The sequence below is a fragment of the Ylistrum balloti genome, unplaced genomic scaffold, assembly GCF_031769215.1.
Source record: "Ylistrum balloti isolate Yb309-2 unplaced genomic scaffold, AGI_CSIRO_Ybal_v1 Utg369742, whole genome shotgun sequence".
Lineage (NCBI taxonomy): Eukaryota > Metazoa > Mollusca > Bivalvia > Pectinida > Pectinidae > Ylistrum > Ylistrum balloti.
The window spans coordinates 1,018,659-1,287,364 of record NW_026781951.1 but is presented as its reverse complement, the minus strand read 5'-3'; the positions used below and the strand labels follow the sequence as shown (position 1 = coordinate 1,287,364).

Here is a 268,706-nt window from a genome sequence, read left to right as displayed (position 1 = left end):
GCCTTACGACTCTTTAACATTCATAACCACATATAATTGATACGTAAGTAATACGAAATACAAAGACATTATATCATCATGTATAAAGCATAATTTTGTAGGTCGTATTTAGTAAGTTTAAATACTCTGTCATTATCGTGTACAAGATAGACAAATTAACGGGAGATGAACAGCTCGTGTGTAGTTACTTTATACAAGTGTACATTGACTTTAAACAGGAATAGGTAGACTACAATAGAATTATAAAGTGCAGCTCGAACAGGGCTTACATATGTAAAGTGATGTAGTCAGGGGATGGACGGCAACAATATATATATAATGTTGTAGTCAGGGGATGGACGGCAACAATATATATAGTGTGGTGTAGTCAGGGGATGGACGGCAACAATATATATAGTGTGGTGTAGTCAGGGGATGGACGGCAACAATACATAAAGTGTGGTGTGGTCAGGGGATGGACGGCAACAATACATATAGTATGGTGTAGTCAGGGGATGGACGGCAACAATACGTATAGTGTGGTGTAGTCAGGGGATGGACGGCAACAATATATATAGAGTGGTGTAGTCAGGGGATGGACGGTAACAATATGTATAGAGTGGTGTTGTCAGGGGATGGACGGTAACAATATATATAGAGTGGTGTAGTCAGGGGATGGACGGCAATAATATATATAGAGTGGTGTAGTCAGGGGATGGACGGCAACAATATATAATGTGATGTAGTCAGGGGATGGACGGCAACAATATATAGTGTGTTGTAGTCAGGGGATTGACGGCAACAATATATATAGTGTGTTGTAGTCAGGGGATGGACGGCAACAATACATATAGTGTGGTGTGGTCAGGGGATGGACGGCAACAATACGTAAAGTGTGGTGTAGTCAGGGGATGGACGGCAACAATATGTATAGTGTGGTGTAGTCAGGGGATGGACGGTAACAATATATAGTGGTGTAGTCAGGGGATGGACGGTAACAATATGTACAGAGTGGTGTAGACAGGGGATGGACGGTAACAATATGTATAGAGTGGTGTATTTAGGGGATGGACGGCAACAAGATATAGTGTGATGTAGTCAGGGGATGGACGGTAACAATATATATAATGTGGTGTAGTCAGGGGATGGACGGTAACAATATATATAGTGTGGTGTAGTCAGGGGATGGACGGCAACAATATATAGTGTGATGTAGTCAGGGATGGACGGCAACAATATATAGTGTGGAGTAGTCAGGGGATGGACGGCAATAATATATATAATGTTGTAGACAAACAAATACTCATGCAGTGCTAACCAAAGTGAAAATACAATAAGTTAAAGTTGGAATCTCAGTAGACTAATAAACTCGATTACAGACACTTTCCTAAGTTACAAATTTCTTTCCTGTTACGTACAGACAGCAGCTGGTCAAGTTGATATGAAGATAGGCGGTTCCAATGATACTTTTTAATGAACTTTTTATGAATATCTACATATAGTGGACAGATGAGAACAAAATGAAAGTTGTCTTCTACCTTGTTTCGATTACAAAACCGACATAACATATTCTGCCTTGGAATACCACGATAACGACCTTCTTCTATACATAACTGATGGGATGAAAGTCGTAATTTCGATATAAGTTTAAGATATTTATCTGGCATAGACTTTGTTAAATAAAATTGCTCTAATAAAATTATCTATCAAATGCTGCTGAGAACAACATAGAAATACATGTATATTATCAGCAAAATGAGTTAACCAGATGTTACCAATACCAGAGGACAACAATGGTTTCTTAACTTGACAACGCTAATTACAGTTTCTGTGGTTACATTCTTCAATTTCTTCTTAAATTGTCTTAAGGATAGAATTATCACTTTAATTAATTTCAACGAATGTTTCATTATTCGACATTTCTCGATGATATACATAGACAGGCATCCTAATAAAAGATAGCGTTTTTTTTACATTTAGGATTCCTTTTCAAAAATCAGCATGTATTTTTTCTAGTGTCCGTGGCATTAAAGCTCCTTGTTTCGCAACCAGAACAGGTGAAACATATTAAGCAATACACCAAGATAATTAAATCTGTCAACAATTTGTAACCATTAAAGTAGAATTTCTCATCAGCTCGTAATCTTCCGTCACTTAACAACAATTTTTGTTTTCTCCGTATTAACTGTCAGGTCTCAATTATCGCTTTATTGTTTTAAACCAGAGACAGATTCTGAGAAGAAAACAGTATCCTCTGTAAACATAAGGATAAACAAACAATTATCTCAACGATAAAGCGTCACAAAGTTCAATTTCAAGGTCATTTACATATATGGAGTAAAGGAAAGGAGATAACCCCGCCCCTTGCATCAAGCCTCGTGAGCATGTAAAGAAATCAGACAACTCAGATTTATACTTAACATAAGACTTTAAACATTCATATAAAGATTCATCTGATTCCACTGTAAAACATTTTCAAAAACAATTTATTTCTGTTAACAGTATCGAAGGCCTTACGATAGTCAATTAAACAGCAGTAAAGCTGACAGTTATTAGAAAAAAAATCCTAATTACACCATGTAAAGCAAAAATAACATTATTAGTTCTAAAACCAGGCTTAAACCCGCTTTGGGCATCGGTAACAATGTAGTACTTCTGAGACCATTCTAGAAGTCTATCATTTAAACCGGAAGTAAATAATTTAGATAAACAACTTACCAAATTGATTGATTTATAATTATATGTATCATTGGCATAACATCTTTTGAACAAAGGAAAAATAATACCCCTTGACCAGACTGAGGGGAAGACGCCCCTATCTAACAAAACATTAAGTAATTGTGACAGAATAGGAGCGAATGTCTCTTTATGTTTGACAAAAAATCGTTGAGAATGTTTTCGATGTCGGGAAATTGACCTAATTTGGCGCCTTTTAATACTGTCATTACTTCAGTAATTGTAGAGTCCACTTTGTCATATACCTGTAAATCATCGCAGTCTGGCAAATCTGATGACACATCAACTGAAGAATCACTGTCATCCTCACTATTTACTGCTTTGCAATGTTGAAAAAAAATCACCAATGTTCAGATGATTTCACGGACAATCCGATTTCTTTTTAAAAAAATTGGTAAAAAAGTTTTGGGTCTCTTCTACGTAACAAACTTATACGGTCACTTTCTGATCTTAAGTACTTATGTTTAACCAACCCTTCATGGTGTGTATCATTACGCTTGGATTCCACAAGACATAGCATTTGGCGGGACTTCTCTCGGAATTGAAGCCACTATAATGTTAAAAACCACCACGAGAAAACGATATAAAACGTTCTATTTTCCAATAGTATATTACAAAACTAAGACTTTCTGTTAATAACTAAAATTAAAAGTCACTGCAACCATTTCTCTAAAAAAAACAACCTGTCAAGAGTGACTTTGACCTTCACCAAAACCACCTGTTTACTTGGTCAACAGTGACTTTGACCTTCACAAAACCACCTGTTTACTTGGTCAACAGTGACTTTGACCTTCACAAAACCACCTGTTTACTTGGTCAACAGTGACTTTGACCTTCACAAAACCACCTGTTTACTTGGTCAACAGTGACTTTGACCTTCCCCAAAACAACCTGTTTACCTGGTCAACAGTGACTTTGACCTTCACAAAACCACCTGTTTACCTGGTCAACAGTGACTTTGACCTTCCCCAAAACCACCTGTTTACCTGGTCAACAGTGACTTTGACCTTCACAAAACCACCTGTTTACTTGGTCAACAGTGACTTTGACCTTCACAAAACCACCTGTTTACTTGGTCAACAGTGACTTTGACCTTCCCCAAAACAACCTGTTTACCTGGTCAACAGTGACTTTGACCTTCACAAAACCACCTGTTTACCTGGTCAACAGGGACTTTGACCTTCACAAAACCACCTGTTTACTTGGTCAACAGTGACTTTGACCTTCACAAAACCACCTGTTTACTTGGTCAACAGTGACTTTGACCTTCCCCAAAACAACCTGTTTACCTGGTCAACAGTGACTTTGACCTTCACAAAACCACTTGTTTACTTGGTCAACAGTGACTTTGACCTTCACAAAACCACCTGTTTACTTGGTCAACAGTGACTTTGACCTTCCCCAAAACAACCTGTTTACCTGGTCAACAGTGACTTTGACCTTCACAAAACCACCTGTTTACCTGGTCAACAGGGACTTTGACCTTCACAAAACCACCTGTTTACTTGGTCAACAGTGACTTTGACCTTCACAAAACCACCTGTTTACTTGGTCAACAGTGACTTTGACCTTCCCCAAAACAACCTGTTTACCTGGTCAACAGTGACTTTGACCTTCACAAAACCACCTGTTTACTTGGTCAACAGTGACTTTGACCTTCACAAAACCACCTGTTTACTTGGTCAACAGTGACTTTGTCAACAGTTTACCTGGTCAACAGTGACTTTGACCTTCACAAAACCACCTGTTTACCTGGTCAACAGTGACTTTGACCTTCACAAAACCACCTGTTTACCTGGTCAACAGTGACTTTGACCTTCACAAAACCACCTGTTTACTTGGTCAACAGTGACTTTGACCTTCCCCAAAACAACCTGTTTACCTGGTCAACAGTGACTTTGACCTTCACAAAACCACCTGTTTACCTGGTCAACAGTGACTTTGACCTTCACAAAACCACCTGTTTACCTGGTCAACGATGACTTCGACCTTCCCCAAAACCACCTGTTTACCTGGTCAACAGTGACTTTGACCTTCACAAAACAACCTGTTTACCTGGTCAACAGTGACTTTGACCCCCAAAACCACCTGTTTACCTGGTCAACAGCGACTTTGACCTTCCCCAAAACCACCTGTTTACCTGGTCAACAGTGAATTTGACCTTCACAAAACAACCTGTTTACCTGGTCAACACTGACTTTGACCCCCAAAACCACCTGTTTACCTGGTCAACAGTGACTTTGACCTTCCCCAAAACCACCTGTTTACCTGGTCAACAGTGACTTTGACCTTCCCCAAAACCACCTGTTTACCTGGTCAACGATGACTTTCACCTTCCCCAAAACCACCTGTTTACCTGGTCAACAGTGACTTTGACCTTCACAAAACCACCTGTTTACCTGGTCAACAGTGACTTTGACCTTCACAAAACAACCTGTTTACCTGGTCAACACTGACTTTGACCCCCACAACCACCTGTTTACCTGGTCAACAGTACCTTTGACCTTCATAAAACCACCTGTTTACCTGGTCAACAGTGACTTTGACCTTCACAAAACAACCTGTTTACCTGGTCAACACTGACTTTGACCCCCAAAACCACCTGTTTACCTGGTCAACAGTGACTTTGACCTTCACTAAACCACCTGTTTACCTGGTCAACAGTGACTTTGACTTTCCCAAACCATCTAACTTTGGTTTCTTTACCTGTTCGGTCCATGAGCCATCAATTTTCTGGTTATATAAATATCATATCAAGCATAGTCCTTTGTATAAAATTGACTTGAATATATAAATTTTCAAAGTGATATTCCCAATATCTTGGTCAATCTGTTTACTTTCTCCTCGTGTTTCCTAACCCTAATTGCTCTTGACAATAAATCGGCACAATGATCCCGCAATACCTAATGGCTGAAGTAAAAAATACTTTAAAGGTTGATGGTCTGATTTAATTGTAAATTGTGTTATATAAATAATAATCTTAGTTTTAAAGATTATGATATATGGCAAATACTTCTCTTTTACCGTAGATCTTCTTTGAGTATCACTTAATTTGTGTGACAGGAAATAAAACGATTTTTCCTGTGGATTAATCTCTGGAGACAAACAAGCATCTGTACGAAGGACATTATGTTTATGTCGGGACATACTAACAAACGTACGGAGCCCGTTAACTGACATGCTCCATACTTATTTTATTTCGTTTTTTCGAAATAATATTTCGTTAGAAGAATATTATTTCGAAAAAACGAAATAAAATAAGTATGGAGCATGTCAGTTAACGGGCTCCGTGCCGTACAAAGGCACTACTGTCAAAACTTTATCAAAAGTCCCTGGCAATCATTCGTCTGACATTTGAATTTTGCAAATTTATCAAGGGTTCGTTTGTGACTCTTCCTCCATCGAGCTAAAGAGCCGAGCAGATAGTATTTACCAAATGCAATACATTGGTACTTGCGGTTGTGTCGGTGTGTATCTAGTTTACAAAGCTTGCAAAATTTAAACAAATTGAAAAAATTGAAGCCTTGAATCTGGCAGTTTAAATTTAGCATCTTGTTAAACACTCGTGCTCGCTCTTAGCAGAGACGTATATATCACATATACGTCTCTGCTCTTAGGCAGTGCATAGCGCTATTTTATATTAATTTATCTGAGCCAGACAATGTTTTACGACATAGCCTGAAAACGTCATATCGGTTATGTTGCGACTATTACACCAGGATAATGTATGATATATATTTTCTTTGTCTTTGCATTCGAGAGATAACGAATAATGGTAGTATTAATTAGGAATGTCGTAAATTTAATCAACGTAAACAAAGCAGTCTACTTTTTGACAGTTCTTTACAACGATTGGTCGATTGTAGGCAGTGCATGTGCTTTCCGGATGTCAAACAGCTGACACACTTCCATCCATTTACCTTGTAATGGTCGTCTGCAAGTAGATAGAGCCGTTCTATGACCATTCAAAGTAGATTTCGACATGCCATTCAAACGTAAGCACCTTATCTTTTAATTTGCTCTGTTTGCACGTAACCAAACCAAGTATTAACCATTAATTCACCTTCTGATATCGTGAAAGGAGACTTGACTGTAACCATGACCCAATTTATTGGCATGGCGTGATTGTGAGAGGAACACAATTATTCCATTTTTTATTATTCAATTTGCATTCTTATATGCAAAACAGTAATGTACTTTTAAACATAATTTCTAGAAGGGTGCACATTACACATATGTGCCACACACACACACAAAATACACAGATATAGTAAATCACACGCACGCATACAGATAGTAGTGGTAAGTAGGGCAAAAGGGGGAGAGGGGGGGAGGGGGGATTGCAAGTCCCAGACTTCAAGTTACGTTTTGTGTATTATCATAACAGTAAAATTGATACACATAATTTTGTATAATTGCTTTTCTGAAGAAGAGCCATTCTTAATAATTGCTTAGCAAATCTATGCTATTTTGTAGGCCTTGTGATTAACTCATTTTTTAAGGGATTTTAGTTCAAAGAATGTTTTGACCATTTAATCTAGTTATGTTAAATTCAGTTTTAAGACATTTCATTTTAAACATGTATTATCTGCATCTTTAAAACAGAATTTTCTAAAAAATAAATTCCTGTTTAACAAATTCAATATGAATGTTGTGGCCAGCAAGTAGCTGTTTTAATTCTTTTATGTAGAAGTTAAAAATCTACGATGATCTCTATATTGGAACAAATTTAATTCTGTGCTATTGGTAGTTCTAAATGGACATGTATCAATTTATTCCCGTTGATTTTCCTGAATGTTAAAGATCCAAGATCATTTCTTTTGTGACATAGACTTAGTATCATGACTGAAGACTGTATACATATTAGGAGCCCCCTTTCTTTCCCTCAATATAGTTATCAAATTCAAAGATTATTAGATAAACAGGTAAACCTATTCAAAGAAATTATTTCTTTTTTACTATTTTTAAATTGTTTTACAGCATTTATTACACTATGAAATGTCAAAAAGGTTAGATCTAATACCATATCTGTGTTAAAATTCTAAAAAATTATAAAATGAACCATCTTCCTTAATAGGCTATTCATATCATTTTTATATTGTACGTAACATAGCTTGGAAAACAAAAGTGCAAAATTTAACAGTACATGGATACACCTAACCGTGAAATATGTTCGCTATAATGATCAATAACATATTACTGGTATTAACGTTGTATAAATTCTGTAGTTACAGAGGTAGAACGTTTCCTACCTTTGGTAATATTTACAATATACCAGTACCGTGATTGTAAGAATTGAAAATTTGTCAAAAACAGTCATAAAGCATTGTAGATTGATCAAGTTACATATTATTTTAAAGGAAGAAATCCTTGTGTATAGACTATGAAGTTAGCTCATTATAATGAACTTCTAATATCAATTAAATACTGTTTCCATGGTGATTGAGATAGGTATACAACTATTTAATAATCTATTGTATTGTGTGGTGATATTGACCATATGATTTCTGATGTGTTTGCCTCCTGAGAACTGATAACTTTTTGAACAGATAACAAGAAATGAGAATTATATCATTTTCACTAGTAATATGTTTTCCTACCCGTGTATTTATAAATACATGTATGCATGTAACTATCATACATTTGAAGAATTATTCCATTTTGTGGACCAACTACATTTATATTTGTGTTTTTGTAACATGTGAAAACAAAAACACTGTACTGTTTTTGTACCACTTAGTCAGGTAATGGGTTACCGGCAAATCTGACTATACATATATATTAGGGCAAATGCTGTAGGGCTCGACTTTTTACTCAAATAAATTCAAATAAATTCAAACATACCAAAAAATACTCAAATGCACCAAGAATTCTCTTAAATGCTCTCATTTTGTACCTTTTGTAACCGTTAGGTCTAATTATTTGTGGTGTTTGTGAAATTTTCTTTTTTTTTTTTAAATCAGGGACCTAAGGGGAATAACTCTCTGCTGTGCCATTATTGATTACATATATTATGGGTATATATATACTATAATGTCGATCCATCTTCTCATCAATTGAGCAACAATATGAAGTAATTGACACCGTAAGCAAAAGCAAGAATTAGGTGTAATTTTATGTTGCATGAAAATATGATCTGTCTTGCCTTGTCATCATAACGAAACTGCAAAATACACTAAATTCATATATTTTTTTATCTTACAGCTGCCGAAGCATAAAAACACAATTTAGCATGCAAGCTAGTGCCTTTGATATTTTGATGTCTTATTCAAATATGAATACACTGTATAATATCAAATGCAATTTATTCTCAAAGGTTGTTACATTTTTATCCCATTCAGATTACTCAATCCAAGTTATGAAAAAAAACTTTTTTTCTGATATTTTATATTTTTAGGTCATCTGGACCCGAAGGGTCCGATGACCTATAGTCATCATGCTTCGTCCGTCGTCGTGCGCCGTGCGCCGTCCGTAAACTTTTCATTCAAACGACTTCTTCTGAAATACTAGAAGGTCTAGGGGGCTAATACTTGGCACAGAGGATACTGGCATGGAGCTCTACCAAGTTTGTTCAAATGAATGACCTTGACCCACTTTAAAGGTCACAGGGGTCAAATATGTTAAAATCTTTAAACAACTTCTTCTCATTAACCAAAAGGCTCAGAGTGTAGATATTGGGCCTGTGACATGCTGGGATGAAGGACTACCAAGTTTGTTCAAATGAATTTGACCCACTTTAAAGGTCACAGGGGTCAAATATGTTAAAATCTTTAAACAACTTCTTCTCAATAACCAAAAGGCTCAGATTGCTGATATTATGCCTGTGGCATGCTGGGATGAAGGGCTATCAAGTTTGTTTAAATGAATGACCTTGAACAACTTTCAAGGTCACAGGGGTCAAATATGTCAAAATCTTTAAATAACTTCTTCTCAAATACTAGAAGGCCTTGGGGGCTAATACTTGGCCCATAGCATGCTGGCATGGAGCCCTACAAAGTTTGTTCAAATGAATGACCTTGGCCAACTTTCAAGGTCACAGGGGTCAAATATGTTAAAATATACAAAGGACTTCATCTCAATAAGCAAAAGTCTATGAGTGCCGATATTGGGTCTGTAGCATGCTGGGAGGAAAGGCTACCAAGTTTATTCAAATGAATGACCTCAACCCACTTTCAAGGTCACAGGGGTCAAATATGTTAAAATCTTTAAACAACTTCTTCTCATTAACCAAAAGGCTCAGTAGATATTGGGCCTGTGACATGCTGGGATAAAGGACTACCAAGTTTGTTCAAATGAATGACCTTGACCCACTTTAAAGGTCACAGGGGTTATGTTAAAATCTTTAAACAACTTCTTCTCAATAACCAAAAGGCTTAGATTGCTGATATTGTGCCTGTGGCATGCTGGGATGAAGGGCTATCAAGTTTGTTTAAATGAATGACCTTGAACAACTTTCAAGGTCACAGGGCTCAAATATGTCAAAATCTTTAAATAACTTCTTCTCAAATACTAGAAGGCCTAGGGGGCTAATACTTGGCCCATAGCATGCTGGCATGGAGCCCTACAAAGTTTGTTCAAATGAATGACCTTGGCCCACTTTCTAGGTCACAGGGGTCAAATATGTTAAAATATACAAAGGACTTCATCTCAATAAGCAAAAGTCTATGAGTGCCGATATTGGGTCTGTAGCATGCTGGGAGGAAAGGTTACCAAGTTTATTTAAATGAATGACCTTGAACAACTTTCAAGGTCGCAGAATATGTCAAAATCTTTAAATAACTTCTTCTCAAATACTAGAAGGCCTAGGGGGCTAATACTTGGCCCATAGCATGCTGGCATGGAGCCTACAAAGTTTGTTCAAATGAATGACCTTGGCCCACTTTCAAGGTCACAGGGGTCAAATATGTTAAAATATACAAAGGACTTCATCTCAATAAGCAAAAGTCTATGAGTGCCGATATTGGGTCTGTAGCATGCTGGGAGGAAAGGCTACCAAGTTTATTCAAATGAATGACCTCAACCCACTTTCAAGGTCACAGGGGTCAAATATGTTAAAATATACAAACGACTTCTTCTCAACAAGCAAAAGTCCATGAGTGCTGATATTGGGCCTGTAAGATGCTTGGAGGAGAGGCTACCAAGTTTGTTCAAATGAATTTTTCTAGGTTTGGCTTGCTTTTTGTCAGATGACCGTTAAGGCCCATGGGCCTCTTGTTTTTATTTCAACATGATTTCAAATTACTGATTCTGAAATTAATTTTCCAAGCCATTCAGGTTTTATAGTATTTTCTGGAAAAAAAAAGAGACAAAATAATTACAAAATAGATGCACACAAATGAATAAAATATTCATGAAATCTGTTTAGTGGGTATAGACATTCATACTTAGAATAACAATGTAACTATACTAGAGGTTTAATTGCAATAGTAATGTATTATAAATAAATCCTGTCAGTAAGTGATGACATTTTGTTTGTAACAGATTCTATGTTTGTACTTTGGACCCTCATATTGACGTCTACTGTAGCAGACAAAGTTGAAAAACTTGGTAATCAAGTGTGTTATGGTGATAATGATGATTTTGTTGCAGAATTACATGTTTGGCAATAAATTTGTTCTGTTATAATTTGATAGCTTTGTAAAGTTACTTATTTTTTGTGAAGGTCAGAAGTCCAACAACTTGGGATATATAAATATACTGTTCATTAATACCAAAGTGAAATTGACTGTCAGTTTTTTTTTTTTACCTGTGAGACATCTAGATTTATTCATTCCAACACTGACTGAATCACTGTAAATTGTATTATACTGTCTCATATACTACAATTTGGCATATTTATGATTATAGGCGAATGCAACACAGAACGTAAATAATGCAGGTATATCTACCAAGATTGTTTTTGTTTGACCATCGAATGTGTATTCATACACTTGACCAGATGGGTGTTTATAGCCTGATATACTCCCATCTGGTTTACGCAGATTTAAACGGAAAAACTGATGGTAGAACATGGTATTTACATAATCATGATCAGTTCCAGTCCTCTTCAAAGACCATTAGAAGCATTTCAGGTACCAAGCATAATAGAGGAGACTTCTGATCTGGAATTCACCAAGTGAGACTTGTCTGAAGTGCTAATCACAGATGAGTTCATATTTCACCTAAATAACAGTGACAGTTGTCTTGGGTTTTTGCCATCTGCAGGAAGAATGTTGTAGAGATGTTTTGTTGTTGTGTAAATAAGCGTCATTCATGTGGCTGAGAGAGCAGGATATAAATTGTGAGGCTAGATTTGTCTCCCTCTTTCCTTTCTTGGTAATAAATTCTGATTGACTGATAATCTGATAATATCATTATGAAGATAATGCATTCTAAAGAAAGATCTTGTACAAAATTTGAAAAAAAATGTTTTCTGTATAAAGTTAAAAATCAAAGACAAAATATCCATTATGCATGTATTTGTTCATTTAGCCATAAAGACATGTGCCCCATTCACTTCTTTGTTGTAGTTAATGTGCTCTAGCCATTTTGTTGGTCAGTAAGAAGTGGATCTCATTTTTGTGAATAAATTGCTCAAATTCTAATGCCATTGATTTGGAAATGGTTTTCTTCATATTTTGCGTTGAGTGTTGTTCACCTGTATTTCAGTTGTAAATAACATAAGCATGCGTTTTGTTTTCAGCGAAAGTAATTTTCACAAAAGTTTGCACAATTTCTACTACTGTTTATTTAGGAAAGATCAGTTTTGAACTTTCAAAGAAAAATACTAAATAAACTCAACAAGGCAAGTAATCAGACATACTGAGATTGTGCTTGTATTGGTTTCTCAATTCAGTCTTTATTTGTACTATATTTTAGATACGGATTTCTTGAAAAAAGAGATGACTGGAAGATACTCAAAAACTTATTTAATAATTATGATCATATTATTGCATTTCTGTAATTTTAGAGACAAGATGACAGCCTTTGTGTCGTGAGAAGACATGGCAACCATAGATGGAGTGGAGTCGGACTTTGAGGTCTTGGACTGTCGTGTCATTCCAGATGATGTGGATAATCTCACCCCACTGAGTCTGGCATGTAAACAAGGCAGTGTGGAAATGGTCAAGTTGTTAGTGAAAGATGGAGCAGATATAGGTGCCCCTGGAAATGATGGTAAGACAGCCCTGCATTACACTTGTGAAGGAGGGAACAGAATTATAGATGGAAATGATGATGAGAAGACAGACGATTTTTTAGAAATTCTACAATTTTTGCTTGACAGTGGTGCTAATGTAGATTGGAAAGACAATATGGGCCGGACACCTTTGTTCACGGCATGTGAAGCTGATGATATAGAAATGGTATCATTGTTAGTAAGACATAACTGTGATGTCAACATTCAAACTGTAGATGGTGATTGTCCAATCAGAGTTACATGTCGTAACGCTAAATTCTGGACCTATCGACCAGGTTCAAATAATCTCAGCCAAAACAACCCAAGTGAATTCCCACCGATACAGATCACAAAGGTAAATTATTACTTTAATGTGGAATTTGTGTGTGTATCTCTTATCTATTCAATTTATTGACTTTGTTGACACAGAGCTTGCATATATTTTAATCTATATATATATGAGATTTTGATGTGGTAATTTATTGAAATTATTAAGATTTAGTTTTTTTTTTCAAATCTATTTCTTTTTTTCTCATTGAAATGGTATGGCTAAACTGTATCCTTTATTGAAATTGGTAGTTTGGCATCAAACTGGTGCGATAATTTAGTGGCATATGTAGTATATTTTGGATTGATCATGTGATAATAAGTTAAAACCATTCCTCTTCAAAATTAGATATGTATATGAACAATTTAATGATCTCCACAGGTATTGCTACAGGCAAATGCTGACATATCTAAGGCAACGCTATTGCCAACAGCTGTGCAATACAAAGATGTAGGGCTAGTTCGAGAGCTGTTGGAACTCGGCATGGACATCAACATGTTGGATGATAATCAATGCACACCACTGGGTGCTGCCTGCTCCTCTGTCAACGTGCCATGTAACATTGTAAAACTTCTACTGGAGCATGGTGCTGATGTAAACAAAGGTGGTGGTTGGAGGAAACAGAAGCCTCTCATATTTGCTTATGTTCACAATTCTGTAGAAAAGATACGATTGCTTCTTTCATATGGGGCATCCCTTACTCCAGATGAAATGACAGAACTGGTATCTTTAAGCTTTTCCAAATCTATTCTTGAAAACCCAGAAGTGATCGGTCCATATAGCAAAGAGTTGATGTCCTGGCGCCTGTTGCTGGCTGCTGGCTTTCAGCCTTCAAGTCAAAGTGCACAACTGACGTACAAGATGCAGCAGCTTAATATCTGTAGTAGTTATGAAAAGATATCACCATGGATACAGAGCATGCTTTACCCACTGTATTCTTTGAAGGAGATCTGTCGCATCTCCATAAGAAATGGCATACCTGCCAGCATTGATGATAATATAAGGAAAATGACACTGCCTAAATCCTTGAAAGACTACCTTTTATTTAATGAATTTGCAACAGCAGAATCACAAACAAAGTAGGCCATCAATTCATGGCATATGTGAAAGTTTGTCATTTATGACTTATGTATTACATAGATATTAGGAGTCTTAGACAGTATGTTGCTGATCCAATAGTTAGTCACAGTTTTCCTGAAAATAATTAAATTTTAAAAAAAAATTTGATATTGAATCTATTTCAGAAAAAATGGATCTTTTTTATGTTCCTTTACATTGGGTTTTTTTTAGATTACCTGGTCTGAAGGCGTCTATCAACGTTTTACTAAAAATTACTATAGTTTTGAACAACTGAACAGATTTTGACCAAATTTAGTCAGAACCATCCTTGTGGAACGAGGAACCAAGTTTGCATAGATATTGATTGTCCAAATTTGGTCTGAATCATATTTAGGTGAAGGGGGAATCAATCTTGTATAAACATTAGGCCTCAGCTCCCTGGGGCGGTTGGACTAGCACCCAGTAAGGAAAAAAAGAGTAAATTTAAAAAAATCCTATTCCTCCTGTAGGAATGAATAGATATTCCCAAATTTGGTCTGAAGCATTCTTGGGTGAAGGAGAATCAATCTTGTATAGACAGAAGGTCTCGACCCCTGGGGAAGGTGGGATGGGGCCAAATAGGGGAAATAGAGTAAATAGTTTGAAAGCCAACCCCTCCAGTAGGAATGATTTGATTTCGCCTTAAGTTGACCTAAAGCATTCTTGTGTAAATGAATATTTTCGTAAATGATAGGTCTTTGACTCTGTGGACAGGAGGGGCAGGGCATATAGAGCAAATTCTTTAAATCATACTCTTCCGGTAGAAATGATTGGATTTTGCCCAAATTTGGTCTGAAGCATTCTTGGGTGAAAGGGTAATCAATTTGCATAGATAGTAGGTCTAGATCTCCATGCATGGAAGGGGCAGGACCTAATTTTGGATATTATTTAAAATCCTTTATCTTCTTTATGAATGCCTGGATTATGTCCCAATTTGGTTTGAGGCATGTTTGGGTGAAGGGGATTTATTGCGTATGCAGCCTGTCTTGGCTGCTGGGTGTGAGAGCAGCAATATTTTACCAAAATTTGATCTAAAGCATCCTTGGGTGAAGAAAACATTGTTTTGTATTAACTCTGCATCTGACCCCCTTTGGAGCAGAGAGGTGGGGTCTTTCAGTGGAAATAGATACAAGTCATTTGTGTTGTATATACTTTTTCTATAGTTTAAATCAGTAAACTAAATCAGGTGAGTGATACTGGCCTTATGGGCCTTTTGTGTTTATTACTACCCTAAGTATTATATCCATAGTAGTTGATGAAAAAATGGTGCTGTTCATTTCAGTTTGACTTTGAAGAAAATGCAGGAAAGACACTTTCCTCTAATTGATGAGCCTCTTGTGTGTTATTCATTTAGGTAGCCACCTACTACTACATGAGTGTACTTCAAAACCTCATCCCAAAATGGTCTTGGCTGTCCCTTCAGTGAAAAAAGCAGTCATGTAGAAAATATGTGTCCTTGAATGTGAAAAATCTCAATTATTGATATTCTAAACATCTTCTATATATTTTGTTGACTTCAAGTGATTCAAGGACTACATATTTTGTAGCTAGGACCTAGGACAAAAGTTTTATGAAAGGACAAAAGAAATGTGTTATTATTTAATGTTGAATTTATATGAAGTTTGAATATCCATCAGAGGCTTTGCTTGCTTGTATACTGCCAAAACACTTATGTTTTTATCATGCAATCAAAGCTAGTATGTTTACTATAAATGCTACAAGCATTAATTTGCAATATTGCATAAAAGAATCAAATATTAGTATTTGTAAATTTATAAATACTCTAATGATAGTATACCTAGTATATATTATTTCATTGTATTTAACTGAATGTGCTGTATTGTAGTGTTACATTTGTCTTTCCAAAAGACCCTTGTTAAATGTTTTATTTAGATACAATGTATAATATTGTACTGCTGAAGAATCAATTGAATATTGTATATTATTTGGCATACCATGATGCCAGTCTGTATGTCAATTTTTTATACAAATTGGTACTAGTCATGAATGACTAAGCAGATTTTGTGCTTATTTGGTCTTAAGCATTTATGGAAGGGGAATCAGTTTTGGGTCTCAGCCCCCTGGGAATGAGGAGGGGGGGGAAAGGGGGGGGGGAGGGAGGGGCGAGGCCCAGTAGGGGAAATAGAGCAAATTCTCCTGTAGGAATGATTGAATTTTGCCCAAATTTAGTCTGAAGCGTTGTTGGATAGGGTAATCAATTTTGTATAAAAATTGGATCTTGGTCTCCTGGGACAGGAGGGATGGGGTTCAATAGGGGAAATACAGCAAATTATTCAAAACCTACTCCTCCTGCAGGAATGATTGAGTTTTCCCCAAATTTGGTCTGAAGCATTCCTGGATGAAACGTAATGAAATTTGTATAAAATATGGGTCTTTGGGGCTTCCTGAGGTGGGAGAGGATGGACCCAATATTGGAAATAGGGCAAATTCTTTAAAATCCTACTTTTTCTGTAGGAATGATTTGGTTTGAAGTATGAATGGTTTGTCGGACACCATAAGGGTTGAGGATTTGTGGGTGTCAAGTAGAAAAAATGATATGTTTTGTGTTAATACACAAAAGGTTGTGCTTCATCCATCATTGTGTGTGATGTGTAAACTTTTTTTTAAAACCCTACTCCTCTTTCATACCTTGGTGGATTTTAGCAAAAATTGGTCTGATGCATCATTGGTGAGCGTAATCATTTGTAAAATTCAGAATTTTCATTTGACCTTTAGGGGTTTGAGGAATGAGGCCCCAAAGGGGGAGGTACATAAATAACTTTTAAACACTACTCCTTTCTGCCTTGTTGGATTCATGGGTTCCAACAAGCTTTGGCCTGATTCATCAGTTAGGGTAGGTTATTATTTTCTAAATTCAGATATCTGATTCAACCACTGGGGGTTGGGGAGCGGGGTCCCAAATGAGGGAGGTAGTTGAAATTTTGCTTCAAAACGCTATTCCTTTTTCATGCCTTATTGGATTTCTATAGACTTTGGTTTGATTAATCACTTAAGAATAGGAATTATTTTCTAAATTCAGAATTTGTTTGACCACTGGGCATTGAGGGATGGCCCCCAAAGGGGAAAGTTAACTGAAATTTTGTTTCAAAAACATTCTTCCTCTTTCATGATTAATTGATTTCTATAAGCTTTGACCTGAATTATCAGTTAGGGATGGAAATCATTTCTTCAATTCAGAAAGTTGATTCAACCCCTAGGGACCTGGGAGCTGGGCTTTGAATGAAAAAATTAGTTTGTTCTTTGATCCCTTCCCTCTCTTGCCCCCCCGCCCCCACCCCCCACTTCCCTCAGTTGTTGCCATGAGGCATAGTTTACCATAATCAATTGGTCAAAAGAAAGTCAGTCTACAAAATCAGTAATATTTATGCTTTGCCTAAAAAAAAAGAGTTTTCAGATTTTTTCAAATGCAGTATTATACATTTGTGATTCAATGTTTTGACTTACTTTATTTATGAATTATCAGAAGGGTTTAATTTAAATGATAATTAATACATTTGATATAAATTGGATGAACAACCAGTTTTGCTTCTTTTTCTTCCTACCCCAAGTGTTTTCTTTTGTTTATGAAATGCAGAAAAATATTACATTTTAAATGTATTTCACAATGAATTAGTGATATTAAGTGACACATTAACCTAGTTGGAATGTGTAACTTTACAATACATGCATGTGCCATAAAATAGATTTATCATAATCAGTACTGTACTAGAATACCTTACAAATCAGCCTTTCTCCATGGTCTGCATCATAAGAGAAGTCAATTGTCTGTATAGCCCTCCAGATAATCTATTCTAAAGTATCTCTAAATGGATCTTTCTCAAATTTCTCTTTGGTTTCTAGCTGTGTTTAGGTTATATATAAATTATACAGAAGTTAAAATTTCCTGATATTTTAAAAGGTTTTAGAAGTAAAATACTTTATTTCTATTCACCCCTTATTATTTAATTGAATAGGTTGAATAATATTCTGACTTTGAAAAGACAATTTTTAATGCTGAAAAATGTTACATGTTACCTCATAATTAATTCATTGTTTATTTCAGTTTAACAACAGCTTATTGAATTGACCTCGTAAAGTTCAAATGAGATCTTGGTGAGTGCCAAGACCCTGGGAGGTTCTCTTGTTTGTGATATTCGACAAATGTAGATTGAGAGTGAATGAGAGTGGTGAGTTTCCGAATTGAATGATGCACATTGTCTGAGTGCTTTTGATTGTATATTGTATAAAGTTTTGATTTGGCTAGTGCCATAATCTTTGCATCTTATTTTATTCCATCAATCCTACCGGTGTTTTTTAATTATACTTTGTGGCAAAGTGATTGAGTTTGTTTTTATTATGTGTAAAACCTGCATAGCTGTAGGTATGATTTATCTTCAAATACATAGAGTACTTGACTTTGATTTGAGCTGTAGCAGTTCTTGGTTAGTTGACTTGACTTTGATGTAGCAGGTCTGAGCTGGATGACTTAAAACTGTTGCAGTCCTGGGCATGATGACTAACTTTTCAGGTCATCTGACCCCAAGGGTCAAGATGGCCCATAGCCATCGTGTATCATCTGTCATTGTGCACCGTTTGCACTGTTTGCCATTCATAAACGTTTCCTTTAAAATACTACTCCTGCTTAACGCCTTGTTAGATTTCAACCAGATATGATCTGAAACATCATTGAGTGTGGGGGATCATTTCTTAAATTCAGAAATTTGGTTTGACCCCTCGGGACCTTGGGATGGGGCCCCAAAATGGTAGTTAGATAATGCTACTCTTCCTTAATGCTTGAATTGATTTTATTCAAATTTTATCTGTAACATCAGTACAGGTTGTCATATAATTCTTAAATTCAGAAATTTGACTCAGCCCATAGGGACTTGAGGGCAGGGCGTCAAAAAGGTAAATTGGGCAATATTTTGTTTGAAAGCGCTGCTCCAAAATAGGAAGAACAACAATATTTTGCTCCAAAACACTGCTCCTTCTTAATTCCTCTTTAAATTTCATCCACATTTAGCCTGAAACATTATCAGGGAGAGGCAGTGACATCAAATATGCATGAAGTGATCATGAGATTGTCCTGACCAAACCTTATTTTTTAGCTGTGGTCCCAAATCAACACAACTCATTTACAACAGATAGTCTGAACTACTTCTCAAGTCTCATTCCTAACAATGATAAAATACTTGTAGTTTGATTTGCTCAGTCATCTGATTCAATGGGTCAAGAAGTACTAATGTTTTCATGCCTCAACTGCCTTCCGCCATTTGTAAACTTTTCTTTCGAAATACTACTACTTAACATGAGGGTTGATTATAACCAAATTTGGTTTGAAATATCAGTTTGGGCGGGAGATAATTTCTTAAATTCAGAAAGTTGATTCGACCCGAGAGACTTGGGAATGGTCACTAAATGAGGAAGTTAGACAATTTTTTGCTTCAAAAGGCTCTTCCTTCTTAATGCCAGTGTAGATTTTTGGAGGTTGATTTGACCCCTAGAGACCTTGTACTGAGCTCAAAATGGTAAAATTAGTCTATAATTTTGCTTCAAATGCTACTCTCCCTTAAGGCTTCAATGGATTTAAACCAAACGTGGAATAAAACATCGTTGTGGGTGGAGAATAATTTCTATTCAGAAAGTTGATTTGACCAGTAAAGACTTTGGGGCGAACCTGGGTGATTTCAACCAAATTTGATCTGAAACATCCTTGCACATAAGTTATACATTCTTAATTCAAAAAGTTGATTCAAACCCAAATGGGAAAATTAGTCAATGATATTGCTTCAAAACGCTTCCCTCCCTTTAATGCTTGAAGGGATTTAGACCACATATCTGAAATATCATTCTAGGAATTTGTCAGATGACAATAAAGGGTCATGGCCCCCTTGTTTAGGAAAAGAAATTGATCATTTGTTATTTTTCAATCTGATCAAAACTTCAACTGGTTTTTATGAATATTACCTACAATTTATTAGTATCTGATACTTTTAAGGAATGTTCAAAATTTAAATTCATTAGATTCGTCAGACCACAAGCAAATTCTGTGGTTTGTCCATCCATTCGTTGATTGTCAAATGGTTCTCTTGTTCATATTATTGACCTTGACCTACGTTCAAGATTATAGGTGTCAAACATTAAAATGATAAAAAGACTCCTCAATAACCAAAAGATGCAGGGTGCTGATATTGCTAGGACGAAGGGTTGCAATGTTTGTTAAGATGAATGACCTTGACCCACTTTCAAGATCACAAGTATCAAACTCTTTACATGAAATCTTTTCAATAACCAAAAGGCCCAAAGAGCTGATATTTGATCTGTAACATGGTGGGGAGAAGGGCTACCAATTCTGTTCATATTACTGACCTTGACCAATTTACAATATCATTTTTGTTAAATATATTGAAATGTATAATTTACTTCTTGTCAATAACCGAAAAGTCCAAGGTGCTGATGTATGGTTTGTTGAAGGTCTGCAATGTTTGTTAAGATGAATGACTTGACCCACTTTCAAGCAAGTGTCATATGTGTTAAAATTTTAAACATCGTCTCAATAAACAAAAGGCCCAGGATCCTGATATTAAGCCTGTAACATGCAGGGATGAAGTTGCTACCAAGTTCGTTCATATTATTTGCCTTGACCAACTTTTAAGTTCATATTGTTGACATTGACCCACTTTTAAGGTCACAGGTGTCAAATATGTCAAAGACTTCTCATGAACTAAATTGACCTAGAGGCATGACATTTGGCTGATATATGTATGAATATATTCCAGATGAGCTCTTGCAGGCCCATTGAGCCTCTTGTCAAAAGTCATGTGTCAAATATGTTGAAATGTTTAATCGACATCTTAAAAACCAAAAGACCCAGACTGCTGATATTGAGAAACAATAGGCAAACTAACGAGTATTAAACACGCCCAGCTTCATATCACACCAATATGGTTTTCTCGATACGATGATTATGACGAGCGTAAAACGGATTCATTATTTCCATCAAACGGCCTCTTTTAAAACCCTGTGATGCGAGTTTGTCCGTGAGTTGACGAATTTTGCAGGAAATCATGATAATTGAAACAGGTCATTGGCTATCGAATTAACAGCGACATGTTAACGCCTAGGTTGGGGATATAGGGATTGTTGCTATGCAGAGAAATGGAAAAATCACAATAGGGAAATTGATATCATCACGCTTATTATACAGCTTGGTGTCCATGTTGGTTTCGTTGTAGGAAAAGATCGAGATTACTTGCTGGAATATCACAAAACAAACTGAGAGCAATAATTAGTACATAGAAATTCTTTAATTTGGTTTCCTGCAATATTTGAAATAAAGACAGGAACGTTACCCATTAGATATAAATAACCGCATTGTACTTTAACTAGGTCACCGACCTTGAAAATTTTGAAGTTGAGTGTTTTGTTTATTTAGTTATGATAAACAACTCCGCTTATCTTTCCTGTTTCCAAGTCACTATGTAGTGTTTAAAACATTTAACACAATGCATCGCGTATGCCTTAGTCATCAAGTTGACTGATGTCTATTTTATCTTATCAGGGAAACTCTTCGGATTTAAATCTGTTTGGTTGATTCCTTTTTAAAGTGTCGTGTGGAAGGGGTTACATGGTTCAAACCTGTTTTGTTTCTCATGCCTTGTACCTTGTGCAAAAGTTGTCGAAATAAAGTTTGTTAAATGACTGACACAATCATTTGATTGGTGATATATGTAAAATATCTTGGTCGAGTACATACAACGTGTGTCTCTTTTAAGTTTTTTATACGAGACTGATTAAACTTTCCAAATCATTCCAAATCACCAACCCTTTTGATCAGGGTGATTATTTAGATTTTTGTGGTCGTTAATTATTCAGATCTTTGCCTCCTTGATCTATGTTGTTTACCTCTCATTGTTAATTCAATTTTCAGGTGTTTGTTCACGATGTCACCATGTCAAGGATAGGTATCCTTTTAATTTTTTAAAGATCTTCTTTTAATTCTTTATATATAATTTTCCCTGATGTTGAGTTAGACATGTTAGATGTATAAAGTTGTATCATCATGCATGTTTTAACATCATTCATTAACAGTTACCTCATGGCGTAACTATGTTGCATCATTGTGCATAAGCATTTAAATGATTCATCTGATACAGCGACTGATATTTTGAATGGATGGGTGGAATCTTTACTTCCCAGTTTATTTGTATATGCACAAGTATTTCTAATAAAATGGGCTTTTGGTCGTAACTAGGAATTAGTTTACAAGCAGAGGATTTAGTTGTTTTCCATAATAGCGGACATGTCCTTTACGGTTGCGGGATGGGTGTGCAAGGTTTGATTTAAAGCTTAATCAACTTTCTATTTCTTATTTAATGCCGGTCATTCAAGTTATAATTGATACAAATCAAGGAGTATATAAAGTAAGCTAAAGTCAGGGTCTTTATTATTATCTTATAAAGCCCTTTTCGACACAGAGGCGGTTTCATTTCGTGAGAGACTTTGATAAAACGACACACTTGTAAAGAGACAGGCTATCTTGGACTTTGGACATTTTCAGAGTTGTAAGGTTAAGGTTAGTAAGGTCACTGTTAATATATTTATAGACCAATTGTTAAAATTCAAGAGGCTTCAAGTTTAAGGTGGGTTTGGTCACAGGTACCAGCCTCTTCTGTCAATACGCTCGTGCTAATAACAAGGTTTGTATCTCAATCGGCCTAGCGAAACGACCCATTTTCAGGAAACTTTTAATTTTCAGAAAACCGCGCTGGAATGGTCTGAATCGACAAATGAATATTGTTTTCTTTAATTTGGCATCTGATTCAGTTTACATGATACCTTTTAACTGTCGCCAGACTTCATCAAACATTGTTTAATTGTCAGAGTTCTGTTAGTCTGACACTCATCTTATGCCTACAAAACACCTTTACAGGACAAGCACGCGATTCAACTGACCGCCTGACCAGTCGGTTAATCTTATGAAGGCCATCATTTTGGCATGGATCGGTGTTCTAAATTTAACGAATTGATCAACGCCGAGTTTTCAAAAGTTTTGACAATCAGTTTCGGTTTTCATGAGTCAAAATGGCGGCCCCATGAAGATGGTGTACTGGGACTTTTAACTCTGAATTGTCATGTTTGAAAAGATAGGTTGTGGAATAGAAATTCGAACGGTTAAGCGATATCACAAGTTTTCTGCGGATTGAGTGACAAACCTTGTTATACGTATGAGTGTGTTGACAGACGAGACTAGTACCTAAAGTTTGATCAAACTTCATATCCTTTTAAAAGAGCAGAACAGCATGGACAAGTTTATGTTTAAGTGTTGTGGGGTCAAGGTCACAATAACTTCTTTTAAAAACTGCAGATATTTGACCGAGTTCGTTACCGTGCATAAATCTGTATCGCGCTGTATATATATGATATATTCCACGTATGTATATACATAAGACAATGCTCAGATATTAGTAAATTAATACAACATGCACCATATGTAGAAATGGATGTTGATTTGAAGGTTTCAGATTTGGATCACCTGTCATAATTGTACCCGAGTTTCCATGTACATTGCGATCCAGTTGATCATATCACGTTATAGACAATTTGCCACTACAATCATATCGAGATTTTCTAGCTGTCTATTCACTACAACTCCTAAACATATATTTTTAGAAAGTCGCGGCGATGTAATGGTTAGATATTTTCAGAATATATTGGCTAAACGATTTGGTGCCGTAGATCTTGAATTCAAGGCCCGGATGGGGCACGAAAAAATTGTATTCCATCGTTGACAATGTCTATATATATCATGTATAATTTCATCGTGACTATATAAGCGTTTCCAGTGGTACATATAATATTTACGTAGCAATTGTTAAGATGATTCAAGACAATCTTGGCGAAATATTGAGTCCAACAAGCATATTCGACATACCGTATATCATGTCGTTATGACGAAGTACATCATTAAACTCCCTTCAAAATGTTAAATGAGAACCTTTATTCGATATATGATATTTATACTACCGGCGTAGAACAGGAAAAAAAACTCACATGCGAGCTCTATGAAGCATGCGGAACTAGAATGGTACGACTGGCTATCCTTAAGTCTGTACAATTGCTTTCAGGTATTCAATTGAGAACGACAAACTGTCAATAGAAAATTGTAATCACTAATTTCAAAATATCTGGAGGAAATTGTGTAATATAATATGTATAAGCTTTACATTAAAATGACACCATAAGTACCTGAGTGTATACACATAGAAAAAAAAATTATAATTTTTTTAACCTACAGAAAGAAAAAAATAAACTAATTAAAAAACAAAATGTTCCTGTCTGTTGAAACAACAATTAGACACCAACATGTTAACTTAATCATTATCCAGACTCAAATAAATAAAAATAGGGCAAAATATGAAAAAAGAAAGATTTAAAACGAAGAAGACCAGATTATCAAGAAGAGTAAGCGTCTTGTGCTTCGTCGTCGAAACCCGCCATGTAAATATTGGTCAGTCCAAGTAAATAATTTCACGTTCTCAAATGAAAACAAACTATATTACAACGGAACCAACAGGCAAACTTACAAGTATCAAACACGTCCAGCTTCATATCGTACAACGGAACCAACAGGCAAACTTACGAGTATCAAACACGTCCGGCTTCATAGTAGGAAATTTCTCAATGTGATCACTATGATGACGTAAAACTTCCCATTCCCAATCAACCTACATCATTTGTAACCTAATATTATAAGTAACTAACTGCGACATGTGAACACTATAGGGGATGCAGTGGACTTAGCTGATTGAACTATATTAGACTTTTAAGCGGTATGTACTCCAATATACACAACAGCGCTCTTGCATTGGAAAACATTGTTTAGAAGTATTTTTTACATATGTAAAAGAACAATGGTACCTTCTTAAAACCTGCAAAAAGAAATGTATCTTTTTCTACTGGTTAATGATGTATGAAATGTATGTTAGAATTTTTGCTGTATCTAGTTAAAATCATTACAGCGAGAAAAAATAATGGCATATTTAAGCGTTCAAACCTAATTAGTCTTTATAGTAACATTTACAAACCATTGCAAACCTTCTTAGCCTTGATAGTAACGTTTACATACCATGACAAACCTTCTTAGCCTTCATAGTAACATTACATTTACAAACCATGGCAAACCATCTTAGTCTTTATAGTAACATTTACAAACCATGGCAAACCTTCTTAGCCTTGATAGTAACGTTTACATACCATGACAAACCTTCTTAGCCTTCATAGTAACATTACATTTACAAACCATGGCAAACCATCTTAGTCTTTATAGTAACATTTACAAACCATGGCAAACCTTCTTAGCCTTGATAGTAACGTTTACATACCATGACAAACCTTCTTAGCCTTCATAGTAACATTACATTTACAAAGCATGTCAAACCTTCTTAGCCTTCATAGTAACGTTTACAAACCATGGCAAATCTTCTTAACCTTGATAGTAACTTTTACAAACTAAGTCAAACCTTCTCTTAGCCTTCATAGTAATTTTGCCAAACCATGGCAAACCTCTTAGCCTTCATAGTAACATTTACAAACCAAGTCAAACTTTCTTAGCCTTCATTTATCAAAAGAATAAGATTGATGTTACAGAACTTGTGACACACATACCACTGATATACAGACGATTCATAGAGAGGGATTCCTTTCTCAAGTGGTGTACTTTTAATCTTCCTAAATCTCCCTTATAAATTGAGAGCGTCGATGCTTGTTTCTTTATCATGAATATGACAACCCAGCAATGCGATTCTAAGTTACTTTTCCTGTTGATTTTAGACCACAGTCGCAAACACTTATTACCAAAATAGAAGCTTATTTCCGTGGTCATCTCTTAATTACCCGATAATCTTTTCATTCTAAGATGAAGTTATAAAACTGTTCATTTTTGGTTCAGTATCAGTGATATATAGCACCATAATTGATAAACAATTTTTGATATTTTACACTGGACAAAATCATGCACTGTCGTTTTATTCAAGCAAAAATGACTGTAATAACGTTGTATCTATTCTAAAATTGCTTTCATGAATAAATGTCCGGTAAATATCATCCCTTTTCGACTTAGTAGAATATAGATTAAAAGATAAATAGTTGAATAAAATAATGACCATCACAAATTCGTTTTCATTTTCATCACACTTGCTGGAGAGAAAATATCGCGGAGAAGATCGAGGACTGCAGTTTTGCAGTTTTTTAAATTACAATATAAATAATCAAACTATTGCTTTTTTCCATGGTACCTCTTAACTGTTTCCCTTTAAATGTCCTTAAACAGACAATGGTTGTCTCATTTTTCAACTAGCGAAAAAGAAGACAGTGTTCTTCTCAGATTATACTCTGAGGGGGCCAAGATGGGTCAGTCCTGACGGTGTTATTGACAGATAAGGGATTCATTTACAGTCCCGCAGAAGAGTGGAGTGGCGCATCCTGTTGAGATATGGGCTATTTTATGAAGACTCTGCAGAAATGGCTTGCCAATCATCGCGTTACGCATTCCTCGGTAGCGTAGGGTGGCATTTAAATAATATGAGGCCATGTTTAATCTGGTCATCTGGAGGAAACACCTCACAGGTAGGTCGTTGGATTTTGATTTCTGGAGAAACAGTAAGTTTACTTAGTTGACGGTATTCATATTCGTTTAACCAGTTCAGCGAAAGAGGGTAACTGGAATACGATGTTTCAGAAATGTTGACACCGAATAATTAAAACATTTTCTATCCAGTTCTATGTAAAATATTTGATTTATGCTGAAAATATATGTATAAACATTACCAAAATCATGTTATGTATTCATTTCAGAAAATAATGTTTTGGGCCACATTTTTACCCCTTCTAGTGGGGTTAGCTGCAGCTAAAGAGTAAGCAACACATTTTGTATTTATTCATTATTGATCTTATTTTTTTCATTCAATACAATTCACCGATAATTTCTCTGTAGTCGATATATTTCACTGCTATTTTCAGTGCATTTTAAAGATAATTGGTTTGGTGTGAAAACCTTACTAATCATTTATATGATATACTGATCAATTCTCTGCAATCGATTAATTTTACTGACAATTCTCTGGTTTTAATACATTTGAGGGATCATTTCTCTTTTGTCAACAAATTTCACTGAAAAGTTTCTCTGTTGTCAATATATTTTATCGATTATTTCTCTGAAGTGTGTGTATATTTCACAGTTGATTTTTGCCGTCAATACCGTTCACTGATCAATTCTCTGCTGTCAATACCGTTCACTGATCAATTCTCTGCCGTCAATACCGTTCACTGATCAATTCTCTGCTGTCAATACCGTTCACTGATCAATTCTCTGCTGTCAATACCGTTCACTGATCAATTCTCTGCTGTCAATACCGTTCACTGATCAATTCTCTGCCGTCAATACCGTTCACTGATCAATTCTCTGCCGTCAATACCGTTCACTGATCAATTCTCTGCTGTCAATACCGTTCACTGATCAATTCTCTGCTGTCAATACCGTTCACTGATCAATTCTCTGCTGTCAATACCGTTCACTGATCAATTCTCTGCCGTCAATACCGTTCACTGATCAATTCTCTGCCGTCAATACCGTTCACTGATCAATTCTCTGCTGTCAATACCGTTCACTGATCAATTCTCTGCTGTCAATACCGTTCACTGATCAATTCTCTGCTGTCAATACCGTTCACTGATCAATTCTCTGCTGTCAATACCGTTCACTGATCAATTCTCTGCCGTCAATACCGTTCACTGATCAATTCTCTGCCGTCAATACCGTTCACTGATCAATTCTCTGCTGTCAATACCGTTCACTGATCAATTCTCTGCTGTCAATACCGTTCACTGATCAATTCTCTGCCGTCAATACCGTTCACTGATCAATTCTCTGCCGTCAATACCGTTCACTGATCAATTCTCTGCTGTCAATACCGTTCACTGATCAATTCTCTGCCGTCAATACCGTTCACTGATCAATTCTCTGCTGTCAATACCGTTCACTGATCAATTCTCTGCTGTCAATACCGTTCACTGATCAATTCTCTGCCGTCAATACCGTTCACTGATCAATTCTCTGCCGTCAATACCGTTCACTGATCAATTCTCTGCTGTCAATACCGTTCACTGATCAATTCTCTGCCGTCAATACCGTTCACTGATCAATTCTCTGCCGTCAATACCGTTCACTGATCAATTCTCTGCTGTCAATACCGTTCACTGATCAATTCTCTGCTGTCAATACCGTTCACTGATCAATTCTCTGCTGTCAATACCGTTCACTGATCAATTCTCTGCTGTTAGTAACTTTCATTGTTCATTTCACTATTCTTAATGCATTTTTATATTTATTTCCCTTTCTATCAATTAACTTTACTGTTGATTTCTGTGCAGTAAATATATTTCACTGATAATTTCTCTGTTGTCACTACATTTCTTTGTTGTTCATATATCTTTCCTGAAGATTTCACTGATCACTTTTCTTTTGCAAATACTTCTTTTCTCTATCATCAATGAATTTCACTGATCATTTCTCTGTAGTGAGTACATTTCACTGATCATTTCTCCGTAGTGAGTACATTTCACTGATCATTTCTCTGTAATGAGTACCTGTAAACGATAAACTTTCTGTTGTCAATACATTTCACTGCTAATTTCTCTGTAATGAATACATTTAAACGATAAACTTTCTGTTGTCAATACATTTCACTGCTAATTTCTCTGTAATGAGTACATTTCAACGATAAACTTTCTGTTGTCAATACATTTCATTGACCATTTCTCTGTAGTGAGTAAATTCCACTGATCATTTCTCCGTAGTAAATACATTTCACTTGTCATTTCTCTGTACTAATTTCATTTCAATAATAAAGTTTCAGCTGTCAATACATTTTACTAAGAATTTCTCAATTGTAAATACCTTTCTCTGTCGTCGGCACATTCCACTGGCAATTTCTGTGTTTTTGATACATTTCTCTGTCGTCGGCACATTCCACTGGCAATTTCTGTGTTTTTGATACATTTCTCTGTCGTCGGCACATTCCACTGGCAATTTCTGTGTTTTTGATACATTTCACTCACAGATCGGTTCTCTTTAGTAAATATATATGAGAGATCATATCTTTTCTATACATAGATTTTAATGATCAGTTGTAATGTTGTAGATACAGTTTCCTGATCATTTGTCTGCTGTCAAAACATTTTTTTCAAATTATTTCTCTGTCGTGTCATGATATTTCACTGATCATTTCTCAATTTTCAATATTTTTTACTTAACATTTTTCTGTTATCAAGATATTTCATTGTTCATGTCTCTGCTTTTGATTTAGCGGTTAGCGGTTATTTCTCGATTGCCAGTCCACTTTAGTTATTTCTCTGTTCCTAGTGAACCTCACTGATCATTCATTTGAAGGCAATTAATTTTACTGTTGTCAATACTATGTATAGACAATTTTCTATTGTCAATATTTTTCATTAATCATTTTTATGGTGAGTACATTCTACTGTTCATTTCTCTGTTTTCAGTACATTTAACTAATTATACTAGTATTTTTTCTGACGTCAATTCCTTTCACTGGTTCTCTGTTATCAATTCATTTTAATGATAATTGATCCGTTATCAATTCATTTTAATGATAATTGATCTGTTATCAATTCCTTTTAATGATAATTGATCTGTTATCAATTCATTTTAATGATAATTGATCTGTTATCAATTCATTTTAATGATAATTGATCTGTGATCAATTCATTTTCATGATAATTGATCTGTTATCAATTCATTTTAATGATAATTGATCTGTGATCAATTCATTTTCATGATAATTGATCTGTGATCAATTCATTTTAATGATAATTGATCTGTTATCAATTAATTTTAATGATAATTGATCTGTTATCAATTCATTTTAATGATAATTGATCTGTTATCAATTCATTTTAATGATAATTGATCTGTGATCAATTCATTTTCATGATAATTGATCTGTTATCAATTCATTTTAATGATAATTGATCTGTTATCAATTCATTTTAATGATAATTGATCTGTGATCAATTCATTTTCATGATAATTGATCTGTTATCAATTCATTTTAATGATAATTGATCTGTTATCAATTCATTTTAATGATAATTGATCTGTGATCAATTCATTTTCATGATAATTGATCTGTTATCAATTCATTTTAATGATAATTGATCTGTTATCAATTCATTTTAATGATAATTGATCTGTGATCAATTCATTTTCATGATAATTGATCTGTTATCAATTAATTTTAATGATTCCTCTGTTATAAGTATAATTTTGTTCATTTCTCTGCAGTAAACTTATTTCATTGATGGTTTTGTTCTGTTTCAAAACAGTTTACTTGTCATTTATCTGTTTTCAACACATCTTACTGTTTTATGTATCATTTCTTTTCTGTAAATTTATTTTTATGATGATTTCTATGCTGGTGAACCCTTTACTGATCTTTGTTGTCCATATATTCTATTGGATATTTCTCTGTTTTCATAACATTCTAATGTTCTTTTTTCTTTTGTCAATACATTTTCTTGATTATTTTTCTGTTGTCGAACATTTCTGGATCATTTTTCTGTTGTCAAAACAATTACTGATAATTTCTCTACTGTTCAGATAGTTTACTAATCATATCTTATTTTGGATATCAAGACGTTGAAATTAAATAAATAGGAATACTAGCCGTGTTCAGAACCGAAATAATATCATCACACCATAAAACAATGTATATAGTGACTTTATAGTATTTTAGGTATGTACTGTTGCACACGCTTATTTTATATATAAGGAAATAAATCAAACACATATTAAAATTAACAAGCAAACACTGAAATAATATAGAACAAATATATTCATCTTTCAGCACTTACGTTGTAATAGCACCTAAAGACGTCCGACCGGGTGTTCCTTTAAACATGAGCGTGAACATCCTCCACGCTACGGGTGACGTACTGGTCACAGCTAAACTCGAACATGTATCCACTGGATCTGTTGTAGCCTCTTCGTCCGCTTCATTCCAACAACGTAGGTAACAAATATATTTCTATGAATACAGGCCTGCATTTTAATCAATATCACACCAAATACACTTCATTTTACTTCACAGTGACGTGCCTTGATAAATTTTTGCATTTATCTCCACGTTGAGTGTTCATGTATAAGTGTGAAAACTATTATTAACAAAGCATACTATTAGTACATAACCATCCAAACAGAGATTCTGATTTTCGCCTGCAGTTCATTGTTGATTGAACGTTGTTAATTAATTGTGTCAGGCGTAACATGATTTCTTTTGCTTTGTGTTGAGCTTTATTCAACTTCAAGTACATAAGCTGTCATAACCAGACATGCAGTAAACTTGTGTCTACGTATGAACATAACGACATATATTTCGGATTATTTTACTTTGTTCACTTCTTATGCCATGTTAAAGCGTTTCGTTTAGTTATACATTGTGGTTAATTAAATAAATTTGTTGTTAGAATCATATTCTTCTCTGCATGGCCATCTGAACACGTACGTTTGCTTAATAATTTTATCCACACTGATGTATTGATGTCATTGCACTTTGTCGATAATAAGAATAACGATATATGTGAATCTGTACTGTTGTCCTTAATCGTTCGAGTGTTACAAACTTAAATTCTTAGTGGGGTATTTTTTGTTTTTGGTATTTTTGTTTTTTTTGTTTTTTGTTTTTTTTTTGGGGGGGGGGTTCAGAAGTATAACAATACGATCTTCGGAAATAGGTTTGTAACCATTAGAACAATATATACACAAACAAATGTGTGTTTTGGAGAAGCGAGGCCACTTGCAATTCTTAGTTTTGATAACGACAAAGACACATTTGTGATTTTGCACAATCCGCAATAATACCGAATCATTTCACTTTCATTTACATCGTACACATACTGCAACAATATAGAAATTTGATTACATTTCCAGATGTTCCTGGCACGCTGCAAATATCGGTAAGCATTAAAACCATTTAAATTTTTTTAAAAATACGAAAAATAATAAAATGCGAATTATTTTTTGTACCTGTCCATAATGTTGTACATGTCAGGTTAAGGTCAGGCAAAATACTAAGTCAGTCCATACGCTCGATGGTTTCTGCTTGAAGGACTCATTCGCAAGTCTAGCTCATGTGGTCAATCCCTTACATGTCAGTCCGACCATCAAAATTGATTCTTGCCAAAACAGTTCCGATCCCCTACCGAAACGGTTAGTTCAGTGACGCAGCAGTCAGCCAATCTCTCACCCACCCAGCGCCAAACACGCCGCCTGCCATCATGAAAGTGCACACAAAACCTGGACTCACCTGTAAAAGGAATAGGCCGCCACTGACTTAGTCGTCAATTCACATGATGAGCTGCCGAATGCTGCCGATCTATACGATGTTGGCGTGTGGAGGCGTACAGTGGGTCTGGAGCCCGTAATCCTGAGTTGTGAAGTTTATTCTTCCAGTTGCTTGACGGAAGTCGTTATTCAGCCTAATGGAACAATCCGATTTCGCAAACTAAGAGTCTTTAAATAATGTCAAACGTCAGGGTCTACCCGTGACGTTTCCAGTCATCGATTCCGTAATCGAAAGATGGCATTTCGTGACGCATTGAAGTGTGCAGTCACAGTTCCTTGTGATTATCCTGCTTGTAGCATCCAGACCGCATGGCCAGCCTCTGCAGCTGTCATGCGATGTCTTATGTTAACAAATGTTCAAAATAAGATGCAAAATGATAGGACATTCATAAGAAACATGAAATTTCTTGGTTGATTTGACTTTAAGTCCATACGGACTTTCAATAAAACCACAATTGACGATTTGATTATAACCCTGTGTTATATGATGACTTGCCGCACGCTTAATGAACGGTGCATGGGCAAATCGCTACAAAAAAGTTATTGCGCATACATTGGTTATAAAACAGTGGTCAAGGAGTGTCAAGCTTAACTTATTGCAATGGCAGAAAAGCATATATTTATGACCCTTAACATGCTGTGTGCATTGTATTTCATCTCGTGTCCTGGAAAATGAATATATTTACGATTGTGCAGTATACAAGTTTCCACCCCACTCGATAAAAAAGCTTTACATCTTCTGTTTCTGTAAATAGACGTCTATATCATTTGTCTTTTTCACTCTTTTGTACTTTGAATTTATAGGTTCCAGATACGATTAAAAGTGGGTCATATCAACTCACCGTCGAAGGTTCAAATGGTCTCCATTTCTCGGACAAAACAAACCTTCATTATGAAGCCAAGGGCATGTCCGTCTTTATACAGACAGATAAAGCTATGTACAAACCAGGACAAACAGGTCAGTATTCAGAAATTAATAAATTGTTACTGGGTCATCGAATATTTTTTTTTTTTTTTTAGAAATTCTTAACATTTTCCTAGAGAACATTAAATAGGCATCGGTTTGAAATAAGTCTATCCTTGGTGCCACATGCCATATTTTCTCCTGCAAAGCCTTTGAATTTGCTGATTTTCTGGCAGACTAATGCTGGCAAATAACAGTGAATTTTCTTTTTTCAGTTGATTACAATTTCACCGTCGTGAAATATCTATTTCTTGATATTTTTGCTCTCCATATATATTTTGCTTCAGTAGATTTAATGCTGTTTGCGTGTCCCCAATATTATTATCACTATTATTCATAGTTGTGACCTTGTCTTGTTCATAGTTTTGTCCATGTTTTGTTCATATTTTTGTCCATGTTTTGTTCATAGTTTTGTCCATGTCTTGTTCATAGTTTTGTCCATGTCTTGTTCATAGTTTTGTCCATGTCTTGTTCATATTTTTGTCCATGTCTTGTTCATAGTTTTATCCATGTTTTGTTCATAGTTTTGTCCATGGTTTGTTCATAGTTTTATCCATGTCTTGTTCATATTTTTATTCTTGTTTTGTTCTTGCTTTGTGCTTGTTTTGTTCATGTCCTTGTTTGTAAGATAAAACTAATTACTTATCATTTGCCTAAACTACACATAAAAGGCTTTCTACTAATCTTTTACACTTTTCTAAATTAGAGAGCCATGATATATAATTTAAATGAAAAGTGTGAAAGATTAGTAACTACCTCGTCTTCATTGTTTTTGCTAAGTTTCTGCTCTAGAAGATAGCACTAATCTAATATAGAGTCCTTGATTGCTTTATTTTTATATCTATTTTCATATTTAAGTCAATTTCCGAGGATTTGCAATATATCCCAACCTGACAGTTCACCTTGGACCTATGGACATTGAAATCTATGTAAGTTGTACCGTCAGAACACTATCTCTAACAATTTACAATCTTCAATCTACGACTGTCAATTCTGTCTGGTTTTCAATCAACAAAACCGACTCATCAATGCATTTTACATACATGCAATTGGATTCCATTTTTACAACGTCTCAAGTTTGAGTTCATTATTTGTAGAAATTGTTGAAGAAATTCCGCTAATGGTACTAGTTCTTTAATACCATATATATTCTAATAATAGGATGAGTATAATTGAAAACATATAATAGAAACATGCTACGTTTGTATCACATATAATGCACTTTTCCATGGCCTTTAGGATATATATACTTTATAGTAGGACATTGATTGTCTAACCACTTAGTAAGGTGTATAATGTTGATTATGATATTGATTTACCTAGGACCCCAACAGCAATAAGATCAAGCAATGGTTGAATGTTCAAGATTCTACCGGAGTAATTACTAATTACATGATAATGGATACCAAGCCGGTACTGGGAGACTGGAAAATACGGATCAAGACAAACGTAAGCCTACCGACAATTTAAAGTTATTCTATAACCATGTTCAAACTTAGTAATATCTAAAACATTGACCTGCGTTTTAGTAACAGAATTCTTGTGTATAAAGAATTTTTCTCTTTTTCATTCATCCATAACTAATCGTTATTTCTGAATAACACGTATCTCTTTTATATCTTTATGTTTAAAAATCGAGAATTAAATATGAATAAAATACGTACTACACACATTTTCAATATGCAACTGACATTTAAATGAAAATACGCTCATGTATTATGATTTTCAATCCAACTTGAAGATCAATCATTAGAGGTCGTCTCTTTACCAATGATATAATTTTACAGGGTGTGACTAAAGACAAGATGTTCACGGTCGCTGAGTATGGTAAGTTTTAACCGGTTGCATCTGTAATATTAAACGCTTTACAAATTTAAAAACAATGAAGCTGGAAGAAATTCGAGGAGAAAATACATTGGAGAACGACATATGTGTGTGTTGTTAAATAGGTAGACAAGTACATTTAGGTTAACTTTGAAAAGTTTTAGATATACTTTTCTTACGTTTAGCTATTCCTCTTTAATTTTTTTCAACCCACAGGGGTATTGTGCTTATCAAACAATAATCTTTACTCATGTTTTGCCAGACTTGAAAAGAATATGTATGCATAATTGGATATTTGTCTTTCAGTATTACCGAAATTTGAAGTGACCGTTGATTTGCCTTCGTACGGGTTGTCTACGGCAACAGAAATAAAAGGAACGGTGAAGGCAAAGTAAGTGACATAGTTAAATTTAAGTACCCTCAACAATTAAAGCTTTTGAATACGAGCATTGAATTAAGTATAGAATTTATCTATGTATCATGTATCTAAGGTAGGTAAAAAGGAATCATTTTCTGAAAGTCGACAAAAAATCACAAAAAAGTAGGGGAGGGGAATGTAATCTTTTTTGGTGTTTTTTTCTGTCAGAGTACATCAAAATTCTGGTAGTTTATATTCTTTCTCCTCTTGTGATGTTTACCTTTTTAGCTATACTTCGCTGAGATTCGTTATATATTATAAGTTACAAATGATATGTTATGATATGTCAGTACTTAGGGTTAATTTCAATTCCTGACTACAGATATACCTATGGAAAGCCAGTGAACGGAACTGTGACACTCAGTGCTCATGTTGACTTTTACCACTCAACATACTACCATTCTGCACCTGTCCCTTCCGTCAAACTATCCATGGATGTAAGTTGGTTCAGAATTAATGTAATTAGCGTGAATTGAATCTACTATATCTAATTATATCACTGATATACCTTTGATATAATTCTTTGTTTCTTTATAACAATATTTTAGCCAAAATAAACCATTTCCCCCAAAATTTTCACATTTTTATCAAATGCTTATAAAACCAAAGTCATTACCCGGGTTTTCAAAATAGGCCACAAAGACCGTGTGAAGCACTTCAATTTTCACTTTTAGATATAGCTGACGATATCTTGTCTTTAAACACAAAATTTATTGAAGATATTAGTTTATATACCCACCAGAATAGAAAATCAAGGTCACAATTAACACTTCTACATGAGCTGCTTACCTGTATATTTTCCTATAATGAGACCAACCGGGACATTCTCCCCGTTTAATTTCTCTATTGTGAATTTATATTTCTGGGTAACAACATTCCTGCCTCCCAAACGTATGATATTCATATGTCGCAGTTCATCGATATTCATTCTTTGTATACGACAGCATGATTCTCTTGCAAATTCATAACACAGGGATGGGAGAGGCTGATAGAGATTATAAAGAAGTTTCACAGTCAGCAGAATGATATCATTGGGAAATGTTTTTTTCATAAATTCATTGTTGTTTTACCTTGTTCTCATTTAAGGACCGTGGCATTACGTTTGGCTGACCACGGTTTATATAATTTTCCTTGTATTTTTTTTTCAGGAGTCTCCATGTAAATCTTCCTTGTGCTCATAGTTGCCATAGTTTCATTGTATTCGAGTTAAGATGACTTTGAGATGTCGGTTATTACTTTTTTGATTTACTGCTATACTTATATCTTTCAATTTTGTTTTCAACGTATGCCTTTGTATAACAGCTTCTATGATAGTGAAACTCCCTCAAATATAACAACCTCTATAATATTCTCATGAATTTTAAAATGTGCTTATTGCAGATCAACGGTGAAGCTAAGTTTACGCTACCTGTTTCGGGCCTGACCAGTACTTCCTACTATTCCTCACTGACCAACCATAAAGTCATTGTAGAGGCCAATGTTACAGAGAGTCTCACTCAAATTACTCTGAGTGGATCAACTGATATGTCCTTCTACTCTCATGCCGAGAAGATTGAGCTCCTTCCCTCTAACCCGACGACATTTAAGCCAGGTCTTCAGTACATCGCATATGTAAGTTTCCCTCAGCTTGGTTTTCCCTCACCTTTACTTATGTATAATATGCGTGTCCTTTGTCAAACATCCCTCTAGGACTCTAGGATAACTCGCTCATCCACCACAATTCACAAGCACATTTCTCCGCTTACTAGCAAATGAAAAATCCGTTATACTCTTAAGAAAAGCAGCCAATGAAAGCTCAAATTAAAGACCATTGCGAATGAAAGTAGTTTGGGTTGATCATCATTTGATATATATTAATGTCATCATGGAATAGCGCAATCGGTTCTGAAACGTAGATCCTTTTTATTTCGGCACCATATTTACTGTTCACAGAATTTTCCAACTCTTCCACTTTAATCGAGCTCGAGTGAAAGCTGTCCAATACAATCGGGATAGCATTAAGTGAACCTTGCTTTCGATGCTATACAGCGACAGCGTCACATTTAAACATTAATAGAAATCCTATCAAAATTTGTTTTAACGATCATATGTCATTCTTTAACGCCCTTCTACTACACCAATGTTAGTGTTATCAACACGTTTACTACATTGATATTTCATTTACCATAGCAATATCGGTTTTATGAAAACAACTACAAAAAAAACCAAACAAACAAACAAACAAACAAACAAACTGATTCAATCATTACTGTTATTCCATATATCAAATAGATATGTATTCCATATGATAAAGTACACGCGGAATCTTGTTAGCGTAAATGTCCATGTAATACAACATATCAGTAACGTTACAACCTCGGAGTAACAAGATGTGATGACATCTGACGGCCTTCTGACTAGCCGGTCAGTAATTGCTGAATGCCTTTTGATAACTTGTGAGGGTGGTCGGAAGGCACAGTGTGTTCATCGTTCAATCGGACGTGCACATATTCTAGGCTATCATGTTTTCTCCGAGTTACACTGCCATCTGGTCCATCAGCAAAAACATAAATCAATATAATTTGTTAAGCATTAGTTGTAAGATAGATAAAGTTCATAAAAATACTCTATTCTTGTCTTCGATTAGGTAAGCTTTCCATACATCCGGGTGCTTGTACCTGCCTTTCTTTCATCATCGTTTTCAATTCGATATTTATTTCTGTATTTTTTTAAATTTTCTCATTGTTTAAGGCTAAAGTTGTCCAACAAGATGACTCACCTCTGGAATCTGCCACGACATCGTCGCTGATTGTTCAAACGCGTGTTACAGCTAACCTACCGGAAACTACTACATTACCCTTTTACTACGGCCAACGTACAACGAGTTATCAACTTCACGATCAGAGTTTCACACTCACAGACACAGGGCTTGTCCAAGCGAAGATTGATATTCCACACAATGCAACCAGTATTTCCTTGACAGTATGCATTTCTGCTTATTAAACTAATTACTTAAAGCAACACTCTTTCTTTGGAGAATATTTCTACGTATCATAACAATGACAACCTAATCTTTAAAACTCTTTTGTAAAGATGTGAATTAATCGTTTGCTATCATATTATCAAATAGTTTACTGATCGTTATATTGTCGTGATAACATACAAGTTTTGAAAGTGAAATATATACTTAGTATGTCACATGAATCTCGTTTTTTGTACATCATGATAAAATATACTTTTTTTCTTTTCAGTTTAAATATGGTTCTATTTCAACATACAAAAGCGTGGAAAGAAGTTACTCGCCTTCAGACAGTTACATGCAGATATTCCTTGAGTCAAATAACCTTAGGGTGAGTCTAGTTAAGAAAATAATCAATTAATCTGTGGTTTATTTATCTATCGTTCTGGAATGGTTTTATGGTATCATGTTCATCGCTCTCAGGCTGGTACATGCTGTTTTGATAGAACATACGTTTTTCTCTTTCATTCTTTGCTATTGAAAACTTTCAAGCAATTTCAAGAAATATGTAAAGATGTCAACAAATTTTACTATTTCTCTGAATTTAATCCATTTAACTATGTGTTGACTTATCATATCATCAAATCGTTTTGTGTGTTTATACTTTGCAAGTTGTAAATAAAACTAACGTTACATGATGTTTTGAAGGCTGGTCATGACAGAGTTGTTGATTTCCGGGTAGTATCCACTTCAGCTATCGACAGATTAGTTTATCAGGTAAGATTTAAGTGTATGTAATCGTTTAAAAAGCAATATATTGTTATTAGGTATCACAGACGTGATAATTAAGAAATTACCGACTGCGATAAAGATGAAGCAATTCTGTAGTGTCTAGAGAACGTCTTGGGCACCATTTGCGGTCCAGATAATGCTTATTTTGCTTCAACACCTAGTTGACGCAAAGAAAGCTTTGTCGCTTTGCAAGTCTTTGGCAAGAGTGTCATGATCCATGACATACAAAATTTACGTAAGGTTGACCTTTTGATACGATCGTGAATTGTGAATTTCCCTGTCTTGCCAAATAAATTTTTCTCGAACTTGATGTGTAAGTTTCCCCCGTTCAATTTTGAGGATCCCAAAACTATCTGTTATGACATTCGTAGTTTGGTATCTCTATACATTGAGGGTTTATGAAAACTCTTTAGTTGTGTCCGTTTGATTTTGAGTCTGAATGAGAAAACAAAATGGCCGACAGGTGGCCATCATGGATTTTGACAATTTAAGTTTGTTTTCGCTTTTTCCTGAGAAGATCCGAAAAGATTGTGCGTGTAAAAATTTCCCTTGTCAACGCATAGGTCCTAGTTATGCCCATTTGCTTTTGAGACTAATAGGGAAAAAATTGGTGGCAAGCGGCTATTTTTTATTACGACTATGAAAAACTGTTATCATTATTTCTGTGGAAGTGCAAGATGTATGTTTTTCAAAATTTTATATGAAAATTTCCATCGGTCCCTAGTTGTGCCCCTTATGATTTTGGGACTGATAGGAAACACATAAGAAGTTTAACTTTCGTTTAATTACATTTTTTCTAAATGGCACTTAAAAAATTGTAATTGCACGCGACATTAAACTTATTCATTATCAAAGTTTATATCGCTTACTATTTACGGTAACTCTAACGAAAAATACCAGTCATTGTTGGACATGTCTGAAAGGAATAATCGATATTGTCTTCTAGCTTCTTCCTTCATTGTCCTCTTTTCACTATGCAAAGACAGCTCTTTTCACTATTCAAAGACAGCTCCTCATTAACTCCCTTTCTATTCTTAATGATTCTAGACCTCTAAATACGTGAAAATTTCATGAACTTGAAGGTTCTCATGTACTTGATGAGATTAAATCCGCTTTTACGTTACGAAATTTATTTTCGATAACAGACGTCTCTTTTATGGACCATATCCAAGATTGTAAAAGTAAATGGACAGTATAAGTCTCTATCCGCCTCCATTTAAAGGGACATTTGTCCTGAATTTTGAGACAATTATAAATTAGATTTGCATTCGTTTATGATATATGATGATTGTGTTTCTTATTTGATCTATCAATTTTTTTAATTCTAGATTCTAATGTTCCAGAATCAGTTTTACTAAATACCACGCTATGATTTACTGGTCATTTGATTGATGTATCTGTCTGTATACTTCTTCATGTCAATGCATGGAGAGGGATTTCAAAAGCTATGTTGCCCTTTTCCTTTTGTCATTAATAGCTTGAAAATTAAAGACATTCTGAAATAAAAATCCTATTTCTTTTGCTGATTGGAATAAGGTGCTGGGTCGAGGCAGTATTGCTCTATCGGGATCAATTGATGGAAACAACGCTACGGCATTCCCATTCCAAGTGCCATTGAATTCTAAGATGGCACCTAATGCGAGGATCGTTGCCTACTACGTCAGAGCAAATGGAGAAATCGTCACAGACAGTATTAGCTTTGATGTGTCTGGAACTTTTGAAAACGAGGTAAAAATCCAAATATCTAAATAACTTAAATAAGTCACAATATACTTGTATATGGCAAAATGATATACTTCGATAGAGATAAAAAAAAACGATACATCGTTTATTTTAATGCCTCCGCTAGGATTCGAACCCGGAAATCCTGCTTCACTAGTATAACGCATCATCATTAAAGTTGATTTTCAGTATTTTCCTGTTGAAAATACACCACCTTTTATTCCATGCGTTAATTTCATCAGGTCCTACCCGGTGTTTGCCTCATAGACACTGATATAGTTATATCACATCCGTTACCATAGTGACGTTTTGGATTCATATGCACTTAGCGTTAAGATTGTGTTACAACATTAATATCATCATCGAGTTTCAAAAAGCGCAACATCTAAATGACATTGATGTGATACAACTATGTTCTTAAGGGAACGTTTGAGTAATATTCCTAAGTCCCTACATTGGCACGAATGTTGGAGAGGTCATTATCTATTTCAATACCTCGCTAGGATTCGAATCTGAGTCTTCTAGTTTACTAGTCTAATTCTCAACCGATCAAGCCAAAGAGACGTTATCTCTCTAGCCGAGTGATAGATTGAAGCTAGTATTTACTAGAGTTACATGAATATCCAAAAAGCTTAAAACATTCAAAAGTATCCCAAAGAACAATGATTTTGATATTTATGCAACCAGGTCTTGAATACATGTACTTGCCCTTTTTTGGAATAATCAAATATAAATCGGTCTTATTTAAACTAAAGATTAAAACGGCGCTTTAAATTTCTTTCACTGATTAAGAGAATAAAATCTGAAAACTTGATAAGATATACATATACTCAGGAAAACAAAATTGTTTATCTTTAATGTAAAATGTTATACCAACTACGTAGTGTTTATGAATAAATGTCATTGTGACTGATATACAGAACAAAAATTCTGCATAATATAGTTTTTGGTTTATAGTATATGAACTTAAACAGCTTTCGAGTTGTCTTTAATAACTCATTAACAGCAATGCTTTATATACTCGTATTTAAAAAAAAATATGTGTGAAGGAAATGGTGTTTTCCTTAAATGTTTTCTCATCATTCAAACAGCGATATCTATTGTAGGTGTCTATCCGTTTCGACAAATCGAAAGCCCAGCCTGGTGAGGGTATCAACGTCGACGTCTCTGCGGACCCTAGTTCCATCGTTAATTTACTAGCTGTTGATCAGAGTGTGCTTCTCCTCAGGAGCGGAAATGACATCACCCCTGCTGAGGTAAATAGCAAGCATTTATCAAGTATTGGTGTTCTGACATATTAGTAAGTGTGCATTGAAATTAAAACATGCTAATAATCCACTCTAAGTTGTTACATTGTCGCCCATTTTCTTCTCTTTATAGAATGTAAGAAGAACTACGGATGTTTAACATCAATCAAAATGTCATTTTTTTTCTCGTTATATTGGCATTTTAGAACTACTTCAATGTTAAAATATGTCACCACATTAGAAATGTCTTTAAATGAGAAAATCCTATCAGTTAATGTAGAGTTGTTCAGTCTTGGAATATAACTATGATGTTGAAGATTATACACAAAATCTAGTAACTTCATTAAATTATCGAAAATCTGAGTTTGCTTACCAATATCTTAATTTCTTTAGATACCATGCATTTGTATTAGCATATATCCTTTTGCTTCAGTATTATCGTTCGTAAATGTATTATTCAGTGTGAAGGTGTGACAAGATGAATGAATTCTACTTAGATGTATTTATTTGTATATGAGAAGTTTACCTTTATGCCATTTATAGGTTGTTGATGAATTGAAGTCCTATGATACCATTGTACATTCAAACAATGGCGGTATTGGATTATTTGGAGGAGGTGGACCTATGCTCTTGGGCAGGAAGAAGCGGATGATATGGTGGCCTTTTACCACTTATTATGGTGGATCAGACGCACAACAGATATTTCAGGTTTTATTTGTTTAATATACTTCGTGGACTTACCTACAAGTACTCGAAATATAAGGAATCTCGTTTAAATTTTAACTTTTGTTTTGGTTATATAAATAAGTTTCAAATAATTAAATATGGATTCATTATATAAATAAGGATTTGAGAAATGTTTAACATGAAAAGTATGAATTTTTCGCGGTTCAACTACAGGAAGCTTTTCAATATGTTCATCGTTCCAATGGCAAGTGAAGGTCCCGGGTGGTATAAAATGATTGTTGTATATTTAGAAATAAACTCTCGTCCCATCGAAATGGTAAAAAGGGTGTTCAGAACTGCTTTTATGAGTCACGTAATGACTGAAGCTAACAGCCTTTCCCCTTAGCGTTGCATTTGATGCAGTATCAATCATTCTATGTATTCATGAACCGCAAATGTATTTCATCATGTAGCTTTTATCCTCCCTTTAATATCTACATCGTTTTGACTGTAGAATGCTGGAGTGAAGATCCTTACTGATGCTTTGGTATATCATCACGTGGTGCAACCGCAATACTGTGAGTACCATATGAGTCTATCATTATCTAAGCAAACATTGCTGAAAAAATGAAATAATAACCAAATTCATCTTAAATGTAATTAGAGTTTTAATTGGTTTTTTAATTGTATATAAAGATTTTCAAAATTCCTATTCAAATATGAACCAAACGAATCGGCTATTTTCTCGTGCCGAAGTGCCACAGTTCAGCCATCATGGATTCTTCGGTGGACTTGGAGGATTTGATGGCATGCATGCCTTAGCGGCTTCTTCAGTAGTTAGTGCCGGCAGCATTGGAATGGCAGCAGGAAGCGCTTCAGTCCCAGCAGTTGTTCAACCGCAACCACAAGCACCTCATGTAGATAACCACCCGTCACAGGATCTCAAAGAACCAGGACGTGTTCGCCTTGTTTTCCCAGAAACGTGGCTTTGGACTAACAAAATTGTCGGGTATATGGCCTACTTGTTCATACTCTCCTCCTACACATTTCTGATACTCTCCTACCTAATACATGTGATAGTAACACGCCCATTGCACGCTTCTACGTCATCCATTTTTCTCACTTTTGTGTTACCATTTGTCAGTGTAATAATGATTACACCACTTCGAAACTAACAATGCAGTATTTGTATTTCATAAAATCACTACATATGTCAAAAACATGACCACGTGATTGTCGGAGGTTTTCACGACATTTTTAACTATTAACGAATTATTACCTGAATGTACACAGCTGATGAAAAAGGTGGTGATTTCATCAATCAGCGGAAACATCAGGCGTAAACGGTCATCTACTAACGTGTAGATCAATGTGATCTGTGCTAAATGAATTAGACACATTGAATTGCAGTATATCTATCTGCTCCTACATCACCAGCCGCGTTAAGTGTATTTCTCTGCATACCATACGTCTAAAGAGCCAGCTGAATTGCAGTGTTCCACAGTTTTGGGTTAACGAGATTTATATAACGTGTCATCGACGAAGCAGTTCCGGAGCACATGGTCTTATTCTCTTTGTAATTTTTCAGGAAAAAATTTTCTTCATATGTTGTCCTAGTTTTACTGAATTTCAATTGTGGTTTTTTGACATGGCGAAAGGTCAAGAGACAAACAATCACATTCACTCTCAAAATATTTCCATCCGAAAAATACCATTGTTCAGTAGGTTTCTCGGTTGCTGTAATATTATGGTTATAAGTTACCTGTTCAACCGGACTCGTGAAAAGTGTGTTGTTTCGTTGTTTACTCCGACATTGAAACTTAAACAAGATTAGTTATTCCACTAAGCTCATTTATCTGTAATATATCTTTAGAGGATCTCCTTTTTTCCATTTATATAAGTATATAAATATGTTTTCTATTTAACCAAAGCTTTCCGAGATATTTATTTGAAGTGCACATGTTTGTCTCAACGACGATTGCTTCGATATGGGAAACCCACATCTGTGACGTCACAAGTTCAATGCTGTCTAAAACTGGACTATAGAAATATACCAGGAAGCTTTTATCGTGTGTTAAATATGCGAGTTTTTTTAGCTTCTTGTGTGATATATTCTGTTCACACTTTTGTAGGTTATATCTAAAGTGCTCTTTACAAATAGAATTGATTTTTATGATTTTTTGAGTAAACAAACGATGTACTGTATGCCGGTGTCAACACACACGCGGATGGTATCTAGGTTAATCTGCGTTTTCATAATTCACGAATTAGTTTTATTATTAATTTTTATTATCCAATTGGTCTCTAGAAATTGCGACGAGTCCTTATTGTATACAACACAAGCCGACAACCGATTACAAGTCAAATCAACGAATTTAATGTTATCATCAGATTTATACTCAAAACTATAAAACATTCATCTGCATTTTGACGTTGCTTATCATAGCTATGCTCATTTTGCCTATTCCTTCCGTGGTTGCTGCTACTGGTCAATGAACTTGTGCCATCATAGCCGATATGGTCTTATTCAACGCTAATCGGTAGTAGAAGGACAAGTGAAAATCATACACTTTACATGTTAGTATATGGGTTTTGGTCCAGCAGAATTGCAGTTTTCAAACTCATCGATTTTGGTTAAAAATAAGAACATATATATTTCTCACCTTCTAGCAATGTCAGTATCAATTGTAAGTATATTTATATTCAAAGTTGCATATTTACGTTCCTGAATATTGTGGTCCATTTTCTACAATCAATCTACTCGATAACCCATTTTGTACCCACTAATCTAATTTTCTATAAACCTATCGTCTCTTTTGGTTCATTTTCTTTTAATCAGTTTCCTCATAAACCTGTCTCCTCGAAAGGTCCATTTCCATATATCCGTCACCTCGTGAGGTCCTTTTTATCTCTTTAACCACACCTCGTGATGTCCATTTTATCTCTTTAATCACACCTCGTGATGTCCATTTTATCTCTTTAACCACACCTCGTGAGGTCCATTTTATAAATAGTCACACCTCTTGATGTCCATTTTTCTCTTTTATCACACCCGTTCCTTTTTATCTCTTTAACTACACCTCGTGATTCAATTTTATCTCTTTCCACACCTGAAGTCCAATTTCTCTTTAACCACACCTCGTGATGTCCATGTTATCTCTTTAATCACACCTGTGATGGCCATTTTATCTCTTTAAAACCGTTTTCTTTTGATGTCCATTTTATCTCTTTAACCACGTTCTGAGGTCCTTTTATAAATGAGGTCCATGCTTCTGTCCAAACCCACATCACTGAAAAGTATATCTCTTCATGAGGTCCAATTTCTGTCCACCCACATCACTGAAAAGTTCCATAGTCTCTTCATGGGTTCCACAAAACCGTTTTCTTTCCACCCACATCACTGAAAAGTACTAGTCTCTTCATGAGGTCCATGCTTCTGTCCACCCACATCACTGAAAAGTACTAGTCTCTTCATGAGGTCCATGCTTCTGTCCACCCACATCACTGAAAAGTACTAGTCTCTTCATGAGGTCCATGCTTCTGTCCACCCACATCACTGAAAAGTCCTAGTCTCTTCATGAGGTCCATGCTTCTGTCCACCCACATCACTGAAAAGTACTAGTCTCTTCATGGGGTCCATGCTTCTGTCCACCCCCATCACTGAATAGTTCGAGGTGATAAAACGTCTTTATAATACAATTTCATTAATTATGTAGTATTGTTGTGCTACTTGATATATTATGTTACTTTTATCTTGTTCTATCCTCTGAGGGTGAATCATTACGATGACCGCATGTTGTCTTGTTTCCGTTTGACACACAAATTATCTGAGAAGGTTTCATATTTTTCATTTTGTCGAATATGACTACAATTTTAGACCCCATGTTTCCTGACCCTCCTTTGGCTATCAATGGCCTAATGCCGCCAGTACCTGGACCGGCTATAGCGAGTAAACCCATGCCTGATATGGTAATGCCTGTGGCACCCATCGCCAATACTCCTGACAATGCTGCCCTGAAGGAAGTGGAAACTGTTCGTTCAAACTTCCCTGAGACTTGGCTTTGGCTGAACAAAACTGTTGGGTAAACAACGATACATTTTCTGTTGTGCATATTAATGTATAGACATAACGCAGTGCTACTATAGAAGCTTATTATGCTCCCCGAAACTTCTCAGGGGAACATATAGTCGTCGCCTCGTCCGTCCGTCCGCCCGGAGAATGACTTTGCCCATAATTACATATTGGCCATACGAAGGGGACGTGTAGTGTACCAAATTAAGGGCCCACGACCCCACAATTACAGTGTTACTGTTACAACATTGCTTTCTTTTAAGGTAGGATAATGCAACTTTATGTATATACTGATAATACGGAGACAGTGTGTAGTGTATCGATGATAGGGTCTGCAACCCCATTTTTTACAGAGTTATTTCCCTTTGATAAAATTTGTGTCCGGACCATTACTTTGCTTGCATTAAAACTAGGATATTGATCCATGATGTATACATTACGGTGCGGTGAAGCAAAGTCAAAGCCCATGACCCTCAGGGCAGAGTCATTGTCCTTTGATACAATTTTGTGTCATGGGCATAGCTTTGCTTGCATTAAACTGGAATAATGGAATGCATATTGGTCGTACAAGGAAAATCAACGGCATACCAGATTTAGAGCCTGTATCCCCTTATTACAGAATTATTGTCCTTTGTTCAAATTTTGTGTCCTATAAAGCCGTTTTCGGGGAGCATTCATTAGTTTCATTGATTATATTCATAGACGTTGTGATGCTGCTTGCCTAAAATAATATTATTGTACTAGTATTACTCTTGCAACCTCATTACTTTTCTACCTACAACCATAGTGAAAATAACCTAATAGCCCTGAAGTATACAGAGGTCCTTGTCACGATTACTACTCTCTTCGTACAACCATAGTGAAAATAACCTGATAGCCCTGAAGTACCTACAACCATAGTGAAAATAACCTAATAGCCCTGAAGTATACAGAGGTCCTTGTCACGATTACTACTCTCTTCGTACAACCATAGTGAAAATAACCTAATAGCCCTGAAGTATACAGAGGTCCTTGTCACGATTACTACTCTCTTCGTACAACCATAGTGAAAATAACCTGATAGCCCTGAAGTATACAGAGGTCCTTGTCACGTTTCCTACTCTCTTCCTACAACCATAGTGAAAATAACCTAATAGCCCTGAAGTATACAGAGGTCCTTGTCACGATTCCTACTCTCTACCTATGAAGACCTGATGACCAAGGAAATTCCTCTATCCATAATGTATTTATTTACCTCCCTTTCCTCTCAAGCGTAAAGTTCATGTTATAAAAATATCGTAAGCTATTCGTGAAAATTTGTATAGCTTAGAATGATGTGAATATACAGTTTTTGAATGCGAAACGAGGTCACATGACGTCAAAGTATTACTTCGGCGATAGCGATATTCTGTTTACCTATGACACTACCACACTGGTCACGACAATGTTCATTTACAAACGTTCAAAATTGTTTTCAAGTGAAACCAAACTTGGTATATTGTTTTTAAAATGTTGTATGGACGCGAAAAATAAAGCTTTTTTTCTTTCCTTTTGAATTGGTTTTGAAAGGGAAGCAACAAGCGCACACAGTTACATGCAGTTACGTGAAAAACCTTGTCGGTGATGATTCTAGATACTACCGTTACTTGTTATTTTAATAAGATTTTTTCATCGTATGAAATTTGTTGATAGCAAATATCATTGTGTCGCGGTATTCCACACACTTAGTATCAACACCTCGGAATCAACCTGATGACCAAATCCTAAGGAAAATTACTGGCTTTTATTTGTCATAGTAATTGAAGTGGTTGGTAAAAGGAAATCATGATATGTTTCTATCCAAACGAACACCTGGAGACAACGAAATTAAAAGAAGAATATTACTTACAGTGCTCTTAAGCCCTCATGTACAAATGTATGTAATTAATAACAGGTGTTAAATGGTTGTTTCTTTTTTAAACTGCTTATCACTATGAAAACAAAATGGGCCGTGTTAGAGGTCCAATGGTTTGACGTGTACAACAGCTTGCCCTACATGTGCACGCACACAAACTACGTGTATCTTCTGCAAATATTGTGACGAAGAGCAAGCTCCTGTCGTTTGATAGGAAGCTGCAGACGATCGGTAATTCAATGCTGTAACATATCCTTCGCATGTTCGATCGGGTTAAGGTCTGGCGAAAGACTAGGCCAGTCCATACGTCGGGTTAAGGTCTGGCGAAAGACTAGGCCAGTCCATACGTCGGGTTAAGGTCTGGCGAAAGACTAGGCCAGTCCATACGTCGGGTTAAGGTCTGGCGAAAGACTAGGCCAGTCCATACGTCATAGTTTCTGCTTGAAGGTATTCATATACAAGTCTGTGTCTATGTGGTCGACATTGTCGTCCATCGATACAAACTCAGGGGTCTTACAAATGGATGAAGGATTTCATCCCGGTACCGTAAACCTGTTGAACCTTCAATCACGTACAAGTCAGTCCGACCATCAAAACTGATCACTGCCCAACCATTACCGAGCCCCCAACCGAAACGGCCATGCGCAGTGACCCAGCAGCCAGCATAACTCTCACCCAATCCATGCCGAACACGCCTCCTGTCATCATGACAGTCCGAAGTCTGAATCATCAGATTGTGGCATTTGTATCGAGACATATATTGTTTGACATCATTTTTTTTTTTTTTTTTGGTTTTCAATCGGAGCTTTATTTCATTGATATAACTATTGGTAAAACAAATGTTTTCAGACTGAAATATCCCCTTCATTCAGTACTTGAATAAGTCAACATAAATGCGGTGAAACAGAAAATATTTCTGATCAAATACAATTTCCTAAAAAAAACTCTTTCTTATTGGATATGATCATGGTCATGTTTTCCAATCGTCAGCTTAACGGAATTATGGAAAGATATCACTGAGAAATCCACTGTCCTACAAAATGCATTTAAACCGGATAAAGGCTCTTCGGAATCGCCATTCTTGAAGCAATTCGAAACACCAAAGGAACCGTCTCTTCATTCATGGAAGTTGTACCATACACAAGGACGCTCTGATCGGGGGAACGAATACATCCATTTAAATGGGATTCCATTTGAAAGGGTGATTGTTACCTCATTAATCGACTACATTTAACTAAACTGGAGTCATACGGATCCAAATTTTTGGATAGCTGTAAGTTGCTCAAAGAATGGTTTAAACTTCATTTGATTCCAGACCCCGGATTCGGACCCGGAACCGGTGGCGGTTTTGCTGGTGCTGGAGGTGCTTTCCCACAGATGGCTGGAGGGGCATTGAATGGTATAGCTCCAGCTATGGGAGCCTCAGCTGGTGCTTTTGTGCCTAATGGTCCGTCGCCTGGTAGCATGGGAGGAACTTCCGTGTTGAAAGAGGTGGAGACGATTCGCTCCGATTTCCCAGAAACATGGCTATGGCTCAATAATACTGTCGGGTAAAGATTAACACTTATTAATTTGTATTATAGTGGTTCAGAGGGATGATGCTTTCTATTTTTCAAGACTACACTACCACCTTTGCTACATTTCCTCCTACGTTCGCTAATATGGCTGCTGGTGTATCTGTGAGTGGTTCGGTAGGAACCCCCACGCTGAAAGATGTGGAGATGATTCGCTCAAAGTTCCCGGAGACATGGCTTTGGCTCAATCAATCCATTGGGTAAAAGTTTTTTCCTTGGAAGCCATATGTTATATTAATGAGTGGAAAAACCGCATTTTCCTTAGTCTGTAGGTTGTAAGTAAGATATGTATAGAAACCACAGTAATGGGGCTTTTGTTAATGTGATTATATTGATAAATGCCTTATTGAAACCAAAGTGTAGTTAGCTTTAATACGTTTTTAAACAGACGTTTACCTTATTTGGCCGAGAGCTGCCTGTCTTGAGGGTGAAGGGAGCTTTTGATAATATGAAGAATGGTGTCTTTTTCATAAATATCATGAGAGATTCTCTGCAGAGAATATATTTAACAAAGGCTTGTTTAAGGACATTTAATGCTTTGCACATTTATGTAATTCTTAACGCTTTGCACATTTATGTACTTCATTATCTAGTAAGGACGGATAATGTCTGCTCCATGGACTTCCTAAATTTGTAGATGTAGTAGGGAATTATTAGTTGCTGTCAATCTACGGTAAATGGAGGTTCAAACTAGTAGAGAGAAATTTCTATACATTCGAGGGAGTTTCAGACTTTACTTAATAACAATAAGAAACTTATAGCACACTCCACTACAACATCTATACTCCATGTTTGACCTTGTGGATATAGCACACTCCACTACATTATCTATACTCCATGTTTGACCTTGTGGATAAGAAGACAAGATGAATTTTATCCTTTGATGTACATTGAATGATTCTCGAAGTCACATAACGGTATATTGTACTGACTTTGAAATAAGTGTCGATCCTGTGTTATCTTAAAAGAAGCGTAGCGGTCGCTAATTGGTCAGTTTTTTCCTCCAGAAACCTGCCCTAGAAACTTCACTTGTGCCTTCAGTTTTGCATTTAAATATTCAAGGGTTACAAAGAGGGAAAGTGATAGTAACCCATGGAGTGTCGTGGATGACTAGAAACCAATGAAATATTATTTTTGTTGCACTTAAGAGGCACTAGCAATAGATTTTAGGTAGGGATAGTAGAAGTCGGATCTGATCAAGATTTATAACGCTGAGTAAAAAACCATCCATTGTACAAATTATATTTATGTAAAGCTTACATCAATCAACAGAAAACGGAGAAACTAACATGTGATTGTTAGTTTTGACTAATAACTTGCTTGGATACATCTGATTGTTAGTTTTGACTAATAATTCGCTAAATTGGCGTTATAAGAACATACTATTAAGACACTTTGGTATTTGAAGCTCGATCAAGTATTTAAGTTGTATTTCAAACCATGTTGATTTTCTTCTCAATTGCAGCAAAAAAAGTCTGAGATTCATCTCATAAGTAATAGGCTTTATTTTAATAGCTGTATTTAAAGAAGTGATACTTGAATTCATTTTAGTAAAATTATTGAAACTTTACACCTGATCAACTACCGTATGGCAAGGCATCTATGGAAGAACGAGACACAGTGAGAGAAATATTGCTACTTTAGACGTTAAGTTGACCGCTTGAAATGCGGGTTGTTTAATAAATACTTAACTGAATACACGTATAAATCCTTCTAAAATTATATTTCCAGCTTTGTTTCAGTGAAACATCGTCATTTGCAACTGCGAAAGTTATAGTTTTTCTTCTGAGTGATTTCATCTCAGATAATCGAGTAAAGCCAAGTTTCACGCCCACCATCGATATCAGAAATTCGGTGTCACGCCCACCATCGATATCAGAAATTCGGTGTCACGCCCACCATCGATATCAGAAATTCGGTGCTGATGATGCCAATGTCATATAACATTTATAATATTCTTCACCCCTTTTTTATTGCACCATGACTAAGACAAGATATGTTAGGTTTTTATTTATTCAGAAATGTATGACCTTTTATTTGTTTCAACAATAAACAGAGGCGCAGGATTTATGAGGCATTGTTGACAGTAAGACGCATAGTAGACCGCTTCAAGAGACGTAATAGATTACACACATACACAAAGATCATAGCTCTATAGTACTGCCTTAATTGAACGGTTTATAAATCTACTTATGGAATTTCCGTTATTCTGTATGCTTATTGCACCTGGCGGCGACCTCTGTAACCGATGTTGGATTATGATGTTCACCCTAGCGTTTGTTTGCTATGTCATAATAGAGGACGTGCTGATTTCGATGCATGACACCATTCCGTAACCAGAATTATAATGAAGCAATTTAGAACTTTGATTTATTTCAAGACATGTTTCCTACGGCCGCTGGTTTGGCTCCGGGTATGATGGCAGGCGGCGCAGGAGGTGGTTTTGAAAGTATGGCTGGAATGGTCCCTTCCGGTTCCGGTTCTGGAATGGCTAATTCTGCGTCCGCTGGTGGTATGGGAGTGTCATCCATGCTGAAAGAGGTGGAGACAATTCGCTCCGATTTTCCAGAAACGTGGCTCTGGTTCAATGAAACTGTTGGGTAAAAGTTTATTTTTTGGAAACCTATGCCGCAGCGTTATTATATTGTAACCGTCAGTTGAAGAGATTTAAGTGATATAAATCATTTGATCTTTGAATATTCCATACATTTTTTTCAAAATAAAATTATGACAGGGACAAAAGGTGATGACACATATAGAACTGATCTGTCATCGAATAGAACAAAATAACTACCTATCGACTTAGTCACCGAAACATAAAAATTTCGCGATGGTTTTTGTATTGTCATACATCACCGTTAAAAATGTTTTGGAATCGAGGAAATATTTGATGATCGAACATTAACTTAATCGCGAAACGTTATAAACATGAACCGTAACAGGAACTTAAACACTGTGGAGTCGCGAAACGTATGAAAGTCATGGACTGGAATTTAAAAACCTATAGTCGTGAAACGTTTAAAGTCCTGGTTCAAGTCATGCACTATCATTGACACCAAACGGATTCAATTCACAAACCATAATTAACAGCAAGTTGTATTCAGATAATGCATGGTAAGAATGATAGTTTGCTGTTCTAGTTGGAAGGGAGGATTTTGTTTCTCACAGCTTTTTTCCAGCAGCACGTTTACTTTTTCTCCCTTATATTTAATTGCTTTCCTTCTGATTTCCTTCTTGCCTACCCTATGCATACCCTGCACTGCAACCTTCTTATCAATATTATTGTATAAACATAGTTTTTTCATATCAAATATAAGAATGATCTATTTAGGCTCTTGTCTTAAAAATGAATTTAACCTGATCTTTTTATATGGAATTCCAAAGCATTAACAAAGCGAATTCATTGATAATTTTTCTTAACCGCATAAAGTATTCAGTCAAACAAGTCTTCAAGTAATGATACCAATGTTTGGGTAATACATTGTATTTCTCCATTTTTGTGTATCTATAGACCTGACGGCCATGTCACTATCGCTGCCACAATTCCGGATACGATAACGTCATGGGTTGCTAGTGCTTTTGCTGTCAACACCAAGAGTGGCTTAGGAATCGCACCAACAAGTGCAAAGGCAAGTTCATTTCGAAACGTGCAAATTGAGTACTGGCGTATTGCTTTATATATGTATGTATATATATATATATGATGGTTCTCCCACATTATGTTCATTGTCGCAAACACCTACTTATGAGAGGAGACCCCGTTCCAAAGTAACCCAGACCGTTTATTAAGTACAAAAACAGCTAATTAAATCATTTCCAAGAAATATATTCAGTCACTGTAATTCTTATTGGAAGCTGTGATGAGAAAAAATATTTCTTGTGGTTATATTTCGGCATTCTAATAGTCGAACAAATTTTTAGGGATTAATATTTAGTTATATTCGTCTTGACATCATATTTAGCAGCCATGTGTATTGTCTTTACGTGAAATGGAAATATTGTAACACTGATATACAAAACTAGCACAGATGAAAAAATAATGGTAAATAAAAACAATGTTTTTGAAGTGTGGCTAGTTTTTAGTAAGCTTTGTGATACTGTGGTATTCTATAACGATATTATTATATCCTTTTCCGTATGATATTTTCCGTGATTAATGTGTATGGAATCATTTGCAGGTTGAAGCCTTCAGACCTTTCTTTGTGAGCCTTACATTACCTTACTCTGTTGTGAGAGGAGAGCAACTTGTGCTGCAGGCTAATGTCTTTAACTACATGACCATGGATATGGATGTTAGTATATCAGAGATGCCCTAGTATATCCCGAATTCCTAAACAAATTGTAAAATTTTCGCTGACAATAACATTACACAGTTTATAGACTCTGTGAGCGTTATAGCCATCACCCCTATCAGGTGTTGGTCAGTTTGTTGACGGGTTTTTCGTCTCCGTGACTTCTCCCGTCTCCTGGTATCGTCTCACTGACGAACGTTAGTGTTCTGTCAACTGTTGGTTGGTTGACAGGTTTTCCGTCTCCGTGACTCCTCCCGTCTCCGGGTATCGTCTCACCGACGAATGGAGACGAATGTGTTTAGAAATTGGTTCATGAAGTAATAGATGTAAGACAAGGAGAAAAAACAAAAAACAAAAATCGCAAATATGTTATAAAATGTCGTGTTTTAAATGACAACTTGGAATTATTTAATGCAGATATTATTACGCTTCTTTTCTGTTTGGAAGAAAAATCGTATCATCTTAAAGGTTTGATTTATCTCCCTTTGTTCATACTTTCTAAGTTTCTTGTGCACTAGTTACTTTGCGATAAGGACATAACTAACCAGATGCTAAATTATTTTCAATTATTAAATGGAAGATATCTGTGCATAGATGATCATACATATTTCAACTGATTTCAGACTAAGTTTGGAAACCGGAAGTTTGAAATTTTATTTCATTTTCAGTAGACCTACCACCAAGAACTTCCGAGATCGAGTTTCTGACAGGATTTATCAAACGGACGTTTGAAATACTTTTCATTTTTGGTAGACACTTATATATAGGATAACAATAAATTAATTGAAAGCTTGTGAAAAATTTGATACGAAACAACATTGGCTAGTATAGAGTTAGCTTTTCTGATAAATTCTGGTGGTTAACTTTAACCCTGTTCGTAAGCATGGACGAGAACACGATCACGAGTGTGCTAGACATATTGGTTGTTTTGTCAATGCTTAGAGCTAGTCCCAATCACGAAGCATATCATGAAGGACATGTTTAAATGCCTAGACAGCTAATAGGCCTATATGATATTTTTATATCGTTTCAAGAAATGAAACCTATTGTGCAGTCGTTGTTGATTTTATCTAGAAAATGAAGGAGTGATTGGTTTTTATTTTGACTTAGAAATGAACATGTTTATTTCTTTTTTATAATTTGATTTTGGATTTTGATGCAATAATTAATACATACAGATATAATTGGAAAGAGTCATAAACACCTCCGCTCCTAGGTGATATGGTTCGAATGAGGTCTTGAGCTTGTATTTTTCTTTTTCTTGTTTTCACCTCCATCATCATTACTGTTTCCGGTGAGGCTATAGTGACCTTTGATTCTAGCCAGACACTCCATCACTTAACTGAAGAGAAATCCCCACTAGCTCAGGCTAGAAAGGTGGCAATGATTACCCTCTACTTCTACAACTTCTAGTATCAGGGTGACTCATCAGTTTTAAACATACACTTTGTATTTGAGACCTATTAATGTGCAGTATTTAAACAAGATATGAGCTGATGAAAGGTTATAGGTCACTTTTGTTTGAGATGACTGAAATGAAGAAAAAAATGTTAAGTATGTGATTGATCGGTTACTAGCGAGTTATGATAACTGATCAGCCATATTGAAATCTCAACTCATTTTCATTTAATTTCAATGATACACGATCTTTTATTAAAGGTTGTTGTCACATTAGAAAAGAGCAATGACTTGGTGAATGTTGTATTCGATCAACAAGGCACAGAAACATATATCTCCCAGACAACAACAAAGACTGTACACGTAAGTAGTATACCTTACCTGTAACTTAACTGCCAAATATAACTAAACCCATCCAAATAGTTACCCCTTGTCTGCTCGTCCTACATTTACACCTAACAACTCATTCAATGCAAAAGTCTCCCACTTATATACTGTGTAATACACGTGCATAAATATAAATGGATTGACGAGAATTCAAATTTGGACTCTTGCCATAGATATGGACATGATCGAAAAATAAATTTTCAAGACTTTCTTATAATGATTATTTGAAATATCTTGTAGTCGGATATTAGTATTAGAATAATACAGCCTTCACTTACGACTTTTCGTGTAGTTTCCCTTGCAAGACTTATCGAATTATCATAAATGAAGAAGATGTTCCGTATAAATCGCTACAAATATATCATGATTTGGGAGAAAATTTGCACAAGTTTGATTTCTCTCAGGTGACAGCCGGTGGATCAAAGTCTGTATTTTTCCCTGTGGTCCCTTCTGGTCTTGGAACAGCAAGTATAAATGTCAAGGCACAGTCTACTCTGGCGGCCGACGCTGTTAGGCGACAGCTTCTTATTGAGGTAAGTGTCTGATGATCTAAAAATATCTACTCTGGCGGCCGACGCTGTTAGGCGACAGCTTCTTACTGAGGTACGTAGTCTGATGATCTAAAAATATCTACTCTGGCGGCCGACGCTGTTAGGCGACAGCTTCTTATTGAGGTAAGTGTCTGATGATCTAAAAATATCTACTCTGGCGGCCGACGCTGTTAGGCGACAGCTTCTTATTGAGGTAAGTGTCTGATGATCTAAAAATATCTACTCTGGCGGCCGACGCTGTTAGGCGACAGCTTCTGGCGGCCGACGCTGTTAGGCGACAGCTTGATTCTTGATCTAAAAATATCTACTCTGGCGGCCGACGCTGTTAGGCGACAGCTTCTTACTGAGGTAAGTAGTCTGATGATTTAAACTGGATTTATCGAGACAGTTCTCAGTAAAGGTTTAGGTTGGAAGAAAAGAAGGAACGTTTGTAAAGGAAAATTGATCGAATATGATAATTTATGTATTGAAAAGGGAATTTGGTTACATCCAATCAACTGGTACCATGTAAGTCAGGAATGTATGGTGACTTCATCATACCAATCATAAGGAACATTAGAACTGTTACAACATTCACGAGAGTCTGTGTATACCACAGCTTCAGAAAGTCAACATTAACGTGAGATTTTAGAACACGTATTTAGCCTGAGGAAATTAAAGATATCAAAATTCATTCGTTTGTTGAAATGCCTATTTCACATTACGAATGATAGAGTTTAAACCTGATTATTTCATAAAAGCATCATTTTCAAGGGCACCGTCCAGGACATAGAACATGTGGCACGTCTTGGTATTGTCCTGAACGAGTCAGGTTACTGTTATATACGTCTGAGTAAACACAGTAAAGATTTGTGTAGAATGACAAGAAATCTTCCAAAAATGAGGTTAATCTGTCAAGTGATTTTGTTTATGAATCTAGAAACTGTGTTTTTTGTAATGGATGTTGTGTACAACCCTATCTTTAGATGAGTATCTCTTTGATTAGCCTGAAGGTGTTCCAAAAGAGTACAACATACCGATGCTGGTTGACCTGAAACACAACACCCACTTTGCTGAGACAGTTGACGTCACACTACCAGCTGGAGTCGTAGCTGGTTCGCAGAGAGTACGAGTGTCTGCAATTGGTAAGATTGTTTTTCTAATTTTATCAGGAATATATAGCTTCAGTATGTAAAACTATACTCATATTATTAATAAATATATATTCTAATATGTACTTTTAAGGTGAATAATCAATATTTTTATTTAGGCGATTTAATGGGACCAACGGTTAATGGGCTGGACAAACTTTTGCGCATGCCCACCGGATGTGGAGAACAGACTATGTTGGGTTTCGCACCTGATGTATTTGTAACAAACTACCTCACTGATACGCACCAACTGACATCAAGCATTGAGGAGAAAGCGATCACTTTTATGGAGAAAGGTAGTGTTGTTTCTGTTCTAATTGCGCCATTGACATTAGGCATATCTATAATTCATACTGGCATTGTCGCGCTCTCAGATTAAAGGGAAAAAAGGAATTAGCGTTTCATTTAATGACGATATAATCAACCATTGATGTTTTAATAAAAATAATCCCACTTCTTGTGTGCAAATGTTATTGTTTCTCGGAATGTAGTTCGTCTATAGTATTTATAATTATATTGTTTTTTATATTTGGTGGAAATTGTTTTTTTTCTGCACTTTTATCTGCAAACATATGGATAACGAATAATTATTATTCTCCACATATTGCTTATTAGGTTAAATATGTTCAGGATGTACTCCGCTGATGTTTTGACCGGAAGTAAGACATAATTCAATTTAAAAAGAATTCCAACATAATATGTCTAATACACTTTGTTATCTAAAGTTTCTTTATCCAAATAGAACGTATTGAAAAGGTTAATATTAAATGATAGTCAACTAAAAGATTCAGGTAATTTTGGATCTTTTAGTTGCTATGCCTTTTTAAAGTTCGTTAAAACTAATGAAATTTAGCATTTGTTGCGTTGTTTTTTCCCTTAAAATCCAAACATCATACCCTTATCTTATAATAAAAGACAAACATTCATTTTTAAACGTGTTGCCGCGCAAATTACAGGGAATATCTGTTATTCAGAAAACAATAACATTAAGTAAAAATGACTTTCTGTTATACATGTTCTGGTGCCAATACTGGATAAAAGAAGTGCAGCAAATTTGTTTTTTTGCTTTTTTTTAAAATTAATTTTGTTTTTGTTTTTTGTTTTTGTTTGTTTCTTTTAGTCTACTTTCTAAGATCAAGCCTTTCAAATCATTGCCATCAGAAAAACGTTTAATAGTAGATTTTTTTTCTTCTTCTCAGAGTAGAACATCTTTAAAAGGATTCCGTATGTAATAAAAAAGTTTAAAATAGTTTTATGGGATTTGAACCCGTATTTAGGTTACACATTTTTTAACTTAGCCTGTATAAGATCCTACATACATGTTTGTAGGATACCAACGTGAACTGACTTTTCAACACAAGGATGGGTCGTTCAGCGCTTTTGGAGACAGTGACGCCTCTGGAAGCATGTGGCTAACTGCGTTTGTCATAAAGTCCTTCCACCAGGCGAAACGTCACATCTTCATCGACGATGACGTCTTAACCAGGCCCATCGACTGGATCATAAATCGTCAGACCGCCAATGGCTCTTTCCCAGAACCTGGTCGCATCATTCATAAGAATATGCAGGTATGTTTCTTTTTGTACCCAAAACCCATATGAAAAATCTATTTTCCATTCCAATCACAAATCCGTGCAGTATTATGGATTGTAAGGATACAAAATGTGTTTAACTGCGAAACGAAAAATCGGCATTTTTCTTAAACAGGAAACATTCACCATGCTGAAAATTTTAACATGGGAAGTAGTGAGTTTCGTTTCTTTGATATGTTTAATCGTATTTGATAATGGCACCGAGAAATAGAAACAGTATAATTATGTAGTTGAATCTTACATGCCAATTTATTTTCATGAAATACCCCCTATCTGCTTTTATATTTAGGGTGGATCAGCCTCAGGCGCGTCCCTGACAGCATTCGTCCTCATTGCCTTACTGGAAAATAGTGACTTGCCAGGTGTAAGTACTACCCAAAACTGAAATTTGATAAAATGTTCATGTTTTTTTTTTATCTAAATAAATATCAACTTAAAGTAATAATTGATTAAGGTCATAGATGTTGTCCAGATTCTTCCGAAGTACTCAGTAGTAATGTAACTTGTCCGTTGTGACACTACCTCTCAGAAATTTTTTTCGAAGATATATTTTTTGGAGTACTTTCATAAAAAGATCTACCATTATATATGCATCTTATTTTTTAAATCTAATACAGAGTGTGCACATGAGAATACAGTCGGCAGCCAGTAAAGCCCAGACATATCTAGAGGCAGAAATAGCCCACATGACAGATCCTTATGGCCTATCAATTTGCAGCTATGCTTTAACATTGGCGAAAAGTTCAGCATCTGCAACAGTTTTCCAAAAACTCATGACCTCTGCAATCACGAAAGGTTTGTTATGATTTCACTTTTCCTTCTATCAATAGTTGAGGGAATGATGTATGGATCTCTGCGAGATAACTACTTCTTTTCAAGACTATCGTGGAAACTAAAACTTGAAAAAAAAAAAAATGTGATCCGAAAATTATGTTGTCTACTTTTGACGACTCTGTTAGGTCAATGGTCACTAGAATGATATTGCCGAAAAGAATTAAGTACAATTACACAACGACCATTTCTTGTTCCATATGCAGTGCTCATTATCGCTGTAAAAAGAAATAGTTAATTGAATACATGTTATAGCTTATGGTGTTCCTATCGGGTAATTCTATTCCTTTCATATATCTGGGTATTTTTTATCGGGATCTCCAACGACATATTTAAAAAAAATCTTTCTCTTAAACTTCATTTTAGAACACATTCATTGCAAAATATTGATATTTTCACAGACGGTATGAGCCATTGGCATGAACCAGAATCAGCCGCAGCTCCTCATACTGGCAACTACTGGTCACCGCCCCATCAACAGTCCAAGCCCGTGGATATTGAGATGACGTCATATGGTCTGCTGGTTTTTGCTCAAAACAGTCAGTTTACAGAAGGACTTCAATTCATGAAATGGATTTCAAAGCAGAGAAACCCAAATGGTGGATTTTCGTCCACTCAGGTCAGTATTTAACTGTGGGGAGATGTAAAGATAAATCAAAATTGATCTACTGAGACACGTGAAGTAATTTTGGTTTTTAAAATGTTGTCAGATAATTTGTTCGTGATAACAATAGTGATAAAATCATTACATTCCTTATGTCCTAAATCTTTGAATTTTCTGTGTTATGCTCTTATCTAAAATGGACATACTGTTTAGTTGTTCATGAGACCAATGATTGTCCTGTAATTATCTAGTGTTACGCTTCCTTATTCGGTAACCAATGACATCTTCCTATATTTTTCAGGACACTGTGATAGCACTACAATCCCTCTCTGAATTCGCTCGTATTGGCTTTTCTGAACACTTCAACATGCACATCGGAATCACAGCCGGACAAGTTACACACACGTTCAATGTAACAAGACAGAACGCACTGGTTCTTCAATCCTTAGAAGTGAGTGGCTCCAGGTGTTTAGATGTATTCATCAATGTTGTTCACTTCGAACAGAGATAATAATATAAGTGTTGTTTTCTTTCTATACATATGATACCACGACGATAAACGAAGGTTATATCTATTGAACTTTAACTCGTTTTCATAACACTATGTATGCATTAAACATGATATATGCAATGTGTTTCCATTCATATGGGGTATGTGGAATTAGTATAAGGGTTACACCGGAATCGGCTTGTCTATCTGTACAAAACAAAATTGTATGGAAAACTCCTAAGCTTGTGAACAAATAACAAGGACACCAGACAGGAATGTTAGGGACAATGCGCAAATGTGCATGTAGGTAATCTTTAATATATAGTTTGCTTGCTATGTCAAGTCAATATACAAAGGTTTATGTGTAATAGCCAAAAATCCTCCGTCCCCAGGTCAGTTTATATGAAACTTGGTCAAAAGGTGTAATATATACGAGCATACAATTTGACATCTCATGTGTTTCCAGAACTTTAGTATGGAAACATATATTGTCCGATTATTCTGATTATGTAAGGGCTTTGAAGAATTGTTATTACAATGTTATTTTTTTCGATGTCCTTTGGTTGAGAGAGTAACCAAATAAGACATATGATTCTCCTACACTTGGGAACCAAATGCAATGAAATTAAGCAGAGATATTAAAGACCATATGTAGATGTGCATGCAAGTGTGTTGGATTTTCTTTTCGAAAATTTGGTTACCTTGGTAACTGGGTTACACTGTATCGCAATAAATATATATTTGTTTAATAAATTTTATAATACATGGCGAGGACAAGGGGTATGGCAAGGGATGGTACCTGTCTAAGGAAGTTTAAGGTCATAACTTAATGATGACGTCATAAGAACAGGACTAGCTAGAGTTAGAACATCAAGCATGCACTACATTCATATATAGATAAAAGCGACATCTGATTTATTCTGTTATTTCAGTATTGTTTAATCCTCGTTTATGTTAACAAGGGTATATATACGTTAAGTTTGTTTGTGCATGTGAAACACTTTAAGGGGGAAAAAAAATCTTTTCAGCTTCCATCAATACCAAGCCAAGTGACTGTAACCGGATCCGGAAGTGGAATGGGCTTAGTCGAGGTTAGTCGATTTTGTTTCTCTAGAGGAAATATAATCAAAGTACTTCACTTACTGAAACTTTAAACATATATATTTGTAACGTTAAATGTGAGATATATTCCATTACATGTAAAATAGTCAAACACTTTTATAAAGGATGAATACCAACGGCCAAATTTGAAATCTGTACGTAAATCTCAAACTGGATATTTTCATTAGTACCTAGTCTGTCAATTTTGTTAAGTTTTTACTGTAACAGTGACAGTATGCATGCATGACACGGTTTTGAAAGAAGGCAGCATTGTTTATAGCATACAACTGCCACCAGGTGTCACTGAGAATCCGTTGGAATATTTCCACCAATCAGAAAGCTAGGATCGTTAGTAATGGCTAGTTTCAAAAGCTGTGACAATAGGCTGAAATCTCAACTGCATTACGTTTAGCATACAAAATCAAATTAGCGTCGTTTATGTCAGTGTCGTGTTGACGTTAGCAATGCTACATGTAGGAAGTTTGTTTCAGGTGTCTGTTTTCTTCAACGTTGAGCAAGAGGTCGAAGCCCCATCGTTTGAGGTTGATGTAACTATCATCGAAGAATCACTCAACTCTCTAAAGGTCCGCTCCTGCACAAAGTAAGAACTGATCCTTACCAATCTAGTCCTTAGAAATATAACAGGTAATTAAATTTGTTTTAAATACAAAACAAAATTTCAAAATTGCACTAGATATAGATATGTCTGGATACATCTGATCATTGGTCACATGCATGCACTGCATCTTAAGTCTGTTTACTGTCTGTTTAATTTGACTATTGCCTGTACTAATATGACTTGCCTGACAAGGCCGACTTGTTCCGAATGGCCAGTTGGTACAGGTGAAATAATTACGCTACACTGTCTCGAATTCGATTGAATGGGGTTACAGATGGCTTAAGTCTGGAGCCAGTGGAATGGCCGTACAGGAACTTGGTGTTCCAACCGGTTTTGCCCCTGATGTGGAGAGCATCGAAAAACTCCCTACTCTAAAAAAGACCGAGACGGAAAATCGCAAAGTCATTCTGTATTTCGACGAGGTATGAAACATTTGGATTTTTTTCTAAACATGTATGGTACATATTGTTTAAATATACTTTCGTTGCATGATTCACCATAATCGCTATTATCTTGTAAAACGCAAGAATTCCGTTAAATGCAAATACTGAGTTATCATAGCAATGAAATACCTGGTCTATTGAGAAAACACTTGTATTGAAATAACGGATCAATATAGTTAAGAAAAACTTTATGCTCATTTTAAAGGCGTCTAGGTGAACCTGGTTAACAGACCATTTCGTCAAACTTTTACAATTTATTTTATGATGAAAGTGTTAAACATTCTAAATAACCAAATTCAACGATAAAATTTCCACTCCGGATTAGTAATAATAATGACACAACACAATGGCATAAATGTACAAGTGATATATGGGGCGTTTTCGACTCCAAAGTCGATAGACAGTCAGAATAATTTGCATTCAGTCCATGTAGGATTAGATATAGATGTAATAATACATTTTCGATGTTTACTGGTCGCTATTCTGATATGAAATAATATTTCTCTCTTGTAGATTACAACTTCTCCCCTGTGTGTGACTATGGACGCCATCAGGACGGACCAGGTCGCCAAGTCCAAGCCTGCTCCAATCAGAGTATATGACTACTATGAGCCAAGTAAGATATAACACCTGTAGAGGGTCATTTGTACAAACTTTAACAAAGAAAACCTACCTATACTGTAAAATTACATAGGTTTCAATGTCATCAACTTTCAACTGACCGCCCTGGTGTGATGTTTAAACATGCTGTAAGATATCGGGTTTTAGATTGATTTAATCAATATTATTATTACAATAAACATATTACATGTTCAGATGGTATACCGACAGTGTTGTATGTAATGTTTTTCTAACAATATGGTTACTGACTGGCCTTCTGCAACACGACTGATGTGCTGATTTGGTATTCAGTGTACCAAGTGGCATTCTGTAATTGTACTTGCATAAATCAATTCTTAAATCATCAAGAATTTGCTGTTATAAACGAAAAAAGAGGTATTTTTATTGAAAAACGATATAAATGAAAATGTGATTTAAATTATTTACAAAACAGGTAACCAGGTGACTAAGTTCTATGAATCAACAGTCCTGAAGAACTCTGGTGTATGTGATGTTTGTAAGGAATGTGGATGTCCAGTAAGTATATCCTAGTAACCATGTATCCGTGAAATAAAACTATTTCCCTGTCTCATAATTCAATTTTCTGATGTGAAATTAATTTCAAAACTACAATAAGCAATTAAGCTCAGCGTATGGATAAAAATGTGTTTACACAGGTTACAGCTCTCAATAAATGTATGTTCATGCTTTTGTGTATTTTTTTCGTGAATTATAATAAATGTACAACATCCAGTGGTAAGTCAGCATTGCCGACACTTACTTACATTGTAAGCGATATAATCTTTAGAAAAAAGACCACATTATGAAAATCGGCACAGTGCTATGATTAAGTTTATTGTAATTTTATTAGATTGACTACACAAGGTTATATAACATACACTCAATCCATGTTATTTACTTAGTATATGATTAGTATACATCAACAATAAACATATGTCATCAATAAGCACTTTAAGGCTGCAGTGTAGTTTAATCCCACTGTAATGTTGTGCTTTCTTGATTTCAAAATTGTATAACCGCTGAAAATGTGATGATTAGATATTGGACATGATAGTTTGAAAAATAAAATATAGACGATATCTCGAGTTTCCAGACACGTAGATCACACAACTAGCTTGATGAGGCTATACTACTTTCCGTTCGATTTTTTTTCGTTACTTCAGTATTATTCATTTGTCCATAAGATAATTACCCCAATTTTATCAATGGTTAAGCAATATGTGATTTTTTTGATATAGGAAACTGTTATTTTTTATTAACAGTATATGTGCGAATTTGCTGTACTATATTTTTATGGCTATTTTGCAGGGAAATCGTTAGATTGGAAGACCAGCTGAATCTGAACAGAAATTTTATATGATAAGTAGATATCGCTTTTATATTGTTTCTCCTGTAAATAAACTTACTTTTTGTTGAAATATTTTTTGTCTATTCATTGCACATCATTGGTATTTTTTGAAATCACGAACAATCGAGAACCACAAAATCATAAAAACTATTTGATCAGAAACAAACATGAAACACCTAGGAGAGAGAAACGCTTTGCAAATATATTGCTGGAGGAACACAAGACGATGTAGCAATATTGTTAATTAACGAGGGCGAGCTAACCACTCGCAATACGAAGAGTAAAGCATATTCTGTGATATATAAGAATGAAAAATGACTTAATGTTGTTCTGACGTCTGACAAAATCCTACGTAAACATTTTAATATAGATGAAATAATGTGAAATGTAAATATAATTCAGGTAACATGTTAGCAGTGTTGTGCCCTTGTACGTAACCAGAACAAGTAATAAAAGACGGATCTCGGAGGCCACAATCGTGTCTTATTTGGTCATGTTCCCTTTACCCCTTACTTTCCTCTTGAATCGAAAAAAAAATCCATTAATATTTCTTAAAAACGTTAATTACCTGTTAAAATCAAAGATGGCCGTCAGCCAGTCAATTTGCTCAAAACCTTTATATGAAGTTAAGAATTATTCTTCAAGTTCTTACATTAGAACCCTTAGCATCCCTGATAAGGCCCCAAGTGGACGAAATAGCTATACAGGTTACTTTCTAAGTTCTTTCTACTCTAATTTCATTTTAGGTCAACTGATCCAAAGGGTCAAAATGATCTGTTGCTATGATGCATGAAGAGATCGTGATATTGTCCTGATCAAATTTTATTAGAATAATAACAATGGAATCAATATTCCTATAGCTGGGATTGTGACGTCATGATAACACAGAAATTATCCATCTAACAAATAAATAACAATAACAAACTACTTGTAAAGCGGTAAGAATCCAACAATCCACCGGTTTGATGTTTCGATCAGTTTCATTAAGTACCACATACCACACACACCTTACGGAACCTCCGCATGAGAATTTGAGAAGGACTCAGCTCTTTTCACGAAATAGTGGTAACAAACATTATTTAGGAATGAACGGAGTGACGGACGAAAGTTGATTTAAACAACCCATCATCTGATAATTCACAAGGAGCAAGACATTTTTCATTCCGATTCAAATGCTACCATAAACTTGCATTGAGTATTCCATAACGTTGTATTTGTGTTGTAAGTTCATCAGCTATCAGTTTCTGTCTAATCAAATCGTGATATAGCTGTAATTACAGCATACATATATATATATACTGAAATACTGAATCAAGTGCGATATATAACAATATAAGATTACTTTAACATGTCAAAAAAGAAAATTTAAATTGTCATATTAACTATAAATTATTCAGAATAATATGTCTTAGCTGGTCCAGTTTATGTCGTGTAAATTCAGTAGAGAGTGACCGACGAAAAAGGATATGTAGTGGCCTAGATTTTGAACAAATAAAGTATCCTTAATATACACAAATTGTCTCTTAAAGTGCTTTGTCAATTAAACGATAAGATTCGAGTTTGAAACTGTTCGAATTCATGTGAAATATGGCGAAGTTAACGGTTTACTTCAGATTTCCATGTAATGTTCTGCCATACCTCTATTATCTAAGGCTTCAGCGTGCCCTTCTTTGAGTTTTCTCATAATGAATGCAAATATTGTTGCCCAGGCAATACTCGTCTCGTCTGTAAACTTGTCCTGTAGTTCCTCGTGCCACGTATACATCATTGCCTCGGTAAAAACGTCAAAGTACTCGTTCTTGAATCCAGTAAAGTTGATATGTTGCCGTCCGAGGCCGAGAAGAAGTGGCGTTAAAACCTCTTCTATATGGTCAATGTTGTCCACAGCCGCTCCTACAGCTTGCATGAATCTGGAGGCATGTCCCTTGAAATTTTGATCTCGTAGCAGGTCGTCCCCTTCCTTGTCCCTGCAAGGGAACAACTGTTTGACATTCGGATGAAGTTGAAATATTCGAAGAAAGACCTTTATTCCATGGCCTGTTATATTGTTACACATCTTTTTCCAAGTGTTTTTGATAATAGTCCGCTGTTTATCAGTGACAAATTTTGTTCCTGTATCTGAGCTACCAGGTTTGATTGCTACTCGTACGGAATGTGAACATCCCATGTTGGTTCTGGTCTCTTCAACCTGCAGTGATAATACAACTCACTCGGCAGTATATACTGTGTATTTTGACTTGAGATATTGTAAAAATACACACAGTTTGCTTGTATGTTATGAACATTTGTTAACGTATATGGTTTACCATCTAAGCAATATATTGATCACATTAAGACCAATCATTCAATAATTCTAAAACGTTTCTATTCATCAGAACTTGTCCCTTTTATCACCAGAAATGTGTCGCCAAACAAAATTCATTTGTTAAATGTCTTCATTGTTTAAAATCTTCAACCAATAAAACAATAAACTACCTACCTGTTAACCGTTCAGGACATAGGTCCGCACACAGAATGACACAAAACTCCTATAGTGATACACGCCACATCCGATCAATTACACAGCAGTGGTCTCTGGCATCTAATATCGAAGTCTTCTTTTATAAGGCTAATTACCTGAGCAACATGAACAAACTTAATGAAAGAATATTGATAAATCTGACTCACACGATCAAACTTTTAGTGTTATTATAAATGTGTGATCTAAGAGAACATTCTCTCACACTGTTATTATAAATGTGTGATTTAAGAGAACATTCTCTCACGCCGTTATTATAAATGTGTGATTTAAGAGAACATTCTCTCACGCCGTTATTATAAATGTGTGATTTAAGAGAACATTCTCTCACGCCGTTATTATAAATGTGTGATTTAAGAGAACATTCTCTCACGCTGTTATTATAAATGTGTGATCTAAGAGAGCATTCTCTCACACTGTTATTATAAATGTGTGATCTAAGAGAACATTCTCTCACGCCGTTATTATAAATGTGTGATCATTCTCTCACACTGTTATTATAAATGTGTGATCTAAGAGAACATTCTCTCACGCCGTTATTATAAATGTGTGATTTAAGAGAACATTCTCTCACACTGTTATTATAAATGTGTGATCTAAGAGAACATTCTCTCACACTGTTATTATAAATGTGTGATCTAAGAGAACATTCTCTAACGCTGTTATTATAAATGTGTGATATTAGAGAGCATTCTCTCACACTGTTATTGTAAATGTGTGATCTAAGAATACATTCTCTCACGCTGTTATTGTAAATGTGTGATCTAAGAGAACATTCTCTCACGCTGTTATTATAAATGTGTGATCCAAGAGAACATTCTCTCACGCTGTAAATGTTTACGTTAGTTTGACAAACAAAGCTAGAGGGATATATAGCTGTGATTACATATCCAACATTAAATACTATATTGACTACTCTGTGTAGCTTTAGGACTTATCAGTTCATGGCGAAATGAAATCGTCAACAAATAGATAAATGTACATATAATAAATGGACAAACCGTTATTCCAATATAAAGTTACAGATATGACGCCAATCTTTCTTTGTTGTCCTGTAAAACCATTTGGATGATTTCTGTCCGCCTATTAACTGTTTCTATAAAGTTGTTCTATTCCACTCACAGCAATTCCGTACCATTCACCGTGACTTTAAATTTGGGACTCTTTTCCTGACACTTTCCTTCGATCATTAAAACCATTTTGAAATACCTCGAACACATCAAAATATCTAGGCGAAATGATTTGAAGACGATTCTATTCAATGACTTGTCCTGGAGTGAAAGGTTCTACTCTGACTCACCTGCTGCTGTTGAAGAGCCCGTGTTTACTTCATTGTCCATTTGAATGGATCTTTGTTGCTTATTAGAGAATAATGGAACCCGTTGCAACACGTAGGTTAATTTTGATGTCTGGAAAGATTATTGAAATGCTCAATTGGTCTCCTTCGATGCTAACAATCTAGCGCGAGCGTGATGCCAGTGTTCAAGTGTCTATCGAAGCGGAATAGAATTGGCAAACACCAAGTGAAACATTGTTTCGTGTTAATTTTAAATCGCCTTTAAACTACTGTTGATCTGATGACTATTTCTTACAAAAGACCGATATTGACACGATATAAACCCCAACAGAATGTCAACGTAATCTGTCGTTTGGTGATGTTACCAAACAGCTGCATTGGGTCACATATAAGAATAGCTTACGTTCCACACATGACAAGTTCCACAAATGTCGGATTTTTTGTTTAATCGATATGCAGATGGTTGTTGGGAAATCCCTGGGCTTGTGAACATTATCCTAGAATTTTATGTTTAAAGACAGTGTCGACAGGGTTAATAATTCTCAAGTAAGTCTTGCCATATCAATTCTCTGAAAATTTCTATAAAAGTTTGATATATCGACTTTATATTGAAGTACTTTGCGTATTCTAAAATGTTTTAATCATCTCCTGTATCAGAAGATAAAAAAAATCTTAGATGACACTATGTTAAACATCAGGTGTTATAAATCCGAAATTATTGATCCAGAATACCACCGATTACTGTTTGTGTCGCAGCGTCTGTAGGAAACCATTAGCGAGTTATTACACATATTAGGAAAGTCACGGGATTAACATCGGAATGACATCTAAGTCATTAGTGTATGTCCGTTTGTTACGAAAACCACATGGAAACATTTTACAACAAATCTGGGATTACTTCCTATCAAGTCCAATTAATATCCTTTCAAGACACACTAGTCTAAAACGGAATTTTCGTCATCCCCACGACGTTTATCGACCGCGTGTTTTTATGTTTTGATTCGCGTTGACTTTGGTGGATCCATTAATCCAGATTAGTCATTAACGAGGTAGGGGTAAAACTGTACCTAACGAACATATCAACGTTCTAGAATAAGAGAGGCCAAATTGGCCTGCATCGCTCACCAGTTTGTTAATTGACATTGTGCGGTGTAATATTAAAAGGTGACTGAACAAGTTTCAACAACCTGTCAAGAATTGAAACAGTTTACCTCCTGATGTTGAAAGTTTAATGGTTGTGCAGTTGAAGCCATCATATCAGCATGTTGTTGGTGAAATTTCAAAATCTAAGTTTTTAGGTCCAGGTCATTCATTTGAACAAACTTGGTAGCACTTCATCCTAGCATGCAACAGGTCCAATATCAGTACTCTGGGCCTTTTGATTATTGATAACAAGTTTTTACAAGACCTTTAACACATTTGACCCCTGTGACCTTGAAAGTGGGTAAATAACATTCATTTGAACAAACTTGGTAGCACTTCATCCAGCATGCAACAGGTCCAATATCAGTACTCTGGGCCTTTCAGTTAATGGAAAGAAGTCGTTAGAAGATTTTCATACGTTTTACCGATTTGACCTTGAAAGTGGGTCAAGGTCATGTCATTCATTTGAACAAACTTGGTAGCCCTTTATCCCAACAAGCTACAGGCCTAATATCAGTACCCTGGGCCTTTTTGATTATTTGGTCCTTTCAAGATTTTAACACATTTGGCCCCTTGAAAGTTATTTCAATGAAAGGTAATTCATTTAAACAAAGTTGGTAGCCCTCCATTCCAGCATATTACAGGCCTGATATCAGTATCCTGGGTTGTTCAGTTATTGAGAAGCAGTTAACTGAAGTGGTAAGTTGATGCTAGACTGATAACAAATGCCTCACCACAGTATAATCTCACTTGGCTAGGTAAGCTAATTACTAATTAAATATTTGCATATGTTTTCTTAACATCATCAATTGTGACTGTCTTACTTCATGGTTTACACCTTTGGATGATTTAGATGAAATTGGGACAGAATCCTAGCATTCCTTGTCAAGAAGGAATTTAAACAATTTGCAGTATTTCTCCAATTGGGACCAACCACTTCCATCGAAGGAGCACTTTTATGCAAAATTGGTTCCCTCTGTCCCCAAGATTCTTCAGACCAAATTTGAACAGAATCCTTTTATTTCTAGGGAAGAAGAAGAATTTGCTCTCTTTCCCCTATTGAGCACCACCTGTCTCCAGCCCCAGGGTGCCAAGAGCCATTGTTTATACAAAATTAATTTCCCTTCACTTGGAGATGATTAAATCCTATTTGGACAGAATTCTAGCTTAGAAAATACATGTCAACATTATCAAAATTGAATAAGACCAGGTGTTGCAGAAGATGCTTCATCTATGACACCTGCCATGTAAACCTTCTCCAAGTTAAGTAATGTCACATCCTTACATGAGAACACAGTATACAACAACAGAACCAACAGGCAAACGGAAGAAGAAGGATTTTAAAGAATTTGCTCTATTCTCTATTCCCACCCAAGGGTGCCAAGACCAACCGTTTATACAAAAATGATTTTCCTTTCCCCTCAAATTCTTCATACGAAATTTTGACAGAACCTTGAAATTTCTAGGGAAGAATGATGTTATAAAATAAAATAAGGTTGTTGCTGACAAAATTTCGTCAAAACCTGCTCTGTCGTTTGAGTTTACAGACAGACAACAAATGCCAAGCCATGGCATAAATTCAATTGTCCTCAAGACCTAGCATTTATACATGATTCGTTTTTTGGGTCAATATCTACTCATTTGTTCAAGTTGACAGACAGATGACAAATACTATGCCATGACATAAGCTCACTGGTCCATCGGACCTTGTGAGCTATAAATCTTTCAAAATTTATCTGATATATTCATTACTCTATAAATATGTTTTCCTTCTTTAACTGATCGCTATATTTCTGTACAGATTCATTTTAACCATTTTAACTATTTGAAAAATTATTTTATTAACAATAAAGCAGTATACATAGCCAATATATATATGTGTGTGATAAATGGTACCATCTGTGAATCAAAATAGTATTTTATAAATATTAAATATATTTTAAATATTGATTTACAATTTGTTTATAAACTATTATAAACATGCATATCTTGGTCATAATATAGTTTTGTATGATATACAAACAAGGCAGGTGACAAGGCTTTAACAAGAATAGTAAATACATTATAAAATGTATTATATCACAATGTTTGGGACTTTTTCTTTTTTCACTCTTGTGCTGAATGAAATTAAATGTTAAATAATACACACAGCCAATATCTTTTCTTTTCAAAATTCACATCTGTTTGATAAGAATTTGAAACAACCTGATGAAATGTATTGAAAAAAAAAAAAAAAAAGATAGACATATCCTATCAAATATCTTTTCAACAACCTAGCACTAAAATATATCATGTGAACAGACTCAGCACATTAGTTACCAAAATGGTACAACAAATCACAACATGATGACTGCTGTAGTGTTTCTTCACAAGGAGTTAACTGGGTATTTAACAAACACAGCCTATTTCAGTGTTGTACCTTTATCTTGAGAGGTCACATGTACTTTAAAATTTGATTCTAATGGTAGTTAACACAATGTATAAAGACTACAACAACAAATAAGTATTCTAAATGCGTAATTTTAACTCTGAGTGACTAAATTAAAAAAAATCCTGCATTACACAGGTATTTGCTGACAAGTAAAACTTGATTTGATAAGACAACAGTTCACAACTTATTTGTTTCATAACATTGATCTATGCATTCCCAGCAGAAACACCTCTAGTGTGTAGGAAGATGTACCTCTTATGTCATAAAGTTGAAGGACAAATTCAGCTGTAATATATAGTTTTATACAGGGAAGTTTCAGCATTGACTGACATTATTTAGAAAACAACTTTGCTGAAATCACTTAACACTTCCCCTTTTATGGCCCTTCCGCCCCCTCCCCCCCCCCCCCCCCAACCCTTCCACCCCCAAATCCCTAAAGGTCAAATCAACTTTCTGAATTTAAGAAATGATTACCCACCCACAATGATGTTGTTACAGTGGCCTAGAAGTTAAACTGGGTGACTGGTCACAACTATGGTATACTTATGACACCCGAGTGTTACTGACCAATATCTGCAGTGTGGAAGGCAGATTTAGGATCCCGTTCTCATAATACTCTATTGACATTGAACTATTCAACTTATCCCAAAAAACATATAGTTCTATCCAAACTCAAACACAAAAAATGCAACTTTTTAAACAAATCAAAATTAGTGGGAAAAAACCACATTGTAGAATTGTGTCGGCTATATTTTATGATACTCATACAAATATCTCTGGATACAGGTTGGTTATTACTGTTTTGAGAATTGTATTTTAATATAACATGGACACAATATTACAGATATCAATTTTTTTTTCATATTTTGGGCTCAACAGTTTCTGAATGAAATAAAATTGTTTTGTAACAGAGATATTAACACACTATAACACATGTACTCAGATTCATAAAGTGTGTACCTGTGTCAAAAACCGTAATGTTAACAAAATAATTGAATGGATCAAGGTCTAATTGCTAAAAAAAAAAAAAAAAAAAAAAAAAAAAAACACCAATTCATCAGTAAAAATATACAAGAGGCCTTGCAGCCTTGACAGTCACCTGATATAAGTAATATTGAATAGAAAGTTTACAGGGTATACAGTAAGTAGCTTGCAAGTGTCAGAAAAATTAAATTATGATATTAATGATAGTAAAACTGAAGTAATATGATTTCAGCCCCTGTGGACACTCAGGGTCAATACTACATGTCACCAATGTGTCATCCTATAAAGTAATTCTATACATGTTTGAATTATTTCCAATAGAAAATACACAAATATAGGTTAAAAATAGGATTTTCCTATCATATAACTGTATTACATTAATGGTTAATAGGTTGAAGTATTACAAAAGTTAGTCTTTTTCCTAAAGATTTCTAATTTCGAGGCACTGTTGATAAGTGTATTCCCAGTGTGAAATGCTACAACACAGTAACGTACACTGAAAATGTATGTTAAATGTATCCATCAGTCGTGTCATTTACACATTTACTGTCATCAAATTTCACACAATTAAAGATTTAGATCAAAGTAGTGATTAACAGGTCATTCTTGTATGAATAATTTCAGATCAGACAAGGTTGTTCACATAACTATATGTGGTCTTGTCATGTTGTTACTTCCTTTTCAAAAAAAAAAAAAAAAAAAAAACAAAAAGGGAAACTCGAATTTCACTGTCTTAATCAACATGTGAAGAATAATCTATGTACAAAGGTTTAATTTCAAATAATTTTCATTGTATGTAAATATTGGAGAAACATATGGAGGCATATCTTCTTAGGTATATATAAATTATCACTGAAATAACACTGATATCACGCATCAAATGACCTTGTTTTCCATTCAAAATATACATATTCACCAGGCTTAGCCAATGTGGGCACGACTAGCTGTCATGGTTGTCTGTGTGTCACAATAGACAGAATACCACAGATTATATACATTATCACATCATTTTAGACTGAAATATGGATTTATGAAAAATCAAGACAAACAGCCTTTAAAGTGAATTGTAGGTTGTTTTCATTTATCATTTGAAGTGATTGGTGCAGGGTTGATTGTTACACCTGAACTCTTGCAAAAGAAGTGGAGACAAACTGAATCGGCCAAAAATTTGATTTCCCTTCATCCAGGGATAACTTTGACCGAAATGGTACTGAATCCAGCCATTCCTACAAAACAAGGATATTATTTCTCCTTTTGGGCCCCGCTCAAAATGATTCCTCCTCACTTCACTTCATTGTTTAAAATCTGCTCAGTCATTCATGAAAAGTTGCGATATACAGAAAAAGTTGACAGATGTCGGATGCCTCATTATCCCTATAGCTCACTTGGCTCTTCGGGCTGAGCTTATAACCGGGTCAAGAAATAAAACAGATATTAAGTAATTGGGCTATGAAAAACAGTAGATGTAAAACAACTGGGCCATGAAACACTGCAGATGTAAAGTAACCTGGCCATGAAATACTGCAGATGTAAAGTAACCTGGCCATGAAATACTGCAGATGTAAAACAACTGGGCCATGAAATACAGCTGAGGTAAAACAACTGGGCCATGAAATACAGCTGAGGTAAAACAACTGGGCCATGAAATACAGTAGATGTAAAGTAACTGGGCCATGAAACAATGTAGATGTAAAGTAACTAGGCCGTGAAATACAGCTGATGTAAAACAACTGGGCCATGAAATACAGTAGATGTAAAGTAACCTGGCCATCAAGTACTGCAGGTATAAAACAACTGGGCCATAAAATACAGCTGAGGTTAAACAACTGGGCCATGAAATACAGAAGATGTAAATAAACTGGACCATGAAATACAGTAGATGTAAAGTAACTAAGCCATGAAATACTGCTGATGTAAAGTAACTGGACCATGAAATACAGTAGATGTAAAACAACTGGGCCATGAAATACTGCAGATGTAAAGTAACTGGGCCATGAAATACAGAAGATGTAAAGTAACCTGGCCATCAAGTACTGCAGGTATAAAACAACTGGGCCATGACATACAGCTGATGTAAAGTAACTGGACCATGAAATACATCAGATGTAAAGTAACTGGGCCATGAAATACAGAAGATGTAAAGTAACCTGGCTGTGAAATACTGCAGGTGTAAAATAACTGGGCCATGAAATACTGCTGATGTAAAGTAACCTGCCTGTGAAATACATCAGATGTAAAGCTGATGTAAAGAGACAGGTCCATGTAAAGTAACTGGCAACCAGTGGATGGGAGTGACACTGAGAAAGCATCAGTCTGGAATTTCAGACTTTCGGTATTTATTCTGATTGCTTAAATGAATATTTCCCAGATCAGGTTTATCACATGGGTAAGCCATCATTCTGTAATTTGATGAACCAATGTCTCCAGCAGTAAGACTTAAATGTGTCTAAAACAAATTACATCCTTATACCACCATTGTTAGAAAACTATACTGTAAAAATTCTTGCATTTCCACAAATAAAGTTTAGTGAAAATAGTGAAAATAGTGAAGTGCACTTGATTAAGTGATTTTGTTGACAATATATTAGCAAAAATACAATCATTATTAAAATATCAAGACAAGAATAACTTACATTACATGTATTATAAAAAAAACACAGTATCAGACACACAAAAATCTTCAGATTTAAACAAACATTATCAAACTGTTCATGTCACAAGCAGAAAATCTGACTTTTAACATAAACAAAAGAAAGGCATCGTTTTGTAACTGAGCACAGTTTTAAATACCCTGATACTGGTGTAATTAGTTTAGTAGAGAGTGAGTTTGTCAATAATGAAAACATAAGGACAAACCTTTACCTACTAAATCAATCTTTACAGGGAGTGGGTTTATATAGGCTTTAGCCTGTTGCCCAAAACTGATTAAATCCCCTCCAAGTGAATCTTTGTGAAATGAAATGCTCTTAGCTTTAGAGAAAGTTAGTGCAGAAATACATTTTCTACGTCCTCTCATTTGACATCCCTGTAGATAGATGTTGGAGCAATGTTTTTTATGAGAGAGGTTTTACAGAAATATTTTTTATGAGATTTTATAAATAACTTGTCATGCGTAGTGAAATCTTAATGGTTTACTTAGTTGATCAATAATTAAAAATAAAACAAAGTGACAAGAAATATCACTTTTATTCTGCAATAAACCTGTCACTTATAGGATGGGCTTATTACAGGACAATGATATTCCTTGATTTTTCTATCAAACATTACGCATGGAAGGAATTATAATCAGCTGAGGGAAGGGTAGACAGAGCAATTAAATCCACATAACACCAACTTAGAACTGTGTTCTATTTATGTGTACATACAAATGTCAAATCTCAAACAGTTTCTGATCAATAATTGTTCAGTTGTTAGAAAAAGCAACAATAAATAAAGTGATATTGATGACAGATGTTGTAGAGCCATCATTTGGCAGACATTGTGTTTAAAATGCAACATGCAACCCTGAAAAAGATCAAACCACACTCATTTTGTCACAGTTAATCATATGTGTGTCATGTCTTTGACCTTCCTGTATGAAAATACAGTAAAAAGAATGGCTACAAAAAACATCACAAATTAAATGGATGACTATGCTGGGCAGATCATTCTTGTCTCATTCTGGCTCCACAAATGCCGCAGGAAAAATTCCACGATGACCAGCGATCTCTCCCCACCTCCAGTCTAAAGCTTCCGCAACATGTTCACCCAGGAGAACACGATCTCCAACCTAAAACAACGAACAAACGATACCAAACACCAGCAAACAGTGTAAAAACTTCATTTTTTTCAAACAAGTTTTACATCTGAAATTACAATATAGCAAAGCTATTATGACATCTAAACAAAAGAGTTAAGACTTATACTCAGTGGTCAAAACATACACTAGCTGCAGGTGATACGACTCTGCAGGTCATGAAGTGAAATCGCATAACATGTGTGTCTTGCCAATGGCGGTGACTGCAGGTCAATATGCAACTATACATACCTGTAGTTTAAGCTCATTGGATCCTTCTGCATCAAAGTCGTACATGGCTCTTCCATACTGTACAGGAAGTTTAACATCCGAAGGTGTTTCTGGCAGAGGGTAACCTTAAATCACAACAATTAACTCTGAACAAAATCTCAATGAATTTATACAAACTTCATTTTTTCTAAAAAAAGGTCACACATTAGATTTAACAAGAAAAATCACTTTCATATATGAAAACAATATACATGTATGTATATCTTCATGAGAATTATGTTCTTTCTTCAGCTATTAAAAGTTTAAATGACAATCAAAGGAAGACCATAGTTACCTGGAAGTTGCTGCACTTTCTCTACAAAATTGGATGGAAACATTCCTGTTTTGTTATTGATGGTTCCTCTACACCAATCTGGACCCAGATTTTCCAATATCAGTATTCTATCACCTTCAGAAAAACTCAACTCATCATCTCCTTCACCACTGAATGCATGAAGAGCAACACAGTAAGTGTCCAAGGGGAGATCACTCTCCTGTCCAGCCAGATTTTCATTTGTAGTATTTTGTGTTACAGTTTTCACTTCTGGGTGATATGGAGTCAGATCTTTCGGCACAGGATCAATAAAACTTGCTGGGAATTGTCCACATTGTTCTTGAACTTGCCCGTATAACCATTCCTCGTTCACAATGCCAATGACTTTCACCTTGTCACCAACCTTGGAAACATAAACATTTTCCTCATTCAATTCATCAAAGTCTTATAAAACTGATACCTTGTTAAGTTTCTGTTTTCCATTTATTCTGTAAAGGTATTGACATATAGTAAGTACAACCTTTATAATCCTTTATAAACATTTCAATGATCTGTTTAAATCTAACATATCAGAGTGGTCTATCATTTTTAATTACAGTTAATCATAATTCTTTCAAATAACTGGCCATGAAAGCTCAGTCAAAACAGCACAGAGTATTACCATCTCCAGTGAAGATCTTAAGGGTGTGGTTCAATGATCACTACTTGGAACATGTTTGCATTTCACAGGTGCAGATCTGATAAACCGAGACAGAGGTCATAACCAACAAATACCAGTCAGTTTCTCAGCTTCCTGAGAAACACTAACAACCACTGGTGGGGATTCTCAAACCACATCAAAGGATTCTTCACTTGAAGTTGCTGAAGTCACGGCTATGCTGACAGAGCCATTAAGGCCTATTGACACTTTGTTTTATCAAAGATATGAAAGAAAAAAAGTATACTTTTAAAGGAAGGTCTCCTGGATCAGATCCATCAAAGTTGTACATCACTATGGAAACTGGAAACTCTTCTGGTGATTGTGGTTTGGATTCTGCTGAGATAGGACTTGATAAATTTCCAGAAACTTCAGATATCTGTGGTGTTTCTTCGGTTTTCTTTAATGGAAGATCCTCTATAATTTCTACATACACCAATGGGAAAATCCCTGTACGTCCATTGATCTCTCCTTCAGCCCATTCATCACCTAATTTCTCCAGCAAACGAATATAATCTCCTTCTTCAAACTGGAGGTCCTTTTCTCCTTCACCATCAAAGTCAAACCTAGCACAACATCTGGGGCCTTGACCAATTAAATCAGGTTTCTTTAGCGATTGTGAATCCACTTTCTCGTAATTGTCATCTCCCCAAGCTTGAATAGGCTCAGCAGTTCTATCTGGGCCAATGGCAGGTGACTGAAACATTCAAGTTAAGTTTGTATAGCTTGTAAGTTTATCCAAACTAATTCATTTTCATAACTAAACTTTATGTATATTGGAGAGGCAAGCTATGACATGTTTGTGAAACACTATGCCCCTGGTTGCAACAAAATGCTGAAGTGGACATTAAAACTGCTGATTGCATGCACATTTTGTGAAACACTTATGTCTTACAAAGCATTAGTTAAGGCCAATGTTTTGATTTATCAAATATAAGTCAAAGGTCACTGTCAAGGTCACATGGCCAAAAATAACATTTTTGAACCACCAGCAAGATCTTGTCACAAAGAACACACATGCCAAATATGGTGCAATAGTTAGGGCCAATGTTAAAGAGCCAGACCAACTCCGTTATAGATATTTTTTTCATAGCTTATTGACTCAAAATGTTGTTGTATACTAATAGATAATATATAAATAAAGACTTGTACATAGTTTCGAACTTGAAATTGAAAGGGTACCGGAGATATTGGTGCCTGAATTATTCTCATTAATTAACACCAGGATATGAATATTGATGAGAAAAAGTCACGTGATACGTTCAGACGTGGTCAAAACCAAAGCAAAAATGGAGGAAGAGGTGAGTAGTACATCCATATGACATCGCTTGTAAAGAGATTTTTCTGATAAATGCAATCAATACTCTATATATCATGTACGGAAATCATCTAATGAAAGTATTGTTCACATCTTTCAATGCTTAGATATGACACAAAAATGTGCAGATTATGAGAAAAACTACAATTAATTGCAAAGAGGCCCTCAAATTGGGGCTACGATACGGTATCAAACATATAGAACATCGCAAAATGGATCTATCTTAAGTGAATATTTGATGATAAGAGTATTTATGAATATGATTTTAGAGTGATACTACACGAGAGAGTCAGACGGAGAGTGATACAGAGTATGAACCATTCATCTTCCTTCTTTTCGCCTCAGAGTCAGTCAAAACACGATTTCTTCCCCGCTTCCCTTGCACGCTTTCTGCCATGATTTATTTACAGTTCTTTGAATAATATCAGTCGAGGAGAGGGTCTGACTCTTTGAAATTTTTCAAATGTAGGTCAAAGGTCACGGTAAAGGTCACATGGTCAAAAATTTTGGTCTCATCACCACAAGGAACATACATGCCAAACATGAAAACCTTATCTCTCACGTTGCAATAGTTATGGGCAAGGTTAAAGTTGACAACAGACAAATAGATAGCACAAAAATATATGCCCCAATCTTTTGATTCAAGGTCATAAAAATGAGCCAAGACTTTAACCCTTCATAAATATACATTATATGTTTAACTAAGAAATTGAACAACAACTTAAGAAGTCTTCCCTCTTGGAAGAAGTGAGTGAAAAACACAATCCCTGCTGCCAAGGTTTTTATACTTATAGATCAATTTCACACAATATATTTGTCTACTGAAAGTTGCAACAGGCATGACACCTGTTAAATATACTAATAAATATCAGTAAATAAATAGATAAATGAATATGTACATGGATTAATAAATCAATATCTTTATATTGAAAGACACCTGAATTACACCTGATGATACAAACCTGGTCAGACAGAGGTATTACAATTTGTATAAACTCAGCTGGGAAAATGCCCTCTCGATTGCCAACTCTACCCTGTAGCCAGGACTCGTCCATGCGGCCTACCAATAGCACTGTATCTGCAGCCTGAAAAATTACATTTTTAATTGTTACTTAAGGAATGTGTCAGTGTACAGTGGACCCTTGATAATCCAGGCACCTTTGTACCCAGCCAAAATGTTTGAATTACAAGCATTTTTGGGATTATTGAGTTTAGTCAACTGGCCAATATTACCGCAGTTAACTCCTGTGAATACCTGACAGTATGGTCACAGAACATTAAGATAGTATCTAATGTGAAGACAGGTATTTATTTATGTCTTTCATTGTCTTGAGACCAGGTGGTGACCATGGATACACACCTGTGTCCAGGTGTGTCAAGGTGTTCACCAAGGTATATTTCTGACATGAAAGTGATGTCAGCACCTGCTGACATTGATATGTGTCTTCCAATTAACATGTAGGGCAGATATTGAAGAGTTCACGGGATAGATTTGTTACTTGTTCGTGTTTGTATCAAGAAGTTTCCATGAACATTTTTCACTAGTTTTATAATACCTGTACACAACACACTGTACAATCACTGCTGTAAAAACACTGATTATAAAACTAACATATTATATGAGACCCCCACTATCATCTGGCCGAATTGACGTCACAGATTTTGGGTGCTGAAGATTTCCAAAAGTTACCAGAGGAAGCTGAACTGTGGACAGGTAATCAAACTCATCTGTAGTTGAACAAACTTAGCTACAACTAAATTGGTGATGTCAAAATATAGACATCTACTAAATGTTGTTGCCGGTGACCTTTAAGGGATGATGATCATTATTAATCAAATTTCACTTCATGTTGCTATGATTCCTATCAATTATTAATTACATTTTTTCTTTATTTTTTTACCTTGTGCAAGTTTTACAATTAAATGATGTTATATCCTGGTTACTATCAACATACAAAGCATTAACAGAGCAACAGTTTATCTCTCATGATTCAGGATTTAACACCAAACGTTTACACACAACACTGAACCAATACTCAAAGGTAAACGTGTCAGGTGATGACCTGGAAGTGGTCACCATGACTACACACAGTGGTATACTGTACACCTCTGGGTGACTAAACACATGAAATTCGTGCCATGCTTTAACAAAAAATGTCCTGATTATGGTAGGAACAATACTATGAAAAGTCAATTCCGTTCCCAAAAAATATTTCTGTTCCCTAACATTTCTGTTCGGATTGTGAGTTTTCCTGTTTATCAACGTCTGAATTATCACGAGTTCACAGTACATTGAAATATTATAGGAAATTTAAAAACCATTTTTTGTTCTTGCATATGATTTAAGAATTTCTGAATTGTTTAGCAATATTAGGTGTAAGATCTGTTTTGTAGAAATAGAAGTTCTTATTACACAACCAGCAGCAGATTGAAGTGTTACATTTTGATAATGACACATCAACTTCACCAGACAAACGACCAATGTGAAGTTTACTAGATCTGATGTACTTGGTGTATGAGAAACTACACACGAGATGGTAAAGATTCAATTGATTTCTTAGGCTATTTCATAATTCTTTGTACACTTAAGTCAAAAATGTGATGAGATTATAAAAAGATTTTAGGAAAAAGTACACAGGATGGTAAAAATGTACTGTAGTTGATTTGGCTATAACTTATTTAAGACTTAGTCACAGATGAGCAAGAGTCTGTGGCCCTTCCTCGTCCCTGTTTAGTACTTGCCAAAGCAGCATATCCAGATGGCCTCCTTAATAGGACACCTAAAAATGTTGTTTTCCCAGTCAATGATATGATTTTGCTGTGTGCAATGATCTGTAAGTGCCGATTTATTGATCTGCGACTGAGAATACTTTTGCTCTCATCTGGTGAATTTTTTGCCTTCTTGTTTCGGACAGAATTGATCATCTGAGAAAGGTTTCATGGCTGTTCCATGCTCTTTCCAAATTTGTTGTTAATTTTCTAGATTGCCCAGTTATCAGGGTTTCCATATGTTTGCATGGCACTATGGATGTAACTTGATTCTTGTGTTTTGTCTTGAACCTCGTATTGACAATCGTTTGACATCTGTTGAGCAAAGTTTGTACAACTTCCAGTGTAAGGGGTGGTGTAATCAGAAGGTATTGTATGTCGTTTGCCTACATACAGATTCTTTAATTGTTACTTCATTCTTTTTTATTAGAAACGCATCCAGGAATAGCGCCATCAATTTCTTCGTCCCAGGTGAATCTGATGCTGTTGGTGGTATTTACAATGTTACCATCTCATCACACTATTTCTGACCTGAGAGTACATAGGAATATACTGGAAAAGATACTAGATTCCCTGTTGACAGTTCTAGTATACTAAGTACAGGTCATTTGTCTGATGAAGGTGACTGTCGATAAAAGGTCACACTCCGATCTTCCACTGGTTGTTTCACAAGAACTCATATTCTACAGACAAAGCCAACCTGGAGGAAATGTTCTGAAGTGATAGATATGTTTTATAACCATGAGCAGTTATTAAATTCTTATCAACTTATATCTATTTGGCAATAACACATACCTGGTGAAAGCCCACCCAGAAAAAGTATTTGTTTTTCTTTGGCTACTAACTTCAAGTTCACACACATGCATCTCTTACTCAAAGTCAGGTGATAAGCTTAGTACTGAACACAGAAAAATCCTATTAATTCTACAAAATAAAGCATTGCTTAACTACTCTTTTAGGGCCCCATCCTTAGATCCCTAGGGGTGGAATCGGCTATCTGAATTCAAGAAATGATTCCCCATCACCAGTGAATGCTTCTTACCAAATTTGGTTGAGATCTAATGAGGCATTAAGTAGGAGTAGTGTTTTATAAGAAATGTTTACTGACAGTCCATGATTACGGATGATGCACAATAGCAATAGGTGATCTTCACTCTTCAGGTCAGATGACCTAAAAACTGATATCATAAGCGTTTACAAATCAGCAATGTCAATTGGATTTCATGTCAGAGTCCTTTATTACGGTAATAGAAAATCTTTATCATTAATCAATATTCTAGATATCTTACTTTGAAAGAAAGATCCCCTTCATGCACTCCATCAAAATCATGCAGTGCTACCCCATGAGGCACCCCAGCCATGTAGTGGTACAGTGGATGGCCGGGAGTGGGGCGTGGTGGAAGGCTGGGTGGGGAGAACGGCTCTCCAGGGGCAAGTGGCTGTGGCATACCTAGAAATCAAATAAGTGTCATTATCAGTCTTCAAAATGCCAAGAGAAGTCACTGTGACAGAGCTACATCTGAAAATCACTTCAGGCTATATATGACACCTTTTAACAGATGTACATTAAAAAACATTAAAAAGTTTTTTGACCATATAAATAAAACTATTTCTAAACTAACATTTTGTGACTTTCTATATTAATTCTAAATTATGTTAAGTTAACAGATACATTGATTAACACACAATGAGGTATATCTACTATGATTTTGACTTATATACTGTAACTATGATGCTCAGAACTCACTTGTTTTTCTCATAGAGGCAGGTCTGGGTGGCTGTGGTTTTTCTGGTTTGTCGCCACCCCTGTTATCAAGATCAGAACATTGATGTATTTAATTTCATCAAAATTACACACAAAAACTGTATTTATTTTGAAAGCTTAAAAGTTTTGAATCAATATTATCTTGAATGAGAAATGGATTCCTGACTCAACATACCATGGAAAGAACAAGACATAGGTAGTCAAAATGATCTTCACTAATTGCTTTTAATGAAGAAATAACAAAAAACTTTATAAAGGAAACAATGAAGGTGTGTCAAGGTAATTCATTTTAACAAATTTGATTGCCCTTCATTCCAACATACTACAAGCCAAATATCAGCACTCTGGATCAGTTGGCTATTGAGTGCATGACTACAGATGACACGATGGGTATAGGTCATCCTGACCTGACCTTTCAGGTCTGATGACCTTATAACACAACTTTTCTTCCATGCAAAGTACATTTTGTATTTTTGTCATTCAGAAAAAAGGATGAACTTCAGAGTGATCTTCAACAAGACATAACTTTTGAATAAGTTTTTGATTGAGAAGGTCATTACCTGGAGTTTCCTATACTAGAAGATGCTGCTGGAGGAGGACGCGTTGGCGCCATGCTGGTAGGTGGTTTTCCTTCTCCTGTTTCCTTTACTGGAATTAATCAATTAATTGTTAATTGATATCTCAAAGTAATAATATCTCCATCCTTTTGTACACTTATTCTTTATCATAAAAAAAGAAACGGAACGTAAAGATTAGAGTTCTAAATTTTAATAAATGCGTCAATAGTTCTCACCAGCATCTAACGACAGATTAACATTTTCAATTCTAAGAAGCTGAAAGTTTCTTGCTTCCATGAGTTTTGAAGAAAGATAAATAGTTATGGTTTAGGATTTGTTTTTTGTTTTTATCTTTGTTTTATGTTTTTTTTTATGTTTTTTTGTGATTTAGGATACTGATTTAAATTGTCAGACACAAACTCTTTACTGCAGATAAATGTTATAGAAAATACTAGTAATATGTACATTCAAAATCATATTAAATTAGTACATTGGTATTGAACAATTAGTAAACGAAGGTCTTGAACATTTTGACAACATTGAATTTTATACACAGTTTGTAATTGAAAAAAGCATTGATCAATATTGAATTTTGACATAGATTGAAGGTTTTTAACCACGATTTTTTAATAATGACATATTTTTCAGTCTACAATGATGTATATAGTCTGTACTATCCCATCTCTCTTGCACACAGACGACTGCGAAAGCTGGTCCCGCCCCCTTTAGCTTAGTCTGGTGGATATGCATATTTTAAATGCGAAACAAGGTCATGTGATGTGAGAATCATATGAGAAGTGCTTGCCTTCTACATTACCGTTTACTGTCAGCTTTTCCCATATTGCCAATCAAAGCATGTATGTGATGTAGATAGTCATATGTTTATTGGTATATTTTAACTGCTGGGATTCAAATTTGTTTAATTAATTTGTCCAGGATATCCATAATAATTGGCTTGTTAACAACATGAACTGAGTACATGTGTAAATGTCTCTTTAACGCCTGTATAATCAAATCCCATATCACATATCAATAACTTATTTCATAATAGTAACAGCTGTTCTTACCAAGGTCATGTATTCAGAGATGTTGTAACATAGTGGTATAGCAAGACAGAACAGAATCATATGAGAAATGTTTTCTCTCTACACTACTGTTTACATATTTGACATGGTCAGTCAAAATAAGACTTTGACACCAAATGTGTGACTGGTCACCTCAAACTTCTCACATAACGAGTACTGGCACTAGTGCTATTTCAATTATTATATTACATTATTATCACATGAAAACTAAAATCGTGGCTGAAACCCAATACTATTGAATTTTGTATGTTGGTCTTGAACAATTGGTCAATAATGAATTGGACTTATTTTGATTGTTTCACAATACCAGTGTTTGTGTCAGATGAAGTGAGATCTGTCATACCCTTGACTGTCCCATCATAATCCACTGGTAATGTCTTCATCTCTCTTGGTTGAGGTGGAGGAGGTCGGCCAACAGGAGGCTTTGAAGCTATATAAATAACAAGAGGCCCATAGGGCATGTAGTGATCACCTAGATCTTAAAAGCCAAGCAATGGTATTAAAGCTCAGTCACTTAACCTCTTTGACAGGGCTAGACCCAGTGTCTTCCTCTTTTGATTTACAGTAAGTTAATTTGGTTATCGGATTGGTATCTCAGCTATGTCAAAAATATGACCCAGAAATAATGTTCCTTGAGGTGTGCCACACCCAAGGGTCAATTTATATATAATAAATGCCTTGATCTTTTGATGCAAAGCAATTCTATATATACTTATATGTTTATGGGGCGAGGATTTCGACTGTTTCAAAAGGGTGGACCCACACCCAAGGGCCAGTTCTTACATCATGAGTTTGTTTACTTTATATATATTGCTATGTATATGGTAAACCGGTTGAGATCTCAACAGTTTCAAAAACAGTATATATAAAGAGACTGAGTCCTTTGTATTTAGACCAGACCCCAGGACCAATTCTTACATCATGACTGTGTTTATGTCTTGACCCCCAACATTGCTATATATGGTTATGGGGTGGGGATCTCAACCGTTTCAAATGAGTACCAAGAGACCCTAGGAGAGAATTTGCTCTATTTCCCCTATTGGGCCCTGCCCGTCCTGCCCCAGGGGGTCAAGACCACCGTTTATACAAATTTGTTCCCCAAGCCCAAATGATGCTTCAGATAAAATTTGGTTAAAATTGACGTTGTCCTTATGAACACAAATGATTTATAGAAAAATTTGTGGGACAGACGTTAAACGTTGTTGTATGCCAATAAACAAAATATTATGAAGGATAAAATTTGGATAAAGAAGCAGTGTCGCTGTATCACTAACAACACTTAACATCATATATATCTATAGGTCAAACATATTCTAAATGTGATTGATAAACTGAACACCAGGCAAAGAATTGTATCAGTTATAATATAGTATTCCATAGTGCTTCATCACATATCAAGTGAGCTCATCAGTCAACATGAACAAAAACTATAAAACGTCTGTGACTTCCTCACTAACAACGATCCGCCATCCACAGCAATAAGTGTTGACAAAAAACCAGCACAGCCCAAACAAAGATAGAAACTTAGGTCCAACTGTTGATCCGAGCATAAAGTTGGATCCAAGTCTCCTTATAGTTGGTAAGAGATAAAATTGAGACAGGAGAGGACAGGAGAAGATGGAATGGACGTGAGTAAAACTATCCCCCCCACCACCACCCACCACCACCCACCACTTCTCCATCTTTATATATTGCTATCCATAAAGGAACTGACTAATGATACATTTGATGATTTTGATATCAATATTCCTAAATAAATTCTGTTAATAGATTTGTTAGTACATATATTACTGATGTTTTACAGCTTGTGATATGAACATTTCTATTTTATTCAAACCTTCAACTATTTTGTGATGAAGCATTAATTGAAATGTTCATAAGTATACTAAAGAATGTTTATATCCACATCTCCTCCTCCCCAACAATTAAATTCATCTGATAGCACTCCAGATGTGTACGTGAAGTACATTAAATGTATTAAGACTAACACACTGACCCATTTTACTTACATTCTGGTTTGGTCCTTGGTCTAGGGTCAAAACTTGTGGGTCTAGGAGGCAGGTGATCCCCCTGGGATGGTGACGAACAGTCAGAAATGTCCTCCTGGGAATCGAGATTGTACACGGCTGATTTAGGTCTTGAAGCAGGTGCAACAGGTCTACTTGGCTTTTTTCCATCAGAATCCTGATTTGTTTTTACACTTGGTGGAGGAGGTCGTCCAATGATCTTAGGGCGAGTAACTCCATCACTTTTTTTTTCCTCAGAGGTTACATTTGCTCGTGTTGCTGGTTTAGGTCTAAACTGGTCGACATTTATAACTTGATTGCTCTCTTCACCTTGAACATTACCTTGAAGACTAAAACCATCTGGAATTGATGCTATAGAAACAGGACGCTTCTTTGGGAGAGGTGGTGCTTTATTGCTTTTATTGACTAGACAATCATCAGCTGTTGATTTCACGCAATGTCTCCTCTCAACAACATTCAAACTCTCCTCTACTTTCTTATCTTCTTTCACAATGTCTAAATCCTCCTCCTCATCCCCGGTGGAGTTAAGGATGGATCGTTTGGGTTTAGGTGGTGCACGGATTATTGTTGGCCGTTTTGAAGCCTTTGTAGCCGGCATTACTGGTTTCAAACTTTCATCCGCTGTTTTTGTCACATTTATGTCCTGGTTTTGTTGTTGGTCGACCGGTAACTGTTCTGACGTATCAACAGGAGACACAACAGCTGATGTTGGTGTAGAGGATACTGATGAAGATGAGGTATGATTGATCTTGTTTGGTTTAGGGAGAACATTCGGTTTAGGTTTTGGAGTCAGTGGAGGGGGGGGTTTATTTCCAGCTGTTACAGACATACTGAAGTGAGTGTCTGTCTTAGTTTCAAACCGTTTCACACTATCAGCTATTGACATGGACTTAGGCCTCTCTCTGGCAGCTGGTTTAGGCCTCAACACAGGAGGTACACTTGATTTTTCGGAGTTCTCTGTATCTATGTTATCTCCCTTGATATTTTGTTCCTTAACACCAGATGTCGCTACTTTTGATCTTGGAGATTCCTCCTCCTTAGAATTAGGCACAGAAACTTTCTTCTGTGGTCGAATTATTGTAGGACGAAGTGGCTTTTTAAATTGTGTTTGAACTGTGACATTATCAGAAGTTATGTCCCCTTGTGAATTTGATAGTGATATTGGTTTTAATGGAACAATGGGTTCCTCCCTTTGTATTGTCTCATCAGATTTCATTGTTTGCTCCGGGTTTGATGAGAGTGTTTCATCAGATATTGATGATGAATTCCTCGCTGCCACCCTCGGGCGTGGTGAAGGAGGAGGGCCGTGAATGGAGCTGCTAGATGGAGGAGGAAGCCGACTAGGTATCTGTGGAGGAAGTCGAGGAGGTCTGCCACTTGGCGGGGATGAATCATCTTTTTTGTCGGTACGAGGAGGTACCTCTATCAGAAAACAAAAGATTATATAAATATCAGTATGAATATTCACATCAAATGTGTGAAAGTCGGCAATAAATGTTTTAAATTACAAAAATTAACCTATGTCTATTGCAGGAAAGTGGAAAGTCACATGGCTACCACTGTTTATATTATAAAACCAAGAAATATTTTACCTCTTGTTACACATGAATATGAAGTATAATGAGGTGATAAGACACATGGTACATATGACTGTGCAGTGTTCCTTCCACTGACCATGTCCAATATGAACATACACAACAGTGTTGAAGGCAGACACCTCATCAACAATCCTGTTTCTTTGTAATATCCTTTTTTTTCAAATCTTTTATTGTTTGAACTGAATGGTAGATATTGTTTTAGTTTTATGTAAACCTGAACCTTCAAAACTGTTGAAACAAGAGATCCACAAGCTGGTACATGATACGCCCATCATAGGTCAAATGAGTGTTTAGAAACAAGAAAGGCAAGGAAAATGATGTTTAATTTCTGATCAACACATAAAGGTCATTTACAGACAGTGATAGTTTGTATATTGGAGAGGGAAACTGGAGTAAACCAGTCAGCATCAATGGCATCAGATGGTTGTGAAAAATACTAAGGTTAATGTTTAAGTTTTCAGTTCCATTTTGTTAATAATACATTTTTCATATTTATTCAATGTGTTTAATGATATGGTACTAAACTTTTTTCTTTTTCACTTTTTGACATCTTTAAATATGCATTGTTAAGTCTGGCTTTAAAAACGAGTTTGAAGTTTGAAAGTAAGCACTGTGTGTTTAGGTGTGTCTTATTAGGTAAATAGAAGTCTACTATCACTGAAATAAAACTTTGACGTCACATAATCCTCGTTCCACCCTTAAAAAATGTACGAAAGCAAGGTTAAAAGGATAGAACTAGCTCCCACAGTCATCTGTGTGTCAAGAGAAATGGGATCTAACAGACTGCTTACATTAATGCACCTCTTTAGACTGATATTTGAAGTTATGATAAAATCATCACCAAAACCCTTTAAAGAAGCAGGTTTCTGACTTACTGAGTTTGTTTTGTTTTCAGGATATCTATTTCTGGTAAATTTTTTCTTTCCTCAAAAATAGAAAAAGCTTGCACCAGTTACAAATATCAATTTAATGGTAGCAGTGGTCTTACCTGTTGGTGGCTTTGATTGGTTAGAGCTTGTTGACGAGTTTGAATTATTTGACTGGTCTCGGAAGCCAACTTCGCTCATTGGTCTCGCACAAATGATGGTAATCTCTGGACGTCTACACAGTTACAGAGAATAGTTGATCAGATACAAAATAAAACAAATTTCAATAATTTATGTTATATATTGAATAAATGTAAAAACATTCTAGAAGCTTTTAAAAGTATTGAACTTCAAGAATTATTCTGTGAAATGAAACTATATTTACTCTTTGAGTCATACCACATACAAAACATACAAATAATTTGGCAGAGGTTTGATTTTTGACAATCAGATCTCAGAATCTTGGTCTTTTTCTGTGGAACTCATTGATATTTTGGAAAAAGAATTTTGGATTCACATAAAACATAATGCAACATACTACAAGTATTAGTTACATGTACGATTAAACTTGTTTAAATGTTCTTACAAACCTGTCTATCTAGGTCACTCAAACAATTAAAGAAGTATTACCATTACAGACAGATGGTCTCTATTCACAGGTCAATTATATACCATTAATTAACAAGAGGCCCAAAGGGCCTAAAAACGATATCTTTAACTACATTATACATATAGTGGAAATGTAAACTGCGCAAAAATTAACTGCTATCCCATACTAATGCTTCTATCCAAGTTTGAATTACGAGAAATTAAACTTGAAATTGAATACTCCTATATAAAATCTTCTATGAGCAGTAGAAGATCCTTGAATTTTCAGTTAATTTGACCCATTTTTGGCCCATAAGACACGTCCATCCATGAAGAGTATTTGAATCTACTTTTTACATTATTTTCTACACCTTTGGCCTACCCATCAGTCCCTGGGGGGGTCAGACGCCTGTGAACTTTGAAAAGAAAAAAGGTCAATCACATGAACAAAATTGATAACCGCTTCATCCTAGCATGCCACAGACCCAAGATGAATACCATAAGCCTTTTGGTTAATAAGATAGGGTTTTCCATAATAGGAGGCTGTCCTGCCGTGTATGTGCAGTCGTGTACGGAATATTATTACGGAACTGGATTGGTGTAGGCGGCCAAATGATTAAATTGGCCGGCGACCGGCTCTTATGGAAAACCCTGTAAGAAGAAGTTGTTTAAAGATTTTGACATATCTGACACATGTGACTATGGAAATGGTTAAGGTCAATAATATAAACACCTGTGGTAGCCCTTCATCTTCGTATGTTACAGGTCAAATATCAGCACTCATGGTCTTCAGGTTATGAAGAAGTCATTTAATGAGTTTGACATATTTGATACCTGTGACCTTGAAAGTAGGTTAAAGTCAATAATATGAACTTGGTAGCACTTCATCCCAGGATGCTACTGATCCAATATCTGCATTCTGTGCCTTTTGTTTATTGAAAACAAGTCATTTAAACATATTTACCACCTGTGAACTTGAAATTGGATAATGGTAATTCATTTTAACAAACTGGGTTGCACTTCATCCAAGAATGTTACAGGCACAATATCTGCACTATGGGCCTTTTGGTTATTGAGAGGAACTTGATAATGTAAACTGTTTACAGCGCAGGACGGACGGCGCCAGACAAAAGGTGATCACAATAGCTCACTTGAAACTTCGTCTCAGCTAAAAATTGAAATATGTGACCTTAATAGGGAGGAAATTCAACTTTTGTTGAAAAACAAACCTTTTTGTTGTTGTTTTATCACCAGATGTAGAGGCAGGCCTTGGTGGTATCTTCGTCTGATCCGATTTTAATCTGGAGCTATCCCCCCTCAAAGGCACAGGTTGTGAGCCAGGCAAAGTGGAGGCTAAAAAGACATTAATTATAATCATTAAATAATTTTACTTTAGATTCCTGGTATGTTTTGTATGATTGTCATCACATTACTGTCAGTGTCATTTTGAGGCAGGGCCTCCTTGTATCAGCTAGTGGAACACTGAGCAACTTATAGAAAGTCCATCACATGTCATTCAGGGCAACTGGGGTAAAGTAGTAATGTACCTAGCCCCAGAATCATCGCGAGTGTGCAATTCCATTGAATTATACGACCTATACCAGTCAAATGATGGAGAAGGCATTAGCCGCCGAACTTTAGTCGCCAGGTCGTTAGAATACTTTGGTTCGGATCTTCTCGTGCTGAGTGGCACCGGTGTTGCTAGTCTTCTTGTGTTTTGAGGTAAAGCATCAAGTTTGTTGAGGCTAGTGTCGAGCAGTGATGAAGATGAGGTTGAGATAGGACTGGACAAAATTGCCAATCAGATTGTCCATGACGTAAAAGAATCATTAGTTGATGATAAGAAGTGTCATGCCAAAGTCAATATGGACACTGCCCTTGACTGTGTCAGTGCCACTTTATTATTATTGCTGTTCAACTTTCCACAAAAACAAGATTTTCAGTAATGGCGACCTTCATCTGCATATTGTTTGGATTGCCCAAGGATGACAGAGTGGCATCATACAGATTTTGAAAGAGCACATACCAGTGATATAGAAACAGCAAAAAAACTTTGCGATGCATGCCTGATGGTATCTGCCACTGGCCTACAACATTTATACACAAATGATGCTGAAGAGATTGAAGGCTGATAAGGATGATGCCTAATTTATGACAATTGATGATGATGATGATGATGATGATGATGATGATGATGATGATGATGATGATGATGATGATGATGATGATGATGATGATGATGGCAAAGGTAACAGATAAAAATTGGAACTTCAATGAATGTGTGTGTACATATCTTGTCATGCCTAAAAAAATGTAAAAATCTGACAAAAAGTAGAGTAGTAAATAAAGTATTACCAGGTGGTTTAGATGGTGGCTTTGGAGGAACCCTACCCCCTGGGTCGGGGGGCTTTGGTGGTGCACTACCCCCAGGAATGGGTGGAGCAGATCGTGATGGAACCCTTGGGATAGAAGTTGAAGGTGCTCTGACCAAATCTAAATTAAACAAATGAAATGATTACATAATTGTCATATAACACCTGCCTTTCAAGGTAGCCATTTCCAATGTCTGTTTCATGATTACTGTCTACATTCTGAAATTTTGTTAGCCCTACTTAACTTTGATAGAAGCATGTGGAACTTGATTAATCTGATATTACTAAATATTTTTCATCTCAAATATAGTTCCAGCTGATTCTGTACAGAAATCTGAAACATTTTTTATGTATTAAAAGAATTTTACACAGTAATGATATAATATAACTGAATCTTTACAGGATGAACCTACAAGGTGATGAGTATCCAATAACACTGCCAAAAATCTGAGCAAGTTGTTCAATTTAAAAATATTTTGAAATAAAAGAAAATTACTTCTGATATTTGATGGCATCTTTCCCCTTCATTTCCACTGTTACAGTATCTATCAGGGTAATAGTATATATTGATACTTGAAATTTCCTTCGCTACTTACTATCAACTGCACAGAATGAAAAATCCTAGGGCTGACAAAATCGTACAGTTATGTGATTTAAGTGACTTAAATTCGAGAAAAATTCGGTTTTGGATCAAACTTGAAAGGTAGATATCACCACTTCATCATGTTACTTTTGTTTAAACGATAAGTGATCATTATGAGTCAACATCATACTATATTAATTATTTCTAGAACAAATCATGGAGTAAACATTAAAGAAATATCCTTCATTTGCAATGAAGTTTCCCTTACAACTCAAATATTTTAAAATAAATTTTGGAACTTTTTTATGCCTTGTACCCACTGTTACAGTACTTAAAAAATTGTAAACAAATATTTTTTTTTCTAATAATGCATTTGATGAGTCCAGAACATGTGGAGAGTAATAACAAAATGTCAGTAATGTTTTGCCATTGTAAAATATGTCTACCTGTGACTGAAGGTCTTTGAGGCACATCAGGTAACTGTTTTCTCGGCGGTGGTTTGAGGGAATGTTGAGGTGTTACTCCCCCTTCCGCCATCGTTGGCCTTTTTCTGACAAATACGTATGCTCGATTTAATTTGGAGTGATCTCCCCATAAGTCATCTACAGTTATCCCCCCTCGTCTTCTAGAACGGAAGTCATAGAAAATCAGCAAGTCAAGATGTGCTCGGGTAAGTGTCATAATTTGTTTTTCAAGCACTCACATGATATTTTGAGTGTCATTCAAGATTTTATTCAACGCACCAGTGTTTCAGAACTGACAGCAGTGTCTTAATTCTGTGTAATTGCTTTCCCGTTTTGCGTATGACAGTATGTCTTCAGAAAAAAATAAAAGGTTTTGCAGGAATACAGGGACATGTTTGATTCACAATACTACCCAATACTAAATAACTATTACCTGAAATCACTCAACCTTACTAAAGTTTTAACAAATATCGGTAACTAAATACATACTTACCTTTGGTAATGACATTTCAGCAATAAATGTGTTTTGGCGAAAAATCTTGCACAACAGGTCAATATTGTCGCTCTAAAATATGTATCTGTATCTGTATCGGTACGTTGTAGATCCCGTTTCCGGTTTTAATACAACGGATGAGAGAGTTAAGGATGCCCGAGGGCGCCCTTGAAAGCCTCCAATGTTGGGGCACATACTATTTTGTCATCCAGATGGTTCCAATCGATGACTGTTCTCACGAAGAAAGAGTTCCTGTACTGTTCACAGTTGTGTGTTGGTACTGTGTAGGGTTTTGAGTTGTTGGTGACCCTTTTTTCTACCATGTTTGCCGAGATGTAGCTGTCAAATTTTTTAGCTCTAACATTTCTCCTCGGCCTTTGTTTTGTAAGGTGATTTTCTGGGGGTATAGATGGTAGTAACCCCTCCACTACTTTATACATAAAGATCACTCTTTGTTGCGCGCGCCTTGTCTGAAGTGATGGAAGCTTCAGGTCCTCCAGCATCTGAGTGACACATCCCTCCTCCCTTGATCTATATTCATTATTTATGAATCTTGCCGCGAGTCTTTGCACTCTTTCAAGTTTATCAATTTCTTTTTGATTATAGGGGTCCCAAATGATAGCACCATATTCCCAGATTGAATGTACGAGGGAAATGTATGCTGTTTTTTTACATGTCTTTGGGCTGTGTTTAAGATTTCTTTTAAGGAAGCCAAGGGTTGAGCTGGCTTTTTTTGTGATGTTCATTATGTGTGTGTTCCATTTCAGGTCTTCCGAAATAGTTAGTCCCAGGTAGGGGTTAGTCTTTACTTGTTCTAAGATCTCGCCATTTAAGGTGTAGAATTTATGGCCCCTCTCTTTGATGTTCATGACGTAACATTTTTTGGTGTTGAATTTCATCCCCCACCTGTTTGCCCATTGCTCTAGGTTGTGTAGATCATCCTGTAGTAGCTGGTGGTCGCTATATTGGTTGATTTCTCTGTAAAGGAGGCAATCATCCGCGAATAATGTATTAAAATATCTCGGCAGTTGATAGGATGCAAAGCAATGTAAACCAAATATAAGGAAACATTCACAGCTCAGAACACATATCTAGTATAAGAGTAATAGTTTAATTCTAATTGTAAAAAGAAAATAAGTTAAAATTTGCTGGAATCCTGAAACCAATAGGAAAACTACCAGAACATCACGAGATGATTTTACACTTACAGAAAATTTGGAACAAGTATAGTACATGTATATTTAATGTATGTAAATATATTTTCTTTGTTTCTCAGATTGTAAAAATCATACTCAGTCATGTTTTGTATTGATATGTATAAATGTTGAGTGATAATGTGTAATCATAATGAATTGTGTTTGACTGAACTGTTACTGTATGAATAATGTAATTGTGTGTTGCTAATATTGTATAACAATTTCGATGTAAGCCAATTGGCAATCAAAAACTAACCAAAAATGATGATCTCATTATGTGAAGTATAAAATCTTTAATCACTTTCTGGCAAAATGTTGATTTTTGTAATTTTGACAGAAGTGTCAGGTAACTTTTTTTACAAATGATAACATGTGATAAAGACAAAACCCAGCTCCTTATTCATTTATTCACTTTCAACACCTCTATATACAAATAATTATGTTTAATATGTAAAGTTGATGGGTCAAGTACAATTATTGTTTATTGATTATGCTCACTGGAAATTTTCAGTTCAATATTTCTTAACTTGTACCTGAACATACATCTCAGAAAAGTTAAAAGCTGTTTCTTTTAAAGATGATCATGTCAGACTTTGAATAGTGTTTGTGAATTCTCATGCAATCAGCCAGGTCGACTGCTGTTTTGGGAAAAATGTCAATTTTAGATGATTTCCTGAACAAAAAAAAACAAAAAAAAAAAACTGCAAGATTTGCATATTATGTTAAATATTGAGTTTAATAGTTTTCATAGAACAATAGTTTCAGGTTATTGTATCAAGGTTGAATACTTTCTCAGTTAAGTTGTCGACAACTGATGTTATAAGCGAGATGGTGGCTATAATTACGTAGCTTTTGCAAAAATAGCTGAATTCACTGAGATTTCCTTACAAGAAGTTTGATTAAAATTATAGGAACACAACTCATTTAATTAACATATAAAAGACAAAATATATGATGGACTCACATGTAGTCAGTTCTACAGCAAAAGAAAAAAAGATGAACCATGGCATGTCCATTATCCATTATTGAAAAGGCAACAATTTGTTCATAAATTTTTCAAATCATTTAAAACGTCATGCAATGAGGTGACACAGAAATTTCCCATGGACAAATGGCAATTGCCTATCAATCTATTCTAAGTCTGTCATTATATGAAATGGGCATTCCCCAGGAGTGAACCGACAAATTACCCAAATGTACCCAAATTTTAATGCATGACAGACTTTTTGGTCTGGAGTGTGTACACCAAATGTTGAGTAGTTTGCTCATGTGTTGGTATGTTGAGCTGTTTTGTAGAATGATCTCCTACTTCAATTAGCATTTTGTTTTTGAGTTGCTTTCAAAAAAAAAAAAAATAAATAAACAGGTGCAGAACCCTTCGATATAATGGCTTGTGGAGAGCACTGCATCTTTAAGGTCCATCATTATTTTTTTCAAAAATTAAAGCTTATGTCAGTCAGTACTGTAAAAAGGCATTTAGATATAAAGTATTTTAGAAATGCATCACAAATTTTATCTTTCACCATAGCAACTGAAAGTATGGTATCATGTACTGTATAATAAGACATCATATCTATTTTCAGATTTTATACAAAGGATTTACGATCATCCAGTTTAGAGCCATCATGAGTTGGTCAGCAGACACCAGACTGCGGCCACAGCAAAGACTTGACACAAAATGGCTGAAAACAGACATTCAGGTAAAAGAATTTTTTGAGGATTTTTAGGGACTAATAATGGAATTTTTTCTAGATTGGTATTAACGTATTCATTTGTTTAATTTATAAAACTTGCATTTTATTCCTACATCAAACTTTGCTTCCCAGTTTGTCAGTTTTATAACAAACACACCAACCATGACCCTAAATTGAAAGGGACAAAAGTCCTAAGGTTTGTATATACGTATCTGTACTGCTATATGTTTTAAGTGCATATATTGAAACAAAGGAGCTCATTATTAACCTTCTGTCTATCAGTATTGTTGGTTTTGATGACATCAGACATAAAATCTGAGAATTGATTTGGCAATACCATGTACATATACTATACGTTTAAGCTCACCAGGACTGAAGGGCCAAATGAGCATACCCATCACCATTAATGCTGATTTTCAGTATTTTCGTGTTGTAAATACACTACCTTTTGCAGGCCTCATAGAAACTGACATAGTTGATACTTACCACACATGACGTCACAGTGACATTTTGGATTCATATGCACTAAGCGTTTAGTCATGTGACAGGAATTTGGAGCAAAATTAACAGTGATATTAAATTTTGAAAAGTGCAACCTCTAAATGACATTTGTGTGATAACAAATTTATATTGCTAGAAAGAGCATTGTATAAACCATTAAGGAAGTACTTTTCATCTGAATATTTTTCATGATTTAATTTTTAAAGGACCATCGCAGTAAGCGATGGGGCAGGTCGCAGCAATATTTGCATGAAGAATGTGGTATTTTGATGATTTACCATTGAAATTATTCAGGTGGACACTAGAATTGATTGGATTTATTCTGTCTGCTTGTGACACAAAAGTTTCCCTTTCCATATAACCTACAAGGTTGCATTTTTGAAATATCGGCATTGATGTAAATGTCGGTCAATATGAATGGGATTCTTTTGTGTTCGTTGTACACGTGTCTATGACAACGGCAGTAGTAACAAGCCAGAAAATGTATTCAATCACAGAAATCTTCCAAAATTTGTTTAAAAAAGGCACGGACTGCTGAATGAATAATAGAAATATGCTATAAATTCAACTATACAACAACAAAACTGATGTAAAGATACATTTAATTATTCTCGGAATACCCACAACCATAAACAGAAATTGACTGCATCAACAGAATCAAATTGTTGGGCTCTCGGATAGAAAATGACAAAACTTAAATGTGTTGTGATGATGAAAATCAAATACATACCACACACATGTATTTATATGATAGTATTATACAATGTTAACTGTGTATTTCATATCATAATGACGAAAACAAGATCTGAAAATAAGATCACATGTAGAAGTACAATGCATATGTACAGTACAATGATGGGGATTGACTGTCATAATGTCATATTTACCATTCTAAATTCATTAGTTACTGCTGTAGAGATTGTTATTTGTATCAACTCCATATATGGTCATATGATGTTGAGTTGCATTCCTTGATTATTGCATGTGTATGCCAATGTCAGGACTGACTTGAGGCAATAAATCCTACTGAGTATATATGTCTTACTATGAACAAAGTTTATACTGCCATGTATACACATATCAAATACATACATAGCTCCAGACAACAGGAACATATTTTCGCCAAAACACTGTTTTCAAAAAAAAAATTCTGTCACATTTGCATCTACACATTTACATTTAAGTTATTTGCAAATCAGATAAATGTTGTTTTAATTTGGTACATGACTAAATCCTGTATTGGACTTCCACTACATCTAAATCTGTGACTGAAGTGAAGTACATGTTTGACTTCCCACTAATTAGTAAGACATTTTATCAAACAAATTTAAACGGATTTGATGTTTGAATATATTTTTGACACATTGTTCTCAGAAAGATGTGTGTTTGAATCTTGTACTGAAGAGACCTAAATCTGGCACAGTTTTACTTAAATGTGAAAAATAAGAAAAAGACACAAATTTAAACGGATTTGATGTTTGAATATATTTTTGACACATTCTCAGAAAGATGTGTGTTTGAATCCTGTACTGAAGAGACCTAAATCTGGCACAGCTTTACTTAAATGTGAAAAATAAGAAACAGATGTGAAATGAAGAGTTAGTTATCATGTTAAAAAATTAATCTAGTAAATATTGGCAGGATTATTTTGTGTTCAAAACATCAAATTATGAAGAAAAAAAAATGTAAGTCATATCACAATACCATAGCCTACTTTTACACTGTGTCAGGTAACTGATGCAACCACTTTGATTATCACTGCTGACCACTTTGATTATCACTGCTGACCACATGATTATCATTGCTGACCACATGATTATCACTGCTGACCACTTTGATTATCACTACTGACCACCATGATTATCACTGCTGACCACATGATTCTCACTGCTGACCACATGATTATCACTGCTGACCACTTTGATTATCATTGCTGACCACTTGATTATCACTGCTGACCACTTTGATTATCACTGCTGACCATCACTATTGACCACCTTGATTATCACTGCTGACCACATGATTATCACTACTGACCACTTTGATTATCACTGCTGACCACATGATTCTCACTGCTGACCACATGATTATCACTGCTGACCACTTTGATTATCATTGCTGACCACATGATTATCATTGCTGACCACATGATTATCACTGCTGACCACTTTGATTATCACAGCTGACCACTTTGATTATCACTGCTGACCACATGATTATCACTGCTGACCACTTTGATTATCACTGCTGACCACATGATTATCACTGCTGACCACTTTGATTATCACTGCTGACCACTTTGATTATCACTGCTGACCACCTTGATTATCACTGCTGACCACTTTGATTATCACTGCTGACCACCTTGATTATCACTGCTGACCACTTTGATTATCACTGCTGACCACATGATTATCACTGCTGACCACTTTTATTATCACTGCTGACAACATGATTATCACTGCTGACCACTTTGATTATCACTGCTGACCACTTTGATTATCACTGCTGACCACATGATTATCACTGCTGACCACTTTGATTATCACTACTGACCACCTTGATTATCACTGCTGACCACTTTGATTATCACTGCTGACCACATGATTATCACTGCTGACCACTGATGATTATCACTGCTGACCACTTTGATTATCACTGCTATCACTGCTGACCACATGATTATAATTGCTGACCACATGATTATCACTGCTGACCACATGATTAGCACTGCTGACCACTTTGATTATCACTGCTATCACTGCTGACCACATGATTATCATTGCTGACCACATGATTATCACTGCTGACCACTTTGATTATCACTGCTGACCACTTTGATTATCACTGCTGACCACTTTGATTATCACTGCTGACCACATGATTATCACTGCTGACCACATGATTATCACTGCTGACCACTTTGATTATCACTGCTGACCACTGATTATCACTGCTGACCACATGATTATCACTGCTGATCACATGATTATCACTGCTGACCACTTTGATTATCATTGCTGAGCAGCACACCCAGGCAATCAAAAGACTGTTAAGTATTGAAGAAAAGGAAATTGATGGAGGAACCACACTTCCTAGAAATTTTTTAAATAGATGTGACAAATATGTTGGTTAATTGCAAACATTGAATATACAAAAGATCATATTCTATTATTCTAGTGAAAATTTCTGGTTAGGTAATAAATGGATATTTACAGGCTGTAGTACCAGGAATATATCAATCATGGACTTAAAATTCATTATTTTATGAAACTACAACACGGATGTGGGAAGGCGATCATGATGATTATAATTAGAACTTTCAGTGAGATACAGTGATTTACTTGATTGTTTTCTCTTGTTACAGGGCAAAAAGATGTAGCACTTTCTTTTTTTTGTTTTTTTGTTTTTATTTTTTTGGTTTTTCATATTTGTATGAATATATGAATATATATATAAAATGAGGACAACACTTTCCATCTGGTTTATCACATAGGTGTAGGTTTACAATAAAATGTGTAGATGAAGATACATGGTACTGATAAATGCTGTCTACAGAATTTGTACCTTGGCCATAAGTTACAAACCATTCATTTTAGAATGAAAATTCCAATCAAAACTAACTTATTTTTGATTTGTAAAAATAATAAAAGTGCTTGAGTGCCCTGTACTCTAACAACAACACAAGTTTGCTTCACCATCTAAGGCAGTGTTTGTACATATATCACTGGTACATCTATATGTGCTCTCTAAATGGACAAATGTTGACCGGTGGCAATGTTCTGGAATGGTTGAAGGTAGTGTGACATACAAGCAAGTAGCTATATGTTTTATGTAAGGTGTTCGGTTATTTCTTGGTTAATGCAGCATGTGATCCAAACCGGGCATGTTGACAAGCATCCTAGTTGTGGCAGACCTGGAAATATGACAGATAGGAAAGACTTCCACATAGACAGGCAAGGTGATATCTATTTACCACTGCCAACAAGCTTAGAAGACAGTGGAATGTCAGTATTGTGTTAGCTCATATATACAATGGGTATGTAATCACCAGACATGGGATATTAGGTCTTGTTGAATGGTCAGCTGTTCTGATGGAAGCCACTGCTCTGTCTGACAGATGGCAGCTGGTCAATGTAATGAGACCAGAAAATATGACATACCATCAGAATCACTTTCTGGGCACAACATCAATTTGTGGTGGTTGTGTTTGGGGAAGATTTTCTCTAAACTGTTAGCTTTGTTGCATGACCTTGATGCAGAAGTATCGTGATCAGATCCTTCAACCTTTAGTTGTTTCACATTTGGATGCCCATTCAGTGGCAGATTGGCCGATCCTTAAGGATGGCATTGTGAAACATGGCCTTCCTAGTAGAAGACTCTACGACGAGATTTTGCCTGTAATGTCTCTACACATACATGTACCCAAGTTAGCATGTTTTGGATTATATCAGACCTAGAGCTTGTTGATTAGTTAATCATCTTGATCAGGTGCCATGTTTTTTCTTGACTATAAGGCACACATTTTTTCCTCTTGAGTTAAGCGTGCAGTATATAAACTGGTACAGTATACATGGGGACGAAAACAAAAAATTGGCATGATGAAAAAAAAATAATAAAATGGGAAGTGTACCAGTACACCAGTATGAGATGGTATACTCCTATAACATAAGAGGCCACTGGTCAGCCATTTTATCATCTGTCATTATTGTGCCAACTGCGACTACACAGCACCTGTCATAAGTTTTGTACTGTGTAAAACCTACCATCATATCATTTAATATGAAACACGATATCTTCTGAATTTTGCTGTTACTTCAAAGCCACAGCGGAAGTTTGCATTAGCCTTTTGCATCCTGGGATCGATAGGTCATTGGGTTATAGGTCAAATTCTAGAATGATCGGTATGCTTGTTTTTGATATGAATGGCTTTGTGTAACTAACGAGAAGAAACGATATGGGACTTTAAGAATTAGGTCAGCATGCAAGGTATTTCGTTAATATTTTGCAGTACAGACACTTATGGAGAAATTGTTTTATGTACTGTCAGGCCCTATATCTGTGCATAGGCAATCTTTGAAGGCTCTAAAGTCGAACAAGTTCGGTATTTGCTGTTTAACAGTTTTTGAACTACATCAATAAAATAAACGATTATCTGTGTATAATTCATTTGCAAACGTTATTAAATGTTTTACTGATGATCTTGATAAATTGTCCTCCGTTGTCTGTTATATCAACAAACTTTGGTCAATGTAACGATTACCACTCTATAAGAACTGCCTTCCGTTATCTGTCACAGGTATATCACATGTCAACAATAGTGGTCACCATATTGTAAGGTCTGGTTTATGTTCCAGTGCAGCTTTTATGTGGATCAAACAGAAAAAATCTGTAATTATTAGCTCTGAGGCTTATATAATTTTTCAGGGGGAGCATTTAGTTTCCGCCGTGTCCATCCAGCCATCCTTTTGTATCCCCTGGAGTGGGAGGGGTGGAGTCCAATAGGGAAAATTGAAAAAATTATTTAAAAGTCTACTCCACCTACAGGAACGATAGAATGTTGTCAACATTTTGTCAGCATCATGTTTAGGTGAAGGAGAATCAATTTTGTGGAAACATTGGATCTCAGCCTCCTGGGGCTTGAGGGGCGGTTCCCAATAGGGGAAATTGAGCAAATTCTTCTAAATCCTGCTCCTCCTGTAGGAATGATTGGTTTTTCTCCAAATTTGATATGAATCATGTTTTGGTGAAGCGGAATCAGTTTTGTGTAAACACTGGTTGTCAGCCACCTAGGACAAGATGGATGAGGCCTGATAGGGAAATAGAGTAAATTATGTCTTACTCCTTGTGTAGGAATAATTGTATTTTGTCCAAATTTGGTCTGAAGGATGTTTGGGAAAAAGTGTAATTGATTTTGTATAAACAACAAGTCATGCCCTTCTATGGCAAGTGAGCAGGGCCCAATAGAAAATCAAAATCCTATTCCCCTTACAGGAATGACTGGTGTTACCCAAATTTGGTCTGTAGCATGTATGGGTGAACGGGAATCAATTTTGTATAAATGGTGGGTCTTGCCCCTGCTCCCCCCCCCCCTTTCCTCCCCAGGATAGGGGATTGTTATTGTTTTATATCTTTGAAACAGTTTTTGAGATCCCAATTCCATTGCCATATATAGCAATAATGGGCATCGAGAAATAAATACATCCTTGATGTAAGAACTGACCATTAGTTGTGACCCCACCCCTCTGGACTTAATTTCTGGGTATATCTTTGAAATAGTTGAAATCACAAGCATATAACCATGTATATAGAATTGCTTAGCATCAAGAGATAAACACATTCATGATGCAAGAATTGACCCTTGGGTGTGGCACACCTCTAGGACATTATTTCTGCTTAATATTTTGACATAGTTGAGATACCAACCCGATAACCATATAAACTCTTACTGGGAATCAAAAGAGAAAGACGGTAATGATATAAGAATTTACCTACTGGCCTTGCCCTATCAAAGATCTTAAGTGACTGCACTTTAATTTGGAAATATTTGAAATACCCAACATATAGGCTTGTATACCATTGCTTTGCTTTTTTAAGAACTAGCTGAGTGATACAGGCCTAATAAGCCTCTTGTAAGTAAAAGACTGTTTGAATGACGTTGATGACACTTCCTACTGTCATTTCACTGCAGTGATTAAAAGATAAGTGAAGTTACAATGACATAAGGTATTTGATTTTCAAAGTTATCTTATATTCAAGTTTATTCAATACACTAATTGATGAAAATGATTGTATGACTTGAATTTACATGTTGTTCAGCCATCTCCAAGTGTCTGCATTACTTTATAGGAAAACATATTGAAATAGTTCATGAAGTTTCTGAAAGAAATACGCCTCTTGTCAAAAATCATCCCCACTTGTCAAAAATCATCCCCACAGAATTAGGCCTCTTGTCAAAAATCATTCCCACAGAATTAGGCCTCTTGTCAAAAGTCATCCCCACAGAATTAGGCCTCTTGTTAAAAATCATCCCCACAGAAATACGCCTCTTGTCAAAAATCATCCCCACTTGTCAAAAATCATCCCCACAAAAATAGGCCTCTTGTCAAAAATCATCCCCACTTGTCAAAAATCATCCCCACTTGTCAAAAATCATCCCCACTTGTCAAAAATGATCCCCACAGAAATACGCCTCTTGTCAAAAATCATCCCCACAGAAATACGCCTCTTGTCAAAAGTCATCCCCACAGAAATAGGCCTCTTGTCAAAAATCATCCCCACAGAAATAGGCCTTTTATCAAAAGTCATCCCCACAGAAATATGCCTCTTGTCAAAAATCATCCCCACAGAAATAGGCCTCTAGTCAAAAATCATCCCCACAGAAATAGGCCTCTTGTCAAAAATCATCCCCACAGAAATAGGCCTCTTGTCAAAAATCATCCCCACAGAAATAGGCCTCTTGTCAAAAATCATCCCCACAGAAATACGCCTCTTGTCAAAAATCATCCCCACAGAAATAGGCTTCTTGTCAAAAGTCATCCTCACAGAAATTATCATTGGAAATCAATGGAAGTAGAATTATTGTTATTGGATATGAATGATCTTGAAAGTTGGTGCCCGAGTTTGCTTTTAAATATATTGCAAGATTTCAAAGGCAAATGATAAGTGTAGTTATTAGTCCAAATTGTTCTGATGATCTATCAGCCTTTTCTATCAGTCTGAAGTTGATGAGCGTCAGAACTCTAGCCATAATTAAGGTGAGGAAATAAACGACCTGGCGCCTGGATCAGAATTCAAATGATAATTGTAGAAAGAAATTGTAGTGTTTACATTATAAACATTTTCACTCCCCCACCCCTACTTTTTATAGGGCTGGAGTTTTGATGTTCATTGAAGCCAGATGAATATAAGAGTGTTGATAGAACTTTATGATCAGACTAATTTAGAATATGTAGCATGGAATGTATTGCCTGATACAAGGAAAATGAACTTCTTCAAATATTCTCAGAATGAAAGAGAACCTCTGTGTAGTAATGGTAAAGTTGAAACAATAGATTCTTCACTGAATACTTGATTATTTGTCTTCAGCATGTGAAGCTTGTTAAAGAAGGATTGTTGGGCTAAAGTCTCGTTAATAGAAACTTCTCTAGTCAAAATTGTACACAAAGGAAGATAATTATGATAATTTAGAGATTGTTGAATGGTGTAAACAAAGTTTGGTATTTGCCTCTGTGTTAACTTCTTTACAGAGTTGACGGTGGCCCAATAACATGTCTAAGATTGCCGGTGTGATGAAGATTTCTTAATCGAGATAACAACTATCATAGGATCACTTAACTTTTTCGTGTGAATGTGGGATCATTATCATTACAAGAGTAAAGATGGGGAAAAAAGAAAGGGATACTTACAAATAACCAAAGAAGCTTAGGTAATAAACAGGGCACCACAAGATCCCCTGGGATAGCTTATATTTTGAGTCAAGTAAGCTTTGGTGATACCCCATCTGTCATCTATCTGAAAACAGTTTTTGTTATCACTGTTTCTGGAGAAGTACTGGATGGATCTTTCTCAAATTTCAATAATAGGTCCCCAGTTGTGCCCATTTGATTTTGGGCAGATCAATGAAACAAAATGGCTGACAGGTAGCCATCTTGGATTTCACCTAATAAAGTTTGTTATCCCTATTTCTTAACTTAAGAAGAATTGAATGGATCACTCTCAAATTTCATATGTAGGTTTCCCTTTGTCCCTAGTTGTGCTTATTGAATGTTGAGACTAATCAGAAAAACAAAATGGTTGACAGGTGGCCATCATGGATTTTGACTTTAAAGTTTGTTATTTCAGTTTTTCTAGAACTGCAGCATATGTCTTGCTGAAATTTCATGTATAGGTTCCTCTTTGTCCCTCGTTTTGCTGCTGATCAGGAAAAAGGAAACGTTCAAAAGGATTTATTTTCCCTAGTAAAGTTTGTAACCTCTACTGACTGGATCATATGTAGGTTTCCTTTGGTCTCTTCTTGTTCCTGCTTGATTTGGAACTGACCAGAAGTAACAAAATGGCTTCCAGGCAACAATCTTCCATTTGACAGTTGAACATTATCATTTCTATTCCTGCAAAGGAATGCTCAGATTTTTTATCATTAAGAGCAAATACAGAAGAGAAGAGAAAACAAGGGAAAAGATCATTCAAACAGTTGTGGGCGCCAAGATCTCTCTGGGATCTCTTCATTATCTTGCTCCTGTCTCGTGCATTAATTAGATTTCACATGTGATCTAATTTTTTGTTTTGAAATTCCACAAGAAGGTGTAACTTAAAAGCGCTCAGAAATTTTATGAAACGTGATTTTTCTGTGTTATAATATTTTGATCTCAGCAGTGCACATGCTGTTTTTGGCTGCGCCAGAGCAAAGTCTTACAAAAGACACTTCACCACTGCACATGCACCTGGCTGTATGATTGAGTCAGATTTACCTCCTTCCAGCATCTAAGTATTGACTAGAAAAAAATTAATTGTAGTAAACATTAAGATATTTTCAGATTAATAATTTCACATAGGGCTGCAGTGGGATACTAGTGTGTTGACATCACTGTGTGAGATACTGGTGATGTGTTAACATCACTGTGTGAGATACTGGTGATGTGTTTACATCACTGTGTGAGATACTGGTGATGTGTTTACATCACTGAGTGAGATACTGGTGATGTGTTGACATCACTATGTGAGATACTGGTGATGTGTTGACATCACTGTGTGAGATACTAGTGATGTGTTTACATCACTGAGTGAGATACTGGTGATGTGTTGACATCACTTTGTAAGATACTGGTGATGTGTTTACATCACTGTGTAGTCACTGTGTAGATACTGGTGATGTGTTTACATCACTGTGTAGATACTGGTGATGTGTTGACATCACTGTGTAGTCACTGTGTAGATACTGGTGATGTGTCGACATCACTGTGTGAGATACTGGTAATGTGTTGACATCACTGTGTGAGATACTGGTGATGTGTTTACATCACTGTGTGAGATACTGTTGATGTGTTTACATCACTGTGTGAGATACTAGTGATGTGTTTACATCACTGTGTGAGATACTGCTGATATGTTTACATCACTGTGTGAGATACTGGTGATGTGTTTACATCACTGTGTGAGATACTGGTGATGTGTTGACATCACTTTGTAAGATACTGGTGATGTGTTTACATCACTGTGTAGTCACTGTGTAGATACTGGTGATGTGTTGACATCACTTTGTAAGATACTGGTGATGTGTTTACATCACTATGTAGTCACTGTGTAGATACTGGTGATGTGTTGACATCACTGTGTAGATACTGGTGATGTGTTTACATCACTGAATGAGATACTGGTGATGTGTTTACATCACTGTGTAGATACTGGTGATGTGTTTACATCACTGTGTAGATACTGGTGATGTGTTTACATCACTGTGTAGTCACTGTGTAGATACTGGTGATGTGTTGACATCACTGTGTAGATACTGGTGATGTGTTTACATCACTGAATGAGATACTGGTGATGTGTTTACATCACTGTGTAGATACTGGTGATGTGTTTACATCACTGTGTAGATACTGGTGATGTGTTTACATCACTGTGTAGTCACTGTGTAGATACTGGTGATGTGTTTACATCACTGTGTAGTCACTGTGTAGATACTGGTGATGTGTTTACATCACTGTGTAGATACTGGTGATGTGTTGACATCACTGTGTAGATACTGGTGATGTGTTTACATCACTGTGTAGATACTGGTGATGTGTTTACATCACTGTGTAGTCACTGTGTAGATACTGGTGATGTGTTTACATCACTGTGTAGATACTGGTGATGTGTTTACATCACTGTAGATACTGGTGATGTGTTTACATCACTGTGTAGTCACTGTGTAGATACTGGTGATGTGTTGACATCACTGAATGAGATACTGGTGATGTGTTTACATCACTGTGTGAGATACTGGTGATGTGTTTACATCACTGAATGAGATACTGGTGATGTGTTGACATCACTGTGTAGATACTGGTGATGTGTTTACATCACTGTGTAGATACTGGTGATGTGTTTACATCACTGAATGAGATACTGGTGATATGTTTACATCACTGTGTAGATACTGGTGATGTGTTTACATCACTGAATGAGATACTGGTGATGTGTTTACATCACTGTGTAGATACTGGTGATGTGTTTACATCACTGTGTAGATACTGGTGATGTGTTTACATCACTGTGTAGATACTGGTGATGTGTTTACATCACTGTGTAGATACTGGTGATGTGTTTACATCACTGTGTAGATACTGGTGATGTGTTTACATCACTGAATGAGATACTGGTGATGTGTTTACATCACTGTGTAGATACTGGTGATGTGTTTACATCACTGTGTAGATACTGTTGATGTGTTTACATCACTGAATGAGATACTGTTGATGTGTTTACATCACTGAATGAGATACTGGTGATGTGTTGACATCACTGTGTGAGATACTGGTGATGTGTTTACATCACTGAATGAGATACTGTTGATGTGTTTACATCACTGTGTGAGATACTGGTGATGTGTTTACATCACTGAATGAGATATTCTATTGAAGCCACCTCTAAATGCTATTTTATATTTTAGTGATAAACAATGTTGGGTTAGATTTAGTACCTTTGTGGTTTTTTAATCATATCATAATTTGAAAATTCAAAAATTTATTTGAAATTTCTTTCCTTTCAGATGAGATATATGAAAGTAATGCCTAAAGCTCCTTGAAATGATTTTACATCAGTCTTACATGTAGTTGAATGCCACATAAGTGTCCTTGGTGGCTCAGAGGCTAAGATATCTGACTGCCTTTATCACTAGCCCTACAGATCTTGGTATCAGGTTTGAAGCCTATATCAAGTAGTTGCCAGGTGCTGACCATGGGTCAGTGGTTTTTCTGTGGAACTCTCACTTTCCTCTACTAACCAATCTTGGCACATCCTTAATTGACCTTGGCTGTTAATAGGAAATAAAGCAACATTAAACCAAACCTGTAAGCTCCAATGCATGTTTGTATGTATACTCTGTCAGACTAGCAGAAAGCTCCTCAGTCTACTGTACCAGTGTGTGGCTGTTATCGCCTTCTGGTAGGTTGTAAGTAAGCCATGCTTGTTTACAAAAAAATGCTCATTTAGGTAAACTGCTTCATTCAGAACACACTGAGAATTAGGGATTCTAGCTGAGGGGGAGATTTTATGGCTGGGGGGTAAGTATAATAAAAATTTTGATGATGATTGTGAAATGTGACAAAGTCTAGGGTTTGGTTGAAGGAGGGAAAGGAGGAATCACTTTCACTAGACACAAAAAATCAGTTCTATACATAGACTGTAGACTAGATGAAGAAATGGTAAAAGTTGTAGGGATGAGAAGGGAAAGACTACATGCTGGGAGGGAGTGCGTGAATATTAGAGTATAATTAAACCCAGTTTATACACATAAATCAGTGTTAGGATACAATAACTGTACATATATATTCCTTAAAAGGAATATAGACAAAGATGGCCAATAGTTTTATAAATGGAAACTTTAAGTCAATCAGATGAGCTTCTTTTAGCATACAGATTGGATTGAGCGACGTGTATTCATTCATCATGTTAAGTTTCAGGAAGTGTTGAATTTGCCATCAAATCTGCACTATCACAGTTATAAGACCAGGGATCTCATTTGTCATGAAAAGAAAACTTAATCATAGATTAAAGAAATGTTAATTGTAAACATACCTTTGTTAGACTTCACTTACATTTGATAAAATAGTTTTAATGCACTTCTTGATTTTGGTGAATTTCAGGCAGCGTTTCAGCGCGATGGGCTCAGTCAGTTGTGGAATGAACTGGTAAAGGATGGAGAAATAGCTGCTAGTAATAATGATGGCCTGATCAACAGCGCTGGCGTCCTCGCAAGGAAAGGTAAGTGATAGGGGGGAAATGTTACCTATGTGGTCAACACAGGTGAATTGTTAGGTTTGTGTGTGGTTAACACAGGTGAATTGTCAGGTTTGTGTGTGGTCAACACAGGTGCATTGTCAGGATTGTGTGTGGTCAACACAGGTGAATTGTCAGGTTTGTGTGTGGTTAACACAGGTGAACTGTCAGGTTTGTGTGTGGTTAACACAGGTGAATTGTCAGATTTGTGTATGATTAACACAGGTGAATTGTCAGGTTTGTGTGTGGTTAACACAGGTGAACTGTCAGGTTTGTGTGTGGTTAACACAGGTGAATTGTCAGGTTTGTGTGTGGTTAACACAGGTGAACTGTCAGGTTGTGTGTGGTTAACACAGGTGAATTGTCAGGTGTGTGTATGATAAACACAGGTAAATTTTCAGGTTTGTGTATGATAAACACAGATGAAATATGAATAGTTAATTAGATAAGGTTTTACTGCTGATATACTGATCAGGGTGTATAGTCTTTGCCTGTAGCTTGTATGTTCTATACATTATTAATGTGAGCTGTAATACTGGGCAGAGTTTCATCAGTTTCAGCATGTGGCTGGTACATTTGCTGACCAATGGTCAGTTGAGTAGATCAATTACATTTGTGGACCCCTTGAATGAACCCCACTTTCTCTGTCTGTAGCCAAGGTAAATACCTTGTGGTTTCAGTAATGTTGATAATTAAGATACCAGTAGACATGAAAACAGACAGTCACACAATTCATGTGCTTCCTTTTCAAGACAATGAGTCATTATGAAACATATTGGTTATGAAAAAAATTGTTGAAATATTCACATTTATGCAATCAAGTATATATTTTTTTTTAATTTTTAATGTTTTAAATGCAGATTTTTAACTTTTTATTCAAAATGCTCTCTTGAAGAATCTTGATATTAGATGAATTGCATAGATGTTGATTTTAAAATTTCATGGTCTCAGGAATATTGATTTATAATTTAATTTCATTCAAAACAGTTTCTAATTAAGTTTGTTTTCTAAAAAGATTTAGTTGATTATAAAGAAATGTTTGAATATCTCATAGACTATTCCTATTTCTTACTGATGTCTGCAAGTTTGTCTACAAAGATGATTTTCAGTTCCTTGTTACTGCAATCTGTGATTATATTATATATCTGAATTCTTGAAATTAATTTTAAGTTATCATGGATCACAAAAATTTGACAAGTATGCAAATGTCTGTTATTTTTTCATTAATCATATTTAGTTACATCAGACCAGTCTTGTTATAAGACATTTGAAAAATATTGACCTTTTAACAAGTCTCCATTAAATTTGTCCAAGGAATGTCTATGATATAGTATATGATGATATCACTATACTAAACAGTATTTTTCTTTTGCCTCTTTAATTTATGACCTTTCATCTTTAATAAGATATAACAAAATTAAGCATGTCGAACAATTTTGCTGATTCATAACTTCATGGTCATCTGATTCTCACAAAGGTATCATATTCTGAAAGTGATGGTTTCTAGGTTATTAGGGTTAGTGTGTTAAATAACTATAGATAATATCTACTGCCTTGAAATCGAGCCTGGTATGAGTCAGAATCCTGATATGCCTCCTTTAATAAACATTGCTGCAAGTGGTAACCATCTCGCATAAACTATATTACAGAAAGTAAAACAGCATTACATTCTTGGCCCCAATAGAATTATGATGAATTAAAGCCCTACATTTTCACAGCTTATTCAGAGATTCAAAATTACTTACATAATATTTTATCTTTTGATGTCAGACATGAACTTTATATATAGATGTATAAACTTCACAAAAATTTTACCATAGTTGAAAAAAAAGAGTTCAAGAAATTTCACAAAGTTGTCTTCCGAATTTTGTTTCATTGTGTAATTTTCCTTACAGGCAGGGTTTAAAGAAATCCTGCATTCCTCAAAAACAAAGAGAAAAAAACAGATCAAATACAGAGTATGCAATCATTTTACCTCAACTAGATATTACAGAGATGGAAGATTCAAGTGATTGCTGAAATACCAGAACTATGATAGGATAACTAAGATTTAGTAGATAGCAATTTCTGGTAGTAGTATATACTGCTAATTATGTTGTCATGTTATTGAAAGCTTAAAGGTATCAAGGCATAGAGTTGGTCTCTTGTTCAGTTACATCACTATGTAAGATAAATGTTATTACTTTTGATTGCTTGTAATGTCCTGCCAATGAACAACTTCCCAGCAATTATTATCATTATATCTGTGTTTATAACCAGACAACAAAAGTCAGCAGCATTCTCGGTCACTTCTTTATTACTGTAAATGATATATATAAAGGACTTCGGAGGGGTATTTGGTGTAAAAGTAAAGGAGCTGGGTGGTATAATTAGTGTAAAATTAAAAAAGGACTTTGATGGTGTATTGGAATAAAAGTAAAAGAATTGAGTTGTATGTTTGGAATAAAAGTAACAGAACTGCATGGTATATTTAGTGTAAAAGTGACGGAACTGCATGGTATATTTAGTGTAAAAGTGACGGAACTGCATGGTATATTTAGTGTAAAAGTGACGGAAATGCATGGTATATTTAGTGTAAAAGTGACGGAACTGCATGGTATATTTAGTGTAAAAGTGACGGGACTGCATGGCATATTTAGTGTAAAAGTGACAGAACTGCATGGTATATTTAGTGTAAAAGTGACGGAACTGCATGGTATATTTAGTGTAAAAGTGACTGAAATGCATGGTATATTTAGTGTAAAAGTGACGGAACTGCATGGTATATTTAGTGTAAAAGTAAAGGAATTGGGTGATACATTTGGTACAAAAAGTTATAATTAGAATGCCAAACTACTGTATATATATACAGTAGGACTTGTATCAAGATTCAGATATATCATATGATTGATGCATGTATAAATTTTCAGATTCTGTTATAAATGGTTGAAATATATTTTGTTAAAAACATTGATAAATTAAATTTGAAAATGGTCACTGAAGCCAGAAATGTATTTGGTATGGATATTTATACAGAAATTATTTCCTCTGGTTTATGTTTTCACTTTAAAAATTATGTTTATAGAAATTTTATTTCTGTAGGTTACTCAACAATCTGTATATATGTAGAACCATTTTGAGATTTTTTTCGTTCCCTGCCTATAGGTGAGATTTTTTTCGTTCCCTGCCTATAGGTGAGATTTTTTTCATTCCCTGCCTATAGGTGTATTTTAATACCATGCAAATTTAAAAGAAATTTACTTTAACATTTTAAGTTTTATCTAAAATCTTGATATCTGACGTTATCCATGTTAAAATTTTCTGCTGATACACATCCTGTTTAATTAAGTTGTAGTAGATTATGCATTAAAATGAAAAAAAAGGTTTGGAGGACAAATTGATTGTAATGATCAAGAGGAGATTTAAAATTGCATACAATACCAACTCTTTTCTAAAAATAACTGTGAGGTGATGAGAAGATGAACTTCACTTTTAACTATGAAATAAAACTTATATTTAACTTCAGAGGAAAAAGACACTAATAATACCGAAAGGTATGATGACCTGGGACACCCAACTCCTACAAACCTGACTAAATATTATTTATTATAATTATTATTATTATGACATTCTTAACGGCCCGTCAACACATAAAAGGTAAAACACACAGCGATCCAACAAAACATGGAATGATACAGATCTGAATTATGAGATGATGTGATGGCTGATTATACAGTGATATATAATGTGTACCATAAATAATGTGTACCATTTCACCTAACTTTCCTGATGTGTTTTTTATCGGGTCGACGGTAGTTTAGTGGCTCTATATAACCGTTGATGATACCAAATTCACCTGAGAATAGCTGTGTGTGTTACCTGGTGCAGGCGTACAGTTGCTCTGATTTTATGAGATTGTGGTGCCACTTCATGGTATTGTCTAGAGGAAAGCCTTTGTACTTTCCAAAGTTTACGTCATACTGTCAGTGGTTATCAAGTCTGCAAGTAAGACTACAGACTTGGATACTCAGTGTTATAACAGGGCTCATATAGAGCTTTCTGTGCAATGCTGATTTTTCTGTGTTTGGTATATGTTGTCAGAATCTTTATCACAGAAATGATATTGTGAATTGTTCTGTGTACGCCTCCACAGCTTAGTTGGTCCATTAATAGATCATTCATAGTTTCTTCCTTCGGCCATCTTGATATTCTCAGATGGAAATGAGGATGTTGTTTCCATAAATAACACCGATAGTGGTTAAGTCAGAGGTTATGGGTTCAAACCAGAAATATTTTATATCTATCCACTAGTAAGTACAGAATATTTATCCCCTAATTAGTAAAGTTTATTTATCCCTTATCTACTACACTATAAAGTGGAACCTGCTTAATATCATATTTAGTTGTCAGGGGGAAATGTGATAATAAGCAGAATGTGACATTAACAGTTGACACATTTTTTGTTATTGTGATATTAAGTGTTGCCCAATTGAAAATAGATGACATTATCAGATATTAGGTTACTTAAAATGTATAGGAAAAATCTGTGTTTCAAGAAAATGTGATATTAATGGAAGAGTGACTTTTAGCAACGTGATATTAAGTGGTTTCTACTGTATTAATCCTTATATTTACAACCATAGTCAGTGGTGTATATCTCTTTGCTAATTAGTACTTTATATTTATTAAATATATTTGTACATTTTATTTATACCATAGGAAGTGAAATATATATTAATCCTCAAGTTAGTACAGTATACTTTTAAGTTAAGTTAATCTGATCTTAATCTCTTAATCTGTTAGTATAGTATATTTATTTCTTTAATGTTCAATATATTGATAAGTTTTCTGCCCATTTCATGTTCTCTCCCTTTCCCTACAGACAAAACCAAATGATAGTTAACTTCCTAGAATACTCCTATTTCTATTTTTGATTTTACAAAAACATGAAGCTATATAAGGTTTTGAAATTACATAATTAATTGATATGTGATTTTATTTAGGATCAATCCTATGGTCCAAATAGATCTGTTAAAGATAGAAATTTTACAAAAGGTGCTCTTTTAATTGGTGGTGATTGTGAATGAGATGGAACTCTCCTAATGATGTTCTCACATGTGTATCTGACGCCTTGCTGTGTCCTTGTCTGTCTGATAGCTATCTAAGGTGTAAGATTATGACGTCAGATTATCATGCTGAAAACGTTTTCCTCAGAACATTATGTTTCAGTCTGGTAAGCTTCTGTACGTTCATGAATGAAGAAAAAAAATTCTCATTTTCTGATATTTTTTGTTCTCTGTTCTTTTCAGGAAAACAAAATATATCTTGATTTAGATAGGAGCTGATTTAAGATATTTTTGTGTTGTTTTGACAACCTGCGGAGCGTTAATGGCTGTTCAATGTGTTGTGTTAGTTGCGTTCAGGTGTAGCAAGTCCGTAGAGTAGAGTGAAATAGGATGCTATCATAGATGACATGACGCAAGCAGCCAACTGATAGAATTGTCAGATTGGACCATAACACATAGTGGAGAATAACAACTGGGCTGGTTTAGTAAGATGTAGCAGGTATATTCTTAGTGTTTGAAGCTGGATCTTCTCCAGATTTCACACAGTATGAGTGAGAACTTGTACTGAACTGTTTGAGTGCCCCCTTGATTGTAACTATATAAGTCATTACTTCTTCACAAACACATCTCTGATACCAGTCTTAGGGCAGATCTTGACTAAAGCTTTATTCTGGCTATTGATATAAGTGTGTATCCTATATGATGACCAAGACAGATTAACTGTGATACCTAGATAACTGACTTAATGATATTTTCCTATCTATTCCTGTTCAATATGGTGGCAAAGAATTATTGTTTAAATTTCATAAGATTTTCAGCTTTTGAATTGTAAATTCTAGATAAAGTCCAGATTTTGCATGGTACCATGGTATTTTGGTTTATATGTACCATGCTGTATACTAGCCCAGAATTGGTTTTCCAGCCTCAGAAGGGATCTGCTTACCTCAGTAGATATCCTGACGATAGAAAGCTCATTGACCTGTCTTTGAGTGTTATACAGGTAAACCAAGTAATCTTCCACACATATGCCCTGATACTGTAAAGGCTCTGTATTTTATCATTTTCCAGGATAGAATATAATCACTAAAACAGTACTATGAATTGTGTTGACAAAGAAGTGTGAAGGGCCAAGTTAGGCCATGGTGCAGCATCCAGCATCAACTTTTTTCTTTAAACATATATATCAACATGATTAGCCTTTCAGTAATTTCAGTACTTTAATACACAGTATGACTACCAATGATATGATTCATCAACGTAATATAATCCTGTTTTGTTTTTAAAAAGAAAGGAAAAATAAACTTTATGACAGGTCTTCAGGTAAAATGAACTTTGATTTGTTGTCGTGCTCTCAGGCCATGATGTTACTATTTCTGGTGTAAACAATTCAAATTATCAGCTTTTCAAACACGTGAAAAAATTCCCCAACAGACAACAGTTTTCTCATCCTCAAGTATAGACCTTAAACTTAAAAATTCCCTAACAGACAACAGTTTTCTCATCCTCAAGTATAGACCTTAAACTTAAAAATTCCCTAACAGACAACAGTTTTCTCATCCTCAAGTATAGACCTTAAACTTAAAAATTCCCTAACAGACAACAGTTTTCTCATCCTCAAGTATAGACCTTAAACTTAAAAATTCCCTAACAGACAACAGTTTTCTCATCCTCAAGTATAGACCTTAAACTTAAAAATTCCCTAACAGACAACAGTTTTCTCATCCTCAAGTATAGACCTTAAACTTAAAAATTCCCCAACAGACAACAGTTTTCTCATCCTCAAGTATAGACCTTAAACTTAAAAATTCCCCAACAGACAACAGTTTTCTCATCATCAAGTATGTACCTTAAACTTAAAAATTCCCCAACAGACAACAGTTTTCTCATCATCAAGTATGTACCTTAAACTTAAAAATTCCCCAACAGACAACAGTTTTCTCATCATCAAGTATATACCTTAAACTTAAAAATTCCCTAACAGACAACAGTTTTCTCATCATCAAGTATATACCTTAAACTTAAAAATTCCCCAACAGACAACAGTTCTCTCATCATCAAGTATGTACCTTAAACTTAAAAATTCCCCAACAGACAACAGTTTTCTCATCATCAAGTATGTACCTTAAACTTAAAAATTCCCCAACAGACAACAGTTTTCTCATCATCAAGTATAGACCTTAAACTTAAAAATTCCCTAACAGACAACAGTTTTCTCATCATCAAGTATGTACCTTAAACTTAAAAATTTCCCAACAGACAACAGTTTTCTCATCATCAAGTATATACCTTAAACTTAAAAATTCCCTAACAGACAACAGTTTTCTCATCATCAAGTATATACCTTAAACTTAACAATTTCCTAACAGACAACAGTTTTCTCATCATCAAGTATATACCTTAAACTAAAAAATTCCCCAACAGACAACAGTTTTCTCATCATCAAGTATAGACCTTAAACTTAAAAATTCCCCAACAGACAACAGTTTTCTCATCATCAAGTATGTACCTTAAACTTAAAAATTCCCCAACAGACAACAGTTTTCTCATCATCAAGTATGTACCTTAAACTTAAAAATTCCCCAACAGACAACAGTTTTCTCATCATCAAGTATATACCTTAAACTTAAAAATTCCCCAACAGACAACAGTTTTCTCATCATCAAGTATGTACCTTAAACTTAAAAATTCCCCAACAGACAACAGTTTTCTCATCATCAAGTATGTACCTTAAACTTAAAAATTCCCCAACAGACAACAGTTTTCTCATCATCAAGTATGTACCTTAAACTTAAAAATTCCCCAACAGACAACAGTTTTCTCATCATCAAGTATGTACCTTAAACTTAAAAATTCCCCAACAGACAACAGTTTTCTCATCATCAAGTATGTACCTTAAACTTAAAAATTCCCCAACAGACAACAGTTTTCTCATCATCAAGTATATACCTTAAACTTAAAAATTCCCTAACAGACAACAGTTTTCTCATCATCAAGTATATACCTTAAACTTAAAAATTCCCTAACAGACAACAGTTTTCTCATCATCAAGTATGTACCTTAAACTTAAAAATTCCCCAACAGACAACAGTTTTCTCATCATCAAGTATGTACCTTAAACTTAAAAATTCCCCAACAGACAACAGTTCTCTCATCATCAAGTATGTACCTTAAACTTAGAAATTCCCCAACAGACAACAGTTTTCTCATCATCAAGTATGTACCTTAAACTTAAAAATTCCCCAACAGACAACAGTTCTCTCATCATCAAGTATAGACCTTAAACTTAAAAATTCCCCAACAGACAACAGTTTTCTCATCATCAAGTATGAACCTTAAACTTTCATCTGGAATGACCTGTATTTGTATACCTAGCAGTTTTCATAATAGATTTAAACATTTAGTAACATGAAATATGTTTGAGTAAGAATTTCAGAATCATGACCTGTTGTTACTTTATAATTTTTGATTTGGAAACTGAAAGTTAAAGCATTTGGTAAAGTGCTTGCTTATAGTGAGCTTTATAATTATTTATGTCACTTTTTTGGAAATTTATTTTAAAAAACAAACAAAACAATAAGCGATATTTGACATATCGAGAGTTTCCAGTCTTGTGTCCTTGTGAAGATAATATGTCATACACAGCTATTGTAGTTGTTTCCTAACATAGACTATCAACAGGAGAGAGAACCCACACTGACTGCCCTCAGCTTGTACACAAAGAAAAATAGAAAATCTGTCATATTTCTGGATAGCAGTCAAGTTACATTACAGGAAATTGAGAATGGCAGATTGATGACATAGCAATGCAAACCTGTTGATCAACACAGAATGTTGAAGTGCCATTTGATCACAATTAGGTCGTCAATGTCTGGTGTTATGGATGTGCATATGTCTGCTGGCCTATAAGTAGAGGCGAAACGCCAGCACCTTTTGTTTACATGTTGTTCACCGACAAAAAATACATAACAACTAAGTGTGCAAGTTAACCATGGATAATTTTAGATAATTATTAAAAGTGTTGATTTTTAGTAAGTTATCTGACTTTACGGTGAAATATTTTGTCCAATAGATTATAAATAAAATTGTGTTAAAAATCAATGCTTTTGTTCCTTCGACAAATCAAGATGAAATCAACATGTTATGATTTATAATGTTGATCAAAAGTGAGAGAAGGTGGTAAAACACATTACAACAAAATAGCTTAATTATCAATACACTATGTACCTATTGTACGCCCACCAATGTGTAGTACAGTGCCTACCTTAATACTAACCACATGTACAGTAGCTCAGCCTTGTAGTTCCGTAGGTATGTGCCAAAACAATTCCATTGACCTTATTGGTATGTACTGAAAACATGGCTAGTATATTTATCAGTTATACCACATGTAGCATGGAATAAGGCAATAGATTTTGCTTTTGTGCCTTTCAAAGTTATTGAAATTGCAAATTAAATTTGCACGTTTTTTCAGTCGTAAACTTAAGGTCTTGATTTCTGTGACTTTGGTTAAATTTTGACATTTATGTCTGTTAAGGACAGAATGTGGTAGACATATTCAACAATGTAATTGACTTTTCTGTGATTAACATGGTATTTGTAAACCCTGACATTGCACCTTGTGCTCTAAAACCTGTCTGTAAAACTTTCTCTTAAAGTTGTGCAGCATGATCCCATATACTGGTATCATGCTCTGTATGTCCCAACTAAAATGTACTTTCACTAACATTCACACAACACTGTTGAGCCTGCTATTACACAACCTACATCTGCATCAGATTGTAACACTCAATTACACTACCACCAGGTCAGCATAGTCAATCCTTATGTAGATTTTTCATGTTCAAGTCACATGGGCCTTACAACATCCTTGCTATATAGCAAATGTAGTAGAGATCATTTTTTATTTCTTTGCCTCCGCTAGGATTCCAACGTTGGACCTCTGACTTATAATCCCCCTCCTGGAAAACATATCCTCAAGTTTCCCGGGGTTACATCAATGCTGCTTTGTAACTATCCTGAGTCCCTACATAGTGCCAATGTATCTGAGGTCACTTTTTATTTCAATACCTTTGATAAGATTTGAATCTCCAGCCAACACAAGTCTTACAGTTATAAAGACAATCAGTTTCTGTAGCATAGAAGTATATTGTAGTTGTGTTTACCAAGGAAGCACCAACATGCACTTTCTCTGACTTTGATACAATGTTACTATGATCAACAGATCTAAGGTTTACGATATTTATATTGTTGATATAGGAAAGATTTTTAAGGTTCTGTGTGTCTTATAGCCATCACACAGATCAGCTGTTAGCTTGCTAGGCTATTTATAGCCTGTACAAAAAATTTACACCACAAAATGGCCCAACAGTACACATGTACCTCTGTGGAAAGAATGTAAAATATGTTTGGAAATAAGTTAATGAAGTAGTTGATGCTATTATTTTACAAATACATGTACACCATGTCTTAAACGACAACTTTTTGTCATGCAGTTATTACTACACCACTTTTCTGTTTGGGAGAAAAATGATATCATCTGCACTGTTTGATTTATCTCTCTTCGTCCATACATTCTAAGTTTCTTATACACTAGTTACTCTGCGATAAGGTCGTAACTAACCAGATGCTAAAACATTTTCAATTATTAAATGGAAGATATCTGTGCATAGATGATCATACATATTTTAACTGATTTCTGACAAAGTTTGGAAACTGGAAGTTTGAAATTTTATTTCATTTTCAGTATACCTACCACCACAGACCCTACCACCACAGACTTCCGAGATCAAGGTTCTGACAGGATTTATCAAACGGGCGTTATATATATATAATAACAAAAAATCAATTGTAATACGAAACAACATTAGCTAGTGTAGAGTAACTTTTTAAATGAACATTAATGTTTGTTTTTAAGAATCCAGAGTTAGCAGATGGTGTATATATTGGTCATACTAATTACAGTATAACAAATTGTTAAAATTTTATGTCTTTAGCTTAAATTTTCATTCATTTTTAACTAGGACAATGAAAGATAGTGTAAACATTGGTAAAATAAGAGGATATACAGTGAACCAGTGTACTCCTGAAGTCTGAAACACCAATATAGCATGGAAATATATTTCTGAAAGTTTTATATCCAGTTGTTTTCAGGGAGTATTGATCAGTTTCACCAATACTTTTGTTTTTTTTGTTGTAGGGGAAACTGGGAAGTATTATTGTGGTATGTGGGGCCTGACCTGCAGATGTTGCAATGGACACTGTGGCCCAGACAATGGATGTAACTGTACCCCTTGTCAACTACTGGACAAGGAAGAGGAAACTCGGCAACAGGAGGAAGCTCACCGACCCAAACCCTCCTCACCCCTCATAGAGTCCTGGACATGGGGACAACAGCCAGGTAATATCACTGACCCAAACCCTCCTTACCCCTCATAGAGTTATGGACATGGGGACAACAGCCAGGTAATATCACTGACCCAAACCCTCCTTACCCCTCATAGAGTTATGGACATGGGGACAACAGCCAGGTAATATCACTGACCCAAACCCTCCTCACCCCTCATAGAGTCATGGACATGGGGACAACAGCCAGGTAATATCACTGACCCAAACCCTCCTCACCCCTCATAGAGTCATGGACATGGGGACAACAGCCAGGTAATATCACCGACCCAAACCCTCCTCACTCACCCCTCATAGAGTCATGGACATGGGGACAACAGCCAGGTAATATCACTGACCCAAACCCTACTCACCCCTCATAGAGTCATGGACATGGGGACAACAGCCAGGTAATATCACTGACCCAAACCCTCCTCACCCCTCATAGAGTCATGGACATGGGGACAACAGCCAGGTTATATCACTGACCCAAACCCTCCTCACCCCTCATAGAGTCCTCAAAATGGGGACAACAGCCTGGTAATATCACTGACCCAAACCCTCCTCACCCCTCATAGAGTCATGGACATGGGGACAACAGCCAGGTAATATCACTGACCCAAACCCTCCTCACCCCTCATAGAGTCATGGACATGGGGACAACAGCCAGGTAATATCACCGACCCAAACCCTCCTCACCCCTCATAGAGTCATGGACATGGGGACAACAGCCAGGTAATATCACTGACCCAAACCCTCCTCACCCCTCATAGAGTCATGGACATGGGGACAACAGCCAGGTAATATCACTGACCCAAACCCTCCTCACCCCTCATAGAGTCATGGACATGGGGACAACAGCCAGGTTATATCACTGACCCAAACCCTCCTCACCCCTCATAGAGTCCTCAAAATGGGGACAACAGCCTGGTAATATCACTGACCCAAACCCTCCTCACCCCTCATAGAGTCATGGACATGGGGACAACAGCCAGGTAATATCACCGACCCAAACCCTCCTCACCCCTCATAGAGTCCTGGACATGGGGACAACAGCCAGGTAATATCACTGAACAAAACCCTCCTCACCCCCATAGAGTCATGGACATGGGGACAACAGAAAGGTAATATCACTGACCTCATCTCTACTCATCCTTGACCCTTATCAAAGGTCTCAGGGGTCAAATTTGTTAAAACCTTTGAAACATCTTCAGACTAATCAAAAGGCCTAGAAGTATATGATATGTCACTGATAGGTCACTGAAATGAAGCTTGACAAAATTGCTAATTAGAAATAGCCATGATACATATACAAGGTCACAGAGGTCAAATTGTCACCACCTGTGAAAGACAGATAAGTCAAAAGTCCCAAGAAACAGGATGTTTAGTGGAAAGATAAAGCCTGACAAATTTTGAGAAAAAGGGAGTGAGATTTACCTATAATCCAGGTCATAACTGTCACTGCTTAGAGTTGAGTATTAGAAGCTGTTTGCTGTTGATATTGGTTAAAATTGATTGTCAATGGTGTACATGTTAATGTATTTGTGATAAATGCTGATTCTATTTTTTATGAACATTGAATAACAGGTGAGCGATGCAGGCTTATCGACCTTCTTACTATGTACAATGTACTCTATAGATACTTATACTTGAAGAACATTTAATTTTGCTGTATTGGCAGTCAATAAAGATAGCTTGAAACTAAATAACTTTTTTTTCAGTGAATCAAAATATCAGAAAACACATGATGCTAGGCCATTATGGGTTCATAACAGTTGAGAGATAAACATAAAGCTGAGTATCCCTGAAATAGTTGTATTCCAGACAACTGCAGAATATTAACCCCGCAAAAACAACTAAAAATTACATCGCTATACATTTACAGATACAAACCAGCTATGGGAATGCCTGGCTTCTCAGCTTTATGAGCATCAGAAGCTTTGTACAGAAGCAGCATGCAGCTCCATGTCTGTGACACGCTTACAGCAACGCCTGGCGGTTATGGAGCGATACTTCATTGCATTGAGTCGCCAGTCACCAGCCGAAGGCCGCACTCCCACCAAAAAAAGCCAGGCAAACCAGACCAACCTCAGCAAACAGAAAAGGTATAGATATAATTAACCGTGGTAATGTATATGGTTTTGGATACTTTGATCCCAAGTCATCTTTACTTAAACTAGATCAGCATAGGTGTGGGTTACAGGAATTCGAGTGATAGATGAGGACACTTGCATGATTTTGTAATTCCTATATATGTAAGGGCTTTAGCTTTCTGCTGTAATTATTGCAGAATTCTGAAATCACAGCCACATGGAAATTAATTGCGTATATGTAGAAATAATGGTCGTAACATTTGACTGAGTTGGGCTTATAACATTGTGATATTGGAATGGAAGTTTTTATCAACCTTCTTTTCCTGAACAGTTAATCACATCTGAGAGACTTTTGACCAAGAAATCATAGATTACTATATACGGATTACTGGCATACTTGTAAAGGATTTGCAGTGATCACTCAAATATCACCTTTCTCCAAATATTAAACTTTTTTCAGAAGGAATATTAGCAAAAACTGTAAAAATAAGATTTAATTGATTGATTCATCACCTTCTTCCTTCTTACCCAACAAACCCTGCTGTGTTTGTAATCAAATGGCAAACATAAGTTGTCCTGATTCCATTTATTGAAACAAACTAAAAAAACTGTTTTCTAGTAAATATTTTGAGACGTATGTAATGATAGCTGCTCTTGGTTTAGTTTACGGTAAATTGATTTAAAAAAAAAAAAATCATTCTGTATACTTTATTTACTATACATATGTAGTAAATTTTCTATAATTCAGATTCATATTTACCATTTAAGTTCTCTTCCACAACATTAAACTAGAACAGAAATTTGTTTTATCAAATGGCAAAATATTTAAGAATGATTAGGTATGTGTGAGTATTTTTAGTTTTTTCAGTGAGATCCTTCCTTTACCTTTTCTTCCTTTCTTCCCCAGTTCTGTGAAGCCTGCAGAGAAAGCTACGTTGGGTCTGGCTCGTGTTGGGTCACGCGCTGCACTCAGTTTTGCTTTTGCATTTCTGCGGCGTGCATGGCGGTCAGGAGAGGATGCTGATTTGTGTAGTGAACTGCTACAGGAGTCGTTGGAAGCTCTTCAGTCCCTCCCAGAGGCCACGTTATTTGATGAAGGTTCAGTTTCATCTGTGTGGCTTGAGGTCGTAGAAAGGGCATCTAAGTTCCTACACTCTGTAGTGGCTGGGTAAGGTCCTACAGCAATCTTACTATTGTTAATCTTCTGCCTGGTACCATAAATATTTTCCAAAATTTAAATATCAGTAAGTGCCCTGAAAGGGTTTGGCCATGACTTTTTTAAATCCTGTAACATCATGATTAGGGATTTCAACAAATATTTGATTATTTGTTCTGTATGGCAATATTCAAATTAGAAAATGATGTTTAAATATTTGTTTTCATCATTGTAAGAATTGGACATTTAGATAAGAGCAAGTACAGATCAAACAATAGTTGGTTCCAAGATTCCTCTGGGATCTCTTGTTGAGTATGATTTGTTTTGTTTCCTTTGGAAGTATTTCAAACTTAGAATTTTGAGGTAAGTATGATGGGATGATAGTATGCACATATTGATCCTGGCTAAACCCAGGGGCTGATGGGTGAGGCCGAAACGGGTCAAACTGACTCAACTTTCAAATGAAATAATCCTCAGTGATGGGAAGCATCTTGAAGTACTTTACTAAAATTGTGAATTTCACTGCCCCAGGGTCTTTATGTCTTTAAGTAAGAGGGTGGGTCGGGGTTTGGAGACCAGCTTTAGTGGTCGTCTGTTATAAAAAAAAAGTTGGTTTCCAAAACACTTTAGATCAAGTTTAAAGGTACAGTTAAACCTGCTGTAAAGACAACTTGCATATAAACAGGAACCTGTCTATGTAGACCAATATAGTACAATTCATGTGAATTGGACTCAGGTTTACTGTAAATACATCATTGAATGAGAGAGGTTTAAAAACCTTAATGAGATAAGTTAGAATGAACCTAAGACATGTTTACATGATTCATCTTAATCTTTATGAAATACTGTGCTAGTGATAATTTCACGACATAGATTATTGGAATGCTTCATTTTGTATCCTGTTAACCCAAATTCCTTCCTTCATCAAATTGTTCATTGATCAGTACAACTGTTTGTCAGTAAACCTCAATACTATGTAATGATCACAAAGTAGACTAAAAGGATATATTCTCTTATAACTATCCTAAATTACTATATATAAAATATTTCTTAATCAAGAGGATTGATAAACTGATTTTTGTTACATTTGTCTTTCACAGTGACTTAAGTGGACCAACAAGCTCTAAAACACCAAGTAAAATTCCAGTTCAGGACCAACAAAGTGCATTATCTCTCTTGTTGGAACTCTCCATTCAAAGAGGCTCGTTAAGTCACATCCTTAGCTCGGTACTTCTCCTTCTGAATCTGTGGAACAACAGTCGACATGAGTTTGATAATCGTGTCAGCAGCAGCCTCCACAGTGCCCCACTTATTCCTTTCCTGAAGCGTTTCCAGAACATCCAAATGGTCAAGTCCCATCATTACGATGTCTCAAAATGGGAGGAGGTGGGTAAATTACGTGGATTCTTAAAATGTTTTAGATATTTGGCCTGTAGCATGTTTTTCAACAAGCAATATGTCCAGAGTAATGGCATTTGTACAGTGCATATATAAAGAATATGATCTCAATGGTTGCAGAAAATGTCTTGATGAACCAACCAATGTCTTCTGTTTAAGCTGTAGAGTAGTTGAGCAATTTATTTTAGACCTATTTGGCCTCTTTCATATATAGATGTTTATAGTCAGATAACCCTTCAGGCGTGTGGGCCTCTTGTTTGTATTACAGTCAGAAGTGTATACTATTTCCATGTGTAATTTGTATTACTGTCAGAAGTGTTAACTGTTGTTTAAACACCTATGTTTTGTATTACAGTCCGAGGTATATGCTGTAAGTCCTACAGACTGTTTCTTACATTACCTGTCCTATCCTGACAATACAGACACACCGGTGGACCTTAAACAGTCTGCTGTTGTCATCATGTCGCAGCTGGATCGATTCTGTAGCCCTTACCTACCGCCATCACATTCACAAAAAGTAGGTAGCGTCTGCAATCTCACTTAAATTGACCAAACTTTCAGGGGAGTTTTTGAATTATGTATCATATTAAACATATTTGTATTTTTAAATTAGACTTTTAATGCTCTGTAGGAAAAGTGAACTTGATGAAGTGTATTGTTACACTTGGTTAAATGTTCACAGTAAAGGCCAATATCTCCTAACCACTCAGTGCAGTGTTCACTGTAAATGTGGTATTTCTGATAACTTTACTTGGTACAATGTTAGCAGTAAAGTTTGATAATTCCTATAACAAGACTCAGTGCAGTGTTAACAGTAATGGGTGATATTTCTGATAACAAGACTCAGTGCAGTGTTAACAGTAATGGATGATATTTCTGATGATGTCAAGTAATGATGAAATGGAGTCCCAGTCCACTAAAGGTGCGGTCACGGTGGGGAGAAAAATGTACATAGGGACAGTACATGGTCTCCATGTTAGTGGCTGGAGTGTGTAGTCACACTAGAGAGTCGCCACAGAGGAGTGTGGGGTGGGCCAATTTTTTTATTCGCTCCATTCAAGGGTCCTACACTGGCTAACATGGTGGTAATTCTAAGAGGATGATTTGTAATGCATGTCATCTTTTATCTGAATGATTACATTACCAGAATATGTGTAGATATTTCAGAATACACAACTTTTTACACCATGTGAAGTTTCTATAGTGATGGACTTGACACACTGGTTAGATAGTGTGATAGAAATGCACTGGCCTTTCACATAGCAACTGGGATTCACTTCCATGGTTACATGGAAAGTCCATAAATCAACAGCCAAGCTGTGTGTTCTGCCAAGGTAACCCAAACCCTTCCATCCAAGCCAAAGAGAGATAAATATAACTTGATGTAATTTGTTGTGCTAGATCACTTTTAAGTGTTTGTACATTTCTCTGTTTTTACAGTCACACAGAAACAACCTCACACAAGAAGTTTATAGCTGGGGCTGGCAGGCATGGGCAACAGGGACGAGCAAGCAGGGGCCGCATCTCCTCGAGTTCTTCATGGATGTTGGAGGCATCATGCAAATCACTTGTGCTGAAAGATGTATACTAGTGCTGGCCAAAAATGGGAAATTATATACAATGTATTACAGTACAGAGTCACCGGTATGTCCTAGTGTTGAAACATATACCTCAACAGTTGCAGTATTTAACAATACTTAAGACATTATTGATGGGTTTGAAATGTGTATAGTTCCTTCTTTAAGTGATGTTTTTATTTGTCTTTAAACATTTCTTTGGTACATGTTATTTACAAGTGATTTACGCTGGTTACAAAAAACAATATTCACTCAACACACCTCATTTCAATAATGCTTGTTCCAAAACACAGGGGCTGCAGTTGGTGACTGGTTTTGGTGACAGAGAAGTAGTTAAGATTTCATCTCATCCTGATGGTAAACATTTTCTAGCCCTTTCAAGTGACGGTGAAGTATTCTCCTGGGGGAACGGAGATGGAGGTCGACTTGGACATGGGGACAACATGTATGTATTGTGTAAACATTGGTATCTCATATATACTTCTTACAGATGGCATTTCACGTTTACCCGCTGGACTTGAGATACAGGAACTTTCACATATTTTCTCTACACATCTGTGTCATTTACTTATTTACACTTCATTCAGAATTGGATATTAAAGGTCTGAAATATTTTTCTTCTTAATAATAATACTAGGTAGAATGAACAAATTAAGGCAAGAGATGAATTTTCTGTAAAGCTAATAGCTTGAGAATGCTTCGTACAGCTATCAAAACTTACATAGGAAAAGTGGAAATATAGTGTTTAGATTGTGATGTGTCCTACTGTCACCATGACAGTTGTGGTGCTAGCAATGATTTACCTTTATACTGTGTCTACCACTCATACACCTTTATGCCACAAAATGCCATCATGATGTAATTATTTGAGCAGAAATATTTCCCAATAATCAGAAACTGGTTTTGAGAAGGACATCTCATGTGATATTTTGCTGCTTTTGTGTTCAGATCTCGAGAGGAGCCGACATTGATCTCGGCTCTGTCAGGTAAACAAATCGTACAGATATCTTGTGGTAGCACATACAGTGCTGCCCGCACTGTCAACGGAGAGCTGTACACATGGGGTCGGGGTAACTACGGTCGATTAGGACATGGCAGCACAGATGACCAATGTCTTCCAGGACTTATCAAGACACTCAAGGGCCACCGTATTCTAGACATGGCTTGTGGCAGTGGGGATGCCCAGACCATCGCCGTCAGTGACACAGGTATATATATTGGATATATCATAGCCTCCTGGTCAAAGGACACAGGAAAAGTTAATAAGAATTCTGTTACTGAACATAAACCCTTTGATGAAATTATGCAGTTTATCATAAAGATATTTATTCCAATTTTTCCTTTCCTTTTTGTGAAGAATTATTATTAGAAAAAATGGAGAAGAAATTGTACCATTGAATGTTTTAGGAGCGGTATATTCCTGGGGCGATGGAGATTATGGAAAACTTGGACGTGGAGGTAACGATGGATGTAAAACACCCAAAGTCATAGAGAGGCTTATTGGACAGGATGTGCATCGTGTGTTCTGTGGAGCACAGTTCAGTCTTGCTCTCACTCGCTCTGGTGGAGTTTTCGCATGGTAAGATAAAATGAAACTATGTGAAGCAGACCTAAAACATGGAAATATCAAAATTTTCATATTGCATTAAAATCAGACTTGTTTAACAAGGTATTTGTGTTGGCTTGATTTAAATAATGTCAAGGATTTTATTTATGATTAGTCCCAGGAATGTGAAATGTTTGTAATAAACTGAATATTATCACAGCTATCATTTTAAAATTCTATGTTTATGACAGAATCTACTTATAATGCAGGGTTTAAAGACTTACAGAACTGTCCTTGATTCTTTTAGTAGTGGACAACCAGATTTTATGGTGGTTTGATAAAGAATGTCCAACTGTGTCACAACTGTCTTTTTAGAATCTTGAAACTTGTGTTTCAGGGGGAAAGGAGATAACCACAGACTGGGCCATGGGTCAGAGGATCATGTGCGTCATCCCAAACAGATTGAAGCGCTAGCTGGTAAAAAGGTGGTAGACATAGCCATTGGGTCTATGCACAGTGTAGCACTTACAGAAGATGGAGAAGTATATGGTTGGGGGCGCAATGAACATGGACAGATTGGAGATCCCTCGAACAACACAATTCCAGAACCCACTCTCCTCACTGGTGTAGATGGCAGAAACATCATTGGTGCTTCATGTGGCCCCTCCCAGGTACACAGAGCTGCTTTTGATCTTAATTAAGAAGTTAAGACTTGACAAGACTCTCTTAAGTAACAGTTTGTATTTTTTATGCTCCCTGAAAGAGAGCATATAGATTTGTCCGTCTGTCCATCCATCATAATATTGTCTGGAGCATAACACAAAAACTATAAGAGGTATCAACATGAAACTGCATAGGTAGATAGATCTCAACAAGGAGAAGGGCAATACTGAAAACCATCACTCTCTTTTGCATATTTTAGGAGTAAATGCCCTGTGTTATTTTTCATACTTAAATTTGAAATTAGCTGTCGCTTTGCTATGGATTATGTTGCAAGTTAACCCAAAATTCCTGGTAAATTTTGTACGGGAACATAACCCATCTCAGATGGCTCTTGTTATTGTGATACTCATCCCTCTATTTCCCTCAAATCATTATTGATAGAAGCTGAAATTGGTCATCATGTGTGTGTATCTGTATGTTAGATCCTGTTAAAGAAATACATATTGATAACACATTGAAAAAAGTCCCTTATACAGTCTTTCATTGATGATGATAAACTGTGTTATGTTTTAACAGACATTTTCTTGGTCATCTGGCGGTCAATGGACAGTAGGAAACAGAGTGCCCTTTATTGTGGATGTATGTAAAGGCACATTTGACCAACTGGAAGAACTGCTGTCTGAAGTATGTGAAGAAATGGACGGGCGGTCAGACTGGCCACCACCTCAGGACAAGGAATGCATCGCAGTGGCTTCACTCAACCTGCTTAATCTCCAGGTAATCTTTCTTCATTATCTACATGAAACACACAATGGACTTTTAACATCTGAGAAAAATGGCAGGATTTCAGTTTTTTCCAGATATAGAATCTGTTCCCAGAAGGCTTGAAAGTTGATATAAAACAGTTCCTGAAAAAAGATCAGTGTTGAATCATATAACAAAGCCTAATTGCATGTAATTTATTGCCATGAAATGATCCTGTTGAAATCATTGTTGAAATTTGAGACTGATAGTAATCAGTATTTCCATCCATTTTGTAATATGAAATGTTTACATTCTAAACCATCAGAAATCCATGTGAACTATCTGTGGAATTTTATTTTAGCTTCATGCTGCAATATCACAGTCAGAAAATATGGAGACTCTTGGCTTAGGATCTGGGAGCCCCCTGGTGACAAGTTTGAAACAGAGAGTTGTATCCCTTGCCAGTAATGTTGGTGTGCTCAACACAGTACAGATAGCTGCCCAGAATGCTCTCCAGAGTGGCTGGTCAATCCTTCTGCCCACAGCAGAGGAGAGAGCACGGGCTCTGTCATCCCTCCTCTCTAATGGTGGTAGGTAGCTTTAGGCCAACACTCTCTATAGAGTGACTCTCCGCTAATTCAAGGTCTTAACTTGCATTGGGGAAGGTCTTGGGAGCTTTCTAAAATTTATCTTTTTTTTTTTTAACTTCAATTTAGAAGTTTTTTTAACTTGCATTGTTAGCTGTAAGCATGTCTTGTGGCTGGAATTTGAGTTCTTGATCTTTGTGTGTTGAAAAAGGGTCATTATCAGGTATCCTTAATAACAAGGAATTATGGCCATTTTCTACTTTTGTCTGTTCACATAAGCAGTTTTCTGTTACAGCTGCTGGACATGATGTGGCTGTGATGAGTCCAGGGCAAAGGTTTATGACTGACCTCCTGGTCAGTTCTTTGATGGCTGATGGCGGACTCCAGTCTGCTCTCGATGCTGCAGTCAAAAAAGAAATGGTGGAAATAGAGGAGAAAAAAGTACATTTACTTGAAAATGTCAGATGTTTAAGCATGAGGCATTGCAAAAATATTTGCTTCTGTGATATTTCAAAAAATGATACTTTTTTTTGCCACAAATCCTGATACAGTTCCTATTCTGTTAAGGGAGGGCAGCATACAAATCATTCTGATGGTCATGGCATAGGCTTTTAGATGAAATAGCATTGATTTTTGATTCTTGGCAATGTATATGGATAGGCTAATTACCAGATGTTGACATATTGTTGGACAATGTGTAATGATACTGGAGTCAATAACTAAAATTTAGCTTGTAAAATTCTATAGAAAAAGAAGCAAATTAAAAATCTTTATCAGAACATATTGCGAGTATATATCCTGAAAAACATGCTCTACCTGATGGGATCTCAACAGCTTAATTTTAATGATGTGCTAAATGATGTATTCACTAGGAAAAGGAGAGAGAAAATGGAGATGCTGACTCTGACAAATCAGAAGAAACAAAAACAGAAGACATACAGACAGAAAGAGACACAGATGAATATGGAACCACTATCCCTCTGTTACAACTAATACAACAGTTGCTAAGGTAAACATTCTCTGTTACTGGTGACACAACATCTTACACAGTGTGTAAACATCACCAAATGACAGGTGCTACATCAGCCACTAAAAAGGTAAAACAGTCACCTAGTGACAGGAGATACAGCAACCAAGGTAAAAAAAATCACAATGTTAAAGGTGAAATATTTAACAAATCTAATGCCTTAATTTCAAGCGACAGCTGAGGTAAAGAAAATTACATCTAAAACTAATTTTTTGGAGATGGAACATATCTACAGAGAACAATATTGTGTAATGTGATATTTCACAACAATGGTCTTAACTTAGAAATATTAATCAGTTTAGCATGATGTATTTGTGATACATGATACATATATTTACAACTTAACGATTTTGAAGTAAACAATCATTTTTATCCATTCTAATAATTGATCATCCTACTAATATACTGCGCTCAAAATTTTAAAAACCAAAATCATTATTTTTGATAACTTTACCATTTTATGATATTGTTTGTTGAAAAATGTGTGTGTGCCTAAAACCTGACATGTCATGTGCCATTGTTGTGTTGAAAGACTGAGGAGATCTGGGGTATCTTACTTCATTGACTTTGTAATTTTGACACAGAAACTCGTCAACCCACTCACTATCTCAGTTACACAACCTGGACCGTGACAGTGGACTCAAGGTGGATGAATCCGACTCAAAAGAGGCATCACCTTCCCTAGACCTACTTCTTCAGGTTCAGCGCCTTCTTGTAGCTCGAATATTCCCCCGGGATATGGACAAACAGTCTTTCTCGATGGAGATTGGTACGGATATACATATGACTCATATTATATGTAAAGTTTCGTTTTGAGTTCATAAAAATATATTTATCATAGACTGTAATGTCTTACTCCAAATTTATCAAGTTGGGAGCTGTCTTGTTATCTATATTTCTGCTAAAGTGACGAGATTCAGACAGAGTTGTATCAGACATGGAGTTTATTGATAGTGATACAAAGTGTAGGCTTAGCTAACAAGCTTATTATTTGTGCTGTCACATGTTGTTATGGTTACAGAACTGGAAGCCCAGGGTACAGGACAGCTCCTTCGGAAGTATGTCCTATTGCTGTGCAGTCATGTATCAGATGTTTTACAAGTTGCGGTCAGTCTGTCCCATACCAGTCCCAAACACTTCTCCATTGTTTCCAAGGTCATACGCAAAGATGTCACAGGTATGTGAATCAACAAAGCCAGTTTTGACTAAACCCAGATACAATAAATGACATGATCAATCTCTACATAGAACGTAATAACATACAATAATTTCAGGAAAAGTTTACATTTTCCATTATAATTTCATTGTTAAAATTTTTTATTAAAGGTATTTTGTTGCCGGAAATGGTGACCTGCATGATCCTGCTACATCTAAAGAACCCATTAGTGATCTACCAATCACGATGTATCACGGTCCTCGAAGGCCTATTGGACCTGCTGAATCAGTACAACAAAGTGGCACCGGGTCTGGACCGTGACGACAAGGAAGATCTGGCCTGGCCCGGAGTGTGGAGTCAGTGTTTCTCTATATCAATGGGATGATTTTCTGTTTTCAAGGAAGACGAGAATTATAGGTCTTACAAGTCACAAATCAATAAGCTTTCTTAAGTTTTCAGGCATTACTAGAAAACTAGAATTATAGGTCTTTCGAGTCACAAATGAAAAGCTTCTCTCTTTACAACAATACTTGAACACTAGACACTAGGTTTATTCCAATAACATAAACTATATATGGTGTAACCATTCATTCATGGCACCATGAATGTAGTACAATTTCATCTTTGTGACAATTTTGTTATATGAAGCTTGAATCTTCTAATTAAAGATTATTATGAACGACAGGTTACACTCTGGAGAGGTACCTACAGAAGCCAACAGAAGATGTACAGTTGATCCGTAAACCTGATCTAGAGAACCACAACAAAGATGGTGGCCTGTGGATTGTCATCCATGGCAAGGTGTATGATGTTCATGACTTCAAGTCACAGGCCCCATGTGGCAGTGAAATACTTAGAGAGTATGCAGGTCTGTTCACCATAGCTGTTTTTTAGGGGAACATTTAGGTTTTATGAAATTTTTATTTCAATAAATCTTAGATTATTGATTTATGCAAATAGGTCAAAGGTCAAAAAGTGAAAGATTGACATTTGAATTGTTTTTTTATGACACTGGCAAATTAATTTGTGTAGATTGATAGATATTACTAGGTATTAGATATGTTACAGTTGTAGTGCAGACATTTTTGCTTTAAGAACAGATTTGATTAATATTGGTCAGGTCGAGATGCGACGTCAGCATTTGAGGCAGTTCATCATCCAGAGGATGCTCGGGAGATGATGCAGGGATTTTGTGTGGGACAGTATGTGGATGTGAGTAATTCTGTATATAATGATTTTAGCAATGTTAGTTCAGTAATCTAATATGTAGTCCTGAATGACTTGTCCTTTGACCTACAAATGCTATAGTGATTACAGGCAAGTAGGTCTTTTCCTGAGGATCAATCATTTAAAGAGATCACAGGTGAAACATTTCTCACATTATACACATCTACATTAATATACCTGTCAACAGAACAGGTTATCAAACCTGAAAACATTGTAAGGCCATTCCTCAATATTCCTTGCAAATCCTGACATATTCCAATCATTCTTATTCCTATATCATACATCATTTCTCTCCCTTACTGCAAAGTTTCTGGTAATTTTAGGACAGTTTTCAAAATGACCAGCAGTTTGCCTTGTTGCAGACTTGGTGTTACATTGTTGCAGTTTTGTTGTAGAACATGCTAAGCTTCCATCTGAAGCAGAAAATGTAGATTTATAACATGTGATAAAGCAGTATTCATACTTTCCTCACTTATGACTGCTGCGAGTCATCTCATACCAGGTTATGTGATAGATTTTGACATAAAAAAAATGGTGTATGTACTTAACATTTACAGCCAGAAAAGGACATAGTGCAGACAGCTGATACCAGCTCTGCCTCCTCTCCACTGATGGACATTGAGCGGGCTCTGGGCATACTTCTGGGCCTGCATGCTGCATACATGGCCTGTAGCACACCTCTGTCCCAGGAAGAACAAGAATACAATCACTGGCTTCAGTCCCAATTCTTCACAGGGGGCCTCCAGGTCCTCCAACCAAAGAACCGCTTTGAGGAAGAAAAGGGGGAGAGCAGAACTCCCTCCTGTAACACCACGCCAGGTGATACCACTTCTAAAAGTAAAAGCACATTAATAATTTCTTCATGTTTCATTGATAAGATTTAATGCTGTTAGATAGATTGTATCTAGATCTGTTTCATTTCAAAATTACTGTTTTGTACACTTATGATTTTTTTTCTGATATGTTCCTTGATTGACTTTAAACTTTAAATGTTTCCAACACATTTTATGAAAAAAGAAATGCTTGTCACCATGCAATGTAAATTTTTAAAATATAATCTTTATTATTCAAATCGCCCTACATCTGTGTTCCGTCTGTTTATCCGTCCATCCGTTGTCTGTCTGTCTGTAAAAAAATTTTCTTGAGAACAACAGGTGGCCATCTTGGATTTTGCCTAGTAAAGTTTGTTATCACTATTTCTTAAAAGTCACTGTTTTTTGTAAAGATGTCTATTTTGACAAAGATTGATATATTCCAACAAGAAAGTTTGGATAGCATTAAATCTTCTTCTAAAGGGTTACCTGTATCAACGCCTTGTAGATACATTGTACATACAAAAATATTTGAAAAATCTGTGAGTATTAAATATTTGAAACTAATTGCAAAACTGAGAATGTCAGCACATGACTTGGATAACAAAAGGGGGAGATACAGAAATATTGATAGAAATACTATGTGTATAATGTGATAATTGACATGTTGAAGACAAGTACCATTTGTGTTTGGCAGTTTTAGCACTGACCATGTCTGAATGTGGCAGTTTTAATACTGACCATGTCCGTATGTGTCTATTTATCCATTAGACCATTCCTTATAAACTGAATATGTTGGCTAGCTTGTGATTGAACTGTATATATCTTCAAACTGTTATATTATCTACAATGTGTCAGAGTTTCAATGTCTAGGCCTATTTTGCTAACATTATTAAAGTGTATTCAGGGTAAAATTTCTTGTTTTTAGTATTACCATTCCAGAGTATTATCAATGTAACTCCATTATCATCTTGTAACCCAGTCTGAATCTTTACAATCATACAATGGTGTCCTAATTTTCAGCTTGCTTACTGTTTATTGCACAGAGCAGTTTATCCACGAAATCAGGATATATTCCTTTCTAAATGACAAGTATGACATTTTATGTATGTATGCAGGTACGCCACCGACTTCAGAACCACAACACTTTCCTGATCAGGACAAAGAGAAACTGTTTGACCGCCAGGCCTCCCAGGCAGATGTGTCACGGCCTTTTCTCCAATCCGTCGCTGAAGGTCGTATGCAGGACCACTTTACAAAATCCTTCCTTGGTATCATGGAAAAGTATTTCAAACAGCATATGCTGCACATAGACTTTCATCAAGATCACCCTGTTGAGGAAGTGGGCAGGTAGGATCACAATAATGGCACTTGACAACTTGTGCATTGTGCATTCGTAAACAGTTTAACAATTTTGACTTCTCAAAAATCCCTGAACCTATTTCAATGAAATTTTGTACAAACCTAGACTAAGATGGACCAAAATAGTGAATTATATGTTGCCACCCCATAGGGGCCTGAGGGATGCGGCCAAAAGCAGTCAAATTGGCTCAAATTTCAAAAATTTTCTTCTCAACATCCAGATATGGTAGAATCAAATGCTCTTCACGGATTGAAGCATCTTAACGTGCTTTACCAAAATTGTGGATTTCATGGCCCAGTGTGTGGCACTTCCTTGTGGGGAGGACGTTTCCAGGACTTTATATAGGAAAAATAGATTTTTGAGCATAATTTGTTTAATTTCCATAAAAAAACATTTTAAACTTGGCTAGAACTATGAGCGAATGATAATGGCTTGGTGGCATGCACATATTGATCCTGACTGACCCCAGGGGCTGATTGGCGGGGCCAAAATGGGTCAAATTGACTCAGATTTCAAAACTCCTCTTCTCAACACCCAGATATTCAAATGTTCTTCATGGATGGTAGGTTGTAAGGTACTTTACCAAAATGGGTCTCACATTTCTTCCTGGGGAGGGGGTTAACTTTACTATTTTTGTAGAAAAACAACATTTTGAATGTTTATTTCCCACTAGAATTATTAGTATAGGATGACAAGTTTTGATGGTATGCATGTATTGGCACTGTCTTACTTTTATGTTGCAATTTCATTTTCATGGTATTTGAAAGCTATTTAACCTTCACATTCAATATTGGTTACTGTCATGGTCGCTAGGCCTCTTGTCAATTTGATATTTTTCTATATTTCACTGTAATAAAATACGGTTTGAATTGAGCTGGACAAGTGTTATGACTGCCTGTCTGTACACCCAGCTGGTGATGCTATGTTTCAGACTTCTGATTGCACTGTTACTGCGACATCATGACCTTGGACATGTAGCCCTTTCTCTTGTTGAGCACGGCCAAACAGAGCAGAGCAAAGACCCTCTCCCAAGGTCTATTGTGGAACTATTTAAAGTTGTTTCTCAGGCAAAGCGTCACCTCATCAAGGTAATAGCTCATCTCAAATGTGTTTTCAAATATGTTTATGTATGGCAAATGTAAATTTATTGTGGAGATTTCCGGAATGATTTTCAAATTTGACAAAAAAAAAAAAAAAAATAAGGAAATAGTGTTAAGTTAGCTGGTGAGATAACAGAACATTTTGTCTGAATATTTCAATTATTCATGATTCACATCATATTAGATCCCAATGTATTCATTTGTAAGGAGCCAATAGTAAGATATTTCTGTTTCTTAAAGGTCCATCAAGACCAAGCACGGTCTTATAAGGAAGTTTGTGCACCTGTCCTAGAACGATGTCACTTCCTGTTCAATGAACTTCGTCCTGCAGTAGGGAACGAAGTGAATGCTATCACACGTTCCCAGCTTTTGAAGAGTGTGCCTCGATGGAAGGAGGTGGTCAACAGAGTCATGACTGAGAAAAAGAAAACCAAAGGTAAATACCACTCATCTGTCTGTCGTGCTCATCTGATCTGAAGTCCCTGTAATATTGTGAGAGGACAACATTTCTTTGTCTCTTATTTCATATAGTTGCTGATTAATTGACAAAAACTAAATTATGTGTAAAATATTGACAATGATGGGGAGCTTCAACAATAAGTTGTATAACATGTCATTGTTAATGCTAAGTTTGGCATTATTTTAACATAGTTTGTCAGAAATAATGGTGATGAAAAAAGTAAAAAAGTCTTGTTTTTCTTAAGTCTGAGGAGATTTGATATAGTTGTGATATTAAAGGTGATTTTAAAAACTCAAGAACTTCTTTCATAATTCTTGATTTTTTTTAAAAAAAATGTATGATTTATTTTTTAAAACAGTCTAATCATGTTTATGTTGTCATATGTCAAAATTGTTGTTATGGTAAAATTCAATGAAATCACAACATACTAAACTAAGTATTTTCACTTAATTGAAAGTATGAAAATAAAAGAGGCCCTTAACTCTCTGATTATATATGGAACTCGTCTCCCAAATGTACATATAAAGGTAACATGCTTACAGTTACAACATTATTTTTTTATCTATCAGATCATAAAAAACAAGAACAGAAAATTTCATATGAAACAAATCAAAATCACATTTGTACACAATTTTTTTCCCAGGTCTGTCTGATGTTGTTGAGGAAACAGAGTCAGAGATAAAAGAGGCTAGTATTATGACAATGTCACTCTCCCAAACAGATGACATCACTGGGGCCACCGGAGGGGAGAACCCTACACAAACTAACGACCCTTCACAACTGGAGGAGAATACTGATGGTGGAGAGGTTAAAGTTTTCGCTAAGGGGACAGCCCCTCCGATTGTTACGGAAACTACTGCGTCAGATGTCACAGACAAAAAGGTTTTGTATTACAATTGTGTTTATGTTAATTGGCAAAAGATACACAGGCTCTTTCAGAAAGTCTCATATGAAATGAAAACAAATTTAGGATGACAAAATTGAGAGTAGGCAGTTGTTTTGTTGTGTTACTTTAATTTCATGGCATAATATCATTGGTTATCCTTTTGATATCATAATCAGTTTCTGAGTGGCACATCCAATGAACAATGCTCAATGGAATATTGCCATGGTGACATTATGCACAAAAATATTACAAGGGCAATTTCACTTGAAAACAGATTGATTATGTGATAAAATGCAATATTAAAAAAAATGATGTGATGAGGACATAAGTTTTACAATTGGTTACTATTGTGCTGCTATTGTCATACTTCCACCTGGTTGGTTCAACAATAGTAAGTTTACCCCAGAAATCAAATTTACTGTAATTTGCAACATTTTTTTCTCGGTACCCAAACATGGAATTGAATTTTTGTGTGTGATTTCTCTTACTTCAAATATGATAAGAATCCTTAGCATGGAATGGCAGTTACTGTTATACACAGATTACATTTGCATTACAATGTAGTTATAGTTATATTACTTTGTTTAAAACAAGATTATATCTGTGATATGTGCATCGTAACTCAGGGTACCATTCAGGCCTTTGGGCCTCTTGTTTGGTATAGGTTTCTGTGAAGGTCCCTTCAGTGGTCTACATCTCAGTCCAGTACTGTGCTATTATCCTGATAAGATGTTGGGGGTACTAACAATGACAAAATGAAGAAAATCTTCAAATCATTCATTTCATTTGATAACAGAATTGATTTGTTTCATTGTAACTCATTTCTTTTTAATTTTTGTATCAGTCTTATTTTCAAATGTAGTTTTGAGGTAAGATTTTGCAATTTGCATTTGTCAGGTATTGTGTGTCATATGTTCATAAACTTGGGCTTCTCATAAACCCCTGAACTGATTTCAATGAAATTTTGCAGTAAGCTTCCCTGGCCTAAGATGAACCAAAATAGTGAATTATACAGTCTTCATCATACAGTGACCTGAAGGGGTGGGGCCAAAAAGGGTCAAATTGACTCAGATTTCAAAACTCTTCTTCTCAACACCCAGATATGTTAGAATGAAACTCTTTGTGATTGGAAGGTGTATTTGCTGAAATTGTGAATTTTACGACCCCAGGGTCTCACATTTCTTCCTTGGGAGGAGGTAAACTTATAATTTTTATAGAAAAAATGAATTGTTAGGTCACCTGAGAACAAGTTTCAAGTGATCTATTTGTCCTGTGTCATCCGTAGTAAACAATTTACATATTTGACTTCTCCATAATCAAAAAGAGCAGGGTGCTGATATTGGGCCTTTGTTATGCTGCGATGAATGGCTACTTACTTTTTTTCTTGTGACTGACCTTGTCCCATTTTTAAGGTCACGTGGGTCAAATATGTTAAAATCTTCAAATGACTTCTTCTCAATGACGGAAAGGTCCAGACTGTTGATATTGGTTCTTTTAACATAATTGGATAATGGGTTACAAAGTATTCAAATGGCTTACTAACAAGGTCTCTGTGGGGTCAATTGAGTTGTGATCTTAAAATTTCTTCTTTCAACAAGCAATAGGTCTGGTGTCATGATCTTAGTGTTGTAGCATGGAATATGATTTCAAGTTTGCAGAAAATGTTTTTATGAACCAACAATATCTTCCGTGTAAGCTGTACATTAGTTAAGCACTTTAGGCCTATTTTTTCCACTTTCATATGTATGTATTTATGGTCAGATGACTTAAGATCCATGGGGCTCTTGTTTAAATGAACCTTCATAATTTTAAAGGTTGATTCCTGGAGTCATATCGTTGGTGCAGTGACAAGCTCACAGAAATTTAGCTGGCTACGTCAACGCCTTACCGGCAGTAAGATGGAGATGCCTCTTGTAAACAACATTATTGAGTTTGTCTTGTATGAACACCCAATTGACATTGAAAAACTCCGTAGATCGCTTCATTACCAGGTAAGTCTACCTGCCCATCTCTTTTTGCTACATAGCAGAAACTTGGCAATCATAATGTCCTTTGATTCAAACTCGTACAGATGTTGTTATATCAGAAATCATGAAGATCACTTATTTTCTTGACCAAAATTAATGAAGCTGATTGTTTGTTAATTACAGGTGGAGCGTGCCCAGCTGCGACTGAAGGGGATACAGAGTATGCTAGCTTTGGTACACAAAGATCACTTAATACCATCAGTTAAATATGCTGTACTGTGTGGATGGCAGGGGCTGCTCACAGTTGGCAAGATGGCCTGGTAGGTATCTACAAACTTTCTGAATTACAAGGACGTTTCTGTCTTAAAAATAGGTTCTCTTTAATGCATAAATGATTGTAGGTGATGACGTTTTCTGTTTATAACACTAAATCTATTGTTTACAGACTCTCTAGCAATATAATTGACTCCAACTTTGTTTTATAGGATCTTTTACTTTAAATCACTTCGTTTTTACCAAAACTTTTTTTGCAAAATGACCTTTGCTCATGAGAGCCACGTGACTATATCTGAAGTGATTTAGTCATGTGATACATGTTGTTTCCATACTGAATTGTATTTAGCTGAGTGCAGTCTGGTATGTACTAGACAAAAGAAACAAACATGCTTTTATCAACAACAGGGGGTGGAGTGTGAGGTGACTCCTAAAGATACAAATCAACAACATGTTGTGCCTACTTCTGACGTCTAAACATGCTTTTATATCTGAAGAGTAGAGTGAATTGTTTCCAAAGTGAGATGACAGAACTTCAAGAGGCCAGACTTATTGAGCATTCTGTTTCACTACTGTTTATTTTGTAATTTAATAAAATAGATATTTTGCATGCTATAAAGTATTATTGTTAACATTATAGCATCTTTCCAACTATTGTGGTACATGTCCTTGACTTCTGACCTCTGACTTTTGACCTATAGCTGTACATTTCAATGACACCATTTTGTGAAGATTTACAGTCATCCAACTTTGGTGTCGTTTAAAAGTGCAAAGTTCTAAAGATGTTTGAATTTGAAAGTGATATATTTCTAGCAGATTTGTTTGTGATATGATAAGGTATATATAAATTTAACAAAAGTGTAAGTTCGATGAAGTTAACAATGGAATAACAAAGATATCATCAAAAGATTCGGACAAATTTCTGGGAGATTTGAATCTGCGATTGGCTCTCCTAGCAGATTAATGCGATAATAAATACTACACAAAAAATAACTGATTTACAGTATATAAAAAGATTACCATTGAAGAATATTAGATGACAGTCAGTCTGATAGGTTGTAGTGTTTTATTGTCATTATTCTACATTCTAGTGAACCAGTCCCCCACTGTCTGTCCAATGTGAAGCTGATCCCTCCCTGTGACAGGATCCTCCTGGAGCTTGCTTTTTCTCACCTGTACAGATGGGCTATTAACGAGCTTCGTAATGGCATTATACAATCTGACATGATGTTTAAGGCTCGGGGCATCAATCCAGCTGTCCCAGGCACTGACTCAGGGAAGGTAGGCATAGTGTAATAATAGTGTTAGATAAGGAGGGTGAAAAAAAAAAAAAATCCTGTAACTTGCAATGCCATTGTCGAGATACACGTGCCACATTCAACAACGAACTGTTAAAGTTTCATCAGTCAGATTTTCAATCATTGTTACAGGATAAATAGAATACATGGTCAGTGTCTTATAATATAACCGTCGTTTTGGCTAAGGGCAGAAATACAAAATACAGCTTACATTTTAAGACACTGATCACGTATTCTCTATATAGATGGATAATGTTATGAAAAGTATCATTGGCATTTGACTTTTGTCTCTTTCAATTCCTCCAAGTCATTGTGAAACCTTTCATCTTATTCTGTATTACATGACTTCTTGTTGAAGGAGAGATTAACCCTGGGTGCTCTGCCTCACTCTCGTTTCCTCCTGGCTACCATGGGTATCCTGGTGTCAGAGCATCATTCCAACAGTCTCAGTCTACTCATGAACTCAGGTGTCTTAGGACTTACACAGACCCTGTTACGTCTAGCAGGTAGGAAACCTTGTTAATGGTTTTATCATTATAGACAACGGATTTGTACTTTGTTGAGATGACTTTGTTTTTTTGATTGAGCAACCTCAAAGTAAAGATATGTTGAGTGATATTTTGCTGTAAAGAAACAAACTTTGTTTCATGAAGGAGGAATGAATAGAATTAAAACTTAAGGAAAATTACACAAACTTTTCTTATTTTGATTTCATACATAAATAAAAATGTAGGAAAAGGCACTTTAAGATTCCTGATATAGGTACTATTAGCCATTCTGCCGAGAAGATTGTATTCTAAGGGAGATAACTTTCTACTATTGGAATGGTGATAGGTCCAGATCCAGAGCGAATGGCACAGGACAACTCCAGTTCAATATGTGCTGTCCTTGAGGAGCAGAAACACAAGAAACAGTCACAGCCTGTACCCATCTCAGGGCCAGAGTTGGCAGCTATGATGAAAATCGGGATGAGAGTTGTACGAGGTGTAGACTGGAAATGGGGAGACCAGGTATGGAAAATTATGGAAATTTATAAAGTAGAAAGTTGTAATCTTAATGTTTCTTGATTTTAAACTGGTAATTTTTAAGTGTAAATGTTTTTCAGAATAGTCTTCTGTTGTTCTGAATGATCAGAGATTAGCTTGTTTTATAGGATGGACCTCCTCCCAGTATGGGGCGTGTGATTGGTGAGCTAGGCGAAGATGGCTGGATACGGGTACAGTGGGACACTGGCAGTACTAACAGTTACAGGATGGGCAAGGAAGGCAAATATGACCTAAAGCTGGCGGAACCTCCAGAGATGCCAGATAATGATGAAGATGAGGAAGAAGAATTAGACGTTGGTCAGTATGCGGGAAAAAGTACTCTACTGTCTGTCAACCGAATGATGGTGAAACTTTGTGTTTATGATGTTTGTAAATTGATCTATGTGTTGTTAGTAGCTCTCCAGGTCTAAAAAGAGAAAACATCTGCAATATGTGTAAATTTTCAAATACAGAAGTAGTTGCAAATTAATTTGTTTGGAATTTGTCTTCATGATATCGTTAATTATGTGTATGAACATTTAGTTTTAGAGATAAAATGTTTTTCCTGCAGATTCAAACAAACCAGAAAGCAGACACCCGACTGCCTTGTTGAGGAGGTCAACGCTGCACCTGCTGCGGTCACTGGCGATATGCTGTGCCCTAAACTCTGAAAGTACCCAGAAGGAGGCTGTCACATCTCTGTGTGGATTGATGCGAAACATTGTGGATAGTGGCTGTAACTATGGCCTCAGTTAGTATTCCATTGTAAATCTAGCAATATCCCATAGAGCAATTGAGAGGATTCCATTGAAACAGGCAGAAAGTGTTTGGTATTGTCTGTAGTGAATTTACCAGGTAACACTGGATGATACAGAAAAGGGATAGGTATTGTCTGTAGTGAATTTACCAGGTAACACTGGGTGATACAGAAAAGTGATAGGTATTGTCTAGTGAATTTACCAGGTAACACTGGGTGATACAGAAAAGGGATAGGTATTGTCTGTAGTGAATTTACCAGGTAACACTGGGTGATACAGAAAAGTGATAGGTATTGTCTGTAGTGAATTTACCAGGTAACACTGGGTGATACAGAAAAGTGATAGGTATTGTCTGTAGTGAATTTACCAGGTAACACTGGGTGATACAGAAAAGTGATAGGTATTGTCTAGTGAATTTACCAGGTAACACTGGGTGATACAGAAAAGGGATAGGTATTGTCTGTAGTGAATTTACCAGGTAACACTGGGTGATACAGAAAAGTCATAGGTATTGTCTAGAGTGACTTTAACACTTGGGAAACAGACTGTTGATCTCAAGTGAATTTAACACAGGGAGAAACAGAAAAATGTTATGTGTTATCTGTGGTGAATTTAACACAGGGAGAAACAGAAAAATGTTACGTGTTATATGTAGTGACTTTAACACTAGGAGAAGCTAGTAGTAAGCATGAAAACACCTTTAGCAAATTATTCCTAGTATATCATAACCAAATATTATAAAGCATTCTTATGGTTTGTAGATGCCAACTCCGTGTCAGCCCAGGTAGCCTGTGAACAACATTACAGTTGGTGCACCTTAGGATTTATGCGAGCCATTGCCACTGGGACATCAATATGTCACGCTTTCAGCACCCAACGCTGGGTAGATCTTCTGCTGAAGATGTTAGAGGAAGATAACTCATTGCAGATGACGAAGAGTGTCACTAGACAAGTAAGCACATGCTTACAGCAGTATCAAGCAAAGTTTAACTGTTCTTTCGTTTGTTTTGAGCAGAAAAGAAGCAAAAATTGTACAGTTCATTACATGTCTTCAACTTCACAAGTCATGATATTTTGCCATAAGCAGATATGACTGACCTGACAATCTTTCAAGGTTGAAAGGGTGCAATGAAATATAGATAAAGCATCCTCTTTTAAATAACTACAAGAAATTTTCCTACATACAAATATTTGTTTTGATAGAGTAACTTTGCTGATCAAGTTCCTGAACAACAGCATTTGTTTGATTTCAGATCCTTACCCTGAAATTCTTGAGAGCGGTTCTGCCATCCTGGGATTTGTCAGTGAAAGAGTCTAGAGTGAAAGTTATTGTACATCAGTTGTTTGAGATGTTGGGACGAATCCTTATAACATGTGTCGCTGATCCAACACTACTACCTCAGAGTGAGTGACTAAGTCAACAATTCTTGGAGATTTTAACATTATAGTACAGAGAAATTATACATATGTTGTGTGTGAGGTCAGAACCCAACAGAAATAACAACCTGTATGAATTATTATACTTTTGTCGTGTGTGAGGTCAGAACCCAACAGAAATAACAACCTGTACAAAGAAGTTTAATAGAAGATTGTAAAGCTGTCAGTAGTAATGTCAGTAAAGGAAGTTACAGTGACACAAACTTGATGCCATTTGTACAAAAACATTTAATTTCTTTGTACCTATTGTAGATTTGACACCTTAAAAAGACGAAAGAGCCTTTCAACTGCGATATTGAAAGGCTAATATAATGATTTGTTAAATTATCTCATGTGTTGGTGAAGTGAATTTATTTACAATTTATTGTCATTGCAACAGTGGACACTCCCCGAAAAGGTCAGAAACAGCGGGCACCTGTGTCCTTAACTGCTTCTTACACCAGCACCATTGCAGAGGAGCTTGTTGCACTGCTCAGGAAACTACACACATGTGACTGTTGGAACAGACACATTAATGACTACATCATCTCACGCCTCTCCAATATTTCTGCTCTGATGGTGGACAGAATACAGCCTTCCAATGATGTACGCTAATGATCTAATCTTTCCTTAGTTTCTGTTTCATATTGTGTGATTAGTGATAAGATGTTTGATGATTTCCATTATGTTATTCTTTTCTCTGTTTATAAAACTCCTGTACTCCCCACAACACAGTCAGGTAGGGGTTGGAAGTATGCTGAAATCAGCTTGTCAGTCCATCCATCCATCTGTCCTTGCATGTCTGGAACATAATTTTGCCCACAATTCAGCAAGAATCATTGTATACATTGGTTATACTAAGATACACCCCCCCCCCCCCCCATTCAATTACAGAGTTATTTCCCTTACTTCAAATTTCGTGTCCAGAGCATATCTTTGCATGCATCAATTACTAGATAATGAAACTTGATCTATTGTTAATTCTAATGCAATGTGCAGTATACCTAATTCAGTGCCTGCAACTCCTTAATTACAGCATCATTATCCACTGAGCCTGTGTAATTTGTCTGATGTTACTAGGCCTTTACAGTAAAGAACATGGTTTTAGATAGGATAATCCTATGTTCATCAGGATGTTCTGTTTCAGGACCCATGTATGGTAACGTCACCAGATCCCCAGAGAGGTGTCATGGCTGCTCTAACTCTGATTGGTGGAATTGATAACAGGCCTCATCTGGGAGGACGGGTTTGTCATGATGTGTTCCACCAAGGCACAATTGCTCGCATCACACCCAAGGGAAAAATACATGTCCAGTTTGATGATGGCTTTCTCCGGGCCTGCAGACTTACAGAACTGTCTGCTGTTAGTTTTTATGATTTTAATTACTGTTCAGACTTGATATGACATGCTTCTTCTGATCTCGGACAAAGAAAACTGATAACTCAACTATTGAAATCATTAAACTTTTCTAAGGCTCGAAACAAGATATGTTGGTCATTATATTTATATAAATGTATCATTCATTGATTAATAAGATGGAAAAAAACTGCATTACTGAAGTTTAAATGATAGAAAGGGAGATAAGTGGTGTTAAATGTTATGTTTAAATGATAGAAAGGGAGATAAGTGGTGTTAAATGTTGCATTTAAATGATAGAAAGGGAGATAAGTGGTGTTAAATGTTGCATTTAAATGATAGAAAGGGAGATAAGTGGTGTTAAATGTTGCATTTAAATGATAGAAAGGGAGATAAGTGGTGTTAAATGTTACATTTAAATGATAGAAAGGGAGATAAGTGGTGTTAAATGTTGCATTTAAATGATAGAAAGGGAGATAAGTGGTGTTAAATGTTACATTTAAATGATAGAAAGGGAGAAAAGTGTGGATAAATGTTATGTATAAATGGTAGAAAGGGAGATAAGTGGTTTTAAATGTTACATTTTACAGTGCCCAAGTTTGGAGTTCTGTGTGGACAAGCTGACAATGAATGACCGTGTTTGTAGCATGTGGTCAGGTTTGATTAGTTTGGCCAGCACTGTGTCAAAGCCAGAGAAGGAGATGATAAAGGACCGTGCCCCGTTGGCTGCCAGTATGGCTAGTGTGGAGTCTGAACTCCTCTGTATGTATTAACACAGTATCTCTTATTGCTGTTATGTGTTAGCTTTTTATATAGGTATTCAACTTTTGTTATCAAATGTTTATTTAGTACAATTTTAAAGTACTTGAAAATGAGTTTGTGTGTCAGGGTACCATGGCCAAGCAAGCTATTTATAGAAAAATTGTGTCATCATTCATGCTCTGTCACCAAAACTTTAGAGTAAGTCAAGTGTAGTTATATATCAGAGGTCAAGAATGAGGTCACAGTACTGTCTGTAGATAGAGTTTGACCCAAGGTTTTATTGGAGGGTTGTAGGGTTGTATATATCAGAGGTCAAGGATGAGGTCACAGTACTTTTTGTAGGTATAGTTTGACCCAAAATTGTATGGGAGGGTTGTATATATCAGAGGTCAAGGATGAGGTCACATTGCTGTTTGTAGGTATAGTTTGACTCAAAGTTGTGTTGGAGGGTTGTTGATAGGAAATATGCGTATGGACTGTTGTGTATATGATAGGATTTCCATTGTTTACAATACTTTGTCTACTTGGTGCCTGGGTAAGTTTTGATATCCTAGAGTGTCCTCTGTTGTGTTGACGTTCTGAGAAAAGGACTCCTAGGAGTTCTATTTTCCGCTATTGTCAAGCAGAAATACCTTGGAGGTAAATTTATAGTACAGGAAACACTCAGGTCTGCTTCATTATTTCTGTGAAAACTCGACCTTTTTTTTGCGATCAGCTTTCAGTGAAACCATTTAAAAAAGAAAGATACTTTAACAATATCCTTTACTTTGATAGTTTTGAAGAAAATTCTTTCCATTCTACGCTTTTTTTCCTTTTAAACTTTATTGGATTTTGTACTTTATTACAGCGTCTGCCTCCTTTGATCTGTGTGATCTTCGGCGCCAGCAGCTGCGTCTCTGCCTCATCAAGGCTTGTCGTGTGCTGTTCAGTCGTCAAGAAAAGTTACGCCTCATTATGAGCCAGAGCTTGAACCAAGAGGCAGCACCTTCACCTGATCCAGAACTTTCTGGCAGCGACGATGAACTAGGTGATGGACCAGAGCCACCCTCTACTTTATTTCAGCAGCTGATGCTGAGCGCCACACAACCTTCACCATTAAAGGCTGTGTTTACACGAGAGGAGTTGGAGGTATGATGTTAGTCTTCATTCCTAATGGAAACATCAAATTTATAAATAAGTTGTTGAATACTTTTCTGCCAAAAACAGGGCAAAAGATTTTACATTTAGAGGGAAAGTCTTTTTTGTGTCATTTACAGAAAATGTCATCCCAGCTCTTATTGTATTATCAAGTTTAAATTTGTTTATTTTGTTTTAGTCTGTTTAAAAGAATAGAGAAAGGAACTTTTTATAATCTTTAACCTGAACAGACACAATAAATGGTTTCAGATCTTCAGTTTTCCATGTCGCTCACTTTAAATGTATATATTTTAAAAACGAACCTGGATGGGGGTTCTTGATGACTGTGTCCTTGTTTTGTTTTATTTACCTACAAGTATTAGGACTATGTAAGTAGTTTGAGGAATTCGGGGGTATTTGAGTAATCAAAGGTTGGTCATAGATTGTTGGGTACCGACCATCTGAATCCATGAATAACATATTCAACACAGAATTCTTTGATCAGTCAAATTTGAGATTACATATTAAGTTTGGATTTACTACTAACTTCAATTTGTCTCATATTTAATGAAGAGAAATGTATTTTGAACATGGCTGATTTTTACGTCAAACGAAACAAAAATTTCTCAGAAATGTCACGATAAAACAGTCAAATTACATATTAAATGACAGTACAGGTATGTAATCATACTATGACAATCCCGTTATTATAAACACAGGAGCGATCAGAACCATTACCCAGAAGTTTGATGCAGTTGTGACAGCGGACACTTGTTCAATGAATAGAGGGGGGAAATACTATAAACATAAAGAGGTGGAGGAAAAAATGTTTTCAAGGAATGCAGGGTATTGGGGAAATAATGTTTGAATGAATCTGAGGCTAAATAACTAGAACTATATAAGGACACAGTCATGAGGAAGTGGCCAGTTGGACAAATAGGGGGTATTCCAAGAATACTTGCAGGTTCAGATAAATGGGGATTTACTGTAGTATCTTTACTTTCTCTCCAGGCTGCCTCTCTCGCGGTATGTCAGTACTTAACAGCAGCTAGTTTACTGGATCAAGACGAGACTGACTCTTCAGACTCAGAGAGTGAACATGAAGCATCTGTTCCATACAAGACTCAGACATCTACCAACACCACCAGCAGCCGAACTACAAAGACCAAGAAAGCCAAGGCAACATCTCAACAGCCTCCTCCTACTGCTGTTGTCACACAAATTATGGAGATGGGGTTCCAGAGGAAACATGTGGAGATTGCGATTAAATCTATGGGTAGATATCAAGTGTTTGTATGGAGATGTGTTTGTATGGAGATTGCTATTAAATCTATGGGTAGATATGAAGTGTTTGTACATATGTCTAAGTGTTTCGTAAAAAATCATCGCATACATATTGAAACAGGTGTATGTGCTTAAGAGTACACTTTCTATAAGATCATTATCTAGCTGCAATCTCAGCAAGGTAGGCACAAAAATGATGTAAATGTCTCTTTGTCAGGTACATACTTGTGTCATGCTTCTTGTTCTGAGTCTTTTGTCCCTGTCCAATCTTCCAAACCAGAGAATTATGGTTGCTATGCTATTTATCCTTATGTTAATCACCATGAAATAGTAAAGCATTAGTTTTACATATGAATCAGAAACAGTTTGGAGCTTGTGGACTAACAAACAGAATCACACCTTAAACAAAAACATCTTTTCAGTGTTTCATATTCAAATCATGATATAGGAAATCCATGATTACTGAGTATCTCTGAAGAAATTCATCATTCTGTAGCATTACACACGTTCTGCTGTAAACAAGGGTACATGGGTAAACAAGGGTACATGGGTAAACAAGGGTACATGGGTAAACAAGGGTACATGGAGATGGGAACTGTGTTGTTTTTTCATTAATGTCTAAATCTTTAACCAAGTAAAATAATTATATCCTTGAAATATACATGTAGAGGATGTTGTAGCTGGAGGGTCACTGCAAGCCGAGGGAGACAGTCCCCGCCCAGAAGCACTAGTAAACTGGCTGATAGAACACCCTGAGATCAGCGCACTGGAGGAGTCAGACACAGAAAGCCTTTCCTCAGTTGACTCTTACCCTGAATCAGACTCCACCTCGGAGGACTTTGATGACCTAGAAGCCTATGATGGCAATTCTAGTCTAGGGGTGAGTGGTATTCTAATAGAATAGGGAAGCTGTACAATTTGATTGGACATCAGGTTCACTGATAGAATCTGTACTTACCATTAACACCTAGAACATGATATTTAGAGATCTTTTGTTTCAATTTAAATAGACAAATTTAATTATCACTTGAGAAGGACTGGATAGATATTCCATATAAAACTTTGGCTTTGTTTGGTCCCAAGTTTACATTAATTTTTTTCAAGTTTTTAATTTTGGGAATTATTTAATCAAGAAGTGGGCTGACAAGTCACCATCTTGGATTTTAGTAATGATGGATCAAAGTCATATGTAAGTTCCCTTTCGTCCAAAGTTGTGATAGATAAAGAAATGGGCTAGAAATTGGATGACAGGTGGCCATCTTGGATTTTGCCAATGAAAGATTGTTGTAGCTATTTCTTTAGAAGTACTTGATGGATTTTTCTCAAGTTTCATATTTAAGTTTTCTACGGTCCCTAGTTCTATTTCTTATGAGAAAGTTTAAAATTTCATGTAATTAAGAAGAAGAACAGAGGAAAGAATGGAAAAGAAGAGAAAAGATCCAACTTTGAAGAAACAAATGAAGACCAAACAGTTGTGGGCACCAAGATCCCTTTGGTTAGGCAAATTAAGTTGAGAAAATGAGATGTCAGCTGTACATTGGTAGCACCCAAAATCATTGACATGTTTGTTTCTTATTTACTTTTTTTCAGTAGTGGAAAGAATCTGTGTTTGCGGTATACTAGTGTATAACACTTAATTAGTTTAATTAACTTTAATTTATTCTTTGCTCTATAGTTGGCAGTATACTCAATTGAGTTATCAAATCTTTTGACAGATTTCAACAGAGCTTGGAGCAACTGGTACAGTACAGCCATATAAAAGACGAGCTGATTTCCTCAGCAATGATGAGTACGCTATGTATGTACAGGATAACATTCAGACAGGCATGTCTGTTAGATGTTGCCGCACATACGAAGAGGTACAGGAAGGAGACATCGGAAAGGTTGTCAAGGTCAGTCCTGTTCTTGTATCTGTAATGTATCTATTGTAACTTAAAGAAGTAGACAAGGTCAGTTTTGTATCTGTAATGTATCTATAACTTAGAGAAGTAGACAAGGTCAGTTTTGTATCTGTAATGTATCTATAACTTAGAGAAGTAGACAAGGTCAGTTTTGTATCTGTAATGTATCTATAACTTAGAGAAGTAGACAAGGTCAGTCTTGTATCTGTAATGTATCTATTGTAACTTAGAGAAGTAGACAAGGTCAGTCTTGTATCTGTAATGTATCTATTGTAACTTAGAGAAGTAGACAAGGTCAGTCTTGTATCTGTAATGTATCTATAACTTAGAGAAGTAGACAAGGTCAGTCTTGTATCTGTAATGTATCTATAACTTAGAGAAGTAGACAAGGTCAGTCTTGTATCTGTAATGTATCTATAACTTAGAGAAGTAGACAAGGTCAGTCTTGTATCTGTAATGTATCTATAACTTAGAGAAGTAGACAAGGTCAGTCTTGTATCTGTAATGTATCTATAACTTAGAGAAGTAGACAAAGTCAGTCCTGTTCTTGTATCTGTAATGTATCTATAACTTAGAGAAGTAGACAAGGTCAGTCCTGTTCTTGTATCTGTAATGTATCTATTGTAACTTAGAGAGGTAGACAAGGTCAGTCTTGTATCTGTAATGTATCTATAACTTAGAGAAGTAGACAAGGTCAGTCTTGTATCTGTAATGTATCTATAACTTAGAGAAGTAGACAAGGTCAGTCTTGTATCTGTAATGTATCTATAACTTAGAGAAGTAGACAAGGTCAGTCTTGTATCTGTAATGTATCATTAACTTACAGAATAGACAAGGTTAGTCCTGTTCTTGTATCTGTAATGTATCTATAACTTAGAGAAGTAGACAAGGTCAGTCTTGTATCTGTAATGTATCTATTGTAACTTAGAGAAGTAGACAAGGTCAGTCCTGTTCTTGTATCTGTAATGTATCTATTGTAACTTAGAGAAGTAGACAAGGTCAGTTCTTTTCTTGTATCTGATTTCATATGGAAATGTTGTTAAAGTCAGAATTTCTTGTATTTGGTGTAAAGTGGGAAGTTTGTCAAGGTCAGAACAATTCTAGTATCTGACATAATGTGGAGTGGTGGTCAAGGGTCAGAACTTTTCTTGTTTCTGGTTTAATATTGAAAGGAGGCCAAGGTCAACACTGTTCTCATGTCTGATATGTTGTGGAGAGGTTGTATCTGACATAATGTGGAGTGGTGGTCAAGGTCAGAAATTTTCTTGTATCTGGTATGACATGGCAACGTTGTCAAGGTCAGTACTATTCTAGTAAGGGTTTTAATTTTGAAAGGAGGCCAAGGTCAACACTATTCTCATGTCTGATATATTGTGGAGAGGTGGTCAAGGTCAGTACTATTCTTGTATCTGAAGTAATGTGGAAATGTGATAGAATTATTGATGAGGGTGTTTCCATTTGTTCTGTATGAAAACAGGTTTACACAGCATATCTGTTATAGAAATCTTGCATCAGAGATGGTTATAGGAATTATAGTGCCTTGTATCTCTCTGTCCACTCTTTGTTTATGGCAATCATCTCTAAATCTTAAAGTATAGAGTTATCGTCACACTAAGAATTATAATAAGAGCTTAACATGTTAATGTATGTCAGGAAATGTTAATGTATGTCAGGAAATGTTAATGTATGTCAGGACATGTTAATGTATGTCAGGACATGTTAATGTATGTCAGGACATGTTAATGTATGTCAGGAAATGTTAATGTATGTCAGGAAATGTTAATGTATGTCAGGACATGTTAATGTATGTCAGGAAATGTTAATGTATGTCAGGAAATGTTAATGTATGTCAGGAAATGAAACTGGTTATATCTTAGAAATAGATAGGATATATATACAGAGGGACCTTTACTGACCTGATGGTGTCCTTGTTTGATAAGATATATATATATATATACAGAGGGACCTTTACTGACCTGATGGTGTCCTTGTTTGATAAGATATATATATATATATACAGAGGGACCTTTACTGACCTGATGGTGTCCTTGTTTGATAAGATATATATATATATATATATATACAGAGGGACCTTTACTGACCTGATGGTGTCCTTGTTTGATAAGATATATATATATATATATACAGAGGGACCTTTACTGACCTGATGGTGTCCTTGTTTGATAAGATATATATATATATACAGAGGGACCTTTACTGACCTGATGGTGTCCTTGTTTGATAAGATATATATATATATCTACAGAGGGACCTTTACTGACCTGATGGTGTCCTTGTTTGATAAGATATATATATATATACAGAGGGACCTTTACTGACCTGATGGTGTCCTTGTTATAGATATATATATATATATATATATACAGTGGGACCTTTACTGACCTGATGGTGTCCTTGTTTATAAGATGTATATATATATATATATATATAAAGTACCTTTACTGACCTGATGGTGCCCTTGTTGATAAGATATATATATGTATATATTATATATATATATATATATATATATATATATATATATATATATACACAGAGGGACCTTTACTGACCTGATGGTGTCCTTGTTTGATAAGATATATATATATATACAGAGGGACCTTTACTGACCTGATGGTATCCTTGTTTGATAAGATGTATATATATATACAGATGGACCTTTACTGACCTGATGGTGTCCTTGTTTGATAAGATATATATATATATACAGAGGGAATGAAACTGGTTATATGTCCTTGTTTGATAAGATATATATACAGAGGGACCTTTACTGACCTGATGGTGTCCTTGTTTGATAAGATATATATATATATATAGAGGGACCTTTACTGACCTGATGGTATTTGATAAGATGTATATATATATATACAGAGGGACCTTTACTGACCTGATGGTGTCCTTGTTTGATAAGATATATATATATATACAGAGGGACCTTTACTGACCTGATGGTGTCCTTGTTTGATAAGATATATATATATATATATACAGAGGGACCTTTACTGACCTGATGGTGTCCTTGTTTGATAAGATATATATACAGAGGGACCTTTACTGACCTGATGGTGTCCTTGTTTGATAAGATATATATATATATACAGAGGGACCTTTACTGACCTGATGGTGTCCTTGTTTGATAAGATATATATATATATATATATATACAGAGGTACCATCTTATTTTATCTGTATGTTCTATATTACAGTTGGACAGAGATGGACTTCATGACCTTAACATCCAGGCTGATTGGCAGAGGAAAGAGGGAACCTACTGGGTTAGATACATCCATGTGGAACTGCTCGGACATCTAGGTCTGAGTGGTGGTAAGTCTCATGTGTAACACCTTGGACATTTTCATCTAATTGTTGGTATATCTGATTCATGTGTAACACCTTGGACAGTTACATCTAATTGTTGGTATATCTGATTCATGTGTAACACCTTGGACATTTACATCTAATTGTTGGTATATCTGATTCATGTGTAACACCTTGGACATTTACATCTAATTGTTGGTATATCTGATTCATGTGTAACACCTTGGACATTTACATCTAATTGTTGGTATATCTGATTCATGTGTAACACCTTGGACATCTTAGTGTAAGTACTGGTAATTCTTATTCATGTGGTAACCCTTTGACATCTAGGTCTGAGTACAGTCTGACTTTGAAAAGATAATATGAAAAGAAATTATCAGACTCTCATTTTATTTGTCTCTAAAGATTTTGAAAATTTCATTTCAAGAAACTATAATATTATTTTGTTTAGGTTCATCTCAACCTATCAAAGTTGGTGATAAAGTACGAGTGAAGCCAAGTGTGACCATGCCGACATACAAGTGGGGCTCTGTGACTCACCACAGTATTGGCACAGTGACAGGTAAGGCACCTATAATTTTTAATTAATTCTAGATGTTACAGGTATCAAAATTATGATCAGACAGATGCTTTGGATATCAATTTGCTCACTCTACATTGCAAATATTTGTTTGGTGTTTTGATCTGTTAATATAACATCATTATGTAAGGCACCGTCTATTCCTTATCTTTACCTTGATTACTAAACATCCACCTGTCTGCTTAAGTAGACATCACCAATATATATATCACAGTTCATATCAATATTACATGACAAGTTTCCACTTCACTTAATTTGGTTATGTTTTTACTGAGAAACACTTCTTAGCCAAATAGTTGGGGTTTAAAGTATGAAATAAAATGACATCTTTTAGCTGAAAACAAAACTTGAAGGCAGGTATTATTTGACATAAATTTGTTTCAGCATAATTGAAGATAAGGATAAGTACCCCAAAAGTGCATTCAACAGCAATTGAACCTGTTTTAACACAAATTCTAATTTGTCATTTCAACAGCCATCAATCCTAACGGCAGAGACTTGACAGTGGACTTTCCTCAGCAGGCTCATTGGACAGGCATCATTGATGAGATGGAGATCGTCCCCAGTACACACCCTGGGGTCAGGTAAGACACTAGACAGGCATCATTGATGAGATGGAGATCGTCCCCAGTACACACCCTGGGGTCAGGTAAGACACTAGACAGGCATCATTGATGAGATGGAGATTGTCCCCAGTACACACCCTGGGGTCAGGTAAGACACTAGACAGGTATCATTGATGAGATGGAGATTGTCCCCAGTACACACCCTGGGGTCAGGTAAGACACTAGACAGGCATCATTGATGAGATGGAGATTGTCCCCAGTACACACCCTGGGGTCAGGTAAGACACTAGACAGGCATCATTGATGAGATGGAGATTGTCCCCAGTACACACCCTGGGGTCAGGTAAGACACTAGACAGGCATCATTGATGAGATGGAGATCGTCCCCAGTACACACCCTGGGGTCAGGTAAGACACTAGACAGGCATCATTGATGAGATGGAGATTGTCCCCAGTACACACCCTGGGGTCAGGTAAGACACTAGACAGGTATCATTGATGAGATGGAGATCGTCCCCAGTACACACCCTGGGGTCAGGTAAGACACTAGACAGTTATCATTGATGAGATGGAGATCGTCCCTATTACACACCCTGGGGTCTTGAATGACATCCCAGATTTGAACAGTGAGATATATCATCATATGTTTTGTTGATGCTGATGTAAATATTTTTATGGTTATACTATATTTGACATTCAAAAGAAAGGTAATTACCAATTAAATCCCCATAATTTCTGATATTGATTAACTATTTTTAGCATTTTAATACTTCCCAAAGGGAGAGCATAAAGTCACTGCATTGTCTGTCCATTTGTCCATCCTTACATGCATCTGTCCGTCTGAGGGCATTTCCAGGCTATAACTTCAAGACTGTTCAATTCAACTTCCCAGAATGTGTTGTATATATTAAGTTTGTGCCCTATTTATGCCTTTTGCTATTGATGACAGTTCATTTTCATATTTTTTGTGTTACCATGAAAACAAATTAAAAAAAACAAAAAAGTGTTTACTTTCCTTTCCAAGCTACAATTTCAAAAATGGATCCATTCAATTAAAAAAAAACTTTCTGTGTATATATAAGGCTAGTGCCCTATTTTTGTCTTTTGCTTTTCAATGTACTCTTATTTTCTGAAACTGTTTCTCTTTGTGAACTTAGATTGAACTTTTTCTATTTTTATTTCTTTTCAAAATGTCATCAAATTCTACTGATTATGCTGGTAATAATTGTGTTTGGTACTTTGTTACTTACAGCTGTGATGAATGCCAGGTCTTCCCAATCGTGGGTCCCAGGTTCAAATGTAAACTGTGTGAAGATTTTGACTTTTGTGAAAATTGTTTTCGCTCAAAGAAACATCGTCATCCATTCAACAGAATTTCAGAACCAGGTAATTCTAACTGCTTGTTGTTTTGTGACATCATGCTTTGAATACCAAATGCCCAGAGTGCTGATATTCAGCCAGTAGCATGCTGGGATAAAGTGTTACCAATTTTGTTCATGTGATTGACATGTTTTCTGTTTAAAGGTCAAAAGGGCCAAATGTGTTTAAATCTTCAAATGACTTCTTCTCAATAAAAAAAAAGGCGGTTGATATTGGTTCTTTAATATAAGTGGGTGAAGGGCTACCGATTTGTTTAGATAATTGACCTTGACCTATATTCAAGATCTCTTGGTTAAGTGAGTTGAGATCTTAAAAGTTTCTTTTTCAGCAAGCAAAAGGTTAGACATTTGAGTAGCAGCATGTATAAAGAATATAATTTCAAGGTTTCACAAAATGTTTTATGAACTAACAATGTCATCTTTGTAAGCTGTAGAGTAGTTGAGCAATTTATTTTAGGCGTACCTGGTATTAAGCCTCTTTCCTATATAGGTCTTTATAGTCAGATGACCATTAAGGCTTTTTGCTCTTTGCTTTGTTGCTCAGTGAGTATAATAAACCATTGTCTAATTGGAAGTTTGGAATATAATTGATGGAGAGTTATTGAACATCATACCATGTACAATAGGATTTTCCATGAGAAGTAGTGTGGAATGGTCATCTACTCCTTATAAAAAATCTCCAGAATTTGGTATTCTTTACTTGGTGCTTACCTTTATAGCTGTCAATAAAATAGAAAGTATTTCTACTGCAACATGAAGATGACAGTGTCCAGCCAAAAAAGGACTTATCAATTAGTAATCATAGATATTGTAGATTTTATTAAATATATAATCATGGTAGCAGGTTTTGTATATGTATTTAATTCCTGATTATAGGAAGTGAGCCAGTACTTGTTGGTAAACCAGGAAAACACAAGAAAAAACTGTCTTTCCCATTGTCTGGCTCAATGATTGATGACTGGCACAGTTGTGTGAAGAGTTTGATGGTCTCTTCTCGAGAAAACCAGGCCCATCGTCTCATTGAAGGAAACAGTGGCTACTGGCAGAGTTCAGGTTCACAAGGGAAGGTTAGTATATTTTGTACACCCATACCTATTTATAGGTATCAGGAAATTTGGATATTTAACCAGTTTTAAGATCACTCATATCAAAAAGATTTTGAAATTTGTAATGTCTTAAAATATTTACAAAAATTTTAAATTATCATTGACAATTTCATAATCGTGATAATAACACCTTGCATTTGATGGCAAAGTTGGTAATTTCAAATGTTGATATTTAGCAGAATTATACTTGTACAATGAATGATAAAAAGGTTTTGTATTGATATTTGACTAGCACTGGATCCGTCTGGAGTTACAGCCAGACATCCTCATCCACCGCCTGTACATGAAGGTAGACCCTGCTGACTCTAGTTACATGCCGTCTGTGGTGGTTCTTAGCGCTGGTGACTCCATTAATACCATCAAGGAGAACATAAAGACAGTGACCATAGGTCCTACAGATACACTTGTCACCCTGCTGGAAAACATGAATGATGTGAGTGGTAGTTCCTGTACAGTAAACTATATAAGGCTTCTCTATCGGCGACTGATATATACTGACAATGACTATAACTAGAACTCAAGAAATAGCATGGAGGAACATTATAGTCTTTCACGATTATGTAACTACTTACAGCTTCACCTGGTACCTGATTTTCTGCTTTAGGATGTATATATGTTTGTGTACAGTATACCAATAACCCACGGAGCAGATTAAGTTAAAACTCACACCATAGCATAACTATAGTCTACACTTGATCAGATTTCGGTGGGAAGTTAAAAGTCAAAGGTCACCCTTGGCCACCTTGCAAATAAAAAAAAAACATGGTGTGCAAAATTTGGGGTGGGAGTATATGTATTTGAGCTCTAGTTCACTTCTGGTTTAATAAGCTCACCTATTCCATGAGTATGGTGACTAATATAGTCACTGTGCTCAATGTCATTTTAACAGTTACAGGTTTTTGATGTATAATTTCTGTTATATTCATGCTGTCCATAAAAAGCTCTTGCTGAAATTCTCTTTCAAACATTTTTTCTGCAGTATTTCCGATTTGTGGAAGTCTCAGTGAAGCAGTGCCGCAGTAGTGGAATAGACTGTAAGGTACACGGTCTGTCTGTTATTGGCCGTCTTCGAGCAGATGAAGATGACATGGCTGCCAGCTATACATTCCTTGCCTCCGACCGTGAAGATGAAGACGAGGACAAGACTGTAACTACTCCCATTAATAAACGCAGGTCAAAGGTTCCCAGCAGCAAGGAGATACAGACCCATGTTTTCTGCTGGGGACTCAATGATAAAGACCAGTTAGGAGGGCCGAAGGGATCTAAGGTAACAGGGCCTAGTTCATTGCTGGTATTGGAAAGATCAGGTTACAATTACAATTCAGGGTAAAACATTGGGGTGAGGTATTAGTTTCAGAAAACTCAGATGAACGAAACAGATATATGATGCAGTTTAATTCATTGGTTGGCTCTACTGTATCTTATCAAAGTTTTCATTAGAAGGTGCTATTCATTGGTGTGACTATTGTAAAATTATTTCAGGAAAATGAGAGGAATGGGGTAACAAATTTAGAGAAAGTATTCAAACAAAAGTATAGGGGGATAGGTTTGAAAATCTGTGGAACAAAGTTGAGGGAAAGTTTTATCACAACATCAGACAGAGTGGGAAAGAAAAAGATAAGTTCAGGGGACAAAGAAGGGGTCAGAGTCGGGGAAAAATTGGAGAGAGTAATCAGAATAAGGACATCTGTATGTCCAGAGTAATGACAGCAGACTAATACCATGATTCTAGGAAAGGGATTGACAGATGAAATGAGAAACGAGAATGCTTGTTGTATGCTAATAATGAAGACATGGCAGTCATCAGAGTTGTTTAATTTCAGATTAAACTTCCGTGTCTCAATGAAACTTTGTCTGCTTTGCGATGTGTACAAATTGCTGGCGGGTCCAAAAGTCTGTTCTGTGGTAAGTATCTCCTTAGTAGACAGCAACTATTGTAGCTTTTCAGGTTTGACACAAGTTCATCAAAAAAATTTCATCGGTAGTATTTTCTTGCCTCAGATCAGCATTTGAATCTCAATCAAATGAATTTGTAAAAGTTTGTTTGTTTCAGAAAATTCTGATAATTTCAGTTCGTTACATGTTTGTTGGATTTTGTGTGTTATAGTAACACAGGAAGGAAAGATGTTTGCCTGTGGTGAAGCTACTAATGGCCGCTTAGGTCTAGGAATTAGCTCAGGGACAATCTCCGTGCCACGTCAACTCACCTCCCTCAGTCAGTATGTCATCAAAAAAGTGGCAGTTCACTCAGGTAAATATCATTTAGCTGGCTGAATACATTACTGTCTGTAACAGTTACTATTTTATTCTTTTAGTCACTTTTCATTAGCATTGCTTTCATTTAACTTCTGTTGCTAAAAAATGCATATGGCAGGAATTCTTTGTCACAAGCTTCTTTGCCATGGTTTTATTTTAATCTTTTTAGGTCACCTGATACAAAGTCTCATAGTTACCTATTGTGATAGCCTTTTGTCCAACGTCATGTAGCGTCCAGCTTTTGCCATCCATCTGTAACCTTTTTTTTTTTCATTTTTGACTCCATCCTTTGTTAAACCCCTGAATCATTTTCAATGAAACTTTGCAAAATTGTAAATAATATTGTCCCTGCCCCCCAGGGGCCTGAGAACCTGGGCCAAAAAGGTTAAATTGGCTGAAATTTTAAAAATCTTCTCAATACCCAAATATGGTAAAATGAAATGCTCTTCATGGATGTAAGGGTCATGATATTTACCAAAATTTTTAATTTTATGACCCCAGGGTCTCCCATTTCCCTCTGGGGTGGAGGTAAAGTGTTCTATTGCTTATACAGGAAAATTATATTTTTGAGCATAATTTGTTTATATTCGATTGAAAATAGATCATACTTGATTAGCATTGTTAGTATAGGATGACATTTTGATGTTATGCACATATTGACCCCGCTGACCCCAAGGGACTGATGGGAAAGGCAAAAAAGGGTTATATTGACTGAAATTTCAAGCATCTTCACAATACCCAAATATGGTAATATAAAATACTCTGTCTGGGTGAAACCTGGGTTGTGTATGTATGATGACACCTGGGTTGTGTAGGTCTGGTGACACTTGAGTTGTGTATGTCTGGTGACACCTTGGTGATGTATGTCTGGGTGAAGCCTGGACTGTGTATGTCAGGGTGAAGCCTGGGTTGTGTATGTCTGGGTGACACCTGGGTTGTGTATGTCTGGTGACACCTGGGTTGTGTATGTCAGGATGAAGCCTGGACTGTGTATGTCTGGGTGACACCTGGGTTGTGTATGTGTGGGTGAAGCTTGGGTTGTGTATGTCTGGTGACACCTGGGTTGTGTATGTCTGGTGACACCTGGGTTGTGTATGTCTGGGGTGACACCGGGGTTGTGTGTGTCTGGGTGACACCTGGGTTGTGTATGTCTGGGTGAAGCCTGGGTTGTGTATGTCTGGGTGACACCTGGGTTTTGTATGTCTGGGTGAAGCCTGGGTTATGTATGTCTTGGTGACACCTGGGTGACACCTGGACTGTGTATGTCTGGGTGACACCTGGGTTGTATATGTCTGGGTGACACCTGGGTTGTATATGTCTGGACAGAACTCCAGTCACAGTGTGGAATAAGGGTGGCCTGTGTATGTCTGGGTGACACCTGGGTTGTGTATGTCTGGGTGAAGCCTGGGTTGTATATGTCTGGTGACACCTGGGTTGTGTATGTCTGGTGACACCTGGGTTGTGTATGTCTGGGGTGACACCTGGGTTGTGTGTGTCTAGGTGACACCTGGGTTGTGTATGTCTGGGTGACACCTGGGTTGTGTATGTCTGGGTGACACCTGGGTTTTGTATGTCTGGGTGAAGCCTGGGTTATGTATGTCTTGGTGACACCTGGGTGACACCTGGACTGTGTATGTCTGGGTGACACCTGGGTTGTATATGTCTGGGTGACACCTGGGTTGTATATGTCTGGGTGACACCTTGGTTGTGTATGTCAGGGTGAAGCCTGGACTGTGTATGTCTGGGTGACACCTGGGTTGTGTATGTCTGGGTGAAGCCTGGGTTGTATATGTCTGGTGACACCTGGGTTGTGTATGTCTGGTGACACCTGGGTTGTGTATGTCTGGGGTGACACCTGGGTTGTGTGTGTCTAGGTGACACCTGGGTTGTGTATGTCTGGGTGACACCTGGGTTGTGTATGTCTGGGTGAAGCTTGGGTTGTGTATGTCTGGGTGACACCTGGGTTTTGTATGTCTGGGTGAAGCCTGGGTTATGTATGTCTTGGTGACACCTGGGTGACACCTGGACTGTGTATGTCTTGGTGACACCTGGGTTGTATATGTCTGGGTGACACCTGGGTTGTATATGTCTAGGTGACACCTTGGTTTTGTATGTCTGGGTGACACCTGATTTTTGTATGTCTGGGTGACACCTGGGTTGTGTATGTCTGGGTGATGCCTGGGTCGTGTATCTCTGAGTGACACCTGGGTTGTGTATGTCAGGGGGACACCTGGGTTGTGTAAGTCTGGGTGACACCTGGGTTGTATATGTCAGGGTGACACCTGGTTCGTGTATGTCTGGGTGACATCTGGGTCGTGTATGTCTGGGTGACACCTGGGTTGTGTATGTCTGGGTGACACTTGGGTTGTGTATGTCTGGGTGACACCTGGGTTGTGTATGTCAGGGTGACACCTGGGTCGTGTATGTCTGGGTGACACCTGGGTTGTGTATGTCTGGGTGACACCTGGGTTGTGTATGTCAGGGTGACCCTGGGTCGTGTATGTCTGGGTGACATCTGGGTCGTGTATGTCTGGGTGACACCTGGGTTGTGTATGTCTTGGTGACACCTGGGTTGTGTATGTCTGGTGGCACCTGGGTTGTTTATGTCTGGGTGAAGTCTGAACTGTGTATGTCTGGGTGAAGCCGGGACTGTGTATGTCTGGGTGATGCCTGGACTGTGTATGTCTGGTGACACCTGGGTTGTGTATGTCTGGGTGAAGCCGGGACTGTGTATGTCTGGGTGAAGCCGGGACTGTGTATGTCTGGGTGAAGCCTGGACTGTGTATGTCAGGGTGACACATTGGTTGTACACCTTGGTTGTGTATGTCTGGGTAATGCCTAGACTGTGTATGTCTGAGTGACACCTGGGTTGTGTATGTCAGGGTGACACCTTGGTTGTGTATGTCTGGGTGAAGCCTGGACTGTATATGTCAGGGTGACACCTGGGTGGTGTATGTCTGGGTGAAGCCTGGACTGTGTATGTCTGGGTGAAGACTGGACTGTGTATGTCTGGGTGAAGACTGGGCTGTGTATACTGTAAAGGTTGTTATTTTTGGGAGACTGTTTTATTCACTTTTTTCACGGAATAGATGAAATCACAAAAATTGATTACTTGAAAATGAAAAAAGAATGTAAAATATCCAGTTCATTACTTCTAATAAATACCTTTAACTACAAACTTTTGGTAAAATGATGATAAATTTGAACGATTTTGAATAACCAACTTTGTTATTGTGTTTACAGTTAATCATGTTCATGTTTTTAGGAGGAAGACATTCCTTGGCTTTGACTACTGATGGCAAGGTGTTTTCCTGGGGAGAGGGGGATGATGGAAAATTAGGCCATTTCAGTCGCTGGTCAGTACTTATTTTTTTTTGTTTTTTGCCAAAGCAAAACTGGAAATAAAAAAAAAAATTTGAATTCCTTAAATGAGAACAAGGAACAATTCATATTTTTTTTTTCACTGTGATTCCCAATCCCTCTGAAATACAACTTATAGTATATTTTATGTTTGACCTGTGATATTTTCACACTGTAAACAGAATTTCCAGGATAGAGAACTTATAGATGAGAGTAATTGAAAGAGGAAGGAAAAAAAGGACATTAATATTAATGCATTTTATCAAGATTTTGTTTATCAAAAGTTTGACCTCTCCAAGCCATTGGATGTTATTTTATTGTCACATTTTCTGATTAGAAAACATTTTCAATGTTATGTGTGTAGGAATTGTGATAAACCTCGTCTGATAGAGGCCCTGAAGTCAAAGCGTGTGCGTGATATAGCATGTGGAAGTTCTCATAGCGCTGCCATTACCTCCAACGGTGACCTGTACACCTGGGGACTGGGGGAGTATGGACGACTCGGACATGGAGACAATACTACACAGCTCAAACCAAAACAGGTGAGTAACCCTGTCACATCCCATCAATTTGATAGAAGATCCAAATACATTATTCCAAGCCTGCAAAAATTGGACATTTTTCATTAATGAGGATGGTTTAACAAGCTTAAAAAAAGAAACCTTGATTGGGTGTTAAATTGATGTTTCTTACTAACAATTATTGTGAAAAATCTGAAAATTGAACAGAGGAAATGTTGATATGAAGTATTGAAGATGCGAGCCACACCAGAGACAAAGGTTAAGGAAACAAGACCTCCAACTTGTGAGTACACCTTTATGGTTCCAGGTAAAAGTCCTTGCCAGTCAGCGTGTCATGCAGGTAGCCTGTGGCAGTCGAGATGCACAGACATTAGCTTTAACTGATGAAGGTCTTGTGTACTCCTGGGGAGATGGTGACTTCGGAAAGCTTGGGCGAGGCGGTAGTGAAGGCTGCAATGTGCCACATGAGATTGACCGACTGCGTGGTCTAGGTGTATGTCAGATTGAGTGTGGAGCGCAGTTTTCCCTTGCTCTTACAAAGACTGGCCAGGTTTGGACTTGGTATGTATACAAGGAGTTCTGTGGGATATCCCATGAGAACACATGCATGGAAAGATATGACACGATATTGCAGTGTTTAGCACAGGTCCACCCTAATACTGTAAACTTGTATATATTTTAACAGTAATGTTATTTTAGCACTGTTTTGCAATAAAACAATTGTGGTCAATTATTATTTAAATATGATATAATGGCAGTGTCTTTATGCTGTTTATAAACTTATTATTGCAAATGTCAACTTTATTATTTATTTTCTTATTTGTCAGCAAGTGATTATGTGCCAAGATTTGACTTTGCAAAATTAAGTACATTCGCTAGCATGTTGTCTTTTTCACATAATGTTATTAAAAAAATTCAGAAAATAAAACTGGAGAATTAGTTGTTTCTGATAATCTAATCATGCTTATTAAGTGCTGTTAATTCATCATGAAATGCTTGAAATCCTGTAATCAGGGGAAAAGGAGACTACTTTCGACTGGGACATGGCAGTGATGCCCATGTAAGGAAGCCCCAGCTTGTTGAGGGACTGAAAGGGAAGAAGATAGTACATGTTGCAGTTGGAGCCCTCCATTGTTTAGCTGTAACTGACTCTGGACAGGTAAATTACATTTATATCACTGGACAGGTAAATTACATTTATATCACTGGACAGGTAAGTTACATTTATATCACTGGACAGGTAAGTTACATTTATATCACTGGACAGGTAAGTTACATTTATATCACTTGACAGGTAAGTTACATTTATATCACTTGACAGGTAAATTACATTTATATCACTGTTACATTCATATCACTGGACAGGTAAATTACATTTATATCACTGTTACATTCATATCACTGGACAGGTAAATTACATTTATATCACTGTTACATTTATATCACTGGACATGTTAATTACATTTATATCACTTGACAGGTAAATTACATTTATATCACTTGACAGGTAAATTACATTTATATCACTGTTACATTCATATCACTGGACAGGTAAATTACATTTATATCACTGTTACATTTATATCACTGGACATGTTAATTACATTTATATCACTTGACAGGTAAATTACATTTATATCACTGGACAGGTAAATTACATTTATATCACTGGACAGGTAAGTTACATTCATATCACTGGACAGGTAAGTTACATTCATATCACTGGACAGGTAAGTTACATTCATATCACTGGACAGGTAAGTTACATTTATATCACTGAACAGGTAAGTTACATTTATATCACTGAACAGGTATTTATTTACATCATAGTCAGCCAGGTTTCAGGTGAGGGCACATTTTTCACTGAATTAATTCAAATTTACATTTTAACCAGGGAAAATTGAACCTGCCTCTACATACCACTGTTCATGATTGTGAATGCTGATTTCATTCAAGTGTCAGGTTTAGTTATACCTGTTCTTGGGAAAAGGTTGTGCCAACTTAATTAATTAGAATTAAGAATTAATGTTTCTCCCAAATTTCAGAATTCTTATTTTACCTGATTCACCAATCTGATGTAGATTAGCCGATGGTAAATCTGGATGATTTTACACTTTTCTAATGACCTCTTTAATGATATTATGATCCAACTTGAAGGTTAATCTTATTTATATACAGGTGTATGCGTGGGGAGATAATGACCATGGCCAACAAGGAAACAGTACGACCACAGTTAACCGTAAGCCAGCCCTTGTCCATGGACTGGAGGGATATAAAATCACACGCGTGGCCTGTGGCTCCTCACACAGTATCTCCTGGGCAACAACTGATCTGTCAACCCCTACTTCACATGAACCTGTACTTTTTTCATCCTCCAGAGATCCTCTCGGAGCTTCGCTTCTTGGCAAGTTTAGCCTTTCACACTATCTCAACTTAATAATTGGTATGCCCTTGTTGTTTTATGGAGGGGCATGTAGCATCATCCATGTCCATCCCATCCTGTCCTAAATAATTGTCCACAATCTAGCAAATTCATTTCTGAACATTTGCAAAATTTTGCAGAAGTAAAGTATGATTTTACATTAAAATAACATTCTTTTGTAGCTGTTAACTTGTCATGCACAATTTCTGCGTCAGGTTTGTGGTGATTGATTTTCAGGAAATGGGCTTTGATCTACAATATCATAATCTTTGTTTAGTATCCCTGATTTAATTGGCAGTAATTCATTTGAACAAAGAAATCACACACAAATAAAAGAGGCTATTGTTTTACATACAGTTCCTTGAATGGGTTCTAGGTCAACATTGCTATTTATAGAAGTTTGTCAAACCAAATAACAAAATAATGAAATTGAAACATTGCATGTCTTCGTCTCTACCCATACGTGTTAAAAAGGCTCCTTGTTATAGTTACTGTCATACCCATAAGTATTGAGGACTGACTGCTTGATAAGATTCTATCACAGCCTCAATCAGTACTGGTATGATTACCATGGCGACCATGTTACTGTACAGACAATCACTGACCAAGGCTTGAGGACACTGTACTGATTACCATGGCAACCATGTTACTGTACAGACAATCACTGACCAAGGCTTGGGGACACTGTACTGATTACCATGGCGACCATGTTACTGTACAGACAATCACTGACCAAGGCTTGAGGACATTGTACTGATTACCATGGCAACCATGTTACTGTACAGACAATCACTGACCAAGGCTTGGGGACACTGTACTGATAACCATGGCGACCATGTTACTGTACAGACAATCACTGACCAAGGCTAGGTTACATTGTACTGATTACCATGGCGACCATGTTACTGTACAGACAATCACTGACCAAGCCTTGGAGACATTGTTCTAGTTCATATCTTACAAGAACATCATATTTGTTAACTGCAGACAGTTTGATTGAACTAGTAGAATGGTTGAATACATGTATATGAAAGATTTCTTTACACAGAAAAGTTGATTAATGTAAAATAATGTGAGTTTATTGGATGTGTTGGACAATGTCTGTGTTGTGTTAGCTGATTGGCCAATAGTACAATGTATTTACTCTCTGTATGAACAGGTATGAATGAGAGTGTCACAGATGATGCCCATTCTTCAGCACCTTCACCATCCACGCAGACCACTAAAGTGATTCGTCCTTCACTCGCCAAGATCATTCTATCACAAGAGACAGATCTCGCCAAACAACAGGCTCTTAACCATGTTCTGACAGCGCTACAGATCACTTATGCCAGGTAACTGTCCCAAACCATGTCAGTTAGTGCTTAATAACAATAAATAATTAATAGATACATTATGTATTTTACAACAATTACAAAACAAGCTATCAGCTTATATCAATCACTCTTGTGGGCCTGGATGGATTGGCCTTACTGGACAAGGAAACTGAAGAACCCAGGGAAAATCCATATGGTAAGGCAGGTGACCCATTCCTTTTCACATCCATTCCAGGAATCAACACTTGATGGCTAGTTGTAAGGCGAGTTGTCTAAAACAATAATAGTTTATTATTTTATGGAACTTCATATTCTCTCTATTTTGTTACAGGGACACAATTGTGAACTGTATGTATTCTGTGTGCTATTTACTGTCATTTGATGTTACAGGGACACAATTGTGAACTGTGTGTATTCTGTGTGCTATTTACTGTTATTTGATGTTACAGGGACACAATTGTGAACTGTGTGTATTCTGTGTGCTATTTACTGTCATTTGATGTTACAGGGACACAATTGTGAACTGTGTGTATTCTGTGTGCTATTTACTGTTATTTGATGTTACAGGGACACAATTGTGAATTGTGTGTATTCTGTGTGTATTCTGTGTGTATTCTGTGTGCTATTTACTGTCATTTGATGTTACAGGGACACAATTGTGAACTGTGTGTATTCTGTGTGCTATTTACTGTTATTTGATGTTACAGGGACACAATTGTGAACTGTGTGTATTCTGTGTGCTATTTACTGTTATTTGATGTTACAGGGACACAATTGTGAACTGTGTGTATTCTGTGTGCTATTTACTGTCATTTGATGTTACAGGGACACAATTGTGAACTGTGTGTATTCTGTGTGCTATTTACTGTTATTTGATGTTACAGGGACACAATTGTGAACTGTGTGTATTCTGTGTGCTATTTACTGTTATTTGATGTTACAGGGACACAATTGTGAACTGGTGTATTCTGTGTGTATTCTGTGTGCTATTTACTGTTATTTGATGTTACAGGGACACAATTGTGAACTGTATGTATTCTGTGTGCTATTTACTGTTATTTGATGTTACAGGGACACAATTGTGAACTGTGTGTATTCTGTGTGCTATTTACTGTCATTTGATGTTACAGGGACACAATTGTGAACTGTGTGTATTCTGTGTGCTATTTACTGTTATTTGATGTTACAGGGACACAATTGTGAACTGTGTGTATTCTGTGTGCTATTTACTGTTATTTGATGTTACAGGGACACAATTGTGAACTGTGTGTATTCTGTGTGCTATTTACTGTTATTTGATGTTACAGGGACACAATTGTGAACTGTGTGTATTCTGTGTGCTATTTACTGTTATTTGATGTTACAGGGACACAATTGTGAACTGTGTGTATTCTGTGTGCTATTTACTGTGTGTTATTTGAACTGTGCTATTTACTGTTATTTGATGTTACAGGGACACAATTGTGAACTGTGTGTATTCTGTGTGCTATTTACTGTCATTTGATGTTACAGGGACACAATTGTGAACTGTGTGTATTCTGTGTGCTATTTACTGTCATTTGATGTTACAGGGACACAATTGTGAACTGTGTGTATTCTGTGTGCTATTTACTGTTATTTGATGTGTGTACTGTGTGACACAATTGTGAACTGTGTGTATTCTGTGTGCTATTTACTGTTATTTGATGTAACAGGGACACAATTGTGATCTGTGTGTATTCTGTGTGCTATTTACTGTCATTTGATGTTACAGGGACACAATTGTGAACTGTGTGTATTCTGTGTGCTATTTACTGTTATTTGATGTTACAGGGACACAATTGTGAACTGTGTGTATTCTGTGTGCTATTTACTGTTATTTGATGTTACAGGGACACAATTGTGAACTGTGTGTATTCTGTGTGCTATTTACTGTTATTTGATGTTACAGGGACACAATTGTGAACTGTGTGTATTCTGTGTGCTATTTACTGTTATTTGATGTTACAGGGACACAATTGTGAACTGTGTGTATTCTGTGTGCTATTTACTGTTATTTGATGTTACAGGGACACAATTGTGAACTGTGTGTATTCTGTGTGCTATTTACTGTTATTTGATGTTACAGGGACACAATTGTGAACTGTGTGTATTCTGTGTGCTATTTACTGTTATTTGATGTTACAGGGACACAATTGTGAACTGTGTGTATTCTGTGTGCTATTTACTGTTATTTGATGTTACAGGGACACAATTGTGAACTGTTTAGCAAAAGAACAATTAGCCACACCTATGTCAACTGATCTAAAAATGTCCACCATGTCCACATCGATGACTGTGTCCACTCATCAACCAACAGATCTGACCAATGCACACCCATCTGAGAATTCCGAAGTTGTTGACCACACAGATATTGCTCTGTCCATTGTTGAGTCCACTCACTCTGATGTAAGTGGAGATTTCAGTAAATACAAATACTCTCAATTACTCTTCTTACAGACCATCGTTATAAGATTGTGGCAATGTTTATTTCACAACAAATACTCTTATTGTTATTTCTTAAGAAGGATATGGATTTTAATCTGATTACAAAAGTATCCCAGTGACTATACTTTTAAAGTTATATTGTCTCTCTCTAATTAGGTAGCCATTGGTTTTGTTCCTTTGACAGTTTTAGCTCTATTGAAGCTGAAATATCTGCCAGATTTTTGACCTTTTTGAGTCTGTTTTAATTAGATTTGATGGGGTTATACCATTACCTGATTTCATTATCATTCTATTGATAATCACTGTAAGAAAAAAAAAAGTTAGATTTTCAGATTAAAGATAAAGCCAGAAATAAGCTACAGTATCGTTGAAATTATTTACAACAATGTAATGTCATTGTTTCTTTACAACAGATCAATACTGAAATCCCATCTTTTCCGAGCATGCACAGCCTGGCAGCAAAGGTTTCACCTGCTACTAGTATTATGGCAGAAACATTCACTTCGACAGATCAGGTGACATCAACTATAGAGAAAGTTCCCACATCATTCCCACCAGGATTGGACGAGTTCACAAATCGTCTGACAGCAGATGATTGTCGTGTTCTTGTTGACCTACTTAAGTTATCGGTGGGGTCACGAGTCGGAACGAAAGGTCGGGAGACATTATCAGAGATTCTGACATGTTTGGGAAGGGCATATCCCACTGTAAGTATTCAGGATGGTTTTCAGACTTCTCACTAGAAATTTACAAAAAAAAAATTGTAATTTTTATGAAGATAATTAGCAATAAAAGTAAAGATTTGAAGTATTTCCTTTGAATGAAAATTATATGTAATCTGATGCTTGTTTTTTTGGTTTTTTTTCTCTTGTTTTACAGCTCTGTAAATACGAAAAACACTAAAAATTTAAATGTATTTTAATGTGAACCATTCGGTAATGCTATGTGTGATAACAGGTTTCGGAGATGTTACTGGAACTTTGTGTTACTGAGCTAGAGGATGTAGCTTCAGATAGAGAGACTGGCCGTGCCATGGCACAACCTGTTGTCCAGGAAAGTCCTCATCCCTACATAGACGACACCTCAATGACTGGCCATGTCAAAATACCAGGTAAAGCTGTAAACCTAGATCATTCTAACATTATCAACACTCATCTTCGTACTTGTCAACATTTTTTACTTTACAAGGGACAACTGCTTAAAAATTTCAACTTATCCCAAAAAATGCAATTCCTCTTTCTGACCAAATCAAACTTTGGACAAGATGCTGCCTTTTCTGATGGAATGTTTTAAATGTTGGCCTCAACTTATTGATATCAGGCTCATATGGAACAGCAATTTTTATTGGCTAAGAATCACACCAATATCTTCAACTCCTAGAGGAATCGAGGAAATGGCATCATTTCTGGTAGCAGCTTCACCGTTTTTGTCTACCTGGCTAAGTAATCCCGTATTTGTTAGAAGTGGAGTTATGCCATCCACACGTTTACTGTTTTATTTTAAAATTTTAATCATCTTATGCATAATCAGCACCGTGTTAAACATTTTGTGGAAGATACGAATATTAAGCAGTAAGGGTGAAATAATGTATGCATATGAATTAAGGTTTGTAAAGGTGTTATGTATGGTCGAGTATATATAGATAACTCTCTGATAGCATTGAAGTGATTTCACACTAGAGTCTACAGGCCATTGTATGTATGGGCTACAATTAATTGGAATATTAAAGACTCATTAATGACTTAATAAGGAAATATACTTAGTTGTACTCTCATATAGTTAGAAAATAAATTAAACCTATCCGACACTTGTCCATAGTCATTTCTAAATTTATATCAATCACAGTAGAGTAGCACTCCTGTGCGATAAACTATACATTACATGATGTAGACAGATGTGTGAAAGAAAATTTCACCCAATTTCCCTATCACATTGAACACAGTGCAGACATTTTGCACCCATTGCACATCATGTAACATTGTGATCTCATTACTGTAAAGTGCATTATTGCGTTTTCCCAGATTGTTTCGACATTTTGAGAAGAAATTAAACGTAACGTTTCTGTTAACAAATATTCAACCTGTCCGTCTATTGAAGCTTATGTATGTATCTCTAGGAGCTGAAGCACTTCGTGTGGAATTTGACCGTCGCTGTTCCACAGAACGTCGACATGACCCTCTGACAGTGATGGATGGGTCAAGCCGTGCTGTAGCAACAAGATCCGGTGAGGATATTGCTGAATGTGGTGTTGTGATAGCTTTCTCCTTGATTTTATTCACAATATTTATAGCTAATCTTATGTGTATTTGTTGAAAGACAAGACGGTATTCGTTTATTTTACTTCTCGTTGTTTATGTGACAGGACGAGAATGGTCTGATTGGTCTCAAGAACTAAGGATCATGGGCGATGAATTAAAATGGAAGTTCACCAGTGATGGTTCTGTGAATGGTTGGGGGTGGTGCTTCACGGTCTATCCCATCATGCCAGCTGCTGCACCAATGGACATGTTATCTGACCGTACAATCCTTTCAAGACCTTCCATTGACCTTGTGACCTGCCTGCTGGACTTGAACCTGCAGATGAGTCTGGACAAAGGCATAGTGGCGAGGTTGGCAGCAGCATTGGCTTCTTGTGCTCAGCTCAGCACATTAGGTATGAGTGTAGCTACTGTGTCATACATAAGTGTACCTAGTACAGCAGTTTGAAAACCAAATTTTTTAAGGTGACCTTGGTGTAAGTAATTGAAACCATGTGGATTGGTTTGATTACCTTTTAAAAGATAACAACAGAACACAGATTATGGAGTAACATCATCCTGCCTGAACAGATTCTCCCCAATTTTTTAAAAGTGGCCCAAATTTATCAATATAGACTTAGTGCAATGTTTTTCATTTTCACCAGAAATATTGAGCTGCTAAGACACAGTTTATTTATTGATTAAAAAAATTGTTCAATTGTAAGTTGATGACTGTTATAAGAGGTTACTTTCGTATTCAAATAATTTGAATAAATGTGATTGAAAGATTTGGAGTAGTTTAGATATAACAGTAGGTAATCTTTTTTAGGTGCTAGCCAGAGAATGTGGGCCCTTCAGAAACTACGCAAACTCATGGCTGCTAGTTTTGGTGACCAGTCCATCAACGTCAATGCACTACTGGCCAGTCCTAGTTTGGACAGCCCTGACCAGGAAGTTCCACGCCCTTTTACCATGGTAACTGATGATATCTTTACACAAGTCTTAACTATTTACTGTGATAAACCTTGTACATTTACAAAACATTCACTGTACTATCAACATGACAATATGATAGGAATTGGTGAAGCCAAAAGTCAGTTATGATATTCAGTTTGACTGAAAGAATAATGCTCATTTTAACTCTTTCCTTATGGCATGTTCCATGTGGGTTCCATACTGGATATACTTTTGTCTCTCCCCCAGCAAGTGGAACAAAAATGGCAGTGCCCATGTACATTTTTGGTGTGTTGTATTTTGTTACAATTATTTAACAGGTTAATGTCTAGACATGGCTTTATTAAGTGATAGAGTGTTCAGTTTTTAGCGGATTGTTGACGCTGTTCTTCATCTTTATCTAGACACATCACACTCCTCCATCTATCACATCAATCTGTTTTATAAGTGAGGATCTAGACACATCACACTCCTCCATCTATCACATCAATCTGTTTTATAAGTGAGGATCTAGACACATCACACTCCTCCATCTATCACATCAATCTGTTTTATAAGTGAGGATCTAGACACATCACACTCCTCCATCTATCACATCAATCTGTTTTATAAGTGAGGATCTAGACACATCACACTCCTCCATCTATCACATCAATCTGTTTTATAAGTGAGGATCTAGACACATCACACTCCTCCATCTATCATATCAATCTGTTTTATAAGTGAGGATCTAGACACATCACACTCCTCCATCTATCATGTGTTTATAAGTGAGGATCTAGACACATCACACTCCTCCATCTATCACATCAATCTGTTTTATAAGTGAGGATCTAGACACATCACACTCCTCCATCTATCATATCAATCTGTTTTATAAGTGAGGATCTAGACACATCACACTCCTCCATCTATCATATCAATCTGTTTTATAAGTGAGGATCTAGACACATCACACTCCTCCATCTATCACATCAATCTGTTTTATAAGTGAGGATCTAGACACATCACACTCCTCCATCTATCATATCAATCTGTTTTATAAGTGAGGATCTAGACACATCACACTCCTCCATCTATCATATCAATCTGTTTTATAAGTGAGGATCTAGACACATCACACTCCTCCATCTATCACATCAATCTGTTTTATAAGTGAGGATCTAGACACATCACACTCCTCCATCTATCACATCAATCTGTTTTATAAGTGAGGATCTAGACACATCACACTCCTCCATCTATCACATCAATCTGTTTTATAAGTGAGGATCTAGACACAACACACTCCTCCATCTATCACATCAATGTGTTTTAAAATCCACATCACACTGATTGACATGTTTTATTTCTATCAAACACTATGATCACATCAATGTTTTATAAGTGATTGAGTACACATATCACAATCTGTTTTATAAGTAGGTTCTAGACACATCACACTCCTCCATCTATCACATCAATCTGTATTAAACAGGACTGAACAATGGTATATGTTTGAGGTAACAAGAGTTAAATTTTGTTCATTTATTAAAGGATATTGTGATGTACCTATACACTTTACATAGCAATTGTTCTATCATCACCTGTTAATGAACACGCCTAGCCTAAAGTAAAGTACTTCCTGAAACCAAACTCTGTATATGTTACAGTCCTTGAGTGGATCATCTCTAGCATCTCTTGTAAAGGGTCTCCCAGAGGCTCTACAGCGCCAGTACGAGTACGAGGACCCTATCGTCCGCAGTGGTAAACATCTCATGCATAGTCCATTCTTTAAGGTAATTTACATTTTCATCACAGTATCCTGCAAATGTAAATATTTCTGAGGTTATCTTAAGTACGTTTCTGACTAAATATACTAATGGCAGTGCCTGTGTGTCACTGATACAGCATTTGTGAGTAAACAAATTCGTAGTAGTGCTAATTTGTTTGAAATTAATATTACGCTAAAATTTTGTTGCTCCAAATGTTTACTGTTACTTATGCATTATATATTTTGTCAAGGTGTCTTGCATTCATGGTGGTCAAGCATATTGTGGTGTTCACAATGGGCTGAATTTAAAGACTTAAAGGAAGTTGTAAATTCAGTTGTTTGCTAATCCTGTCCTATTTTTAACTTATAGGTGCTTGTGGCACTTGCCTGTGACTTGGGGCTGGACAATCTACAATGTTGTACAGAGGCTCACAAATGGGTATGGTTCCGTCGTTACTGTACTGCGGCCCGCGTGGCAGCAGCGATGGTGAAGAGGACGACCTTCCCACCTGTGTTTCTGGAGGAGGTCCGTAAAAAGATCAAAGATATATCTGGTGATGGCGAGGAATTCACAAAATCACATGAACAACATACTGTCTTTACACAGGATATGGATGAACAGCTGCTTCTATGGCTAAATAGGTATGTTTACATGAGAACTTTCTGAACAGGTATGTTGACATGAGAACTTTCTGAACAGGTATGTTGACATGAGAACTTTCCGAACAGGTATGTTTACATGAGAACTTTCTAAACAGGTATGTTGACATGAGAACTTTCTGAACAGGTATGTTTACATGAGAACTTTCTGAACAGGTATGTTGACATGAGAACTTTCTGAACAGGTATGTTGACATGAGAACTTTCTGAACAGGTATGTTTACATGAGAACTTTCTAAACAGGTATGTTGACATGAGAACTTTCTGAACAGGTATGTTTACATGAGAACTTTCTAAACAAGTATGTTGACATGAGAACTTTTTAAACAGGTATGTTGACATGAGAACTTTCTGAACAGGTATGTTGACATGAGAACTTTCTAAACAGGTATATTGACATGAGAACTTTCTAAACAGGTGTGTTGACATGAGAACTTTCTAAACAGGTATGTTGACATGAGAACTTTTTAAACAGGTTTGTTGACATGAGAACTTTCTTAACAGATATGTTGACATGAGAACTTTCTGAACAGATATGTTGACATGAGAACTTTCTAAACAAGTATGTTGAACTTTCTTAACAGTGAAACTTTCTCAGTGGTATAAATATATTGTTAAAGATATTTTGTATGTTTCAGTACATTATGAGATAATATTACATATTTTGTAAATCAAAACTATGTTATTTTACTAATAGCAGTAAGCATTCCTTTAGCTGAAACTTCACCTGACCAATAGGTCTTAAACAACACTAAAACGTGGCTTTACCAACAGGTCTTATACTAAACTGACACCTGATTCAACCAACACACGTCTAATACAACACTGAAACTTGACTTGACCAACACATCTAATACAGCACTGAGACTTGATTTGACCAACACATGTCTAATACAGCACTGAGACTTGACTTGACCAACATGTCTAATACAACACTGAGACTTGACTTGACCAACATGTCTAATACAACATTGAGACTTGATTTGACCAACACATGTCTAATACAACACTGAGACTTGACTTGACCAACACATGTTTTATACAACACCAAGACTTGATTTGACCAACACATGTCTAATACAACACTGAGACTTGATTTGACCAACACATGTCTAATACAACACTGAGACTTGATTTGACCAACACATGTCTAATACAACACTGAGATTTGACTTGACCAACACATGTCTAATACAACACTGAGATTTGACTTGACCAACACATGTCTAATACAACACTGAGACTTGATTTGACCAACACATGTCTAATACAACACTGAGACTTGATTTGACCAACACATGTCTAATACAACACTGAGATTTGACTTGACCAACACATGTCTAATACAACACTGAGACTTGACTTGACCAACACATGTTTTATACAACACCAAGACTTGATTTGACCAACACATGTCTAATACAACACTGAGACTTGATTTGACCAACACATGTCTAATACAGCACTGAGACTTGATTTGACCAACACATGTCTAATACAACACTGAGACTTGACTTGACCAACACATGTCTAATACAACACTGAGACTTGATTTGACCAACACATGTCTAATACAACACTGAGATTTGACTTGACCAACACATGTCTAATACAACACTGAGATTTGACTTGACCAACACATGTCTAATACAACACTGAGACTTGACTTGACCTACACATGTTTTATACAACACCAAGACTTGATTTGACCAACACATGTCTAATACAACACTGAGACTTGACTTGACCAACACATGTCTAATACAACACTGAGACTTGATTTGACCAACACATGTCTAATACAACACTGAGACTTGACTTGACCAACACATGTCTAATACAACACTGAGACTTGATTTGACCAACACATGTCTAATACAACACTGAGGCTTGATTTGACCAACACATGTCTAATACAACACTGAGACTTGACTTGACCAACATGTCTAATACAACATTGAGACTTGATTTGACCAACACATGTCAAATACAACACTGAGACTTGACTTGACCAACACTTGTCTAATACAACACTGAGACTTGACTTGACCAACACATGTTTTATACAACACCAAGACTTGATTTGACCATCACATGTCTAATACAACACTGAGAATTGACTTGACCAACACATGTTTTATACAACACTGAGACTTGACTTGACCTACACATGTTTTATACAACACTGAGACTTGACTTGACCTACACATGTCTAATACAACACTGAGAATTGACTTGACTAACATGTCTAATACAACACTGAGACTTGACTTGACCAACACATGTCTAATACAACACTGAGACTTGATTTGACCAACACATGTCTAATACAACACTGAGACTTGACTTGACCAACACATGTTTTATACAACACCAAGACTTGATTTGACCAACACATGTCTAATACAACACTGAGACTTGACTTGACCATCACATGTCTAATACAACACTAAGACTTGACTTGACCATCACATGTCTAATACAACACTGAGACTTGACTCGACCATCACATGTCTAATACAACACTAAGACTTGACTTGACCAACACTTGTCTAATACAACACTGAGACTTGACTCGACCATCACATGTCTAATACAACACTGAAACTTGACATGACCTACACATGTCTAATACAACACTGAGACTTGACTCGACCATCACATGTCTAATACAACACTGAAACTTGACATGACCTACACATGTCTAATACAACACTGAGACTTGACTTGACCATTACTTGTCTAATACAACACTGAGACTTGACTCTTTAGAGTTATTAGAAGTTCTTCATTGTTGAAATTAGTTAAAATTGATTGGGTGTGTCCACTTTGAATGCCAATGGTGTATATGTCAATTTATTTGTAATTTGAACACAGATTCTGTTTTTGATGAACATTGAATAACAGGTGAGTGATGTAGGCCATTTTAGCATCTTGTTTTTAACTCAGGAAACCAGAGGACTGGACGCTGTCTTGGGGAGGAAGTGGTCAGATTCTTGGCTGGGGTCACAACCACAGAGGTCAGCTGGGCGGTGTTGAGGGGGCAAAGGTCAAATTACCAATCAGCTGTGAATCTCTGGCTAATCTCAGGCCTGTACAATTAATTGGAGGAGAACAGACTTTGTTTGCCATTACAGCAGAAGGAAAGGTACAGTATTTTTTAACTGCTTCTACTGTTTTGTTATCAGATTGTAAAAATTTGAAATCATACTTTTTCTACAAGGCAAATTCTAATAAAATACAGTAAAACATGTTTATAATGAATCTCTGGGAGCCAAGAGAATCTGTTTGGTATATACATAGTTTGTTACACACTTGTAACAAATTTAGGAGAAATGATTCATTGTGAGAATATAAAGAAATAACTGGACTGACAACAACACTGTCCTCACATACTGAACAACACACAATAATATGTCTTGTAAAATATTCCAACCACCTAGTGTTAGATTCTAAGTCAGTGTCTCCAAGTTGTTTTGCGAATTAGTCAGATTTTGTCAATAAAATATGCCAGAATATTTTGCCTCATTTTTTTGCTCGCCTGGCCCTTTGGGTCTAGTGAGCTTTTGCCATGGTGCAGCATTCAGCGTTGGCCTGGTGTCAACTTTTTCTTTTAAATAACTTCTTCTCAATAACCAATGGACCAAATATTTTGATATTTGGTTGGTATGTTCCTAGGATGAAGCCCTACAAAGTTTGTGGAAAGAAATGACCTTGACACATATTCATTGATTTGTTGATGATTTGATACTTAGTTTTAACAGTAATGGCCTTTCTCTTACAAGATGAAAATGATGAAGCTATTTCCACACTAACTACAACTAAGATAGGTGGTTTTTTTATTATTTTATAAAAAAAGTTTAGTAACTCCAAACTCTTTATGCAATAGAATAGGTCTGTATAACAACAATTTAAAATTACCTGGACACAGGTATCAGTAGTTGTAAACATATGTATGACACACGCTACTGTCAGAGTGCTAGAGTCACCACTATGACACCAGCCTGAAGGCCACTACGTTATATGGTCACTAATTAACATGATATTTACTTGATTGGACCTAGAAGTTGCTCCGTTTTAGACATGAATTTGCTTTGTGATAATCTTTTTACTTTTTGAAATTTACGTACAAATGATAGGGCACTTGTGGGGGAATGAGCCATAAATGGTGTTTTCTTCAATTCTTAGGTCTTAAATGTTAGATATGATGTGGTTTGATGTTTTTACAATTCCAACACTTCTGTCAATGAATTTGAAATAAGAACATCAACATAGTTACTTTGTATGTTGCCATCAAAGTTTGTAAAATAATGTACATTGTTTCTCCAAAGGTGTATGCCACAGGATATGGAGCAGGTGGCCGCCTGGGAATCGGTGGCACAGATTCAGTCTCTAATCCTACACTGTTAGAGTCAATACAGCATGTGTTTATCAGGAAACTGGCCGTCAACTCAGGAGGCAAACATTGTCTAGCCCTGTCTGCTGAAGGGGAGGTGTACTCCTGGGGTGAAGGAGAGGATGGAAAGCTGGGGCATGGAAATAGAAGGTACAGAGTAATATCATTATACAATTAAAAACAAACTGGCTGAATAAGACACGGAAGTTACCTCTAATTTGGTTACTGTTCATTACATGATGTCTTAAAATAATCATAGTTGCCACCATGTCCATCAGTCTGTCTTTTTGTCTGTCCTTTTGTGTCCCAAGCATAACTATGCCCACTGTTAAGCAAGGATCACGTTACTTGATGTACATATTGGTCATACTGCCACCCCTTAATTACAGAATTTATTTCCCTTTGGTAAAATTTTGTGTCCAATATAGTCATTTTCTTGGAGCATTTATCAGTTTCACTGATTGTCTTTTGATTTATTATTATCAGTACTGCACCGGGAATGCATACCTAACCTGGATATACAAAAATCAGACTTACAGCTATGTATTAAGTGCATTCTAAAGGCTAATTTAGTGTACATGATGGAATATTATATTTTCTTAAGGTAGGAATTGGAAATATTATAATCTAAATCCTTCATAAAGCAAGTGGGATTCATATTTTTTTCACATTTCAATCTAGTACTTTCAAAAATGAAAATAAGAACAAAATATGAACCTGATGGTGGCAAAAAATATGCTTAATTCTTAAAAATCCTTTTTCGGCACAAGTGTTTCATAAAGTCTGTTGATCATGTTTTTATCAGACCTGTTTTCTTTGCCCTGCAGTCCATGTGACCGCCCACGTGTAATTGATTCTCTGCGAGGTAAGGAGGTGGTGGACATTGCAGCAGGTGGAGCCCACAGTGCTTGTATAACCTCCAGTGGGGAACTGTACACCTGGGGCAAAGGACGTTATGGACGTCTGGGCCATGGGGATAGTGAAGACCAGCCTCGCCCCAAACTGGCAAGTCCTACTAATACCCTGAGAAAATTAAATCTTTGTGGAGTTAATGGGACAGATAATGAAAGATGTTGAAGCTGTCGTGTTAAAACATCACCTTGTAATTGTTACAACTACTGTATTGTTAAATTTTGCACTGATGATATTTTGTGGTTGTCTGTTTTTGGGGCTAGTTCTCAAAAATTTAACTTTGGCTTCACTGCCTTTTGTTGTTTACATGACAGAATATGGATCGGTATACATATATATACAGATATATCAAATCTATATGGTGATGTTTTTCACTGTGAAATATTTACTACATGTTTAATCTTTAACGACTAAGAATTCAGTGAAATTTGATTCCATGCAAATATTTATCCCTTTACATTATTGTTCTCCAGTTAGATTGTCACCACCTGTTCAAGCAAATGTGTGTGATTTAATATACAAGTGAAACATTCAGTATTCCTTATATCAGTATACTCAGTCAGGTGAGATTCTTTGTCTGGTATGATTGACAGGTAGAGGCAATGAAAACTCACCGTGTCATAGATATGGCTTGTGGAAGTGGCGACGCCCAGACTCTCTGTATCACCGACGATGATAATGTATGGTCCTGGGGTGATGGCGACTATGGCAAGCTGGGTAATTAGACAATCAATTTCAATTGTAGTTATTAAATCAAAATGGTATTTATTCAGAAATTTTCATTTCTTTAAAAAAATCTAGGATTTGGTAATTATAAATTCTTTGCATTGATTGTAGGTATGTGTGTAGCTCTATAGATATGGCTTTCTCTATATTGATACAGTCATGCAATATATAGTGGCTTTCAAATGTTCCTTTATACACCTACAGGGCGTGGGGGAAGTGATGGTTGTAAGGTACCAATGAAGATTGACTCTCTACAGGGTCTGGGTGTGATGAAGGTTGAGTGTGGCTCGCAGTTCTCTGTAGCTCTCACCAAATCAGGGGCTGTGTATACATGGTATGTTATCACAATTTTGGCCGATTGTTCAGTGTGGGTATTACTTGACAATGAGATTATGCTGTTGTTTTAGTTCTCTGATAAATAACAAAAAGGTATTCACAAACATGGTCTTTGAAATATAACGTAAATTGAGATACTTAATAGCTATGAGAGAAGTACTGACTTTTTGTCACAGATACAAATCAATGTTAATTCGGTATACAAACACATTGTCATATTGAGCTATTACTCTAGCTATGTGTTGCTATAGCTGTTGTTCTGTGTGTCAGGGGCAAGGGAGACTATCACCGCCTCGGACATGGAACTGATGATCACGTACGTCGGCCTCGACGTGTGTCTGCACTACAGGGCAAAAAGGTCATCGATGTTGCGTGTGGCTCACTTCACTGTGTAGCGTGTACAGATGCAGGTATGGGCATGTGGGGATGATTTGTTTGTTTATATTTACATTCACAATGATTTTTTTTTCAGTTTTAACTTTTGTCTAATTGAATATTTTTATATTCTTATGTAAGCAATCCTACATGCAGGTGTTAGTACAAAATCTTGTATATCTCAGTACATGTGATTCCATCGATACAGGATAGGAGGTATATCTTTGTGAGTCCCAGCTCACTTTGTTTTTATTCTAAGTCATCAAAATACAAAATATTGTTATACATATCTGTACAGGTGTATACTGGGGAGACAAAGTCATCAAAATACAAAATATTGTTATACATATATGTACAGGTGTATACCTGGGGAGACAAAGTCATCAAAATACAAAATATTGTTATACATATCTGTACAGGTGAGGTGTATACCTGGGGAGACAAAGTCATCAAAATACAAAATATTGTTATACATATCTGTACAGGTGAGGTGTATACTGGGGAGACAAAGTCATCAAAATACAAAATATTGTTATACATATCTGTACAGGTGAGGTGTATACCTGGGGAGACAAAGTCATCAAAATACAAAATATTGTTATACATATCTGTACAGGTGAGGTGTATACCTGGGGAGACAAAGTCATCAAAATACAAAATATTGTTATACATATCTGTACAGGTGAGGTGTATACTGGGGAGACAAAGTCATCAAAATACAAAATATTGTTATACATATCTGTACAGGTGAGGTGTATACCTGGGGAGACAAAGTCATCAAAATACAAAATATTGTTATACATATCTGTACAGGTGAGGTGTATACCTGGGGAGACAAAGTCATCAAAATACAAAATATTGTTATACATATCTGTACAGGTGAGGTGTATACCTGGGGAGATAAAGTCATCAAAATACAAAATATTGTTATACATATCTGTACAGGTGAGGTGTATACTGGGGAGACAAAGTCATCAAAATACAAAATATTGTTATACATATCTGTACAGGTGTATACTGGGGAGACAAAGTCATCAAAATACAAAATATTGTTATACATATCTGTACAGGTGAGGTGTATACCTGGGGAGACAAAGTCATCAAAATACAAAATATTGTTATACATATCTGTACAGGTGTATACTGGGGAGACAAAGTCATCAAAATACAAAATATTGTTATACATATCTGTACAGGTGTATACCTGGGGAGACAAAGTCATCAAAATACAAAATATTGTTATACATATCTGTACAGGTGAGGTGTATACCTGGGGAGACAATGATGAAGGACAACTTGGGGATGGTACCACTAATGCTATACAGAGACCTCGCCTTGTAGCAGCTCTTCAGGGTAAGTATCAGTTTACTTGTATTATAAAATGGGCAGTACTTTGCAACTTCAAAACACAGGATCTTGGTATGGAGCACTTTTAAGATACAGTATGAGAAGGTCCTTCATTACAAAACAGGTTACTTTGTCCTCCATGTGATCTATTGATTATAATATGTTATAACCCATACAGAAAAAAGTACACAAAAGTATGTTTTAATGTACACAATAAGGTGTACACAATAAGGTGTACACAATAAGGTGTACTTTAATGTACACAATAAGATGTACACAATAAGGTGTACTTTAATGTACACAATAAGGTGTACACAATAAGGTGTACTTTAATGTACACAATAAGGTGTACACAATAAGGTGTACTTTAATGTACACAATAAGGTGTACACAATAAGGTGTACTTTAATGTACACAATAAGGTGTACACAATAAGGTGTACTTTAATGTACACAATAAGGTGTACACAATAAGGTGTACTTTAATGTACACAATAAGGTGTACACAATAAGGTGTACTTTAATGTACACAATAAGGTGTACACAATAAGGTGTACACAACTTATTGTGTACACAATAAGGTGTACTTTAATGTACACAATAAGGTGTACACAATAAGGTGTACTTTAATGTACACAATAAGGTGTACACAATAAGGTGTACTTTAATGTACACAATAAGGTGTACACAACTTATTGTGTACACAATAAGGTGTACTTTAATGTACACAATAAGGTGTACTTTAGTGTACTTTAATGTACACGATAAGGCATACTTTATGTTGTAAGTTTCCCACTGATGCCTTCATCAAAATTGTTCTGATGACAACTCGCCCTTGAGTCAAAACATGTAAACAACACTGTCATTAAATTCAGATCAAAACAAGAAGCTTCTGTGTTGGGGAGGGGGTGGGGGGTGGGGGTTGTTGGTTGATGTTAGACTGAGGAAGTCAAAATAAAACCATTACTCAGCTATTTATAGGAAATCACCCACAGACTTGAGAGCTTGGTGTTCATTTTCTTTTTTAGGAATATTTTCTAGATAATGCAGTGTGTTCAATTTTGTTAGAGCAGTTGTTAAGAGTAAATGTTAAAACCATAGTAACGCTAAAAGATATTACTACAAAGCACTGTACATGGCAGATAGTAACTCCTCCAAATAACATGCTTTGCTTGGTTTCTCAGGAAAGAAGATAAATCGTGTGGCTTGTGGCTCTGCCCACAGTCTGGCTTGGTCTACTAATAAACCGGTGAGTGCAGGGAAGTTACCATCAGCAGTTCCGATGGAGCATAACCTTCTTCAAAGTGTGCCAATATCGGCCCTGAGGAACCGCCTTGTCCTACTTCACCACTTTTCTGATCTCTTCTGTCCATCCATTCCAATGTTTGACCTACAGGATAGGAATATGTCGGAGACATCAGATGATAGTGTTCGTGGGCTGGACAGTCTGAGAGGTGTTATTGTGTCATCAGCAAAGGTAGGGTGTCCTAATGATATGGGGATATTTTCCTTGTGTCAATAACTAAAGCTTGTGAAGTCAATAGGTCACAGACAAGTCATGGTGACTGTGCCATGTCTGTATATAGTGACAATCATCAGTAGGTCACAGACAAGTCATGGTGACTGTGACATGTCTGTATGTAGTGACAATCATCAGTAGGTCACAGACAAGTCATGGTGACTGTGCCATGTCTGTATATAGTGACAATCATCAGTAGGTCACAGACAAGTCATGGTGACTGTGACATGTCTGTATGTAGTGACAATCATCAGTAGGTCACAGACAAGTCATGGTGACTGTGCCATGTCTGTATATAGTGACAATCATCAGTAGGTCACAGACAAGTCATGGTGACTGTGCCATGTCTGCATGTAGTGACAGTCATCAGTAGGTCACAGACAAGTCATGGTGACTGTGACATGTCTGTATGTAGTGACAATCATCAGTAGGTCACAGACAAGTCATGGTGACTGTGCCATGTCTGTATATAGTGACAATCATTAGCAGGTCACAGACAGGTCATGGTGACTGTGCCATGTCTGTATATAGTGACAATCATAAGTAGGTCACAGACAAGTCATGGTGACTGTGACATGTCTGTATATAGTGACAATCATCATGTTTTTGTAAGCTGAATTTGACAAGGCTAAATAGTGATTTATAGAGCTAATGCTATTGAGAAAAGAAAACAAATGAAAAAAACATACACTCAAGTTAAAGTTCCTTCTTCAATGTAGTGACAGTATCGCAGGCTTTAAACGATTTGATGGAAGAAGTATTATAACTGTATGTTAATTCTTAAATATGCTTCACTTAGCATAACCTTCTTATTTTATACAAATATGCAGAATTTAATTTCAATTTCAGGACAATTTTGTCACTGTCACATCTACGTATTCAAAATGATACATCGTTTGCAATGCTTAATTCCTTAATACCTATGATGCTTGTGGTTATCAGGAAACAGCCTTCAGAAAGGTGGTACAGGCTACAATGGTACGGGACAAACAACATGGGCCTGTGGTAGAACTCAACAGGATACAGGTGAGGATCACACCCTACTACAGGGCACAATGTGGTTGTAGAAACCTCAGAATATCCAGCAGTCATTATCCCCAGCAAATTAAATTTTATCATGAAATATCATAATGACTGAAACAATTATTTATTGAAAAAAAATCAGTCCTTATTGCAATGACGGATGAAATAAAAAATATCACAGTGTCTGTCCATCGTTCGCCCATCCATCAATTTTTTCCACAAAAGGCTACTAGTCATGAAAGATCTAGCGGAATTTGACCAATTTTTGTCAGGAGCATTCTTGGGGAAAGGGGAACAAATTTCATGTAAACAGTGGGTGTCGGCTCCCTACGGCCTGAGGGACAAGGGCTCAAATGGGGAAATACAGCAAGTTGCTTAACATCCTACTCCTGCTATAGGAATGATTGCATTTTGACCAAATGTGATCTGAAGCATTGCTAGGGAAGGGAAATTAATTTTGCATAAACGGTGGGTTTCAGCCCCTTGGGGCGGGAGGCGTGAGGCCCTATAAGGAAATAGAGCATATTCTTTAAAATCCTACTCCTCCTGTAGGAACGTGTTTACATAGGCCTATATATCCAAATATTTGTGATACTAACATGGATTCTATTTTTGATGAACATTGAATACCATAGGGCCCTTGTCCTCTCTTGAAATACACTTTGAAGATTTTTTAATTTTACTTCATTACAAATATTGGTTTATCTTAGACAAAAATATCACCTCTTCACTTGTTACCATTCTTGTGTAGGTTCAACAGGATGAAATACATCACAGATGAAGGCAGATTTAACAGATATGATAAAAAGTGTGTAATTTCAGGATTTGTGAGTTGCTCTAAGTCTGTCCTCTATCCACATTGTTTAGGTGAAACGGTCACGGAGTAAAGGTGGTCTGGCAGGACAAGATGGCATGAAAGCAGTGTTTGGTCAGATGAGTTGTAAGCTTGATGTGTTTGGTCAAGACAGCCTGATGCTGCCTCATCGTGTTTGGAAGGTCAAGTTTGTAGGTAAGGTCATGAGCTTGGAAGGTCAACAGGTAAGGTCACATGTCTATAGATTAAGTTTATAGTTAAGGTCATATGTCTGAAAGATCAGATTTGCCGGTAAGGCCATATCTCTGAAAGGTCAAGTTTGTAGGTAAGTTCACAGATGGCCAATGATCAAGTTTGTATATAAGTATAATAACCTGTTTCTGAGACAAAATATGAACACTTATTTTTTGCAACCTAACATCAGACATAAAAGTATATTTTTTCTTATTATTGCGATGTTTTTAAGAGCTATTGATGTGACAAGAAAATAATTTTATGACTTTCAACCCCTACTACTCTAGGTCTGTGTAATGAACATAAATCTACATCTGATGTAGTACTTTGTACATCTTTTCTCCATTGTCACTACTGTGGAACTTTTGTTCTTATCATCTGTTTGATGTTCTTTTTTACCTGGTTGACCTTTGTGACACGTCCAATCACTGTACAACATTTTCATCTCCATCTATCTAACAGCAGTTAGACCTCTATATTGTCATTTGACTCTTGTAATCTATTACAGGAGAAAGTGTGGATGACTGTGGAGGTGGTTATAGTGAATCAATAGCCGAGATGTGTGACGAGCTTCAGAATGGTTCTCTCCCCTTACTCATCATGACTCCTAACGGCCGAGATGAATCTGGAGCCAACAGAGACTGTCACCTTTTGAACCCTATGCTAAACACTGTGCAACATATGTCCATGTTCAGGTTTCTTGGTAAGTTACACTCACATTTAAACTTCAATGTGAAAATCTGTTTCTGACAGTAACTTGTTGGTGATTGCTGATAGCTGTTTATCAACTGTTGTTTTCTACATTAAAGGTGTTCTGTTCGGGATTGCCATCAGGAGTGGAAGTCCCCTCAGTCTAAATATAGCTGAGCCTGTCTGGAAGCAGCTGGCAGGGATGACCCTTACAATAGCTGATCTGACTGAAGTGGACAAGGACTTTGTGCCAGGTACATGATTAACTGTAATCTAATATTGACTAACTGTTCTTAAGGTGGTAGAGGATAGATGTATCCGTTATTTGATTATATCATTGGAAATGTATATGATGTTAAAAGTTTTAAGATGATCCTGATCTTTTCTGGATCGGGGAATCTGGTGAGGTGCTCTTTTTATTATTATTATTATTATTTTTTTTTTTTTTTTCAATTCAAGATGACCTACTGCTATCGTTTATTTCTTGTATTAGCGCGCCATGTACTGTCCACTGTTGATAAACTGTTCCATTAAAACGCTACTCCTGCTGAGCGCCTGTGCAGATTTCTTCCAAATTTGGATTGAAACATGATTGGGTGTGAGGAACCATTTCTTGAATTCAGAAAGTTCATTTGACCCCTAGGGAACTGGGGATGGGGCCCTCACAAGGACAGTTAGGCAATACTTAGGTTCAAAACGCTTATCTTCCTTATTACTGGAATGGATTTTAACCAATTGTCTGAAACATCATTAAGAGTCAGAAATCATGTCTTAAATTCAATTCCTAGGGACTTGAGGGCAGGGCTCTAAAAGGATTTGTTAAGGAAAAGAAAGAGATGATATGTTTTTATTTTTCAGCTTGGTCAAAACTTCAACATGGTAACCACAGTAGCCATTTTGTAACATGATTGCACAATTGTTTTTCATGAACAGAACTTACCATTTATGAGCTTCTGATACTTTTAAGGAATGTTTATATTTAAATTCATCAGATTTGTCAGACCACCATCTGTAAATTCTGTGGTTTGTCCATGCGTTTATTGATTATCAGATGATTGTTAAGGGCCATAGTCATCTTGTTTCTTGTTACGGTATTAATTACAGGTCTGATGTGTATAAAAGAGATGGATGATACGTCCCTTACTGCTGCGGAGATGCCGTTTAGTGTGCCGAGCTCCTCAGGCCAGGAAATCAATCTTAGCTCAAAATATGCACGAATCACACCAGAGAACAAAGCAGAGTTCATACGACTAGCCATTACCTACAGGTAGATATCATTATATATAAATGTTTTGTCTGACTTAAATACATAAGCATACTTTGTAAATTCTGTTAAGATTGCTGGCTGATGTTCTCATAATTCAAAGTCTAATTAAACCTTGTAATGAAGCCACAATTTCTGATTAGCATCATAAATTTACATGTCAGCCTTCACTTTCCTTTATTTCTTTATTGACTAATCATGCTATTTTGAACAAACAAATTTATATAGGTAACAGTGCATTAAATGTAAGGTATTTTGTGCTTGAGTGGAATTTCACCTGCAAATAGAAATAAGAAAAATTGATGATGTTTATTGAGATTTATAAGAAATATAAATAGGGTTATTATATTTTCTGAGAAAAACTTGACCCATGTTTTCTTTCAGACTTCATGAATTTGATGAGCCAGTGAAGTGGATACGAGAAGGCATGACAAAGGTGATTCCAGCAGCCCTACTTTCTCTGTTTACTGGACTGGAGTTGGAGACCATGGTAGGTGTATAAACATAGAACCTTGCTAGGAGCCCACAGTTATACAGTCTCTTTGTTCCGAAATTAAATTTGAGACCATACATATGATATTTTACTTGTTTAACTTTTTAGTCAATTTTGATTTTTAGACTCACTGATACCAGAGTATTTATACATGTACGTGTTGTCTGGCTACGGACAGTTTTCTGTGTTTAGTCATTAACTGTGTCACTTCAATACAAGACAGAAAGAGATGTATAATCTGTTGTTTTGTGTGTGTTAGCCCTGATAAATTTAATCTGTTGTTTGGTGTATGTTAGCCCTGATATATTTAATCTGTTGTTTGGTGTATGTTAGCCCTGATATATTTAATCTGTTGTTTTGTGTGTGTTAGCCCTGATATATTTAATCTGTTGTTTTGTGTTGGTAGGTGTGCGGCAGCCCTGATATATTTAATCTGTTGTTTTGTGTTGGTAGGTGTGCGGCAGCCCTGATATATTTAATCTGTTGTTTTGTGTGTGTTAGCCCTGATATATTTAATCTGTTGTTTGGTGTATGTTAGCCCTGATATATTTAATCTGTTGTTTTGTGTGTGTTAGCCCTGATAAATTTAATCTGTTGTTTTGTGTTGGTAGGTGTGCGGCAGCCCTGATATATTTAATCTGTTGTTTTGTGTTGGTAGGTGTGCGGCAGCCCTGATATTCCTCTGAACCTACTTAAATCTGTAGCCACATACAAAGGTATAGATGCCACAGCACCACTTGTACTCTGGTTCTGGGAAGTCATGGAGGATTTTACTAACACAGAGCGTTCACTGTTCCTTCGTTTCGTCTGGGGACGTACTCGTCTTCCTCGCACCATTGCAGATTTCCGAGGACGTGACTTTGTATTACAAGTAAGTGCTTACACTTTCCATTTCTCAACTATTTCCTCAATCTTCATCACGGTTTCTTTGAATTTAATGGTGTATTTGTCAAACAGCTAATATTTATAAAGTGACTGGTATGAATGAGTTATCTCCATGTGGTGATTTGTTGTAGGTTCTGGATAAGTACAGCCCCCCTGATCACTTCCTTCCAGAGAGTTACACTTGCTTCTTCCTTCTCAAAATGCCACGCTACTCTTGTAAAATTGTGTTACGGGAAAAACTGAAGTATGCCATCCACTTCTGTAAGTCAATTGATACAGATGACTATGCTCGTGTGGCACTGACGGGAGAACTCTTAGACGAAGACACTCCAGATGTTAGCGAGGATATGGAAGACCTGGAAAGTATGGACTCTGAAGGCGAGATCGCTGATTCCGATTGCAGTCTGTGATAAAAATTATCATTAGTTTTACATAATCAACCCAGTGATTCAAGAAAGATAACTCCTCTGAAAAGATTCTTGCTTTCATGTTTGGATCAAGAATCAGTAGAATATTTCAAAAATCAGATCACCACTAAATATTTCCGAGGAATTATCAGTGACAGATGAAAAACTCAGAGCTTCATTTCCATCAAAACACCAACTCCACCATGAAGTAGGAGAGATCTGTCACCGAGTATTCTTTAAGTTGGGGGAAAACTTTCCTGAGTGAAAATAGAGGATTTCATATATCATTGTTTATACTAGTCCACTGTTGTATATGTATACCAGAACTGAAGTGCTCATTAAGCATTGATAACATGGTTTTTTTGTTTTGTTTTTTTGATGAGTCGTCGCTGTTGTAGTGCTAATCCATACAATATAATGTACAGGTATACACTTTAGAAAAGGTCCCCCAAGATTGCCTACAAATCTTCTGTACATTGTTTAAGAAGAAAACTTATATTACCATATAAGGTATTGTGTTGAAACAGTATTAGGCCAAGCAAACAATTGTTTTGTTTCTAAATTTTGGTTCTCAAGAAATAGGTTTCATTTGGTAGGTAAGCTTCCTATTGTGAATTATACTTCTGGAAAGTGAGATTTGTTACAGGTATGGAAAGGAAACAGTTTGTATACTCCAAATTAAATCAGAGTCTATAATTAAATGATCATTTGTTTGCTCACACTGGTCGAAGGGAGACAACTCGAGTCCCATTAACTGGTATCATTTAATGATAGAGAAATGTTGTGATAAGTGTTCATATAAATGAAAGTACAATGTAATTTTTTTTTTTAAGTTTTAGAAATGATGACCTCGGTATAGTTTGGTTTTTTATTTCATTCATATTCATTTTAATATTTTTGACATTGTGAATTTTTCACGCTTTTACATAGACGACATCTTAATAATTCAATGTTATTATTATGAGTCCTTGCATTAAGTGTAATGAAATATTTTCATATGGAAATCGTTTTCAGGAAATATGTGAGGTCAGGTCCTGAGAAATTAAAAGTTTTCCATTGAAAACGATTTTTAAAATTGATTAGTATAAAGCAATCTAACAAGAATGACTATAAGTTTTCCATCTGTATGTTTTGTTTATAACTTGTCGTCTATCAATGCTCATTAAGAAATACCTAGTCCTTGATTAAAAATTGGTGATCATTTATACGTGTACTTACATTCCCCTGATTAACCTACCCCACACAATGACATTTGTCTGTCGACATCAGTACGCACACATTCCCCTTATTAACCTACCCCACACAATGACATTTGTCTGTCAATATCAGTACCCACACATTCCCCTTATTAATCTACCCCACACAATGACATTTGTCTGTCAACATCGGTACCCACACATTCCCCTTATTAACCTACCCCACACAATGACATTTGTCTGTCAACATCGGTACCCACACATTCCCCTTATTAACCTACCCCACACAATGACATTTGTCTGTCAATATCGGTACCCACACATTCCCCTTATTAACCTACCCCACACAATGACATTTGTCTGTCAATATCGGTACCCACACATTCCCCTTATTAACCTACCCCACACAATGACATTTGTCTGTCAATATCGGTACCAACACATTCCCCTTATTAACTTACCCCACACAATGACATTTGTCTGTCAATATCGGTACCCAAACATTCCCCTTATTAACCTACCCCACACAATGACATTTGTCTGTCAATATCGGTACCAACACATTCCCCTTATTAACTTACCCCACACAATGACATTTGTCTGTCAATATCGGTACCCAAACATTCCCCTTATTAACCTACCCCACACAATGACATTTGTCAGGACCGTGAATACCAATGTTAAAATCAATAATCATGGTAATGTTGACAGTAAACTGTTGAAGAGTATGTACAGTGGAATGGCTTTTTTATGTACAGTATCACCTGCATCAGATCGAAGATCATTTTAGTTAAATAAATTTATCTCCACATGCAGGAAATGAAAATTCAATTACAGATAATTTGATAAGTTTAGATATGACATGTTTGATTTTATCAACAAATATATCATTATGAACTATCATACTACAAGATGTTTATTTACAAAGCTGGTTAATTCTTACAATTGTAAATAATAAATCTTTAAGTTCACTTAAGTATTGCACCTGTAATATACAAATAAGGTCTTAAATGGCCAATTATATGGGTCGCCATAACTAGACTGCCCAGTTTTTTATCAGCAAATTGAAATTGTCCTTGTGGATTACCTATTGAATCTAAGAGTGTTAAATTATATACCGGTCACTTGATGATATTTTTGATATTAGGTGTGTAGATATAGGTATCGGCTTTACGATTGGTTGAAAGGAAACAGGTCTACACAGATCCGTTTATAATTATCACCTTAAACATTTCTGCAGTCGTTGTTGTGTTGATGTCAGACATGCAGTAAAACAACACCATTGTGGATATATCAGTTGTAAACAATGTGTCACGTTATCGCCCAATTTATAATTTACCTGATGAGTGCCAGCCATTTTGAAGGGTTTCCTGTTGTTTTTCAGGACTATTTATCAATAACGTTATATATTTCATTGTCAATATAAAGTTACATTGAATGTCATTCATTTCATTGCTGTGTACAAAGCTATGTGATAACGTAGGGCCCCTGCATTCTCAGTATCATGTTTACAGTCATTACAAGTCAAGACACACATACAGAGAAAGTTTCCTAAGATCAATCTCAGTATCATGTTTACAGTCATTACAAATCAAGACACACATGCAGAGAAAGTTTCCTAAAATTATTCTCAGTTTAAATAATAGCCATATCAATGTCTGTTATTAGGATCAGTGTTTGGTCCAACAATATTTATACACTTTTACATTCACTTCAACTGTAAAACGCACATGCTCTACATGTCTTGCTTTTATTTTTGTAAAACTTGAGTTCCTGGAACTAGCAATCATAAAGGAGTTTTAAACTTCGAGTGAAAGCTGAAAATTACTGATATTATCATTATGAGACTAGAGTTTCACACTTGTTGAGACATCAAGAAAATTACCCATCTTTGATGATATCACAATTTAAGTTTTTATTTAAATTTAAAACTGTGAAATGTTCCTGGAATCAAGATGTGTAAGGGTCCTTGTGATTGTGATTCAAACTCTGTGTGACTTCAAATTATATCATGATAAATTCAAACTACCGTATGAAATTTGAAGATTGGTATAATACCCATATTTGGAGATACATAATCTTCAAAACTGGTTTTAATGTGTTTAAACTGAAGTTTGGGTGTATAGAGATTAATACTGCCCATATTTAATTGAGTGTATAGATACAATGTGGCATAATGGTATATAAAGTATGCTGGAAAAATTCTAACAGACCGGTAATATAATATTGTCAGTGAGTATAGGTGATCATTTCATAATGTTATAAGAGATATGTGTTTGTGATAATTGTTGCTAATGTTGTATTTGGTTTGATTGTTTATACGACATGTTGCTGACATGTCGGTATGTGTCGATCAGGTGATCACATGTGTCGGTATGTGTCGATCTGGTGATCACGTGTGTCAATCTGGTGATCACATGTTTCGGTATGTGTCGATCTGGTGATCACATGTTTCGGTATGTGTCGATCTGGTGATCACATGTGTCGGTATGTGTCGATCTGGTGATCACATGTGTCGGTATGTGTCGAACTGGTGATCACATGTGTTGGTATGTGTCGATCTGGTGATCACGTGTGACGGTATGTGTCGATCTGGTGATCACGTGTGTCGGTATGTGTCGATCTGGTGATCACGTGTGTCAATCTGGTGATCACATGTTTCGGTATGTGTCGATCTGGTGATCACATGTTTCGGCATGTATCGATCTGGTGATCACGTGTCGGTATGTGTCGATCTGGTGATCACGTGTGTCGGTATGTGTCGATCTGGTGATCACGTGTGTCGGTATGTGTCGATCTGGTGATCACGTGTGTCAATCTGGTGATCACATGTTTCGGTATGTGTCGATCTGGTGATCACATGTGTCGATGTGTCGATCTGGTGATCACGTGTGTCGGTATGTGTCGATCTGGTGATCACGTGTGTCAATGGTGATCACATGTTTCGGTATGTGTCGTCTGGTGATCACATGTTTCGGCATGTGTCGATCTGGTGATCACATGTGTCGGTATGTGTCGATCTGGTGATCACATGTGTCGGTATGTGTCGAACTGGTGATCACATGTGTCGGTATGTGTCGATATGGTGATCACATGTGTCAGTAAAATTTAAACTCTTTTATGTTTCGCGTCATGAAAATAAGATAATACCACGTATTGTGGAAGAGGTTGTGGTAGTGTTTCTATGAGAATCTGTTAGTCTCAATGTCCTTGCCAAGTAAGTAAGATATATACAACAAGGACAGTATGGTCAAGGAAAGGTGACCATGCCACACTTTTTGGAGAAGTTTCATTTTGATACACATACTTAGGAGAAATATGTAAAATGCTTTATTGCTGGTTTCATTAATTAAATTGCACTTTTGACATTTTCTCTCTTCATCTCCAGTTATAAAATCTAGCTGAGAATCCAGCATATCCAGTACCTGTCCAAGGTAATAGCTAAAGTGTTTCAATGTAAACTGAAGTGGCCAATGTATTGGACAGTATATGTGTGTGTGCTACCGTGTCAATATTGTCTTTTTAAAGGCTTCAATTAAAAATTGTACAACAAACCATTGAATTGTAGGTTTTATTTTAGTAGTGTTTGGATAGTGATGAAAGGGATTAAAATCCATATCCTGGTTTGAAGAAACATTGATGGTTTGTAAATATTCTTACTAGATATCCTGCAGAAAGGACCAGTATGCTTGTATAGTACTACTCTGTTAAATTCAGAAGTTGATTTGACCAATAGGGAGCAGAGCCCCAGATGGGGAAGTTAGTCAATATTTTGCTTCAAAACGCTGCTACTTCTTTATGCATGGATAGATTTCAACCAAACTTGGTCTGAAACAACACTACAGGTGCATAATCATTTCTTAAATTCAGAAAGATTTTACAGAATTTGATAAGATTTTCCCCATTGGGCCCCATCCTTTGGCCCGAGGGGGCAGAGACCTTAGTTTTACATAAAATTGATTCCACTTTCACCACAGATATTTCAGACCAAATTTGATTGAAATCTACAAAGAAGAAATTGACATATTTCACCTATTTCGTAACGCAAAAACCCAGACCCATCATTTGACTCCTGTCCTAGGGGGCCTAGAGATCCAACTTTTATACAAAATTAATTCTCCTTCACCCAAAAATACAATTATCCATACAGGAAGAGAAGGATTTTAAAGAGTTTGTTCTTTTTCACTCATTGGACCTGCCCCTCTCGCACAGGGGGCTGAGATCAAAGTTATACAAATTTGATTCCCCTTCACCCAACAAAGAAGCATTCAGACCAAATTTGGGCAAAATCCAATAAATTCCTACAGGAAGAGTTGGATTTTAAAGAACTTGCTCTATTTCCCCTATTTAGGGGGGTCAAGACCCAGTGTTTATACAAAATTGATTACCAATATTGGTAATCATTTCTACAGGAGGAGTAGGATTTTAAAAAAATGTACCATTTCACCCACTGGGCACCATCCCTCCTGCCAAGAGGGGGCTGAAACCAACTAATTGTATAAAAATTATTTTTCTTGACAAGAATGCTTTAGACCAAATTTGATCAAAATGCAATTATTCCTACAGAAGGAGTAGGACTTAAAAGACTTTTTTGTTTCCTGTATTACACCAAACCCTAGTTATTTGTTCTTTAAAAATTTCTCTTCTCTGTTTTCGGTCTTAAATTAACAATACAAAATTTGAATATACCTTTGTAGAAATAGCTGTAATAATCTTCAACTTTCAAACCTCTCAACCGTTATTTTTTAGTTACAGCAAGTGACTGTGGGGAACCTTCATGTGGAATTTGAGAGATCCATCGAGTACTTCTCATGAAATGATCATAGCAAACTTTCTTGGTCAAAGTCCAAGATAGCTGCTTGTCTGCTGTCTTTTTTTTCTGATAAGTCCCAGCATCAAATGGGCACAAGGGACCGAATAGGACCTACATATGAAATTTGAGAAAAAAAACAAATCAGTACTTCTCAAGAAATAGCGATAACAAACTTTACTGGGCCAAATCCAAAATGGCTGCTTGTCAGCCATTTTCATTTCAGATCAGTCCCAAAAACAAGGGACCTACACATAAAACTTGAGAAAGAACAAACCAGTACTTCTCAAGAAATAGCAATAACAAACTTCACTGTAAAAATCCAAAATGGCTGCCTGTCAGGATAGTTCATAAGGATTATAGAACTACATTTTTATGGATGAATTTGTATCTGGAAAAAAAATTGACTAAATAGCCCTTTTAATATCACAGATCGTTTGATTCACAAGAAATCTATACCAAAACCCACTGAACTAAACGATTAATATATGAAACAGAATATCACAGGTACACAAGAGATCTATATCAAAATCCCTTCTTCAATCATATAGGCATGCACCATGGCAGTAAAGATCATGTAACAATTATGATACACACACACACACACACCCTTACACACACACTCACACGCACACTCACAATCACAAACACATCCTCACCCACACACACACACACACACACACATACATACACACACATATATATATGTATGTATGTATGTATGTATGTATGTATGTATGTATGTATGTATGTATGTAAGGGCCAGTTGCAATTCAAATCCACAAAAAGTTATATTTATTTGTCAGGCTTATCTCCCTTGGGCTTTTGACCTCTACGTTTATGCTGTCTAATCTTCGGTGTGTCTATAGAGTTCTTCACAGGTGATTTATTATAAACGACTACATTCTTATTTACAACAACAGGTGTCTTTGGTTCAATTTTGAACAGAAAGGGTATGTGAAGTCTATAGCCTCCCAGTACTATTATAGTGACCATGAGCATGAGGACTACTGCGAGAAACATCAAAGGCTGCCAATGAAGAGGAATTTCGTTGAAGAAAAGTTTTAGACTTCGTCCAGCACCTTCCAAAACAATTTCCATCGGGTAGATAATACACCTTGTAACTGTGGATGATAATACCTGAAGAAAGGAAACCATCTTGTTAACATATAGATATTTAAAATAAGAATATGATTGAATTTGAACTCAATGCTTATACACATTTAAACTCAAAGAATAATTTCGAGAATTTGATCAGGTTCATTAACATCTATTTATATTTGTACAGACTGACCAAATGTTAAACGTAAATTCAAAATTTCAACAAGAGAATAAAACAAAATTTTATATAGACGTCTCATCTTAATTATACGAAAATTATACTATTTCGCTTAAAAAACGCCTAGCAAAATGAATTGCTGACGATGACACTTAATGTGAAATCATTAAAAGGTAATATAATCACAGACTTGTGAGTTATATGGCACCTGAAATAAGCAAATGAATCATCTGAATTGTAAATAAAGGTATTTCTGTAATTATCAGTTGTTATCAGGAGGGAATCGCCACTGAAGAGTTTGCCTATCATCAATCACTTATCGCAATGCTTATTTTCTACAACACTATGATGTCAGTCACAGTATGCGATACATGCATGCAAGTTTATTTTCAACCGAAACATCCATACTTCATTTTCTTGATTGAAAATTTCCAGAACAGGAGAAAGTAGTTTACATGAAAGAGCAATGAACTACATTGGGGGCACTCACTCTCATGTGTAACATAATCGTTCCTTATGGCTATTAAATTCTTGGGGAATTTTACCCCCAATCTCCTAATAATAAATAGTCTTGTACAGATATGACTCAGCTTCTCTCATATCACTAAGGGCCTAACGGGACATATTCAGCTTCTCTGAGATAACTGAAGGCTCAGCTAGTACCAGAGTATCGTCTATTCGTCAACAGGATATTCTCAAGTTCACAAGTATGTTACAAAGCTTTTCTCTAATCATTGAGTGCCTAGCCAGACATACTCAGCTTCTCTCGTGTCTTTGAGGGCCTAGCTTGTGCTTGAGTCTAACCTATATTCATTTATCCCGGCTTTCCTATTTTCATCGGGAAGCTTCTTCAGTTTTATTAAAATTTTTAATTTCTAAAGTAAGATTGTAGTGTAGAGTGAGTAGCCCCTAATATGCCAAAACTATGTGTGTATTCTTTACATTAGTGGTAAATAAACTATGTACTGTACTCTGTTCCGTGCGTTAGTTGCATATAAACTACACATATATGGTTTATCAGTGGAAATAGTAAACATTCTGTGACCAACAAAGGTGCATTATTCATACAGATACACACGTAAATAGTAACAACATTATATACTCATTCATACAGATACACACGTAAATAGTAACAACGTTATATACTAATTCATACATATACACATGTAAATAGTAACAACATTATAATGTACCAACTACAGACTATAAAACGTGGGTCTCTCTGCATGCATACTCATTTAAACTTGTAAGTCTTCCAGTGCGATCAAAGTTTTCATATGGTTGCCTTATGTAGAATATATCTATCACTTATCACACATCTGTTTACAAATTTAACAGATTGGCAGCAAGTATATATATGTTACACTACAATACATTAGGGGCCAGTACAGGTTGCCTTGACATGACCAACTGAAAAATTGATATGTTAAAATGTCAATCGCACATAAATTTCTTACGATAGAGGTCATCCATTGACAGTTCAAAAACAAATTTAAAGACTAAACCCCTATTTGAAGTGAAAATTCATTAAAAGAATTTATTTTGAAGTTTCATATTCTTCAAATCTTACCTGTAAACTCTACAAGAGAAAGACAATTACCTCAAGTTTGTTACAGAAGTTAACATATATATTACCATGATTGGAGACACCTCCCACAAAGGATCCACCATCAACATTTTGTAGTATCTCTCACATGGGTTGGGTTGCCATGACAAAATGCTATACACCCAATTACGAAAACTCTGTAGTATAGACACTTGCTTTGGTATACACTCGTCAGGAACACCCTGTCAATTAAGTAAAACTGTGTTGTATAGACACTTACTGTGACATATACTCGTCAGGAACACCCTGTCAATTAAGTAAAACTTTGTAGTATAGACACTTGCTGTGACATAAACTCGTCAGGAACACCCTGTCAATTAAGTAAAACTCTGTAGTATAGACACTTACTGTGACATATACTCGTCAGGAACACCCTGTCAATTAAGTAAAACTTTGTAGTATAGACACTTGTTGTGACATACACTCATCAGGAACACCCTGTCAATTAAGTAAAACTCTGTAGTATAGACACTTGCTGTGACATATACTCGTCAGGAACACCCTGTCAATTAAGTAAAACTTTGTAGTATAGACACTTGCTGTGACATACACTCATCAGGAACACCCTGTCAATTAAGTAAAACTCTGTAGTATAGACACTTACTGTGACATACACTCGTCAGGAACACCCTGTCAATTAAGTAAAACTCTGTAGTATAGACACATGCTTTGGTATACACTTGTCTAGAACACCCTGTCAATTAAGTAAAATTCTGTAGTATAGACACTTACTGTGACATATACTTGTCAGGAACACCCTGTCAATTAAGTAAAATTCTGTAGTATAGACACTTACTGTGACATACACTCATCAGGAACACCCTGTCAATTAAGTAAAACTCTGTAGTATAGACACTTACTGTGACATACACTCGTCAGGAACACCCTGTCAATTAAGTAAAACTCTGTAGTATAGACACATGCTTTGGTATACACTTGTCTAGAACACCCTGTCAATTAAGTAAAATTCTGTAGTATAGACACTTACTGTGACATATACTTGTCAGGAACACCCTGTCAATTAAGTAAAATTCTGTAGTATAGACACTTACTGTGACATACACTCATCAGGAACACCCTGTCAATTAAGTAAAACTCTGTAGTATAGACACTTACTGTGACATACACTCGTCAGGAACACCCTGTCAATTAAGTAAAACTCTGTAGTATAGACACATGCTTTGGTATACACTTGTCTAGAACACCCTGTCAATTAAGTAAAATTCTGTAGTATAGACACTTACTGTGACATATACTTGTCAGGAACACCCTGTCAATTAAGTAAAATTGTGTAGTATAGACACTTACTGTGACATATACTTGTCTAGAACACCCTGTTCATTACGTATAACATGATGAGTCAATACCATTAAAATATGTAAATATATATATATAGCTACTTCAGCCGTTAGAGCCAGCTACTGTATATGTATGATACACATGTATCACACTTACAATTGGAGTGATCTTCTAGTATGGTATGTGATCCTGATGAACGGATTCTATAAATTGATATCATTGGGATCATATGAAAGAAAACAATGGTGAACTTACCACTTGCAGATTTGCCATTTTCTTGGCAATTTCTGTCTGATATAGACGAATAAACTCCCATGGCAGACTCCCCAGGAAAGCCAAAACCACCAAAATCCAAAATATGTTTCTATATGTCAATTTACAGAGATACGTGTAAATCCTAGATCTCTGCTGATCTGACCCGGACAGAGATCTAGTCCTGATGTCGTCCCTCTGTAATGTTGTCCGATAGTGAATATTGTTACTGAGGGCTGTATCGCAGTTTCCATTATTACGATCTGATAACTTTCTAGACATTACATAAGAGAATAGCATAAAACCAAGCAAGATTATTCCAGCCAATCCAGAAGTTATCTCCCTTGGTATAAGAGGACACAGCCAAGTGACAAAGAATATGTAAATTTCTTGTAAGTCCTCCTTCAACACTTGAAGCAGGTGACTGGAAAATGATTGTGGAATTTGAGTTGATTCCTCATTTTGTCCTGACAGTAACCAGCCAAAGGTGTTTGCAATTTTGGATGAATAGGTTGATGTGTGTTGCTCTCTGCTACTGCTGCTTCGCTCCAAAGCTGTAACTAAAAAGAAATTTGATATTAAAATATCTTGAGCCGATACAAACTACATGTATGTAAATACAGCTAAGAACAAAATTACAGATTTAGTATGTTGTATTAGAACAATTTAATAAGGTATACAAACACAGTGCATAGTCTTATCATATCTATCCTGCCATCAGCCCAGAATGGACCATCCATATGTGTTGCCATTCACTTTGTTGTAATAAGCCCATCCTTTAAATTTGAGTCAGATGCCTTGTGTTGAAAACGAGCCCATCCCCTGAGTGTGAGTCAGATGCTTTGTGTTGGTAGCAAACCTATCGTTGGAGTTTGAGTAAGAAGCATTGTGTTGGTAACAAGCTTATCACCTGAGTTTGAGTAAGAAGCATTGTGTTGGTTGGAAGCCCATCACCTGAGTTTGAGTCAGAAGCATTGTGTTGGTAACAAACCCATCACCTGAGTTTGAGTCAGAAGCATTGTGTTGGTAACAAGCTTATCACAGGAGTTTGAGTCAGAAGCATTGTGTTGGTTGGAAGCCCATCACCTGAGTTTGAGTCAGAAGCATTGTGTTGGTAACAAACCCATCACCTGAGTTTGAGTCAGAAGCATTGTGTTGGTAACAAGCTTATCACAGGAGTTTGAGTCAGAAGCATTGTGTTGGTTGGAAGCCCATCACCTGAGTTTGAGTCAGAAGCATTGTGTTGGTAACAAACCCATCACCTGAGTTTGAGTCAGAAGCATTGTGTTGGTTGGAAGCCCATCACCTGAGTTTGAGTCAGAAGCATTGTGTTGGTTGGAAGCCCATCACCTGAGTTTGAGTCAGAAGCATTGTGTTGGTAACAAACCCATCACCTGAGTTTGAGTCAGAAGCATTGTTTTGTTGATAAGCCCATCACCTGAGTTTGAGTCAGAAGCATTGTGTTGGTAACAAACCCATCACCTGAGTTTGAGTCAGAAGCATTGTGTTGGTAACAAGCTTATCACAGGAGTTTGAGTCAGAAGCATTGTGTTGGTTGGAAGCCCATCACCTGAGTTTGAGTCAGAAGCATTGTGTTGGTAACAAACCCATCACCTGAGTTTGAGTCAGAAGCATTGTGTTGGTAACAAACCCATCATCTGAGTTTGAGTCAGAAGCATTGTTTTGTTAATAAGCCCATCACCTGAGTTTGAGTCAGAAGCATTGTGTTGGTTGGAAGCCCATCACCTGAGTTTGAGTCAGAAGCATTGTGTTGGTTGGAAGCCCATCACCTGAGTTTGAGTCAGAAGCATTGTTTTGTTAATAAGCCCATCACCTGAGTTTGAGTCAGAAGCATTGTGTTGGTAACCTGAGCTTAAATTTTATAATAATTTATGTGGTAAAAACAATATATGCTAAGTCTATAGACACTGAAATAGTTCAGGAAGAAAGTATGGCCTTGAGGCCACATTAAATTAATTCAACAAGTAGGTATGGGCTTGAGGTTATAAACAATGAATTGATTGTTCGAGGAGGTATGGCCTTGAGTTGATAGACAATGAATTAATTCCGCAAGAAAATATGAGCTTGAGTCCACAATGAATTAGTACTGCAAGAAGATATGGGCTTGAGTTTATAAACAATGAATTAAATGTTCAAGATGGTAATGCCTTGAGTTGAGAGACATGAATTAATTCCGCAAGAACGAATGAGCGCGGGTCCACACTGGATTAATTCAGGTGTAGCAGATGATAAGATTATCAAAGATAGATTGAAGTTTTAAAAAGATTGAGAATTACTACATGGGTAGGATGGATTATGTTATATGCTATGTGTTTAGAAGGAGTATTGTGTTGATTCTATATATATATATAACTGGTTTATTTCAAATTGTCTAATCTACCCTATTTACTAGTACATACAATCTATCATATCCCGAAGTTTGAGCAAAAATAAGATCTTTATATGATGCCAGATGGGGTTTGGTCTTGTATTGCGTATAGTGGATCTAAATCAGTAGCTGGTGCAAGTATTTTTGTTTATTGTACATATTTAGGATTTCAAATTTATTTCTCAAATCAATATCTAATGTGTGTTTGGTTGTTTGCTGTGAACGGGTGAATTTTGATTTGTGTCTTTTTGTATATCCTTATGTTCTGTATGAGATAAACAGACGTGCTTTATCATCAAGGTTTATGTGTTATATACGTTTCTGGTTTGTCCCATCTACAGTTTGTGAGTCCATTTGCCACTGGCTAAGATCTCAAACTCGAATTAGATTGTGTATGCCACTATATGATAAGAAATTTGTAAGTTTAGATTTACCTGTTCTCGCTAAGAAATACAAAATAGTAGCGATCAAGATGATCAACACAAACACGCACGTATTTAGGTTCCATCGTTTTCTATTTTTGTCCGTGTTTCTAATTGCCGCCATTTTGTTTAAGTGATAAGCCCGAAACAGCTTTTGGTTTTATCGACATTTTGTAATAAAATTTAATTTTCTTTTATTACCAAGTACTATAACACAATTTTCTTCTATAATATATCTTTATTTGCGTATGTTATATAATTTAATTATATTGCTTTAAAAATATATAAAAAAATATTGATACCGGGAATATCAATTGTGAGGTCAAAGTGCAAAATCAAAAGCGAAAGTTGATCGTTACACACGATCATATGAAAGGTGAATACAAAAGTAAAGGTAAGTACACTAAGTTTCTTTTAAAGTTTATAAGTATTCATCAAGTCGATAACCTTGTCTTCATGTACACAAACAACAACGAATGTCATCGGAGACATGGCAGAGAATTTTAAGTCTAGAAACGCAAATATTGACCAGTTAGTATGACAGCGGTACATTATATTTCAGTAAACAGGTAACCTGCCATTGGGTCTGCTATTTACCTTGTATATCCGCTCACGTGGTCCAAGATGTGAGTCAATCACGTTATCACCACTGTCACTTGACGGGTCAGGAATAGGGCAGTTATATAGTGACAGTCTTGATTAAATAGGGATCAAATAGATATCTGGCACATAAACCTTCCAAAATGTCATGTACTTTGAAAACTGTCGCTGCTTAAAAAGTAGAGAAATATGATAAAACCAGGAAGTATCTTCGCACACGTTGTGCCTATCTGCTATCCCATGGGAAGAGAGAGTTTCCATGAGTCACACGGTTGACCTCTAACTGACAATGGTCCCTTCACAGGTGACAAGCTTCCAGTATAAACACCCAGTTAAACTCAGCCTGAGACACAATATTCCTCCCAACCTTAGGATGAAAGTCTTTATTCATAGGGAATGCAATACTATATAGAGATCTCCCGTATCTAGATCATGTTTCAAGTTCCAAATATGGCTCGCTAGACTACTGGTACACTGTATTAACTCTTCCAAAATGGGTGTATATTTCACATCAAATCTCCTGTCATTCAACTCCGTTGAAACAGATATGGGCAGGTCAAAGTGGACACACAACCTGGTAAAACACTCAGATGAAATCCCGTCCATGAATGGTTTTTCTGGGAGGATCTTACCAACAAAACAGCCAGTGGGCGTTGGTCACTGTTGCGTTGAGCAGTGAATCTGCGAACTTGAGGAGCTGTGCTACAACCTCTGTCATCCAGTACACCTGTTTTGGCATAGACCATCTAGCACCTTTCACCTTTCCTTGTAAAGTATGGAGCATCTGACTCAAACAGCCCCTCGAACAGCTTCCTTTCAGGGCTCAAATCCTGCTAATAATTCAGAAATACAGATTGTCAAAAGCATCCTACGCTGTTCACCGACATAGAAATCTTTATTAAAAAAATGAAGATAAATCTACAAGTCTCTGGACACAGCTTTCTTCACAACATGTAAAAGAAGCAGGTATGCTTCTGCTCCAGTGTCTCCAGACATCCTTATGCATTGGAGGACCAACACATGTCGGGGTCCCACCAGGGGCAAGATCTTCTCTAAAGTAACTAGTTGCTTGTGCCACTGACTCATCGGCACAGATTGATCAGGGCCAATCTCACCTGTCTGCTGGTAGGGTCACAAGTCTATCCATGGTCAGATAGGTCTCAAGGTCACAGAAAGACACACATGTTTCAGCAACAATGGCCTCCAACCCTCCACCCTCGTACCATCCAACACGGACCGGAATGCAGAATCCAGTCATAATTCCATGGCCTTCAGGGTCAAGTCTAAATGAAACTGGTCATCCAATGCTTAGGGTAGTGTCATCCAATACTCACGCTCAGTGGTAGGGATCCTGGCAACAATCGACAAGAGAGCCTTCCAGTAGAGGATAGCAGCTACCAAGTTCACTGGTTTCATTGAGTCCATTGATAACAGGATCAAGGAATAGAAATTTCTTCACCCTCTTGTCAACAGCAGCCATGTAAAACCCTCTTACACTATCACTGTGGGTGATTTAACATCATCCTCGTGTTGACTAAGATATGCCTGCATGGAAAGACCGATGGCCAAGAAGGAATCCTCTAAGTGAAGAGCAGGGTCCTTGAAAGGAATCTATGTAATGTCTTTGGTCTCTTGAATGATCTTGAATATGATGAACTTTCCCAGAAATTTTCTTAACAGCTGTCTGATTTCCTGTCCAAGGTATGGTAAACGGGTCTCGTCTGCTTGGAACATTGTGTTGAATTCTCTCAGGAATGACAGGATGAAACAAAGAGAAAGAAGACACATCAGTATTTCAGGGTTAGTGAGGAGGTCAGCACATCTCTTCACAGGTCCTGGTTTTTCCACATCTTCATGGGAGAGAAAGCAAGAATTTATAGCTGGCCAGTGAGGAAGGAGGTGATTCACAGTTCTATGAAACTAAGCCATCTGGTTACACAGTGTTTCAGGATCTTGGATGGTTCAATGTCAAGGAAGTCCACAAATTCTTCATTCTGCTTGGCAGTGTGATGAAAGTGGCAGAACACATCACTGAGTAAATCCTCCATTGGCACACAGCAGCCACAGTACACAGGTTGGCAAGATGTTAGACACATCCCAAGTCAAAAATACCAGGCTGGTGTTCACAGAGTTGTTGCAGCCAGTCATTGCGCTACAGTTATCAGACATGAAACTTGTGCAGTTTTTTCATGGTATGTTGTTTTCAACGACAACCTGGTTCAAGTGGTTAAAATGTTCTGTCCTGTTCCAATGTTGCAGACAGGCTTAGAATCTAGTGCTTGCTTTTGTCGTGAAATAGCACATGACCACAGCGAGACTCTTTTCTCCGTTGGTGTCATTGCTTTTGTTGCAACTTGGAGAAAATGGCTTCGCCTAATAGTTTTTAACAACATCCTCCTTCAAGGCAGATGCCAGTGACTTCTTCACAATATATGATCTTAGTCCATGACATCTACAATGGAATTTCTGAGCAATCTGGCTGTCAGGAAACACTGTACACTTAGCTACCTGTACTGAGGTTGCGTGGATGGACTTTGGAATTAGCTCTTTCCTCATGTGATGATTTGGTCAGATCAGCACATGCAGTAACCTCCTCACTGCTAAATGTTTTGTCAATGATAAAACAAAGTCATGGTAGTCATTTGGAAGAGTGCAAGTTAGCTACTGGTAAGGTGTTCGTAGACAATGGGAAGTGTGAACGAAACCCAAATATAATCTCATAATCTCAATCACTGAATGGATCATACACAGTCCCATCACTGTCCTCTATAGACAGGTTGTACTGTTATAGTTACCCATCACTGTCCTCTATAGACAGGTTGTACTGTTATAGTTATCACAGGATGGATCATACACAGTCCCATCACTGTCCTCTATAGACAGGTTGTACTGTTATAGTTATCACAGGATGGATCATACACAGTCCCATCACTGTCCTCTATAGACAGGTTGTACTGTTATAGTTATCACAGGATGGATCATACACAGTCCCATCACTGTCCTCTATAGACAGGTTGTACTGTTATAGTTATCACAGGATGGATCATACACAGTCCCATCACTGTCCTCTATAGACAGGTTGTACTGTTATAGTTATCACAGGATGGATCATACACAGTCCCATCACTGTCCTCTATAGACAGGTTGTACTGTTATAGTTATCACAGGATGGATCATACACAGTCCCATCACTGTCCTCTATAGACAGGTTGTACTGTTATAGTTATCAATGGATGGATCATACACAGTCCCATCACTGTCCTCAATAGACAGGTTGTACTGTTATAGTTATCACAGGATGGATCATACACAGTCCCATCACTGTCCTCTATAGACAGGTTGTACTGTTATAGTTATAACAGGATGGATCATACACAGTCCCATCACTGTCCTCTATAGACAGGTTGTATTGTTTAATAGTTATCACTGGATGGATCATACTCAGTCCCATCACTGTCCTCTATAGACAGGTTGTACTGTTATAGTTATCACAGGATGGATCATACACAGTCCCATCACTGTCCTCTATAGACAGGTTGTACTGTTATAGTTATAACAGGATTGATCATACACAGTCCCATCACTGTCCTCTATAGACAGGTTTGACTGTTATAGTTATCACAGGATGGATCATACACAGTCCCATCACTGTCCTCTATAGACAGGTTGTACTGTTATAGTTATCCATCACTGTCCTCTATAGACAGGTTGTACTGTTATAGATAACAAAAGATGAATCATACTCGGTCCCATCACTGTCCTCTATAGACAGGTTGTACTGTTATAGTTATAACAGGATGGATCATACACAGTCCTATCACTGTCCTCTATAGACAGGTTGTACTGTTATAGTTATAACAGGATGGATCATACACAGTCCCATCACTGTCCTCTATAGACAGGTTGTACTGTTATAGTTATCCATCACTGTCCTCTATAGACAGGTTTGACTGTTATAGTTATCACAGGATTGATCATACACAGTCCCATCACTGTCCTCTATAGACAGGTTGTACTGTTATAGTTATCACAGGATGGATCATACACAGTCCCATCACTGTCCTCTATAGACAGGTTGTTCTGTTATAGTTTTAACAGGATGGATCATACTCAGTCCCATCACTGTCCTCTATAGACAGGTTGTACTGTTATAGTTATCACAGGATTGATCATACACAGTCCCATCACTGTCCTCAATAGACAGGTTGTACTGTTATAGTTATCACAGGATGGATCATACTCAGTCCCATCACTGTCCTCAATAGACAGGTTGTACTGTTATAGTTATCACAGGATGGATCATACACAGTCCCATCACTGTCCTCTATAGACAGGTTGTACTGTTATAGTTATCACAGGATGGATCATACACAGTCCCATCACTGTCCTCTATAGACAGGTTGTACTGTTATAGTTATCACAGGATGGATCATACACAGTCCCATCACTGTCCTCTATAGACAGGTTGTACTGTTATTGTTATCACAGGATGGATCATACACAGTCCCATCACTGTCCTCTATAGACAGGTTGTACTGTTATAGTTATCACAGGATGGATCATACACAGTCCCATCACTGTCCTCTATAGACAGGTTGTACTGTTATAGTTATCACAGGATGGATCATACACAGTCCCATCACTGTCCTCTATAGACAGGTTGTACTGTTATAGTTATCACAGGATGGATCATACACAGTCCCATCACTGTCCTCTATAGACAGGTTGTACTGTTATAGTTATCACAGGATGGATCATACACAGTCCCATCACTGTCCTCTATAGACAGGTTGTACTGTTATAGTTATCACAGGATGGATCATACACAGTCCCATCACTGTCCTCTATAGACAGGTTGTACTGTTATAGTTATCACAGGATGGATCATACACAGTCCCATCACTGTCCTCTATAGACAGGTTGTACTGTTATAGTTATCACAGGATGGATCATACTCAGTCCCATCACTGTCCTCTATAGACAGGTTGTACTGTTATAGTTATCACAGGATGGATCATACTCAGTCCCATCACTGTCCTCTATAGACAGGTTGTACTGTTATAGTTATAACAGGATGGATCATACACAGTCCCATCACTGTCCTCTATAGACAGGTTGTACTGTTATAGTTATCACAGGATGGATCATACACAGTCCCATCACTGTCCTCTATAGACAGGTTGTACTGTTATAGTTATCACAGGATGGATCATACACAGTCCCATCACTGTCCTCTATAGACAGGTTGTACTGTTATAGTTATCACAGGATGGATCATACACAGTCCCATCACTGTCCTCTATAGACAGGTTGTACTGTTATAGTTATCACAGGATGGATCATACTCAGTCCCATCACTGTCCTCTATAGACAGGTTGTACTGTTATAGTTATCACAGGATGGATCATACACAGTCCCATCACTGTCCTCTATAGACAGGTTGTACTGTTATAGTTATCACAGGATGGATCATACACAGTCCCATCACTGTCCTCTATAGACAGGTTGTACTGTTATAGTTATAACAGGATGGATCATACACAGTCCCATCACTGTCCTCTATAGACAGGTTGTACTGTTATAGTTATCACAGGATGGATCATACTCAGTCCCATCACTGTCCTCTATAGACAGGTTGTACTGTTATAGTTATAACAGGATGGATCATACACAGTCCCATCACTGTCCTCTATAGACAGGTTGTACTGTTATAGTTATCACAGGATGGATCATACACAGTCCCATCACTGTCCTCTATAGACAGGTTGGATCTCTTGTTTTTGTTTTTATTTTATCAAGTTTACTGTTTGCTTTGCTGGAACAGATTAAGGTTGTTGATTTTCATGTGTAATTTTGTTGATGTCATTTTTCTTAAAGGATAGGAAATGTTTTCCTAGGCATACACAAAGTATTGATTGAGATCACGGAATGAGATCACTGTATTGGATCTAATGAGTTGATAAAAGTTTTTAGCTCACCAAAGATGTCAACTGTTTCTTTAGCTTAAACAATATTGTGTTCCCTAGTTAAGTATATATACTTCCTTAATTGGCAAATTCTTCACAATAATCAACATGCTCACTGTGAAGTTACACCAAATGACTAACTTTAAAGGTCATATGGGTTAAATGTATTCATATCTTTCCCACACCGAAAAGGTCTCTAGTTCTGTAATTGAATCAGGAGCACGCTTTTATGAAATTCTACCAAAAATGACCTTGAGATTGACCCACTCTCCAGATAAAGGAGTCAGCTATATTGTCCATCTTCAGGAAGTCTCAACAGTGAACTTCTTAAATAAGAGATTTATTGTAATTTTGAGCTGAACATCATAGCTGATTATACATAGATTCAGCTTGTATAGATGTAAAATGTTTTTTCTATTAAATCATCATGGAAACTGATACTTCGTGTGACTTCCAGTCTCACTAAAAATGATAAACACACACCATTAGTGAAGAATATTCCATGGTACAGAGATAAACTTCACAGGGAGATTTGACCTTGTGAAGCAACTTTGACACAACATTTACAATCTTATCTGTTTCTTAGAGTGTTTCCGATATGTCTTATGGTTTAAGACTTGTCAACTTTCCCAGTTGATAACAGAAATTAGTTATAAAAAGTGACAAGATTACTGTTGATCAACAGAGCCCTCTAGAACACTTGTTCTAACTTCCTTTTGTGAAATATTCTTTACGTTCATTTGCACATTCACACATTTTAAATACAAATTCTGAATATAGTGATATTGCAGAATGTGATGCTGTTGGTCAAACAAAACCATGTGTGATTATGTTGTACATTTCCCCTTACTATCCATAAGGAATTTTAAACTCCTAATTCTCCAAACATTTTGTTCAGAAAATTATAGGTTGCATCTCTTTCAGTATTGTACACTACAGTTTATTGTACCTACCATAGTATATCATAACTATTCTATTGATTCCAGTATGAACCCATATAATGTATTTCTTCACTTTGTAGATAGAATCAGGGTAGTGGTTTTTTTTTATGTTTTTCCAATACAGGTAAACACATTTTTGACTCCTTCATCCGATCAGTCCAAGGTCAACTTGTATCAACGTAGGTAGTGAACATGCTGCACCAGTGTGGAAGGAAATTAATCACTTGGGCAGTACACAAGCTTGGTTATATGAATAATACATGTATTTACTTAAGATATTTGTACCAGTGGACACTGGGGTGTGACTAGACATAATACATACTTTCTGATAAATGATTTAATCTGTGTGAAACACAGTACCCAACCTCTCTAACTGTACCTGTGTGCTGCAGTGTTCTCATTGATCAGGTAACTGTGTGTTATCTCATTGTTTATTTGATGGAAATTGTGTGTTTTCGTTTATTTGTAAAACATTTATTAAGTGAATACTGTATATATTTTTCTAAGAAATTTTGCTTATACATGACAATTTATTTCAGATGATCTAAACTTATAGACTAATTTATTTAAAAAAAAACTCTTTTTCTTCATTTCCTTGTTTAATTCTTATATGTATATAAGGCTACAATGCACAAGGTACAGAGATTTATATAAAATATTTGTGATATTTGAATCACCATCTTTCATATCACAACTTAAGATGGTTTTTCGTCCCTTATAAAGGGCCTTCAGTGTCCATCGGCCGAAGGGATTATCGATACCCTACATTTACACTACCACTCTCGATTTTAGTTTATAACTTTATATCTGTTTTATGTTCTATGTATGTGATGTAATTTGTGTAATATTTGTGTCTTGATAAGGGGGCAGGTTGCCTCGAAAATTTGACAATTCACTTGTCTGTACTGTCACTATTACTTCATTGATCATACATGTATGATATATGATAAGATGAGAGAACCAACAGTCTTGAAGTTTAAGAAAGCGGCAATGTTCCTGAATGGATACCACAAATCAGCAGCTTAGGAGTAAATTACATTGTAAAGTCGTCCTGATGACGGCCGCATAGCCGTCGAAACATGTCGATGATTACCATACCGGAATAAAAAGAAGAACAGTTCTTGGATGTTGGGATTCCTTTATTTTACTCATATGTATGATATATATTTATGTATATCAATTGTAAGTAAGACATTTTGGACATTGTAACACAATTGTAACAATTTGTCAGGGCCTCAAACTCTAATTAAAACAGATAACATAAAGGCCATTCATATGAGACTTACATTATTTCTTATCATTTGATAAATCTGAGGACAAGGTCAGGGGCCAACATTAATATATAATGTTAGGTAACAACTGGGTAACACTTATTGGATTTCTATATAAAGAAGGTTCCATATAACAGCTAGGTAAGTTTTATATATGTGGTACAATGTATCATCAGACAGAAGTTTGTAATTGTCAGAGATTTATATATGTGGCACCAATGGATCATCAGACAGAAGTTTGTAATTCTCAGAGATTTATATATGTGGCACCAATGGATCATCAGACAGAAGTTTGTAATTCTCAGAGATTTATATATGTGGCACCAATGGATCATCAGACAGAAGTTTGTAATTCTCAGAGATTTATATATGTGGTACAATGGATCATCAGACAGAAGTTTGTAATTCTCAGAGATTTATATATGTTGTACAATGGATCATCAGACAGAAGTTTGTAATTCTCAGAGATTTATATATGTGGCACCAATGGATCATCAGACAGAAGTTTGTAATTCTCAGAGATTTATATATGTGGTACAATGGATCATCAGACAGAAGTTTGTAATTCTCAGAGATTTATATATGTGGCACCAATGGATCATCAGACAGAAGTTTGTAATTCTCAGAGATTTATATATATATGTGGCACCAATGGATCATCAGACAGAAGTTTGTAATTCTCAGAGATTTATATATGTGCTACAATGGATCATCAGACAGAAGTTTGTAATAGATTTATATATGTGGCACCAATGGATCATCAGACAGAAGTTTGTAATTCTCAGAGATTTATATATGTGGCACCAATGGATCATCAGACAGAAGTTTGTAATTCTCAGAGATTTATATATGTGGCACCAATGGATCATCAGACAGAAGTTTGTAATTCTCAGAGATTTATATATGTGGCACCAATGGATCATCAGACAGAAGTTTGTAATTCTCTGAGATTTATATATGTGGCACCAATGGATCATCAGACAGAAGTTTGTAATTCTCAGAGATTTATATATGTGGCACCAATGGATCATCAGACAGAAGTTTGTAATTCTCAGAGATTTATATATGTGGCACCAATGGATCATCAGACAGAAGTTTGTAATTCTCAGAGAAGTTTGTAATTCTCAGAGATTTATATATGTGGTACAATGGATCATCAGACAGAAGTTTGTAATTCTCAGAGATTTATATATGTGGCACCAATGGATCATCAGACAGAAGTTTGTAATTCTCAGAGATTTATATATGTGGCACCAATGGATCATCAGACAGAAGTTTGTAATTCTCAGAGATTTATATATGTGGCACCAATGGATCATCAGACAGAAGTTTGTAATTCTCAGAGATTTATATATGTGGCACCAATGGATCATCAGACAGAAGTTTGTAATTCTCTGAGATTTATATATGTGGCACCAATGGAGATTTATATATATATGTGGCACCAATGGATCATCAGACAGAAGTTTGTAATTCTCAGAGTTTTATATATGTGGCAACAATGGATCATCAGACAGAAGTTTGTAATTCTCAGAGATTTATATATGTGGCACCAATGGATCATCAGACAGAAGTTTGTAATTCTCAGAGATTTATATATGTGATACAATGGATCATCAGACAGAAGTTTGTAATTATATGTGAGATTTATATATATATGTGGTACAATGGATCATCAGACAGAAGTTTGTAATTCTCAGAGATTTATATATGTGGCACCAATGGATCATCAGACAGAAGTTTGTAATTCTGGTGATTTTGTATATATGTGGCACCAATGGATCATCATTAACAAAGTTTGTAATTCTCAGAGATTTATATATGTGGTACAATGGATCATCAGACAGAAGTTTGTAATTCTCAGAGATTTATATATGTGGGTGACAGCCAAGATTCCTTTTGGATTTTTGCTTTTTTTATTTTATCATAAAAGAATTCCTTGGTATTAAAATATATTCTTACAGTGTGAACTGTAATGTTTAAATATAATTTGACATTTGCGTTTGTTTTACTGATATAGGACTCCAGTAATGAGGATATACTAGACAATCTCTACACCCAAGATTACGAGCCTCAGGTGTTAGCAGCTCTATCAGCCACCACCATGATGCATTTTTTTCCGTATCCTCGCAAAGACATGGAATATCCATCCATTAATCTCCAAGAGGCTTTCTACTGTAGTAACACAGACTCCTCCTCTCGATTTCTGAAACAAAAACAAGGGAAACAACTCCGCAACCAGTCAGTGACTCCAGCTAATGTCACTCGTCTCATGTCAATACGTTGGCCTCAGGGTGGAGGCAGGATAACAATGAATGCTGCTCACAGTCAATTTTCATTTAGTAACTTAGACTTTCCAGTTTCTGAAGAAGTCATTAAGTCTATTACAACATTTTGTTTCCCAGGTAATAACAAAAATTTCAAAGATACACACCTCAATTATATTAATTTTCTGTAGAAACTTTTATCACTGTTTCTCATATAGAGGTACAGGTGGTATATCTATGTGAGTCCTTGCTCAAGTTGTTTTTATTTAATTTGTTTATTTAATATTCTCTGTGTAATTATATCCTTAAACCTAGGACAGAACCTTTTAATAACTACCTTAAACCTAGGACAGAACCTTTTAATAACTACCTTAAACCTAGGACAGAACCTTTTAATAACTACCTTAAACCTAGGACAGGACCTATTAATAACTACCTTAAACCTAGGACAGGACCTATTAATAACTACCTTAAACCTAGGACAGGACCTATTAATAACTACCTTAAACCTAGGACAGGACCTATTAATAACTACCTTAAACCTAGGACAGGACCTATTAATAACTACTTTAAACCTAGGACAGGACCTATTAATAACTACCTTAAACCTAGGACTGGACCTATTAATAACTACCTTAAACCTAGGACAGGACCTATTAATAACTACCTTAAACCTAGGACAGGACCTATTAATAACTACCTTAAACCTAGGACAGGACCTATTAATAACTACCTTAAAGCTGGTGTGATGGTCATATAATTATATTTATCCTGCCACTGGCACTGCCACATACATTCTTGCTGTATTCAGCAGTGACAGAAAACAGCTGAATTTTAGCATGTGCTGTAATTTGACAGAATTACTCTCTGACTTCACACAAATGTTACATTTAAAGATATAAAAAGTTGTTGAAAGAGGCAATTTTACATGTTGTAATGAACAAGTTGATTTATGAAAATCTTAAAATATAAGCCGTATTTTGGGACAGAAAGACAAAAGTGGCTTGCCTTGTAAGACGATGACCATGTATTCTCTATATGTCTATTTGCTCCATGTTATACATCTAATTTATTTTCTTGTATGTGATTTTCATTAATTTTAATGTTGATGAATAACTACATTTTTATCAATTACAGATAATATGAAGATCTATGCAACAAAGCCAGAGAGTTTTGCTCACTTTCTTGTACTGACAGATATGTCGGGAAACAAAAGTTATGCTACCTGTTTGACCTTCTGTCGATCTTTCATTGTGGAAAAGGTATCAGTTTCAGTTCTCTCTGTTGAATGGCAAGGATTTCCTGAAATATTTGCTATAGATTTATCAACTACTGTAACTGCAGCTACTGTAACTGCAGCCCATATAAATGTGTACAGATTTTTGTTAAAAATCAGTTTACAATAGTGGCAATATAGACCTAAGTTCGTCATTCAGACAGGGGGCAAAACCTAACTTAGGGTGAAAGTACTTTTCAGAATCTCATCATATTTCTAGCCATTGTGTTTTGTCCATTGTTGTGCACCGTCTGTTAACTTCTTCATTAAAAACATTACTCCTTCATAACACTCAAGTGGATTTCAACCAAATTTGGAGGAGTGGGCAATCATTTTCTAAATTCATAAATTTGTTTCATCACCTGGGGACTGAGAATTAAGGCCATGGATTGGGAAGTTGGTAAAATTTTGCTTTAAAACACTTCCTTAATGCCTCAGCATATCTCAACCAAATTTGGTCAGAAACATCATTATAGGAGTGGACAATTAATTCCTCAATTCGGCAATTTGATTTGACACATAGGAACTCAGAGGCTTGATCCCAAATCAGGAATTAGGGTAAAAATGTGTTTTAAAACCCCTACTCCTCTTAACATGAACTAAATCATCACTTGGGGATGTTAGTTATTTTTTAAATTCAAAAAGCAAATAAATCTTATGAGAACTGGGGGATGAGTCCCGAAATGAGGAATTAAGCTGACGTTTTCTTCACCAATGCTTGTATACCAAAATGCCCAAGTGGATTTCAACCAAATTTTGTTTGAAACTGCAATAATTTCTGAAATGAGTGTTTGATGAATGTTATCAGATGAATATTACTATCCATGGACCTCTTTTGTACTTACCATCAATTTAGATTTTATTAGGACATCTGAAACAAAATCTCAGGTGGCCTGTAGCATGGTAGGATGAAGGGCTACCAAGTTTGTTCAAATGAATGACCTTGACTCTCTTTTGTCACTGATGTCAAATGTTTTAACAGCTTCTTCTCTAAATTCAATAGGCCCATGGTGCTGATATTGGGCCTACAGCATGCTGGTATGACGGGCTACCAAGTTTTTGTCAATATGAATGACCTTGACCCACTTTTAAATTCATAGGTGTCAAATGTGTTAAAATCTTCATGAGACTTCTTCTCATTAATAAAACAATCCAGGCTGTAGATATTGCTTCTTTAACATAAGTGGATGAAGGGCCACCAAATTTATTCAAATAATTGACCTTGACCTATATTCAAGGTCTCTTAGGTTAAATGAGTTGAGACCTAAAAGATGAGTTTTTCCATAAGCAATTGGTCAGGAGTAATGACATTCATATATATTTATGTATATTAAGGATATGATTTCAAGTTTGCAGAAAATATTTTTATGAACCAACCATGTCTTCTTTGTATGCTCAAGAGTAGTTGAGCAATTGTCTTAGGCCTATATGGCCTCTTGATTATATAAGTCTTTACAGTTAGGTGACTGTTAAAGCCCATAGGCCTCTTGTTGTTGTTTTTTGTTTGTTTTTTGTATGTATGTTTTGGTGTATTTTAACTCTGATGTCATTTAAATACATTGTATGCATGTTGAACAACTTTTGCACTTTTTCTTGTTTGATTAACTTGAAGGATGAGCGTGGCCATATATATATGACTCTGGACACTACAATGGAAGCTTTGACCGCTGGTCAATACAGGACTTTCGTCCCCCACTGTGGCATTTTCATCTCTAAATTCCCTTACTTCTCCACTACAAAGGATATACTATCATAGTAAGTGAGCTATTTACTGGCATTTTATCACAACATTTACAGTGAATTTATCTGTACTATTTTTGGCATTTCGTGAGATATGTCACTGATTTAATGTACCCTGGAGCGTGTATCATGTGTTGCATCAGTCAGAAATCAATTGTGATGTCATGATAATGACAGTATGATAATTTACTGCCTCTGTCTTTGTACTCCTCATTTTTACATTAAAACCTGCCAAAATGTAACTTGCCTTGGTTATGCTATAAAAAATATCTTGAATTGTTTTCATTTTATATGAGATTTTAACTTCATTGTGAAGTTTTAAATTTTACTTGCCAAGACTCACAAAGATAAAAAATTCTAAGACTTGTTTTATAAGATCTCATATGAGTTGTACACTCATTTTCTGATCTGTTACAGCATGACGTCCCTTATATCACAAAAACCTGATGATATGCTGGCCTTCATAAAGGAGATCTCCCATACAGTGACCTTGACTCCTGTGCCTCCTGTTGGTCCGGTGGCAGTCGTAAGTTTTTACAGGAACTATATATTGTTTATAACTGGTAAATCGATGAAATTATTGACAATTAAATTGTTGAGAAACAAGAAAAAAATTTTAACATGAAGAAGAAATTTCTAAAAGAAATAGTTTTCCTCAGTTAAAAAGTTTGATGTATTACAATATCAAATGGGATTTCAGTTACGGGTATATCTAATTACATTTTTTTTTATATATATTTCTATTATTGGGAAATGAAAAGTTGAAGATAAATTTTTTTTCTGATCTACATGTATTTTGGTATGTGTTGCTGCTATGATTATAATCATTTAATGAAACTTTTCAGGAAATATGTCTCCACGACAAACAGCCATTTACAATCTATCCCCCTGTGAAGGCAGATAAATCTGTGATTGATATACCACTTCATTTAGTCTTCATCAGTTTCCATGAGGATCAGATACTCCAAGTTTTGGCCGCCCTGTTTATGGAGGAGAGGATAGTGTTCCTATCATCCAGCTATGCATTACTGACCACTATATCAGAGGTAAATAGCCTCACTTACCACTATATCAGAGGTTAATAGCCTCACTCTACATCTATATCAAAGGTAAATAACTTCATTTACCACTATATCAGAGGTAAATAGCCTCACTTATCACTATATCAGATGTAAATAGCTTCACTTACCACTATATCAGAGGTAAATAACCTCACTCTGTATCTATATCAGAGGTAAATAGCTTCACTTACCATTATATCAGAGGTAAATAGCTTCACTTACCATTATATCAGATGTAAATAGCTTCACTTACCATTATATCAGAGGTGAATAGCTTCACTTACCATTATATCAGATGTAAATAGCTTCACTTATCACTATATCAGAGGTAAATAGCCTCACTTATCACTATATCAGAGGTAAATAGCCTCACTTACCACTATATCAGATGTAAATAGCCTCACTGACCACTATATCAGATGTAAATAGCTTCACTGACCACTATATCAGAGGTAAATAGCCTCACTTATCACTATATCAGGGGTAAATAGCTTCACTTACCACTATATCAGAGGTAAATACCTTCACTTACCACTATATCAGAGGTAAATACCTTCACTTACCACTATATCAGAGGTAAATACCTTCACTTACCACTATATCAGAGGTAAATACCTTCACTTACCACTATATCAGAGGTAAATAGCCTCACTTGTCACTATATCAGATGTAAATAGCTTCACTTACCACTATATCAGAGGTTAATAGCCTCACTCTACATCTATATCAAAGGTAAATAACTTCATTTACCACTATATCAGAGGTAAATAGCCTCACTTATCACTATATCAGATGTAAATAGCTTCACTTACCACTATATCAGAGGTAAATAACCTCACTCTGTATCTATATCAGAGGTAAATAGCTTCACTTACCATTATATCAGAGGTAAATAGCTTCACTTACCATTATATCAGATGTAAATAGCTTCACTTACCATTATATCAGAGGTGAATAGCTTCACTTACCATTATATCAGATGTAAATAGCTTCACTTACCACTATATCAGATGTTAATAGCTTCACTTACCACTATATCAGATGTAAATAGCTTCACTTGTCACTATATCAGAAGTAAATAGCTTCACTTACCACTATATCAGAGGTAAATAGCCTCACTTACCACTATATCAGATGTTAATAGCTTCACTTACCACTATATCAGAGGTGACTTACCACTATATAGGTAAATAGCTTCACTTACCATTATATCAGAGGTGAATAGCTTCACTTACCACTATATCAGAGGTTAATAGCTTCACTTACCATTATATCAGAGGTGAATAGCTTCACTTACCATTATATCAGATGTAAATAGCTTCACTTATCACTATATCAGAGGTAAATAGCCTCACTTATCACTATATCAGAGGTAAATAGCCTCACTTGTCACTATATCAGAAGTAAATAGCCTCACTTACCACTATATCAGAGGTTAATAGCCTCACTCTACATCTATATCAAAGGTAAATAACTTCATTTACCACTATATCAGAGGTAAATAGCCTCACTTATCACTATATCAGATGTAAATAGCTTCACTTACCACTATATCAGAGGTAAATAACCTCACTCTGTATCTATATCAGAGGTAAATAGCTTCACTTACCATTATATCAGAGGTAAATAGCTTCACTTACCAATATATCAGAGGTGAATAGCTTCACTTACCATTATATCAGATGTAAATAGCTTCACTTACCACTATATCAGAGGTAAATAGCCTCACTTACCACTATATCAGAGGTTAATAGCCTCACTCTACATCTATATCAAAGGTAAATAACTTCACTTACCACTATATCAGAGGTAAATAGCCTCACTTATCACTATATCAGGGGTAAATAGCTTCACTTACCACTATATCAGAGGTAAATACCTTCACTTACCACTATATCAGAGGTAAATACCTTCACTTACCACTATATCAGATGTAAATAGCTTCACTTACCACTATATCAGATGTAAATAGCTTCACTTACCACTATATCAGATGTAAATAGCTTCACTTACCACTATATCAGATGTAAATAGCTTCACTTATCACTATATCAGAGGTGAATAGCTTCACTTACCACTATATCAGATGAAAATAGCTTCACTTACCACTATATCAGAGATAAATAACTTCACTTACCACTATATCAGATGTAAATAGCTTCACTTACCACTATATCAGATGTAAATAGCTTCACTTACCACTATATCAGAGGTAAATAACTTCACTTACCACTATATCAGATGTAAATAGCTTCACTTACCACTATATCAGATGTAAATAACCTCACTCTATATCTATATAAGAGGTAAATAGCCTCACTTATCACTATATCAGATGTAAATAACCTCACTCTACATCTATATCAGAGGTGAATAGCTTCACTTACCAGCCTCACCTATCACTATATCAGAGGTAAATAACTTCACTTACCACTATATCAGAGGTAAATAACTTCACTTACCATTATATCAGATGTAAATAGCTTCACTTACCACTATATCAGAGGTAATACCTTCACTTACCACTATATCAGAGGTAATACCTTCACTGACCACTATATCAGAGGTAAATAGCCTCACTTATCACTATATCAGGGGTAAATAGCTTCACTTACCACTATATCAGATGTAAATAGCTTCACTTACCACTATATCAGAGGTAAATACCTTCACTTACCACTATATCAGAGGTAAATAGCTTCACTTACCACTATATCAGAGGTAAATAGCCTCACTTATCACTATATCAGAGGTAATACCTTCACTGACCACTATATCAGAGGTAAATAGCCTCACTTACCACTATATCAGATGTAAATAGCTTCACTTACCATTATATCAGATGTAAATAGCCTCACTGACCACTATATCAGATGTAAATACCTTCACTTACCACTATATCAGAGGTAAATAGCTTCACTTACCACTATATCAGAGGTAAATAGCCTCACTCTACATCTATATCACATTACCACTATATCAGAGGTAAATAGCCTCACTTATCACTATATCAGATGTAAATAGCTTCACTTACCACTATATCAGAGGTAAATAACCTCACTCTGTATCTATATCAGAGGTAAATAGCTTCACTTACCATTATATCAGAGGTAAATAGCTTCACTTACCATTATATCAGATGTAAATAGCTTCACTTATCACACTTACCATTATATCAGATGTAAATAGCTTCACTTACCACTATATCAGAGGTAAATAGCTTCACTTACCACTATATCAGAGGTAAATAGCTTCACTTACCATTATATCAGAGGTGAATAGCTTCACTTACCATTATATCAGATGTAAATAGCTTCACTTACCACTATATCAGAGGTAAATAGCTTCACTTACCACTATATCAGATGTAAATAGCTTCACTTACCACTATATCAGATGTAAATAGCTTCACTTACCACTATATCAGAGGTAAATAGCTTCACTTACCATTATATCAGATGTAAATAGCTTCACTTACCACTATATCAGAGGTGAATAGCTTCACTTACCACTATATCAGAGGTGAATAGCTTCACTTACCATTATATCAGATGTAAATAGCTTCACTTACCACTATATCAGAGGTAAATAGCTTCACTTACCACTATATCAGAGGTAAATAGCTTCACTTACATCTATATCAGAGGTGAATAGCTTCACTTACCACTATATCAGAGGTAAATAGCCTCACTTATCACTATATCAGATGTAAATAGCTTCACTTACCACTATATCAGAGGTAAATAACCTCACTCTGTATCTATATCAGAGGTAAATAGCTTCACTTACCACTATATCAGAGGTAAATAGCTTCACTTACATCTATATCAGAGGTGAATAGCTTCACTTACATCTATATCAGAGGTAAATAGCTTCACTTACATCTATATCAGAGGTGAATAGCTTCACTTACCATTATATCAGAGGTAAATAGCTTCACTTACCACTATATCAGAGGTAAATAGCTTCACTTACCACTATATCAGATGTAAATAGCTTCACTTACCACTATATCAGAGGTAAATAGCTTCACTTACCACTATATCAGATGTAAATAGCTTCACTTACCACTATATCAGAGGTAAATAGCTTCACTTACCACTATATCAGAGGTGAATAGCTTCACTTACCATTATATCAGATCAGCTTCACTTACCACTATATCAGAGGTAAATAGCTTCACTTACCACTATATCAGATGTAAATAGCTTCACTTACCACTATATCAGAGGTAAATAGCTTCACTTACATCTATATCAGAGGTGAATAGCTTCACTTACCACTATATCAGAGGTAAATAGCTTCACTTACCACTATATCAGAGGTAAATAGCTTCACTTACCACTATATCAGAGGTGAATAGCTTCACTTACCACTATATCAGAGGTAAATAGCTTCACTTACCACTATATCAGAGGTAAATAGCTTCACTTACCACTATATCAGAGGTAAATAGCTTCACTTACCACTATATCAGAGGTAAATAGCTTCACTTACCATTATATCAGATGTAAATAGCTTCACTTACCACTATATCAGAGGTAAATAGCTTCACTTACCACTATATCAGAGGTATATACCTTCACTTACCACTATATCAGGGGTAAATAGCTTCACTTACCACTATATCAGAGGTAAATAGCTTCACTTACCACTATATCAGATGTAAATAGCTTCACTTACACTATATCAGAGGTAAATAGCTTCACCACCATATATCAGAGGTAAATAGCTTCACTTACCACTATATCAGAGGTAAATAGCTTCACTTACCACTATATCAGAGGTAAATAGCTTCACTTACATCTATATCAGAGGTAAATAGCTTCACTTACATCTATATCAGAGGTAAATAGCTTCACTTACCACTATATCAGATGTAAATAGCTTCACTTACCACTATATCAGAGGTAAATAGCCTCACTTACCACTATATCAGAGGTAAATAGCCTCACTTACCACTATATCAGAGGTAAATATATATCAGACTATATCAGATGTAAATAGCTTCACTTACCACTATATCAGGGGTATATACCTTCACTTACCACTATATTAGAGGTAAATAGCTTCACTTACCACTATATCAGGGGTAAATAGCTTCACTTACCACTATATCAGTGGTAAGTAAATAGCTTCACTTACCACTATATCAGAGGTAAATAGCTTCACTTACCACTATATCAGAGGTGAATAGCTTCACTTACCACTATATCAGAGGTAAATAGCTTCACTTACCACTATATCAGAGGTAAATAGCTTCACTTACATCTATATCAGAGGTAAATAGCTTCACTTACCATTATATCAGATGTAAATAGCTTAACTTACCACTATATCAGAGGTAAATAGCTTCACTTACTATATCAGAGGTAAATAACACTATATCAGAGGTAAATAGCTTCACTTACCACTATATCAGAGGTATATACCTTCACTTAAATACCTTCACTTACCACTATATCAGAGGTAAATAGCTTCACTTACCACTATATCAGAGGTAAATAGCCTCACTCTACATCTATATCAGAGGTGAATAGCTTCACTTACCACTATATCACAGGTAAATAGCTTCACTTACCACTATATAGAGGTAAATAGCTTCACTGACCACTATATCAGAGGTAAATAGCTTCACTTACCACTATATCAGATGTAAATAGCTTCACTTACCACTATATCAGAGGTAAATAGCCTCACTCTACATCTATATCAGATGTAAATAGCTTCACTTACCACTATATCACAGGTAAATAGCTTCACTTACCACTATATAGAGGTAAATAGCTTCACTTATCACTATATCAGAGGTAAATAGCCTCACTCTACATCTATATCAGATGTAAATAGCTTCACTTACCACTATATCACAGGTAAATAGCTTCACTTACCACTATATAGAGGTAAATAGCTTCACTTATCACTATATCAGAGGTAAATAGCATCACTTATCACTATATCAGAAGTTAATAGTCTCACTCTACATCTATATCAGAGGTAAATATCATATCTTACCACTAATTCAAGTAAAGTTTACTGACATTCAATACAGATATCAACCAATCTAACTGACCGACAACATAGAGAAGTTTCGTAAATATTGTCCCCAGTGTAAACAGTGGATCCCAGCCTTCTTGGATAGAAGGGGCTGGGCACAGTAGAGGAAATTGATCAATTTGTGTAAAATCCTACTCCTCCTGTAGGAATGGATGGATATTGCCCAAATTTGATCTGAAGCATTCTTGGGTGAAAGGGAATTCTATGTGACTTAAATAATAAATTACTTGTAAAATGACAGTTTACATGGCATAGTATAAAAATAGCGATTTGAAAGATCGCTGCATTATTTACGCAGAAAATTGCCGCCAGAGGGCTCTAACTCTTTTCGATATTTCAGCAAATACATACCAGACCTATGAATCAACATTAACATCCACCACATACTCAAGGTCATCAATCAAAAAAAAATTCACTTGTAATTACTCCAGTTTCATGAGATATAATCAGTAGATCAGTATCTTCACAAATAAGGACGATATGACAGTTTTTACAACACTGATGTCACAATGCGTAGAAATGCATAGTTGGGAGTTAAGGGGTTATGTCCCATACACATTATACTCCTTTCTTTTTGGAAGCACTTCCTTTGTGATTCACTTAGAATAATTGACTAAAGATAACTCTATATACATAACATTACATAATGAGTCTGCCTCCTTCTGAATACATCCTGAACAGAGTCAAACAGGTCCACCAGCATCCTCACACCTTGGTAAGTTCTGAAAACTCGTCCTTTCTGATCAGAATTTTGAGCGTCCAACCCAGTGACTTGATATTCCTGTTTTGGGCATTTGACTTAAGTTAATATTTTTTGTGAATACCAGACAAGGAAGGTTTTATTTGTGTGAACAGAATTAAAAATGTGTCAAATTTTACTGTAATCACTCTGAGTGTGTATTTGTAATTTATCATTTTTATCAACCATTTTTCTTTTTTTCAGAGCTTTCTCAACTTCTTGTTGCCTTTTCGTTGGAGATTTACCTATGTACCTATACTATCATTGAAAGCCTTGGACTTACTAGACGCCCCCGGTACCTTTATCATGGGCTGTCATCTCAAACATCGCAGCATTGTGGAACAGGTACTAAAACAAAAACCAGTGTTGATATATAGGTTTTATATATGTACTTGTTGGTGTATAGGTTTTATGTAAGTACATGTTGGTGTGTAGGTTTTATATATGTACATGTTGGTGTAGAGGTTTTATGTATGTACATGTTGGTGTGTAGATTTTATATATGTACATGTTGGTGTATAGGTTTTATATATGTACATGTTGGTGTATAGGTTTTATATATGTACATGTTGGTGTATAGGTTTTATATATGTACATGTTGGTGTGTAGGTTTTATATATGTACATGTTGGTGTGTAGGTTTTATATATGTACATGTTGGTGTGTAGGTTTTATATATGTACATGTTGGTGTGTAGGTTTTATATATGAACATGTTGGTGTAGAGGTTTTATGTATGTACATGTTGGTGTATAGGTTTTGTATATGTACATGTTGGTGTATAGGTTTTATGTATGTACATATTGGTGTATAGATTTTGGCTACATTAAGATAGTTTTGTGAATTAGAATTTTGTACACATTGATGTAGAGGATAAAATGGAATATGTTTACAGATATATAGAAAATACATGATCAGTGTCTTAAAATATCAGCTGTATAAGACAAAAGTGGCATACAATTTTTGTCTTTCTGTACCGAGCCAAAATGCAGCTTCAATTTAAAAACATTGACCATGTATGTATATATGTATTTAACCTGCAACATTGATTGAAAATCAGACTACTGAAACTTAAACAGCTTTCTTGTTTAATCTGTGTTTACCTGATGTCGACGTTACGCTGAATTTTTCTTGATGACGTACGCCAAAGTAATTGTTCCTCACAGAAATGTAATTCCAAACTTCAACGGATATGACAGCGACTTTATGAATTTTCATAAATAAACTTATTTATTACAACATATGTAATAACTTATTTCATCAGTTATTTATATCATAAACCTAATTTTGAAGTAGATTCAGAAAGTAATTACCGCACGTGCTAAGTGACAGCCGTTTTCCGTCACTGACGAATACAGCAAAAATATATATAGAAGGTGTAGTCTGACAATGTCAGTGCCAGTTGCAGGATAAAATATTATATTAAACTGAGTTTTGGATATTTATGACGACACACATAATGAACTTGTTTGTCAGATTGAGGGTCTAGTGGTAGTTAACATAGACGAGGGTACAGTGATGGTGAACTCCACATCCAACACTTCTGATAACCATCATATACCCGCCATACCCGAGGAACCAGCCACATCCTTCAGGAAAGTCTGTAAGAGAGCCAGAGTGTTTTTTGAATTGGAAGATGTACAGAGGTACAGATTATTTAATCTTCAGTATACTTGGTAGTTTATTTGATTTTATTTAAATTTTCCATTTTATAAAAATTAACCAAGCCATCTTTATTCCTAGTCGACAATCCAGTCACCATCATTCCCAGTCGATAATCCAGTCACCATCATTCCCTATAGATAATCCAGTCACCTTCATTCCCTATAGATAATCCAGTCACCTTCATTCCCTATAGATAATCCAGTCACCTTCATTCCCAGTAAATAATCAAGTCACCTTTATTCCCAATAGATAATCCAGTCAACATCATTCCCAATAGATAATCCAGTCAACATCATTCCCAGTAGTGATCCAGTCACCTTCATTCCCAGTAGATAATCCAGTCACCATCATTCCCAGTAGATAATCCAGTCACCATCATTCCATATAGATAATCCAGTCACCTTCATTCCCTATAGATAATCCAGTCACCTTCATTCCCAGTAAATAATCAAGTCACCTTTATTCCCAATAGATAATCCAGTCAACATCATTCCCAGTAGATAATCCAGTCACCTTCATTCCCAGTAGATAATCCAGTCACCATCATTCCCAGTAGATAATCCAGTCACCATCATTCCAAGTAGATAATCCAGTCACCTTCATTCCAAGTAGATAATCCAGTCACCATCATTCCCAGTAGATAATCCAGTCACCATCATTCCCAGTAGATAATCCAGTCACCTTCATTCCCAGTAGATAAATATATATAGAGAGAGAGAGAGAGAGAGAGAGAGAGAGTATATTATACACTGTCTGTTTGAGTGATGGAGGCGTCTTGTTAGTTGGTCTGTTTCTTCCACCATTTCTTAAATTTCACATTGCACATGTATCAATGTACTGTTGAACATGTCTCAGACCATGTTTACAACAGTTTCTCAGAAAGGATAACACTGTTAGTAGGAAACCTGGCAGGAACTTATTAAGACATAAAGGTTTATTTGGTGAAATGATGTCTAAGAATTATTATGTAAATTTTACAGGCCAACCTGCCACAATGTTTCTGAGGAAAAGAAGATTCGGGAGACCCGAATTCGTAGATTGAATCGAGTGATAGAGGAAGGATGCCTGGAGTTGATGGTGAATCTCTTCAGGTAAAAAACTGACTAGTTATATAGTAGTCTGTCTTGCATGTTACCAAATCATCTGGTGTTTTGCAACATGTTCATGTTGTCTGCCTTGTTTGTAGTAGTCCAGAGATGTGAGGACAAGGGATGATCAGGCCTCTTTTTTAAATTGTAGTTACTTATTTTATTGTATTGCTATGAAATATTGCTTTTTTATTTATTGTGTGTTGTATATTTAATTTCATTTTTCATGTTAAAATGTTCTAGAGGAGTAGTTTTGGAAGTGAGACCTGAACACCACAGCTTCAATGAACAGTTGTTCTTGGAATCTCAGGGGAAAAGCCCAGAGGATAAACTGTTCTATAAAAAAGTAGGTATTGTCAGTTTCATAAAACCTTGTTAGTGATATGTACCTTTTACATGGAACAAACAGTTTTATGGGAAAATAAGTATTGTCAGTTTCATAAAACCTTGGATGTACCTTTTGTAAGTACATATCATAAAAAGTAAATAATTTAAGCTAGAGGTTCCAAGGGACCTGTGTGCAGAGCCTGAAACGGAAAAGGTAGTCATTACTTCCATTTAAAATGCTACTCTTCCTTAATGCTTGAATGGATTTCATTCACATTTTTTTCTGACATACCATTAGGGGTGGGCAATTAATTCTTAAATTCAGAAAGTTGATTCGACCCCTAGCGACTTAGGAATGGGGCCCCAAAGGGGGAAGTTAGTCAATATTTTGCTTCCAAATTCTACTTCTTCCTTGGTTGATTTCAACAAAATTTTATCAGAAACATTATTGCAGGTGGGTCTTTTTATCGGAATTCAGAACGTTGATTTGGCCACCGTGGACCTGAGTACAGAGCCCCCAAAAAAAGGGAAGTTAGACAATATTTTGCTTTAAAACACTACTCTGTCTTAATGCTTCGGTTGATTTCAACCAAATTTGGTTTTAAACATTATTGCAGATGAGTCATCATTTCTTAATTCAGCAAGTTGATTTGACCCCAAGGGACCTTGGAGGTGGGGTTCCAAAAGAGAAAGTTAGTCAATATTATGCTTCAAAACAATACTTCCCCATAATGCCTAAATGGATTTCATGCAAATTTGGTATAAAACATCAGTAGAGATGGGTGATTAATTGTTGAAATCTGAAAATTGATTTGAATCCTAGAGACTTAGGAATGGGCCCCCGGAAGGGGAAGTTAAGCAGTATTTTGCTTCGAAACACAACTTCCCGATAATGCTTGAATGGATTTCAGTCAAATTTTGCTGTATAGAGGTATTATAAAACCAGTGAAAAATCATAAATATCTATGCAAACTTCTTAATACAAAATGTTATGGGAAATTGCAAAACATAACACAGCTGAGATGAACAAGTAACAAATCAATCAGGTGAATTCTTCAATATCTGCCCTACATGTTAATTGGAAAATGTCAATTTCAGCTGGTACTGACATCACTTTCATGTCAGAAATGTACCTGGGTGAACACCTTGACACACCTGGACACAGCTGTATGTCCATGGTCACCACCTTGTCAAATGACATGTTATTTATGACCTAGATAGTGGATATTGTACCATTATCATAAACCCTATTGTTTTCTATTATGTATACCCAAATATAATGAGATCAATTATTTTATCTCAAGATTCTTCCAATTACACATTTACGTATTCAATTATCATAGTACATTATAAAATGTTTACTTACTGGAGGGACGGATAATACGTATACGTTGATCCCAGCTCATCGGTTGTATCTATAAAGTATCCTAAGTTATTTGAAAATAAATACCGTAAATATTCGCGTATAGTGCACACTTTTTTAAGCTGAAACTGTCGTGTCAAAAAGGGGGTGCGCACTATACGCAGGTACATGCCATTCCTGGGGTTATCATTCCCGAGTTCTGCATCCGCCATATTGGATTACCTCTCTTCACATAGTTATATGTAAAAGTCATCGGTCTTATATGATAGTTTGAAGATAAAAACAACAAAAAAATAAAATGTTTTAATCATCTGCCATTCATTACGGTGAATCAAATTTTTTTTCGTTTCCTGTCGGTCTTACTATTGGTCGGGGCTATAGTAGTGTCTGAATTTCTGCCTCATTTTGATGATGTATCTGTGGAATTCAATGAATCCGGAAGTTTTTAGGCAATTGTCGTTCTGTTCATAAATCGGACAGCCCATCCCACCGATGCCCAAAGTTGGTGACCCCATGACCTCTCTTGATCTGCATGGCCCGCACGCGCAGTTCTGTTGTACTGGCAGCGATGCCGGGATATCGGCGATCGCATACAAATTTGAACAGCTCTCTCCCTCCATCTTTGGGTGTTTCGCTGTTGCACCTATGTCAGCCCTTCTGGTCAGTGGTTGGGACTTTAAACGGTCTTTTCTTTCTTCCGTGCCTTGATATTTCACTCTGGAATGTCGAAGTGGCGACCGGCAGCACGAAACTCCAGTATCTCGGCGTAGTCAAATGGCGTTCGCAGTTTCCCCATGTCGAAGTCGGTGTAAACAATCTATCATTAAATACCTTCGGATACCGCGGTGGGTACAGATACCATGAAAGATCATGCCTATACTGAACAAACCACCTGCATTCATGGGGACAAGGTAGGTCTGGAAATGTTCAGACAGTTAAAACAACATCGTTTTCTGACCAATAGTACGCGTTCAGCCCAAGCCGGGTGTCATCAGTCTCCTCATACTCAACGTGTTAACTGTCATTAACCGTTAATTATACAATCAGCCAAGCCTTTCATGCTTGATAGGTCACCTGGGTAAATTTGTTTACTTAAGGTAATTACATGTGTTAGGGTCACGCTCATTGTGGTTTCCTAATTATCAATGGATCAGACCACATCAAATGTTTCGTCGCAGTGACCAGTCAATTAATTTTTCTGTAGATTTTTTTTTTTTTAAAATCTGATCTCCAAAAAGTACCTGCGCACTATACGTGAGTTTTTACGGTATGTAGAAAAATACAGTGTTTTTCTGTTAAAACTGGGCTACACGGTAGCTATTGATTTACATCTCCTTGTTCTAGGATAACAATTGGCAAACACCGAATATTAATTATATGATACGTATGTATTTGCACGTTTATTGTCCTACGTGTGGAAGTTGATGATGTTGTATAGCATGTGTGCATGTATTACTATGATATTTGTACTCTTTCCCTGAAGATAAAGTCCTGTTCTGTGTGTTTCTTCGTTATTCTATTGTGACTTTCATTCTGTATTTCCTGCACGGAATGGAGTTATAGGCCCGGGAAATGCAAGATAGAAGATTTATTTTCTTGACAATTCTTTATTTACAGATAAAAAAACTCTTTCTGTAGCGCTAATTACGAGCAAACATATAACAAGTTATAAATATAACACAAAATATTGAGTCATGGTAAAACTACAGAATTAAAACAGATATACACTATCTACTTACTGACAAGTACAAAAGTAGTTCAATGTATTGTAGAATGCATGATGAAAGCAAATCATAAGCTGTAATAGCAATATATTTAGTAACAAAGTATTTTTCAGTAAACATAACAAAAGTGAAACATGAAGCAAAATGACACAAATTATATGGAATAGAAATAAAACGATATAATAGTGAGTTTGGAGATTTCTGCGATAAAAGAAAACAAAAAACCATCAATAATGGTATGATTTTACTGAATTGTGAGCCTTGAGTTCATTCCTTGATGTAATACAGGTAAAACTGGCCATCTTATTCGGGTGAATTTACAGTCCAATAAACTAATTAGTGTTCTGTCACGACCACTCAACCCCTCTCACAGGCAGGTTCCCGTGTGTACTTAGGTACAAGTAGCTGACAGCATTCCAGACTTAACAGCAATGAATAGTGTGATGAATATTGCATTTAACAAATACTTTATGGTTAGATTAAAACAGTTTTATATTTTTTTAAAACCAAATCTGAAAAAAAAGTGAAAAGACGCATCCAATCACTTAAGTGAGTGCTCAGCGAAAATTACTAAACAAACAAGTTTATATAGAATACTATTAGATACAAGAAAGTTGACACTATGTAAATATAGACAGGCTATAGACAGGCAATGAACAAATAGAAGTTAAAATTTGCCTTACCGTTCATTGAGATATGGTATGCCTATAATTTTTGTCTGCGTCAACAAAACCAGGGTATGATTTGTCACCCTAATTGTTATTACTGGAACTTTGAGACTCAAACTGTTATGGTCAAATAACAAACTTCACTTCTTCGTTGTTTTATGGTGCTGGGCATGCTTTTTCAATCAAATATAGCCGATTTCATGTGTAGTCTTCATAAACACTACTACTGAATACATGTCTGGTGGCGTGATCAACCAATGAGAATCCTTGTTTTTTAGAAGGGAAATAACTCTAGATCTTTTAACTTCCTCGGTTAATTACAGGTAGAATTAGTGCTACCTGTATATCATGCTGTACGCTGATCACATTATTTAAACAAGATATGATTATTTTTCACAAAAAAATCAACTTATTTTGTTTGTCAATGATCTTTAATGCTTGTTTGGATTTTATTCAAATTTTGTCTCAAACATCATTAGGGGTGAGCAATTAATTCATAAATTGAAAAAAGTTGATTTGACCCCTAGGGACTTAGGGGAAGGGCCCTAAAAGGGGAAGTTAATCAGTGTTTTGTTTCTTTATGCATGGGTAGATATCACCACAATTGGGTCTGAAACAGTATCAAGAAATGGGAATGATACTAAATGTGTGTGAAGTGATCATGATATTGTCCTGACCAAATCTTATCTTTAGGTTTGGTCCAAAATCCAACAAAACTCATCTTGAACAAATACATGTAGTTTGGACTACTTTTTCAGTTTCATTCACGCTATTGAGAGAAAAACTATTGGAGTTTTATTTGTTAAAGGAAAGAAACAGTTGATTTGTTTTTTTCAGTCTAATCAAAACTTCAACATGGTAGACACTGTAGCCATTTTGTAACTTAATTACCCAACTGTATTTCATGAACTAAATATACCATTTATGAGTTTCTGGATCCTTTCTAATAATGTTCAAAATTTGAATTCATCAGATTAGTAATACCACTATCATTTAATTCTATAGTGTTTCAATTCGTCGATTGTTAATTTTCACGGCCCTCTTGTTCCTGAAATCAGATTGCTATAAAAATGGTTTCCGTGATATAACTTAAGTTCCCTTGGACCAATCAAAATCAAACTTCCAGCCACATAGCGGGCCCTGCAGACCTGTCAGTGTTCAAGTAATTATTTGTTAAATTCAGAAAGTTTATCTGACCCCAAGGGACTGGAGGAGAGGGCCCAAATTGGTAATGAGGAAGAAAGTTTTCTTTAAACCACTTTTAATCCTTCCTCAACACTTGAGTGCTTGAGTGGATTTCATTCAAATACAGTCTGAATCATCACTTGGTAAGGACAATCAATTCAAATGTCATGAAACGATTGAGAATTAACACATTACATAAGATCATTATTTAAATTTTAGGTTTTGAAGAAAGACATGTTCAAGTCCTTCCTTGATGATCGTCTGAAGGAGAAAACTGACTACTGGACAGAGTTTGAGAGAAAGACACGACAGTTTGTAAAACAAGCAAGCTTGGGTGATATCAGAGTCTCACAGGTACACCCTCGGTAAGTTACTTGTGTTTGTTGAAATCAAATGTAGATTTGCTTTAGTAACCTTGAGAGACTAAACATGAAAAATTGTCTAATCTTCCCCTGTATTTGTGGAGGGACCCCATGGTAAGAGAACACTTTCCTGCCTTCAGCTAGTAAACTATTGTATACATATTAGCCTTGTGCCCAAGTCATGCATTTTGTTATCAGGAAGATTTCTTTTTTGCTGTTACCATGGAAACAAGTCAGAATTCAAAACTTTGTACATCTATCAAACTAGATTTATTAAGCACAAGTTGTACTTTTTGTTATTGGCAAAATTTCATTTCTAATACCCAGTAGTTGCAATGTTACTATTGAAACAAATGGTAGGAAAATACAAAAAAAACACTTTTTGCAAGGTTCTTTGCACTACACATCAAAAATTGTTCACCCAATTTGTAGCTTACACAGCTCAAAGGATCAAGTAGGTTTATGACATATTGCAGCATCCATTGTCTGTTTCTCCAGCTCTCCGTCAACTTTTCCTACAAATGGTTTCTAGTCTTTAACAACTTAGCAGATTTTTACCAAATTTGGTCAGAAGAGAAAATTTAGCAAGTTCTTTAATATAATTCTTCTTCTGTAGGAAAATTTTTGAAAGTTTTGTCCATATTTGATCTGAAACATCCTTTGGAAAAAAGGATTCAATATTCAGTGAACAGTGAGTGTAGTACTGTGGTCAGCAGAGCAAATTATTTAAGGTCCTCCTTATCTGAAGGAATGCCCAGATATCTATACATGTACAATGTTTGTGTATATATGGTGTGTCTCGACGGTTCCCCCTAGGAGAAGATAGAGCTCAATAGTGACAATTTTACAGCAAAGTCTTGCTTTGTTCTCTGTGCTATAGTGGGACAGTTTGCCCAAATATTCAAATGAATTGTGCATTTTGTGATACAAGCACCAAATTTGGCACACATGTACATTAACATGTTGCAAACATTTTGAGATATTGGACCACTCGGAATTCTCTCTTTATGTCCACCATATTGGATTTCAAAATGGCCGCCACTTTGAAGTCTACATATGCGATTATCTCTGGGTCAAATGCTGCTATTGACTTGATTCTGGTGTCTAAATGTATGTTTTTGGGGACAAGGAATCCAGTGATACCAATTTCAACTTAATGTTATCTTTCACAGTCTGTTATATAATTGTATTTGGAAATTACCTAGGTAAATATAAGATTGAACACGATATTTTGAAAAGAATGATCTTATGAAAGCATGTTAAATGGGTGGTAAAGTCTTAGGTCTGTAAATGTATTAGGTACCATTCCTGCATGCTACATGGTCTAATATCTGAGGCTAGGTGTATACTGGCATTCTGCAATGGTCTGGTATCTGAGGCTAGGTATATATCGGTACTGAAGATACGTGTACATAAACAGTGTGATGTTAACAAGTTCAGCACTGCCACAAGTACGTGTATGTTGTGGACTCATCGTCATGTGCAGTCCCCTTCACACACACAGAGGGCTGTGCACTGAAGGGCAGCCTTCTTGCATTTGCAGCGCCTCACACACCCTTTCTGGCACTTGCAAGAAACCAGTTCAATGCAGCTGTGAGCTGCCTCAGGTAGCCTGGTCCAGTATGGTGTGTACTGTCCCCCAGTCATTGACCAACCCAAGTTGGTTGGTGGAGGGAGCTCTGGTGCTGGCAGCAGTATCTGACCCCACACATGTCCACCTTGATGCACTGCCCTCTTGACATCATCCTCTAAAGCTGCCTCTGTTGGAGGGATCAGCTGCACATTGTTCTTCCTTGCGAAGAGTTTCCTCCTGGTCTTGTCAATGCCCATGAATTTTTGGGTTTGATCATACAACAGGATCACGAACCTTTCAATGATGCACATTGCATCGTTTGGTATGTCACGTGGTGTGGAGGACAGCAGCAGCAGCACCTCAGTGAGTTCTGGCAGTACCGTCCAGACTGCCCACGCAGCCTTCTTGCCATGTCTGGCAAAACTGGACACAGTGTCACATCCAGCAAGAGCATGGAACATTGGCAAAGCACAAGCCTTCTCTCGTCCCAGTCCAGCTGCTATTTCATGTGCTGATATCGGAAACTTCGGCCTGTTCTGATTGCCAGCCATTGTTCGTCTTCTGATTGCAACTCCTGTACCACGGACACTGCCAGCACCACAACATCGGTATCTGCTGTCCGAATAACTATTGAATGGTGTCAATGCCTGGCTGCATGAGATGCATGCAGCAACATCTGACTGTCAGCCTCTTCATGGTTAGATAGGGCAAGTGAGGTCAGATCTGGTAGTAGTGGCTTGCTGAGCACTGCCTCCCCATCAGTAATGATGGTTTGCTTGTCCTCCTGGTCAAACCATTTCATAAGAGCTGCTGAGAGGAACCTAAACAACTCAGTCTTGTTGCTGTCCACTCGTAGGAAGTTCTGCCAGTTTCCTGGTATGGCTACAATGGCAACCACAAGTCTCCGTACGCCTTGTCCTCACTTTGCAAGTGTTCTACCTTTCAGTGAATCAGAAAGGTAAGTATCCCAGACCAGATCCAGGCGTGACACTGTTTGCAGCTTCGTAGACATATATGGGATGAAGATCTGATGTGCATACTCTTCAAAGGTTTTTGATGCAGCCGGTATGATTTAACTTGGTCCAGGATTGGCCTGCAACGTCCTTAGATGAAAGAAACTCAATTTTTGTATGATAACAGTATTTCTGATCCCTCTTAGGCAGAGGGGTGTGGCCTAGTATTTGGGGAAATAGATATAAGTCAATAAAATTTTCTCTGCCTTGTCCATCCTTAATTACAGAATTATTGCCCTTTGTTAACAAATTGTGTCCAATAAAATCATTTTTGAGGAGCATTCATCATTTTCTCAGAGGTAATATAATAAAGTTTACTATAATTTTTACAGAAAAAATACATTTTTAGCATAATGTTTATTTCCTGTTCGAAATAACTTTGTAAGAATTATTAATATAGGATGACAGTTTAGATGTAGGCATCAGTGTCATATTCTTTTTACCATGACATGTGAAACTACTTTCCCTAGCTTTAACCTTTATGTTCCACATTACTGAAAGCTACTTTCCCTAGCTTTAACCTTTATGTTCCACATTACTGAAAGCTACTTTCCCTAGCTTTAACCTTCATGTTCCACATTACTGAAAGCTACTTTCCCTAGCTTTAATCTTCATATTCCACATTACTGAAAGCTACTTTCCCTAGCTTTAACCTTTATGTTCCACATTACTGAAAGCTACTTTCCCTTAGCTATAACCTTCATATTCAATATTGCTGAAAGCTACTTTCCCTTAGCTATAACCTTCATATTCAATATTGCTGAAAGCTACTTTCCCTAGCTTTAACCTTCATATTCAATATTGCTGAAAGCTACTTTCCCTAGCTTTAATCTTCATATTCAATATTGCTGAAAGCTACTTTCCCTAGGTTTAATCTTCATATTCAATATTGCTGAAAGCTACTTTCCCTAGCTTTAACCTTCATTTTCAATATTGCTGAAAGCTACTTTCCCTAGCTTTAACCTTCATATTCAATATTGCTGAAAGCTACTTTCCCTAGCTTTAATCTTCATATTCAATATTGCTGAAAGCTACTTTCCCTAGCTTTAACCTTCATATTCAATATTGCTGAAAGCTACTTTCCCTAGCTTTAATCTTCATATTCAATATTGCTGAAAGCTACTTTCCCTAGCTTTAATCTTCATATTCAATATTGCTGAAAGCTACTTTCCCTTAACAATTAAATAAACCAGAGACTTTTGGGCAAAAGATCAGACTAGGCAGGACTCAATCAATGTATGTTTTGTTTTACAACATAGTTTTAACATTGCAGCAAAAGTTTTAACATTGTAGCAAAAGTATTTAAAAAAACTTATTGACCGTTTTCTTAATTTTTCTCAGATTTCCTTTCTTATTTTCATTTGTTTGTTTCAGAAAACCTTTGAACAAACAAGTCTCCTTGTCAAGGATCCATGAAAATCCTTATGAGAGGCCATTGGTGATTGTCCGACTTCCACAGAACAATTCTTCATCACAATATCTGTCTTCTTGTATAACCTCACTCAGCATCTCTTTACAGGTAGACTGATCTATCAAACATAATCAGCTTCACAACTAGAAAAGTCGACTTTTTTGTTACCTTATAATAATCGTAGGACTGTGATTTGAAATCAGTGGATGAGCTTATCAACAGACACATTGTATCATTTTTGTTGCTGCAGGTATGGTACTACAGTCAAACCGTGTTAGCTCGAACTTGAGGGGACCATGAGAACTTTTTGAACTATTTGAGTATTCATATTAATGGAATTCGTATGTTTGTTGCAAAGTTTGGGATAATATGCATGAATGATAAAGTTCCATGCTGTCAGTCACTTAAAGACTCAAAGCTTGGAAAGTAAAAATAATAAAACAGAAGAAAAGCAGGATTTTCAAATTTTCAAAGTTCGGGTTAACAATGTTCGACTGTACATATAATTTTATTGCAGTTAAACCACAGGTATATATAGGTTAATTAGATACTGATAAGGTGTATTCTAGTCCCTGTGACATCACAGGTAGGATGTGATTACTGTAAGCTAATTCTGTGGTGTATATTTCAGTCCTGTATGGATTACCAGGAACGGATATCCTATTTATACCTTATGGCAGTGTTCAAGTTTGCAGACCATGATCACGTTGGTGCTCTTACAGACATTATAACTCTAGCAGCAATTGACTGGAATCTTTTACCAACATTGTATGTATGACAGAATTTAGATACAGTGGACCCATGATAATCCAGATGTCGATAGTCTGGAAAATGGGCGGAATGTTTGAGATTGTCTTGAATATCATAATAAGAACAAAGTAAGTAAATAAAAGACATATATAAATATTCACAGGAAAAGTTGTATACACATTCTGCAAGCAATCAACTGCATCATAGTGATGGCATTAGGTCCTGAAGGGAGATAACTCAATCTAATTCGGGTGGTTAACTGAACTGGGCAGTCTAAAAATTTTCACTCCAGTCGAGAAAGAAGGTGTCGGAATTATCAGGGGATCACTGTACTACTTGTAGAATTGAAATTACTTTTTATGAACATTTTATACATGTTTATGTTTTGTTTGAAAAGACTTTACAATGTTTTTCATCTCTACATTCATGAAGTGATATGTTCACTCTGTCATGTTCTTACTGTAAGCAAGAATCTGACCTAGGCTTGAAAACCTACTCCCAGATTGGTATTGTCTTTTACTGGCTCTTGTTTTTTACCCTGGTTCGTAGCTGGATATGTCTATTGATGTTGGTGACTCACCTGGTCCGTCTGTTCATCTGTCCATCAACTTTTCCCCTGAATATCACAGCTAGTTGTAAACGACTGACAGGATTTTGGCCAACTTTGGTCAGAAGCATCAAAGGGGAAAGGAAATCAATTTTGTATAAATGGTTGGTCTCTGCCCCAAGGGGCCTGAAGGTTAAAGCCGAAAATGAGAAATTTTTAAATGCTACTCCCACTGTAGGAATCCTTGGATATTGGCCAAATTCAGTCTGAAGCATTCCTAGGTGAAGGGAAGTCAATCAAATTCTTTATTATCTTACTCATTCTGTGGCAATGATTGGATTTTGTCCCGGTTGGTGTGAAGCATTGGTGGGTGAAGGAGAATCACTTTGTTATAAAATTTGGGTTTCTGCCTCCTAGGAAAGGACCCAATACTAGAAATAGGGCAAATTCTTTGAAATCTGATTTCTTCTCTATGAATGCCAAGATGTTGTCCCCATTTGGTCTGAGATATGCATGTTTTGTGTGTAAAATGCATCTGATTCCCATAAGGCCTAATATAGGAAACAGATATAAATCTTCATAATGCTTTTCATGTAGTTAAGGAATTTCAGTGTATTAACCAGATGCGTTGTACAGGCCCTATAGGACTATTGTTTTTATCCTGGTTTTCAGTTTGGTATAAAAATATATTATATTTTTTCTTGTTTTTATCCTGGTTTTCAATTTGGTATGTTAAGTGTTTTATATTTTTTTTCATCCTGGCTCTTGTTTTGGCATGTCTTGTGGTGTTATTTTAGCTCACCCGATCCAAAGTGTTGTTATTTTTTTTATTCTGGTTTACAGTTTGGTACTTGTACCTTTTTGTTGTTCTCATGTAAATCTTTCGGTTTGTTTTAATTGGGTTTTAATAGTTATTAATTCTATTAGATTTTATTTGATAAATACTGATTGTATATAAACTAATTCTATTAGATTTTAATTGATAAATACTGATTGTATATAAACTAATTCTATTAGATTTTAATTGATAAATACTGATTGTATATAAACTAATTCTATTAGATTTTAATTGATAAATACTGATTGTATATAAACTTTTATTGATACAGGCTTGTTCATGAAATCCACAATCTTCTCACAGCCCAAGAAAAGCTGAACCTTGAGAAGGTCAAAGGTTATCATAACATCATAGAGAAACAAAAGGAAGAAAGCCAATCAATGGACACCAGCACGATTCGGCGTTACCATAACCACAATGATATCATTAACATCCCAGACTATGACTTAGGTAAGATATATTTAGCTTTCTACAATACTGAGATGTGCAAGAATTTACCTCCATACCGAATGTATACTGAGAGGAAAAAAAAACACAATTAGCAGAAAGTTAATATTGTAAATTAAATCCTTGACGTACACCCTTGAAACTTGACAAATGTGTGCATTTGAGTTAGGTCCCTATGGTACCATATTAAAATCACTGATGCATAACTAAACTGCGCATGCCACTTGTACAAAAGAATAAGAGACAAAGATATCTCGAACCCAGTATAAAGGATTGGTTCAAAATCTGTGTGTGCGAATCTTCAGACATATCCGTCTTGATTTCCCACATTTTAAGCATAAACAATTCACCGTAAAAAATGCCATGACTGTCCGAAGTTGACAGGGGTCGTGCCATTGCACTTCTTATGCAAGGTTCCCCACAAAATCAGGTTGCTAATCAATTTGGAGTCCATCCATCCAACATTTGCTGTCTCATCCAAAGACTACATGCCACCTACGCAATCGCTTTCTGACGGCCACGGAAACAGCAAGGAATACAACTGGACGTCATCATGTTCCAATTGATCCAAAGACTGCGTGCCTTTGGTCTAAGACCGCAGCTGCCATATGTTGGACCACAGCTAAATGTGCAGCGATGTGCCAGACAAATGCAATGGCTGAACGCACATTCCATAAGACGCTTCCCAATTCAACATTGGAGAAGAGTCCTGTTCTCAGATGAGTCCAGGTTTTCACTTTACCGGGCAGACGGCCGACGTCGTGTCTATAGATGTACCCACGAGTGCTATGCAGATGCTTGACTGCTTTGGAGGAGGATCGGTCATGGTATGGGGAGGGATTGCGCATGGTATCAAGACTCCTCTGGTCTTTATTTAGGGAAATCCCACGGCTGTCTGCTATAGAGTTCTATAAAGTTCTAGTGCCGCATATTGTTCCTTTAGTACAGCAGCGTCAACTGACTTTTCAGCAGGACAACGCCCGGCTGCATGTAGCGAGGGTTTGCCGTGGTTATCTCTCAGCAAACAATGTCCCCACCCTAGACTGGCCCCCATACAGCCCTGACCTCTCCCCAATGGAACATTATGGGAAGAGTTGGACAGAAGGATAAGACTTAGGCCGAATCCTCAAATCAACATCACTCAGTTGGCGTTGCCGCTTGATGAGGAATGGAATCGTATACACATGAGGAGGCTTAAAACCCCAATCAATTCAATGCACAAAAGAGTTCATACAGTTACTGCAGCTCGCGGGTGGCACACACAATATTGATGGGTCTAGAACGCACTTCATTTTGAGTGGGGTACTGTTGAATCAACGTCAAATTTGAAAGGTTTACTTAATGTACACGAATGAAATTCTCGTAGATGACAGAGTGGTCAACTATCTTCCAGTTACACCATAATTACATTCTAAAACCCTTTTCTATTTCCCGTAGTTGACCTGGAAATTCCTAATTGCGTTTCTTTTTCCTCTCAGTATTTATACAGTTTTGAAATATCTAAACTAAAATATATTGTTTTTCATAAAAATGTATGGCTACCATGCCTGCCATCTTAAATCTTCTACTCACGTTCCCCTTGTAGCAGAGCTGAATGTTAATTAGGATGTTGCGGATAGTATTAGCCGGTGTTGTTGTTTTTCTGTCTCGTCAAAAGTTTGACATTGCAACCATACGGCAGCCATTTTGTATACATGCATTGTGCAATCATGGCTTCCCTGAACAACACCAATTTTAATCTTCTTCTAAGGTTTCACATGTAAGATTTAACTGAAATATGCCTGAAATTAGCTTTGAATGGTGCTGACCAAGTGTTGTAATTTTTTGAGTCTGTCCAAAATTTATAATGGCTGCCATAGAGGCCATTTTGAAAGACACGTTTTAAACTTTTCCAGTTTCGTTGGTGCCATTGATCTGAAAAATGGTGAGGATTTTAAGAACAGGTAACCAATGAAGTATTGTTATTTTTCAGCTTTGGCAAACATTTGAAGTGGCAACCATTGCATGTTGGCCATTTTGAAACATGATTTAGTAGTTATGGGTTCCCTGTGTAACACCAATCCTAATCTTGTTACTTGTACCCAAGTTCCTCTGATGTTATTGAGCTGAAATTTGTCAAAAAATTGAGAAACTGGAGGAAGATTGTCTTTTTGCCTTTACTGCTAAAATATTTCAATCTGTTTTAATTATTTGATAACTGTTCTCACTCCTAATGTATTACTATTGTATAGGTGTTTATAATCAGATGACTGTTGAGGCTAATAGGCCTCATGTTTAATTCTATACCAAGGATGATCAGATCGGATGATTGTGTAGCTACAGACATTTGATTTAAACTATGGGAAATTACAATATAAAAACTGGAAATCAAGCTGCCTTCCAGAATAAGCTTATCCTAAAAATAGTTTCTTACATCAATAGATCTGCTTTTGCTTTCTTATTTATTTGCTTTTTTATGCTCACCAATTTGTCTGTCCGTCCGTCCTTTCATGTCCAGTGCATACTTTGCTAGCATATACACTGGGATAACGAAACTTTTTGCATACATTGATCATATGAAGACAATGTGCAGTGTACTAATTCATGGTCTGTAAGTCCTTAATTACAGAATTATTACCCTTTGGTAAAATCTTGTTTCCATTAAAGTTGGTTTTTTCAGAATCGTTCATCAGTTTCAATGATACTCTTGTTTGAAGTATATTGTAGAATAAATGATTGTTTCCCTGTTTTATGAAATGTCCTATTTGTTTGTATTTAACAGCTTTTGATGTGTTCAGGAAGTATGTATCTCTGTATGAGATGACACAGGACTACGATACCATATCTAGGCTGTTCCAAGCCCTCACGGGAATGGCACGGGAAACACGTAAGCTGATATTGTTAAGATCAAGCTATCTGCTTTATACAACTTAATCTTTTGTAAGTAAATTTTGTCCTGGAAACAATTTATACAAAAATGAAAAATAGAAAAAAATATTGCCAATAAATCATCTTCAGTTTTGACAAATATTACTTCACTTAGAGTGTTATGTTTTCATTATTGAACCTGCTTAAAAACATTTTAAAAACCAGCTCTATGATAGCTTAAACAATAATCTACGGATGCCTTCCTGAAGTTTCAGTTCTTTGTTCTCGATTTATATAACTTTTCTAATCACGGTAATTTTACAGACTTTGACGTCTTTTTGACTGACATGTTGATCCTGAAACATTTTCTGACCGCTGATATACATTTATACTGCCTTGTCATACTTTCAAATCTTCAAACTATTTGAGATCGCTGTGTTGAAAAATCTCAAAGCTATTTTATACTGCCATGTTATAAGCTTTCAAAGCTATTTCAGACTTCTGTGTTTATTTAAGATATCATAGCTATTTCAGACTGTTGTGTTGTAAGATCTCAAAACTACTTCAGACTTCTGTGTTTATCTAAGATGTTGTAGCTATTTCAGACTGCCTTGTTGTACTTTCCAGACCTTGACCACGAGACGTTCCAGGCATTTTGTTTGTGCTGGCAAGAAAATCATGAACAGTGTATGAAAGTGATGGAGGAGCGCGACCTCCAGACAGATGAGTCGGTACTCAAGGTTTCATCACTTTGTAAGACTGACTTTGGGACAGGTCGTGTTGTATTAACAGACAAAAGGTTTGTCTTCCTTATAGAAATAATTATTGTATCTATACAGCAATAACTCTGTGTCTGGTATTACACAACATACCAAATATAGTACAGATATAGCTGAGATAATATCACAAGTCACTAATATCACAAGTCACATTTACTAACTATAAAGGTGTTTTGGACAAAGTTCTCAAGTACAAATGGCAGGTGTCATCATTTGAAGCAGAAGACACTTTCTCCTCTGGGAAAACCAGTCTCATTTCAATCTCACTTTCGTTCATAATTTGCGCGAGCTTCATTGAATTTAAGCGTGAATTCAGATTCTATTTACAAATCAGTATTTTTAGCTTACTGTCAACAGATACTGAGCTGTTCAGTTGACATTTGTACACCGTCTTTTCCACTGTCCTTAAACAATTCTTGTGTAAAAGCTGAGAGTACAGGTTGCCTTACTAGCCTCAGCTAGTGGGAATTTCCCTTAAGTCAAGCTGTAGAGTGTTCGACTACAGACTAAAGAGTTGACGTTTGCCACCCTGGGGCTAGAAGCTGTAGGAGATAGATATTGAACCTGAGTAGTTATTGTCTTTGGGGTCAAAGACTTTGTAAAGGAGGGAATATTGTAGAGAGTAGAGGTCGCTAAACAGGCGAGAGACAGAAGGATCAGTGTGTTTTTTATTACTCCTTCCTGTTACAATTGTTTCTGTTTCTTGAGAAGTACTGGATGGATAATTGTAATATTTCAGGATGTAGTTTCCCCTCTACTTGTGCATGTGTTGTCTCTCTTGAACTGATCCTCCCCTCTCCAAAAAAAATGGCCAACATGTAGCCATCTTTGGTTTCATTTAAATGATTTGTTATGGCTATTTCTGGAGAATTGTTCAATGGATAATCTTTTTTCTTTCTTAGCATCATCCATTTCAAGACTGATTGCAAAAATAATATGGCTGTCAAGTGGTAGTTTTTGATATTTGTACTTTGTTATGGCTATCTCTGATTGGATCTTTTCCATTCATATACATCCTGATAAGGTGGCCATCTTGGATTTGGACAACAAGAATTTATCACTGCTGTATCTTTAGAAGTTCTGGATTGATCTTAAACTTCATATGTAGGTTCCCCTTGCTCCCTTTTGTGCCCATTGTATTTTGGGTGTGATAAGAAAAACAAAATGGCAGACAGGCAGAAGCGAAGATCCTTCAGGGAGCCAGTCTATATCATTGTTAAAGGGATGTCACATAAAAATCTGTTGGTGGATGATTAATTTACCCATTGTATGCATACTTGTGATTGAGCACTAAACAAGATTGTTCTTGTTTATAAGATATTATTTGAGCTTGTGATGAAACTGTCTTTCAGTTTTTTCATGCATTTATATAACTGAACCCAGAAAATCCTCCATTTTGTCTCAAAGTTAAGTATAAGTTTTACAAACCATTGCTTCTGTGTCTATACTGAAGTAAGATTACTTTATTGAACTAGATCGTAAACCAACCATTTCATTTCGTTACCATTTAAAACATTAAATATTTTCACATGTGAACAATACAGATTGATGATGGCATAATTTTTTACTGCTAAAATGTTTTTTTCTCATTTTCAAGAATGAAATAGTGACATGTATGTAAGGATATTTACAACAGTTTTGAAGCTTATCTTTTGTCTTAATCTCAGGTTGCTATTGATGAGGGATGCATCCAAGAAATTGAAAGAAATTGTCAAATTACGAGACATTCAGTTTTTGGAGAAAGTACAGCTGCACTCTTTGTTTTCTGTTGCTGATGCCCTACGGATACATCGACTTGTGCCAGGCAAAGGTAGTCCATTGTTTTTATTCATATCTCAGGCAAATATAGTCCATGGTACTTTTAAATTGGTTTATTTGGCAGTGTACAAAAGGAATGATCAGATTCTAAGTATAAAGGGTAGATCTGAGGTAATGTGTAGACATTTTGTTTGTTTGTTTGTTGTTTTTTTTCACTCATTACCAGCTATTATTTCATGAGTCACTCATTTTCACAAATGCTCTTTTTTTTCAAAAAATTCAACTTTGAACAGCTGAACATGACAAGTTTACAGTGTGGCTCAAAGATGAAAGAAACCATTTCACACTCCTCGTCCAAGAGATGTGGGCTGGCAAGGTCATCTCCGAGGCAACAAAGGACATTGTTGTTGTCCAACAAGCTGCTCAAAATGTTCTCCTGATTGACACAATTATAAGAAGGTAAGATTCAAGTTCATTTTAAAGTTAGAATTATTTTCATTGACCAATCAAATGTCTTGTTACATCTCTTATGAACTAAAATGTTATTGCATGCTTAGAGGTATAGCTCATTGATGCCCAATGTGCCTCAGCAAAGCTCTTAATGATGAAGGTATCATCAAATTTTAAACATTAAAACAGAGTTATTTATCTTTCCATATCTGTTGCCCTTCAAAATGGCTCAGGAAAAAGTAATAGAATCACAGCAAAAGATACAGTTTGACTGCAGTGCTAGTCCAGTAAAATTAGTCTAATAAAGCCAGCCAGAGAAAAGTGGCTTCTATAGGCAGATGGCCGTTATATAAAATTTACTGCCTGCTGTGTTACATAGGGTCCTAGAACTAGTGGTCTTTATAGACAGGTATTAGTAATAAATGGGTGGCCTTTTTAAAAATGTGTTTGTTATATATAGCTGGTTTTATAGAGAGATGTTTGTTATAGGAAAGTGGCTTTTAAAGGCAAATATTTGTTATATACAGCTGATCTTTATACACAAATATTTGCTATATACAGCTGATCTTTATAGACAGTTTTAGTATATACAGGTGGTTTTTTAACAGTATTTATTATAAACTGGTGGTCTGAATAGACAGGTATTTGTTATTTCCATGTGGTCTGTGTAGACAGGTATTTGTAATATACATGTGGTCTGTGTAGACAGGAATTAGTCATATACATGTGATCTGTATAGACAGGTATTTGTTATATACATGTGATTTGTATAGACAGATATTAGTTATATACATGTGGTCTGTATACACAGGTATTAATTATATGCAGGTGGTTTGTATAGACAGGTATTAGTTATATACAGATGGTCTGTATAGACAGGTATTAGTTATATACAGGTGGTCTGTATACACAGGTATTAATTATATACAGGTGGTCTGTATACACAGGTATTAATTATATACAGGTGGTCTGTATAGACAGGTATTAGTTATATACAGGAGGAAGCAGGGTTGATCTGATATACGTGTTAAATCTGACATTGTATAGTTGATTATATTTTGAGGAATTTATTTTTGCTTTGTCTGCTGTCATTGAAGGTATAGCACAAAATGGGAAAAAACATAGCGAAAACATGCTACCATTGATTATAATATCTGTTATATCTGTATACATGGACACCAGTTCTTATACACCTGAGAGATTAAAAATACCTGTGAACCACCTCAAACTGGAACAACTGGGAAATGTTTGCCCTGCAAAGTCAAGCAATGCAAGTCTCTGTGATTATTTTCCTGCCTTCTAAAAGACTTCAAAATCCATGTAACATTACTCATTTTGTACAAATTACTTGATTGTAAAATGATTCTGGGGTCTTACTGGGCTCCTGAACTTTTTATTTTGTTTACCATTTATACCATGACATGTCATGGTAAGAAATCCACCCACTGTGTATATTTACCAGTGTTCAGTGTAATTGATTATCGAGAAAATATTTGTATTGCAATAAGCGTGACTAACATAGAGACAGAATTATCGTTTTGTCCTTCTATATGAATATAGGATTACATAATAAATTCACTTACACACTACATCTTCAGATGGTATGTGTTCTTACTTATACTGAATTATATTACCCCTAGTGGAGAAGAGGAGGACTGCTCTCACCATGCTACAGTGGAGAGTTCCGCAGAATATCTTTGTTGTTACATACGGGCAATGGGGCGAGGAGAGCACTTGCTTTCTGTTACCACGAAAGAAGCGCTACAAAACAAACTTGATCCAAACTTTAGTGAACCAGAACGTACCAGCATACAGGCACTGCTTTATACTCCAGGAGGTATTGGGGCTTTTTCCTTTCCTAATCCAAGCAGGTCAACTACACCAAATTCCCTGTTGTAAGAGAATCAATATTGCCCAATCAATGTGTATACGTAATCAGATTTTGTCATCAGTGAAGCAGGGAACACTTAAGTAACTCTTCAATGGTCGTTCTCCATTAAATCTTTATTAACTCCATATTTCATCACCCATGTTTCATCATTTTTCTATATATTTCACACTTGTTTCTTCAATTTTCTTTATAACTCACTTTTGTTTCATCAATTTTCTTTATATTTCACCTTTGCTTCATCAATTTTCTTTATATCTCATCCTTGTTTCATCAATTTTCTTTATATCTCATCCTTGTTTCATCAATTTTCTTTATATCTCATCCTTGTTTCATCAATTTTCTTTATATCTCATCCTTGCTTCATCAATTTTCTTTATATTTCACCTTTGCTTCATCAATTTTCTTTATATCTCATCCTTGTTTCATCAATTTTCTTTATATCTCATCCTTGTTTCATCAATTTTCTTTATATCTCATCCTTGTTTCATCAATTTTCTTTATATCTCATCCTTGTTTCATCAATTTTCTTTATATTTCACCTGCTTCGTCAATTTTCTTTATATCTCATCCTTGTTTCATCAATTTTCTTTATATCTCATCCTTGTTTCATCAATTTTCTTTATATCTCATCCTTGTTTCATCAATTTTCTGTATATCTCATCCTTGTTTCATCAATTTTCTTTATATTTCACCTTTGCTTCGTCAATTTTCTTTATAACTCATCCTTGTTTCATCAAGCTTCTGTATATTTCATCCTTATTTCATTAAACTGCAGTTTGAAGTCAGATTTTGTTAACATTCCAGTATTTTCTTTTTGTTTGAATTGAGTTGACAGGGATATTTTCAATTTTGACTTGTTAGGATGAAGATTGAAAATTTAACTCATTTTACAAGAGTTTTTTGATAATTTTTATTTGAATTTGGGAATAAATTTATATTTCTCAACTTTAAGACAAAAAGTGATATTATACTACATTAATTTTAGGGTGATTATCAGGGATATGTGAAGGAGGGCACTTTGATAAGAAATCACATGAGATGTTTTAAATTCAGATGTGATGGTGATGCATCTGTATATCTGTGTTGGAAAACATATAAATAAACTCTCTAATTAACATTTTGATTCTGAAGTTCAAATTAGTCTCTGCAAAGAGAATGAAATTGAATACAAAGTAAACATATGAAATATATATTTTAGGATTTACACAATGAACTTAATGTGTCAAACATCTCATTTACATGACTTGTTCACTTTCTTCTGCAATTCAAATTTTTCGGTACTAACAGATGTATTTAAGAGTTAAGAATTTGTCAAGAATTTCAAGTAAAAGGGAGGGGATAATGTATTCTGTATGCCTATGAAACTTGACTTATCATGATGTAAAAAAAGGTAATTTTTGACACTTTTGAGGTTTGAATATTTCAGGTCTAGTTTGTGTGTGGAAAGTTGTTTATCATACTGTCTAAGTTTCCTTCTTTTTTCTCTTGTTCTCTGCAGATACTGAGACCCATTTATCTCCAAACTTTCCATTTTCCAATGTAGCGGTCATTGTTCCTTCCTTGTCATGCATTCACTTTTCTTGTAAACATGATAATTTTAATAAAATATGAACTGATTTTGATGAAGTTTGGTATGCAGCCTTATATCCAAAAGATCAGATATGATTTTGACAATGGGACCAATTCACATCAACATGGCACCACACAACAAGTCCCTCACATCAACATAGCAACACAACAAGTCCCTCACATCAACATATCAACACATTAAGTCCCTCAACATAACAACACAACAAGTCCCTCACATCAACATAGCAACACAACAATTCCCTCAACATAGCAACACAACAAGACAACAAGTCCCTCACATCAACATGGCAACACAACAAGTCCCTCACATCAACATATCAACACAACAAGTCCCTCACATCAACATAGCAACACAACAAGTCCCTCACATCAACATAGCAATACAACAAGTCCCTCACATCAACATATCAACACTACAAGTCCCTCACATCAACATGGCACCACAACAAGTCCCTCACATCAACATGGCACCACAACAAGTCCCTCACATCAACATATCAACACAACAAGTCCCTCACATCAACATAGCAACACAACAAGTCCCTCACATCAACATAGCAACACCACAAGTCCCTCACATCAACATATCAACACAACAAGTCCCTCACATCAACATAGCAACACAACAAGTCCCTCACATCAACATAGCAACACAACAAGTCCCTCACATCAACATAGCAACACAACAAGTCCCTCACATCAACATAGCAACACAACAAGTCCCTCACATCAACATAGCAACACAACAAGTCCATCAACAAAACAACACAACAACACCCACAAATCAACATAGCAACACAACAAGTCCCTCACATCAACATGCAACACAACAAGTCCCTCACATCAACATAGCAACACAAGTCACTCACATCAAAAAAGAAACACAACAAGTCCCTCACATCAACATAGCAACACAACAAGTCCCTCACATCAACATAGCAACACAACAAGTCCCTCACATCAACATAGCAACACAAGTCCCTCACATCAACATAGCAACACAACAAGTCTCTCACATCAACAAAGCAACACAACAAGTCCCTCACATCAACATAGCAACACAACAAGTCCCTAACATTAACATAGCAACACAACAAGTCCCTCACATCAACATAGCAACACAACAAGTCCCTCACATCAACATAGCAACACAACAAGACTCTCACATCAACATGGCACCACACAACAAGTCCCTCACATCAACATGGCAACACAACAAGTCCCTCACATCAACATAGCAACACAACAAGTCCCTCACATCAACACATCCCTCACATCAACATATCAACACAACAAGTCCCTCACATCAACATAGCAACACAACAAGTCCCTCACATCAACATAGCAACACAAGTCCCTCACATCAACATAGCAACACAACAAGTCCCTCACATCAACATAGCAACACAACAAGTCCCTCACATCAACATAGCAACACAACAAGTCCCTCACATCAACATAGCAACACAACAAGTCCCTCACATCAACATAGCAACACAACAAGTCCCTCACATCAACATATCAACACATTAAGTCCCTCAACATAACAACACAACAAGTCCCTCACATCAACATAGCAACACAACAAGTCCCTCACATCAACATAGCAACACAACAAGTCCCTCACATCAACATAGCAACACAACAAGTCCCTCACATCAACATAGCAACACAACAAGTCCCTCACATCAACATAGCAACACAACAAGTCCCTCACATCAACATAGCAACACAACACAGTCCCTCACATCAACATAGCAACACAACAAGTCCCTCACATCAACAACATGGCAGTCCCTCAACACATACATGTCCCTCACATCAACATAGCAACACAACAAGTCCCTCACATCAACATAGCAACACAACAAGTCCCTCACATCAACATAGCAACACAACAAGTCCCTCACATCAACATAGCAACACAAGTCCCTCACATCAACATAGCAACACTACAAGTCCCTCACATCAACATAGCAACACAACAAGTCCCTCACATCAACATATCAACACAACAAGTCCCTCACATCAACATAGCAACACAACAAGTCCCTCACATCAACATAGCAACACAACAAGTCCCTCACATCAACATAGCAACACAACAAGTCCCTCACATCAACATAGCAACACAACATCAACATAGCAACACAACAAGTCCCTCACATCAACATAGCAACACAACAAGTCCCTCACATCAACATAGCAACACAACAAGTCCCTCACATCAACATAGCAACACAACAAGTCCCTCACATCAACATAGCAACACAACAAGTCCCTCACATCAACATAGCAACACAACAAGTCCCTCACATCAACATAGCAACACAGTCCCTCACATCAACATGGCAACACAACAAGACTCTCACATCAACATGGCACCACACAACAAGTCCCTCACATCAACATGGCAACACAACAAGTCCCTCACATCAACATAGCAACACAACAAGTCCCTCACATCAACATGGCACCACACAACAAGTCCCTCACATCAACATGGCACCACACAACAAGTCCCTCACATCAACATGGCACCACACAACAAGTCCCTCACATCAACATGGCACCACACAACAAGTCCCTCACATCAACATGGCACCACACAACAAGTCCCTCACATCAACATGGCACCACACAACAAGTCCCTCACATCAAAATATCAACACAACAAGTCCCTCACATCAACATGGCACCACACAACAAGTCCCTCACATCAACATGGCACCACACAACAAGTCCCTCACATCAACATGGCACCACACAACAAGTCCCTCACATCAACATGGCAACACAACAAGTCCCTCACATCAACATGGCACCACACAACAAGTCCCTCACATCAACATGGCACCACACAACAAGTCCCTCACATCAACATGGCACCACAACAAGTCCTTCACATCAACATGGCACCACACAACAAGTCCCTCACATCAACAACAAGTCCCTCACATCAACATGGCACCACACAACAAGTCCCTCACATCAACATGGCACCACACAACAAGTCCCTCACATCAACATGGCACCACACAACAAGTCCCTCACATCAACATGGCAACACAACAAGACATCAACATCAACACAACAAGTCCCTCACATCAACATGGCACCACACAACAAGTCCCTCACATCAACATGGCACACACACAACAAGTCCCACACATCAACATGGCAACATGGCAACACAACAAGTCCCTCACATCAACATGGCAGTCCCTCACATCAACATAGCAACACAACAAGTCCCTCACATCAACATAGCAACACAAGTCCCTCACATCAACATGGCAACACAACAAGTCTCTCACATCAACAAAGCAACACAACAAGTCCCTCACATCAACATGGCACCACACAACAAGTCCCTAACATCAACATAGCAACACAACACAACAAGTCCCTCACATCAACAAAGCAACACAAGTCCCTCACATCAACATATCAACACAACAAGTCCCTCACATCAACATAGCAACACAACAAGACAACAACAAAGCAACACAACAAGACCCTCACATCAACATAGCAACACAACAAGTCCCTCACATCAACATGGCAACATACAACAAGTCCCTCACATCAACATTTTAACACAATTCAAGTAGCCCACATCAACATTTTGCACTACACATTTAGTCAGAAGCATTCTCACATCAACATGGCACCACACAACAAGTCCCTCACATCAACATGGCAACACAACAAGACTCTCACATCAACATAGCAATACAACAAGTCCCTCACATCAACATAGGAAGGACACAATTTGTTCAAATAGGCCTGACATCAAGAAGAAATACAACAAGTCCCTCACTTGATACTCAGCCAGTGTAAACGGCGTGATCATCAGATGGTATGTGAAGGGATTAACTGTAGCCAATCGTATTGCTTTGGACATGTCAGGAGGCGAGACATTACGGAGACTACAATATGCTCAAGGATACCTATGGTGTGGTACGTACTGTCTGCTACCTATTACTACTGTCAGTATATGTAAATCTGTGCTAAGGGCAACAACTCGTTTTATCTTCCCTTTAAAAAATAGGACATTACTAACAAGGAACAAAGGATTTGTGAGCAGAGACAACACAGGGAACAATATAACTCGCCACTGATATAAACAATCACTACTATCACAGTGTTAATTGGGCTCAGTATTCATCTGCTTGGACACTCAGCAGCTCAGGCGAGATTAGAGATGGAATGCTGGGTAATGTTACAGTGATTTACTAGGACGGCTAAAATAGAGAGATATTAAATAATACTTGGTACAAGTCTGATGAAATATGTAGGGCTAAGGTCAAAGTTGACACCACAACAGGTACACACTATAAACGATAAACAACCCCCAGTTACAGTAAAATCAAATATAAAATCTGTTCACTGAATGAGTTTATTTTAAGGAATTTGAAAGTCATCCACTCTAAGATGAACAGCAGGTAAGCATGCCATGCAGGCCCATTTAGCCTCTTGGTTTTCTTTAGATGTTTTGTTTTTAGGCTACTCATAACACAGTCATAAGATAATTGCTTGAAGACTATCCTTATTATAATGAATAAGTAATTATACAATGGTAAGACTCACAGATATGCTTCTTAAACACCAATGAGGCCGATTTTGATAGGTAATATATCTATAGTCATAAGATTCAATGCAGACTCTGCATACTGATATGTCAAAACCAAACCATGCTTATACACAAGCAGACAAGTTGGTACCTATCAGTAATTTCCCGTCTTGTTGATTGGTATCATATTTTTAAACACTTCACCCTGATTTTGGATGATGCATTAATATAATTGTACAGTAGTAAATTAATTTATTTTTGTTGTTCATAAATGTTTCTGTACCTGATAATTCCGCCAATCAATTATGGTGACCTCAAAAAATTTTATGGCTTCATAATGTGCACATTCCCCAATTTGGTAGTTTTTACTTTAGCGCATGCGAGGGTTTTACAATAGCAAAATAAACCATTTATAATCTGTTGTAAAGTCTGGGTTCAATATCCAATAAATTGTTGCTGAGAATTGTATATTTTGCACAAATTTCACTGATTTGATGGAAAATATATCAAAAATCTCAAATCTGGCCGTTGATAAACATGTTCTTTATAAGTGTTTGATGGATTATATCTCATGTTTATATTTACAAATATTTAAGTTATTAACATGTTAAGCCTTCAATATTTTCAGTACTGTGATTCTTTAATTACAATGAAGACATTTTTTCTCATTGTAAACATAGGAGTGTGGAAAGGTATTTGGCAGATCAGCAAAAAAGGGGAATTGTTGGCCAAGTTTAGCTTTGATATTCCTAAATCAGATGTTACAGTTCATCCTGTAGAGATGGAGTGCTTCTATATCATGGACAATGACCAGGTAAGTCCTATGGCTGTACCACAATCATCCTGTAATGAAATAGCTAGCGATCTGACCTACATTTATATTGCTGTGCAGTAGATCTTTGTCCCGTAGTAATTCCACCTCCACGTTGAGTAAAAGTTTTTGATTCGGTTGCCTGTATGGGCTTAATATTGCAGGATAACAAAATTTTTTTCAGGAAATTTATTCAGGGAAGGCTTCATCAAGTTCCAAACTTATATAGGGAAGACATCATCAAGTCCCAAACTTATATAGGGAAGACATCATCAAGTCCCAAACTTATATAGGGAAGACATCATCAAGTCCCAAACTTATATAGGGAAGACTTCATCAAGTCCCAAACATATATAGGGAAGGCTTCATCAAGTAACAAACTTATATAGGGAAGACATCATCAAGTTCCAAACTTATATAGGGAAGACTTCATCAAGTCCCAAACATATATAGGGAAGACATCATCAAGACCCACACTTATATAGGGAAGACTTCATCAAGTCCCAAACATATATAGGGAAGACATCATCAAGTCCCAAACTTATATAGGGAAGACATCATCAAGTAACAAACTTATATAGGGAAGACTACATCAAGTCCCAAACTTATATAAGGAAGACTACATCAAGTAACAAACTTATATAGGGAAGACATCATCAAGTCCCAAACTTATGTAGGGAAGGCTTCATCAAGTCCCAAACATATATAGGGAAGACATCATCAAGACCCACACTTATATAGGGAAGACTTCATCAAGTCCCAAACATATATAGGGAAGACATCATCAAGTAACAAACTTATATAGGGAAGACATCATCAAGTAACAAACTTATATAGGGAAGACATCATCAAGTTCCAAACTTATATAGGGAAGGCTTCATCAAGTCCCAAACATATGTAGGGGAGGCTCCATCAAGTCCCAAACTTATATAGGGAACACATCATCAAGACCCACACTTATATAGGGAAGACATCATCAAGTAACAAACATATGTAGGGAAGGCTCCATCAAGTCCCAAACATATATAGGGAAGGCTTCATCAAGTCCCAAACCTATATAGGGAAGGCTCCATCAAGTTCCACACTTATATAGGGAACACATCATCAAGTCCCAAACTTATATAGGGAACACATCATCAAGTTCCAAACTTATAAAGGGAAGACTCCATCAAGTCCCAAACATATGTAGGGAAGGCTCCATCAAGTCCCAAACTTATATAGGGAAGACTTCATCAAGTCCCAAACATATATAGGGAAGGCTTCATCAAGTCCCAAACATATATAGGGAAGACATCATCAAGTCCCATGCAGCTACAGTTTATACTTGATCATGGTCCTCAAATTTGATTTGTTTTATGGCTCAGTGTTTGGAGGATATTTTCTATTTTTGGTACTATAGATATGGGCAGGATGTCGTCGCGATGGAAACATGGTTGTCATGAATACAAAGACTGGAAGGAAAGATGTAGAAGTCATTAAATTGGAATCAAGAGGAATCAGTATCATGGTAAAGCTTAAAAACAGGGTAAGTAAACATTTTAGTAAATATCTCCTTCATTACGTAAACTTAGTAGTGATTCACATTTGTTATGTAATCTTATTAATGATTCAGGTAAATATCACCGTTGTGATGTAAACTCGTTAGTCATCCAGGTAAATATCACCTTTGCGATGTAAACTCGTTAGTGATTCAGGTAAATATCACCTTTGCGATGTAAACTCGTTAGTGATTCAGGTAAATATCACCTTTGCGATGTAAACTCGTTAGTCATCCAGGTAAATATCACCTTTGTGATGTAAACTCGTTAGTGATTCAGGTAAATATCACCTTTGCGATGTAAACTCGTTAGTGATTCAGGTAAATATCACCTTTGCGATGTAAACTCGTTAGTGATTCAGGTAAATATCACCTTTGCGATGTAAACTCGTTAGTGATTCAGGTAAATATCACCTTTGTGATGTAAACTCGTTAGTGATTCAGGTAAATAGCACCTTTGTGATGTAAACTCGTTAGTGATTCAGGTAAATAACACCTTTGTGATGTAAACTCATTAGTGATTCAGGTAAGTGTTTTCAGCTTTATTATGCTCTCTCACATTATCTTATGCAGGAATGATAAGATTTTTAGGAAACTTGCTGTGTAGACTTATAATCTTAATTCCTTGTTCAGGTTCGATTATTGGCAAAGGAATATGATATGAGACTGCTGTAACCTGATTGGCTGATATATTTCAGCACTCTAACTGAATGCTTTCTTCGTGTTATCTTTAGAAGGAACAAATGAATTATGATGAGACTTGCTTGGTAGACTTGTTAACTTTGCCCCTCGTTCAAGTTTGATTATCGAGAAGAAATGTTTTGAAGTCTTAAACAAACTCAGCTTGATCGCTGTTACGTTTTAACTGCATCAAGGTCAACCATATTAACAAACTTTGTACCCCTTTATACTAACATTGTCCATGCCAAATATCAGTAGCCAAGGACTTTTGGTTATTGGCAAGAAGTCATTTCAATTTTTAATACAAACTCGACCTTTAAAATAAAACTTTTGTAGAAGTAGGAGGCATATAGTACTATAGTCTTACAGTCATTTTAGATCATTTTTTTTATAGAGCATTTACAAACATTGTATAGTTCAATCTGGTTTGTTTCAGATGTGGGTTGGAACCAAGTCAGGGATCATATATGTTGTTGATATTGAGACTCGAAAGATCATTAAAACACTTAAGGCTCACTCTGATGCCGTGCGTGCACTCTGTTGTGCGGATGACCGATATATCATCAGTGGAGCTGGAAGTTCTGATGGAAAAATTGCAATCTGGACTCCCACAGACACAAGATCAGCTTCAGGACGCTTCCTATTGGAATAGTAAGACGTACAGGTCCAGATTACTTCCTACTGGAATATTGAGACAATAGAACAGGACAGTTGCTGCCCAGGGTGAAGCAACATTGGTCAGCTTCTATCTTCAACCAGCAGCAACCACCAGTTCAGTCTGTGATATGGTCCTACTTATGGTGTGTTATAAATTTCACACAGATTTTAGATGATTGCAGAATGCTCTCTATATAAATGTGTTTCATTGTAGTATTATCTGAAGTAAATATACTGTGTAGTTTGTAATATTTTGGGGTGATTTAAGTTTGCTGTATTTGTGAACAATAAAGAAAGTGAAAATTTAAAAGCCCAGCAAACGTTTCTACGATGATTGAAAATACCTTTGGTTGACAAGGTTTTCTGTCTCTGCGACTCCTCCCATGTCTGGGTATTGTCTCACCGACAAACATAAGCATTCTGGTGATGTTGAGTTGAAGATCTCAAAATAATATCTGTTGGGTCTGTACATCATATCAGCCCATAGTCTAGTGCTAAATTTGATACTAGTGAACTAGATCAAACCAGGATAGTCACTAAATATTAGCACAGCGAAGTTAAACAACTATAAAGTATTGTATGATTGTATTTGGATGTTGTTTTACAGTAATTGGGGCTGCGATGGCTCAGTAGGTAGACTATAGGCCTGTACCTCTAGTAAAGATCCAAGTTCATGGTTTAACATTCCTTATTATAGCAGTTTGTGTTTCCAGGAGGGTAAGAAATGGAATTATCTTTGCTGTTGAGGTTGTGTCCACGGCCCAGACACTTACTAAATCCTTAATATACAGGGTGACATGTTCTTGGGCAATAAACACATGGAACAACAGATATTGGAATGGGATTTCATTTAAGTGGGTCTGTTGATAGTAATTAATAAAGTGTTAATAAATTCAGCCTCTCCTTCTAGTTAGTTCACCTGGCCAAAACGGCCAAGTGAGCTTATGGCATACTGCGGGTACAGCAACGTTTCCTACAAATCGCCACTGGTCATGAAGGACTGAGCAGAATTTTACCAAATTTGATCAGAAGCATCCTTAGGGAAAAGGGACTCAATTTTGTATAAATAGTGGGTCTGAGGGATGGGGCCCAAAAGGGGAAATATAGCAGGTTCTTTGATTTAAATTAAGATCCTTCTTTTTCTGTAGGAATGAATGGATTTTGCCCAGTCTTGGTCTGAAGTATTCTTAGGTGAATGAGAATTAATCTTGTATGAACGGCAGGTATCAGCCCCCTTGGATAGGGTGACTAGAACAAATTCTGTAAAATCTTTCTTCAGTAGGAATTTGGAACTTGCTGAGGTAAAGGAGAATTCTATATAAATGGTTTGGCTGACCCCCTTAAGGGAGTTGAGGCCCAATGTATAAATAGATATAAACCTTTAGAATTTCTACTCCTTTAGTTTGGGTGAAGCAATTTCAACATGCTGCAATTTGCTGGTTTGTTTACTGGGTTTATTGACCTGGGAACAGCCAGAGTGAAATTTTGAGGCAGGTGGTTGATACCTGCTATCTTACAGTATATTGGAAGCCCATTGCATGTCACCCACAGCAATTAGAGTAAAGTGTCATGACTAGAACATGACCACGATATCACATACAGGTCCATTTCTCAGCTTCCTGTGGAATAGAAACAGCCTTGGATGGGGATCATTTATCTTCACCAGTGGTTACATAGGCCCACATTGTGATTGAGCTATTGAGGCCCTGGTATGGGGTCATATAGGCCAACATTGTGACTGAGCTATTGTGGCCCTGGAATAGGGTCACATAGGCCCACATTGTGACTGAGCTATTGTGGCCCTGGTATAGGGTTACAAAGGCCCACATTGTGGCTGAGCTATTGTGGCCTTGAGTATAGGGTCACATAGGCCCACATTGTGACTGAGCTATTGGGGCCCTGGTATAGGGTCACATAGGCCCACATTGTGACTGAGCTATTGTGGCCCTGGTATAGGGTCACATAGGCCCACATTGTGACTGAGCTATTGTGGCCCTGGTATAGGGTCACATAGGCCCACATTGTGACTGTGCTATTGGGGCCCTGGTATAGGGTCACATAGGCCCACATTGTGACTGAGCTATTGGGGCCCTGGTATAGGGTCACATAGGCCCACATTGTGACTGAGCTATTGGGGCCCTGGTATAGGGTCACATAGGCCCACATTGTGACTGAGCTATTGGGGCCCTGGTATAGGGTTACAAAGGCTCACATTGTGACTGAGCTATTGGGGCCCTGGTATAGGGTTACAAAGGCTCACATTGTGACTGAGCTATTGGGGCCCTGGTATAGGGTTACAAAGGCTCACATTGTGACTGAGCTATTGGGGCCCTGGTATAGGGTCACAAAGGCTCACATTGTGACTGAGCTATTGGGGCCCTGGTATAGGGTTACAAAGGCTCACATTGTGACTGAGCTATTGGGGCCCTGGTATAGGGTTACAAAGGCTCACATTGTGACTGAGCTATTGGGGCCCTGGTATAGGGTTACAAAGGCTCACATTGTGACTGAGCTATTGGGGCCCTGGTATAGGGTTACAAAGGCCCACATTGTGACTGTGCTATTGGGGCCCTGGTATAGGGTTACAAAGGCTCACATTGTGACTGAGCTATTGGGGCCCTGGTATAGGGTCCAAGCATATTGTTATTGTTTTACTTGTTGATGTGTTTTATTCTGGGCTATTTTTTTTATTAATTGTTGTAGATTTTTATTTTTTGTATCAATTAATTAAATGATTTTTTATTATACTTATGTATTGTACATATCATTTAACCACCTGTAACAAGATATCATACCTGTAACTGATAAAGCATTTCTAAATTTTAAAGTCCCATGTCTACAGATGTCCTTTTACAGTGACATTAGTCCATCAATTGATGTCTCTAATCTGGAATAAAAAATTATGTCAGCGACAGTTTCAGATAGTTGTATTCACGCTAGCCCAGTTTTCCATTCTGATCTACCAGAGTTACCTGCCTTGGTTTCACTCTTCCAGTTTCTCTGAATGTTTTTAAGTACAAAAAAAATAGCCATTAATATAAGTAAACCTTTCAGAATACAACTGGGATTGGAACAGATATAGGTGTCAAATTTTCAAGCTGATTTAGAAAATCGGTCAGCTTGAACTGCTTTAGAAACTCATATTGATCTTAATTCTGTCATTCAACTTGAATAAGCAAATATTTTCAGATTTCCTTAATTAAGCAGATATTTTGCTTTTTCAAGTAATTGCATTTAATTTAATATAAGCCACTTTCCATTTCACAATTTCTTGCTGGCAATGTTTTCTTTCCATGGCAACAAGAATGAGAAATGATTTACCATGATCTGCAAGCAAGATTTCCAGCAAGGTAACGCAACAGTAGATTACCTTGTCAGTGACATCAACAATACCTTGACGGACTTTGTCATCACGATGGCCGATTATCCTTATCTTATGAAGAGATATAGCAAGCCATTAATATCATTAATTGATTAAAAATTAGCATTAATTTATTGTTTAAGGGTGTAACTCAGCTGAATGCATTTTTGCAGTATTTTAAAATGTGTTGTTCTGTCTTAACTTAGCAAGAGTATACAAACTAGCTTTCCTTTTGCCCAGTATAATTTCATGTGATATGATTAAGGAAAAAGACAACAAAAGAAATATATACAAAATGTTGACAGTCTTTAAAAAAAGGGGAAATGTTTTGACGACATTGAAATAGGTTGTACAGGACATTGTGTTCAGTTACTCAATGAACCAAATACTACTGGTATAAAGGAGTAAGACATATCATTTAAGCTTTGATTGAAATATTTTTTAGATTCATGCTGGTATGAAAGAAAATCCTATTTGCAAACGGAATGAATGCGCATACCACATTCGTTATAAGCTTGCAAAAAAGTTTCAAAAAACAAGAATGACTTGATAACTTAAAATGATTTAATGAAGGATTATTTTTTTAAAAATCACTACGCAAAACAGCTGATATGACATGATGCAACCTCGTCGACAGCTAATTAGCACCATTTTCAGTCATTCAAAATTCAAGCATGGCTGTAACTGAAATGTGTACAAATATAAAAAGTATTTTTCGACCGATTGATCTGTTATTTATTGATTGCATTTTGTTTGTGTACATTGTAATTAGATATCTGAATATTTTACGATGTTGTTGTCTGTTTTTTGTTTATATCATTGAATGACAGTGTTAGCAGATATCTTATTCATACAAAAAATGTGCTAACAAACCTGCCACAAGCTTACCTGCTACTGTTGACTCCTCAAATCATTACCAAGTGGACAGAGCTAGATGATTTTTTTTTTTTCGAGAAAAGAAAATATATTGATAAATCAGAAAGCTGTATATTGTGTTCAAACAATTAAAAATCAATAATTGCAATTTGGCAATATCTTTACAACCAAAATTGCACTGCTTAACCACATTCGCTTCCGTAAAAGTTACATATCCCAATAATTTAACAAAAATTCTCGGTCGTTGACGGACCAACTTTGGGACCAACCACTTCATTCCATTTTGAATGCCAAATAGTTTTCTTCCATAAAAATTTCTGATCAATTTCATCATATAAAAACTCACAAGTTGATAAAATAATACTTTTAAGTATGCAGTAAGGATGCTGAATATAACAGGTATGGAGGTAACATTTACTGTTTGAGAATGCAATGGTCAGAATGTTCACACTCCTTACTATATTAAAAACTTTCACATTTTCTCTCTCGTTAATTGAGTACAGAACAATTTATTTACCATTATGTACATAAACTACTACATTATAGTTGGTTAAATTCACAGGCAAATATTTTGTATTGAACTAAAGAAAAGTTTGGTAAAACAATCCAGTTTGTGTTTTGAAAAAAAATATCAATGGACACATTTATTAACATAATCAAGTACATACTTAATGTCATTCCCACTAAATTGAACATACTTTGCTGGTAACATAGTGATTGCTTCCACTTTGACACAGATTGTTTCTGTTCTGAGTTTGTTGATAACTTTGTGGTAGTTTCAACTTTAACAATCTCATTTTTCATTGCCAGATTTGTTGGCAACATTATTGGACAAGTTAGTTTTATTTAGCTAAATACCACTACATCAACCAATTTATGTGTATACTATTCTGTAGCATGGACTAATAGATGGACTAGTAACTGCCGAGAATCTTCACTTGTGTTATACATCTTTTGTGTGTAAGCAGCCAAGAGTGATGTTGTGCTGCCAAGAGTCAAGCTCCAGTTGATCTCTATTGCACTTATGCATTTGTATTCTTGGCACATAAGTTCCGGACTCCTTAAGAATCATTTCTCACTAGCTATGCAATGTAAACAAATTGCCACCAAATACATTAATGAATTCAGATGTGTTTATAAGTTATATTTAAAAAAAACTGATTGGTGAAACACCAACATTTTTCCTTAAGAATATCCACACTCAACATCAAATCAGCTCATCTGAAATGACCGACATCTGTATCGTACATGTGACTGCACTTCGTTTCTGAAATGACCGACATCTGTATCGTACATGTGACTGCACTTCCGTTTCTGAAATGACCAACATCTGTATCGTACATGTGACTGCACTTCCGTTTCCAAAATGACCGACATCTGTATCGTACATGTGACTGCACTTTCGTTTTCTGAAATGACTGACATCTGTATCGTACATGTGACTGCACTTCCGTTTCTGACTGACCGACATCTGTATCGTACATGTGACTGCACTTTCGTTTTCTGAAATGACCGACATCTGTATCGTACATGTGACTGCACTTCTGTTTCTGATGTGACATCACTACTGGTAAATCATAAA

At 36.3% G+C, this 268,706-nt stretch overlaps 7 protein-coding genes and 1 pseudogene across 7 annotated transcripts; 4 read left to right on the top strand and 4 right to left on the bottom strand.

Moving 5' to 3' along the window:
* Positions 1–6,596: 6,596 nt before the first annotated feature.
* On the top strand, positions 6,597–16,393 carry LOC132543185 (putative ankyrin repeat protein RF_0381). Its single transcript, XM_060206653.1, has 3 exons — positions 6,597–6,710; positions 12,665–13,226; positions 13,581–16,393. Exons 2-3 carry the CDS (start codon positions 12,699–12,701, stop codon positions 14,280–14,282), a joined length of 1,230 nt encoding a protein of 409 aa, XP_060062636.1. The 5' UTR covers positions 6,597–6,710; positions 12,665–12,698; the 3' UTR covers positions 14,283–16,393.
* Positions 16,394–27,155: 10,762 nt separating this feature from the next.
* Positions 27,156–66,263, top strand: LOC132543150 (CD109 antigen-like). Its single transcript, XM_060206616.1, has 35 exons — positions 27,156–27,211; positions 31,223–31,383; positions 32,305–32,330; positions 33,523–33,676; positions 34,541–34,611; positions 35,006–35,131; positions 35,470–35,509; positions 35,813–35,897; positions 36,247–36,361; positions 37,305–37,535; positions 38,655–38,885; positions 39,155–39,253; positions 39,571–39,639; positions 41,191–41,382; positions 42,483–42,632; positions 43,167–43,331; positions 43,804–43,867; positions 50,550–50,784; positions 54,320–54,437; positions 54,987–55,100; positions 56,760–56,861; positions 57,290–57,418; positions 58,422–58,560; positions 58,686–58,862; positions 59,896–60,134; positions 60,448–60,522; positions 60,776–60,953; positions 61,391–61,608; positions 61,895–62,044; positions 63,112–63,174; positions 63,676–63,785; positions 64,078–64,225; positions 64,760–64,862; positions 65,301–65,383; positions 66,176–66,263. The coding sequence occupies exons 1-35, from the start codon at positions 27,159–27,161 to the stop codon at positions 66,185–66,187; spliced, it is 4,425 nt and encodes a 1,474-aa protein (XP_060062599.1). The 5' UTR covers positions 27,156–27,158; the 3' UTR covers positions 66,188–66,263.
* A 1,561-nt stretch (positions 66,264–67,824) lies between these two features.
* Positions 67,825–68,382, bottom strand: LOC132543180 (neuroglobin-like). The gene has a single exon (XM_060206648.1). It carries the CDS (start codon positions 68,380–68,382, stop codon positions 67,825–67,827), a length of 558 nt encoding a protein of 185 aa, XP_060062631.1.
* A 9,684-nt stretch (positions 68,383–78,066) lies between these two features.
* Positions 78,067–95,669, bottom strand: LOC132543190 (SH3 domain-containing protein 19-like). The gene is made up of 14 exons (XM_060206662.1): positions 95,579–95,669; positions 94,533–94,670; positions 93,407–93,530; positions 91,712–91,824; positions 89,108–90,547; positions 87,442–87,528; positions 86,017–86,104; positions 85,439–85,497; positions 84,981–85,141; positions 81,885–82,007; positions 79,852–80,301; positions 78,929–79,310; positions 78,616–78,719; positions 78,067–78,357 (listed from the first exon to the last, which is right to left on the bottom strand). Exons 1-14 carry the CDS (start codon positions 95,667–95,669, stop codon positions 78,244–78,246), a joined length of 3,474 nt encoding a protein of 1,157 aa, XP_060062645.1. The 3' UTR covers positions 78,067–78,243.
* A 3,226-nt stretch (positions 95,670–98,895) lies between these two features.
* LOC132543199 (E3 ubiquitin-protein ligase HERC2-like) lies at positions 98,896–199,263 on the top strand. The gene is made up of 81 exons (XM_060206675.1): positions 98,896–98,985; positions 112,332–112,449; positions 123,706–123,906; positions 125,776–125,995; positions 126,891–127,151; positions 128,240–128,525; positions 128,893–129,054; positions 129,978–130,181; positions 130,408–130,559; positions 131,063–131,322; positions 131,522–131,693; positions 132,058–132,331; positions 132,900–133,100; positions 133,429–133,657; positions 133,950–134,095; positions 134,527–134,663; positions 135,266–135,450; positions 135,703–135,858; positions 136,008–136,193; positions 136,523–136,705; positions 136,958–137,049; positions 137,622–137,883; positions 138,995–139,226; positions 140,171–140,327; positions 140,580–140,775; positions 141,443–141,681; positions 143,500–143,676; positions 143,836–143,972; positions 145,017–145,206; positions 145,582–145,729; positions 146,058–146,233; positions 146,377–146,566; positions 146,820–146,999; positions 147,768–147,958; positions 148,260–148,410; positions 148,823–149,028; positions 149,570–149,785; positions 150,370–150,541; positions 151,389–151,669; positions 152,669–152,933; positions 153,622–153,821; positions 154,657–154,833; positions 158,070–158,187; positions 158,636–158,746; positions 159,240–159,348; positions 160,583–160,716; positions 161,586–161,776; positions 162,048–162,248; positions 162,795–163,082; positions 163,639–163,720; positions 163,923–164,066; positions 167,337–167,427; positions 167,796–167,973; positions 168,260–168,513; positions 168,967–169,111; positions 170,131–170,356; positions 171,534–171,708; positions 173,916–174,117; positions 174,570–174,863; positions 175,114–175,267; positions 176,273–176,380; positions 176,519–176,809; positions 177,223–177,368; positions 179,000–179,125; positions 179,471–179,742; positions 182,710–182,908; positions 184,092–184,306; positions 184,984–185,161; positions 185,662–185,785; positions 185,999–186,128; positions 186,401–186,540; positions 187,763–187,858; positions 189,036–189,328; positions 190,313–190,396; positions 191,261–191,402; positions 191,950–192,144; positions 192,251–192,385; positions 193,236–193,398; positions 193,780–193,885; positions 194,547–194,759; positions 194,905–199,263. Exons 1-81 carry the CDS (start codon positions 98,911–98,913, stop codon positions 195,181–195,183), a joined length of 14,775 nt encoding a protein of 4,924 aa, XP_060062658.1. The 5' UTR covers positions 98,896–98,910; the 3' UTR covers positions 195,184–199,263.
* A 2,690-nt stretch (positions 199,264–201,953) lies between these two features.
* Positions 201,954–208,557, bottom strand: LOC132543198 (uncharacterized). The gene is made up of 4 exons (XM_060206674.1): positions 208,446–208,557; positions 205,626–206,182; positions 204,101–204,253; positions 201,954–202,326 (listed from the first exon to the last, which is right to left on the bottom strand). Exons 1-4 carry the CDS (start codon positions 208,555–208,557, stop codon positions 201,982–201,984), a joined length of 1,167 nt encoding a protein of 388 aa, XP_060062657.1. The 3' UTR covers positions 201,954–201,981.
* A 1,104-nt stretch (positions 208,558–209,661) lies between these two features.
* On the bottom strand, positions 209,662–210,449 carry LOC132543179 (uncharacterized; annotated as a pseudogene).
* A 7,466-nt stretch (positions 210,450–217,915) lies between these two features.
* On the top strand, positions 217,916–264,311 carry LOC132543178 (DENN domain-containing protein 3-like). The gene is made up of 24 exons (XM_060206647.1): positions 217,916–218,305; positions 219,232–219,616; positions 220,616–220,740; positions 222,367–222,509; positions 222,912–223,020; positions 223,340–223,540; positions 230,556–230,696; positions 231,826–231,995; positions 232,995–233,105; positions 233,346–233,448; positions 238,589–238,734; positions 242,692–242,836; positions 243,360–243,496; positions 245,135–245,313; positions 248,072–248,176; positions 248,785–248,956; positions 250,604–250,746; positions 250,988–251,153; positions 252,785–252,981; positions 254,534–254,617; positions 258,454–258,588; positions 259,882–260,015; positions 261,412–261,537; positions 262,667–264,311. The coding sequence occupies exons 1-24, from the start codon at positions 217,916–217,918 to the stop codon at positions 262,880–262,882; spliced, it is 3,963 nt and encodes a 1,320-aa protein (XP_060062630.1). The 3' UTR covers positions 262,883–264,311.
* The last annotated feature ends 4,395 nt before the right edge of the window (positions 264,312–268,706 follow it).

Coding starts and splice junctions, on each gene's coding strand:
- LOC132543185 (XM_060206653.1), top strand. CDS start 12,699: ATGGCAACCATAGATGGAGTGGAGTCGGACTTTGAGGTCTTGGACTGT. Junction 13,227..13,580: donor CACCGATACAGATCACAAAG/GTAAATTATTAC, acceptor TGATCTCCACAG/GTATTGCTACAGGCAAATGC.
- LOC132543150 (XM_060206616.1), top strand. CDS start 27,159: ATGTTTTGGGCCACATTTTTACCCCTTCTAGTGGGGTTAGCTGCAGCT. Junction 39,254..39,570: donor TTGAGTCAAATAACCTTAGG/GTGAGTCTAGTT, acceptor GATGTTTTGAAG/GCTGGTCATGACAGAGTTGT. Junction 42,633..43,166: donor ATGACATCACCCCTGCTGAG/GTAAATAGCAAG, acceptor TGCCATTTATAG/GTTGTTGATGAATTGAAGTC.
- LOC132543180 (XM_060206648.1), bottom strand. CDS start 68,382: ATGGGATGTTCACATTCCGTACGAGTAGCAATCAAACCTGGTAGCTCA.
- LOC132543190 (XM_060206662.1), bottom strand. CDS start 95,669: ATGGCGGAAGGGGGAGTAACACCTCAACATTCCCTCAAACCACCGCCG. Junction 85,142..85,438: donor TGCCTCTATGAGAAAAACAA/GTGAGTTCTGAG, acceptor TTTGATTTCTAG/GTATGCCACAGCCACTTGCC. Junction 78,720..78,928: donor GAAAGTGCAGCAACTTCCAG/GTAACTATGGTC, acceptor TTGTGATTTAAG/GTTACCCTCTGCCAGAAACA.
- LOC132543199 (XM_060206675.1), top strand. CDS start 98,911: ATGAGTTGGTCAGCAGACACCAGACTGCGGCCACAGCAAAGACTTGAC. Junction 162,249..162,794: donor TGCTGGAAAACATGAATGAT/GTGAGTGGTAGT, acceptor TTTTTTCTGCAG/TATTTCCGATTTGTGGAAGT. Junction 186,541..187,762: donor TGTAGCGTGTACAGATGCAG/GTATGGGCATGT, acceptor ATATCTGTACAG/GTGAGGTGTATACCTGGGGA.
- LOC132543198 (XM_060206674.1), bottom strand. CDS start 208,557: ATGGCGGCAATTAGAAACACGGACAAAAATAGAAAACGATGGAACCTA. Junction 206,183..208,445: donor GTATTTCTTAGCGAGAACAG/GTAAATCTAAAC, acceptor ATTTCTTTTTAG/TTACAGCTTTGGAGCGAAGC. Junction 202,327..204,100: donor GGGAGGTGTCTCCAATCATG/GTAATATATATG, acceptor TCCTTTCTTCAG/GTATTATCATCCACAGTTAC.
- LOC132543178 (XM_060206647.1), top strand. CDS start 217,916: ATGGATCATCAGACAGAAGTTTGTAATAGATTTATATATGTGGCACCA. Junction 220,741..222,366: donor GATCTTTCATTGTGGAAAAG/GTATCAGTTTCA, acceptor ATTAACTTGAAG/GATGAGCGTGGCCATATATA. Junction 251,154..252,784: donor ATTGACACAATTATAAGAAG/GTAAGATTCAAG, acceptor TATTACCCCTAG/TGGAGAAGAGGAGGACTGCT.